This window comes from Oncorhynchus clarkii, chromosome 12 (assembly GCF_045791955.1).
Source record: "Oncorhynchus clarkii lewisi isolate Uvic-CL-2024 chromosome 12, UVic_Ocla_1.0, whole genome shotgun sequence".
NCBI classification, from domain to species: domain Eukaryota; kingdom Metazoa; phylum Chordata; class Actinopteri; order Salmoniformes; family Salmonidae; genus Oncorhynchus; species Oncorhynchus clarkii.
In genome coordinates, this window is record NC_092158.1 from 12,274,841 (window position 1) to 12,544,611 (window position 269,771).

At 42.8% G+C, this 269,771-nt stretch overlaps 3 protein-coding genes across 6 annotated transcripts; all 3 read right to left on the bottom strand.

The window, feature by feature from the left end:
• Nucleotides 1-99,572: 99,572 nt before the first annotated feature.
• LOC139421822 (uncharacterized) lies at nucleotides 99,573-100,064 on the bottom strand. The gene is made up of 2 exons (XM_071172944.1): nucleotides 99,716-100,064; nucleotides 99,573-99,610 (listed from the first exon to the last, which is right to left on the bottom strand). Exons 1-2 carry the CDS (start codon nucleotides 100,062-100,064, stop codon nucleotides 99,573-99,575), a joined length of 387 nt encoding a protein of 128 aa, XP_071029045.1.
• Nucleotides 100,065-121,182: 21,118 nt separating this feature from the next.
• Nucleotides 121,183-140,215, bottom strand: LOC139422716 (UV excision repair protein RAD23 homolog B-like). Its single transcript, XM_071174021.1, has 10 exons — nucleotides 139,966-140,215; nucleotides 139,152-139,233; nucleotides 135,891-135,970; nucleotides 129,361-129,539; nucleotides 128,740-128,795; nucleotides 128,349-128,476; nucleotides 126,203-126,323; nucleotides 124,115-124,242; nucleotides 122,984-123,160; nucleotides 121,183-122,692 (listed from the first exon to the last, which is right to left on the bottom strand). The coding sequence occupies exons 1-10, from the start codon at nucleotides 140,029-140,031 to the stop codon at nucleotides 122,579-122,581; spliced, it is 1,131 nt and encodes a 376-aa protein (XP_071030122.1). The 5' UTR covers nucleotides 140,032-140,215; the 3' UTR covers nucleotides 121,183-122,578.
• Nucleotides 140,216-154,541: 14,326 nt separating this feature from the next.
• On the bottom strand, nucleotides 154,542-228,636 carry LOC139422717 (zinc finger protein 462-like). Of its 4 annotated transcripts, none has more exons than XM_071174023.1 (13): nucleotides 228,437-228,636; nucleotides 190,157-190,413; nucleotides 184,601-189,933; nucleotides 184,164-184,301; nucleotides 180,536-180,909; nucleotides 179,506-179,624; nucleotides 175,735-175,935; nucleotides 168,202-168,460; nucleotides 167,783-167,919; nucleotides 167,097-167,320; nucleotides 165,804-166,005; nucleotides 165,443-165,572; nucleotides 156,199-157,539 (listed from the first exon to the last, which is right to left on the bottom strand). In XM_071174023.1, the coding sequence occupies exons 2-13, from the start codon at nucleotides 190,380-190,382 to the stop codon at nucleotides 157,311-157,313; spliced, it is 7,572 nt and encodes a 2,523-aa protein (XP_071030124.1). In that variant the 5' UTR covers nucleotides 190,383-190,413; nucleotides 228,437-228,636; the 3' UTR covers nucleotides 156,199-157,310. The 4 variants fall into 4 exon arrangements, with proteins under 4 accessions (XP_071030126.1, XP_071030125.1, XP_071030124.1 ...); XM_071174022.1 differs by having other exon boundaries at nucleotides 180,536-180,912; nucleotides 228,437-228,605; XM_071174025.1 differs by lacking the exon at nucleotides 175,735-175,935 and having other exon boundaries at nucleotides 154,542-157,539; nucleotides 228,437-228,621.
• Nucleotides 228,637-269,771: the final 41,135 nt, after the last annotated feature.

A 269,771-nucleotide genomic window follows, 5' to 3' on the forward strand; every position in this document is an offset into this window, starting at 1 on the left:
AAACTGGAAACCACATATCCTGAGGCTGCATTCATTGTAGCTGGGGATTTTAACAAGGCTAATGTGAAAACAAGACTCCCTAAATTGTATCAGCATATCGATTGTGCTACCAGGGCTGGTAAAACCCTGGATCATTGTTATTCTAACTTCTGCGATGCATATAAGGCCCTCCCCCGCCCTCCTTTCTTAAAAGCTGACGACAACCACATTTTGTTGCTCCCTGCCCATAGACAGAGACTAAAACAGGAAGCTCCCGCGCTCAGATCTGTTCAACGCTGGTCCAACCAATCTGATTCCACGCTTCAAGATTGCTTCGATCACGTGGATTGGGATATGTTCCACATTGCGTCAAACAACAACATTGATGAATACGCTGATTCGGTGAGCGAGTTTATTAGCAAGTGCATCGGCGATGTCGTACCCATAGCAACAATTAAAACAAGCACGAACCACTGCTTTTAACTAGGGCAAGGTGACCGGAAGCATGACCAAATACAAACACTGTAGCCATTCCCTCTGCAAGGCAATCAAACAAGCTAAGTGTCAGTATAGAGACAAAGTAGAGTCGCAATTCCCCGGCTCAGACACAAGAGATATGTGGCAGGGTCTACAGTCAATCACGGATTACAAAAAGAAAACCAGCCCCGTCGCGGACCAGGATGTCTTGCTCCCAGACAGACTAAACAACTTCTTTGCTCGCTTTGAGGACAATACAGTGCCACTGACATGGCCTGCTACAAAAACCTGCGGACTCTCCTTCACTGCAGCCGACGTGAGTAAAACATTTAAACGGCGTACACATCACAGACAAACTGAATTGGTCCACCCACACAGACAGCGTGGTGAAGAAGGCGCAGCAGCACCTCTTCAACCTCAGGAGACTGAAGAAATTCAGCTAATCACAAAGCACTCACAAACTTTTACAGATGCACAATCGAGAGCATCCTGTCGGGCTGTATCACCGCCTGGTACTGCAACTGCTCCACCCACAACCGTAAGGCTCTCCAGAGGGTAGTGAGGTCTGCACAACGCATCACCGGGGGCAAACTACCTGCCCTCCAGGACACCTACACCACCCGATGTCACAGGAAGGCCATAAAGATCATCAAGGACAACAACCACCCGAGCCACTGCCTGTTCATCCCGCTATCATCCAGAAGGCGAGGTCAGTACAGGTGCATCAAAGCAGGGACCGAGAGACTGAAAAACAGCTTCTATCTCAAGGCCATCAGAATGTTAAACAGCCACCACTAACACTGAGTGGCTGCTGCCAACATAATGACTCAACTCCAGCCACTTTAATAATGGAAAAATTGATGTAAAATGTATCACTAGCCACTTTAAACAATGCCACATAATATAATGTTTACATACCCTACATTACTCATCTCATATGTATATACTGTACTCAATACCATCTACTGCATCTTGCCATCTTTATGTAATACATGTATCACTAGCCACTTTAAACAATTCCACTTTTATATTTTTATTTATTTTTTTTAATTTTATTTCACCTTTATTTAACCAGGTAGGCTAGTTGAGAACAAGTTCTCATTTGCAACTGCGACCTGGCCAAGATAAGGCATAGCAGTGTGAACAGACAACACAGAGTTACACATGGAGTAAACAATTAACAAGTCAATAACACAGTAGAAAAAAGGGGAGTCTATATATACATTGTGTGCAAAAGGCATGAGAAGGTAGGCAAATAATTACAATTATGCAGATTAACACTGGAGTGATAAATGATCAGATGGTTATGTAAAGGTAGAGATAGAGATATTGGTGTGCAAAAGAGCAGAAAAATAAATAAATAAAAACAGTATGGGGATGAGGTAGGTGAAAATGGGTGGGCTATTTACCAATAGACTATGTACAGCTGCAGCGATCGGTTAGCTGCTCAGATAGCAGATGTTTGAAGTTGGTGAGGGAGATAAAAGTCTCCAACTTCAGCGATTTTTGCAATTCGTTCCAATCACAGGCAGCAGAGAACTGGAACGAAAGGCGGCCAAATGAGGTGTTGGCTTTAGGGATGATCAGTGAGATACACCTGCTGGAGCGCGTGCTACGGATGGGTGTTGCCATCGTAACCAGTGAACTGAGATAAGGCGGAGCTTTACCTAGCATGGACTTGTAGATGACCTGGAGCCAGTGGGTCTGGCGACGAATATGTAGCGAGGGCCAGCCGACTAGAGCATACAAGTCGCAGTGGTGGGTGGTATAAGGTGCTTTAGTGACAAAACGGATGGCACTGTGATAAACTGCATCCAGTTTGCTGAGTAGAGTGTTGGAAGCAATTTTGTAGATGACATCGCCGAAGTCGAGGATCGGTAGGATAGTCAGTTTTACTAGGGTAAGTTTGGCGGCGTGAGTGAAGGAGGCTTTGTTGCGGAATAGAAAGCCGACTCTTGATTTGATTTTCGATTGGAGATGTTTGATATGGGTCTGGAAGGAGAGTTTAGAGTCTAGCCAGACACCTAGGTACTTATAGATGTCCACATATTCAAGGTCGGAACCATCCAGGGTGGTGATGCTGGTCAGGCGTGCGGGTGCAGGCAGCGAACGGTTGAAAAGCATGCATTTGGTTTTACTAGCGTTTAAGAGCAGTTGGAGGCCACGGAAGGAGTGCTGTATGGCATTGAAGCTCGTTTGGAGGTTAGATAGCACAGTGTCCAAGGACGGGCCGGAAGTATATAGAATGGTGTCGTCTGCGTAGAGGTGGATCAGGGAATCGCCCGCAGCATGAGAAACATCATTGATATATACAGAGAAAAGAGTCGGCCCGAGAATTGAACCCTGTGGCACCCCCATAGAGACTGCCAGAGGACCGGACAGCATGCCCTCCGATTTGACACACTGAACTCTGTCTGCAAAGTAATTGGTGAACCAGGCAAGGCAGTCATCCGAAAAACCGAGGCTACTGAGTCTGCCGATAAGAATACGGTGATTGACAGAGTCGAAAGCCTTGGCAAGGTCTATGAAGACGGCTGCACAGTACTGTCTTTTATCGATGGCGGTTATGATATCGTTTAGTACCTTGAGCGTGGCTGAGGTACACCCGTGACCGGCTCGGAAACCAGATTGCACAGCGGAGAAGGTACGGTGGGATTCAAGATGGTCAGTGATCTGTTTGTTGACTTGGCTTTCGAAGACCTTAGATAGGCAGGGCAGGATGGATATTGGTCTGTAACAGTTTGGGTCCAGGGTGTCGCCCCCTTTGAAGAGGGGGATGACTGCGGCAGCTTTCCAATCCTTGGGGATCTCAGACGATATGAAAGAGAGGTTGAACAGGCTGGTAATAGGGGTTGCGACAATGGCGGCGGATAGTTTCAGGAATAGAGGGTCCAGATTGTCAAGCCCAGCTGATTTGTACGGGTCCAGGTTTTGCAGCTCTTTCAGAACATCTGCTATCTGGATTTGGGTAAAGGAGAACCTGGAGAGGCTTGGGCGAGTAGCTGCGGGGGGGGGGAGCTGTTGGACGAGGTTGGAGTAGCCAGGCGGAAGGCATGGCCAGCCGTTGAGAAATGCTTGTTGAAGTTTTCGATAATCATGGATTTATCGGTGGTGACCGTGTTACCTAGCCTCAGTGCAGTGGGCAGCTGGGAGGAGGTGCTCTTGTTCTCCATGGACTTCACAGTGTCCCAGAACTTTTTGGAGTTGGAGCTACAGGATGCAAACTTCTGCCTGAAGAAGTTGGCTTTAGCTTTCCTGACTGACTGTGTGTATTGGTTCCTGACTTCCCTGAACAGTTGCATATCGCGGGGACTGTTCGATGTTAGTGCAGTCCGCCACAGGATGTTTTTGTGCTGGTCGAGGGCAGTCAGGTCTGGAGTGAACCAGGGGCTATATCTGTTCTTAGTTCTGCATTTTTTGAACGGAGCATGCTTTTCTAAAATGGTGAGGAAGTTACTTTTAAAGAAAGACCAGGCATCCTCAACTGACGGGATGAGGTCAATGTCCTTCCAGGATACCCGGGCCAGGTCGATTAGAAAGGCCTGCTCACAGAAGTGTTTTAGGGAGCGTTTGACAGTGATGAGGGGTGGTCGTTTGACTGCGGCTCCATAGCGGATACAGGCAATGAGGCAGTGATCGCTGAGATCCTGGTTGAAGACAGCGGAGGTGTATTTGGAGGGCCAGTTGGTCAGGATGACGTCAATGAGGGTGCCCTTGTTTACAGAGTTAGGGTTGTACCTGGTGGGTTCCTTGATGATTTGAGTGAGATTGAGGGCATCTAGCTTAGATTGTAGGACTGCCGGGGTGTTAAGCATATCCCAGTTTAGGTCACCTAACAGAACAAACTCTGAAGCTAGATGGGGGGCGATCAATTCACAAATGGTGTCCAGGGCACAGCTGGGAGCTGAGGGGGGTCGGTAGCAGGCGGCAACAGTGAGAGACTTATTTCTGGAGAGAGTAATTTTCAAAATTAGTAGTTCGAACTGTTTGGGTATGGACCTGGAAAGTATGACATTACTTTGCAGGCTATCTCTGCAGTAGACTGCAACTCCTCCTCCTTTGGCAGTTCTATCTTGACGGAAGATGTTATAGTTGGGTATGGAAATCTCAGAATTTTTGGTGGCCTTCCTGAGCCAGGATTCAGACACGGCAAGGACATCAGGGTTAGCAGAGTGTGCTAGAGCAGTGAGTAAGACAAACTTAGGGAGGAGGCTTCTGATGTTGACATGCATGAAACCAAGGCTTTTTCGATCACAGAAGTCAACAAATGAGGGTGCCTGGGGACATGCAGGGCCTGGGTTTACCTCCACATCACCCGCGGAACAGAGAAGGAGTAGTATGAGGGTGCGGCTGAAGGCTATCAAAACTGGTCGCCTAGGGCGTTGGGGACAGAGAATAAGAGGAGCAGGTTTCTGGGCATGGTAGAATATATTCAGGGCATAATGCGCAAACAGGGGTATGGTGGGGTGCGGGTACAGCGGAGGTAAGCCCAGGCACTGGGTGATGATGAGAGAGGTTGTATCTCTGGACATGCTGGTTGTAATGGGTGAGGTCACCGCATGTGTGGGGGGTGGGACAAAGGAGGTAACAGGGGTATAAAGAGTGGAACTAGGGGCTCCATTGTAAACTAAAACAATGATAACTAACCTGCACAACAGTATACAAGGCATATTGACATTTGAGAAAGACATACAGCGAGGCATACAGTAATCACAGGTGTTGAATTGGGAGAGCTAGCTAAAACAGTAGGTGAGACAACAGCTAATCAGCTAGCACAACAACAGCAGGTAGAATGGCGATTGATTAGGCAGAGAGGGTCGGATTAACTACACACAGAGCCTAAGTGCGGCTGGGGCCGACAGATAAAACATAAACAAGCAGAATGGATTACCGTGATTAATGGACAGTCCAGCATGCATCAGCTATGTAGCCAAGTGATCAGTGTCCAAGGGGCAGCGGTGGATGGGGCAGGGAAGCTGGACTGGCGAGTGTTATCCAGGTTAGAAAACTAACAATGACCAAATAGCTTGTAGCCAGTTAGCTGGTTAGCTTCTGGAGGTTCTTGAGTGTGTTCTAAAAATGTAAAGATAATAGCGGTTCCGTATCACATTGGGTGAGGCAGGTTACCGGAAGGTATAAACAAATTAAAAATCGAAAAGGGATAGAAAGTAAATATGGGTTTAGTGAGTGTTTGGGACGCGGCGATTCAGACGGTTAGCAGGCCTGTGCTAACAAGCTAACAGTTAGTAGACGGTGCTAGACACGGTAGCAGTTAGCGGACCGGGCTAAACAAGCTAGCAGTTAGCAGGCCGAATTTGCAAGCAAGGAGATAGCAAGGGCTAGAGAGTTAGCCTTTGGGGACGTCGCGATGGGGGTATCTGTTTATTCCTCTTCATGCAGTGACATCGATGGACCGGTCGTGGGTCTGGATATTGTAGCCCAGGAGCTCAAAATGTTCCGTTTGCGATGGGAATCCGGGGATGAAAAATAAAATAATAAATAGGTCCGTTATGCTCTGGTTAGAGTCGCGTTGTTCGAACTGGCGAGAGCTTTCCGAGCTAAAGGTTAGCTGATGACCGGTTAGCTGAAGACCGCTAGCAATGTTTTGCTGAAGCTGGTAGTTCGTTGGCTAGCTTCAATTGAGGGGTTCCAAGGTCCGAAGTAAATATAAATACTTTAGGAAAAATAGCTACGTTGGGTGAGGCGGGTTGCAGGAGAGTATTTAGAAGAAGTTGAGGTTCAGCAAAAAGTTTTAAAGATATGTGAAGAAAAAAAAAAAAAAAAAAAAAAAAAAAACGAAAACAAACGATATATACAAGGGACACAACACGACAATACTGCTACGCCATCTTGGATGGATAATATATGTTTACATACCCTACATTACCCTACATTACTCATCTCATATGTATATACTGTACTCAATACCATCTACTGCATCTTGCCTATGCCGTTCTGTACCATTACTCATTCATATATCTTTATGTACATATTCTTCATCCCTTTACACGTGTGTGTATATGGTAATTCTTGTGAAATTGTTAGGTTAGATTACTCGTTGGTTATTACTGCATTGTCGGAACTAGAAGCACAAGCATTTCGCTACACTCGCATGAACTGTTACGGCTGCATGAAGAAGAGGTGGACCAAAGCGTAGCGTGGTACGTGTTCATGATTTTTATTTGACTGAACACTAAAACACAAAACAACAACGTGCCTAAACGAAACCGAAACAGTCCTGTAAGGTGCAGAAAACACTAAACAGAAAATAACTACCCACAAGACACAGGTGGGAAAAGGCTACCTAAGTATGGTTCTCAATCAGAGACAACGATAGGCAGCTGCCTCTGATTGAGAACCACACCCGGCCAAACACACAGAAATAGAAAACATAGAACACAAAAACATGGAATGCCCAACCCAACTCACACCCTGACCAAACCAAAATAGAGACATAAAAAGGATCTCTAAGGTCAGGGCGTGACATTAACATCTGCTAACCATGTGTATGTGACAAATAACATTTGATTTGATTTGATTTAGTTGGCTAGATGACTAGATGACTAGATGGCTAGATGGCTAGATGACTAGATGGCTAGATGACCAGATGGCCAGATGGCCAGATGGCTAGATGGCTAGATGGTTAGATGGCTAGATGGCTAGGTGGCCAGGTGGCCAGGTGGCCAAATGGCTAGATGGCTAGATGACTAGATGGCTAGATGGTTAGATGGCTAGATGGCTAGATGCTGGCTCACACTACAGCCTCTATTCTTCATCCATTCATAGCTTCATTTTGTGGCGCTGCTGTGTGTCTCAGCAACGCAAAAGCAATGGTTTCATTACCCACAGGGATTACATACACGTACCAGAAATGTACTTACTCACCGTACTGTGTACGTGGCTTTTGATAACAGTGTCTGCTAACTGGACATTTCTTGGAAGAAAGGGTGGCCTTAATCTTGGGACTGGGTCCTGGCTCAGTAGAGCTATGAAAGCACAGCAAGGTTTTTGTCACCAGGGCAATTTGATGCTTATCGCGTTCTCCTTGTGCCAGCAGGACTGTGAGGGTACAGTAGGTGTGTTGGTACGGTCTGTACAGTCATCATTCATCAGCAATAGGAAATGTTGATGAGGACCACAACCACAACCACAACCTATTGCACTCTGGCTGATCAGATAAGAGGTCTTCGCACGCACGCACGCACGCAAACACACACACACAGACACACAAACACACAAACAGACACACTTGCTCGCCTACAGCACCTTGATCAGATAAGGGACCCTGGTAATGAGTGGTCTGTGATAACAGGACTAACCTGGAGCCCCACTGACAGAGCCCTTCTGTGCCTCCATCCCAATCGGTCCCAACACCCCTGTGACCAGGACTATAAGGAGACTGTACTCAGTGTGACTCACCGCCAACAGCCATTTATAGAGGACACGTAACCATGTATTTATTGGCAACTAATTAGCGACTATGTTACGGAACAGGAGTTGTGATAACAACGATTAAAATACCATTTCCCCATGTTGGACTTTGCTGATGTTTTTAGCTGATAAGCCACAAAGACATTCAGTTACTAGACTTTAAATAAGAAAACGTCATAAAGTCCACAAACCGACACAGCAGAGGTGGATGGATATTTATCACTAGATATTGGGACAATTGTGGAAAGTTACCGTAAGGACATTTTGTATATTATCAAAATGTATTTTCATCTAAATAAAGATCATACCTACTGTAGTACTGTAGTACTGGCCTACTGGATGGGTAAGTAAATAGGAACTCTTTGAGTGTATTCTGACCTAGTTGGGCCTGCTGGGCATGGTGAATGAGGGTGGCCTGGTGGTGCATTAGGAAAGGACTGGCTCAGCCCCGCTAGAGTAGGTCACAGGATAGTGCATAAGGTCACCATCGCACTGACCATTGCTGACACAACAGTGGCGGCCTTCACTGGTCGTGTGTCGGGGCCGAGACCGGGGGGCGTGGAGGTGTGTCTGTGCCAGGGTCAGGAGGTTGTGTGTCGGGGCCGAGTGGCAGGGCCGGGGCCCGAGGAGGAAGCTGTGAGGACAGACAGATCTCCTTTCTCGGGTCGGGTGGGGAGACAATTCCGCGACCCTAACCGTGTTGAGATCTGATTTCTGAATGCAGGAAGGAAAGGACAAGGGAGGGGAGTGGATAAGGCCAGAGCTCTCTCCCTGCTAACTTGTCCCTGAATGCCACAGAGGTGGAGTTAGTTAGACACACAAAGCACCAGTCTAATATCTACCATTCCGTTCTATAACAATACGCAGCACTTTCTTTTTGGCTAACAAGTGCTGGCTCTTAGAAGAAGTAATTCAGCCTAACAAAGTGACTGACCCTGACTCAGAGTAATATAAACTAAGCCTACTTAGTATCTTAATGCCTAAGGGAGAGGCAGAGAGAGAGCGAGAGAAACAGATAGAGAGAGAAAGAGAGAGAGAGAGGGAGAGAGAGACAGAGAGATAGATAGGCAAGTAAGTAAGTAACTATCTAGTCTTACCCTTAAAATTTGCCTGGCTGTCCTCGTTTCACTGAGCTTGGATTGTATTAACGATCAGTGAAAAAAGCATCTCAGAGTAGGAGTGCTGATCTAAGATCAGCCTGACCCTGTCCATATAGTCTTATTCATTTCAATCTAAAAGGCCAAACTGATCCTAGATCAGGTGCTTATTGGAGGCTGTGTGTGTGTTGTGACGTCTCAGTGGGGATATACTGTACATGGATCAGGACTGTAACAGGAAGGTGGTGTCAGCTGGAAGTAGCATAGGGAGGAACCTGGACCTGCCCATACTGCTACAGGCAGCGGAGGAACAGACACACAGGCGCTGGCACACACACACACACACACACACACACACACACACACACACACACACACACACACACACACACACACACACACACACACACACACAGCGCCTCTCCTCTTCTCTCTCTTCTAATCCTTCCTATGCCATGGTGTCCTCCACCCAAAAAAGGAAACCGAGCAGAGTGTGTGCCAGGGAATTTGCATGGCTCAGTCAAGCTGTAGGGCTGTAGGGCTGTGAGGGTTGTAGGGCTGTGAGGGCTGTAGGGATGTAGGGCTGTGAGGGCTGTCAGGATGTAGGACTATTGGGCTGTAGGGATGTCAGGATGTAGGGCTGTAAGAGTTGTGAGGGCTGTCAGGAAGTAGTGCTGTCAGACTGTAGGGCTGCAGGGCTGTGAGGGCTGTCAGGATGTAGGGCTGTAGGGCTGTGAGGACTGTAGGGCTGTGAGGGCTGTCAGGATGTAGTGCTGTCAGACTGAAGGGCTGTAGAGATGTGAGGGCTGTCAGGGTGTAGGTCTGTCAGACTGTAGGGCTGTAGGGCTGTGAGGGCTGTCAGTATGTAGGTCTGTAGAGCTGTGAGGGCTGTCAGGATGTAGTGCTGTCAGACTGTAAGGCTGTAGAGCTGTGACGGCTGTCAGACTGTAGGGCTGTAGGGCTGTGAGGACTGTAGGGCTGTGAGGGCTGTCAGGATGTAGTGCTGTCAGACTGTAGGGCTGTAGAGCTGTGAGGGCTGTCAGACTGTAGAGTTGCGAGGGCTTTCAGGAAGTAGTGCTGTCAGACTGTAGTGCTGTAGGGCTGTGAGGGCTGTCAGGATGTAGGGCTGTTAAGATGTAGGGCTGTATGGGTGTAGGGCTGTGAGGGCTGTAGGGCTGTGAGGGCTGACAGGATGTAGGTGCTGTCATGCTGTAGGTTGATTGTGTTGAGCTCAGCAGTGAAGCCAGAGGACCAACGCCCCTCCATCAGCCCTGGCCTGGGACCAGCAGTTAGCAAGGAAAGGCATCACTACCTGTATGACATCACTATACTTCCTGACTGTCACCATCAGGTGATACCTGCTGAGATCTGTCTGTGGTAGAAGATAAAAGATGTGTGCCTAATGTCCACTGTACATCAGAGTGTGTGAGTCGCACCCTTCCTTGGCACACACACACTATGCGCGTGCACACACATACTAAATTGATGATTGAATATGTTTTTATTCTTGTGAAAATTGGATTTTGTCTGTGGCCGTCAGCAATTTGACTGTGAAAGAGGTGTGTGTGCTAAGAATATATTTCCCCCAGAAAAATATTACCAAAGCACCTACCATAATGGACTTTAAGAATGAGTTCACATCACAAACCCTGAGCATCACAAACCCCTATTTGTGAACCTGATTGCCTTGATAAGACCTATGGTGGCTATAGTTTATACCACTGCGCTCTGTACTTGTTTAGCAATAGAGGTTTCTAATAATATTCTAATGATAGCTAAAATACTAGTGTGTTTTGTTGGCACATGGCAACATTTTCAGCAAAGGACCACTGTTTTCCTTACCAAATGGCTCTATAGTGTAGCTGTAATTGGATCATTCAAAAGTCAACAAAAAAAATACAAAATGGTGGACGAAATGCTTCATACAATGTCAAAAAATCAATAAGATTCACTATTGAATGTTAAATTGTATAATAATTGCCTTTGAGTGGTTCTGTAGCATTCAAAAGCAGAACCATCCTCCTCCGTGTTACCTATACGTTGTCAGAGTTGTTTTTCGTTGACAGTATTCTAAACCATTAACCCTTGTGTGGTGTGCAGGTCCGTGGGACCCATTTTCAATGTTTACAAACAACAAAAATATACAATGAAATACTTTATCAACCTGAGACTCATCGGCTCATTTTCTGTGAAGAACATGTCAAATAACACATTTTCATTGAGTGCACACTGTGCACCCCCCCTGCACATTTATATTACATATGTGGTGTTCAGGCACACTGTGCACCCCCCCTGCACATTTATATTACATATGTGGTGTTCAGGCACACTGTGCACCCCCCCTGCACATTTATATTACATATGTGGTGTTCAGGCACACTGTGCACCCCCCCTGCACATTTATATTACATATGTGGTGTTCAGGCACACTGTGCACCCCCCCTGCACATTTATATTACATATGTGGTGTTCAGGCACACTGTGCACCCCCCCTGCACATTTATATTACATATGTGGTGTTCAGGCACACTGTGCACCCCCCCCTGCACATTTATATTACATATGTGGTGTTCAGGCACACTGTTCACCCCCCCTGCACATTTATATTACATATGTGGTGTTCAGGCACACTGTGCACCCCCCCTGCACATTTATATTACATATGTGGTGTTCAGGCACACTGTGCACCCCCCCTGCACATTTATATTACATATGTGGTGTTCAGGCACACTGTGCACCCCCCCTGCACATTTATATTACATATGTGGTGTTCAGGCACACTGTGCACCCCCCCCTGCACATTTATATTACATATGTGGTGTTCTGGCCCACTGTGCACCCCCCCTGCACATTTATATTACATATGTGGTGTTCATGCACACTGTGCACCCCCCCTGCACATTTATATTACATATGTGGTGTTCAGGCACACTGTGCACCCCCCCTGCACATTTATATTACATATGTGGTGTTCAGGCACACTGTGCACCCCCCTGCACATTTATATTACATATGTGGTGTTCAGGCACACTGTGCACCCCCCCTGCACATTTATATTACATATGTGGTGTTCAGGCACACTGTGCACCCCCCCTGCACATTTATATTACATATGTGGTGTTCAGGCACACTGTGCACCCCCCCTGCACATTTATATTACATATGTGGTGTTCAGGCACACTGTGCACCCCCCCTGCACATTTATATTACATATGTGGTGTTCAGGCACACTGTGCACCCCCCCTGCACATTTATATTACATATGTGGTGTTCAGGCACACTGTGCACCCCCCCTGCACATTTATATTACATATGTGGTGTTCAGGCACACTGTGCACCCCCCCTGCACATTTATATTACATATGTGGTGTTCAGGCACACTGTGCACCCCCCCTGCACATTTATATTACATATGTGGTGTTCAGGCACACTGTGCACCCCCCCCTGCACATTTATATTACATATGTGGTGTTCAGGCACACTGTTCACCCCCCCTGCACATTTATATTACATATGTGGTGTTCAGGCACACTGTGCACCCCCCCTGCACATTTATATTACATATGTGGTGTTCAGGCACACTGTGCACCCCCCCTGCACATTTATATTACATATGTGGTGTTCAGGCACACTGTGCACCCCCCCTGCACATTTATATTACATATGTGGTGTTCAGGCACACTGTGCACCCCCCCCTGCACATTTATATTACATATGTGGTGTTCAGGCACACTGTGCACCCCCCCTGCACATTTATATTACATATGTGGTGTTCATGCACACTGTGCACCCCCCCTGCACATTTATATTACATATGTGGTGTTCAGGCACACTGTGCACCCCCCCTGCACATTTATATTACATATGTGGTGTTCAGGCACACTGTGCACCCCCCCTGCACATTTATATTACATATGTGGTGTTCAGGCACACTGTGCACCCCCCCCTGCACATTTATATTACATATGTGGTGTTCAGGCACACTGTGCACCCCCCCTGCACATTTATATTACATATGTGGTGTTCAGGCACACCGTGCACCCCCCCTGCACATTTATATTACATATGTGGTGTTCAGGCACACTGTGCACCCCCCCTGCACATTTATATTACATATGTGGTGTTCAGGCACACTGTGCACCCCCCCTGCACATTTATATTACATATGTGGTGTTCAGGCACACTGTGCACCCCCCCTGCACATTTATATTACATATGTGGTGTTTGGGTCCACTGGACCCGAGGGTAAAAAAAAGTGTTGAAAAGTGTGTAGGTGAAAACAAGTAAAAAATGAAACAAAAAGGTCTGCTTTGTGCCTTCACTCTGTCTTCCTCCTCCCTGGGCCTGCTGTTTCAACATAGTACCAATAACCTGTCTGTCTCCCTGTCTGTCTCCCTGTCTGTCTGCCTGTTTGCCTTCACTCTGTCTTCCTCCTCCCTGGGCCTGCTGTTTCAACATAGTACCAATAACCTGTCTGTCTCCCTGTCTGTCTGCCTGTTTGCCTTCACTCTGTCTTCCTGCTCTTTGCCTGCTGTTTCAACATAGTACCAATAACATGTCTGTCTCCCTGTCTGTCTGCCTGTTTGCCTTCGCTCTGTCTTCCTGCCTGTCTGCCTGTTTGCCTTCACTCTGTCTCCCTGCTCTTTGCCTGCTGTTTCAACATAGTACCAATAACCTGTCTGTCTCCCTGTCTGTCTGCCTGTCTCCAGCTTTTCTCGCATTCTTTACCCTTTGTAGTGTGGGAAACTGTATGGACCGACACTGGAGATGAGAAGCAGGTACAGGGAGTCAACATTTAATATAGCACAGACATTAAATAGGACAGGAACAGCATCAGCACCGGGTAACATAACAACATATGACAACCAATGCAGCAGCCGGGAACAGAGAAGGGAAACGGACAACGATAGGGGAGGTAATAAACAGGTGATTGAGTCCAGGTGAGTCCAATAATACACTGATGCGCGTGACGAGGAAAGGCAGGTGTGTGTAATGATGGTGGCAGGAGTGCGCAATGCTGGGTAGCCTGGCGCCCTCGAGTGCCAGGGAGGAGGAGCAGGAGAAGGCATGACAGAAACTACACATTGTCTTGCGGGAACCTGCACAATGTTACTACAATACATTATTTTGATACATTGGAAGAAATTCAGTATTTTCCCATACTCTACCCCAGCCAGCTGCAAACTGGGGGAGGGACACAACAAATAAATAGCTTTCATGTGTGGCCCCTTACCACAATGAGTATGGCAAAAAATAATCTCTGCTCAGAGGGCAGAGAGAAGCTAGTGTGGAAGGAGCGTCTTCCACTTTGGAAGATGAAGAATTTTACAAATATGAGAATCATGTCTCCGTCAATCTGGAGTCTGACAGTGAGTTGGAAGAAGAGGATGAGATTGACCCTCAGCCAGCCCCAGGACCAGCCCGTCAGCAGCCAGCCCCAGGACCAACCCGTCAGCAGCCAGCCCCAGGACCAGCCCATCAGCCGCCAGCCCCAGGACCAGCCCGTCAGCAGCCAGCCTCAGGACCAGCCCGTCAGCAGCCAGCCTCAGGACCAGCCCGTCAGCAGCCAGCCCCAGGACCAGCCCGTCAGCAGCCAGCCTCAGGACCAGCCCGTCAGCAGCCAGCCTCAGGACCAGCCCGTCAGCAGCCAGCCCCAGGACCAGCCCGTCAGTAATCAGCTCATCAGCAGCCTGCAGGAGGAGAAATATGGATGTAAAAAATTTTTGAAATTGAATGGTCTACTTGTCAGAAGGAATGAGCCACCCCACATGGCTGCCAATGTGATAAGGATGCAATCAGAGCTGACGCGGATGGCGGTTACTCATGTTCAGGACATAAAGTCTTCTTTTCAACTGTTTATCCCAGACACCATCCAGAAAATCATTCTGGACTGCACTCATTTGGAGGGAAGGTGTGTTTTTGGAGAGAGATGGAAAGAGATGGGCCAAATGAATTGACATGCATACTTTGGGGTTGTTATCCTTACTGGTATTTTCAGATCCAATGGATAATCCACTGAATCCCTGTGGGATGCAGAAACTGGCAGAGAACCTTTCTGTGCAACAATGTCTCTGGAAAACTTCCACATTATTTACAGGATTATCCTCTTCGATAACCGAGACACCAGACCAGCTCGGCGGCAGAGAGACAAGCTAGCTGCAATCAGGTCAGTGCAGAGAGACAAGCTAGCTGCAATCAGGTCAGTGCAGAGAGACAAGCTAGCTGTAATCAGGTCAGTGCAGAGAGACAAGCTAGCTGCAATCAGGTCAGTGCAGAGAGACAAGCTAGCTGCAATCAGGTCAGTGCAGAGAGACGAGCTAGCTGCAATCAGGTCAGTGCAGAGAGACGAGCTAGTTGCAATCAGGTCGGTGCAGAGAGACAAGCTAGCTCTAATCAGGTCAGTGCAGAGAGACAAGCTAGCTGCAATCAGGTCAGTGCAGAGAGACAAGCTAGCTGCAATCAGGTCAGTGCAGAGAGACAAGCTAGCTGTAATCAGGTCAGTACAGAGAGGCAAGTTAGCTGCAATCAGGTCAGTGCAGAGAGACAAGCTAGCTGCAATCAGGTCAGTGCAGAGAGACAATCTAGCTGCAATCAGGTCAGTGCAGAGAGACAAGCTAGCTGCAATCAGGTCAGTGCAGAGAGACAAGCTAGCTGCAATCAGGTCAGTACAGAGAGACAAGCTAGCTGCAATCAGGTCAGTGCAGAGAGACAAGCTAGCTGCAATCAGGTCAGTGCAGAGAGACAAGCTAGCTGCAATCAGGTCAGTGCAGAGAGACAAGCTAGCTGCAATCAGGTCAGTGCAGAGAGACAAGCTAGCTGCAATCAGGTCAGTGCAGAGAGACAAGCTAGCTGCAATCAGGTCAGTGCAGAGAGACAAGCTAGCTGCAATCAGGTCAGTGCAGAGAGACGAGCTAGCTGCAATCAGGTCAGTGCAGTGAGACAATCTAGCTGCAATCAGGTCAGTGCAGAGAGACAAGCTAGCTGCAATCAGGTCGGTGCAGAGAGACAAGCTAGCTGCAATCAGGTCAGTGCAGAGAGACAAGCTAGCTCTAATCAGGTCAGTGCAGAGAGACGAGTTAGCTGCAATCAGGTCAGTGCAGAGAGACAAGCTAGCTGCAATCAGGTCAGTGCAGAGAGACAAGCTAGCTGCAATCAGGTCAGTGCAGAGAGACAAGCTAGCTCTAATCAGGTCAGTGCAGAGAGACGAGTTAGCTGCAATCAGGTCAGTGCAGAGAGACAAGTTAGCTGCAATCAGGTCACCTTCCCCTGTTTTATATCCCTGGGCCCAACATTACTGTTTATTGAGGAGAGGATCAGGAGAGGATCAGGAGAGGAAAGGATGGGGAGAGGATGAGGAGAGAAGAGGATGTGGAGAGGAAGAGGGGAGGAAGAGGAGGAGGAGGAGGTGAGAGGCAACATCTGGGCAGTTCATTCCCATTGTGCCTTCTTTACTGAGCTGGGAAACTGGAAAGTCAAACAGCCACTTACCTCACTGTGTGGCTGTGTGGGTTCTGAGTGTCAAACAGACATCTGCTAGAATTCACTTAAACAGCGTGACCCTATGAATGAGTAAAGCTCCTCTGACACAAACAAACTGTTCATACACAAACTGTCATTATCAGGAACTAGGCTTTAGTGCAGAACTCACCATGGGACACGAACGGTGGCTTTTCAGATAACATTACCCAACTTACTCTAACATTCAAGTTGTACTGAACACAAAGATAATATTTCCTGTTTAATTTGATGTGTCACACACTATCATACCGAAATCTATGATTTTATATTTTATATTGAGCTTCCTCTATTGGGCTTCCTCTATTGGGCTTCCAGTCCGTCCGTCAGAGCTGCTGATGTGAGGAACACACATGAACTAGAGCTCAGGGGAGACAGACAGCCCTACATATGTACATATAGGACAGACAGCCCTACATATACAGAGGATACAGACAGCCCTACATATATAGAGAGGAGACAGACAGCCCTACATATATACAGAGGAGACAGACAGCCCTACATATATACAGAGAGGACAGACAGCCCTACATATACACAGAGGAGACAGACAGTCCTACATATATACATATAGGACAGACAGCCCTACATATATACAGAGGAGACAGACAGTCCTACATATATACATATAGGACAGACAGCCCTACGTATATACAGAGAGGACAGACAGCCCTACGTATATACAGAGAGGACAGACAGCCCTACATATATACAGAGGGAACAGACAGCCCTACATATATGCAGAGAGGACAGACAGCCCTACATATATACAGAGGGGACAGACAGCCCTACATATACAGAGAGGACAGACATCCCTAAATATATACAGAGAGGACAGACTGCCCTACATATACAGAGAGGACAGACAGCCCTACATATATACAGAGGGGACAGACAGCCCTACATATACAGAGAGGACAGACAGCCTTACATATATACATATAGGACAGACAGCCCTACATATATACAGAGAGGACAGACAGCCCTACATATATGCAGAGAGGACAGACAGCCCTACATATATACAGAGGGGACAGACAGCCCTACATATACAGAGAGGACAGACATCCCTAAATATATACAGAGAGGACAGACTGCCCTACATATACAGAGAGGACAGACAGCCCTACATATATACAGAGGAGACAGACAGCCCTACATATATACAGAGGAGACAGACAGCCCTACATATATACAGAGAGGATAGACAGTCCTACATATATACAGAGGAGACAGACAGTCCTACATATATACAGAGGAGACAGACAGTCCTACATATATACAGAGGAGACAGACAGCCCTACATATATACAGAGGAGACAGACAGTCCTACATATATACATATAGGACAGACAGCCCTACGTATATACAGAGAGGACAGACAGCCCTACATATATACATATAGGACAGACAGCCCTACGTATATACAGAGGGGACAGACAGCCCTACATATATACATATAGGACAGACAGCCCTACATATATACAGAGAGGACAGACAGCCCTACATATATACAGAGGACAGACAGCCCTACATATATACAGAGAGGACAGACAGCCCTAAATATACAGAGAGGACAGACAGCCCTACATATATACAGAGGAGACAGACAGCCCTACATATACAGAGAGGACAGACAGCCCTACATATATACAGAGAGGACAGACTGCCCTAAATATACAGAGAGGACAGACAGCCCTAAATATACAGAGAGGACAGACAGCCCTACATATATACAGAGGAGACAGACAGCCCTACATATTTACAGAGTGGACAGACAGTCCTACGTATATACGGAGGAGACAGACAGCCCTACATATATACAGAGGAGACAGACAGCCCTACATATACAGAGAGGACAGACAGCCCTACATATATACAGAGGGGACAGACAGCCCTACATATACAGAGAGGACAGACAGCCCTACATATATACAGAGAGGACAGACAGCCCTAAATATACAGAGAGGACAGACAGCCCCACATATATACAGAGGAGACAGACAGCCCTACGTATATACGGAGGAGACAGACAGCTCTACATATATACAGAGGAGGCAGACAGCCCTACGTATATACAGAGGAGACAGACAGCCCTACATATATACAGAGGAGACAGACAGCCCTACATATATACAGAGGAGACAGACAGTCCTACATATATACAGAGGAGACAGACAGTCCTACATATATACAGAGGAGACAGACAGTCCTACATATATACAGAGGAGACAGACAGTCCTACGTATATACAGAGAGGACAGACAGTCCTACATATATACAGAGGAGACAGACAGCCCTACATATATACAGAGGAGACAGACAGCCCTACATATATACAGAGGAGACAGACAACCCTACGTATATACAGAGGAGACAGACAACCCTACATATATACAGAGGAGACAGACAGCCCTGCACATATAGAGAGGACTGACAGCCCTATACAGAGGAGACAGACAGCCCTACATATATATGGAGGGGACAGACAGCCCCAGAGGGACAGACAGCCCTATACAGGGAGGACAGACAGACCTACATATATACAGAGAGGACAGACAGCCCTAGAGGGACAGACAGCCCTATACAGGGAGGACAGACAGACCTACATATACAGAGAGGACAGACAGCCCTAGAGGGACAGACAGTCCTACATATATACAGGGAGGACAGACAGACCTAAATATATACAGAGGGGAGAAGACAGACAGCCCTACATATATACAGAGGGGAGAAGACAGACAGCCCTATATATATACAGAGGGGAGAAGAGAGACATCCCTACATATATACAGAGGGGAGAAGACAGACAGCCCTATATATATTCAGAGGGGAGAAGACAGACAGCCCTACATATATACAGAGGGGAGAAGACAGACAGCCCTACATATATACAGAGGGGAGAAGACAGACAGCCCTATATATATACAGAGGGGAGAAGACAGACAGCCCTAGAGGGACAGACAGCCCTATACAGGGAGAACAGACAGCCCTACATATATACAGAGAAGACAGACAGCCCTATATATATACAGGGGGGTGAGGGCAAGGCAAGCCCAAGAACACAGCGATCTTCCTGAAATACCACATTAACCACAGAGCTTCTCTTCCAGACAGTTCCTGTTGTTGCATACAGAGAGGAATTCATTGTGCAACACATTCAGAGAAATCCCTGCCAATGTGCTTTGCGTGTACAATATCAATAGCAATTAAAGAGTTTATTTCCAAAACGCCATATCCACAAATGTTTCACATTTGTGTTCTTTCGTCGTAAATGATTGCTTGCAGATACCTTCATGTGTGTGTAAAATATGAATGTTCTCAGATTTTCATGAATTGATTTTAGATATTTTTTTTAATACACTGGATTGGAATGTTCCTGTATATTTGAATGTGATATGTGGTCGTCTCACCTAACTATCTTAAGATGAAGGCACTTCCTGTAAAGTCACTCTGGATAGGAGCATCTGCTAAATGACTAAACTGTCACGGGTAAATGTTTTAAATACAGATCTCACATTAAATATGACTGGATAAAACCAAGCAGTACTAATCATTTCTCTGAGAGTGGAGGATATACTGTACAGCATTTTGCAAATAAAAAACATGAATATTTGTCTCTCTGAAATGAAACCATCTAGTGATAGATTTAAAACAAATAGATCTGTCTGTCATTGAATGACCCCATACCATGATTAGATAGTGAAAAAACACACCAATCTCTTTCATCATTTCTTTAAACAATAAAAACTAATTTACCAACATTTCTGTAAATAGATATACAGTATAGCATTTTTGAATGGAACTCTTCAATTGTAGTTATACGGTATGTTTGTCAAACAACAGGATTACATCCTTGTCTGCAACACCCCAACTCTCTGCGATGGTCTCGCAATAGCGCCATCCCATTTCTGACACTAATGCAGTAAAATGTGGCCCAATCCTCCTTTAAAATGACTGGTTTAGTTTATAGTGGCAATGGGACAATGAGATTGGTTTGATTTCACTCATTTTTCAGAGTTTTTTAAAACCTGAGGAGTATCATTCATAAGGCCACTCCCAAGATTTCAAAATTGAGACTATGACATGATATTTATTCCCGTCTAGACTTTCTCTTCTCTTCTCTGAAATAACATGACCATCATTTGTGGTCAACCCTCTGCAATAAGTGGTGTGAACTCAGTCACAATCATGTGAACACACACACACACACACACCCACACACACACATCACATTACGTAGCTAGGTCCATGACTTTAAACTCCAGAAACTGTTTTAACAGCCTAGAAGTTTCTATCACACAACATTCCCAAGGTCCAAGGTAGCACACTGACTACTCTGAACTGTGACACTGATAAAATCATTTTGTTCTCTAGACAAACAGAATAGTAAGTACTTACCCGCTGGTATATTGTAGTTCTATGCATTCCTACGCTAAAGCTGGGCATAGTTCTCCACCATTTAATGCTCAGTCAGGTCCTTTATCCATGGTGTTGCCATGACACCATCAATGTAAACAACAGGGTCATAACTCATAGAGGGATAGTTTGGGATTTTCCCCAGAGTCAGATTAATTTATGTATCTAATGCTGCTAACTAGCATTAGCGCAATTGCTAACTAGCGTAAAAAATGACTGGAAATCTATGGGAACAGTTAGAATGAAAGTGGTTTCTGTCAACTTCCAGTCATTGCGCTAACGCTAGTTAGCATTGTCTCATGAAACTACCTCTAACTTCCTTCATACTGGACGCAGATAAACAAAAATGGTATCCACGAGTTCATCTGAATATGAGGAAGTAGATACAATCCCAAAGTATCCCTTTAACCATTGATGGGTTTATCATTGACTGCCTAGGACAAGGAGGAGGCCAACCAAAGTCCAACCAATTAACACAAGTTCAAGAAGAAGTCACTAACAAATGAATTTGACTCCCCCCTCCACTCAAATGACCCATATGGAAAAGTCATGACAGATTAGATAACCTCGCTGGAGTGACTGCTAAACTTTCTAATTGACCTATGGGATTTCAGGTGTAGGAGGGAAAGGTAACATTTCACAGAACATTTTCAAGGGTAACCATGACAACAGTCCTCTGCCTCTGGGGAGGGAGAAGAACACCCCAAATAAGACTTACATTTAGTTATTGAGTGCTAGTTGGGTACAATAAAAAAAATGTTTTATAAAGAATGTATTCCCGGCCTAAAGCGAATGACATCTGGTGTAATTTGTCAATTGTGCAAAATATGACCAAAAGTCTGATAAACAACTAAGTTAAAATGTATCCCGCTGAGTTGATGAGAGAAACATGGTGAAGAAATGTCCTTATTTTGACAGGTGTTAAGGGAAAACACCGGCAAGGCCACCGGTGATATCATGCTATGTTTTCTCCTCCTCCAACGCAATAAGGCCCTGTCCAACCCCAAGTCCTTAGCGCTCTAAGGTCTGGGGAGCTGTAGTTAGTCAGTACATACTTCCACCCTGCTCTAACTCAAGTCCAGCGAGCTCAGCTGCCTGCCTCCATCCCTTTCACTCTCTCTCTCTCTCTCTCTCTCTCTCTCTCTCTCTCTCTCTCTCTCTCTCTCCTCCATCAGACCACGCCTGTCTGGATGACATCAGCCCGTGATGTCATCAAGAGACCACCGGAGGCATGCAGAGTGCGTACGACAACATCCCTCTGGCAGGGGACAGTACAGAGCGGCTGGGTTGGGAGGCAGCTGTGGGTCCAAATCCCTCGCCCTGGAATCAGCCACACACACACAAACGCACGCACGCACGCACGCACACACACACACACACACACACACACACACACACACACACACACACACACACACACACACACACACACACACACACACACACACACACACACACACACACACACACACACACACACACACAGATTGTGTTTGTAATAAAGACTCCCAGGACAGATTCATAGCTTGTTTTTCACTGTTTCTGCTAGCAGATAAATATTACAGTGACACCACTAGTTAGAGCAAGCAGAGAGTGAGAGGTCAAAGTTCCTGTATCCTTTAGTCTAGGTTTATATGTCTGAGAGAATTGACGATGTGTTGATAAATAAAGCTTTGTGCCACCATGGCTAACAGCTACAAACTGTATATAACACAAAGTGAAGAAGTTAATCACTATTCACAGTTTAGCTCTGTGTGTCGTCGTCCCCCCATTCCTTTTAATCATAACAATGGAAACTAGAATCCAACTCGAGACTCAGCTGTGTAATCAATGTTGACCTTGGGGATTTTTGGTTACATTAAGATCCTTGGATGGATGGATGGATGGCCATATTTAACTTTACAGAGTAAGTCAGTAATCTTAAACCTGGTATCCCTATTGATACTTACTGGATGAAGCCTACGGTCTTCGGCTATCAACTAAACTGCGTGAAAATAGCTTTGTTCATCCAAAACAACTGTTCCTGAATTCTTGTCTTAAAGAGACAGTTCTTTGGCATTCCAGTGAGGGTATACAGTGTTGAGTGGAGACTCTAGGCCTGGAAACCTCCATTCCAGTGAGGGTATACAGTGTTGAGTGGAGAATCCAGGGCTGGAAATCTCCATTCCAGTGATGGTATATAGTGTTGAGTGGAGACTCCAGGCCTGGAAACCTCCATTCCAGTGAGGGTATACAGTGTTGAGTGGAGACTCCAGGCCTGGAAATCTCCATTCCAGTGAGGGTATACAGTGTTGAGTGGAGACTCCATCGAGACTCCATTGAGATAGAGAGAGAGAGAACAGAGAGAGAGGAGAGAGAGCGAACAGAGAGAGAACAGAGAGAGAGAGAGCGAACAGAGAGAGAAGAGAGAGAGAGAGAGAACAGAGAGAGAGAGCAGAGAGAGAGGAGAGAGAGCGAACAGAGAGAGAACAGAGAGAGAGAAAAGAGAGAGGAGAGAGAGCGAACAGAGAGAGAACAGAGAGAGAGAGAAAAGAAAGAGAGAGAACAGAGACAGCGAGAGAGAGACTTGGCAAATCATGTTACCTCTAAGCTCATGGCAGGAACTCAACTCTCTCTGTTGCGTCATCCAGCTAGCTAACTCCCACCTCTCTCTGTCAGACTCCAAATGAAGTCTGCAGTCTGCATCGCAATAAAACACCAACATAAAGTTCAACTGAACTGTACTGTATTCTTTTGGAGACTTGGATGCAACTGCTGTCAGACAATCCGTGAAAAATTATGAGTATTGTAATTATGAAACTATTGACTAACGTCACTTACAGCTATTCGATATTACATATTTTTTTACAAGCATTTTCAATTTAAAAAAATCTATAATTCTACACACATTGTCATGTTACTTAAGTTTAGATACTGTATGTTTTGTATCACTGTAGCAAAACGGATCTCGGATCGTCACACAAAGAGAGACAGGAATGAACGAAGAGCTACAGTGAGCTCCAACAGTCCACCAAAATGGGGGCACTATGTACAAAAAGTGCTTTCGTTTCTGAACGGTTCACCTGATATGGATGAAAATACACTCAAATTGAAGTTGTCAGTCTGCACTTTAACCTCATAGTCATTATATCATTTAAAATCCAAAGTGTTGGAGTAAACAACCATAACAACCAAAAACGTGTCACTGTATTTGTCTTTGAAAATTCCTGTAGTATGGAGTGATTTGAGTGATTATGTTTATGTTTTGATAGATAATTTCCTCTTTTCCATTTGGTGTGGGTAATCCTGGCTTTGTTTGTGTTGGGGGACTTATTCCATCCTCCTGGCTGTCAGGCCCAGCGGTAACATAATGTAACTGCCCTATAGATCATCTCCAGATGTTGCGGTCTCTTAGAGAAAGGAACAGCATTAAGTCGTTTCGTTTCTGTATGTCGCATCCAGCCTCCTCTACTACTTCTCATCTCATAGGGGTCGATAGGACTCAACTTTGAATATGGCTTAAATCCAAACGTACATTAAAATTTGAATACTTGTGTGAGTATACATTTCAGCAAAAATATAATAAAAAAATGATAGGCCTATTTTAACACTGAAAATGATTTTTCTAGGCCTCTCGAGTGGCACTGCGGTCTATGGCACTGCATCGCTGTGCTTGAGGCTTCTCTACAGACCTGGGTTAGATCCCAGGTTGTGTCACAGCCGGCCGTGACCGGGAGACCCATGAGGCAGTGCACAATTGGCCCAACGTCGTCCGGGTTAGTGGAGGGTTTGGTCCAGCGTTGTCTGGGTTAGGGGAGAGTTTGGCCCAGCTTCGTCCGGGTTATGGGATGGTTTGGCCCAGCGTCGTCCGTGTTAGGGAAGTGATTGGCCCAGCGTCCTGGTTAGTGGAGGGTTTGGCCCAGCGTCGACCGGGTTAAGGGAGGGTTTGGCCGGCTGGGGTTTCCTTTTCCTATTGCGCTCTAGTAACTCCTTGTGGTGGCCTGGGGGCCTGCAAGCTGACTATGGTCGCCAGATAGACAGTGTTTCCTCAGACACATTGGTGTGGTTGGCTTCCAGGTTAAGCGAGCAGTGCGGCTTGGCAGTGTTTTGGGGGACGCATGACTCTCAACCATCGCCTCTCCCGAGTCCATAGGGGAGTTGCAGCGATGGGACAAGACTGTAACTACCAATTAGATATCACAAAATTGGGAAGAAAGAGCGGTAAAAATTTTTAAAAATACCTTTTTCAAAATTAACTTAAAATATCCATGTGACATTGTTACGTATAAGGATATATTTCAACTTATTAATAAAGCAACAAACGTTTTAATATAGTTGGACTACAGTTTTCACGTGTGTAGCTTATTGTGTAGCTTGTTGTTTATGTTGGCCAATTAAGGGAAAGAAAAGGCTCAATGTGTTCAAGTGGAGTGAGAGTTCACTAAAGCAATGCAAGATGGAATGAGAAGGAGCAGGTTACAACGAGTAACCAAATCAAATCAATCTGATTATTGGTCACGTACACATATTTTGCAGATGTTATCGTAGGTGTAGCAAAATGCTTACGTTTCCAGCTCCAACAGTGCGGTAATACAGAACAATACAAAATAATACACACACAAATATCAGAACGAGAAATGTCAAATATATAAATGTTTATATACATTTATATTTATATATATGTATTTATTTGGACCTACAGTGCCTTGCGAAAGTATTCGGCCCCCTTGAACTTTGCGACCTTTTGCCACATTTCAGGCTTCAAACATAAAGATATAAAACTGTATTTTTTTGTGAAGAATCAACAACAAGTGGGACACAATCATGACGTGGAACGACATTTATTGGATATTTCAAACTTTTTTAACAAATCAAAAACTGAAAAATTGGGCGTGCAAAATTATTCAGCCCCTTTACTTTCAGTGCAGCAAACTCTCTCCAGAAGTTCAGTGAGGATCTCTGAATGATCCATTGTTGACCTAAATGACTAATGATGATAAATACAATCCACCTGTGTGTAATCAAGTCTCCGTATAAATGCACCTGCACTGTGATAGTCTCAGAGGTCCGTTAAAAGCGCAGAGAGCATCATGAAGAACAAGGAACACACCAGGCAGGTCCGAGATACTGTTGTGAAGAAGTTTAAAGCCGGATTTGGATACAAAAAGATTTCCCAAGCTTTACACATCCCAAGGAGCACTGTGCAAGCGATAATATTGAAATGGAAAGAGTATCAGACCACTGCAAATCTACCAAGACCTGGCCGTCCCTCTAAACTTTCAGCTCATACAAGGAGAAGACTGATCAGAGATGCAGCCAAGAGGCCCATGATCACTCTGGATGAACTGCAGAGATCTACAGCTGAGGTGGGAGACTCTGTCCATAGGACAACAATCAGTCATATATTGCACAAATCTGGCCTTTATGGAAGAGTGGCAAGAAGAAAGCCATTTCTTAAAGATATCCATAAAAATGTTGTTTAAAATTTGCCACAAGCCACCTGGGAGACACACCAAACATGTGGAAGAAGGTGCTCTGGTCAGATGAAACCAAAATTTAACTTTTTGGCAACAATGCAAAACGTTATGTTTGGCGTAAAAGCAACATAGCTCATCACCCTGAACACACCATCCCCACTGTCAAACATGGTGGTGGCAGCATCATGGTTTGGGCCTGCTTTTCTTCAGCAGGGACAGGGAAGATGGTTAAAATTGATGGGAAGATGGATGGAGCCAAATACAGGACCATTCTGGAAGAAATCCTGATGGAGTCTGCAAAAGACCTGTTGACTGGGACGGAGATTTGTCTTCCAACAAGACAATGATCCAAAACATAAAGCAAATCTACAATGGAATGGTTCAAAAATAAACATATCCAGGTGTTAGAATGGCCAAGTCAAAGTCCAGACCTGAATCCAATCGAGAATCTGTGGAAAGAACTGAAAACTGCTGTTCACAAATGCTCTCCATCCAACCTCACTGAGCTCGAGCTGTTTTGCAAGGAGGAATGGGAAAAAATGTCAGCCTCTCGATGTGCAAAACTGATAGAGACATACCCCAAGCGACTTACAGCTGTAATCGCAGCAAAAGGTGGCGCTACAAAGTATTAACTTAAGGGGGCTGAATAATTTTGCACGCCCAATTTTTCAGTTTTTGATTTGTTAAAAAAGTTTGAAATATCCAATAAATGTCGTTCCACTTCATGATTGTGTCCCACTTGTTGTTGATTCTTCACAAAAAAATACAGTTTTATATCTTTATGTTTGAAGCCTGAAATGTGGCAAAAGGTCGCAAAGTTCAAGGGGGCCGAATACTTTCGCAAGGCACTGTATATATTGTGTACTCGGAAAGTATTTAGATCCCTTGACTTTTCCCACATATTGTTACATTACAGCCTTATTCTAAAATTGATTAATTTAAAAAAAATCCTCATCAATCTACACACAATACCCCATAATGACATCACAATACCCTATAACCACAAAGGCTAAAACAGCTTTTTAAAATATTTGTAAATGTATTCAAAATAAAAAACAGATATACCTTATTTACATAAGTATTCAGACCCTTTGCTATGAGACACGAAATTGAGCTCAGGTGTATCCTGTTTTCATTAATCGTCCTTGAGATGCTTCTACAACTTGATTGGAGTCCACCTGTGGGCATGATTTGGAAAGGCAAACACCTGTATATATAAGGTCCCACATTTGACAGTGCATGTCAGAGCAAAAACCAAGCCATGAGTTAGAAGGAATTGTCCATAGAGCTCCGAGACAGGGTTGTGTCGAGGCACAGATCTGGGGAAGGGTTCCAAAAAATGTCTGCAGCATTGAAGTTCCCCAAGAACACAGTGGCCTCCATCACTCTTAAATGGTAGTTTGGAACCTCCAACACTCTTCCTAGAGCTGGCCGCAAAACTGAGCAATCGGGGGAGAAGGGACTTGGTCAGGGAGGTGACCAAGAACCCGATGGTCACTCTGACAGAGCTCCAGAGTTCCTCTTTGGAGACGAGAAAACCTTCCAGAAGAACAACCATCTCTGTAGCACTCCAACAATCAGGCCTTTATGGTAGAGTGGCCAGACGGAAGACACTTCTCAGTAAAAGGCACATGACAGTCCACTTTGAGTTTGCCAAAAGTTACCTAAAGGACTCTCAGACCATGAGAAACAAGATTATCTGGTCTGATGCAAACCAGATTGAACAGTTTGGCCTGAATGCAAGTGTCACATCTGGAAACCTGGCACCATCCCTACTGTGAAGCATGGTGGTGGCAGCATTATGCTGTGGGGATGTTGATCAGCAGCAGGGACTAGGAGACTGGTCAGGATGGAGGGAAAAATGAACGGAGCAAAGTAAAGAGAGATCCTTGATGACAACCTGCTCCAGAACGCTCAGGAGGTTCACCTTCCAACAGGAGAACAACCCTAAGCACACAGCCAAGACAATGCAGGAGAGGTTTTGGGACAAGTCTCTGAATGTCCTTGAGTGGCCCAGCCAGAGCCCGGACTTGAACTCGATCGAACATCTCTGAAGATACCTGAAAATATCTTTGCAGCGACTCTCCCCATCCAACCTGACAGAACTTGAGAGGATCTGCAGAGTAGAATGGGAGAAACTTCCCAAATACAGGTGTTGCCAAGATTGTAGAGTCATAGCCAAGAAGATCCGAGGATGTAATCGCTGCCAAAGGTGCTTCAACAAATTACAGAGTAAAAATAAAAAATAAAACAGTTTTTGCTTTGTCATTTTGGGGTGTTTTGTGTAGATTGATGAGGGGGAAAACGATTGAACCTGTTTTAGAATAAGGCTGTAACTTAACAAATTGTGAAAAAGCCAAAGGGTCTGAATACTTTCCGAACACATTGTATACACTAAGTATGCAAAACATTAAGAAAACTTGCTCTTTCCATGACATAGACTGATTAGGTGAATCCAGGTGAAAGCTATGATCCCTTGTTGATCTCACCTGTTAAATCCACTTCCATCAGTGTAGATGAAGGGGAGGAGACAGGTTAAATAAGGATTTTTAAGCCTTGAGACATTGATTGTGTATTTGTGCCATTCCGAGGGTGAACAGTTTCCTGTGTGTATCAAGAATGGTCCACCACCCAAATGACATCCAGGCAACTTGACACAATGTTTTAGGGTCGTGGAAGCGCAGCATGTGGCCTCAATTAGCCTAGCTAGCTATAGATGGCTAGCTTAGCTAGCTAGTTAGTTAGCTTCTCTAGGCTACTCCAGTCAAGACATACATATGGGATGATAAATAACATTGTGGCTACTGCAAGTTAGCTAGTCTTGGCTGTAGCCGAGTTGCCTTGGCTGTGTCTCTCTCTCTCCCTCCGTCCTCTGGCTCCCATCTGATCACACACAGGCACCTCCACAGCAATAGAGAGCCAGCCTCTCTCCCTCCGTTCTCTGGCTCCCATCTGATCACACACACAGGCACCTCCACAGCAATAGAGAGCCAGCCTCTCTCCCTCTGTTCTCTGGCTCCCATCTGATCACACACACAGGCACCTCCACAGCAATAGAGAGCCAGCCTCTCTCCCTCCGTTCTCTGGCTCCCATCTGATCACACACACAGGCACCTCCACAGCAATAGAGAGCCAGCCTCTCTCCCTCCGTTCTCTGGCTCCCATCTGATCACACACACAGGCACCTCCACAGCAATAGAGAGCCAGCCTCTCTCCCTCCGTTCTCTGGCTCCCATCTGATCACACACACAGGCACCTCCACAGCAATAGAGAGCCAGCCTCTCTCCCTCCGTCCTCTGGCTCCCATCTGATCACACACACAGGCACCTCCACAGCAATAGAGAGCCAGCCTCTCTCCCTCCGTTCTCTGGCTCCCATCTGATCACACACACAGGCACCTCCACAGCAATAGAGAGCCAGCCTCTCTCCCTCCGTCCTCTGGCTCCCATCTGATCACACACACAGGCACCTCCACAGCAATAGAGAGCCAGCCTCTCTCCCTCCGTTCTCTGGCTCCCATCTGATCACACACACAGGCACCTCCACAGCAATAGAGAGCCAGCCTCTCTCCCTCCGTCCTCTGGCTCCCATCTGATCACACACAGGCACCTCCACAGCAATAGAGAGCCAGCCTCTCTCCCTCCGTTCTCTGGCTCCCATCTGATCACACACACAGGCACCTCCACAGCAATAGAGAGCCAGCCTCTCTCCCTCCGTTCTCTGGCTCCCATCTGATCACACACAGGCACCTCCACAGCAATAGAGAGCCAGCCTCTCTCCCTCCGTCCTCTGGCTCCCATCTGATCACACACACAGGCACCTCCACAGCAATAGAGAGCCAGCCTCTCTCCCTCCGTTCTCTGGCTCCCATCTGATCACACACACAGGCACCTCCACAGCAATAGAGAGCCAGCCTCTCTCCCTCCGTCCTCTGGCTGCCATCTGATCACACACACAGGCACCTCCACAGCAATAGAGAGCCAGCCTCTCTCCCTCATGCAGCGGTGCTCCGGGTAAAAAATAAATAAACATAAGTTGCAAAAAACACATATATCCGGATATCCAACATAAATTCATGATACTATTAGTAAAGAGAAATGATTTCAAACCCTCATCCATAGCTTACACATTACTAATGTAACGATTGGGTTAGTGCACTGAACTAAAGCCTAGGCATTGATTCGAGAATAAAAACATTTAAACATTCAGTGTTGCATTCAACCTTCTGAAACACTTATCTGACTCCACAGTAACACCTTGTATAGGTACTCAAATAGTACTAATGTGTCCTATTGGGTTCTAACTCCGGTATACGGTGTGTCACAAGACTGTGTTAGCCCTCTGTTGTAAAACTAAGGGATTAGTTCGGGGATGAGGCAAATGTACAAGTATGGTTTACTGATCATCCTCTGTCACACTTCCAAGCCTGAGAGCTCTATATTTGAAGGAAATCCTTAGTCAATAAGTCCAACAACTCTTGTTCTTAATTTATTTTGACTTAAGTCACTAAATAACCCCACGGTTGTTCTACTGTATGTTCTTTGTAATACAAAACATGTGGATTGAAACCAATGATGGCAGTTTGTCTAAGATTCTAATTCCAAACTACTGCCATGAAAAATATATGCAACATTATTCATACATTGTAGTTGGCCTGGTCAAGGTTGAAGCCCTCAATCAGATAGTAATTCTGATATTCAAAAATCTCATATCAGACAATGCTTCAACATATGCAGAATAGTTCCAGGCTGAACCATATCCACTCTGCTCTGCTCAAAAACTCCTCAGCCAGCGAATGGTTCTCATTAAGACAATAAAGCTGGAGAAATCCACATTTGATCAATAGGCCCTGGCAGGGAGCCAAACCATATCATTAACCTCATATTCATTCTGGCAATGAGCTTCGGCCACATTTTGATCAGCATGGTTTCTAAAGGAGTGTTTACCAAACAAGACTCTCTGCTCCAGTTGAGTGGCTTCAGACCATTCCAGTGACGTCAGGACCATGGCACACTGCTTTATAAGAGCAGATAGATTTTGAAGTCCCATTAGCATTGGAAACAACAGTTTCACACCAGGGGTTTGGACCACAGTTTTCACCCAGTCAGTATGTCATTGTGGAAACACGGACATGTAAGCAGTTTGCACTGTCCAGTTTGTTTATGATTATTATCATGTGAAGGGGACATGATGGGACCTGTCACTCAAATGCAATGAGCAGCATTAGAACCCTCGATGTCCTGTCATTAGGGCCCCAGGAGAGGTAAAACTCGGGGTCCTAGTAATATCACTATGCAGGAGAGGTAAAACTCGAGGTCCTAGTAATATCACTATGCAGAAGAGGTAAAACTCTGGGTCCTAGTAATATCACTATGCAGGAGAGGTAAAACTCGGAGTCCTAGTAATATCACTATGCAGGAGAGGTAAAACTCGGAGACCTAGTAATATCACTATGCAGGAGAGGTAAAACTCGGAGTCCTAGTAATATCACTATGCAGGAGAGGTAAAACTCGGAGTCCTAGTAATATCACTATGCAGGAGAGGTAAAACTCGGAGTCCTAGTAATATCACTATGCAGGAGAGGTAAAACTCGGAGTCCTAGTAATATCACTATGCAGGAGAGGTAAAACTCGGAGTCCTAGTAATATCACTATACAGGAGAGGTAAAACTCGGAGTCCTAGTAATATCACTATGCAGGAGAGGTAAAACTCGGAGTCCTAGTAATATCACTATGCAGGAGAGGTAAAACTCGGAGTCCTAGTAATATCACTATGCAGGAGAGGTAAAACTCGGAGTCCTAGTAATATCACTATGCAGGAGAGGTAAAACTCGGAGTCCTAGTAATATCACTATGCAGGAGAGGTAAAACTCGGGGTCCTAGTAATATCACTATACAGGAGAGGTAAAACTCGGAGTCCTAGTAATATCACTATGCAGGAGAGGTAAAACTCGAGGTCCTAGTGATATCACTATGCAGGAGAGGTAAAACTCGGGGTCCTAGTAATATCACTATACAGGAGAGGTGTAACATCCAGATGAATAATCTTCTCTGCAACTCTACCTGACCAACCCTTCTTGATAAATAAGGGAAAATGTATCCCATGTACACACACCTCATGATCAACAATGTATCCAGCGTACACCCAATCACCAATCGGACCCCTGATAATAGTTCCTCACCCCAAATATAAGACGTGTCCAAATGTTCTCATCTCTAATGAGGCATAATCACATGTACTGAACACACAGCGGTGCTGTTTTAGTATGGTTTCCTAAAAGGTGTCAGGTTCACTGGGTCCATTCAGTATGATAGAACTGGGTCCAAACAGAAGAAAACAGACTGAAACAGGGAGGAACTCCCTGCACTTGTCCAATAAGAAATGCATTTTCCATTGCAAAACGTTTTGCTACAGTGTGTCCTAATGAACAGGACCCTAAAAGGTTTCGCTGCGGTGTGTCCTAATTAACATGACCCTAAAACGTTTTGCTACAGTGTGTCCTAATGAACATGACCCTAAAACGTTTTGCTATGGTGTGTACTAAAGAGAAGGACCCTGGGGGAAGACAGTGGAGTTCAGGGGTCAATCAGATACTGATTATCATCTGATTGGGAGACATGACACTGTGATCCCTCTATATCCAAACCAGGTGTGGATATTAGAGGAAGACAAAATAAGGGGAAATACTATAATTTTCATTAGCCTGGATCCTAACGGAATGGTTATGCTTTACAAAGGAAATGATAGGGAAATGGAACAATTCAGTTTGATTCCAGGCTAACTTTTCATAGTTCCTGGGTTACTCTCATAGCCTGGTCCCAGATCTGTTTGTGCTGTATAGCCATAGGAGACCATAGTAGTTGGCTATACAATAGAAACTGATCTGGGACCAGGCTATCACTCTCCGTGGTGGGGTGTGCAAACATAGACAGGCATTTGGCCCAATCAACTTCATGTAAAAAGAAAACATGATATCTCCTTTCCAGAAGTTGCGTCACATTTATAGAATGCTCTATATGCTATGACAAGAATTTCCCCTAGCATTTCTCATGGGGCTTCTAAAAGATCCACTCCCTATGATTCAAGTGCGCACGTGGTTTTTAGTGTTGGTTATGCTGCGCATCAAATGATGCTTATCGTCTTGAAAACACTATTTCTTTCTGTCTATTTATTTTTGTGTGTAATTGATTACTTTTAATTTATGTCTATATAAATTCAATGGCATTGAGTCAGGTATTATGTCAATAACACAAGATTCAACAGTGACTGGGGAATGTGTGTATCACAAGTATTTATGTAGGTCAAAAAAAACTGAGCAGGGACAGAGATGGTAGACATCTATCACATAATGGCTAATTGATTAAATTGATAAAAGGTGGTTTTATTTAGCATCGTCAACATAAAACATCTGAAACCCAATACAAGATTGTTTCATCTCTGTTGATTTCCATCAGACCAACTGTGTGTTAACAAGATAACCCATAAAACCCTAATTTAATTTGTATTAATCACAAAGAAATTGAACTAATGATCAAATTAGACTTAAATTAGCTTTTAACAGCCTGGTTGAAGTTACCATGGCAATTAAACAGAGAATAACAGAATAAAGGAATAAAACTGCAAAATACAAAGTTAGCTAAGAAAAAACAAATTCTCATGCGAACTGAAGCGCTTGCTTTACTGTCGCCTCTATCACATCTCTGACGTCAACGTAGCAAACCATTAAGAAGAATGTTGGCAACTCTGAGATCTGGCTGCAATTAAAGAGCTATGTCACTTTAGAGAGAGAGAGAGAGAGAGAGAGAGAGAGAGAGAGAGAGAGAGAGAGATTCATTTTCATCTCTCTGTGCATTCACTAGCTTTAGCTATGTCTCCACTCTCCACGCACGACAGCAACTTCCTGTTACAACATGAGACAATGGATATTTAAACGACAGACACCCTAAAGTGGAGAAGTTCTTAAAATAACGGATAAATAAAACATCTATTTATTATCTAATTATTATCTATTTCATGATGAGTCTGGATCTCTAAAACAGCTGTATTGCACATTACACTTATGGGAATTGGCTTAAATGGATAGATGGATAGGGCTAAATTCAAATGTCGTAATAGAAAGAGAACAGTTTGGAGAATATGGGAAAAATATTAGACCAAAGTAGAGGACAACAGTTCACCTGACAAAACTGAATCCCAACATTACGATGTTGATTTGATGTGCATTTTACATTTCCTGTACTTTCAGCTGCATTTGTGTATAACAGACTCTGAAAATACTCTGGATACATTCAGTAACATGATAAGAATATTCCTGGAAAATGTGGGGTAGCTGCAACATAAGACCAAATAAATGACAAGGTTTTGAGTGAGAGGACTAACTGGTGTCTCCAAGTGGTTACACACACACACACACACACACACACACACACACACACACACACACACACACACACACACACACACACACACACACACACACACACACACACACACACACACACACACACACCTCTCCAAAGTGTTCACAGTTCTGAAGAAATGTAAATGCATTTGTATGACTCATAGAAGAGTCTTCAACTACAATGTGTTTCTCCTATCTCCTATCTGTGTCGTTGAGGAGCTAGAGCAAACACACTTGTAGTTGTTTTGTTTGGAACACAGCCCTGCATCCCCGCCTTCACACGAATACTGTTGTTGTTTACATAATCCAGAAACAGCCCGTTGTAAATCGCAATCTGGGTCAGGTGTGTAAAATGCATTTGGAAGCTTGATCTATTGCCAACATGACTAGCTAAATTATAAAATATGATCTTAGAGTGTTATGCTTTCACGAGGCAATTCAGAAAAACAGATTGTAATTTTGGCGCGGATAGAAAGGAGTCATGAGTGCATTCAGGTGTGTGTTCAGCTGAAGATTTTCTTCACAACAGACAAACAAATAGGCCCATTCTGTTCAGAACAACCTAGAGTATGACACCATGTCGTCTTGTAACTGTTCCATCATATGACTTGAGTTTTATGATATGGAAATGTGAAGTGCACATTTGGACTCACAGGTGAGCCTGAGCTCTGACGTCGTGCATTATTGTAAAGCCACTACGTTCCACTTTAAGCGCTGTCTCAGTGCCCAAATCTGCCATTTTCAACCCGCATATGGGTACAAGTGTAAAGGGCTACAGTTTGTTTATTTAAACCTAAATGCCTCTTGCTGTTGCCAGGGTACATACTGTATGTACATTAAAACTGTATGCAACTTACAGTGCAATGTTTTCTCAACGTGCAATGTTTTCAGCTGTTGCCATAGCATTATCCAAACGACATGCAAGATAGATGAATGCATTATACCATTTTCCCCCTTCAGGAGTGTGTGTGTGTGTGTGTGTGTGTGTGTGTGTGTGCGTGTGTGCGTGTGTGTGTGTGTGTGTGTGTGTGTGTGTGTGCAACAAAAGCTGTGTCTCTTGTTGACATGGACTGGTAACGCTGCTTGCATATCTTCAGTGATTAAATCTTGTCAAGGTCATTCAATTAGACCTGCTGCTGGGATTGAAACCTACATGTAAATTCAGTCTGCAAAGTCAAGTAAAAGACTTGAGTCTTGGCATTCATGGTCTATGAGGCATAAAAGGATTAGTTCCAGCTGAAAAACTAACATGCGTTTTCTACCATGCCCAGAATAAATGATACCGGTCCATTTGAAATCAACTATGTACATAGACTCTTTCAGTCTGAATTATGTGCACATATTTTACAAACTGTGGCACTTGTAAGTTGTAGGAATAATATAAAACAGCCATGAGAAAGAAATAGTCATTTTTCAGTAACTGATATCTCTCTAACCTTTATGGGAGTAGAGGACATTACTGTGAGAGAGAGAGAGAGGCCACAACAACTCACATCAACTTTGTCCATTTGTTTGCCTTTGGCATTTCAATCTAAAAGGTCCCATGTTCATAGGAGCATGTCAAATTGGATGTTAAATGAAAGTTAAGTCTATATTTAGTGAAATGTTGGCATATATACATTTTCCAACCAATTTCTCCTCCTAACAAATTTGAATAAGCCAAGGTTTTGATTTCTGGTCCAACAGATGAAAAAGGCGTCTCTTAGACAACATCTACCAGAAAATAATAACAACACATATTTAATTTTGGAGAAATGATTTGCCTTCTGTAAGTTTAAGAAACATTGCCGTGTGCCTTGTAATTCCATGGCCAAAACCACAACATATTTTAGAGATATTTCCTCATTTCTCTCCGTCATGAAGAGGGATAATAATGTTCACAAAAGTAAAAAGTAAAAGTAGACCTACCAGTTTGTAATAATGTTTTTACTGATCAAGTTATTAAAACTCGTTATTCTGTTACCAAATCTCTAACGAAATACCGAAAAATCTGTAATGAAATTACTGCAATTGAATTGGCTAAAATGTGAAATGATAAAAGTCATAAATAACAGTTGGGTCGCCTCCCACTGGGCACAGACGTCAGTTCAACGTCTAGTTTATACTATGCGATTTATAGATAGGGTTAACACAAACTTTATTGAAACACTCATTATATTTCAGTATTGTTAGTGTCCTTTATTAAGCTGAAAAGGTTCCCTCTCGCTCTCATTTACATACTTGTGTTTTTGTTTGTTTTGACAGCATAACTATGCAACCCAATATGATATAAACCGGAGGATAAATAAAAAAGGATCAAATGTTTGGGCTTGAAACAAAAAGCTCATTAGTTGTGTAAACACACATTTGAGTGGAGGGAGAGACTAACAATGGGATGAAACCATTATACGGGTAAGTTAGAGAGGGAGACATAGAAACCACATAAAACGGGTATTTTGAGATCCTCATATATAGTCAGAGAATAATATATCCTTTTAAAAGCGGCAACCATTTGACCACATGGAAAACAGGCCCTAGGGACCGGCTTTCATACAGAATGATATATGATGTTTAACATAGTCTACACAAACATGGAGAAAACAGGCCACGAGGACAGGCTTCATACATAGGCTACACAAACACACCTGTACACTAGACCCATGAGCGTATCCCCATACTCATGATATCTGATGCAAGCCATCCAGCAGCAGTCAATTAACTTGGAAAAACTTTAGGAACGTGACTTGCTGGCGAACACATGTTAAATGTCCTAATTGGTTAAACGTAGGTTAGGGTTAGGATTTGAGGGTTTCGTTAAGGTAAGGGTCAGTTTTAGGGTTTGCTCTATTTGGACTATGAATGGGTTGTTCGCTAGTCATGCCTGTTATGTTGTACCAGCTTTATGTAAACTTACAGTCGGTTGCCTTCAAACTGAGACAAAACTAATGATTTGTGTAATGAAGTTGATGCAGTTAAGATGATGTGTAACGACATTACAAGACATTACAACTGCAATGTGAGGGACAAAATCATTCATTCCATTTAGGTGGAGAACATTCTAAATTCCTAATAAGATCAATCAATTCACTCTATCAAACTGGTAGTATATATACTCAACAAAAAATATAAACGCAACATATAAAGTGTTGGTCCCGTGTTTCATGAGCTGAAATAAAAAGACCCCAGAAATGTTCCATATGCGTAAAAAGCTTATTTTTCTCAAATTTTGTGCACAAATTTGTTTACATCCCTGTTAGTGAGTTTTTCTCCTTTGCCAAGATAATCCATCCACCTGACAGCTGTGGCATATCAAGAAGCTGATTAAACAGCATGATCATTACACAGATGCAACTTGTGGCGTGGACAATAAAAGCCACTTTAAAATGTGCAGTTTTGTCAAAATCAAATCAAATCAATTTTTATTGGTCACATACACATGGTTAGCAGATGTCAATGCGAGTGAAGGGAGATGCTTGTACTTCTAGTTCTGACCGTGCATTAATATCTAACAAGTAATCTAACAATTCCCCAACAACTACCTAATACACACAAATCTAAAGGGGTGAATGAGAATATGTACATAAAATATATGGATGAGCGATGGACGAGCGGCATAGGCAAGGTGCAATAGATGGTATAAAATACAATATATACAGTACATGTGATATGAGTAATGTAAGACATGTAAACATTATTAAAGTGGCATTATTTAAAGTGGCATTGTTTAAAGTGACTAGCAATCCATTTATTTTAAAGTGTCCAGTGATTGGGTCTAGATGTAGGCAAGCCTCGCTGAGTTAGTGATTGATGTTTGGCAGTCTGATGACCTTGAGATATAAGCTGTTTTTCAATCTCTCGGTCCCAGCTTTGATGCATCTGTGCTGACCTCGCCTTCTGGATGATAGCAGTGTGAACAGGCAGTTGTTTGGGTGGTTGTTGTCCTTCCTGTGCTGTAGGTTTTAGTTTGCTCCCGGTGATGTGTTGTGAAGACCGCACCACCCTCCGGAGAGCCTTGCGGTTGACGGTTGTGCAGTTGCCGTACCAGGCTGTGATACAACCCGACAGGATGCTTTCGATTGTGCATCAGTACAAATTTGTCAGGGTTTTGGGTGACAAGCCAAATTTCTTCAGCTTCCTGAGGTTGAAGAGGCGCTGTTGTGCTTTCCTCACCACACTGTCTGTGTGGGTGGACAATTTCGGTTTGTTTGTGATGTGTATGCCCAGGAACTTAAAACTTTCCACCTTTTCCACTACTGTCCCTTCAATGTGGATAGGGGGGTGCTCCCTCTGCTGTTTCCTGAAGTCCACGATCATCTCCTTTGTTTTGTTGACGTTTGAGTGAGAGGTTGTTTTCCTGACACCACACTCCGAGTGCCCTCATCTCCTCCCTGTAGGCTGTCTCGTCATTGTTGGTGATCAAGCCCACTACTGTTTTGTCGTCTGCAAACTTGGCCACGCAGTCCTGGGGGAACAGGGAGTACAGGAGAGGGCTGACCACACACCCTTGTGGGGCCCCAGTGTTGAGGGCCAGAGAAGTGGAGATGTTCTTTCCTACCTTCACCAGCTGGGGGCGGCCTGTCAGAAAGTCCAGGACCCAATTGCACAGGGAGGGGTTGAGACCCATGGCCTCAGCTTGATGAGGGCCTCCAGCCTGAGCTGGACAGGAGGGAGAGCCAAAGCAAAGGCTGGTGTGACACACGTCAGCTACTACAGCGACTGAAATGACTGCAACACTTAACAAAAAGCTAGAGTTAGTTTCAGAATGGATGGCAAGGAATAAGTTCATCCTAAATATTTATAAAACACAACACAATGCCACAGATGTCTCAAGTTTTGATGGAGCGTGCAATTTGTGTTTGTATTTGTATTTATTATGGATCCCCATTAGCTGCTGCCAAAGCAGCAACTACTCTTCCTGGGGTCCAGCAGAGTTAAGGCAGTTATACAATTTCAAACATTACAATACATTCACAGATTTCACAACACACTGTGTGCCCTCAGGCCCCTACTCCACCACTACCACATATCTACAATACTAAATCCATGTGTGTGTGTGTGTATAGTGCGTATGTTATCGTGTGGGTTTATATGCATGTGTCTGCGCCAATGTTTGTGTTGCTTCACATTCCCTGCTGTTCCATAAGGTGCATTTTTATCTGTTTTTAAATCTAATTGTACTGCTTGCGTCAGTTACTTGATGTGGAATAGAGTTACATGTAGTCATGTCTCTATGTAGTACTGTGCGCCTCCCATAGTCTGTTCTGGACTTGGGGACTGTGAAGAGACCCCTGTTGGCATGTCTTGTGTGGTATACATGGGTGTCCGAGCTCTGTGCCAGTAGTTCAAATACCTTTCACATATACAAGTAGTGATGAAAACAAGCTCTCCTTTCAGCCAGGAGAGATTGACGTGCATAGTATGAATGTTAGCTCTCTGTGTACATCCAAGGGCCAGCTGTGCTGCCGTGTTCTGAGCCAATTGTAATTTTCCCAAGTCACTCTTTGTGGCACCTGACCACACGACTGAACAGCAATCCAGGTGCGACAAAACTAGGGCCTGTAGGACCTGCCTTGTTGATAGTGCTGTTAAGAAGGTAGAGCAGCGCTTTAATATGGACAGCCTTCTCCCCATCTAATCGCCATCTTAGCTACTGTTGTATCAATATGCTTTGACCATGATAGTTTACAATCCAGGGTTACTCAGTTTAGTCACCTCAACTTGCTCAATTTACACATTATTTATTACAATATTTAGCTGAGGTTTAGGGTTTAGTGAATGATTTGTCCCATATACAATTGTAATACCCTTGTTAGAACCAAGTATTGAGTTTATTTGTCATAATTAATTGGTATTTAATGTAAAATGAGTTTGAATTGCTTCTGAATTGTAATGTTGTTAATGCATTTATTTTGAATAAATATTTATTTAATGTATATGTGAATAGATTGGTTTACTTTTAAGTTTAAGTTTTGACCAATAAGGTCGCTTGTTAAGCTGTGGACAATGGGAGTTGACCTGGTTAACGGGTGGCCTGGGAAAAAAGAGAGGGAGCGAGACATTGAGTTAAGGATGGACATTACATTATGACCGTTGGTGAAGAAGAATTATAACAGAAGACAATAAAAATTGAACAAAACCCATACCTACCGAGTTTTGAAGGGAAACCGATTTTATTTTATAAGAGAGTTGTTATAATTTTGTTAAGAAAGACTTAGTAAAGACTGAAGCTACCGTCTCATCGTGGAGGTATTGGACAGCCTTGAGGTTAGCCTAGCATCGTGTAACACCGAGAGAGAATTGCTTGGGAAAGATTAAAGAGTTCATGTTCCCATGGTATATAGGTTACTCCTAAAGAGGGCTGTCTGCATTGATAGCTGTGCTTGCTGTGGATCTTGTGAGGAAACCTGCAAGGAACTGCCATACTTCACTGAGGGAATTTCTACGAGTAGTGAGAGCATCGGGACTTTATGTGTGTCGTCATGTATTTTTTTTTAGCTCCAACGCGCGCCAACGGGTTAAGCAAGCTTGAAATAATTTGGAAATGGGTTGTGCACAACTCATTGGTTTTAAAAAATATATAATTTATTTGATGTGGTGCTTCGAAAATGTAGTAATACACATTCTGAACCTTATGTATGTTGCCTTGGTGGAGTCATTTCCTGTTTCAATTTAATTAAATGCACGGGAAAGCATATCCTTATACAATAACAGAAACCTATAATCATTCCATCTAAAGTTAATACCCTAATTGTAAACACCCTAGATAGTTTTACAATAGGGATTCTTATTGGAGATGTCCTTCCCACCTAACATCCCATGCTGTTGAAATACTCTACATAAGTTAATATCGTGAGAGTCAAATTCAAGCCTGGTGAGAGGGTTACACAATGCTTTTAAGTTTAGAAATATTTAGGATTAACTTATTCCTTGCCAATCATTATGAAACTAATTGCAGCTCGTTGTCAAGTGTAGCAGTCATTTCAGTCGCTGTAGTAGCTGATGTGTTTCACACCAGCCTTCGCTTTGGCTTTCCCTCCTGTCCAGCTCAGGCATTCGGCATCACCGACCTTCTAGCTGCTGCTGAACCTGCTACCCTTCACTCATCAACACCCGGACTTGTCTCGTCATCATTACACACACCTGGTTCCAATCCCCACTCTATCACTGTATATATACTCCCTCTGTCATTTGTCTTTGTCAGTCATTGTAAATGTTGCTTGTTTTCCTGAGAGGAATCTCTCAGACTATTTCCTGAGTACTTTATTATTTTGCACTTTGGTTTTCGTCACACTTTTATATATGGTGCTTAATAAATTCAGTAGTTCTAAACCTGCGACTGCCTCCTACCCAGTCCTCTCTACATTTGTGACAACGTGTAAAGCATCCGCATACATAGACTCTGGCTTTACCCAGTGGCATGTCATGAGTAAAGATTGAAAAAAGTAAGGGTGCCTAGACATCTGCCCTGTGGAATTCCTGATTCTGCCTGGATTATGTTGGAGATGCTTCCATTAAAGAACAACCTCTGTGTTCTGTTAGACAGGTAACTCTTTAACCACAATATAGCGGGGGGGGGGGGGGGGGGGGGGGGGGTATAAGGCCATAACACAAACGTTTTTCCTGCAGCTGAGTATGATCGATAATGTCAAAAGCCACAAAACAGACCCCACAATTGTTTTATTATCAATTTCTCTCAGCCAATCATCCGTCATTTTTGTAAGTGCTGTGCTTCTTGAATGTCCTTCCCTATAAGCGTGCTGAAAGTCTGTTGTCAATTTGTTTACTGTAAAATAGCATTGTATCTGGTCAAACTAATTTTTTCTCCAAAAGTTTACGAAGGGTTGGTAACAGTTGATTGGTTGGCTATTTGAGACAGTAAAGGGGGCTTTGCTATTCTTGGGTAGCAGAATGACTTTAGCTTCCCTCCAGGCCTGAGGGCACACGCTCTCTAGTAGGCTTAAATTGAAAATATGGCAAATAGGAGCGGCAATATCGTCTGCAATTATCCTCAGTAATTTTCCATCCAAGTTGTCAGACCCCGGTGGCTTGCATTGTTGATAGACATCTATCATTTTTTTTCACCTCTTCTACACTCACCTTAAGGAATTCAAAATTACAGTGCTTGTCTTTCATCATTTGGTCCGATATATTTGGATGTGTAGTGTCCTCGTTTGCTGCTGGCATGTCATCCCTAAGTTTGAAAAACAATTCAAATTAAAGTAGTATGCAATATCAATCACTTTTGTGATGAATGAGATTCATCTCATAGATATAAACAGACACTTCAAAACCTTGATTCTTATGATTTATTTTTTGGACTGTTCTTTTTGCCATTTATGAATGTGTTATAAATCATAACACAGATGACAGAGAATCTACACATCACTTATACTGTAGTGTGAGATGTGGTTAACCAAGAAAAACAGGAACATTTGCCGTAATAAATGAATAAATACGTAACATACTACATATTATGGGTTGGACTGTATTACTGCTGCTCCAAAGAGAATATATCAAATTGTGTTGCATCAAGAAGAATGCATCCTGGTTATTATACTGTAATAAGATCTGCTCTTAAAGCCGATTAATGGATTAATTTAATTCAGGAAATCCTGATTTAGATTCATTAAGATGAGGAAATCATATTAGCTCAGCCTCTGACTGACAAACAACAGCTGAGACTAAAGAACCATTTACATATTTTGTTATCCAATTGTTCTCGGAGTTAAATGTTCACAAGCTTTCAAAACATTTCACCCAATTATTTACTACAATATTTATGTGGTTAAAAATGTGGTTAAAATCCATTTTAAACCATTGAAAGGGTCTCCTGCATAGAACATATGGTTTTAATAACAACAATGTAACAATTTGACAATCATAGCCACATCTAAAATCAGCAGATTCCTGAATGTGTCAATTAGCTACAGTACTGATGACAGAACCCCTAATCTAAGAACCCAGAACCCAATCTCATGTGAGCGACTGCCTGTCACAAGAGACTAGAGCGCCTCCCGAGCAGCGACCTCATGTCCTTAATGCTTTTCGCACGAGGGTCAAGCTGTATGAGTATACACACTCTAAATCTCTCTGGGGATCCTTTTTTTTTAGAGTGGGGGGGGGGGGGGGGGGGCTGTGAAATGGAACTGACTCAAGGAATCTGACTTAGGGCTGACTAAATTGATAGTTTGGCCAAGTCTAAACCCTATTTGAAAGTTATCAGCAACCATATTTTATCATTTGACTTAATAAAGGCAATCCTCTGTGACTACCAATATTAATAACTAAAATAGAATGGCCCAACAAGAGTTGTACCTAATACTCAAAATGTTGTGAATTTAAATCTTGACAGTGAAAGTCAGTACATTGACTCACCCTGGTAGGACTTACCCTTCAGTCTGATTCTGATTCCCCCAGCTAATCAGCAGTGTGACGGCACCGCAACTTGATAACACACAGATGAGAAAAATATGTGTCGTGTTACATCAACCAATCATTTCTAAAGGAGAGAGAGAGAACAGGCGCCTGCAAGGCACTGTGTGTGTGTGTGTGTGATTTTTATATTTTTTACTAGGCGTCATTTGAGGGAGTAAAAACATAAGTTATAGTCTCAAACTGCAAGATGCTTTTTATTACATACTGGTAAAAAAAAATGATATTCCTTTCTTCACGAGCCAGAGAATCAAACGCTGTTGAAGCCTAATAGATTGTGTGATAATATGAATAACACAGTTCATTTACATTCATGACAGTTGGACATCCTGGAGTGTATTCTGTTAACAAAATGTTGCATTCTTTGTAATTTTCCTATTTGAAATGAATAAATGTATGTGTAAAAAAATGTAAATGTTGCATTCTGACTTCAGACAAAAGGGATGAGGCGTCATGACAAAGATTGCGTTGCAGTGGATATCAGCCGCCTTACGGGCTCCTGACCAATCATGCTATTTCGTGTGTTTTTTACGTTGATTTGAACTTTTTTGGCACATGTCTCTGCCATTGTTTCCTATGACTGAAAACAGCTTCTGGACATCAGTACAGCAAGCACTAACCTTGATTTGGATGACAATTTCTACTTCAACGAGTCGGAAGCTCTGTACGTTCAGCTGACTTCGGACCAGGTCTTAAGCCCCGAGACTCGAAAGAGGAAGCCATGGTGCAAGAGAGGCAAATAAGCCATCCTGACGAGACTACATTGGCAAGCAAATAAACTGCCTCTACCCTCCGTTCTACTGGCGAACGTACAATCACGAGAGAACAAACTGGAACAAAATTTCTAATCATAAATTTCAATGTTTTGCTTGCCTGAGTTAGAATACCTCATGATAACCTGCAGACCATACTTTTTTTTTTTTACCAATAGTGCTTTCATCTATGTTTTTCATACCTGTCTATTTACAGTATTACCTCAAACCGATGAATGCACTAAGACCGCACTCAATGAGCTGCATAGGGCCATAAGCAAACAAGATAATGCACATCCAGAGGCTTCTCGTGGCCGTAGATTTTAATGTGGGAACACTGAAATCTGTTTTACCTCATTTCTGCCAGTAATTACCAGGGACATGGTAAGTGGTAACTTCAACATGGAAGTGGTCAAATGAAGCAGATGTTAAGCTACAGGACTGTTTCGCTGTTCCGGGATTCATCTGATAACAATGAGGAGTTTACCATATAAGTCACCGGCTTCATTAATAAGTGTATCCGCGATATCATCCCCACAGTGGCCGTACGTACATTTGTATTTATTACAGATCCCCATTAGCTGCTGCCAAAGCAGCAACTACTCTTCCTGGGGTCCAGCAAAATTAAGGCAGTTTATAGAATTTTAAAAACATTACAATACATTCACAGATTTCACAACACACTGTGTGCCCTCAGGCCTCTACTCCACCACTACCACATATCTACAACACACTGTGTGCCCTCAGGCCCCGTCTCCACCACTACCACATATCTACAACACACTGTGTGCCCTCAGGCCCCTACTCCACCACTACCACATATCTACAGTACTAAATCCATGTGTATGTATAGTGTGTATGTTACTGTGTGTGTGTGTGTGTGTGTGTGTGTGTGTGTGTGTGTGTGTGTGTGTGTGTGTGTGTGTGTGTGTGTGTGTGCCAATGTTTGTGTTGCTTCACAGTCCCCGCTGTTCCATAAGGTGTTTTTTAAATCTGTTTTTCAATCTAATTATACTGCTTGCGTCAGTTACTTGATGTGGAATTGAGTTCCATGTAGTCATGGCTCTATGTAGTACTGTGTGCCTCCCGTAGTCTGTTCTGGACTTGGGGACTGTGAAGTGACCTCTTGTGGCATATCTTGTGAGGTATGAATGGGTGTCCGAGTTGTTCAAACAGACAGTTCGGAGCATTCAACATGTCAAAACCTCTCATAAATAAAATTAGTGAAGAAGTCAATATCTCCTCCCCTTTCAGCTAGGAGATTGACATGCATATTATGAATGTTAGCTCTCTGTGTACATCCAAGGGCCAGCCGTGCTGCCCTGTTCTGAGCCAATTGCAATTTTCCTAAGTCCTTTTTTGTGGCACCTGACCACACAACTAAACATTCGTCAAGGTGCGACAAAACTAGGGCCTGTAAGACCTTCGTTGTTGATAGTGCTGTTAAGAAGGCAGAGCATCGCTTTATTATGGACATACTTCTCCCCATCTTAGCTACTACTGCATCAATATGTTTTGACCATGACAGTTTACAATCTAGAGTTACTCCAAGCAGTTTAGTCATCTCAACTTGCTCAATTTCTACATTATTTATTACAATATTTAGTTGAGGTTTAGGGTTTAGAGAGTGTTTTGCTCAAAATACAATGCTTTTAGTTATAGAAATATTTAGGGCTAACTTATTCCTCGCTACCCACTCTGAAACTAACTGCAGCTCTTTGTTGAGTGTTGCAGTCATTTCAGTTGCTGTAGTAGCTGACGTGTATAGTGTTGAGTCATCCGCATACATAGACACTCTGGCTTTACTCAAAGTCAGTGGCATGTTGTTAGTAAAAATAGAAAAAAGCAAGGGGCCTAAACAGCTACCCTGGGGAATTCCTGGCTCTAACTGGATTATATTTGAGAGGCTTCTATTAAAGAACACCTTCTGTGTTCTGTTAGACAAGTAGCTTTTTTTCCACATTATATCGGGGGGTGTAAAGCCATAACACATGTGTTTTTCCAGCAGCAGACTATGATTAATAATGTCAAAAGCTGCCCTGAAGTCTAACAAGACAGCCCCCACAATCATCATCAATTTCTCTCAACCAATCATCCGTCATTTGTGGAAGTTCTGTGCTTCTTGAGTGTCCTTCCCTAGAAGCATGCTGAAATTCTGTTGTCAGTTCATTTACTGTGAAATAGCTTTGTACAGTGCCTGGCGAAAGTATTCGGCCCCCTTGAACTTTGCGACCTTTTGCCACATTTTAGGCCTCAAACATAAAGATATAAAACTGTATTTTTTTGTGAAGAATCAACAACAAGTGGGACACAATCATGAGGTGGAACGACATTTATTGGATATTTCAAACTTTTTTAACAAATCAAAAACTGAAAAATTGGGCGTGCAAAATTATTCAGCCCCTTTACTTTCAGTGCAGCAAACTCTCTCCAGAAGTTCAGTGAGGATCTCTGAATGATCCAATGTTGACCTAAATGACTAATGATAATAAATACAATCCACCTGTGTGTAATCAAGTCTCCGTATAAATGCACCTGCACTGTGATAGTCTCAGAGGTCCGTTAAAAGCGCAGAGAGCATCATGAAGAACAAGAAACACACCAGGCAGGTCCGAGATACTGTTGTGAAGAAGTTTAAAGCCGGATTTGGATACAAAAAGATTTCCCAAGCTTTAAACATCCCAAGGAGCACTGTGCAAGCGATAATATTGAAATGGAAGGAGTATCAGACCACTGCAAATCTACCAAGACCTGGCCGTTCCTCTAAACTTTCAGCTCATACAAGGAGAAGACTGATCAGAGATGCAGCCAAGAGGCCCATGATCACTCTGGATGAACTGCAGAGATCTACAGCTGAGGTGGGAGACTCTGTCCATAGGACAACAATCAGTCGTATATTGCACAAATCTGGCCTTTATGGAAGAGTGGCAAGAAGAAAGTCATTTCTTAAAGATATCCATAAAAAGTGTTGTTTAAAGTTTGCCACAAGCCACCTGGGAGACACACCAAACATGTGGAAGAAGGTGCTCTGGTCAGATGAAACCAAAATTGAACTTTTGGCAAAAATGCAAAACGTTATGTTTGGCGTGAAAGCAACACAGCTCATCACCCTGAACACACCATCTCCACTGTCAAACATGGTGGTGGCAGCATCATGGTTTGGGCCTGCTTTTCTTCAGCAGGGACAGGGAAGATGGCTAAAATTGATGGGAAGATGGATGGAGCCAAATACAGGACCATTCTGGAAGAAAACCTGATGGAGTCTGCAAAAGCCATGAGACTGGGACGGATATTTGTCTTCCAACAAGACAATGATCCAAAACATAAAGCAAAATCTACAATGGAATGGTTCAAAAATAAACATATCCAGGTGTTAGAATGGCCAAGTCAAAGTCCAGACCTGAATCCAATCGAGAATCTGTGGAAAGAACTGAAAACTGCTGTTCACAAATGCTCTCCATCCAACCTCACTGAGCTCGAGCTGTTTTGCAAGGAGGAATGGGAAAAAAATTCAGTCTCTCGATGTGCAAAACTGATAGAGACATACCCCAAGCGACTTACAGCTGTAATCGCAGCAAAAGGTGGCGCTACAAAGTATTAACTTAAGGGGGCTGAATAATTTTTCACGCCCAATTTTTCAGTTTTTGATTTGTTAAAAAAGTTTGAAATATCCAATAAATGTTGTTCCACTTCATGATTGTGTCCCACTTGTTGTTGATTCTTCACAAAAAAATACAGTTTTATATCTTTATGTTTGAGGCCTGAAATGTGGCAAAAGGTTGCAAAGTTCAAGGGGGCCGAATACTTTCGCAAGGCACTGTATCTTGTCAAACACAATTTTTTCCAGAAGTTTACTAAGGGTTGGTAACAGGCAGATTGGTTGGCCATTTGAGCCAGTATTTAATTTTTTATTTAACTAGGCAAGTCAGTTGTATTCTTATTTACAATGACAGCTTAGGAACAGTGGGTTAACTGCCTTGCTCAGGGGCAGAGCGACAGATTTGACCTTGCCAGCTTGGGGATTTAATCTAGCGACCTTCTGGTTACTGAGCCAACGCTCTAACCACTAGGCTACCAGTAAAGGGTGCTTTACTATTCATGGGTAGCGGAATTACTTTAGCTTCTTTCCAGGCCTGAGGGCACACGCTCTCTAGTAGGCTTAAATTTAAGATATGGCAAATAGGAGTGGCAATGTCGTCTGCTATTATCCTCAGTCATTTTCCATTCAGATTGTCAGATCCCGATGGCTTGTCATTGTTGATAGACAACAATAATTGTTTCAACTCTTCCATGCTGACTTTACAGAATTCAAAGTACAATTCTTGTCTTTCATAATTTGGTCCCATATACTTGGATGTGTAGTGCCAGCTTTTGTTGCTGGCATGTCATCCCTAAGTTTGCTTATCTTGCCAATGAAAAAGTCATTAAAGTAGTTTGCAATATCAGTGGGCTTTGTGATGAATGAGCCATCTGATTCAATGAATGAAGGAGCCATGTTGGCTTTTTTCACCAAAATGTTATTTAATGTGCCCCAAAGCTTTTTACAATCATTCCTTAAATAATTTATCTTTCTTTCATAGTGTAGTTCCTTTTTCTTTTTCTTTAGTTTGGTCACATGATTTCTTAATTTGAGGCACGTTTGCCAATCAGCTGGGCTGCCCTTATACCTTTTGCCTCATCCCTCTCAACCATAACATTTTTCAGTTCCTCATCAATACAAGGGGACTTAACAGTTTTTACAGTCATTTTCTTAATGGGTGTGTGCTTGTTAGTAACTGGAATAAGTAGTTTCATAAATGTGTCAAGTGCAGTGTCTGGTTGCTCCTCATTACAGACCACAGACCAGCAAATAGTCTTTACTCAACATATGAATCACAACAAAACGTATTGTATGACCTCTTATACACTATATTAGGCCCAGCCTTTGGAACTTTGGTTTTCCTAGGTATGGATATTATATTGTGATCACTACATCCTATGGATTTGGATACTGTTTTAAAGCAAATATCTGCAGCGTTAGTAAAGACGTGATCAATACATGTTGATGATTTAATTCCTGTGCTGTTTGTAACTACCCTGGTAGGTTGACTGACAACCTGATCCAGGTTGCAGGCACTGGTTACAGTTTGAAGTTTTTTCCTGAGTGGGCAGCTTGATGATAGCCAGTCAATATTTAAATCACCCAGAAAATATACTTCTCTGTTGATATCACATACATGATCAAGCATTTCACATATATTATCCAGATACTGACTGTTAGCACTTGGTGGTCTATAGCAGCTTCCCACCAGAATGGGCTTTAGGTGAGGCAGATGAACCTGTAGCCATATTACTTCAACAGTATTTAACAGTAGATCATCTCTTAGCTTTACAGGAAGTTGGTTCTGAATATAGACGCCTCCGTTGACATGTCTTTTGTTTTAACCATGTATTGGTACCACTGTATCATCAAAGGTAGTGTCTAAGTGAGTTTCAGAGATAGTCAGAATATGAATGTAATCTGTTACAAGCTGTAACGGCTTTCTTCGGTAGAAAGAGAGTCGGACCAAAATGCAGCGTGTAGATTGCGATCCATGTTTAATGAACAAACGTAAACATGAATTAATACAAACACTACAAAACAAAAGAACGTAATGAACGAAACGAAAACCGAAACAGAATTGCTAGATCACCCCACTAGCTACAATCCCAATACATACACACCAAAACCCCAAGACAAAACACACCACAATACAAAAACCCCATGCCACACCCTGGCCTGACCCAATACATGAAGATAAACACAAAATACTTCGACCAGGGCGTGACACAAGCAAGTTGTTGACTTCATGGACCTTGTTTCTTAGGCTACATATGTTAATATGGGCTCTTTTTAGCACTTTTCTGGGTTGCTTGATTGTTTTTAATGCTTTACTGGGAAGCTCATTGGAGGTAGACTTACTCATGTTATTTACATTGGAGCTGATAGTGCAGGGTGAGCTGCATAAATTGCACACCTCCTCAGCGCTAACAGTGTAACTCTGGTTTATAGGCTTATGATTACTGCTTACAATAGCTGTAGGATAAACAGATGTATTCGGTGCAATTAGGGGTACATAAACTAAATTACTTACATTGTGTTTGCCAATGCCCCTAAGGTCATGAACATTTGATGCAACATCATGATGTCACAATGTCACAATGGTAGGGATTAACTGAGCTGGTCTTGGATCATTTACCAGTCATTGTTTCAACGCAGCTTGAAGTGCTGTCCAGGAGCCAAGATGATTTGGAAGTCTAGGAGCCAAGATGATTTGGATGGACTCCGTCATGCCTGTAGAGTATCTTCTGTTTCCCCTTAGCACTCAAGTGTGTAGTCATGATCCACAGATATATCAATCTGTATTGCATTCCACGCTGCCCTCTCACACCTGGACAAGAGGAACAACTACGTGAGAATGCTGTTCATTGACTACAGCTCAGCATTCAACATCATAGAGCCCTCCAATCTTATCACATGCTCTGAGTTTTGCCTGTTTTGTTAGACTTCAGTGCGGCTTTTGACATTATCAATCCTACTCTGCTGCTGGAAAAATGTATGTGTTATGGCTTTACACCACCTGCTATATTGTGGATAAATAGTTACCTGACAACAGAACACAGAGGCTGTTCTTTAATGGAAGCCTCTCCATCATAATACAGGTTGAATCAGGAATTCCCCAGGGTAGTTGTCTAGGGCCGTTACTTTTTAAAATATTTACTAACCACATGCCACTGACTTTGAGTAAAGCCAGTGTGTCGATGTATGCGGATGACTCAACACTATACACGTCAGCTACTACAGCGACTGAAATGACTGCAACACTTAACAAAGAGCTGCAGTTATTTTCAGAATGGGTGGCAAATAATATGTTAGTCCTAAGTATATCTATAACTAAAAGCATTGTATTTGGGACAAATCATTCACTAAACCCTAAACCTCAACTAAATCTTGTAATAAATCATGTGGAAATTGAGCAGGCTAAGGTGACTAAACTGCTTCGAGTAATGCTGGATTGTAAACTATCATGGTCAAAGCATATTGATACAACAGTAGCTAAGATGGCGATTAGTTGGGGAGAAGGCTGTCCATATTAAAGCGCTGCTCTACCTTCTTAACAGCACTATCAACAAGGCAGGTCCTACAGGCCTTAGTTTTGTCGCACCTGGATTACTGTTCAGTCGTGTGGTCAGGTGCCACAAAGAGGGACTTGGGAAAATTACAATTGGCTCAGAACAGGGCAGCACAGCTGGCCCTTGGATGTACACAGAGAGCTAACATTAATAATATGCACGTCAATCTCTCCTGGCTGAAAGTGGAGGAGAGATTGACTTCATCACTACTTATATTTGTGAGAGGTATTGACATGTTGAATGCATCAAGCTGTCTGTTTGAACTACTGGCACAAAGCTCGGACACCCATGTATACCACACAAGACATGCCAACAAGGGTCTCTTCACAGTCCCCAAGTCCAGAACAGACTATGGGAGGCACACAGTACTACATAGAGCCATGACTACATGGAACTCTATTCTACATCAAGTAACTGACGCAAGCATTAAAATTAGATTTAAAAACAGAACAAAAAACAAAAATACACCTTATGGAACTGTGAAGCTTCAAGTTCTTCTTCCGTGCTTCTACACCTGCATTGCTTGCTGTTTGGGGTTTTAGGCTGGGTTTCTGTACAGCACTTTGAGATATCAGCTGATGTACGAAGGGCTATATAAATAAATTTGATTTGATTTGATTTGAAGCAACACAAACAGAGCCACAGACACATGCATACAAACACATGATAACATGATAACATACTCACTATACACACACATACACATGGATATTCTGTTGTAGAAATGTGGTAGTGGAGTAGGGGCCTAAGGGCGTGTGTTGTGAAATTTGTTAACAATGTATTGTAATGTTTTAAAAATTGTATAACTGCCTTAATTTTGCTGGACCCCAGGAAGAGTAGTTACTGCCTTGGCAGCAGCTAATGGGGATCCGTAATAAATACAAATGCTAAGCTCAGGACCCTGGGACTGAACACCTCCCTCTGCAACTGGATCCTGGACTTCCTGACGAGCTGCCCCGAGGTGTTGAGGGTAGGCAACAAAACATCCTCCACGCTGATCCGCAACACAGGGGCCCCTCATGGGTGCATGTACCTGTACACCCAAGACTGCATGGCTCTGCACGATTCCAACACCATCATTAAGTTTGATGACAACACAACGGTGGTAGGCCTGATCACTGACAAAGATAAGACAGCCTCTAGGGAGGAGGTCAGTGACCTGGCAGTGTGGTGCCAGGACAACAACCTCTCCCTTAACGCCAGCAAGATAAAGGAGCTGATCATAGACTATAGAAAATGGAGGGCCGAGCACACCCCCATCCACATCGACAGGGCTGTAGTGGAGCAGGTTGAGAGCTTCAAGTTCTTCGGTGTCCACATCACCAAGGAATGAACAAGATCCATACACACCAACACAGTCGTGAAGAAGGCACGACAACGCCTCTTCCCCATCAGGACACAAAAAGATATGACATGGGCCCACAGAGCCTCAAAAAGTTCTACAGCTGCACCATTGACAGCAACTTGACTGGCTGTATCACCTCTTTGTTTGGCAACTTGTTGTCATCCGACTGTAAGACGCTACAGAGGATAGTACATACGTACCACTACATCACTGGGGACGAGCTTCCTGCCATACAGGAACTCTATAGCAGGATGTGTCAGATTAAGGCCCTAAAAATGGTAAAATATTCCAGCCACCCAAGTCATAGACTGTTCTCTCTGCTACTACATGGCAAAAGGTACTGATTCACCAAGTCTGGAACCAACAGAACCCTATACAGCTTCTACCCCCAAGCCAATAGACTGCTAAATAGTTAACCAAATAGCTACTAAGACTATCTGCATTGACCCTCTTTTACACTAACTTTTTTGACTCGTCACATACGCTGCTGCTACTGTTTATTATCTGTCCTGTTGCCTAGTCACTTTACCTATATGTACATATCTACCTCAATTACCTTGTACCTTTCACATCAACTCAGTACTGGTACCCAGTGTATATAGCTAAGTTATTGTTACTCATTGTGCATTTATTCTGTGTGTTATTATTTTTTAAATGTTTCTCTCTTCATTGTTGGGAAGGGCCCATATGTAAGCATTTCACTGTTAGTCTACACCTGTTGTTTACGAAGCAGGTGACAAATACAATGTTATTTTATTGAATGACATAATCCGACAGACAGACGACTGTTACTTTAATAAAAATATCAATCTCCTTTGAAGGCCGTGTTTCATGCAGGTTATTTCACTGTGTGTGGCGTGCACTAAGACAGTGAGATATTGATGAGGACTCAAAGACAAACAGATCAGTGGTAAAGAGAGGAGCTGTGTGTGCGTTGGCTCAGCTGTTTGAAGAGACACATTGACCATACGTACAGATCTGCGTGGTCATCAGAATCTCTGCCAGGTGGTTGGTTGCCATCCGGTAAAGGGGAACTGGCACTTTTCTCTTGGAATGGGTTCTATATTCTATGCAGGGTTCTATGTATTCTAAGTAAGGTTATGTTGTATGTGTTCTATGTTAGCTTCTATGTGTTCTATGTTAGCTTATATGTGTTCTATGTTAGCTTCTATGTGTTCTATGTTAGCTTCTATGTGTTAGGCCAAGGCTCCAATGCCCAATAATGTCATGTGAAATGATTGGAGAACAAAATTGCTTCTGGATCTATTTTGAATAGTTTGCTCCAGGGTCATATTATTCCATGACATGGTACGTACATGAAGTGATAACTGGGCCAGAAATGAGGAAGTTTTAAAGCCAAGGAAATCCTCACCACACCCAGTCTTCACAGGCTCACTGCCTATACTGTTAAAAACACAGTGCAATCGTAGAACAAAAGTTTATTGATAGAACCAAAAAGGGTTCTATGCTTGGTTCTTATACAGTGCATTCAGAAAGTACTCAGACCCCTTGACTTCTTCCACATTTTGTTACATTACAGCCTTATTCTAAAATGGATTACATTCATTAATTTCCTCAATCTACACACAATACCCCATGATGACAAAGGAAAAACTGTTTATTAGAAATGTTTCAAAATGTATTAAAAAGAAAAAACAGAAATACCTTATTTACATAAGTATTCAGACCCTTTGCTATGAGACTCAAAATTGAGCTCAGCTGCATCCTGTTTCCATTGATCATCCTTGTGGTGTTTCTACAACTTGATTGGGGTCCACTTGTAGTAAATGCAATTGATTGGAGATTATTTGGAAATGTACACACCTGTCTATATAATGTCCCATAGTTGACATGAGGTCGAAGGAATGTTCCGTAGAGATCCGAGACAGGATTGTGTCAATGCACAGATCTGGGGAAGGGTACCAAAACATTTCTATAGCATTGAAGGTCCCCAAGAACAGTGGCCTCCATCATTCTTAAATGGAAAAAGTTTGGAATCACCAATACTCTTCCTAGTACTGGCCACCTGGCCAAACTGAGCAATCGGGAGAGAAGGGACTTGGTCAGGGGGGTGACCAAGAACACAATGGTCACTCTGATAGAGCTCCAGAATTCCTCTGTGGAGATGGGAGAACCTTTTAGAAGAACAACCATCTTTGCAGCACTCCACCAATCAGGCCTTTATGGTAGAGTGGCCAGACGGAAGTCACTCCTCAGTAAAAGGTACATGACGGCCCGCTTAGGGTTTACCAAAAGGCACCTAAAGGACTCTCAGATCTTGAGAAACAAGATTCTCTGGTCTGATGAAACCAAGATTGAACTATTTGGCCTGAATGCCAAGCATCAAGTCTAGAGGAAACCTAGCACCATCCCTGTGGTGAAGCGTGGTGGTGGCAGCATCAAGTCTAGAGGAAACCTGGCACCATCCCTACGGTGAAGCACGGTGGTGGCAGCATCAAGTCTAGAGGAAACCTGGCACCATCCCTGTGGTGAAGCGTGGTGGTGGCAGCATCATGCTGTCGGGGTGTTTTTCAGCGATAGGGACTAGGAGACTAGTCAGGATCAAGGGAAAGATGAATGGAGCAAAGTACAGCCTGATTCTTGATGTAAACCTGCTCTAAAGCACTCAAGTGAAGGTTCACCTTCCAACAGGACCTCGACCCTAAGCACACAGCCAAGACAATGCAGGAGTGGCTTTGGGACAAGTCTCTGAATGTCTTTGAGTAGTCCAGCCAGGCCCGGACTTGAACCCGATCTAACATCTCTGGAGAGAAAATAGCTGTGCAGCAACGCTCCCCAACCAACCTGACAGAGCTTGAGAGGATCTGCAGAGAAGAATGGGAGAAACTCCCCAAATACAGGTGTGCCAAGTTCGTAGCGTCATACCCAAGAAGACTCGAGGCTGTAATCACTGCCAATGGGGCTTCAATAAAGTACTGAGTAAAGGGTCTGAGTGCTTATGTAAATGTGACAGCATTTCTTTTTTAATACATTTGCAAACATTTCTAAAAACCTGTCTTTGCTTTGTCATTATGGGGTATTGTGTGTAGATTGATGAGGAGAAAAAACTATTTAATCTATTTTAGAATAAGGCTGTAAAGTAACAACATGTGGAAAAAGTCAAGGGGTCTGAATACTTTCTGAATGCATTGCATAAAGCAAGCAATATAACAATTTTTGGCTTTATCCAGAACCTTTTCTCTAAGAGTGTAGGTTTCAATGGATTTCAGGTGGCTTTTACACTCATGATTTTCATGTTTCCCAAGTAAAGCCGACACCAAAGTGAATCAACATGGAAACAAAGAAAACCCCATCAATACTAGAACATCCACAGAACTCTTGTAATCAAGATGATCTGTTTTCTTCCACAAAGTGCTCCCTATGCCTCACCTCTTCCTAGCCCCGATGTGACGTCTATTTATCTGTAACGACACAGCAGAGTTATAGGAGTCACAGTGGGGGCTACAGTCCCCTCACCCTGGACTTACACAGCACTATTGACCCTACTCTGAAATCACGGCCTGATTATTCATCAGTCTATACTTCAGTCCAGATGACTCTGAGTACCAAAGGATGTACAATAATAAGTCATGCAGTGTAGAAAGTTATATTGCTGAGATAGCTCCTCATGTTTATCTTTGACTGATTCTCTGTTCCCCTGCTATTGTTGTTGTGTCCCTTGGTTTACCTTCTCCTTCTCTTTTTCTCTCTCCATCTCTGTCTTCTCTGTCCAGCACCTCCTCCTGTGGTCCATCTGTTCCGAGAGGAGGACAGGAGAGGAGAACTGGCCAACTCCTGCGGGAGCATCTGTCCCTCTCAGAGCCCTCCTTCACCCCCCCTCCTCCCTCCTCCTCTCTCCTCCATCCTCCTCCCTAGTCTGGCTGACATTAGCTCTAGGAGTGCCATGGGTCAGCCAGGCTACCTTCCCCCTACTGGACAACAGTTCTGACCCAACAACATCGAGCCCATGCCACACCCCTGGACACAAACCTCAGCCCTGGACACAAACCTCAGCCCTGGACACAAAGCTCAGCCCTGGACACAAAGCTCAGCCCTGGACACAAAGCTCAGCCCTGGACACAAACCTCAGCCCTGGACACAAACCTCAGCCCTGGACAGACTTGATAGGCACAGCATAAAAAACAACATATACAGTGCCTTGCGAAAGTATTCGGCCCCCTTGAACTTTGCGACCTTTTGCCACATTTCAGGCTACAAACATAAAGATATAAAACTGTATTTTTTTGTGAAGGTTCAACAACAAGTGGGACACAATCTTGAAGTGGAACGACATTTATTGGATATTTCAAACTTTTTTAACAAATCAAAAACTGAAATATTGGGCGTGCAAAATTATTCAGCCCCCTTAAGTTAATACTTTGTAGCGCCACCTTTTTCTGCGATTACAGCTGTAAGTCGCTTGGGGTATGTCTCTATCAGTTTTGCACATCGAGAGACTGACATTTTTTCCCATTCCTCCTTGCAAAACAGCTCGAGCTCAGTGAGGTTGGATGGAGAGCATTTGTGAACAGCAGTTTTCAGTTCTTTCCACAGATTCTCGATTGGATTCAGGTCTGGACTTTGACTTGGCCATTCTAACACCTGGATATGTTTATTTTTGAACCATTCCATTGTAGATTTTGCTTTATGTTTTGGATCATTGTCTTGTTGGAAGACAAATCTCCGTCCCAGTCTCAGGTCTTTTGCAGACTCCATCAGGTTTTCTTCCAGAATGGTCCTGTATTTGGCTCCATCCATCTTCCCATCAATTTTAACCATCTTCCCTGTCCCTGCTGAAGAAAAGCAGGCCCAAACCATGATGCTGCCACCACCATGTTTGACAGTGGGGATGGTGTGTTCAGCTGTGTTGCTTTTACGCCAAACATAATGTTTTGCATTGTTGCCAAAAAGTTCAATTTTGGTTTCATCTGACCAGAGCACCTTCTTCCACATGTTTGGTGTGTCTCCCAGGTGGCTTGTGGCAAACTTTAAACAACACTTTTTATGGATATCTTTAAGAAATGGCTTTCTTCTTGCCACTCTTCCATAAAGGCCAGATTTGTGCACTATATGACTGATTGTTGTCCTATGGACAGAGCCTCCCACCTCAGCTGTAGATCTCTGCAGTTCATCCAGAGTGATCATGGGCCTCTTGGCTGCATCTCTGATCAGTCTTCTCCTTGTATGAGCTGAAAGTTTAGAGGGACGGCCAGGTCTTGGTAGATTTGCAGTGGTCTGATACTCCTTCCATTTCAATATTATCGCTTGCACAGTGCTCCTTGGGATGTTTAAAGCTTGGGAAATCTTTTTGCATCCAAATCCGGCTTTAAACTTCTTCACAACAGTATCTCGGACCTGCCTGGTGTGTTCCTTGTTCTTCATGATGCTCTCTGCGTTTTTAACGGACCTCTGAGACTATCACAGTGCAGGTGCATTTATACGGAGACTTGATTACACACAGGTGAATTGTATTTATCATCATTAGTCATTTAGGTCAACATTGGATCATTCAGAGATCCTCACTAAACTTCTGGAGAGAGTTTGCTGCACTGAAAGTAAAGGGGCTGAATCATTTTGCACGCCCAATTTTTCAGTTTTTGATTTGTTAAAAAAGTTTGAAATATCCAATAAATGTAGTTCCACTTCAAGATTGTGTCCCACTTGTTGTTGATTCTTCACAAAAAAATACAGTTTTATATCTTTATGTTTGAAGCCTGAAATGTGGCAAAAGGTCGCAAAGTTCAAGATGGCCGAATACTTTCGCAAGGCACTGTATATGAATAACAACAATGCAGCAGGAGGACAAATCCAAAGACAAATGCAAATACAAAGACAAATAAGTACAACACAATAATAAACACATTTCTGTTCCAAATTTGTCCCCTGATATCAACTTGTTTCTCAACTACAGTACTCTGTGGCTCTCAACAAGACTTAACATCAGCACAAGAAGATTTTTTGTGATTCATATGTTGATGATGTAAAGAATATTTGCTGGTCTGTGGTGTATAATGCACTTGACGCATTTATAAAACTACTTATTCCAGTTACTAATAAGCACACACCCGTTAAGAAAATGACTGTAAAAACTGTTAAATCCCCTTGCATTGATGAGGAACTGAAAAATTTTATGGTTTAGATGGATGAGGCAAAAGGTATGGCAAATAAGTTGATTGGCAAACGTGCCGCAAATTAAGAAATCACTAAATAAAAATAAAAACTACCCTATGAAACAAAGATAAACTATTTAAAGAAAGATAGTAAAAAGCTTTGGGGCACCCAAAGAAGTAAAATGAAATTTTGGGAAAAAAAGCTACCTTGGCTCGTTCATTCATTGCATCAGATGGCTCATTCATCAACAAGCCCACTGATATTGCAAACTACTTGCCAGCAACAAACATGGACACTACACATCCAAGTATATCGGATCATATTATGAAAGACATGAACTGTACTTTTGAATTCCGGAAGAGGTGAAACAATTATTGTTGTTTATCAACAATAACAAGCCACCGGAGTCTGACAATCTGGATGGAAAATTACTGAGGATTATAGCAGATGATATTGAAACTCCTATTTGCCACATCTTCAATTTAAGCCTACTAGAGAGTGTGTGCCCTCAGGCCTGGAGGGAAGCTAAAGTAATTCCGCCACCCAAGAATAGCAAAGCCCCCTTTACTGTCTCAACTAGCCTAGCCGACCAATCAGCCTGTTACCAACCCTTAGTAAACATCTGAAAAAAATCATGTTTGACCAGATACAATGCTATTTCACATGAATCAAATTGACAACAGAATTTCAGAATGCTTATAGGGAAGGAGACTCAGCAACCACAGCACTTCCACAAATGACTAATGATTGGCTGAGAGAAATTGATGATAAAATGATTGTGGGGGCTGTCTTGTTAGACTTCAGTGCAGCTTTTGACATTATCGATCATAGTCTGCTGGTAGAAAAATGTATGTGTTATGGATTTACACCCCCTGCTATAATGTGGATAAAGAGTGACTTGTCTAACAGAACACATAGAGTGTTCTTTAATGGAAGCCTCTCAAATATAATCCAGTTAGAATCAGGAATTCCCCAGGGTAGTTGTTTAGGCCCCTTGTTTTTTTAATTTTTTTTTACTAACAACAAGCCACTGACTTTGAGTAAAGCCAGAGTGTCTATGTATGCGGATGACTCAACACTATACACGTCAGCTACCCCAGTGACCGAAATGACTGCAACACTCAACAAAGAGCTGCAGTTAGTTTCAGAATGGGTAGTGAGGAATACGTCAGCCCTAAATATTTAGAAAACTAAAAGCATTGTATTTGTAACAAAACACTCACTAAACCCTAAACCTCAACTAAATATTGTACTAAATAATGTGGAAATTGAGCAAGTTGAGATGACTAAACTGCTTGGAGTAACACTAGATTTTAAACTATTGATGCAGTAGTAGCTAAGATGGGGAGAAGTCTGTCTATAATAAAGTGATGCTCTGCCTTCTTAACAGCACTATCAACAAGGCAGGTCCTACAGGCCCTAGTTTTGTCACACCTTGAATACTGTTCAGTCGTGTGGTCAGGTGCCACAAAGAAAATTGCATTTGGCTCAGAACAGGGCAGCACGGCTGGCCCTTGGATGTACACAGAGAGCTAATATTAATAATATGCATAACTTCATCACTACTTTTATTTATGAGAGGTATTGACATGTAGAATGCTCCGAGCTGTCTGTCTAAACTACTGGCACACAGCTCGGTCACCCATGCATACCCCAGAAGACATGCCACAAGAGGTCTCTTCACAGTCGACAAGTCCAAAACTGTCACGATCATTATAAGGTGTGGACCAAGTTGCAGCGTGGTAGGCATACATTTTCCTTTATTAAATGAACACCGAACAATGCACATGCATAAACACAGGATAACATACGCACTATACATACACATGGATTTAGTACTGTAGATATGTGGTAGTGGTGGAGTAGGGGCCTGAGGGCACACAGTGTGTTGTAGATATGTGGTAGTGGTGGAGTAGGGGCCTGAGGGCACACAGTGTGTTGTAGATATGTGGTAGTGGTGGAGTAGGGGCCTGAGGGCACACAGTTTGTTGTAGATATGTGGTAGTGTTGGAGTAGGGGCCTGAGGGCACACAGTGTGTTGTAGATATGTGGTAGTGGTGGAGTAGGGGCCTGAGGGCACACAGTGTGTTGTAGATATGTGGTAGTGGTGGAGTAGGGGCCTGAGGGCACACAGTGTGTTGTAGATATGTGGTAGTGGTGGAGTAGGGGCCTGAGGGCACACAGTGTGTTGTAGATATGTGGTAGTGGTGGAGTAGGGGCCTGAGGGCACACAGTGTGTTGTAGATATGTGGTAGTGGTGGAGTAGGGGCCTGAGGGCACACAGTGTGTTGTAGATATGTGGTAGTGGTGGAGTACAGGCCTGAGGGCACACAGTGTGTTGTAGATATGTGGTAGTGTTGGAGTAGGGGCCTGAGGGCACACAGTGTGTTGTAGATATGTGGTAGTGGTGGAGTAGGGGTCTGAGGGCACACAGTGTGTTGTAGATATGTGGTAGTGGTGGATTAGGGGCCTGAGGGCACACAGTGTGTTGTAGATATGTGGTAGTGGTGGATTAGGGGCCTGAGGGCACACAGTGTTGTGAAATCTGGGAATGTATTGTTGTTTTAAAATTGTATAACTGCCTTAATTTTGCTGGGCCCCGGGAATAGTAGTTGCTGCTTTGGCAGCAGTTAATGGGGATCCATAATAAATACAAATACTTAGTACTAATTCAGAGGCTTTCCTCAACTGACCTAAACCAGGCTGCATGTAACTGATTTAAAAATGATTTGATAGATATAACTCAATGTGTATCTACTGTGAGTGTTAAATCAGGTTATCTTGACATAACGAATGGTGTCCCGCAGGGGTCGATTTTGGGATTAATGTTTACATTAACAATATTGACTTGTATGTAAAAATGTAACCTGCACCTGAATGCCGATGATACTGGTGTGTATGCGATTGCCCCCATGATTGACCAGGCTCTATCTGATCTACAGTCTGCTTTCATTGTTTACAGAAAAGCTTTATTGACCTGAAAATAGCATTGAGTAATAGGTTAAACTAAGTATATGTTATTTTCTCTAGAGCGCAAAAAAACAACTCAGATGATTTAAAAATGCAGTGCATTTGGAAAGTATTCAGACCCCTTCCCTTTTCCCACATATTGTTACGTTACAGCCTTTAAAAAAAATCCCTCATCAATCTACACACAATACCCCATGATGATCAAACAAAACACACATCACGACAAGAGAAACACCACAACACTACATAATGGGAGACCTAAGGCAACAACATTGCAAGGCAACAACACATGACAGCACAGAAGCATTGATCATCCTTTCTGATGTTTCTACAACTTGATTGGGATCCACCTGTGGAACATTCAATTGATTGGACATGATTTGGAAAGGCACACACCTGTCTATATAAGGTTCCACAGTTGACAGTGCATGTCAGACCAAAAACCAAGCCATGAGGTCGAAGGAACTGTCCGTAGCGCTCCGAGACAAGATTGTGTTGAGGCACAGATCTGGGAAAGGGTACCAAAAAAATGTCTGCAGCATTGAAGGTCCCCAAGAACACAGTGGCCTCCATCACTCTTAAATGGAAGAAGTTTGGAACCACCAAGTCTCTGTCTAGAGCTGGCTGCCCAGCCAAACTGAGCAATAGAGCTGATGGGCCTTGGTCAGGGAGGTGACCAAGAACCCGATGGTCACTCTGACAGAGCTCCAGAGTTCCTCGGTGGAGAGTGGAGAACCTTCCAGAAGGACAAACATCTCTGCAGCACTCCACCAATAAGGCCTTTATGGTAGAGTGGCCAGATGGAAGCCACTCCTCGGTAAAAGTCACATGACAGTCCGCTTGGAGTTTGCCAAAAGGCACCTAAAAATGTCAATTTTATCTCAGGTCTGATGAAACCAAGGTTGAACTATTTTGCCTGAATGCCAAGTGTCACGTCTGGAGGAAACCTGGCACCATCCCTACGGGGATGTTTTTCAGCGGCAGGGACTGGGAGACTAGTCAGGATCAAGGAAAACATGAACGGAGCAATGTACAGAGATCTTTGATGTAAACCTGCTCCAGAGCACTCAGGACCACAAACTGGGGTGAAGGTTCACCTTTCAACAGGACAAAGTCCCTAAACCAAGACAGCCGCAGAAGTGGCTTCAGGACAATCTCTGAATATCCTTGAGTGGCCCAGCCAGAGCCCGGACTTGAACCCAATCGAACATCTCTGGAGGGACCTGAAAATAGCTGTGCATCGATGCTCCCCATCCAACCTAACAGAGCTTGAGAGGATCTGCAGAAAAGAATAGTAGAAACTAGCCAAATACAGGTGTGCCAAGCTTGTAGCGTCATACCCAAGAATACTCGAGGCTGTAATCACTGCTAAAGGTGCTTCAACAAAAGTACTGAGTAAAGGGTCTGAATACTTACATATGTAAATGTGATATTTCAGTTTTTATTCATACGTTTGAAATAATATATTTTTTTTAACTGTTTTTGCGTTGTCGTTATGGGGTATTGTGTGTAGATTGATGAGGGGCAAAAACGATTTAATCCATTCCACAAAATGTGGAAAGGTCTGAATAGTTTCCGAATGCACTGTATGTATTTTGGATGGTGCCCATATTAATTATGTCCCTGCTTACAAATATCAGGTGTTTCTGGACAAATGAAAACTGTCTTTTGAAAAGCATATTGATGAGTTTGTTAAGGAGCTGATAATGAAAATATGCCACTCGCTAAAAAGGAGGAAGCAGATTATTCAGTCGATGTTCATACCCGTCCTACACTATTTTCACCTTTATTTAACTAGGCAAGTCAGTTAAGAACACATTCTTATTTTCAATGACAGCCTAGTGGGTTAACAGGGGCAGAACAACAGATTTGTACCTTGTCAGCTCGGGGATTTGAACTTGCAACCTTCCAGTTACTAGTCCAACGCTCTAACCACTAGGCTACCGTGCCTCCCCTATGGCGACGTCATCTATGTGAAGGCAGCTGCCACTTCATGAACGCCGTTAGATGCAGTTCATCATAGCGCACTGCGCTTTATTACCTTAATTAGCTGCAAGAAGCCAAGTTCATCTTATCTGACACACAGTCAAGGCACCCATCCAGCTCCCTTGTACTTTGTGATCTTTTGGGCGTCAGTGATGAGGAGAAATCCTGTTCATCCGATGAATGCTGCCTCTGTCTCACCCTCTGTCACTCTGTCTCGCCCTCTGTCGCTCTGTCTCGCCCTCTGTCGCTCTGTCTCGCCCTCTGTCGCTCTGTCTCGCCCTCTGTCGCTCTGTCTCACCCTCTGTCGCTCTGTCTCGCCCTCTGTCGCTCTGTCTCGCCCTCTGTCATTGTATCAAGATTATGCTTGAGGTAGACCAAACCTGTATAGTGACAAATAAACATATAGAATATTTATGCAAATTCTGATTTATGTGGCAACTTAGTTCCTCATATCACTGACATTACAATAGCCCAAACACATATTTTACACACTTGTTATTCTCAGGTACTGAGACGGAAGTGAGTTTGTCAAATGTTCTCAGACCTAAAAAGTAGACTAATGTTGAGACGAGTCCATGTGTAGCTGAATCTATTGTGTAGACTCAGTTATATAGACAGTTACACTTACTGAATCGTAGGTCTCTCTAAATTCTGGAAGTCATGCCCAGGCAAGCTAACATTAGCTAGGTAGCTAATTAGCCTTATGTCGTTAGCTAACCCAGCTAACTTACATGGCTAGCTAGCCATAACAGCTATCATCATCAGGTGGTGGCAATAACTAAATATATATATGTATATATACTATATATATATATATATACTATATATATATATATATATATATATAGTATATCACAAAAGTGAGTACACCCCTCACATTTTTGTAAATATTTGAGTATATCTTTTCATGTGACAACACTGAAGAAATGCCACTTTGCTACAATGTAAAGTTGTGAGTGTACAGCTTGTATAACAGTGTAAATTTGCTGTCCCCTCAAAATAACTCAACACACAGCCATTAACGTCTACACCGCTGGCACAGGTTGCCACTGGAGTCCTCTTCCACTCCTCCATGGTGACATCACGGAGCTGGTGGATGTTAGAGACCTTGCACTCCTCCACCTTCCGTTTGAGGATGCCCCACGACCACTGCCTTGCTAAAGAAGCTGAGGGTAAAGGTGATGGACTGGCCAAGCATGTCTCCAGACCTAAACCCTATTGAGCATCTGTGGGGCATCATCAAACGGAAGGTGGAGGAGTGCAAGGTCTCTAACATCCACCAGCTCCGTGATGTCGTCATGGAGGAGAGGAAGAGGACTCCAGTGGCAACCTGTGAAGCTCTGGTGAACTCCATGCCCAAGAGGGTTAAGGCAGTGATGGAAAATGATGGTGGCCACACAAAATATTGACACTTTGGGCCCAATTTGGACATTTTCACTTAGGGGTGTACTCACTTTTGTTGCCAGCGGTTTAGACATTAATGTCTGTGTGTTGAGTTATTTTGATGGGACAGCAAATTTACACTGTTAAACAAGCTGTACACTCACTACTTTACATTGTAGCAAAGTGTCATTTCTTCAGTGTGGTCACATGAAAAGATCTACTCAAATATTTACAAAAATGTGAGGGGTGTACTCACTTTTGTGATATACTGTATATATATATATATATATATATATATATATATATATATATATATATATATATATATATATATATATATATGGATAAAGCCATCGATCATGTGACATCATGTGTGAAGACTCAATAGCGCATTGGACCCAAATTAAGTCGGTTAAGATGGCGTCTCATGGAGACACAACATTAAGCTACTCCAGGGAGTGATGTTACAGGCTAGTACAGTGCTGCCTTCTCTCATTGAATAACTTAAGTTGAAGGCCAACCTGGGTACTGCAGGCTGCCATTAGCACCTCAATCATCTTTATAACTTCTTCTGGGTTTGATTTTAAAATAATCGGTTCAAGGACATCTGGTGCATTTTTTTTTTACATAAAGATTGACCACGAGGAATGACATTTTCCCATTCCTTATAATGGAGCAATTTTTTTCTGCTAACAATACCTGCAGTACCACGATGGTTTCAACGAGAGGGGGAAGTCATTCTCCCTTGGATGGTGGTTAGCCATGTAGCTAACTAGCTAACTTAGCTGCAAGGATAGCTTGCTAACCCACCTACTCTATTATTAGCTAACCCTAACCCTTCTCCACTATTATTAGCTAACCCTAACCCCTCTCCTCTATTATTAGCTAACAATAACCCTTCTCCTCTATGATTAGTTAACCCTAACCCTTCTCCTCTAAGATTAGTTAACCCTAACCCTTCTCCTCTGTGATTAGCTAACCCTAACCCTTCTCCTCTGTGATTAGTTAAACCTAACCCTTCTCCTCTGTGATTAGTTAACCCTAACCCTTCTCCTCTGTGATTAGTTAAACCTAACCCTAACCCTTCTCCTCTATGATTAGCTAACCCTAACCCTTCTCCTCTGTGATTAGCTAACCCTAACCCTTTCCTCTATGATTAGCTAACCCTAACCCTAACCCTTCTCCTCTATGATTAGCTAACCCTAACCCTAACCCTTTCCTCTATGATTAGCTAACCCTAACCCTAACCCTTCTCCTCTATGATTAGCTAGTCCTAAATGTTGCACCCAGCCAAACCAGGTATTGTCAGCTGTCACATGCGGCTCCTTTTCCAGTACTATCCCAGTCTGATTAGCGTCTTACTATGCCAAGTGCTGTAGGAAGACTCACTTCCCACGCCTTGAGTACACTGAGTCAGCAGGAGGTGGATATATCGCATGGCTGTGACTGGTGTAGAGCAAAGGAGAAGGTGCAGGGGGGGGGGGGGCAACACCATTGGAAGTCTCTCTGCATGACTGCAGCCTTGCCCGGTGAGTGAGATGGCTACATGTGTCACTCCTGTGCAAGGTGTAAATGGTTTGCAACACTGCCATCACGCATGCAGATTCAGCTGATGTTGCAGAATTGAATGATTATGGAAGCAACTGCAGTATTTCAGATTTTTTATTGAACCTTTATTTAACTAGGCAAGTCAGTTAAGAACACATTCTTATTTACAATGACAGCCTGTCAGGGAACAGTGGGTTAACTACCTTGATCAGGAGAAGAACAACAGGTTTTACCTTGTCAGCTCGGAGATTCAATCCAGCAACCTTTCAGTTACTGGTCCAACACTCTAACCACTAGGCTACCTGCCACCTGATGATTCACAATGAAGACGGAAAGTACTATCTATGTATAGTTTATCTCCTATCTATTGTAGCCCACTATAATTCTAGAAACTGCTATATGATCTCTCTTCAAATCAACACCACTACATTATGCTCTCTAATCTCAGTGTTGGGCTAGTGAAAACCTCTCCAGGTCATTGGAGCAACTGTAGCGACGTACCAAGCTTTGCCATGATGCTCAATTTTATAATAATACTGAGGTCTTACCAGGTGCAACTCCATTATTAGTTGATGCTAATGCTAATGCATTAGGGGTGGCAGGTAGCCTAGTGGTTAGAGCGGTGGGTAACCGAAAGTTTGCTAGACTGAATCTCTGAGCTGACAAGGTTTTTAAAAACTCTGTCGTTCTGCCCCTGAACAAGGCACTTTAACTGTTCCTAGGCCAACATTGTAAATAAGAATTTGTTCTTAACTGACTTTCCTAGCTAAATAAAGGTTAAATAAAATAATGCAAGGTTGAGCATCCATAGTAAACAGACAAGGTATATATATATATATATATTTATATATATGTTAGGTCTATTTCTAATGTTTAATGTCAGAACATAGCCTAGGTTTTAAAATCCTCAATTTTCTTCTCAGATATGTCTCTGGCTCAAAATTGTCATGAAATGTGTCAATGATCAATTAAATGTACGGAAATGCCACCCATAGAAGTCATATCATTTAACAGTCCTGAATTTCCTTATCTACTTCTTCTTAAAAGTTGCCGATATAAGAGGGGACTGGGGGACCCATATAAAAATATGAGCGACATAATTCAAGACTTTGCTATGATATTAATGACTGCTGGAATCTGATTTGTTCCTCTCTCGCTCTGTAGCACTTGGAAACATTGGTGCGGTCATCATTTTATAGCACGATTTATGATACTCACCAAGGCATAAGTTACATGTTGCCCACACTTTAAGAGCCAAATTTGTTACTTGGACATCTTTAAACAGCTGTTCACATTCACACTGCCAGGAGGCTGATGTATTCAAGGAGATTTTTTGTTTTATATTGCAGGCCATACTCTGGAATTGCTCATGGAAAATGTGTCCTTGTGGTGTGTTTCTCGGTTCACTGATAAGTCCTGGACTACAGAGTTAAACCATTTCTAATGACATCCAATAAATCTGTGTAATCTGATGGTGAACTTTGATTGTTAATTATAAATTCACAGATGAACGTTCAAAGTATTTTAATCAATTACACTTAAATAAAGACAGGACAACATATATTTAGTGCATTCTGTAAATTATTTTCATCATCTTCGACTTTCTCCAAAGTAGCCCAGTAGGGAAAAATACATTTTACAATCAGTGCGTGAATTCTGGGCTCCTGAGTGGCAGAGTGGTCTAAACACTGCATCTCAGTGCAAGAGGCGTCACTGCTGTACCTGGTTTGAATCCAGGCTGCATCCCATCCGACTGTGATTGGGAGTCTCATAGGGCGGCGCACAATTGGCCAAGCGTCGCCGGGGTTGGCCGTCATTTTAAAGAAGAATGTGTTCTTAACGGACTTGCCTTGTTAAATAAAATTGTTAAAAAAATTAAAAGAAGAACTGTTGCACTTGTGAGATTTTCTGTGTCATGATTGAAAGTGTGTATTTGAACTGTGAACTGTGATCTGTCGCTATAAACTGAATTTACAATTTGAAAATAAAACGAGCAAAAAGCCCAGAGCATAAAACCATGCCATCCAAATGATACTTTTAATACTTCTCATAAAGTGAGCATATAATATCGCTATGACTCATTCTCACACAGAAAGCATGTATACCATCACTGTGAGGGTGAGAAGAATATTCAAGTTGTTGTTGAATAGGGCTCAAAGGGAATACAATTCACGTTTTTACCATTGAATGCCTTTCTTGATGTAATTGACAATGGTTAATAACAGTATTGATCCTCAACTATATACACTGTAGGATATAATCAATGCTCTTCAATTTACAAAGTCATACTCTTCTCATGTTGAATAAAGTATACTGATTGATACATTAATTGATAAAAACCTACAGTACGTGAGGTATTGTTACAGGAAGGACTGTTCAAGCAGTGTTATTAGATCTTATAGAGAGTATTTAAGTGTATTATCAGGTATTTTGCAATAAGGCCCGAGGTGGTTGGTGGTATATGGCCAATATACCACACCTTACGCATGCACAAAGCGGATACAGCCCTTAGCCATGGTATATTGGCCATATACCATATACCACAAACCGCCGAGGTGCCTTGCTATTATTGCTATTATAAACTGGTTATAAATGTAATTAGAGCAGTAAAAATAAATGTTTTGTCATGCCCGTGGTATATGGTCTGATATGCCTCGGCTGTCAGCCAATCAGCCTTCAGGGCTCAAATCACACAGTTTTTAAATGCATTTCTAAGACATGTGTTTGCATCGTAGACAGTGTTACTAACTTCATTGTTTAACACGGCCAGCCTCTGTGTGGATGGAACAGCTTTCTAGAGGTATAGACTGTTATTTCTGTCCCTTAACAAACTCCACTAGTCCTCAGCTGTTTGTGCCAGGCCTTTTCTCTGCTCTGCTCTGCTGTGTCATGGGAAGGTCACATTGGATTTAGAAAACCCGGCCGACGACTGTAATCTAAACATCTGCCAGCGCACATCACAAACAGCTCAAACATCACACACACATACACTTCCGTCTTACCATCCTCATGGGGATCTTGATTTCCATTCCAAATCCTATTTTCCCTAACCCTAAGCCTTACCCTAGCCCGCCCGCCCGCCCGGCCACACACACACACACACACACACACACACACACACACACACACACACACACACACACACACACACACACACACACACACACACACACACGCACACACACACACACACACACACACACACACACACACACACACACACACACACAGTTCAGACATCACAAACAGGTCAGAGGGACGATTTCTCTGGGATGGGAGATTTATAGGCAGTTTGCCACAGATAGTAACCCAATCCAATACTCTTTGGTAACACTTTATAGTGACACATATTCCAGACATTTTGATTCAGTTGAAATGTTGCATAGAGAGACATGGCATGTTATAAGCATTGTTATAAGGCATTATAAAGGATTTTACATGCTTATAACAAGTTATTAAGCAATTTTAGTAAAGCAAAGATTTTCGTAAAGTGTTACCTCATAGTTTTATGTCAAAGTATGCTGTTCATTAATTAGCCAGGAAATCAATCAGTGAGCTGAGAGCAACTTAAGTCTGATATAAAAAGAAACACCTTAGACCAGTGATCATCAACTAGATTCAGCCGCAGGACAAATATTTCTTGAGTATATAGTCAGGGGGCCGGAACATAATGACAAATCATTTGTAGACTGCAAATTGACCGCAAGAAGCCCAAACAGATCTAATAATTCACTAAAACATAATCATTTCAAACCTTGCTTACATTTAGTTAAGTTAAAGTACATTAAGTAATAAGGGCTGCATAGTACAAGGGCGGGCGCTGCCATTTTAATAGCGATCACATACACTGAGTGTACAAAAGCTAGCAAGCAAGGGATAAGAACGTTGCCAGTCAGTATGGCAATGGAACATTTAGAACGAACGACTGGGTCACTTCCATAGATACAGAACAAAAGACTTAATTGAGTCGCGTCTCTGGCAACTGAACCGATAGCAACCCTAGATTTGTGTCGGGACTATATCTCGTGGAAGGATGAAATAGTATGAGTAAATTCATAAAAAAAAAATGTTTTAATGGAAATATGTCAATCATTATTTGAATATGTTAGCAACCCATTGTATAAAAGTGATAATGCCCTCGAAGCCGGTGTTTGGAGGATATATTGGCACGGTTTGTAAATAACATCACCCATGCCAATATATCCTCCAAACACCGGCTTTTCAGACATTATCACTTAAGTTATTTGTAATTTTTGGCTCAGAAAATCTGTGTGTGTGTGTGTGGGGGGGGGGGGGGGGGGGGGGGATAAAATGGGCTGTTGTTACGCCTACTCCTGCTCCCTCCCTCCAGTGCTTGACGTCGCCAGTCTACTAACCACCGGTCGTGGATACGCACACCTGTTACCCATTATTATGCTCACCTGCTCATCATTCCTTCCTTGAGGTGTGAGTATCCCATTTTTATTGTTTTCTGCCTAACTCTTATGGTTCCTATTTCACCGGCTGGCTGTCCCTGAAGTGTTGTCTATACAGCTCTAGTGGACTCCGGTGCCGCGGGGAACTTCAATGACCAGGCCCTCACTTCCTCCCTGAACTATTTTTTGTATTTTATTTTACCTTTATTTATCCAGGTTTTTCTCATTGAGATAACATCTCTTTTCCAGACCAGAGAGACCTGGTCCAATAGAAGCAGGGGGAACAATGTTTCAGACAACAACTTACATACACTAACACAACAAAAACTGTAAACACACATACAATACAAAGAAAACATTTTACATTAAAAACACGAAAGTCTAAAAACAGGTATATAATAATTATCATCGATCATGTGTTTAAACTCCACCAACGAAACTAGATCATCAAATTTTTAAATGTTCAGGAGAGAATTCCAGGACCATGGAGCTAAGTATCTAAAACAATTTCTACCATGACCTGTTGTACTGTTAGAAGCAAATGAGAATGGGACCGTAATTTATATTTATTTACCGACCAGACTAAAAAAGAACAGAGATAAAATGGCATTTTACCCAACATGGCCTTATAAATCAGTGTATACCAGCGTTAAAGCCTACGCAAGGTCAATGATGACCAGCCAACAGCGCTGTAGAGATCACAATGATGTGTTAGACGTTTCTGATTTGTAATGAACCTGAGGGCTGCATGATACACTGAATCAAGTGCTCTCAGGGTAGTGGCTGAGGCCTGCATATATATAACATCACTCAAATCTAAAACCGCCAGTAATGTAAATCATACCAGCTCCTTCCTGGCCTCAAAAGAAAACAAAACCTTATGCCAGTAATAAAAACCTATTTTCAGCTTGAGCTTCCTTATCAAGTTCTCCACATGCACAGTGAAGCTCAGCTTATCATCAACCCACACACCCAAATATTTGTACACTTTAACTTGCTCTATAGTATGTCCAGCCAATGTAGCAATGACATGATTAGTAACATGCCTGGTATTTGAAAATACCATGCATTTTGTTTTACCCAAATTTAGAACCAGCTTTAAATCATACAAAATCTGTTGTATGATATTAAATGCTCTTTGGGCATTTAAAAAAAGCTAAAGATAAACTACTACCTCTTGAATAAAGAACAGTATCATCTGCATAAAAATTAACATCCGTTGTTTCAATAAGAACCCCAATGCTGTTGATATACTAAATGAACAACAGTGGGCCCAAAATAGAGCCCTGCGGAACACCTCTAGGGATTGTGTACGATTTGATAGGTAATTTATGACCATGACCAGTAATTCCATAACATTTTAACCTTTGCACTAACACAGCATGGTCCACAGTGTCAAAAGTCTTCGACAAATCAATAAAGACAGACACACAATGTAACTTCTTATCAAGAGCACAGTGGATGTAATTTAAAACCTTCAATGTTGCTGAAACAGTGCTGTGGCCAGACTTAAAACCTGATTCCATTCCATTTACTTCCTTCTACTTCTTGGAAGTAGGCCTTTAGCTGGCTATTAACTAAGGACTACAGTAACTATGACAGTACAGACAATTTTGATATGGGTCGATTGTTGTCAAGTAGCGAAGGATCTCCACCTTTTAGGAGAGGCAGTACAAAAGCTGATTTCCATAACTTGGGGATTTCCTTTTCATCAAGCGTGAGGTTAAAGATACATGTTAAGGGGAGAGCAAGGATGTCTACAGCTAGGAGTAGGAGGCGGGGTCTAGTTCATCAGGACCAGGGGATGTTTTCCCCATCAATTTCTTTCAGGGCTTTACACACTTCTGAAACAGAGAAGGATGAAAAGGAGAACCTGGTGAAGGAGTGCACAGGGGTGTCAGGTAAATTCATAGGGAGCTCAAATATAACTTTGACCTTTTCAAACAAATCAAATCAAATCAAATCAAATCAAATGTATTTATATAGCCCTTCGTACATCAGCTGATATCTCAAAGTGCTGTACAGAAACCCAGCCTAAAACCACAAACAGCAAGCAATGCAGGTGTAGAAGCACGGTGGCTAGGAAAAACTCCCTAGACAGGCCAAAACCTAGGAAGAAACCTAGAGAGGAACCAGGCTATGTGGGGTGGCCAGTCCTCTTCTGGCTGTGCCGGGTGGAGATTATAACAGAACATGGCCAAGATGTTCAAATGTTCATAAATGACCAGCATGGTCGAATAATGATAATGCAGAACAGTTGAAACTGGAGCAGCAGCACGGCCAGGTGGACTAGGGACAGCAAGGAGTCATCATGTCAGGTAGTCCTGGGGCATGGTCCTAGGGCTCAGGTCAGTTGAAACTGGAGCAGCAGCACTGCCAGGTGGACTGGGGACAGCAAGGAGTCATCATGTCAGGTAGTCCTGGGGCATGGTCCTCCGAGAGAGAGAAAGAAAGAGAGAAGGAGAGGATTAGAGAGAGCACACTTAGATTCACACAGGACACCGAATAGGACAGGAGAAGTACTCCAGATATAACAAACTGACCCTAGCCCCCCGACACATAAACTACTGCAGCATAAATACTGGAGGCTGAGACAGGAGGGGTCAGGAGACACTGTGGCCCCATCCGAGGAGACAGGATGACCACATCAGTGAATCAACCCACTCAGGTGACGCACCCCCATACTGCCTGCATCTAAAAAAAATGCTGGTTCAAGGCTTTCAGAATGTCGGTTCTCTCAGTTACAATCTGTGTGTCTACCAACAATTGTTTAGCAAGCTGTGTATCTTTTTTGCACTCCAAACCCTTCACTACTTGCCAAAATATGGATGGATTATTTAAATTATGTGAAGTAGATTTCAGGTAGTGGTCTGCTTTCAATTTACGGATCATAGCCACACCCATATTTCAAAGACGTTTAAAAGTCATCCAATCATCTGCCAAACCAGTCCCTCTTGCTTTAGCCCACATACCATTTCGTTCCCTTATGATTTTTGTAAGTTCCTTATTAAACCAAAGGTTCTCTCTGCCCTTAATCCTGAATTTATTTAAAGGGGCCTATTGCATACATCCTGGAATGTGTTGTGGAAGTAAGAAAAGGCTAGTTCAACATCAGGTATTAATTCCATTCTATTCAATTCAATGCTAGAGACATCATGTAAAAAACCTTGAATATCAAACCGCTTCCAGTTTCTTTTCGTAATGACATGTGGAGATTTCTTAGCAATTTTACCATCTCTCACACAGGCAATAGCACAGTGATCACATATGTAATTTGCAAAAATACCAGAAGCATTAAAACAATGAGGAGTATTGGTTAAGATCAAATCAATCAAAGAGGATATTTTATACTCAACCTCGTTACACTGTTGACAATCTGAGTGAGATTATAGGTATTGCACAAAATTTAGAGTTGATCAGAGCTAGATGCTAGAATGTCCTGATTCAGATCACCCATCAGGACAAACTCAGAGTTGACATTCTGTGATAACAATTCCAAAATACAATCCAGAGAGCCAACAGTAGCAGATGGAGGTCTAGAACAACAAGATACAACAATATTTAAAGATGAGCCGAGGTTTAGGTTCAAAGACAGATATTCAAATTGCTGCGGTTTAGTAACAGAAGTCAGAACGACCACCGAGAACTTGTCTTTTACGTATACAGCAACACCACCACCCTTAGATTTACCATCTGTACGAAACACATTGTAACCATTCATGCCAATATGTTTGTCTGTAGTAGATTTTTTAAGCCAGGTTTCAGAAAGCATAAATACATCAGGGTCGGCAGTTTTTATCCATATATTCACAAAATCAAGCTTGGCAGAAGACTTCTTACATTCATATGCAAAAACTTCAGGCCACTGAATACTTAAATCGGCAAGGGTAAGAATGCCAGGACCTGGATTAGACTGCACATTTCAGACAATAGAAGCAGCAAGATAATGGCAAGTCTAGATTGAGGGTTACAACATTTGGATTTACAGACAGCAGTTGAACAATAATCCATAGTCACCAATGTTTCCTTGTGTTTGTATTTGTATTTAATATGGATGCCCATTAGCTGCTGCCAAATTAGCAGCTATTCTTACTGGGGTCCAGCGAAATTAATAAGGCAGTTTATACCATTTTAAAAACATTACAATACATTCACAGATTTCACAACACACTGTGTGCCCTCAGGTCCGTACTCCACCACTACCACATATCTACAGTACTAAATCCATGTGTATGTATAGTGCATATGTTATCCTGTGTTTATGCATGTGTCTGTGCCAATGTTTGTGTTGCTTCACAGTCCCTGCTGTTCCATACGGTGTTTCTTTATCTGTTTTTCAAATCTAATTTTATTGCTTGCATCAGTGACTTGATGGGAAATAGAGTGCTTTGTGGGATCTTGACTATGGATAGTTTCCTGTTAGCACTATTATTTAGCTTCATGTTTCGTTTGGTATTTTGTTGTTTTTGTTCGGTGTTCATTTAATAAAGGAAAATTCACGCCTACCACACTGCACCTTGGTCCACACCTTATAACGATCGTGACAGTTCTGGACTTGGGGACTGTGAAGAGACCTCTTGTGGCATATCTTCTGGGGCATGCACGGGTGTCTGAGCTGTGTGCCAGTAGTTTAGACAGACAGCTCAGAGCATTCCACATGTCAATACCTCTCATAAATAAAAGTAGTGATGAAGTTATGCATATTATTAATATTAGCTCTCTGTGTACATCCAAGGGCCAGCCGTGCTGCCCTGTTCTGAGCCAAATGCAATTTTCTTTGTGGCACCTGACCACACGACTGAACAGTAGTCAAGGTGCGACAAAACTAGGGCTTGTAGGACCTGCCTTGTTGATAGTGCTGTTAAGAAGGCAGAGCATCACTTTATTATAGACAGACTTCTCCCCATCTTAGCTACTACTGCATCAATATGTTTTGAACATGACAGTTTACAATATAGTGTTACTCCAAGCAGTTTATTCATCTCAACTTGCTCAATTTCCACATTATTTATTACAATATTTAGTTGATGTTTAGGGTTTATTAAGTGTTTTGTTCTGAATACAATGATTTTAGTTTTATAAATATTTAGGGCTAACTTATTCCTTGCCACCCACTCTGAAACTAAATGCAGCTCTTTGTTGAGTTTTGCAGTCATTGTCGTAGCTGACGTGTATAGTGATGAGTCATCCGCATATATAAACACTCTGGTTTTACTCAATGTCAGTGGCATATCATTAGTAAAATTTGAAAAAAGCAAGGGGCCTAAACATCTACCCTGGGGAATTCCTGGCTGGATTATTTTTAACTGGATTACATTTGAGAGGCTTCCATTAAAGAACAGCCTCTGTGTTCTGTTAGACAAGTCGCTCTTTATCCACATTATCGCAGGGTGTGTAAAGCCATAACACATATGTTTTTCCAGCAGCAGACTATTATCAATAATGTCAAAAGCTGCATTGAAGTCTAACAAGACAGCCCCTACAATCATTTTACCACCAATTTCTCTCAGCCAACCATCAGACATTTGTGAAAGTGCTGTGCTTGATGAGTGTCCTTCCTTATAAGCATTCTGAAATTCTGTTGTCACTTTGTTTACTGGGAAATAGCATTGCATCTGGTCAAACACAATTTTTTCCCGAAGTTTACTAAGGTTTGGTAACAGGCTGATTGGTTGGCTATTTGAGACAGTAAAGGGGGCTTTGCTATTCTTGGGTAATGGAATGACTTCTGCTTCCCTCCAGGCCTGAGGGCACACGCTCTCTAGTAGGCAAATAGGAGTGGCAATATCGTCTGCTATAATGTTCAGTAATTTTCCATGTAGATTGTCAGACCCCGGTGGCTTGTCATTGCTGATAGACATCAAACATTTTTTCACCTCTTCCACACTGACTTTACATATTCAAAAGTACAATTCTTGTCTCTCATAATTTGGTCAGATATACTTGGATGTGTAGTGTCAGCGTTTGTTGCTGGCATGTCATCCCTAAGTTTCCTTTGGGATGACATATGATCAAAAGTATTGAAGGCCTTTGATAGGTCAATGAAGATGGCAGATCTATTTTGTCTTTTATTCATATAGTTAACCACATCATTTATAACTAGGGATGTGGCAGAGCTAGTGCTATGACCTGGTCTAAAATCTGATTGATGTACATTTAGAATACATTTCGTAGATAAGAAAGATAATTAATCAATGATCCTAATCAAATGACCTCTGTCACCTTAACTGTTCGAATAGCAATGTATACCGTATATATATTTTAAGACATGTTTTCTCTCCTCCCCTCCTGACCGCATGTGCTGCCATAGAAATAAAATGAATAGAACGGACATCGCCATTCAAGTCAATGGTGGCATAATGGGTGGACTGGGGGCAATTGGGAGAGGAGCAAAGCAGGAAGTTAAAGCAGGAAGTGTACCCATCAATATGTGCTATGATTTGTTGATTCAACTCAACTGACGTTACAGAAAATGAATCCCATTGCATGAGGAGTTAAAGGGTGTATCGTATTATTTTTCGTTCTAATTATAAAAAAATTTAGCCTAAAAAACAAACCATAAGAATTTTAAACCCACAGTTTACAAAGTTATTTTTAACGTTCTGGACATTTGGCGTTCTGAAACAATGGACTTTGATGTTAATCGGGGAACCAGTCAATCAAGTTGTAACGTTGTTTGAAGGAGACCAAGGCGCAGCGTAATTTGTGGTCATCATATTAATTAAATGAGAACCAGCATTAAAATAACAAAGTGAAACCAAAACGAACGTAACGTTCCATAGGCTACAAGAGCTGTACAAAAACAAGATCCCAACACATACAGTGCCTTGCGAAAGTATTCGGCCCCCTTGAACTTTGCGACCTTTTGCCACATTTCAGGCTTCAAACATAAAGATATAAAACAGTATTTTTTTGTGAAGAATCAACAACAAGTGGGACACAATCATGAAGTGGAACGACATTTATTGGATATTTCTAACTTTTTTAACAAATCAAAAACTGAAAAATTGGGCGTGCAAAATTATTCAGCACCCTTAAGTTAATACTTTGTAGTGCCACCTTTTGCTGCGATTACAGCTGTAAGTTGCTTGGGGTATGTCTCTATCAGTTTTGCACATCGAGAGACTGAAATCTTTTCCCATTCCTCCTTGCAAAACAGCTCGAGCTCAGTGAGGTTGGATGGAGAGCATTTGTGAACAGCAGTTTTCAGTTCTTTCCACAGATTCTCGATTGGATTCAGGTCTGGACTTTGACTTGGCCATTCTAACACCTGGATATGTTTATTTTTTAACCATTCCATTGTAGATTTTGCTTTATGTTTTGGATCATTGTCTTGTTGGAAGACAAATCTCCGTCCCCAGTCTCAGGTCTTTTGCAGAATCCATCAGGTTTTCTTCCAGAATGGTCCTGTATTTGGCTCCATCCATCTTCCCATCAATTTTAACCATCTTCCCTGTCCCTGCTGAAGAAAAGCAGGCCCAAACCATGATGCTGCCACCACCATGTTTGACAGTGGGAATGGTGTGTTCAGCTTTGTTGCTTTTACGCCAAACATAACGTTTTGCATTGTTGCCAAAAAGTTCAATTTTGGTTTCATCTGACCAGAGCACCTTCTTCCACATGTTTGGTGTGTCTCCCAGGTGGCTTGTGGCAAACTTTAAACGACACTTTTTATGGATATCTTTAAGAAATGGCTTTCTTCTTGCCACTCTTCCATAAAGGCCAGATTTGTGCAATATACGACTGATTGTTGTCCTATGGACAGAGTCTCCCACCTCAGCTGTAGATCTCTGCAGTTCATCCAGAGTGATCATGGGCCTCTTGGCTGCATCTCTGATCAGTCTTCTCCTTGTATGAGCTGAAAGTTTAGAGGGACGGCCAGGTCTTGGTAGATTTGCAGTGGTCTGATACTCCTTCCATTTCAATATTATCGCTTGCACAGTGCTCCTTGGGATGTTTAAAGCTTGGGAAATCTTTTTCTATCCAAATCCGGCTTTAAATTTCTTCACAACAGTATCTCGGACCTGCCTGGTGTGTTCCTTGTTCTTCATGATGCTCTCTGCGCTTTTGACGGACCTCTGAGACTATCACAGTGCAGGTGCATTTATACGGAGACTTGATTACACACAGGTGGATTGTATTTATCATCATTAGTCATTTAGGTCAACATTGGATCATTCAGAGATCCTCACTGAACTTCTGGAGAGAGTTTGCTGCACTGAAAGTAAAGGGGCTGAATAATTTTGCACGCCCAATTTTTCAGTTTTTGATTTGTTAAAAAAGTTTGAAATATCCAATAAATGTCATTCCACTTCATGATTATGTCCCACTTGTTGTTGATTCTTCACAAAAAAATACTGTTTTATATCTTTATGTTTGAAGCCTGAAATGTGGCAAAAGGTCGCAAAGTTCAAGGGGGCCGAATTCTTTCGCAAGGCACTGTAGGTGGGAAAAAAGGCTACCTAAGTATGATTCCCAATCAGAGACAACGATAGACAGCTGCCTCTGATTGGGAACCACACTCGGCCAAACACAAAGAAATTCAAAACATAGAATGCCCACCCCACATCACACCCTGACCTCACCGAATAGAAAAATAAAACGTCTCTCTAAGGTCAGGGCGTGACACAAGTGCAGCATATTAATATAGCAGAGGCTGTAGAAATTCGTTCCAGTCACTGGCAGCAGAGAACTGGACGTGTGCTACTGGTGGGTGTTGTTATCGTGACCAGTGAACTGAGATAAGGTGGAGCTTTACCTAGCATAGACTTATAGATGACCTGGAGCCAGTAGGTCTGGCGACGAATATGTAGCGAGCGCCAGCCGACTAGAGCATACAGGTCGCAGTGGTGGGTGGTATAAGGTGATATGGTAACAAAACGGATGGCACTGTAATAGACTGCATCCAGTTTGCTGAGTAGAGTATTGGAAGTTATTTTGTAGATGATATCGCCGAAGTCGAGGATCGGTAGGATAGTCAGTTTTACTAGGGTAAGTTTGGCGGCGTGAGTGAAGGAGGCTTTGTTGCGAAATAGAAAGCCGATTCTAGATTTGATTTTGGATTGGAGATGTTTGATATGAGTCTGGAAGGAGAGTTTACAGTCTAACCAGACACCTAGGTATTTATAGTTGTCCACATATTCTAGGTCGGAACTGTCCAGGGTGGTGACATCGACATCATTGATATATACAGAGAAAAGAGTCGGCCCAAGAATTGAACCCTGTGGCACCCCCATAGAGACTGCCAGAGGTCCGGACAACATGCCCTCCGATTTGACACACTCAACTCTGTCTGAAAAGAAGTAGGTGAACCAGGCGAGGCAGTCATTAGAAAAACCAAGGCTATTGATTCTGCCGATAAGAATACGGTGAATGACAGAGTCGAAAGCCTTGGCCAGGTTGATGAAGACGGCTGCACAGTACTGTCTTTTATCGTTTAGTACCTTGAGTGTGGCTGAGGTGCACCCGTGACGGGCTCAGAAACCGGATTGCACAGCGGAGAAGGCATGGTGGGATTCGAAATGGTCAGTGATCTGTTTAGTAACTTGGCTTTCGAAGACTTTAGATAGGCAGGGCAGGATGGATATAGGTCTGTAACAGTTTGGGTCTAGGGTGTCACCCCCTTTGAAGAGGGGGATGACCGGGCAGCTTTCCAATCTTTATGGATCTCGGACGATACGAAAGAGAGGTTGAACAGGCTGGTAATAGGGGTTGCAACAATGGCGGCGGATAGTTTTAGAAAGAGAGGGTCCAGATTGTCTAGCCCAGCTGATTTGTACGGGTTCATGTTTTGCAGCTCTTTCAGAACATCTGCTATCTGGATTTGGGTGAAGGAGAAGCTGGGGAGGCTTGGGGGAGTAGCTGCGGGGGGGGGGGGGGGGGGGGGGGGGGGGGGGGGCCGGGGTTGGAGTAGCCAGGAGGAAGGCATGGCCAGCCGTTGAGGAATGCTTATTGAAATTTTCGATTATCATGGATTCATCGGTGATTTATCGTGTTACCTAGCCTCAGTGCAGTGGGCAGCTGGGAGGAGGTGCTCTTGTTCTCCATGGACTTTACAGCGTCCCAAAACTTTTTGGAGTTAGAGCTACAGGATGTGAATTTCTGCTTGAAAAAGCTAGCCTTTGCTTTCCTGACTGACTGTGTGTATTGGTTCCTGACTTCCCTGAACTGCTATTGAAGTCTGCCACAGGATGTTTTTGTGCTGGTCAAGGGCAGTCAGGTCAGGAGTGAACCATATCTGTTCTTAGTTCTGCATTTTTTGAACGGGGACCCATGGCTTCTTCACCGGCGTAACGAATGAGACAAGAAAATATTGGACATTCCTCACAATCACAGTTTTTCTAGCACATTGGCTGTTGTTGCTGTTGTATCACAACAGCTGTCACTTGACTGTCTTTGAGAAAATAATTTCCTGGATCAGATGACAGTTTGGAAATGTGTGTGCGTTTTGTATGCTTTGTATGCTTTGGCATAAAGCTCAGAACAACCAGCCTGTATCAAGGCACTGAACAGTTATTCACCACTGTGCTCATATTGAAAGGACTATAATATTTGTCTAACTGTAAATATTTACCTAGCTATCTTAAGATGAATGATTTAACTGTAAACCACTCTGGATAAGAGGATCTGCTAAATGTCAATATAAGTCAGCTCAGCTCTACAATAAGAGCTGAAAATTACACTCCTGATTGATCCACTGCACTGAGGAAAGAACAATGTTCCTTACTTGAGTGACGTGTGTGTATTCGTGTCCTGGTTTGAACTGATGGTAATTAGAGAGAGGGGTTAGAGGAGGGCGACCAAGCAGCTAACACACATCATAGAATCTCCATCTCAAAATGCACCATCTTCAATCTTAGTGGATACTCAATCCACAAAGTTGTAAAAATACCATTGCAGTGAGCTATAATAAGTAAAATAATGACCATAGAAGTCATCCTGCGTGGTTCCTGTGTGTTGTAATCTGTCATTATTTAAGCTGTCTCTGTCTTCCCATCTCACCCCCTGCAATCTTCTACGGCAGCCCCAAAGGGACAATCACGGCATGGAATATAAGACCGTAAGATGTGGTCTTTAGGGGTTATGAGAAACATTCCAGTATAGACAAAGGTTTGGGAGAAACAATCACTATACCAGTGATGAAGTTACAATCACTATACCAGTGATGAAGTTACAATCACTATACCAGTGATGACGTTACATTGACAGTGTAGTAGTTAGTGGCTTTTCAAGTTACTTGAGACATCTATATTTGGGTTCACAAAAATGTTGGGACCAAATTTTGCGTGAAATCACTTCCTGGTGCTTCACCAAGTTCCCCCACTACACACACACACACTTACCACACACACAACTGCTGAAGATTAGGCTGGGACAGATGGTTTTTCACAAAGGGAGCCCCCCCCCCCCCCCCCCCCCCCCCCCCCCCCCCCCCCCTGCCCCCCACACACACACACACACTCACATACACACACACACACACACACACACAGACACACACACACACACACACACACACACACACACACACAGGGGGGTATATTCTCTTTCAGTGACGTCCTGTGCACACTATGGTCACATAGACCATAGTTGGAAATCCTAGCAATAGATGATTACCTTGGGAAATGTCAGCTTCCAGCACCTGTGTTGTGTCACCCTATCCCTTTCTCTACACATCCTTCTCCAGTCACCTTACTGGGATGGCTTTCACAATGGTTCCAGAGCGTGGCAACTGCCAAGGACTGTTCACTTATAATTCACTATATTACAATTCCAGTGGGTCAGAAGTTTACATACACTAAGTTGGCTGTGACTATAAACAACTTGGAAAATTCCAGAAAATGAAGCTTCTCGTAGGCTAATTGACATCATTTGAGCCAATTGGAGGTGTACCTGTGGATATATTTCAAGGCCTTCAAAATCAGTGCCTCTTTGCTTGACATCATGGAAAAATCAAAAGAAATCAGCCAAGACCTCAGAAAATAAATGGTGGACTTTCACAAGTCTGGTTCATCCTTTGGAGCATTTTCAAAATGCCTGAAGTTAACATACCGCTCCGGAAGGAGACGCGTTCTGTATCCTAGAGGTGAACGTACTTTGGTGCGAAATGTCCAAATCAATCCCAGAACAACAGCAAAGGACCTTGTGAAGATGCTGGAGGAAACAGGTACAAAAGTATCTATATCCACAGTAAAACGAGTACTATATCGACATGAAGCCATTGCTCCAAAACCGCCATAAAAAAGCCAGACTACGGTTTGCAACTGCACATGGGTACAAAGATCGTACTTTTTGGAGAAATGTCCTCTGGTCTGATGAAACAAAAATAAAACTGTTTGCCCATAATGACCATTGTTATGTTTGGAGGAAAAAGGGGAGGCTTGCAAGCTGAAGAACACCATCCCAACTGTGAAGCACGGGGGTGGCAGCATCATGTTGTGGGGGTGTTTTGCTGCAGGAGGGACTGGTGTACTTCGCAAAATAGATGGCATCATGAAGTAGGAAAATTATGGGGATATATTGACGCAACATCTCAAGACACATCAGTCAGGAAGTTAAAGATTGGTCGCAAATGGGTCTTCCAAATGGACAATGACCGCAAGCATACTTCCATAGTTGTGGCAAAATGGCTTAAGGACAACAAAGTCAAGGTGTTGGAGTGGCTATCACAAAGCCCTGACCTCAATCCTATAGAAAATGTGTAGGCAGAACTGAAAAAGGAGGCCTACAAACCTGACTCAGCAACACCAGCTCTGTCAGGAGGAATGGGCCAAAATTCACCCAACTTATTGTGGGAAGCTTGTGGAAGGCTTCCTGAAACGTTTGACCCAAGTTAAACAATTTTAAGGCAATGCTACCAAATACTAATTGAGTGTATGTAAACGTCTGACCCACTAGGAATGTGATGAAAGAAATAAAAGCTGAAATAAATCACTCTCTCTACTATTATTCTGACATTTCACATTCTTAAAATAAAGTGGTGATCCTAACTGACCTAAGAGAGGGAATTTTTACTAGGATTAAATGTCAGGAATTGTGAAAAACTGAGTTTAAATGTATTTGGCGTATGGTGTATGTAAGGTGTATGCAAACTTCCCACTTCAACTGTATATAATGCACCCATTATATAGGGAATAAGGTGCATTATATAGGGAATAGGGTACATTATATAGGGAATAGGGTGCATTATATTGGGAATAGGGTCCATGATACAGGGAATTATATAGGGAATATGGTGCATTATATAGGGAATACGGTGCATTATATAGGGAATAGTGTGCATTTTATAGGGAATAGGGTGCATTATGTAGGGAACAGGGTGCATTATATAGGGAATAAGTTGCATTATAGAGGGAATATGGTCATCTGGGAAGTAGAAGTGTGTCCTGATCATCCAGTCTGTCTGGGATCCTGTAGTGTTTTCAGCTCTTTGTCTGTTATAACTAAGCCATCCAGGATACCCAGGAAATAGAGGTAAGTAGATCCCTGTATGAGGAGCTGATATCAGACACACACACAGACACACACACACATTCAGGAGGCGCTGATATAAGGCACCGAGGAGGCCAATCGACTCTATCCTCCGAGCCAAGGGAAACACAGAATGCAATCGAGGCCTCTCACAATCGGCACGCTATCGAGCGACATAAGTCGGAAGCTTGGGTTACCCTTTCCTTTCTATCTTTCCTTTCTTTATGGGATCCCTCTATTCATAGGATGGAGAGATAACCCTAGCTGTATCTAGCCCTGAGGTGGGAATAAACTGACTACAGCACCGAGGTCCTTTACTGTGATGTCACAAGCGACATTAGAATACATGAGGAATCCTCCTCTTAATGCTTAGGACCTGCGGCGTTTCTGATTCCAAAAGGCTTGATGGGTATTTAGTATACATGCTGCCAGTTGTCTATTTTAAACCCTTTTCATTTAAATCAGTTTAGCATACTGTAGTCCTTCCAGAGAAAATATTCCCCAATCACTCGTTCTCATTCTCAGTGAGAAAATAAACAAATCATCACTGGCTGGTCCAATTAAGCTTTACGTGACTAGTGCCTCTGCCTCTGCCTTTTCCTTCACTCTGCCCTACTAGTTTAGTTTTATCGTAATGACTAAAGTGCATTTCTCTTGTGAAAACATGCTATTTACTGAGCTAACACAGCAAAAAGTATTGCCTGACGACTATTCTTAAATTTAATTCTGCTGCTTTACAGATCAACGTTGAGTCGGAATCTGCCATCCTAGAAGTCGTTTGTGCTGACGTCAAAATGAGGGGAATTGTACAAAACAAATTAATCAGCAATTGGATCATCTCTAACAAATCTAACCAATCAGAGTTGACACCGTTATCATGTGTGCCGGCTCTGGCCCAACCCATCGGTTTCTGAAACCAATCAGAATGGTCAGAATATATTCACATTCTACAAGAGTCAGGGAGGAAGCAAATCTAGACTCATCGTGGAGAACAAACGATAGTGGACATGAGGTTTAGCAGGAGCGATGTGGATGAGTAGTCAGGCAACGAAACATACCCCGACAGAACAACGAAACGTACCCCGACAGAACAACGAAACGTACCCTGACAGAACAACTAAACGTACCCCGACAGAACAACGAAACGTACCCTGACAGAACAACGAAACGTACCCTGACAGAACAACTAAACGTACCCTGACAGAACAACGAAACATACCCCGACAGAACAACGAAACGTACCCCGACAGAACAACGAAACGTACCCTGACAGAACAACTAAACGTACCCCGACAGAACAACGAAACGTACCCTGACAGAACAACGAAACGTACCCTGACAGAACAACGAAGCGTACCCTGACAGAACAACGAAACGTACCCTGACAGAACAACGAAACGTACCCTGACAGAACAACGAAACGTACCCCGACAGAACAACAAAACGTACCCTGACAGAACAACGAAACATACCCCGACAGAACAACGAAACGTACCCTGACAGAACAACTAAACGTACCCTGACAGAACAACGAAACGTACCCTGACAGAACAACGAAACGTACGCTGACAGAACAACGAAACGTACCCTGACAGAACAACGAAACATACCCTGACAGAACAACGAAACGTACCCTGACAGAACAACTAAACATACCCTGACAGAACAACGAAACGTACCCTGATAGAACAACTAAACGTACCCTGACAGAACAACGAAACGTACCCTGACAGAACAACGAAACGTACGCTGACAGAACAACGAAACGTACCCTGACAGAACAACGAAACATACCCTGACAGAACAACGAAACGTACCCTGACAGAACAACTAAACATACCCTGACAGAACAACGAAACGTACCCTGATAGAACAACGAAACATACCCCGAAGAACAACTAAACGTACCCTGACAGAACAACGAAACATACCCTGACACAACAACGAAACGTACCCTGACAGAACAACGAAACATACCCTGACAGAACAACGAAACGTACCCTGACAGAACAACGAAACGTACCCTGACAGAACAACGAAACATACCCTGACAGAACAACGAAACGTACCCTGACAGAACAACGAAACGTACCCTGACAGAACAACGAAACGTACCCTGACAGAACAACGAAACGTACCCTGACAGAACAAAAAAAATAGTAAATCAATGGCATGAGATTGGAAAAATACAATCTGCATTCAACTAGATGGTAGTTGGTTTGGGCCGCATCAGAGAGATCATGCAGTGGTTCTACCTAGCTACTTTAGTTGAATGGTCTGGATAAAAGCATCTGCTAAATGATTCAAATTTAAAATGTAATTAGTAGATTGTGGGTCGGATGGGGCAGTGGCGGCATGAAGACCACCTGTTATCTTCCAGTGATCAGCGGCATATGAATCAAACCAACTGGGTACTGCCCACCAGATTCAGCCTGTCACCAGCTGTATGAGTGAGAAGGAAGGGTTCTTCTACAGTACCTCCAGTGCAGAATGGAATCTGAACTAGTATTTGCTTTCTTTCAAATATTTTGAGCATTTATTTGAGCCTGCCTGAAAGGGCGGGGTTTGCACTTTTGGGACTATCCCATTGTATTTGAGTAGTAAATAACAAAACAAATACTATTTTAACCAAAGTCTGGATTTGAGTTGAACGCAGCACAGAACACAAACCCAATAACGCAATATAACAGATCTGTGAAGGTCAGTAATTCATATTTTGTCTTTCCTGGGGGCGCGAGTGTGTGTGTGTGTGTGTGTGTGTGTGTGTGTGTGTGTGTGTGTGTGTGTGTGTGTGTGTGTGTTCGTGCATGGGTGAATGTGTGCGTGTGTGTGGGGAGGAAGCATAACGTCTCTATCCGCTTGTTTACATCTAACGCTGTCAAACAGCATGGGTCCCATACTGAGGTCACAGTCATTTACAGTCCAGACCAGAGTAACCCAATACACACACACATACACACACACACACACACACACACACACACACACACACACACACACACACACACACACACACACACACACACACATACACACACACACACACACACACACATACACACACACACACACACACACACACACACACACACACACACACACACACACACACACATACACACACACACACACACATACACACACACATACACATACACACACACACACATACACACACAGCTCAGCGGGATGCCCCTTATTATTCCCTTCTTTCTCTGGATCAGAGAATATCAAGTATTAGTGGTTTAGTTTAGCTTGTAAAAATAGGAGCAGAGAGCTGAATCATGGCATATGGAGTTTATCTACACTGAACAGAAATATAAACACAAAATGTAAAGCATTGGTCACATGTTTCATGAGCTGAAATAAAAGATCCCAGACATTTTCCGTATGCACAAAACATTTCTCTCAAATTCTGTGCACAAATTTGTTTATATCCATGTTAGTGAGCATTTCTCCTTTGCCAAGATAATCCATCCACCTGACTGGTGGGACATATCAAGAAGCTGATTCAACACCATGATCATTACCCAGGTGTACCTTGTGCTGGGGACAATAAAAGGCCAATAAAATTTGCAGTTTTGTCACACAACACAATGCCACAGACATCTCAAGTTTTGAGGGAGCGTGCAATTGGCATGCTGACTACAGGAATGTCCACCAGAGCTGTTGCCAGATAATTTAATGTTCATTTCTCTACCATAAGTTACCTACCAACGTCGTTTTAGAGAATTTAGCAGTATTTCCAAGCGGCCTCACAACCGCCGACACGTGTATGGCGTCATGTAGACAAGCGGTTTGGTGATGTCAACGTTGTGAACAGAGTGCCCCATGATGGCGGTGGGGTTAATGGTATGGGCAGGCATAAGCTACGGACATCGAACACAATTGCATTTTATCGATGGAGATTTTAATGCACAGAAATACAGTGACCAGAAGATCATGAGGGCCATTGTGATGACCAACAGATGCATATCTGTATTCCCAGTCATGTGAAATCCATATTCATATTGAATTTTTTTCAACTGACTGATTTCCTCATATGAACTGTAACTCAGTAAAATCAATTAAATTGTGGCATGCCGATTTATATTTTCGTTCAGTATAAGGAATGTGAGAGGGGTCATGCAGGTTCATCCAGACCTGTGACATACTGTAGCTGGCATTGGGGCATGGGGCTGTCTGTGGCTAATAATATAGCTATGTCACTTTTGTTTGATCCAAAAGCTTGTTCAAGATTATAAACATTCCATTTACAATATTTGAAAGGTTCCTCTACTCTCTGTGAGCTAAACCCGCTGAATCAGTTAACCCAAAACTACACCTCCTGTCCTGTACAGTTGAAGTCGGAAGTTTACATACACCTTAGCCAAATACATTTAAACTCAGTTTCTCACAATTCCTGACATTTAATCCTAGTAAAAATGTCCTGTCTTAGGTCAGTTAGGATCACCACTTTATTTTAAGAATGTGAAATGTCAGAATAATAGTAGAGAGAATGATTTATTTCAGCTTTTATTTCTTTCATCACATTCCCAGTGGGTCAGAAGTTTACATACACTCGATTCGTTGCCTTTAAATTGTTTAACTTGGGTCAAACGTTTCGGGTAGCCTTCCACAAGCTTCCCACAATAAGTTGGGTGAATTTTGGGCCATTCCTCCTGACAGAGCTGGTGTAACTGAGTCAGGTTTGTAGGCCTCCTTGCTCGCACAAGCTTTTTCTGTTATGCCCACAAATTTTCTATAGGATTGAGGTCGGGGCTTTGTGATAGCCACTCCAATACCTTGACTTTGTTGTCCTTAAGCCATTTTGTCACAACTTTGGAAGTATGTTTGGGGTCATTGTCCATTTGGAAGGCCCATTTACAACCAAGCTTTAACTTCCTGACTGGTGTCTTGAGATGTTGCTTCAATATATCCACATAATTTTCCTCCCTCATGATGCCATCTATTTTGTGAAATGCACCAGGTGTTCTTCAGCTTGCAAGCTTCCCCCTTTTTCCTCCAAACATAACGATGGTCATTATGGCCAAACAGTTCTATTTTTGTTTCATCAGACCAGAGGACATTTCTCCAAAAAGTACAATCTTTGTACCCATGTCCAGCTGCAAACCGTAGTCTGGCTTTGTTATGGCGGTTTTGGAGCAGTGGCTTCATTCTTGCTGAGCGGCCTTTCAGTTTATGTCGATATAGGACTCGTTTTACTGTGGATATAGATACTTTTGTACAGGTTTCCTCCAGCATCTTCACGAGGTCCTTTGCTGTTGTTCTGGGATTGATTTGCTCTTTTCACACCAAAGTACATTCTAGGAGACAGAACACGTCTCCTTCCTGAGCGGTATGACGGCTGCGTGGTCCCATGGTGTTTATACTTGTGTACTATTGTTTGTACAGATGAATGTGGTACCTTCAGGTATTTAGAAATTGCTCCCAAGGATGAACCAGATTTGTGGAGGTCTACAAACTTTTTTTCTGAGGTCTTGGCTGATTTCTTTTGATTTTCCCATGATGTCAAGCAAAGAGGCACTGAGTTTGAAGGTAGGCCTTGAAATAATTGCACGGGTACAGGTACACCTCCAATTGACTCAAATTATGTAAATTAGCCTATGAGAAGCTTCTAAAGCCATGAAATCATTTTCTGGAATTTTCAAAGTTGTTTAAAGGCACAGTCAACTTAGTGTATGTAAACTCCTGACCAACTGGAATTGTGATACAGTGAATTGTAAGTGAAATAATCTGTCTGTAAACAATTGTTGGAAAAATTACTTCTGTCATGCACAAAGTAGATGCCAAAACTCTAGTTTGTTAACAAGAAATTTGTGGAGTGTTTGAAAAACAAGTTTTAATGACTCCAACCTAAGTGCATGTAAACTTCTGACTTCAACAGTATCTAAATCTCTCTCTCTCTCTCTCTCTCTCTCTCTCTCTCTCTCTCTCTCTCTATATATATATATATATATATATATCCCTCTTTCTCTCTCTCTCTCTCTCTCTCTCTCTCTCTCTCTCTCTCTCTCTCTCTCTCTCTCAGCTTCACAGTACAGTCAAGTCTTTCCCTTTCTCAGGGTGATATGCCCTTCTGTCTCACGATGCTAAGATGTGGAGTTTAGTGCAGCCTTGTGGTTCTCCTGAGAACTAGACACTAGAGACCATGTACATCCACCGGAGAAGGGAAGGAGGGAGAGAAAGAGAGAGAGAGAGAGAGAGAGAGAGAGAGAGAGAGAGAGAGAGAGAGAGAGAGAGAGAGAGAGAGAGAGAGAGAGAGAGAGAGAGAGAGAGACAGAGAGAGAGAGAGAGAGAGAGAGAGAGCAGTTAAACTGCATTTCTGCAAAACTGGAAAAACCTGTATCAACAGGGAAAATGTAATGTGTAAAAATGTTCCATAAGTGCCAGTTGGACAGCCTGTTGTCATCACAACTCCCATGAAACGGTGCATCCAGGTCTGTCTCCTGCTGTTATTCCCAGTCTACAGTATTGCCCCCGGCCATTATTCCATTATGCCCCTTCAACCTGTTACCTCAGGGACCCTACACCACACCTGCTCCCTGCTCCCTGCTCCCTGCTCCCTGCTCCCTGCTCCATCTCCCTGCTCCCTGCTCCCTCTCTCTGCTCCCTCTCTCTGCTCCCTCTCTCTGCTCCCTCTCTGCTCCCTCTCTCTGCTCCCTCTCTGCTCCCTCTCTCTGCTCTCTTCTCCCTTTCCCGCTCCTTGCTCTCTGCTCTCTTCTCCCTTTCCCGCTCCTTGCTCTCTGCTCTCTTCTCCCTTTCCCGCTCCTTGCTCCCTGCTCTCTTCTCCCTGCTCCCTGCTCTCTTCTCCCTTTCCCGCTCCTTGCCTTCTCACCCCACAAATTGTAAGCCTCCTGGTTATCTTTACCTGGCAGAAAACAAAGAGCACAGCCACCTCTGTGTCTTCACACATACAAATACACACACACACACACACACACACACACACACACACACACACACACACACACACACACACACACACACTTTGGACAACACCCCCTAACAGCTGTGGAATGGCGAGCTGCGCTGGGCTGATGACGTTCTTGAGGGTAATTACACTGTAAATGTGAGGTCCAGGGTTGGTAAATACAGTGTTAGAGAGGAGAAACGGAAGTTACCAGGCAACATGGAGAGAGAGAGAGAGAGGGGGGGGATAAAGAGAGAGAGAGGGGGGGGATAAAGAGAGAGAGAGAGAGAGAGAGAGGGGGGGGGATAAAGAGACAGAGAGGGGAGAGAGAGAGAGAGAGAGAGAGAGAGAGAGAGGGGAGGGGGTAAAAAGAGAGAGGGGGAGAGAGAGAGAGAGGGGGGGGATAGACAGAGAGAGAGAGAGGGGGGGTAAAGAGAGAGAGAGAGGGGGGGGATAAAGAGAGAGAGAGAGGGAGAGAGAGAGAGAGAGAGAGAGGGGGAGGGGGTAAAGAGAGAGAGGGGGGAGAGAGAGAGAGAGAGAGATAGAGAGAGGGGGGGAATAGAGAGAGAGAGAGAGAGAGAGAGGGGGGGTAAAAAGAGAGAGAGAGAGAGAGGGAAGGGGGTAAAGAGAGAGAGGGGGGCGAGAGAGAGAGATAGAGAGAGAGGGGGGAATAGAGAGAGAGAGAGAGAGAGAGGGGAGGGGTAAAAAGAGAGAGAGAGAGAGGTAAAGAGAGAGAGAGGGGGGAGAGAGATGGGGGACAGAGAGAGAGGGGGGGAGATAAGAGAGAGAGATAGAGAGAGGGGGATATATATACAGTGCCTTGCGAAAGTATTCGGCCCCCTTGAACTCTGTGACCTTTTGCCACATTTCAGGCTTCAAACATAAAGATATAAAACTGTATTTTTTTGTGAAGAATCAACAACAAGTGGGACACAATCATGAAGTGGAACGACATTTATTGGATATTTCAAACTTTTTTAACAAATCAAAAACTGAAAAATTGGGCGTGCAAAATTATTCAGCCCCTTTACTTTCAGTGCAGCAAACTCTCTCCAGAATTTCAGTGAGGATCTCTGAATGATCCAATGTTGACCTAAATGACTAATGATGATAAATACAATCCCCCACCTGTGTGTAATCAAGTCTCCGTATAGATGCACCTGCACTGTGATAGTCTCAGAGGTCCGTTAAAAGCGCAGAGAGCATCATGAAGAACAAGGAACACACCAGGCAGGTCCGAGATACTGTTGTGAAGAAATTTAAAGCCGGATTTGGATAGAAAAAGATTTCCCAAGCTTTAAACATCCCAAGGAGCACTGTGCAAGCGATAATATTGAAATGGAAGGAGTATCAGACCACTGCAAATCTACCAAGACCTGGCCGTCCCTCTAAACTTTCAGCTCATACAAGGAGAAGACTGATCAGAGATGCAGCCAAGAGGCCCATGATCACTCTGGATGAACTGCAGAGATCTACAGCTGAGGTGGGAGACTCTGTCCATAGGACAACAATCAGTCATTTAGTGCACAAATCTGGCCTTTATGGAAGAGTGGCAAGAAGAAAGCCATTTCTTAAAGATATCCATAAAAAGTGTTGTTTAAAGTTTGCCACAAGCCACCTGGGAGACACACCAAACATGTGGAAGAAGGTGCTCTGGTCAGATGAAACCAAAATTGAACTTTTTGGCAACAATGCAAAACGTTATGTTTGGCGTAAAAGCAACACAGCTGAACACACCATCCCCACTGTCAAACATGGTGGTGGCAGCATCATGGTTTGGGCCTGCTTTTCTTCAGCAGGGACAGGGAAGATGGTTAAAATTGATGGGAAGATGGATGGAGCCAAATACAGGACCATTCTGGAAGAAAACCTGATGGAGTCTGCAAAAGACCTGAGACTGGGACGGAGATTTGTCTTCCAACAAGACAATGATCCAAAACATAAAGCAAAATCTACAATGGAATGGTTCAAAAATAAACATATCCAGGTGTTAGAATGGCCAAGTCAAAGTCCAGACCTGAATAAAATCGAGAATCTGTGGAAAGAACTGAAAACTGCTGTTCACAAATGCTCTCCATCCAACCTCACTGAGCTGGAGTTGTTTTGCAAGGAGGAATGGGAAAAAATTCCAGTCTCTCGATGTGCAAAACTGATAGAGACATACCCCAAGCGACTTACAGCTGTAATCGCAGCAAAAGGTGGCGCTACAAAGTATTAACTTAAGGGGGCTGAATAATTTTGCACGCCCAATTTTTCAGTTTTTGATTTGTTAAAAAAGTTTGAAATATCCAATAAATGTCGTTCCACTTAATGATTGTGTCCCACTTGTTGTTGATTCTTCACAAAAAAATACAGTTTTCTATCTTTATGTTTGAAGCCTGAAATGTGGCAAAAGGTCGCAACGTTCAAGGGGGCCGAATACTTTTGCAAGGCACTGTATATATATATATATATATATATATATATATATATATATATATATATATATATATATAGAGAGAGAGAGAGAGAGAGAGAGAGACAGAGAGAGAGAGAGAGGGGGGAGATAGAGAGAGACAGAGCACATAACACACCAACCCTGTTGTTAGGTTAATGTAAAAAATTAAAAAAATTAAAGAATAGAGAGAGCATCACCAACCCCACATCTGGCCAAAATGTAGCTTGTGTTTGCTTTCAGTTTCAGTTTTGTCTTTTTCTCATTTATTCTCCCTTCTCTTTCTATCTTTCTCTCCCCTCCCTTCTCTTTCTCTCTTTCTCTCTTTCTCTCCCCCTCCCTTCTCTTTCTCTCCCCCTTCTCTTTCTCTCTTTCTCTACCCTCCCTTCTCTTTCTCTCTTTCTCTCTCTCCCCCTCCCTCCTCTTTCTCTGTTTCTCTCCCCTCCCTTCTCTTTCTCTCTTTCTCTCCCCTCCCCCCTCTTTCTCTCTTTCTCTCCCCTCCCTCCTCTTTCTCTCTTTCTCTCTCTCCCCCTCCCTCCTCTTTCTCTGTTTCTCTCCCCTCCCTTCTCTTTCTCTCTTTCTCTCCCCTCCCCCCTCTTTCTCTCTTTCTCTCCCCTCCCTCTTTCTCTCTTTCTCTCTTTCTCTCTTTCTCTCCCTCTCCCTTCTCTTTCTCTCTTTCTCTCCCCTCCCTCCTCTTTCTCTCTTTCTCTCCCTCTCCCTTCCTCTCTTTCTCTCTTTCTCTCCCCTCCCTTCTCTTTCCCTCTTTCGCTCTCTCTCTCCCCCTCCCTCCTCTTTCTCTCTTTCTCCCCCCCTCCCTCCTCTTTCTCTCTTTCTCTCTTTCTCTCCCCTCCCTCCTCTTTCTCTCTCTCTCTCCCCCCCCCTTCTCTTTCTCTCTTTCTCTCCCCCTCCCTTCTCTTTCTCTTTTTCTCTCCCCCTCCCTTCTCTTTCTCTCTTTCTCTCCCCCTCCCTTCTCTTTCATTCTTTCTTTCTCTCCCCTCCCTCCTCTTTCTCTCTTTCTCTCTCTCTCCCCCTCCCTTCTCTTTCTCTCTTTCTCTCCCCCTCCCTCCTCTTTCTCTCTTTCTCTCCCCCTCCCTTCTCTTTCTCTCTTTCTCTCCCCTCCCTCCTCTTTCTCTCTTTCTCTCCCCTCCCTCCTCTTTCTCTCTTTCTCTCCCCTCCCTCCTCTTTCTTTCTTTCTCTCCCCTCCCTCCTCTTCCCCCCTCCTCTTCTAGTGGGGTGTTATTGTTTGACATTTAGAAATTGACCTGATTAAGTTAGTAAAGTCTTGTAGCAAAGCGTGAGGAGTATTACCATTATATCACAACTAAGGTGTCCCTTCCTGTCATGTTGGAATGACTAGGGGCCTGTGTTTTGTGCTATCATGTCACATGACCTAGGATTTCACCTTTATTTTATGCCTTTTCTTCCAGAAAGGAGAATTACACTGCCATGTTTGCTACAGGCTCTCATGCCTCTGCCGGATCACTAGGCTTCCCTGCTTCCACCGGCTCATCAGGTTCTCATGCCTCAACCAGATCGCCAGGCTTCCCTGCCTCCGCCGGCTCTTTGGGCTCTCATGCCTCTGCCGGATCACCAGGCTACCCTGCTTCCACCGGCTCATCAGGTTCTCATGCCTCAGCCGGATCGCCTCTCTCCCCTGCCTCAACCGATCTGTCAGGTTCCCGCGCTCTCAGCTGACTCAATAGGTTCCTGTGCCTCAGCTGGCGTGTCAGGTTCTCATGCCTCAACCGATCTGTCAGGTTCCCGCGCTCTCAGCTGACTCAATAGGTTCCTGTGCCTCAGCTGGCGTGTCAGGTTCTCGCACATCAGCAAGGGTGACCGGTCCGCTCCTGATCCCCGGGTTCGTCCCCTTTGACGGCGTCCTGCGGCTGTAGCCGCGTCAGGGAGGGGGTACTGTCACGTATACTCCATCTCCAGCCTCTAGGTCATCAGGCTGCTGATTATCCCGCACACCTGTCACCATCGTCTGGCGCACCTGCGCCTCATGACACTCACCTGGACTCCATCTCCTTGATTACCGTCCCTATATCTGTCACTCCCCTTGGTTCTTTCCTCAGGCGTTATTGACTCTGTTTTCATGTCGGTGCGTTGTTTGTGGTTCGTGTTTATTGTTTATTTTATTTATTAAAACACTCGCTCCCTGAACTTGCTTCCAGACTCTCAGCGTACTCGTTACACTGAGGGTGGTGCAGGACCATCTGACATGACATGAAAAGAAAAGAGGACAGTTTGTTAAAAAGCTTTAAATAAAGGTTCAAATCCAGGTCATGTGACATGAATATTGTGTGTGTGTACCCCTGCACATTTACTCGGTGACGGGCCTCCTGTATATAGCCTAGTTATTATTATGTCATTTTACTGTGTTACTTTTTATTTGTATTTTATTTAGTAAATATTTACTTAATTCTATTTCTTGAACTTGATTGTTGGTTAAGGGCTTGTAAGTAAACCTTTCACGGTAAGGTGTTGTATTCGGCGCATGTGACAAATAACATTTTATGTCACGTCCTGACCTTAGTTCCTTTTTTATGTCTCTGTTTTAGTTTGGTCAGGGCGTGAGTTGGGGTGGGCATTCTATGTTGTGTATTCTTGGTTTTGTATTTCTGTGTTTGGCCTGGTATGGTTCCCAATCAGAGGCAGCTGTCGATCGTTGTCTCTGATTGAGAACCATACTTAGGCAGCCTGTTTTCCCACTATGGGTTGTGGGTAGTTATTTTCTGTTAAGTGTTTTTGTTGCACCTTACAGAACTGTTTTGTTTTTGTCGTGTTTTCTCCTTTGTTATTTTTGTGTTCGTGTTTAATAAATATAACATGAACACTTACCACGCTGCGCATTGGTCCGATCCGTCCTATTCCTCATCAGAAGAGGAAGACAATCGTTACAGAACTACACACCAAAAAAGGACCAAGCAGCGTGTTAACCTGGAGCAGAGGGTTCTGGACTCCTGGACTTGGGAGGAGATACTGGAAGGCAAGGGACCCTGGGCACAGGCTGGGGAATGTCGCCGCCCGAAGGAAGAGCTGGAGGCAGCGAAAGCTGAGCGGCGGCGATATGAGGTAAGGCAGCGCAACAGGCACGAGAGGCAGGGGGGTGGCACACGGGGAGATTGGCGGAGTCAGGCGATAGACCTGAGCCAACTCCCTGTGCTTACCGGAAGAAGCGTAGTACTGGGCAGGCACCGTGTTATGCGGTCAAGCGCACGGTGTCGCCAGTTCGCATCATAGCCCGGTGCACTATAGGCCAGCCCCCCGCAAGTGCCATGGGAGAGTGGGCATCCAGCCAGGGCATATTGTGCCGGCCCAGCGTGTTTGGTCTCCGGTACACCGTTTCTGCCCAGGGTATCCTGCGCCGGCGCTGCGTGCTGTGTCTCCGGGGCGCTGGGAGTGTGCAGTTCGCCCTATGCCTGCGCTCCGCCCGTGCCGGGCGAATGTGGGCATTGAGCCTAAGGGAGAGGTGCAAGTGGTATACACCAGATCTTCAATGCTCACCCACAGCCCAGTTCAACCTGTGCCTGCACTCTGGAGGGTCCGGGCTAAAGGGGTCATCCAGCCTGGAGGAGTGGTTCCAAGGCTGTGCACCAGGGCTCCAGTGCTCCCCCACAGCACGGTCCATCCGGTGCCTCCTCCACGCACCAGGCCTCCTGTAGGTCTCCCCAGCCTGGTGGGTCCTGTGACAGCCCCACGCACCAGGCTGTCTCTCCGTCTCCTCCCTCCAGGTTCTCCCATCTGTCCGGAGCTGCTAGAGCCGCCCGTCTGTCCGGAGCTGCCAGAGCCGCCCGTCAGTCAGGAACTGCCAGAGCCGCCCGTCAGTCAGGAGCTGCCAGAGCCTCCCGTCAGTCAGAAGCTGCTAGAGCCGCCCTTCACCCCGGTGCTGCCAGAGTCGCCCTTCACCCCGGCGCTGCCAGAGTCGCCCTTCACTCCGGCGCTGCCGGAGTCCTCCGCCTGTCCGGCACTGCCGGAGTCTCCCGTCTATTCTGCAAGGGTCCCCAGTCCGAGGTCGGCGGCGAGGGTTGCCGCTCCAAAGGCGCCACTTACGTGGGCCAAGACTATGGTGGCGTGGGGTCCACGTCCCGCGCCAGGGCCAGGGCCGCCACAGCGGACAGATGCCCACCCAGACCCTCCCCTATGGGTTTAGGTTTTGCGGCCAGAGTCCGCACCTTTGGTGGGGGGTACTGTCACGTCCTGACCTTAGTTCCTTTTTTATGTCTCTGTTTTAGTTTGGTCAGGGCGTGAGTTGGGGTGGGCATTCTATGTTGTGTATTCTTGGTTTTGTATTTCTGTGTTTGGCCTGGTATGGTTCCCAATCAGAGGCAGCTGTCGATCGTTGTCTCTGATTGAGAACCATACTTAGGCAGCCTGTTTTCCCACTATGGGTTGTGGGTAGTTATTTTCTGTTTAGTGTTTTTGTTGCACCTTACAGAACTGTTTCGTTTTTGTCATGTTTTTTCCTTTGTTATTTTTGTGTTCGGTTTAATAAATATAACATGAACACTTACCACGCTGCGCATTGGTCCGATCCGTCCTATTCCTCATCAGAAGAGGAAGACAATCGTTACATTTTATTTGAATTTCCAAAACACAGGGCCCTAGCAATGACTAAGGAATAAGTCATACAGAGCACTGGGGTTGTGTAAAGTATCCCGACATTGAGGAGAAAGTGTTGAAAAAGAGTTCATTATTAATATACCGTGCTTAGAGTAAAAATATCTCTGTCCACCAGAGGACGGCTCATAATAATGGCTGGAATGGAGTGAATGGAATGGCACCAAACATATGAAAACCAAGTTTTTGATACCATTCCATTTACTCCATTCCAGCCATTATTGTGAGCCGTTCTCTCCTCAGCAGCCTCCCCTGCTGTACACATTACCGTGGTAACATAAACCTAGTCAGAAGGGGATCGTCACGCTTGGCAGCTGCGTAAAACCTGTGAATTGAGACAAATGGAAGGCGGGATGGGTCCTCACTCGAACATAACATAGACCTAGGCCTCCACAGACGTTGGCTACAGCTTACTACTTACAGTACTTACAGTCATAGCTAACTATGCAGGGGGAGGCATGGGGAGGCAGGGGGAGGCATGGGGAGGCAGGGGGAAGCAGAGGAGGCAGGGGGAGGCATGGGGAGGCAGGGGGAAGCATGGGGAGGCAGGGGGAGGCAGGGGGAAGCAGGAGGAGGCATGGGGAGGCATGGGGGAGGCAGGGGAGGCATGGGGAGGCATGGGGGAGGCAGGGGTAGGCCTGGGGAGGCAGGGGGAAGCAGGGGGAGGCAGGGGGAGGCATGGGGGAGGCGGGGGAGGCATGGGAAGGCATGGGGAGGCAGGGGGAGGCAGGGGGAGGCAGGGGGAAGCAGGGGGAGGCAGGGGGAGGCAGGGGAGGCATGGGGAGGCATGGGGAGGCAGGGGGAGGCATGGGGAGGCAGGGGGAGGCAGGGGGAAGCAGGGGGAGGCAGGGGGAGGCAGGGGGAGGCATGGGGAGGCAGGGGAGGCATGGGGGAGGCAGGGGGAGCCAGGGGGAGGCATGGGGGAGGCAGGGGAGTCAGGGGGAGGCAGGGGGAGGCATGGGGGAGGCAGGGGAGTCAGGGGGAGGCAGGGGGAGGCAGTGGTGAAAAAAGTACCCAATTTTCATACTTGAGTAAAAGTAAAGATACCTTAATATAAAATTACTCAAGTAAAAGTCAAAGTCAAAATATTACTTGAGAAGGGCCTCCCGGGTGGCGCAGTGGTAGCTGTGCCACCAGAGACTCTGGATTAGAGCCCAGGCTCTGCTGCAACCGGGAGGTCCATGGGACGACACACAATTGGCCTAGCGTCGTCTGGGTTAGGGAGGGTTTGGCCGGTAGGGATATCCTTGTCTCATCGCGCACTAGCGACTCCTGTGGTGGGCCGGGCGCAGTGCACGCTGATCAGGTCGCTAGGTGCACGGTGTTTCCTCCGACACATTGGTGCGGCTAGCTTCCAGGTTGGATGCATGCTGTGTTAAGAAGCAGTGCGGCTTGGTTGGGTTGTGTTTCGGAGGACGCATGGCTCTCAACCTTTGTCTCTCCTGAGCCCGTACGGGAGTTGTAGAAATGAGACAAGATAGTAACTACTAACTATTGGATACCATGAAAAAAATATTACTTGAGTAAAAGTCTAAAGGTATTGGTTTGAAATATACTTAAGTATCAACAGTAAAAGTGAAAATATTTTCTAATTCCTTATATTAAGCAAACCAGACGACACCATTTTAGGTTTTTATTTATTTATCGATAGACAGGGGGACACTCCAACACTCAGACATAATTTACAAACCAAGCATTTGTGTTTAGTGAGTCCGCCAGAACAGAGGCAGTAGGGATGACCAGGGTTGTTCTCTTGATAAGTGTGTGAATTGGACCATTTTCCTGTGCTGCTAAGCATTCAAAATCTAACGAATACTTTTGGGTGTCAGGTAAAATGTATGGAGTAAAAAGTACACTATTTTCTTAAGGAATGTAGTGAAGTAAAAGTAAACGTTCTCAAAAATATAAATAGTTAATAATATAAATAGTTAAGTAAAGTACAGTTCACACAAACAAATACTTAACATTACTTATTTTTATTTAAGTACTTTACACCACTGGATTTCAACATTGATTAACACTCAAGTGGTCAATCTGACCTCGTGGTCAGGTCTCAGGAGTGGACCCCCTGCACCAGCATCACAAAAACGTGTAGAGACAAAGGATAGAAACAAACCTCAATCGACTGACAATAAAACGGCAATTACCATTTATGAAAATATAAATATAGTCTAGACGAGCTATATTAAATTAAAGGGATATTTTACGTGTGTATAATTTTCCGTGAAAGCACAACGATGTCTGCCAGAGAGCGACGGCTTAAAGCATCGTGTTTTCTAAAAGACGTCATAATCCTCGACAGCTAATTGCTGATGCGAGGGGAAAGAACGCTTCTGTTTGATGAAGTCTGGATCAAACTGCCATGCTGGAAAAGGGTTTCATTGTTGCGCTTACTTCATTTTTTATATTGTCATTGAAGTGGCTGTTAACATAAGTGAGCCATAATGTAGCTCTACAACTATATGGTGTTGAAGATCACACAACCCATTCTCTCTGAGCAACGTCGTGGAGGGTTTTCCAACACAGTGACCGACTGGCATCATCACTGTCTCTTACTACAAGGCATTAACCCTTGAAGTGTTAGAAATTGGTCAAATGTCAGCATTTGCAGGATGTCAATGAATGTATTGCCTGAAATTCAATTGTTCATTTGTCAATAATTTACAACTCAGAGTTGCTACAACTGAGGCACCACATAGTTCTAGAAACCTGTAAGAATTCTGTGTGGGAATTAAGTTATGTCTCTTTTATAGACTATAGCAGTATATTCTGTCTGTGTAAAAAAACCTTTAGATTGCTGAGTGAACAAAGTCGCAAAGTAGCTTGGCTAGCCAGAGTTAATTAGTGGAAACTCCTATAAAGGAAGCAGCAGCCATTATTTCTGTGATAGCAGTGGAAAAGCTGTGTACCCATAGCGTGTTCTACAACACAGCATGTAATATATCACACGTTTATGGGCTCATGATAAACAGAATTAGAGCAAGCAACATTCTCAGATGTGAGTGAATGATTTATAGAGATGTTCTTTTAAGTTTCTAACTTTACTTTATGAGTGTTACGGCTCTCGTTGGTAGAAGGAAGAGTGGACCAAAGCGCAGCGTGGAAAGTGTTCATGATACTTTATTCAAAAACACTCAAACAAAAATAACAAACGCGAAAACGAAAGGGCACAGTTCTGTCAGGTACAGACACTAAACAGAAAGCAAGATCCCACAAAAACCAAAAGGAAGATTACAACTTATATATGATCCCCAATCAGAGACAACGATAGACAGCTATCGGAACCATGTGTGGTTCCCCTCTGATTGGGAACCACACATGGCCAAAAACAAAGAAATAGAAACATAGACTTTCCCACCCGAGTCACACCCTGACCTAACCAAACATAGAGAATAATAAGGATCTCTAAGGTCAGGGCGTGAGCCAATAATTTGTCTGATTTAAAACATAGGCATCTTTACCACAGACTTCACATTTATATTTTTGTTTTGTTTTTAACTTTCAAATAATATTTTGCTTATTCCTTGTACTTTTGAACCTTCGTAGCATAAATACCTGCCATAATCACGTTGATTTATTTCTCTCCGGACCAGCTTTCTTTTAAAGCGCAATGAATGGTTTGTTTGATAGAGAGGAGAGTTAATATTAAAAAACAGGATATAGTTCAAAAATAGGATTTATTTTTTATTTACCAGTGTGTGTCAAACTTACACAAGGTGATGGTAAGCAGTAATCTTAAAAGAGACTAGGGTCTACTTTGATAATAGGTTACATGCGTTGACACATCTTTGTATGAGTTTATCAACAAATGACATTATTTTAACATAATAATCAATTGACAACATTACTTAATGGTACTCATGACTGTTCAAAAGTATATTTAAAGAATACCTAACAACTGTTAGGCCTATATCTGAGGTAGTGTCCTCATGGGGCCTCTAACTACACGTGGGACAGGGCAGATATACTATAGACAACCAAGGTCCAAAATAGCTGGTTATAATTTCTACCGAACAAGCAGTTCATTATAGCACACAGAGAAGACGCTGACTGCTGATATTTCTGTTTGTTTAAACTTTTACTCGCAGTGAAATGACATTAATTATGGTTTGTGGGATGTTGGTGGTTTGGGGATTATGGAGTCCGTGTTAAAGGACCAGTACAGTCAAAAGCATGATTTCCTGTGTTTCATACACACTGAGTATACAAAGCAAGCTTTTTTCATGACATAGATTGACCAGGAGAATCCAGGGGATTATTGATGTCCTTTGTGTTAAATCCACTTCAATCAGTGTAGATGAATGGGAGGGGACAGGTAAAAGAAGGATTTTTAAGCAATTGAGTGTGAGACATTGAGTGTGTATGTGTGCCATTCAGAAGGTGAATGGACAAGACAAAAGATTTCAGTGCCTTTGAACGGGTTACGGTAGTAGGTGTTTGTGTCAAGAACTGCAACGCTGCTGGGTTTATCACGCTCAGCAGTTTCCCATGTGTATCAAGAATAGTCCACCACTCAAAGGACATCCAGACAACTTGACACAACTGTAGGAAGCATTGGAGTCAGCATGGGCCAGCATCCCTGTGGAACGACACCTTGTAGAGTCAGTCAGTATTAGAAAGGTGTTCTTAATGTTTTGTACAGTCAGTGTACAATGGTTAGATGTACATATACAGTGCATTCGTAAAGTATTCACACACCTTTTGCAGTGATTACAGCCTCGAGTCTTTTTGGGTGTGACGCTACAAGCTTGGCACACCTGTATTTAAAGAGTTTCTCCCATTCTTCTCTGCAGATCCTCTCAAGCTCTGTCAGGTTGGATGGGGAGCGTTGCTGCACAGCTATTTTCAGGTCTCTCCAGAGATCAGGTTTAAGTCCAGGCTCTGGCTGTTCCACTCAAGGACATTCAGAGACTTGTCCCGAAGCCACTCCTGCGTTGTCTTGGCTGTGTGCTTATGGTCGTTATGGTCTCCCAGTCCTTGCCGCTGAAAAACATCCCCACAGCATGATGCTGCCACCACCATGCTTCAACGTAGGGATGGTGCCAGGTTTCCTCCAGATGTGACACTTGGCATTCAGGCCAAATAATTCTATCTTGGTTTCATCAGACCAGAGAATATTTTTTTCTCATGTTCTGAGAGTTCTTTATTTGTCTTAGGCAAACTCCAAGTGGGCTGTCATGTGCCTTTTACTGAGGAGTGGTTTCCGCCTGCCTCTCTACCATAAAGGCCTGATTGGTGGAGTGCTGCAGAGATGGCTGTCCTTCTGGAAGGTTCTCCCATCTCTACAGAGGAACTCTGGAGCTCTGTCAGAGTGACCATCGGGTTCTTGGTCACCTCCCTGACCAAGGCCCTTCTCCCCTGATTAGACAGTTAGGCCGGGCAGCCAGCTTTAGGAAGAGTCTTGATGGTTCCTAACTTCTTCCATTTAAGAATGTGGGAGCCACTGTGTTCCTGGGGACCTTCCATGCTGCAGAAATGTTTTGGTACCCTTCCCCAGATCTGTGCCTCAACACAATCCTGCCTCAGAGCTCTGCAGACAAACCCTTCGACCTCATGGCTTGGTTTTTGCTCTGACATGCACTGTCAACTGTGGGACCTTATATACAGTGCCTTGCGAAAGTATTCGGCCCCCTTGAACTTTGCGACCTTTTGCCACATTTCAGGCTCAAACATAAAGATATAAAACTGTATTTTTTTGTGAAGAATCAACAACAAGTGGGACACAATCATGAAGTGGAACGACATTTATTGGATATTTCAAACTTTTTAACAAATCAAAAACTGAAAAATTGGGCGTGCAAAATTATTCAGCCCCTTTACTTTCAGTGCAGCAAACTCTCTCCAGAAGTTCAGTGAGGATCTCTGAATGATCCAATGTTGACCTAAATGACTAATGATGATAAATACAATCCACCTGTGTGTAATCAAGTCTCTGTATAAATGCACCTGTACTGTGATAGTCTCAGAGGTCCGTTAAAAGCGCAGAGAGCATCATGAAGAACAAGGAACACACCAGGCAGGTCCGAGATACTGTTGTGAAGAAGTTTAAAGCCGGATTTGGATACAAAAAGATTTCCCAAGCTTTAAACATCACAAGGAGCACTGTGCAAGCGATAATATTGAAATGGAAGGAGTATCAGACCACTGCAAATCTACCAAGACCTGGCCGTCCCTCTAAACTTTCAGCTCATACAAGGAGAAGACTGATCGGAGATGCAGCCAAGAGGCCCATGATCACTCTGGATGAACTGCAGAGATCTACAGCTGAGGTGGGAGACTCTGTCCATAGGACAACAATCAGTCGTATATTGCACAAATCTGGCCTTTATGGAAGAGTGGCAAGAAGAAAGCCATTTCTTAAAGATATCCATAAAAAGTGTCGGTTAAAGTTTGCCACAAGCCACCTGGGAGACACACCAAACATGTGGAAGAAGGTGCTCTGGTCAGATGAAACCAAAATGTAACTTTTTGGCAACAATGCAAAACGTTATGTTTGGTGTAAAAGCAACACAGCTCATCACCCTGAACACACCATGCCCACTGTCAAACATGGTGGTGGCAGCATCATGGTTTGGGCCTGCTTTTCTTCAGCAGGGACAGGGAAGATGGTTAAAATTGATGGGAAGATGGATGGAGCCAAATACAGGACCATTCTGGAAGAAAACCTGATGGAGTCTGCAAAAGACCTGAGACTGGGACGGAGATTTGTCTTCCAACAAGACAATGATCCAAAACATAAAGCAAAATCTACAATGGAGAGGTTCAAAAATAAACATATCCAGGCGTTAGAATGGCCAAGTCAAAGTCCAGACCTGAATCCAATCGAGAATCTGTGGAAAGAACTGAAAACTGCTGTTCACAAATGCTCTCCATCCAACCTCACTGAGCTCGAGCTGTTTTGCAAGGAGGAATGGGGAAAAAAATTCAGTCTCTCGATGTGCAAAACTGATAGAGACATACCCCAAGCGACTTCCAGCTGTAATCGCAGCAAAAGGTGGCGCTACAAAGTATTAACTTAAGGGGGCTGAATAATTTTGCACGCCCAATTTTTCAGTTTTTGATTTGTTAAAAAAGTTTGAAATATCCAATAAATGTCGTTCCACTTCATGATTGTGTCCCACTTGTTGTTGATTCTTCACAAAAAAATACAGTTTTATATCTTTATGTTTGAAGCCTGAAATGTGGCAAAAGGTCGCAAAGTTCAAGGGGGCCGAATACTTTCGCAAGGCACTGTAGACAGGTGTGTGCCTTTCCAAGTCATGTCCAATCAATTGAATTTACCACAGGTGGACTCCAATCAAGTTGTAGATACATTTCAATTTTCGAGTCTCATAGCAAAGGGTCTGAAAACGTATATAAATAAGGTATTTCTGTTTTTTTATTTTTAATACATATGCATGCATTTCTAAAAACCTATTTTCGCTTTGTCATTATGGGGTATTGTGTGTAGATTGATGAGGTTTTATTTCATCCATTTTAGAATAAGGCTGTAACGTAACAAAATGTGGAAAAAGTCAAGGGGTCTGAATACTTTCCAAATGCACTGTATTTGATCCTTGATGAAGATGAGAAAACAGACTGTATAAAATAAATAATACAAATACTGAGTTATATTCTCACAAAAAAAGGAAAATGATATTATTTTATACCAATACACTTGCTCAGAGAAAGAGATTTTGTTTAACAACTAATACAAAATTGAAAAAAGATAAGTGTCAGAATTCCTGCCACCCCTTAGTTCAATATTCCGGCACCCTCCTCTTGCAACGATAATGGCCCTGAGCCTTTTCTAAAACGTTTTATGAGATTGGAGAACACATTGGGAGGGATCTTAGACCATTCCTCCATACAGAATATTTCCAGATCCTTGATATCCTTCATCTGCGCTTATGGACTGCCCTCTTCAATTAAAACCACAGGTTTTTGATGGAGTTCATGTCCGTAGTATCAGATATGGAGGTAAGACCCAGATGTAGACAACGTCGAATTAACAATGGTTTAATAATCCAACAGGGGCAGGCAATAGACAGGTCAAGGTAGACAGGGGTCAGTAAACCAGAGGTGGGGCAACGGTACCGGACAGCAGGCTCAGGGTCAGGGTCAGGGTCAGGGTCAGGGTCAGGGTCAGGGTAGCCAGTGGTCAGGCAGGTGGGCTCAGGGTCAGGGTAGACAGTGGTCAGGCAGGTGGGCTCAGAGTCAGGGTCAGGCTCAGGGTCAGGGTAGACAGTGGTCAGGCAGGTGGGCTCAGAGTCAGGACAGGCAAGAGGTCAAAACCAGGAGGGCGAGAAAAAGAGAGACTGGTAAAAGTAGGAGCTGAGACACAAAAACACTGGTTGACTTGACAAACAAGATGAACTGGCAACAGACCAACAGAGAACACAGGTATAAATACATAGGGGATAGTGGGGAAGATGGGCAACACCTGGAGGGGGGTGGAGACAATCACAAAACAGGTGAAACAGATCAGGGTGTGACACGGAGACTGAGATGGCCTCTGCAAAATGTTGATTTTGTGGACAATTAACCATTTCTTTGTGGATTTTCATGTGTGCTTGGGGTTATTGTCTTGCTGGAAGAGCTACAAAAGCAATTGTATTAGTACAAAATAATAAAATGTTTAAAAAATATATAAAAAAAAGTGAGTACAATGTTTTGCATTCACTGTTTCATAAAGTTATTATTGCTCATCTTCATCAAGGGTGGCAAAAATTTCACTCGTGACTGTATATAATTGTATGTTGATTTTCAACTTTCAAATGGTAAAATTATAAATTTAGCAAGACAACACAACATCATGTTCCTCGGTAGTCCTTTTAAATGGGAATCCTCAAAATATTTATACAAAAGATCCAAAGACTGTTCAGGCTCCTGGTTGAAGAATCATTGAATAGAAGAGCGAATGTGAGAGTCCCATTCCCAGCTAGTATCATGAGGTTTCGTTCCCACTAGTCCCAAAATAGTCCCGGAGGACTTTTCAATTATATGGACCATTCTGTACTATGGAAGGGGGCAATCATAAAACCAGTGTTTACTTACCCTGAATCTTATGTTCCTTTGATGGAGTCGAGGAGAAGAAGAAGAAAGCTTGGATCTGATGCGAGTAGGAAACACTGTACAATGACATCTGTAATTGTCAACCATCTTTGACATGAAGCATAAGAAACAAAGCTTTAGTGCATCACTACTTTGGTTCAAACTATAAACCAGAATTATAGAGTACTATAGAGTACTCCAAGTTCAGCCGTGATGAAACAGTTGAGATGTGGCTCAGTTGGTAGACCATGGACCTCTCGTCTCCATGGTTGTCGGTACGCTTCCCATGGGGGACTAGTACGAAACAGTATGAAAATGAATGCGTTTACTACAGTAAGTCGTTGTGAATAAGAACTTCTACTAAATTACAAAAAATGTCAAACGTAGATATACCGAAAAACTTCAATTGATAGCCTGGCTGTTTATTTGCTTGAAACACAACACAACAGGCGCTTATATTAGAGACAGGCTTAATTTTGAGCCAGGTGTCTATTTCCTTAATGTACACAGCTTTTGCTAATTTGCATAGTTAATTGCTTAATTCCAGCATTCACTTTCAGTATTTTAATCCATTTCTTCATTTCCTGCACTAATGTGTTATCGTGTACACACTGTGTCACATTTCTTTTCTCTCAGGATGCCTCTATAAAAAAAGAATAATCCTTGCCAGAATAATTATTCTCCTTTTTTGACTGTGCATTTGTCAGTTCTTAGTTTCGTCACCAGAAGGCGATCAGACAACTCCCGAAACCTGTTGATTGTTTTTGTGCTTGCCAGTTAGCTAGCAGTTCTAAGCTGTTATTAGCCAATGGCTAGCAGTATCTTACTGGCGATAAAAACGGACGATTGCCATAATTCTTTCAAGTCATTAGTGAATTGTTTAATGTAACAAATCAAACACTAAACCTCGTAAACAATTCATGGTAATTCATGGTAACCCTGTAAGCAATTCATTTAAACCTGCCTGTATTTGAAACAGGTGTTTCTTTGCTGAAATGTGTGCCATTGCACTGCTATTAAAAGGGATTGGGGGCTGTTTGAGACTGCGTTTATCTTAAGTTTTACATTAGATAGGTCAAACTAAACAGAGGCCTTGCCGTAAGTCTCAAGCATTGTATCTTCAGAAATATGGTTAATTTAGCATCATGCTAGCACAAAGATGGTTAAATATGATTAAAAAATGACTTTAATGTACAACGCTGTAAAATAGTATTTTGTGATTTGAAGACAAAGCCTTGTCTAAAGGGTGGTGTCAGAGTATTCCCTCGCCCGCATCGTGGAACATGAAACAGGGCTGCTCTGACGGACACCCAGGTAACACCTGACTGTAAAATGATCACGCAAGGAGTTACGCCGTGTGTGTATGTGTGTGTGTGTGTGTGTGTGTGTGTGTGTGTGTGTGTGTGTGTGTGTGTGTGTGTGTGTGTGTGTGTGTGTGTGTGTGTATAATGAGTGTGTAATTACACCTTTGACTGTAGCGTAGCGGGGTGGGGCTTTAGAGGTGGGAGGAATTTTGCATACCGTACTAATTTTCCCATGATTCATAGTCATGTTGTGCTGCTAGATACCTGTAGGACCAGATGAGTAAAAGCTCTCTCATTGTCTTAAATCAGGCGGAATCACTCCCATGAGACGCTCGTATCTGTACTAACATAATGCTCTCAACGGCCCACACGGTACAGTAATGGTGATGTGTTGTCTAACTCGGGGTTTCCCTGAGTGTGAGCCTTGATATTAGAAGGCAATACCATTTACTATCCATATACTATAACCAAGAGTACGCCAAGTTAAAGTACAGCTGATTCTTACGTTCACCGATATTGACAGATGATGCCAAACTGTAGCCAAGTAGTAAAGAATAAATTAAAATCTTCTAAAAAAAAAGGCTTTGATACGGCATAAATGATTCATGCGCTATTTTAAGGGTAACTTTGATTTGTTGATCTTTTATTCAGCAGGTCAGTGGCAGGATTAACAGCCCTGCAGGTCTATGTCTCATGGCTGGGTGCTATGAGGATTGTATACGTCCCAAATGGCACCCTATTCCCTATATAGTGCACAACGTTTGACCAGGGCCTATAGGGTTATAGTGTGCTATGTAGGGAATAGGGTGCCATTTGGGATGCACACTAGGTATTTTAACGAGCTCATGGGAGTAATCAAGATAGGTGGTAAATTAATCCTAATGAATATTTTAAAGCCAGGCATATATCAACATTATCAAAGTGGACTAATTGCTGTGTATCCACAAAAGTCTTTCTTTTATTTTTTTTAAACGTGCTTGAACTATGGATCAGAACAGAGCAAATCAGAGACTTAAAGTTGATCTGATTCATAAAAAACAAATGGTTTCTTTCAATGCATTAGGCCAGTGAACTAGAATGTTACAGTATAATGATGCTGTATCTACATTACACTTTCAGGTCATCAATGGCAGCCAGTGTTTTCTTTACTTTGTATGCCGGGTCTTTGGTGTTGTGATTTTTGATGTGTTGCACCTAGGGGCCAAATCAGGAAAACAAATCATATTTATTTCACAACGACGAGCATCAAACACTTTTCCCATTTTCCTCAGTCGCTATTGAAACATGAACATTGCCACCAGTGCCCTCTATAAAACAGAATGTGACATCAGGCTTTTGAATTCATTAGTCTGATCAAGCTGGTTGTTTCTGTTTGATATTGTGCAGAAAATGCTGATGACCATGAGAAATACTTAGCCGTCAATACCGACTGTGCAGATGTTTCTGCCGAGGTCAGAATCTAACATCCTAGGTAAGCAGGACAGATGTCAAATAAGGATTGTTCCTGTTGATCATGACATGACGAAAGCAGCCCTTTACACTGCTGGAATAAGGTATAGGTTTTCACAGTCTTTTTACTGTTGTTTTTATTTCTTTACTTACCTATTGTTCACCTAATACATTTTTTGCACTGTTGGTTAGAGTCTGTAAGTAAGCATTTCAGTGTAAGGTCTACTACACCTGTTGTATTCAGCATTTCACTGTAAGGTCTACTACACCTGTTGTATTCGGCTCACATGACAAATACACTTTGATTTGATTTGACATGGGGTTAGTGAGAGAGCTGGGAAGCAGGTATCAAAGGAGGGAGAGGGAGAGTGAATGTCATGCCCACTCCTGCTCCCCCTGTCCGGCACTCGATGGTCTACTAACCACCGGTCCTGGCAACCCATCACTACGCACACCTGTCAACCCTTCATTAACCATTATCACTTCCCTGATTACTCCCTCTATATATAGCACTCAGTTGTCATTTCCCGTCAGGCGTTACTGTCTCTGTTTATGTTCTCATGTCCAGACGCTTCTCTTGTTTTTGTATCATTACGTGTTAATTTATATTAAACTCTCCGACTACACCTGCTTCCTAACGCCCTGCGCCTCCATTACAGTGAGAATCAATCAAGCCAACTTCGGTACCGATGCTGATAGAATAGAGTGTGGCATGTGTGAGCCAAGTCCCCGAGGCAGCTCGTTAAACACATTAACCTTATCAGTCCCAAGATTCCAGCAAAAAAAAATAGACTTTTAATAGATCTGACTTTCATTTACAGTAGCTGCATGTACAGCCTTTACATTAAAGCCTCACAGTGAAGTGGTTTACCATTTTCCTTTCAGAACAACCAGGGCCACAAAAAGAACACCAAACAATTTGCCATAAACAGTTTCATTCATGACTTTTATTAACAAATGTCAATGAAAAGTAAGGTCAGCCAAAGCAAAAACCTGATAAAAATGGATTTATATGAATGCTGTTAAGTATAGAAATTGTTTACTCGCTGGAAAATGAATACAAAAACGAATCAGTGACAACTGTGTGGAGTTTGGAGTTTGTGACAGCACCTATGTGAGCTTATAACAGTATTATAGACAATATGTCCTGGGATTTACTATGATCTTCTATGTAGAAGAACCCCTTACTGCCTTGTATAGCTTACGACTCTTGTATAGCTTGTGAGTCTCAGCTTTTCATAGATAGCTTTCAATAGTTTGTAGCTCAAACTATTCGGACTCTTCAGACGTTTTTGTATAACAGACCCTTAGGTCCCTATAAAATCTGTTTTATTTTTTTTGCCTGATTCTGTTTAGTTTTTAGAGCAATTAAATTGGATGCTCTAAGTCCACAACAATGCTTAAACCACATCAGGAGACCACTTTTTATTTATTTTGGTGTGTAGTTACCCCCCTAGCAAGAGGCTGTTGTTTAGCTATGTTTTTGTAGCGCACGTAATGGTAGAGTTATCAAAACTAATAGCCACTGGATTGATGCTAATAATCATGATATCATGGTGCCAGGTAGGCTACTTTGTAGTTAACATTTAATTGAGAAGGTTTTTGGGAAAGCTTTTCCATCTACCAAAATATTTTTTATTTAGCATCATTGCTAACGGCTACACACGGTGGTAGCTGCACGCACCGCACAAACACAGACGGTGGATTCTTGTTGCCACTTCAGAAAGTTGCTGGAAATATGAATAACTGATGCATTCTGATCATGTCTTATGATCCACTTATTCCCTACAGTTGAATATTGTTGAATTCCGTTTTATTGTCTGGATTCTGTGATTTTGTCTGCGTACTCTGTGTCACAGATTTGATAGGGCCTTAGACCCTGCCCAGGGCCCCTTTGGGATCCACCCGCCTCACAAACACCGCTCAGCCCACGTTAATCACATAGATTGATACCAACAGAGACATAAGAAATACGCTCTTAGGGGGAAAAAAGTGATATCTAGAACCTCTCTTTCTCTCTCTGTCTCTCTCTCGCTCATAGTCATGTCTGAGATAGTTCAGTGTTACTGCATGGATCAACTCCAGCTTTATGGGACTGGCTAAAGCTAAGTGAAGATGAGTGATATGAAAATGACAAAGGAATCACTCTCATACCAGAAACATGCCAGCGAGAGAGAAGGAGAGAGAGAGAAGGAGAGAGAATAGGATAATGAGAAGAAGAAAGAGAGATAATGAGAGAGAGAGAGAGAAGGAGAGAGAGCAGGAGAGAGAGAGAAGGAGAGGGAGAGAAGGAGAGAGATCAGGAGAGAGAGAGGAGGGAGAAAGAGCAGGAGAGAGAGAAGAGAGAAGTAGAGAGAGAGAAGGAGAGAGAGCAGGAGAGAGAGAAGGAGAGAGAGAGAGTGTGAGAGAGAGACTCACTCATCAGAGACAGAGGACTGGCACCCAGTCAGGTATACTGTGAGACGAGCCACATTAACAGATCCTCATGACAGATTTAACACTCCAAAACATCACAGGGGAAGACTGGAGTTGCGTACCAGCCTCTTGCCTACATAATGCAGTGCTTTTCACCAGAGCCATATGGGTCCCGGTCAAAAGTAGTTCACTATATTGGGAATAGGGTGTCATTTGGGACACAGCCTAGTATCCAGAAGACAGCTTCATATTGCAGTAACCAAAGCAAAGAGAGAAACAATGTGTTGATGGGTGTAAAGACTATAATCTACTATGTAAAAAAATCTAACTATAATTTGGCAATGACTTTGTATGGAAAGAGAAGAGCAATAATGGTCATAAAAGAATGATGACATGCCAAGGCACACTGTGAACTGTCCTCCAGTTGGACAGGGATATAGACTGTCACTGTAAAACCATTATAGACACAGCACGTCATGAAAAAACAACAAGCCGATGATAAACATCAAACCAATCAAAAGCATCATGCTTGTTACCAGGATCAAGTAGTTTGACAAAGATCAATGTCGCTGACATGGTCAGCATGTAGTCTATATAGATCACACTGATGATTCAACGGTTTGAGTGATCAGGGGCCTCCCGCGTGGAGCGCCTGCGTTCCTACAGTCTGCATCATTACATATCCGGGTTCGATCCCAGGCTGGGAGTCCCATGAGGCGGCCCAGCGTAGTCCGGGTTAGGGGAGGGTTTGGCCGACTGGGTTATCCTTGTCCCATCGAGCTCTAGCGACTCCTGTGGAGGGCCGGGCGCAAAGCACGCTGACACGGTCGCCAGGTGTATAGTGTTTCCTCCGACACATTGGTTACGGGTTAAGCGAGCATTGTGTCAAGAAGCAGTGTGGCTTGGCGGGGGTCGTGTTTCGGAGAACGCACGGCTCTCGACCTTCGCCTCTCCCGAGTCCGTAAGGGAGTTGCAGCGATGGGACAAGACTGTAACTACAAATTGGATATCACGAAATTAAGGCAATTTTTTTTTTTTTTACTAAAATAAAATACCATTTCAGTGATCTCAAACAATAAAAACACAGCATCAGCGATCAACTGTTTGTAGACCGACGGCCCGGGGCCACTATGTAGGCTACATAAACCTTATTGTCATCACATACTGCCGGTTGGTCTATGATAGGTCAGTGCTATCTGAACCCTAACTCTAACCTACCCTAACCTTTACCTTAACTTCAATGGGGTAGGGATGTCCCAGGGATCCCGGATAGCAAGGACCAAATTTCTTTGTACTATATATGTACTAAGTAGGCAAAAATACTAGGCCTACTTGCCAATTTCTGATCAAAAAGTTTCCCTCATAGGGGACAGTGGTAGGCTACTACATTTTGATCTAACAGGATTGGCTGAGGATGATCAAAGAGTAGTTTTGACATGTCTTCTAACAGGGACGTGAGAGGAGCAATAATTCACCTGGCCTCCATAGTTCTGTCTTCTCCTCCCCTCCCACTGGGTTTGTGAAAATGTTTCTGGGAGCCAGGGAGGATTGGAGGCGGTGAGGATGGGAGGGGAGGTTGGGTGTCTGACTGGAGCTAAGCTGGCTTTGGTCTGTCTGACAGGTAGTTCTTCTGACTACCACAGGTGATGCAGTACAAACTGCTCGTCTGTCATCGTCGATGTGATTAAAACTGTAAATTCAGGCTGAAGGCTTTAGGGCCCTTTAAGCCCTTATTGTATCTGGAGCCTGGGACGATTTTACATCTGTTGCACAAGGTACTGTCAGCTGATACAGTTGAAGTCGGAAGTTTACATACATCTTAGCCAAATACATTTAATCTCAGTTTTTCACAATTCCTGACATTTATCCTAGTAAAAATGCACTGTTTAAGGTCTGTTAGGATCACCACTCTATTTTAAGAATGTGAAATGTCAGAATAAGGATTTATTTCAGCTTTTATTTCTTTCATCACATTCCCAGTGGGTCAGAAGTTTACATACACTCAATTAGTATTTGGTAGCATTGCCTTTAAATTGTTTAACTTGGGTCAAATGTTTCGGGAAGCCTTCCACAAGCTTCCAACAAAACGTTGGGTGAATTTTGGCCCATTCCTCCTGACAGAGCTGGTGTAACTGAGTCAGGTTGGTAGGCCTCCTTGCTCGCACACGCTTTTTCAGTTCTGTCCACAAATGTTCTATAGGATTGAGGTCAGGGCTGTGTGATGGCCACTCCAATACCTTGACTTTATTGTCCTTAAGCCATTTTGCCACAACTTATGCTTGGGGTCATTGTATGTATGCTTGGGGTCATTGTCCATTTGGAAGACCCTTTTGTGACCAAGCTTTAAATTCCTGACTGATGTCTTGAGATGTTGTTCAATATATTCACATCATTGTCCTGCCTCCTGCCTCTATTTTGTGAAATGCACCAGTCCCTCCTGCAGCACAGCACCCTCACAACATGATGCTGCCACCCCCGTGCTTCACGGTTGGGATGGTGTTCTTCGGCTTGCAAGCGCCCCCCTTTATCCTCCAAACATAACGATGGTCATTATGGCCAAACAGTTCTATTTTTGTTTCATGAGACCAGAGGACATTTCTCCAAAAGTACAATCTTTGTCCCCATGTGCAGTTGCAAACCGTAGTCTGGCTTTTTTATGGCGGTTTTGGAGCAGTGGCTTCTTCCTTGCTGAGCGGTCTTTCAGGTTATGTCGACATAGGGCTTGTTTTACTGTGGATATATATACTTTTGTACCTGTTTCCTCCAGCACCTTCACAAGGCCCTTTGTTGTTGTTCTGGGATTGATTTGCACTTGGAAATTGCTCCCAAGGATGAACCAGACTTGTCTACAAAAAGGTCTTGGCTGATTTCTTTTGATTTTCCCATGATGTCAAGCAAAGAGGCACTACGTTTTAAGGTAGGCCTTGAAATACATCCACAAGTACACCTCCAATTGACTCAAATTTTCCAAGCTGTTGAAAGGCACAGTCAACTTCGTGTATGTAAACTTCTGACCCACTGGAGATGTTATACAGGGATTTATAAGTGAAATAATCTGTCTGTAAACAATTGTTGGGAAAATTACTTGTGTCATGCACAAAGAAGATGTACTAACCAACTTGCCAAAACTCTAGTTTGTTAACAAGAAATTTGTGGAGTGGTCGAAAAACTAGTTTTAATGACTCCAACCTAAGTGAATGTAAACTTCCGACTTCAACTGTAGATACTGGGGTTTTGACGTGTAGAAAGTCAATGTGAGAGATTTGTCAAAAATGTTGCTACTTCAGGTGATTGTGCAATACATATCATGGTTGCACAATCAGATGCATTTAGCATACAGTAATGCTGGTTTGTTACACCTTCAAACGGGAAAAAACATTATCGTGTATATAGAGATAGCGTTACATGACACATGGCTGCACACACACACACACACACACACAGAAAAGCTATCTGTGCTTCCACCTTAACCAACACAAGGTGCGGCATCCGGCTTGTTGGCAGGTTGGTTCTACCTCCATGGCCTTTGTACCGTGACAATCCAAGCGGCAGCGTCAGCAAGACATGGGTCTTCCCTCAGACGGCCTCCCGTCGCCAAGACAACCTCATTCCAGACTCTACAAACATCAGGGCAGACTGGAGCTTAGCATTCCAGAGGAACTCCCGGGAGGCAGGGTTCTCTCTCTTGTTGTTGTTATTGTTTGTTGTTGCTAAGGAAGTGCAAAGATGGCAGGTCTACTACCTCTACCTACTGTACGGAAGCTAGCCCTCCTTTATTAAAGCTGATATTGCTGCCGTTGACAGTGTCGTACATGTACTTGCAGAGCTAACCACTATGGGAAAGATGTGTGTTCTTTCTAAGGGTAATCCTTCAGGGAGTATTGCAGAGCGAGGCGTTGTGTGACTTAACAGTTAGTCTTAACAGTTAGTCTTAACAGTTAGTCTTAACAGTGCCATTTAATAAAAGCACAACCCAGAACTCTCTGTGGAGTTAGCTGACTCGACCCAGGGCCTGCTGGGGTAGAGTAGTCTGGTGTGTGTGTGTGTGTGTGTGTGTGTGTGTGTGTGTGTGTGTGTGTGTGTGTGTTTCGTCATGATCACTCGGGAGGCGTGAGCATCACAGCCGTTTTGCACAAACACAAACCAGGACCATCTGCAGCTCTGGCTCTGGTCCAAGAGCAATACTAAGACCTGTACACTTTCCCTTCATCTGCTCTCAATAACACACCCACACACACACTGCATGCCTGTGATGTCATGGTTCTGGGTGTACATGTAAATGGCTGCCTGCCTCTCTGTGTTTAAACGTCCATCTAGCTACAATGTCAAAGATTCAGGAACCAGAACCTTGTAATTATGTAGTCATTTACACTCTGGGTGAGTTTTATGACTATAGTGACTTATTCAGCTGGTAGAGAGGCCATTTGTAACCATTACGATTATAGTTCTGGTATAGACAAGAAACAACATTCACACAGAGAGGTAAAGTATTAATGATACCTCTCCTCACCAGCTACAGTTCAAGCATTTACCTCCCCAATAGCTTAATTCAGCAAGGTAATGTTGTTGAGAGGAGCAATGGGAGCATTAAGCACTATCCAGAGAGTTATAACAGTATTTAGTAGCAGCAGGCCTGAGTGAAGAATACCACAGTCAAAGCCAGAGTTCCCATCCGGTTCGCATGCTGCAATGTTTTTCACAGAACATTTGAAACTTATACAAACCACAGAGCCAGGGCACAGTTTCTGTCACATACCTCTGGCACTCCACGGTCTGATCTGTACAATGTAGAGCAGGAAATTTTCTGTGTGTGTGTGTGCCTATCAACGCACACTCAAGGGTCTCCAAAAGGGTCATTTGGTTTCAATTGTATCTGGCGTGTTGTGTCGACTTCATAGCTGTTAATGAACATAAGATAAATGACCTACACCAGGTTACCATGACACCTAATGGACTTCTGATGTTCCCACTGTGTCATGTTAAAATTTGGGAGCGGGCCTCGCGGTTGAGCGGTTGGCAGTTTAACTGGTATGCTGGGATCCAGAGAGGGCTATTGGGCTCAGATTTTAAGAAAAATTGGCAGGGTTTTTTGTTTTTTCACAATAGAACCTACACATAAAGTCAACGGAATTTTCATAAGCAAGCTGCTTAAGGGATTTGATAGAGTAAGACAAATATTTCAGGGATACGTTGTATCTAGGCTGTATTCCCCGATCTCAACTAAAAACTGCCCTTCACAGTCCTTTGTAGACCATAGCCTTCCTTCAGACCGCCTCACCATCCAGCAGTAAGTCTGGGAAAGAGGGGTCCTCCCTGGCTCTGGCCTTAGACAATAGATGCGGTAAAGAGGTCAATGGAACTCGACCAAAACAATGGAAATGCCATGGGGAAGGTGCGGTGAGATCCCAAATCTCCTCATTGTCCCCCAGCAGATTTAGGCTACATTTAGGCTGTTACTTGTGTTTATTTCACTCTATGTTGTGGTAAAAAGGTGAGCATAATGCTTGTATGGATGTCAGGCCATAAACGACTTCGACTACCACCACCAATTTCTGTATGCTAGCTATGCTAACCAGGCTATACAAACAGCAGTCACTTCTTCTAAACCTGAAAAGGAACAACTTCTAAATGTTATGCAGACAAGCAGCAGCTTCCTGTGGTCAATGAGTCAGGCAGACAAGCAGCAGCTTCCTGTGGTCAATGAGTCAGGCAGACAAGCAGCAGCTTCCTATGGTCAATGAGTCAGGCAGACAAGCAACAGCTTCCTGTGGTCAATGAGTCAGGCAGACAAGCAGCAGCTTCCTGTGGTCAATGAGTCAGGCAGACAAGCAGCAGCTTCCTGTGGTCAATGAGTCAGGCAGACAAGCAGCAGCTTCCTATGGTCAACAGGTTGTTACACTCTTTTGAGCTAATGAACAGTGCACTGCTGGGAGACATTTGGACAAATGGTCTGTTGATGTGGGACATGACACTGTAGTACTGTATTTACATCATCATCAATGGCCAGTTTATCAGGTACACCATCTATTACCCCCCCCCCCCCCCCACCCTTTTGCCTCCAGAACAGCCGGAATTCTTCAGGGTATCACGCAGTTGCTGCCAACAGCATGAATGCATCTCATCCCAGAGACTCTATTGGGTTTGGTGAGCAACAATGCTCAAATAGGCTGTGGCGTTCAATCGTTGCTCCATTGGTATCAAGGGTCCTAACGTTTGCCAGGAAAACATTCCCCACACCAGTACACCAACAGCCTGTACTGATGACACCATGCAGGATGGGGCCATGGGTTCAAGCTTCCTATGTGAAATCCTGACCCTGCCATCAGCATGACGCAACAGGAACCGGGATGCATCAGACCAGGCAATGTTTTTCCACTCCTCATTTGTCCAATGTTGGTGATGGCGTGCCCACCGGAGCAGCTTGTTGTTTTTAGCTGATAGGATAGAACCCGGTGTGGTCGTCTGCTGCAATAGCCCATCTGTGACAAGGAGCACCCTGGGTATATAGGTAGGTAAACCCATAATGCCCATAAAAACTAATACAAGTATCTAGCTAAACAGACCTAAACCCTATCTACAGAATAAAAAAGGTGGAGAAACTGGGTTTCTTGAGTTTACCCTTACCACTGATTATCATACTGTGTCCATTCCAATGTAGAAAAACATATTAGCTGTCTTTCAATAGTTATCCATAGCTTCATCTATTATTTCAAACTATTTTTAAGATTTTCACTTAAAAAGGTACTGCCAAAATGTTTTTAGGCACGTGCAGATAGGGCATTCATTACCTGTGCAGAACACATTCCCTATTTGCCCTTCATCTCTAGTGTCCTTTTGTTTTGGGTAAAAATACCTTTTTGTGTACAGATTGTCGTTGTTATTCTGAACCCTCTGCCCGCAAGTCGTTAAATTTACCGTGAATGTGTCATTTAATTTGCCATTAATATTTGGCCATCTATTTTTTTTTTGTAAAAATAATTCAAGCCATAATTGCCCAACCAGTCTGTGACCGAAGGCTTCGGGGGGATTATTTTTTTTGGAGGGGGGCTTTTTTAAGTTTGAGCACCTGTCACCAAAAGGCCTGCGCACGGGCATGTCTAAATCCATTATATTTGGACATGATCATGAATGGGAAAGATGTCATGCTTGAGTGCTACAGACAGATGAGTCACCCAGGCAGGTTGATGTACCGGGAGAAAGTCGATGTTTAGGTAACAATCACACAGAAATCTGCTGGTACCTGCGCAGAACTGAGGGTATTATTTATTGGTACTGAAGAGGGCTAGACATGCGCAGGGTTAGGGTGACGTTATCCTTAGACACTAATCCTGGGTCAGTTTTGCATTGCTCCGACTTTCAATGCGTGGAGGGGCAAGCTGATCCTAGATCTGTATAGGGGCAACTTCCGCAGAACACTTACGTGTCATGTGTTTTTATATCTATCCTAATGCAATCTCCCTTCTCTGAGTGAAATCATATACTTGACTTGAATGTTTGCCATTTGACTGACTGATCTTGACGAAGACTTAACATTCAAATTATATTTAACCAGGCAAGTCAGTTAATGGCTTAGTACAACGTTCTCTTTTCCTATGTTAGATGATCACACGCTGTTCCGTCAAAATTGGCCTTGCATAAATCAAAATGTCTCCCCAGCTTCATATCATAGTTTGAATTAAAGTAAATCAGAGCCAGCTTGCATTATAGTGGTGAATTTTGATGTCAGACAGTTACAACAAATGTTGACTTGAAAATAACATTTACATTCGGTTCCTGAGTGGAAACAGAGAAGGCTCATTTAAGGGTCATAAATCACAAAATATCAAACCCTTGAAAATAATAAAACACTAGATATTTAATTGCCAAAGTTCGTTATAGAAATGTCAATAAGCAACAGATGCACGATGTCGAACTTCACTTTCAAACGGAACACATCTCACAGTACAATAATGTACCAAGCGTAGTTAAGTCAGTCAAAAATGTATTTCATTGAGTGTCAAGTGACATATAACATGTGGAACGCCGGTTCTCACACAGACGCACACCTAGTGGTCTGGATCGAGCATTTCAATGTATGTTGGTCAATACTGCCCCCTGCTGGTCTATGTAGAACAATCTGCTCGGGGAGGGAGGATTGTTTACATGTGATCGAGTATGGTCGCATGGCTTCCTCTCATGTAGAAGACTATGGTGGTACAGAACCTGAACAAAATGCATTTTTAAATAAGAACAATATCCTATTCTTAGTCTTGAGTATTATTCACGGGGTTAACTGTTAAGTCAATAGGATGTTTTTACCCCCACCAACACAAATTGGGCATTATTCATGTTGAAAAGTTTTATTTATGTAAAAATGACAGTAAATCAAGTTGATAGTAACTGTAAACACTAGGCTACTATAAGCAAGGGAAACCATATACATGCCTCGGATGACAAAGAACTAGGTTAAACTTATTTTCAGGTTGCATGAAAATATATCAGTACTTCCATTATTTGTACAGTTGCCTTGGCAACTCATTTTAAATGCTGTATCACTTCTCTAGAAGTTCATGTCGGAAGTTTAATACAAATGTAAAAGTTAACAATGTTGCTCGTTTAAAAACTTTCACTGTAATTTCAAATTGCATTTTTTTTATTATGTACTGGGATCCCTATACTGGTAAATTGAGACAGAAAAAAAGCAAGAACAATTATGTATAGGAATTAATATACCATAAACTTCCCAATCACATACAATCTCCTCTTTTATAACATTGGGAAACAACATTATGCGATTAACCCTTTAAACCAGTATTTATTTCCTTGTGAGAAACAATCATGTTGGTCTTTGGCTGAATGAAATAAAAACAGGTAGTACACTGGTGATCTGATGAACTAAGTAGCTGTTACTCAATTCAACCATTAAGGTGATTAGAAAAAGCTTTTATTTCTCACAAAAACTATGATCCACTGTTACCAAGAAGATTTATCATGTATTTGTAGGAAAATTCAGGAAACCGTGAAGACCCATGTTTTTATGCTTTTATGAGATATTGATCAATCAAAAAAGTAGAGGGGAAAAAATGATCAAAATTACTATCATGGCTTCCTTTCTAGTCGTCGTCAAAGTTCTGTTGTAAAAGGAAGTTAGCAGCCAAGTTCTCGTTCTTCTCACAGGCAAAGTAGGCCTGTATAACAAGTCCTTCTGGGAATCCTAGGGCTTTTAGCTGAAGAGGAAACAGACAAAGTCAACATGGAAATTCAATTAACAAAGATCAGAAATTACAGGATTTGCATGACTTGTTCAGATAGATATCTATGTAATGGAGTCATTCATCTTCAGTTGAAAACAACGCAGTCAGAAATCAACACTTGGCTTTTTGTTATTAGGTTTATTTGACATGGAGAATGCAGATTAACTGACATTTCTGTAAATGTTCCAGATTTAGCGAACTAGCTAATTTTCAACTGTAGCCACATATCAACAGCCATCATGACCTGTGAGATTCCTTCCTTACCCGCTCAATGGCCTCCTTCTCCTGGGGTGTGACCTGGATGTAGTTCATGCCACTTCCAGCCTCCCCACCAACCCCCACTCCACCACCACCTCCTCCTCCTCCTCCTCCTCCCTGTCCCCCCTCCTGGGCTGGCTCGTTCAGCATCTGGATAAACTGCTCTTGGTGGCTGCTGATTTGCTGGGAGGGAAACAAACAAGACATGGTCGTGTTCATTAGGGCACACTGTAGCAAAACATTTCCAACGGAAAAGAACAGCCATTTCTTAAAGGGATACTTTGGGATTTTCACAATGAGGCCCTTTATGTACTTTATTTTTTAAATGTAACCTTTATTTAACTACCCAAGTCAGTTAAGAACAAATTCGTATTTACAATAACCGGCCTAGAGTCAGATGAACTTGTGGATATCATTTTTATGCATCTGTGTCCAGAATGAAGGAAGTTAGTGTCGCAAGGTAATGCTAACTAGCACTAGTGCAATGACTGGAAGTCTATGGGTATCTACTAGCATGCTCGTAGATGCACTGGTCAAAAGTAGTGCACTGTAAAAAGGGATTAGGGTGCAATTTGGGACATACAAGTGTTTTAGACAAGTCTCCCAGTGGGGGTCTGCTGCGATGCCTTCAGGCTCTGATCTCATCACTATGTAGGCCTGAAGAGATGAAGGATACAGAGGGGAATTGATTTGTCAGACAAAACTATCTGGAATTCAGCATTCAACTAGTCTATCTACTGCTCATTTTATCCAGTTCAACTACAAGATCGTGGAATAATAGTCTGGATCATCAATTCAGGAGTATATCGTAAATAGCAGTGCTTGTAAATAGCAGTGTGTGTGTTGTGTCTTTGGTGGCGGTAAGAGTGGCGCAGCGGTCTAAGGCACTATATCTCAGTGCTAGAGGCGTCACTACAGACCCTGGTTCTGTATCACAACCGGCCGTGATTGGGAGTCCCATAGGGCGGCGCACAATTGGCCCAGCGTCGTCCGGCTTAGGGGACGGTTTGGCCGGTGGTAGGCCGTCATTGTAAATAAGAATTTGTTCTTAACCGACTTGCCTAGTTAAAGGTTAAATAAACACAAAAATAATAATAATAATAATAATAAAAAGAGTAGTGTGCGAGTCATCCATACTTGCAGAAGCTGGGGGTTCTCCCTCCCTATCTGCTGTAGTAAGGCAGGGAGCAGAGAGGGGTTCTGCTGGATGATCCGTCTCATCTGGAGGAACTGAGGCTGGTTAACCAGGAACCCCAGAGGATTGGCTGGATACACAGAGGGGAGAAGAGGTGTTCTGTTTCCACAGTTCAACATTACATGTCCACACAGGTCCTTGTACTATATTGATAAATGTAAAACGCAACAACTTCAAATGTTTTACTGAGTACAGTTCATAAGGAAATCAGTCAATTTAAATAAATAAATTAGGTCCTAATCTATGGATTTCACATGGCTAGATCAGAAAACCAGTATCTGGTGGGACCATCATTTGCCTCATGCAGCGCAACACATCTCCTTTAGAGTTGATCAGGCTGTGGAATGTTGTCCCACTCCTCTTCAATGGCTGTGTGAAGTTGAACATTGGTGGAACTGAAACGCACTGTCGTACACGTGAATCCAGAGCATCCCAAACATGGCGTCTGGCGAGAATGTACACCATGGAACTGGGACATTTTCAGCTTCCAGGAATTGTGTACAGATCAGATCCTTGTGACATGAGGCCGTGCATATCATAACCCGACCTCCACCACGGGGCAACGTTGACATCAGCAAACCGCTCGCCCACACGACGCCGTCTGCCATGTACAGTTGAAACCGGGATTAATCCGTGAAGAGCACACTCCTCCAGCATGCCAGTTGAAACCGGGATTAATCCGTGAAGGGCACACTCCTCCAGCATGCCAGTTGAAACCGGGATTAATCCGTGAAGGGCACACTCCTCCAGCATGCCAGTTGAAACTGGGATTAATCCGTGAAGGGCACACTCCTCCAGCATGCCAGTTGAAACCGGGATTAATCCGTGAAGGGCACACTCCTCCAGCATGCCAGTTGAAACCGGGATTAATCCGTGAAGGGCACACTCCTCCAGCATGCCAGTTGAAACCGGGATTAATCCGTGAAGGGCACACTCCTCCAGCATGCCAGTTGAAACCGGGATTAATCCGTGAAGGGCACACTCCTCCAGCATGCCAGTTGAAACCGGGATCAATCCGTGAAGAGCACACTCCTCCAGCATGCCAGTTGAAACCGGGATCAATCCGTGAAGAGCACACTCCTCCAGCATGCCAGTTGAAACCGGGATTAATCCGTGAAGAGCACACTCCTCCAGCATGCCAGTGGCGATCAAAGTTGTGTTTGCCCATTGAAGTCGCCTTACAACGCCAAACTGCAGTCAGCTCAGGACCCTAGTATGGACGACTAGCACGCAGATGAGCTTCCCTGATACAGTTTCTGACAGTTTGTGCAGAAATGATTTGCTTTTGCAAACCCACAGTTTCATCAACTGTCTGGGTGGCTGGTCTCAGACAATCCCACAGGTGAAGAAGCCAGATGTGGCGGTCCTGGGCTGGCGTGGTTACACGTGGTCTGTGGTTGTGAGGCTGGTTGGATGTACTGCCACATTCTCTAACATTGGAGGCGGCTTATGGTAGAGAAGTTAACATTAAATTCTCTGGCAACAGCTTTGGTGGACATACCTGCAGTCAGCACGACAAATGCATGCTGCATCAAAACTTGAGACATCTGTGGCAATTGTGCTGTATGACAAAACATCACATTTTAGAGCGGCCTTATTGTCCCCATTACAAGGTGCACCTGTGTAACGATCATGCTGTTTAATCAGCTTCTTGATAAAGCCACACCTGTCAGGTGAATGGATTATCTTGGCAAAATAGAAATGTTCACTGACAGGGATGTAAAACAAATTTGTACACAACATGAGAGAAACAAACTGTGTATGGAATATTTATGGGATCTTTTATTTCAGCTTATTAACCTCCAGTGTGACAAACCGCTTATGGCATGGAACAATCGATCCAGTGCAACATGGAGGTCATCTCAGGATCTAGCTGATGCTGAGAATGGTCAGTCAATATGTTACCAGTTTCTTATTATTTCAGAGAAAAAAAAAAGAGAATAAAAATGCATCAAATGTTTTCTTAGTGTCCACAGCATACATAAGTGTTGTTACCCAGTGTAGAGGCAGGCGCGCCCACCCACACTCACCTCCTGTTGCAACGCTGGCGGGGGTCGTCATACTGCCTGTGTTGAGAGCTGGAGTTCCTCCACCCACAGAGGGCACCACTGGGTCAGCACCCGCATGGCTCTCCTCCCCAGCTGGGATCCCCTGAAGAACACACACGACAACGTTCACTACCGCATTAGCGACCCAACGTGAGAACTGTCAGACTGTGGAGGAATCTAGCTTGCTTCATTCCAGCTCTATGTAACATGTGGATGAAAACCATCATAAAATAGAAAACCTGAAGTACTTGAAAAACAAGGGGTTTTTTGTTTGTTTTACTATGGAATAACCAGTCAATATCATGTGTGACTCATTTCAGGAAACTCGGCGTATGGCGCACGACACTACTTCACAGGAGAGGTATTTGAACGTAAACATAATTATAAAAAAATATATTAAAAAAAATCAAAATTCGTTTTTTTGTCGTTGCAGAAATGCCTACTGGAACATGTGAACTTTCATGTGACATAATAAACTTGTATGCCATCTGTAAATACTAATAAAATCGTTAAATTACGAACCTAGTTGATTTAGCCACGGAAAAAGCCAGGAACCTTCCCGCTAGCCATGATTGGCTGAGATAATGGATGGGCTGGACATGCCGAGAGATGAGTTCGGATTGGTCTGCCATGTAGCACGCTTCTGTCTATAGCATGAGCTGCTCAGTATGTGTAGATAATCCTTTCCACTGCAGCTTTTTTGAAAGATATCACGAATAACCACAAAAGTGTTGTTTCTGATGACAGTGATGGGGAAGAAATGGCAATCACAGAAGTTGAGTTTTGAAATCTGTCAAATGCCCGGTGGAAGAGTATGATAGCTAAGGAGATGGAGATAATTCTGGCATTTTGATTGCAAATACGTGGAGGGAGGTGAAAAGAGAACACAGAAGGCTGTTGCATAAAACACCTGTCCCCGGATAACATCTTCAAACTAAGGGCATCCACGGCATCGTGACAGAGGAAGAATCGTTCATTCATACGGGTAAGACAGCTACATTTTCAGATATTATACATTTCTAATTTAGTCAGAAAGTCATTATCATTCATTGCAAGTTAAAGTTAGCTAGCTTGCGTTGGCTGGCTCGCTAGCGTTACATGTATGTCCTCTGAAATAATATTATTTAACATTGAACCTAGTTAGTTCGCTTTAGTTACCTGCAGATTCAAGCTTGGTGGCTAGCTATGACAATCAGTTTTTATTGCTAGTAGTATGGGTTGGAACTATTGCCCCATTCAAAACAACTGGCAAGTCGGAAATCTCTGACTTCAGTGCGTTCAAGACAACTGGGAACTCTTGGTGTTAAATGGGAAAAAGTCATGATTTTACCTTGTATTTTTCCAAGTTCCCAGTGGTCTTGAAAGCACCATTGTTTAGCTAGCTACCTACTTGTCTAAACAAAATACTCAAATTCTCTAAATGATTACATGACCCCCATCCGGTTAGCCAGGTGTGTCTGTGGGTTATTACGGCCATCTATTGTATTTAATGAAGATGTGTATACGTCTAGACAATAGTTACCCATCCACTAAGCTAGATGTGGCTGGGGGTTGGTTATAGCATTTCTTTCACATGACCATTCACACTGAATAAAAAGGCGTGTCAGACTAGAGAAGGGTGTGGTGTGATGGGGAGATACTGTTAGCAGGTACTCCACAGCTGTCCGGGATGCTAAAGCTGTGTGTGGGGGCTTACTGTTAGCAGGTACTCCACAGCTGTCCGGGATGCTAAAGCTCTGTGTGTGTGTTTACTGTAAGCAGGTACTCCACAGCTGTCTGGGTTGTTAAAGCTGTGTGTGTGTGTGTTTACTGTAAGCAGGTACTCCACAGCTGTCCGGGTTGCTAAAGCTGTGTGTGTTTACTGTTAGCAGGTACTCCACAGCTGTCCGGGTTGCTAAAGCTCTGTGTGTGTGGGCTTACTGTTAGCAGGTACTCCACAGCTGTCCGGGTTGTTAAAGCTGTGTGTGTGGGCTTACTGTTAGCATGTACTCCACAGCTGTCCGGGTTGCTAAAGCTCTGTGTGTGTGTTTACTGTAAGCAGGTACTCCACAGCTGTCTGGGTTGTTGAAGCTGTGTGTGTGTGTGTGTGTGTGTGTGTGTGTGTGTGTGTGTGTGTGTGCGCGCTTACTGTAAGCAGGTACTCCACAGCTCTGTCTGGGTTATTGAAGCTGGCTCTGAGCGCTGCCACTACCTGCTCCCTCTCGTAGCCCATCAGCATCATCTCTGTCACCATGTTCTCATACGATTGGCCTGTCACTGAAGAGCAGGAAGAACAACAAACCAACCAGACAGCATTTTGAGCTGAGAGATTCTGTAAGCTTCAGATGACGTCATTCACTAGGATAAACATAGCCTAATAAAAACAGATTGAGGCAGAGCTATGCCTTTCACTTCTTTATCTATGTAGGGAAGACTACCAAGACACATGTCCTGTAACAGATGGGTATATGGCCAAGGTAAAGGATAGTCAATCACATATACACTCAATAATGTTAACTTATATCAGGAAGACCATTTACCCAGAGCAGAAGTTGCCTCCTCGAACATGTTCACATTTGTCAATAGACCAGAGGAACTGAAAGAGAAGGAGCGTGACACCGATGAGTACTGTTCAAGTAGTATATCACATGGTCTGCCCTGTACTAAAATACAACCACAAAGAGATGCATTCATCCTTCTATAAGCTCAGACACTAACAACATGTCTACTGGCCTCGTCTTAGGAGAGAACACACACCGCACGTCCATCTGCCGTTCGTTCAGTGTGTTTCAGGGACCACCCACCGGTGGGCGACTGCCGACATTTTTACACATGATTCTACATGTAGAATCAGTTCGCAAATGACGGCTGGCACTCTGTTCAGAGGTGCTAAGTAGTCTCAGCTGGCAAACGCTACCGGCGTGTCTGTGCCTTTGCATGAGGCTACCGTTGAGATGGACCGGTAAAAACAGCCTCCTATTAATGGCTGCCAGCTGGGCTGTGGTCTTCAGGCCGAGGTAACATCGACAGCATCCCCCAATGGCACCTTACTCCCTATGTAGTGCACTATATAGGCAACAGGGCTCTGGTCAAAAGTAGTGAACGATATAGAGAATAAGTTGTCATTTGTGACACAGCAGTGACTGCCAAACCAGACCTACCTGGTGGGGGTTGATGCTGGTGCTGAAGTGCTGCAGGGCCTCTCCTCGGCTGGTTTGGACCCCTCTGGTGGGTTATCTGAGCCTGGCGAGGCAGCCGTGGGTACAGTGGGGGCTGTAGTGCTGGAGGAGGTGGTGGCGGCAGAACCGGAAGGCTGGGCAGCTGCTGGGGCTGCTTTAGGCTACAGAGAAAAAGGGGACGCCCACAGCGCTCGGTTTTTGTTTCTTTCCAAGGCATCTTTTAAAGAACACTTATGCCTATAAGTGATACAGTAACAATGATTTAACCAATATGGATCGTGTCATGTAAGAAGCCTGTGATCTGCTTTAGGCTACATACAGACATGGACACATTGGGAATTACTGTGAAGCAGTATTCATTTTAGGTGACTTTCACTTTGTGAGGTAGCAATAGTTCCTTTTTTACTAAGCAAAAAAACAAGCTTGCTAGCCCCGTAGGCTACTCATCTTGCTAAAAGTATTGATGGAAAAATCTAATAGGATCAGATCCAAGACTCATAGATATGCAAATAAACAGCCATCTTTACTATTCAATCTTTCAAGGACACTACCTGCTGCCAACTATCAGACACTCAAACTGCGCAGAAGTGACATATTGTAGCTCAGTGTGGTAGAATATTCAATCATTGGATGAACTGTTGCTGCACCTGTATGCATGGGAAGGGGGGCTGTAACAACTGATTCCAATCGACTCTGCACAGTGGGATGCAATCTGCATTCTGTCTGTGATAGAGGTGTGTGTCAGCTAATTTTGGCACTTATTTTTTTAGATTTAGTCATTGACTAAAATATCATTAAGTCTTATTCAAATGACAAAAAGGATTTAGTCTACAGTGTCAAGAAAAAAAGTGTGTGAACCATTTGGAAATGCCTGGATTTTTGCATAAATTGGTCATAAGATTTTGATCTTCATCTAGGTCACAAGAATAGACAGTCTGCTTAAAATAATAAACAATTATACGTTTCCATGTCTTTACTGAACACATCGTGTAAACATTCACAGTGCAGGGTGGGAAAAGTATGTGAACCCTTGGATTTAATAACTGGTGGACCCTCCTTTGGCAGCAATAACCTCAACCAAACGTTTTCTGTAGTTGCAGATCAGACCTGTAGAGCTGCTGGCAAAACGCACAAAAGTGCTGTTTGAATGAATGCTTATGAGCCTGCTGCTGCCTACCACCGCTCAGTCAGACTGCTCTATCAAATCATAGACTTAGTTATAACATAATAACACAGAAATACGAGCCTTAGGTCATTAATATGGTCGAATCCGGAAACTATCATCTCGAAAACAAGACGTTTATTCTTTCAGTGAAATACAGAACCGTTCCGTATTTTATCTAACGTAGCAGGTAGCAGCAGGCTGCATTGTACAACCTTCAATGCTATGTCATAATTACGTAAAATTCTAGCAAATTAGGCGGCCCAAACTGTTGCATATACACTGACTCTGCGTGCAATTTCACCTGGTTAATATTGCCTGCTAACCTGGATTTCTTTTAGCTAAATATGCAGGTTTAAAATAATATACTTCTGTGTATTGATTTTAAGAAAGGCATTGAGCTTTATGGTTAGGTACACATTGGAGCAACGATACGCAATGCAGGACACGCTAGATAAACTAGTAATATCAACCATGTGTAGTTAACTAGTGATTATGATTGATTGTTTTTTTATAAGATAAGTTTAAATGCTAGCTAGCAACTTACCTTGGCTTACTGCATTCGCGTAACAGGCAGGCTCCTCGTGGAGTGCAATGTAATCAGGTGGTTAGAGCGTTGGACTAAACTAAGGTTGCAAGATTGAATCCCCCGAGCTGACAAGGTAAAAATCAGTCGTTCTGCCCCTGAACGAGGCAGTTAACCCACCATTCCTAGGCTGTCATTGAAAATAAGAATGTGTTCTTAACTGACTTGCTTAGTTATATAAAGATTCAATAAAAAGGTGTAAATTATTATTATTATATATTTTTTAAATCGGTGTCCTAAAATACCGATTTCCGATTGTTATTTAAACTTGAAATCAGCCCCCCCCAAAAAATCGGTCGACCTCTAGTCTTGTGAACTGCTCTCGAGATCATGCCACAGCATCTAAAATCAGGTTGAGGTCAGGACTCTGACTGGGCCACTCCAGGTGTATTTTCGTCTGTTGAAGTCATTCTGCGTTTTGGGTCGTTGTCCTGTTGAGCTTCAATTGGTGGAAAGAGTCTTACATTCTCCTGCAAAATGCCTTGATCGACAGAAAAATACATTTGAAAGTTTATGATAGCAAGATGTCCGGGCCCTGAGGCAGCCCCCAACCATGACGCTCCCATCACCATACTTTACAGTTGGGATGAGGTTTTGATGTTGTGCTGTGCCTTTTTTTCTCCGAACATAGTATTGTGTTCCTTCCAAACAACTCAACTGTAGTTTCATCTGTACACAGAATATTTCGCCAGTAGCGCTGTGGAACATCCAGGTGCACTTTTGAAAACTTCAGATGTGCAGGAATGTATTTTTTCAGACAGTAGTGGCTTCTTCTGTGATGCCCTCCCATGAACACCATTCTTGTTTGGTGTTTTACGTATTGTAGACTCGTCAACAGAGATGTTAGCATGTCTTTAGCTTTAGCTGACACTCCAGGATTCTAGGACTGCTCTTGCAGTCATCTTTGCAGGACGGCCACTCCTAGGGAGAGTAGCAACAGCGCTGAACTTTCTACAATTATAAACAATTTGTCTTAATGACTGATTAACATCAAGGCTTTTAGAGATAATTTTGTAACCCTTTCCAGCTTTATGCAAGTCAACAATTCTTAATCTTAGGTCTGAGATCTCTTTTGTTCGAGGCATGGCTCACATCAGGCAATGCTTCTTGTGTTTTTTATAGGGCAAGGCAGCTCTAACCAACATCTCCAATCTCATCTCAGTGATTGTACTCCAGGTTAGCCGACTCCTGACTCCAATTAGATTTTGGAGAAGTCATTAGCCTAGGGGTTCACATAATTTAAACATTCAGTGTAGGTTGGAAAAAGTATGTAATTTTTTGTCTATATTGCATACAATAATTTGTATTAAACTGTTTGTCTATTGTTGTGACTGATGAAGATCAGATCAAATTTTATGACCAATTTATGCAGAAATCCAGGTAATTCCAAAGGGTTCACATACTTTGCCACTGTAGTTGTCAAAATGACAAAAACACTGGGCCATTTTAATCAACTAAATTACCTTTCATTTGTATTGTATCATTAACCAATAGTAAACAAATCAGTGTTTCCCCTATATTAATCTAGTAGCGGTCGGCCACCGTTGCTAAATCGTGGCCACCACTCAAAAAAAAATACATTTAAAAGACTAAGTGTAAATTTAAACTAATAATAAGACAGTCGGGAGAATGTCAAATGTCATGGCATCCCCATTGATTTTACGTTGGAGTCACTCAGCATAAGAACCCGACAAACCAGGGCAAAGTGTAGAATTGCAGGAAATGTGCTTAAAAACTAAAATCCTCTCCGCACCATGCCAAAATGTGTAGGATTGCAGGAAATGAATAAATAGTCAACAAAATGGCTACAGGGACTGAGTTGACCATTGTATTTAATATTATACTGACTCCGCACACAATCTTTCTTGTGCTCTTCTATTTATCACGAGTTTTTGTTCCACCTTGCTATTTTTAGTATTACATTCATAACTGCATTTAGAGCTGGCAAGAAAGGCATTTAACTGACAAGTCTCTCTCGACACTTCTTCAAAGTATTTGCAAAGTAGTATGGGTTGCATCTCAGTCACATTGTCATCGTTATCAACGGTCCAACAGCCCAACGTTATTTACTCAATAAATTGTTTGCTATGCATTTGTTTCTGTGCCAGCAAAATGTTTGCATACAGGCTACAGGGCCACGTTCAGTTGCAAAAACAGAGCTGACGTTATTCCTTATTCAACATGTCAGACAGCCAAGTTTGTTCTACAAAGCTGAAAGTTACCAAATGTTACATCCCGCTGAACCAGGTTGTTAGCAATAGCTAGCTAATGACATAACATGACTGAACAAGGCGTAGCCTAAACAAATGGTTAACAATCCGGGCCGCAAATAGCCTTGTTTTAGAATGGCCCGCAATATGCTTTATGAATGGAAAATGCGGCCTGCCAATGTCGCGGCGGTATTATGGGTCATACGTTTTGAACAGTAATGGCTAGAATCAAGCTGCTTTCTCTGAAGAAAAGAGGTAGACTTAGCTAGTACATTGGCTACAGAACCTGGCTAAGAAATGCAGTGAGGAAAGTGTGAGGGTTGCGCAAGACTAAAAATGTAAATACTTTTCTATACTCAAGGGAAGGAAAAACAGATAGTGCCTTGAGAATGAATTCACACCCGACTTTCTCCACATTTTGTTGTGTTAAAGACAACAACTTAAAATGAGTTCAACGTGGACCCCCCCACTGGCCTACACACAATACCCCATAATATCCCATAAGTGGAATTATGTTTAGAAATGAATTAAAAATGAAAAGTTGAAATGTTGAGTCAATAAGTATTCAAACCCTTTGTTATGGCAACCCTAAAGTTCAGGAGTAAAAATGTGTTTAACTAGTCACCTAATAAGTTGCATGGACTCACTGTGTGCAATAAGTGTCTACCTCATCTCTGTAGCCCACACATACAGATAATTATAAGGTCCCTCAGCAGTGAATTACAAACACAAAGACCAAGGAGGTTTTCCAATGCCTCCTTCCAATGGCACTTATTGGTAGATGGGGCAATATTTGTATTTTTTTAAAGCAGACATCAAATATCCTTTTGAGCATGGGGAAGATACTACACTTTGGATGGTGTATCTATACACCCAGTCACTACAAAGAGACAGGTGTCCTTCCTAACTATGTTGCCGGAGAGGAAGGAAACCACTCCGGATTTCAACATGACGCCAATTTGACTTCAAATCTAAATGCATTTGTCACATGCGCTGAATACGACAGGTGTAGACCGTAGTGAAATACTTACAGCCCTTAACCAACAATGCAGTTAAGAAAAATGTGTGAAGTAAAAATAGATAAAAAATCAAATAAATAATTGAAGAGCAGCAGTAAAATAACAGTAGTGAGGCTATATACAGGGGGTACCGGTACAGAGTCAATGTGCAGGGGGCACAGGTTAGTCGAGGAAAGATGTACATGTAGGTAGCTATTAAAGTGACTATGCGTCAATGAACAAACAGAGTAGCAGCAGAGTAAAAGAGTGGGTGGGGGGGACAACGCAAATAGTCTGGGTAGCCATTTCATTAGCTGTTCAGGAGTCTTATGGCTTGAGGGTAGAAGCTGTTAAGAAGCCTTTTGGACTTATATTGGTACTCCGGTACAGCTTGCCGTGCAGTGGCAGAGAGAACAGTCTGACTAGGGTGGCTGGAGTCTGACCATTTTTAGGGCCTTCCTCTGACATTGCCTGGTATAGAGGTCCTGGATGGCAGGAAGCTTGGCCCCAGGGATGTACTGGGCTGTACGCACTACCCTCTGTAGTGCCTTGTGGTCGGAGGCCGAGCAGTTGCCATACCAGGCAGTGATGCAACCAGTCAGGATGCTCTCAATGGTGCAGCTGTAGAACCTTTTGAGGATCTGAGGACCCATGCCAAATCTTTTCAGTCACCTGAGGTGCAATAGGATTTGTCGTGCCCTCTCCACAGCTGTCTTGGTGTGTTTGGACCATGATAGTTTGTTGGTGATGTGGACACCAAGGAACTTGAAGCTCTCAACCTGCTCCACTACAGCCCCGGCAATGAGAATGAAGACATGCTCGGTCCCCCTTTTCCTGCAGTCTGCAATCATCTCTTTTGTCTTCATCACTTTGAGGGAGAGGTTGTGGTCCTGGAGAATAATTCCCCTTTCAGCAGGACAATAACCAAAAACACAAGGCCAAATCTACGCTGGAGTTCCTTACCAGGAAGGAAATAAAAGATCCTGGGTGGCCGAGTTACAGTTTTGACTTAAATCTGCTTGAAAATCTATGACAAGAACTGATGTAGGCTAGACGTGTGCACCCAATGCTGAACAGAACTGAGCATCTCTGCTGCTAATATTAATTGTGCTCGTCACTGAAAAGCGCTCACTCTCCAAAAACTATTGTTCAGTCCACTGAGATTTTAGTCACAGGGATAGTCTTGTTTCAGTCAACTGAAATTAAAAATAATTTGTTTAGTAATTTTTTCCTGGGTCTATTTAGTCAGTTATAATCTCGTCAATTGCCACTGAAAATAAATTGATGTTTGATTAATATTTGTCACAATTTTTGTTGACTAAATTAACACGGGTGTGACAGGCCTAGGAAATCTACATCACACACAGACACGTACGTCCAATGACATGGAAAGTTAATTAAGTCCATCTGCCAATATCAGTGGGTGCCACAGTATGTGTGTTATGGTCTGGTGTGTGTGTGAAAATGGTTTTACAATGCAAAAACAGTTCTGTGCCATCTACTCTTAAATTCTCCACCACAATAAAGGCCAGATATCAACCCCTCTAATACCTTACCTTTGCCACCATGACAACCACAAAGTTCTTCTCATCAATCTTATAGTCCTTGATAGCAGTGTCATCATTTAGGATTTTCCCTGCAAGGAACAAACATGAAGATTAGAGGTTGACCGATTAGGGACGATTTCAAGTTTTCATAACAATCGGAAGTCAGTATTTTTGGCAGATTATTATTTAATTTTTTTACACCTTTATTTAATCTTTATTTAACTAGGCAAGTCAGTTAAGAACACATTCGCCTTTTTCAATGACGGCCTAGGAACGGTGGGTTAACTGCCTCGTTCAGGGGCAGAACAACAGATTTTTACCTAGTCAGCTCGGGGGATTCAATCTTGAAACCTTACAGTTAACTAGTCCAACACTAACCACCTGCCTCTCATTGCACTCCACGAGGAGCCTGCCTGTTACGCGAATGCAGTAAGAAGCCAAGGTAAGTTGCTAGCTAGCATTAAACCTATCTTATAAAAAAACAATCAATCAATCATAATCACTAGTTAAACTAGTAATATCAACCATGTGTAGTTATCTAGCGTGTCCTGCTAGATATAATCGATGCGGTGCATATCGTTGCTCCAATGTGTACCTAACCATAAACATCAATGCCTTTCTTAAAATCCATACAGAAGTATATATTTTTAAACCTACATATTTAGCTAAAATAAATCCAGGTTAGCAGGCAATATTAACTAGGTGAAATTGTGTCACTTCTCTTGCGTTCATTGCACGCAGAGTCGGTGTATATGCAACAGTTTGGGCCGCCTAATTTGCCAGAATTTTACGTAATTATGACATAACATTGAAGGTTGTGCAATGTAACAGGAATATTTTGACTTATTCCATTAGATAAAATACGGAATGGTTCCGTATTTCACTGAAAGAATAAACGTCGTGTTTTCGAGATGATATTAATGACCTAATGACCTAATGCCTTTCTGTGTGTTATTATGTTATAACTAAGTCTATGATTTGATAGAGCAGTCTGACTTAGCGGTGGTAGGCAGCAGCAGGCTCGTAAGCATTCATTCAAATAGCACTTTCGTGCGTTTTGCCAGCAGCGCTGCCGTTTATGACTTCAAGCCTATCAACTCCCGAGATTAGGCTGGTGTAACCGATGTGAAATGGCTAGCTAGTTAGCGGTGTGCGAGCTAATAGCGTTTCAAACGTCACTCGCTTTGAGACTTGGAGTAGTTATTCCCCTTGCTCTGCATGGGTAACACTGCTTCGAGGGAGGCTGTTGTCGTTGTGTTCCTGGTTTGAGCCCAGGTAGGAGTGAGGAGAGGGACGGAAGCTATACTGTTATACTGTTACACATAAGAACATCCAATAGTCAAAGGTTAATGGAATACAAATGGTATAGAGAGAAATAGTCCTATAATTCCTATAATAACTACAACCAAAAACTTCTTACCTGGGAATATTGAAGACTCATGTTAAAAGGAACCACCAGCTTTCATATGTTCTCATGTTCTGAGCAAGGAACTGAAACGTTAGCTTTCTTACATAGCACATATTGCACTTTTACTTTCTTCTCCAACACTTTGTTTTTGCATTATTTAAACCAAATTGAACATGTTTCATTATTTATTTGAGGCTAAATTGATTTTATTGATGTATTATATTAAGTTAGAGTTCATTCAGTATTGTTGTAATTGTCATTATTACAAATAAAAATGTAATTTTTTTTATATACATAAAAAAAATATAGTCCGATTAATCGGTATCGGCTTTTTTTGGTCCTCCAATAATCGGTATCGACGTTGAAAAATCATAATCGGTCGACCTCTAATGAAGATAATTATCAGTCAACAATGCTTCAAGAACCCTGACAATCTATGCCAATGAAATTCACAGAAGCCTATCCCTGGGGAGAACCCTGCTATCCTGTCACCTATAAGTTAAGTCATAGTGGTGAAGAAACATTAAAAGATGCACTATGCTGAAATCGCTCCACCATTTCCTAGTTACTAAGAATCTAACAGTTCGCCTAAATTCAGTTTATTTACAAAACAAGCAACTATAGTGTAGATAATCATTATACCATCTAAACCGCTGTGAAATATTTTTCATAACCAAAAATAGTATTTGAAGCTGGTGTAGAAAACCAAAAATTAAAAAACTAAACTTAAGACCAAAAATAATAAATAAATAATAAATATAGAACAGCTCTACCAGACTTTCTTTCAATAATAATAACAGATCTATAACTTACATCTATGTGAATTTGTTCAAGTCTCCCAAAAAGTCACATTTTGCAGCTTTAAAATGTCACATACACGGACTGAATACTATTTCTGCATTCCCACAACATAATTATACTGATCAAAAATATGAAAAACGCAACATGCAACCATTTAAATGATTATACTAAGTTACAGTTCATAAGGAAATCAGTCAATTGAAATAAATAAATTAAGCCCTAAACTATGGAATACACATGACTTGGCAGGGGCACAGCCATGGGTGGGCCTGGTAGGGCATAGGCTAACCTACTAAACCAAAATTATTTTTTCCCCACAAAGGGTTTTATTACAGACAGAAATCCTCCTCAGTTTCATCAACTGTCTGGGTGGCTGGTCTCAGACGATCCCGCAGGTGAAGAAGCTGGGTGTGGAGGCCCTGGGCTGTTGTGGTTACACGTGGTCTGCAGATGAGGCTGGTTTGACGTACTGCCTAATTCTCTAAAATGACGTTGGAGGCGGCTTATGGTAGAGAAATTAACATCTCTGGCAACATTCCTGCAGTCAGCATGCCAATTGCACACACCCTCAAAACTTGAGACATCTATGGCATTGTGTTTTGTGACAACTGCACATTTTAGAGTGGCCTTTTTATTGTCCCCAGCACAACGTGCACCTGTGTAATGATCGTGCTGTTTAATCAGCTTCTTGATATTCCACAGTGTCTGCTGGATAGATTATCTTGGCAAAGTAGAAATGCTCACTAACAGGGTTGTGCACAACATTGTTGATAAATAAGCTTTTTGTGCATATGGAACATTTCTGGGATCTTTTGTTTCAGCTCATGAAACATGGGACTAACATTTTACATGTTGTGTTTATATTTTTGTTCAGTATACATGAAAACATTGAGATGAGAACCTGTGTACTGACATACTTATGCAGCTCTCTTATCAGTGCCGCGCAAGGCAAGCCAACAGGAGACATGTAATTAATTATATTATGACAGCACAACGATTTATCAAAAGTCCTTATACTGCCAGATGAAAAGTAGAGTAGGGTAATAAAATACAAACTGTACCTGCATATATCAATTTCTGCCCTGCAACCGGAAAACCATCGTTTCCCTTCTCATTCTCAATTCTTTCCTTTAAGGTTTTTACCTGTAAAGAACAAGAGTAGACAAAGTATAAAGGGATCGAAGTCCATTGTGAGAAATATATGTTGTCAAACCTAGAGCTGTCGTTAGATAGCTAGCTATATGGATCAATGATCTGAACCATTAAAATGTTCCAAATAGGTAACAAACTATTCAACTGCTTCATAATTAGCTAGCTACCGAGCTACGTGTGACTAACGTTAACAAATTAACGTTAGCTAGCTATAATAGATGACTAATATTACTTAACAGTAGTTAGCTAGCGAACGTTTGCTAGCTAACTAGCTATAAAACAAACCCAAAAGTTGCCGTTTTGAATAAATATCTATTGTAAACATAAATTGCAACTATGCATGACAAAGGTGATTTACTAGACAGCGTTGGCTAATGAGCTCGCTAGTTGAGATTGATAAAGTTCAGCTAATTAGGTAGCTAACGTTACTAGCTAAAGCTAGCATAAATCAGCCAACGTTAGTTACTATTTCCTCAAGTTTCAGATCTGTTTTTGCATCATAAAATCGCAATAAGTGTATATGAAGCAATTTACTACTTTACGTTAAAGACTATTACTAATTCACTACTTGAATGGGGACTTGAACATGTTTAAATTGCTTCGCTACCTACATTAGTTATCCATGTCAAACTAGCTAGAATGTGTGCTAGCTAACGTTAGCCAACCGTAACTTAGCCGAAGCCACCCACCCCCTTCAACAAATGCATGGTGGTTTCAACTCACCGTCTCCTCTTCGTCTATGTCGATTTTAAATGTCTGCTGCTGGAGGGTTTTCAAAGTGATCTGCATTTTCGCGATGAGCAATTTAGCTTAGGTTTCTTTACTTATTTCACCACGTACTCTTTCCGAGGGTGTAGGTCGATTCGTTACTATTCCCGCTAGCTCATCACAACCTGTCCGGCGCCATTACGCTTTTGGCTTTTCAGTGCATAAACAAACCTGACTTTGCACAAAAAGACGAGTAGGCATGTGCAACTGGTGACGCGAGGGCGACATTGCAAGAAACATGGGAAATTGAGTATTCATTTGAATTAATCCGTCCATTCATTAATTCATACATGCATTCATTGTTAGCAGCGCATCACAGATATAAAAAAAATAATTAAATAAAAACTTGTTTTGAGTGCATCATCATCAACACCAGCATCATCTGCGCATCCATGATCATTCCGGATCGAGGGAATACTTTTTTTGTTTCCTCGCGACTAAATATGTGAAGCTAAATTAACGCACTTGGGTTTAATTTTCTCTCAAGTTAAATAGTTACCCACTCACTAGCTTTTAGGCAGGTGTGTGTCTTTAACAACATTAGCGTCAGCAACAATAGTGGAATCGGCGGTTCGCCTTCAAAATAAATCACCCATTGAAACATGCAAAAGGATAAACATTGTGAAAACATGCCACAATTGGACTAGATAATGATAAACAAGGTTGGAATGTTATATAAATTCAACAAAGAAACAATTATGAATCAAATTAACCCACAAAAAGTACAAATATGTTGAAAATGCAATGTGGATGCATTTAAATTCAGAATTGCATTGGGCGCATGCTTATACGCGCTGCACAGCCTAACCTATGGATTGAGCATCCATGAAATGGGGTATAAACCTACACAGTGACACCCACAGAACACAACAATACGGAATACGCATTTAGATCTTCTTGTAATTGAATGACTGTTTCATTTGCAAATTTGAGCAGGTGGTGCTAACAAACTACAGTGTATATCCTTCCTGTATTTCCTGCACCTTCTGCTTAGTAGTTTACTTTCGAGCACTGTTGCGTTTTGGCCTCATGCGATTTTTTAGTTGTTGGACTATTTAGCTAACCATCCTAGAACATTTTTTTTACTTAACCTTTATTTAACTATGCAAGTCAGTTAAATACACATTCTTATTTACAATTTACAAAAATCTCAATAAATTAGGAGTTGTTTTTGGTGTAACAGTAACGTGATAGTATGCTATTATATATGTTTCTCTTATGCAGAATACTACTGAATCATTATGTGATCTTCCAAGACATTGATTCAGCTTTGATTTTAACTTTACTAAACGAGCACCACTGTCAGAAGTGGCGAAGTGACGCTCCGGTGCGCTCTGGCAGCACTACAGTATACCTACCCCCTGCAGTTCGCTGCACAGAACGAGCTCATTTAAGCGCACCAGCCACACCTAGTCTTTTTCCTCGTAGAAACTTTGGTGATGCAAAAACGAGAGACCACAAGTGTAGCTGGTTTATGATAATCTGGGAATGTGTGGCCCAGGAAACATTCTGGTTGGTCTCAGGGAATGTAAAATAGTTAGGGAGACTTCTTAAACGGTATTGAGTGAAGAAGCGGCAAATGTGTTGAATGAGCAACTAATGAGCATTGAGACTGGAGAGCCTGACAAGTTTGATTAAATTATCTTATATCTTTCAGTCTAATTCGGCTATTTAGTTACTTTTGCTCTTCAGCAGAAGCACGCATTTTGTGAGTAGTCAGGACTAACTGTCCTCTTCAAGGTTAGCTGGAATTTAGCCCGAAAGGATTTCAAAAATGTGATTGGTTGACAATAGGCCTGTGACATTGGCCTCCTTCTCGTCTTGCGCTCCGCTAATATTAGATCTCAACAATAATTGGACAAGTGTTAATCATTAGTACCACATCCTTTTATATGCTATATATATATATATATATATATATATATATACTTTATATAATGTTTACACTACTCATCTCATATGTATATACTGTACTCTATACCATCTACTGCATCTTGCCTATGCCGTTCGGCCATCGCTCATCCATATATTTATATGTACATATTCTTAATCATTCCTTTACACTTGTGTGTATAAGGTAGTTGTGAAATTGTTAGTTTACTTGTTAGATATAACTGCACGGTCGGAACTAGAAGCACAAGCATTTCGCTACACTTGCATTAACATCTGCTAACCATGTGTATGTGACCAATAAGATTTGATTTGATTTGACACGCAGGTGGGGTGGCTGCTGCCAGTGATCTTCTTACTAAAAACAAAACTTCAAAGGCTGGAAGCATCTTGCCAAATGTGCCTACCACTTATCAGAGCCATTCAGAACGGTCTCCAAAAGTGCTTTGGAGAAATGATGGAGTAGCCACAGCTTATTGCTGCTGAAATCCTTCTGCCAAAGTTCAAGACGTCTTGGACTGACAAAGCTGATGTCATCACAGCCGGTATGATTTCTTTACTCCGAATGGTTTTAACCTCATTGTCCATTAATGATATATTTTTGTCTTTGAGTCTTTTCTTTAGTTGTTTTTTGTTATGATTTTATTTTTTTTCATTATTTAAGTTGCAATACAGATGCTGAACAATAACCTTTGCATATAACTGAACTCAGCAAAAAAAGAAACGTTATCTCACTGTCAACAGCGTTTATTTTCAGCAAACTTAACATGTGTAAATATTTGTATGAACATAACAAGATTCAACAACTGAGACATAAACTGAACAAGTTCCACAGACACGTGACTAACATAAATTGAATAATGTGTCCCTGAACAAAGGGGGGGTGAAAATCAAAAGTAACAGTCAGTACCTCAGACCTTGTATATTCCAGGATGAGATAGTAAAAGCTTTGTGTTCCATAGTGTCTAGTGTTGCCATTTGTGTGGTTTAGGCCCGGACCATTAGGTGTGAGCAGAGCATGCTGGGCGTTTGGTGCATGCCTCTTGGGTCGCAGGATGGGGCTTGGGTAGGGTGTCTTAGTGGAGGTTGGACCTGTTGCTCTACTCAAGGTCTGGGCATGTGCAGCTGCCATGTTGAGGTCCTTGCTGTAGGGGCGGGGGACATGGGCGGGGGCAGAAGGGCAATAGGTCTGATCTGGGGGGGCCTATATAGGGTGTGGCCAAGGTCTCAGCTCACACACACATTCTGTGTTTTTCTTTCTCTGTCTCTCCCTCTCTCTCTCTGACACACACACACACACACACACAGACACACACACACACACACACACACACACACACACACACACACACACACACACACACACACACACACACACACACACACACACACACACACACACACACACACAGTTATGTTCTTCTATCCTTGTGGGGACCTAAACTTGATTTCTTTAACCCCTAATTCTATCCCTAACCCTTACCATAACCATTGCCTTTACCTTTACCATAACCCTAACTTAAAAAAAAAAACTACTAGGGAGTATATACCCACTAGAGACACAGTATGTACCCACTAGAGACACAGTATAGACCTACTAGAGACACATTATAGACCCACTAGAGACACAGTATAGACTTACTAGAGACACAGTATAGACCCACTAGAGACACAGTATAGACCTACTAGAGACACAGTATATTTCAGTCAGAGAGTATAGACCCACTAGAGAGACAGTATAGACTTACTAGAGAGACAGTATAAACCTACTAGAGACACAGTATATACCCACTAGAGACACAGTATAGACCCACTAGAGACACAGTATAGACTTACTAGAGACACAGTATAGACCCACTAGAGACACAGTATATTTCAGTCAGAGAGTATAGACCCACTAGAGAGACAGTATAGACCTACTAGAGAGACAGTATAAACCTACTAGAGACACAGTATAGACCTACTAGAGAGACAGTATAAACCTACTAGAGACACAGTATAGACCTACTAGAGACACAGTATAGACCTACTAGAGAGACAGTATAGACCTACTAGAGACACAGTGTAGACCTACTAGAGACACAGTATGTACCCACTAGAGAGACAGTATAGACCTACTAGAGAGACAGTATAAACCTACTAGAGACACAGTATAGACCTACTCGAGAGACAGTATAGACCTACTCGAGAGACAGTATAGACCTACTAGAGAGACAGTATAAACCTACTAGAGACACAGTATAGACTTACTAGATACACAGTATAGACCTACTCGAGACATAGTATAGACCTACTCGAGACACAGTATAGACCTACTAGAGACACAGTGTAGACCTACTGGAGACACAGTATAGACCCACTAGAGAGACAGTATAGACTTACTAGATACACAGTATAGACCCACTAGAGACACAGTATAGACCTACTAGAGACACAGTATATTTCAGTCAGAGAGTATAGACCCACTAGAGAGACAGTATAAACCTACTAGAGAAACAGTATAGACCTACTAGAGAGACAGTATAGACCCACTAGAGACACAGTATAGACCTACTAGAGAGACAGTATAGACCTACTAGAGACACAGTATAGACCTACTAGAGACACAATATAGACCCACTAGAGACACAGTATAGACCTACTAGAGAGACAGTATAGACCTACTAGAGAGACAGTATATACCTACTAGAGACACAATATAGACCCACTAGAGACACAGTATAGACCTACTAGAAAGACAGTATAGACCTACTAGAGACACAGTATAGACCTACTGGATTTCGTGATTGCGATCTTGTCTCATCGCTGCAACAGCAGAATGGGCTCAGGATAGGCGAAGGTCGAGTCATGCATTCTCTGAAACATGACTCGCCAAACTGTGCTCCTTAACATCCGCCTACATAACCTGGAAGCCAGCTGCACCAATGTGTCGGGGGAAACACCTTTCAACTGACGACCAAAGTCAGCCTGCATGCGCCCAGCCCGCCAGATGGCATCGCTAGAGCGGGATTAGCCAAGTAAATCCCCCCCGGCCAAACCCTCCCCTAACCCAGACGATGCTGGACCAAACCCTCCCCTAACCCGGACGATGCTGGGGCAATTGTGCACCGGCCTATGGGACTCCTGGCCGGTTGTGACACAACCTGGGTTCGATCCCAGGCTGTTGCCTTAGGCATCCTGAGTGGTGCAGCGGTCTATCGTAACCCTAACCTTAAACCAATTCTAACCCTAATTGGAACGGGGGAAATGTCCCCACGGGGGATAATTTTCCATGTTTAACTATCCCTGGATACAAGAACCCCCCCCCCCCACACACACACTCTCTCTTACTTCCTCTCTCTCTCTATCTCTCTCTCTCTCCCCACACTCCCCTGTTTCATTCTGGTCCAGTCATTGGATAGCGGTGCCTTAAAGCATCAGGATTCCTTCTATCCCTCTCTGTCTGTCTCTAGGGGTCGTCAGTCTGCTGTCGGCCCCTCAGAAGTGGTGAGCTTCAGAGATTACTACTCCTGATCCCCCATGTCTTGGAGATATTTTTAAAGATGATGTTAGACCTGTGAAATACTAAGCTGAGAGTAAGACTTTGATTTGGATGTAGTAAGAAAAGAAACCCAATGCTTAAACGAGGTGGTTTGACGAGCGACTCATTGACCAATAACAGCTGTCTTAACACTACAAGTATATCATATTCTAAAATGCCAAAGGCTACTTTTTAATTAGTAATTTATTATTATTATTTTTTACATAGGCCTACATTTCCCCACTGTTTCTTTGTCCCAAATGTATCCTCTGTCGTTTATCATGTACACGACTAGCAGTCTTGCGTTCCTCTGGGATTGTGGTTTGGATCAGTTGAACTCAGTTCCACAGAGTTGATGAGCGAGATGTGAGTGAGTGAGAGAGAGAAGCCATGATCATGTAATGGGTGGAAGGGTGGAACACAGAGTTGCAGACCACTGGGATGTCGCCTCACTCCAGAGCTATTTCCTGTGGACAAGCTGTTTTGACAAATATGGGCTGCTCTGAGTGTAGACTCTCCATGGCAACCATCCAAGAGGACAGCCTACATAGAGCATGGTAAAATCAAATGCATTTTGAGTAAAACTATGATAGATATTGACATCAACAAGAGGCAGAGCAGAAGTGGTCAATATGGGGTTGAGACTGGCATATCTAGTATTGGTATTTGGTTCATCAAAATATTAGAAGGGTTCAATGAAAATCCTGTATTTAAGGTTGATATATACTTCAAAGTGCACAAGACTTCACTCTCATATCTTACTCTCACTTCGATAAGGTCAGGTCAGTTGATGTGATCATGTCGCAGTAAAAAAAATGTGGCAGTGGTGTTTGCACCAAAGAAGAGTAGTAAACAATGGCTGTTTAATACAAACAGATAGTTCTAAGAACTCTCGCCTGTCCAAGAACAGCTCATATTTCTGGTAGCTACAGTACTGGCTGTTGTCTTTGTCCTTTCTCTCTTCTCTGGCCACTCTCTCAGACAGATAAAGAGGGAGCCCCAGCCTGGCTTTGTCTGTTGGTTTCAAAGCCTAAACGACTGTCTGTCACATTCTTTTATCTGAGACTGGAGGTGAGGGATTCAGGCTTGCGTCCCAAAATGGCACTTTATTCCCTACACAGTGCACTACTTTTGACCAGAGCACCTATGTACCTTGGCCAAAAGTAGTGCACTATATAGGGGATAGGGTGCCATTTTGGATGCATCCTCACTACGGCTTCTCCTGTCAACCTTCTCTTTGTCCTCTGCTGCCCAGGGGTGGCTGCATCCCTCCACTAACATAAGATTGACGATGCATAAAGACATTTGATCTAACAAAAGATTGCCACTGTATCTGACAGACACATTCAAACAAGCCACATGTACTACCACAACTACAGCAAATAAAAGGTATTTGGTATTATTATCCATGTCTCGGCAATCATCCAAAAACAATAATTACACTCAAAGGTGATGAGAACTCATGAGGGTTGGGATGAGTAAATACTATGTAAATAATGAATGATCAGTGCAAGGAATTAAAATGTATTGGCTGGCATAGCCGTGATTGTGAAACACTTCAGTATTATTTTATCTCACCTAATCGCATCTGTTCTGCCCTTGAAAGCCAAGCATTCATTTTTGCTAATTGCTTTCCTGGGAGCTTGCTTACCTTTATTTGACTATGCAAGTCAGTTAAGAACAAATTCTTATTTACAATGACGGCATACCGCAGACAAACCCAAACCCGGACGACGCTGGGTACTCCCTATGGGGCTTCCAATCACGGAATGGAATTGAACCAGGGTCTGTAGTGACGCCTCTAGCACTGAGATGCAGTGCCTTAGACCGCTGCACCACTCTGGAGCCTCTTAGAGCTTATTCATTTACAATTCATGACATCTGTCGTGATAAGCATACTAATAGATACGCCTGTACAAAGTGCTGTTTTTGGAGTGTCAATAATCTGAAACAATGTTATGGTGTCCTATTCAAAGTATTGGGTGGATTGACCTGGAATTTCTGGGAATTTGTGACAATGGAGAATATACTGATCCTGTGGTGTCAAAAGACACCATATACAGTGCCTTGCGAAAGTATTCGGCCCCCTTAAATTTTGCGACCTTTTGCCACATTTCAGGCTTCAAACAAAGATATAAAACTGTATTTTTTTGTGAAAAATCAACAACAAGTGGGACACAATCATGAAGTGGAACGACATTTATTGGATATTTCAAACTTTTTTAACAAATCAAAAACTGAAAAATTGGGCGTGCAAAATTATTCAGCCCCCTTAAGTTAATACTTTGTAGCGCCACCTTTTGCTGCGATTACAGCTGTAAGTCGCTTGGGGTATGTCTCTATCAGTTTTGCACATCGAGAGACTGACATTTTTTCCCATTCCTCCAGCTCGAGCTCAGTGAGGTTGGATGGAGAGCATTTGTGAACAGCAGTTTTCAGTTCTTTCCACAGATTCTCGATTGGATTCAAGTCTGGACTTTGACTTGGCCATTCTAACACCTGGATATGTTTATTTTTGAACCATTCCATTGTAGATTTTGCTTTATGTTTTGGATCATTGTCTTGTTGGAAGACAAATCTCCGTCCCAGTCTCAGGTCTTTTGCAGACTCCATCAGGTTCTCTTCCAGAATGGTCCTGTATTTGGCTCCATCCATCTTCCCATCAATTTTAACCATCTTCCCTGTCCCTGCTGAAGAAAAGCAGGCCCAAACCATGATGCTGCCACCACCATGTTTGACAGTGGGGATGGTGTGTTCAGTGTGATGAGCTGTGTTGCTTTTACGCCAAACATAACGTTTTGCATTGTTGCCAAAAAGTTCAATTTTGGTTTCATCTGACCAGAGCACCTTTTTCCACGTTTGGTGTGTCTCCCAGGTGGCTTGTGGCAAACTTTAAATGACACTTTTTATGGATATCTTTAAGAAATGGCTTTCTTCTTGCCACTCTTCCATAAAGGCCAGATTTGTGCAATATACGACTGATTGTTGTCCTATGGACAGAGTCTCCCACCTCAGCTGTAGATCTCTGCAGTTCATCCAGAGTGATCATGGGCCTCTTGGCTGCATCTCTGATCAGTCTTCTCCTTGTATGAGCTGAAAGTTTAGAGGGACGGTCAGGTCTTGGTAGATTTGCAGTGGTCTGATACTCCTTCCATTTCAATATTATCGCTTGCACAGTGCTCCTTGGGATGTTTAAAGCTTGGGAAATCTTTTTGTATCCAAATCCGGCTTTAAACTTCTTCACAACAGTATCTCGGACCTGCCTGGTGTGTTCCTTGTTCTTCATGATGCTCTCTGCGCTTTTAACGGACCTCTGAGACTATCACAGTGCAGGTGCATTTATACGGAGACTTGATTACACACAGGTGGATTGTATTTATCATCATTAGTCATTTAGGTCAACATTGGATCATTCAGAGATCCTCACTGAACTTCTGCACTGAAAGTAAAGGGGCTGAATAATTTTGCACGCCCAATTTTTCAGTTTTTGATTTGTTAAAAAAGTTTGAAATATCCAATAAATGTCGTTCCACTTCATGATTGTGTCCCACTTGTTGTTGATTCTTCACAAAAAAAATACAGTTTTATATCTTTATGTTTGAAGCCTGAAATGTGGCAAAAGGTCGCAAAGTTCAATGGGGCCGAATACTTTCGCAAGGCACTGTATATCTGATTGGAAACAACAGATGCACTAAGTGGAACTATGATCCATGACAACAAACACAATATACCGTTATCTGATAACTTTATTAACAAGTTAAAAAAAGACAATGAATTACAATATTTACAGAATATCCAGAGATCAAATGGAATACAATTGTAAACAATCATTCTAGGCCCACCTTTAGGAATCAGATTTTCACAGGAGAAAAGGCAAAATGGAGAATCTAAAGTAGTAAAACTATAGAGAACAGTCTGAAGAGAGGAGAGAAACGTAATGAAGACAAACTAAATATATATATTATATATATATAATATATATATTACACACACACATACAAGTATCCAGTGTGTTATGACGAGCAGGGATTAAATTGGGAGGTGGGAGGAAGGGGTGTGACCAACAACCAATAGTCCCACCACCTTCAGGGTACAGTGACAGTTCAATAGATTTATATGAAAAATTTACCAATTTTGTGGGACAGAGAGACAGGACAGTTTCATCACCTTACAAAATCCATATTTAACCCCTGGTTTTAAGTGGAGCGGCTGCCACTTTAAAAGCTTATTTCCTCAAACAAACATTTCTCTAACGGGTTAATGTTTAAAAAGCTAGGCTAGTCCTTTAAAAGGAAAATAGGACAAGGGGTAAAAGACTCAGCACCCCCCCCCCCCCCCCCCCGTTGTTTTTAAGGTACAAAAAAATAACCGATATTTCTTATCAACCAGACGTTGTACAACAGCTTATTATTAACATCTTGATTTGGGAGTCTGAAAAACACTCCAAAAGGTTTTTATCTTTACATGTTTTGTTTTATTTGTTTAATTTGAGACCAACACCTAAAGGAAAAAGGTTAAAGTATCCTTTCTGAAACACCACAGTTTCAAACACTTAACAAGCAGTTTGTTTTCTCTATACACGGCTGCATGTCACATACGTACATGCAGGACACCCTATAGGGGAACTGGATTCTATCAGAGCCATATATACATTAATACTGTATATATATATATATGTCTCTGGGTTCTTCCCCCTATGCAACAATGGTTCTTTACCCAGGAAAGACATTTGTAGCAAACATAGCCAGCTAAATATTTTGGTACCAATAATTGTTTTTTTTTCTCTGTCATTTTGATGGCTCAAATGAGTTATACCAATAACTGTCAATCACTTTGTATTGTATAATTTTTTTTGTATTGGTTCCAACCAACCACTGTTGGAAAGAAAACATTTGTTTTGATGAAGCTTGAAATAATTGCTATTCATAATTCTAATAAGGCTTTGGGGTATTTGAGCAGCAACTTCTAACATATACAATCTCTGCCTTGTTTGTCAAAACAGCCTAGTCTAAAAAGAAGCATACAGAAGAGCAGGCTCTCCTAGTTATCTCCATCAACAATGACATAATCATAGAATACAGCACAAATGCACTGGAGAACATTAGTTAAACACCCCAGTGTTCTACTTTCACATTGCTGGTCAGTCACATTTAAAATCATTTTTCTTTAGCATACAAGTTGGTTGTCTTTCAAATGCTGTCACAATTCTCTATTGATGAGGTGAATTAGCTGCTTACGTCATGCTATTTTCCCCACATTATTCCCTCTATTGTCTTCTGACGTTGAAGATATATATATATATATATATATATATATATATATATATATATATCACCAGAGTACAGTGTAGCTCGCTATCGATAGACAAAATAGCAAGGGAACTTAACCAATTAAGTCAAGCTGCTGGTTATCATGTTGTGGGAACACGGTTGCGTCAGTTCACTTTCAGATGTCAAAATCTCAACTGTCAGAAGTTGAACTATAGACAATAAATGCAGTTATAAAGAGTGGAAGTGATGGGAATGCCTAAGGCTGAAGGCATCACATCATATTCAAGGAAACATATTAGGGCAAAAGCCAAGACAATATTCTAAAAGTTGGATATATACTATAGATAAATAAGGTGCAACTATTCCTCAATGAATTATTCTACTTGATTTACACAATGCTAAACAAAAATGACTGTAAAGTTATCATTCGGGTCAAATCACAGAAATGTTCTACTGTTTTACAGCTAGTATAGATGGGTGAAGAGTGACACGTTGAGAAGGCATATCTAGGATCAGGTCCACATAATCGTCTTCATTATGATCTAAAAGGCTAAACTGACCCTAGATCAGCACTCCTACTCAGAGACACTTGAATACAGGCACAGGTCAAGAAGAGTCATCTCTCATATACTGTCCGTCTCTCAACATCATGAAACCGACGGCAGTCAGCTGCTCACAGTATATCGTCCTCCACTGTCCGTGTCCCCATAACGGGCTCAAACCAGCGACCATCCTCCTTGACAACGTACCGGCCGATTGAGCTATACAAAAGGATCCAATTGGATGGCTCCATCGACAACATTTCAAGCTAGCTGTGGAGTGACCTTACGGCACATTCTTAACTCTGTGACAACGACAACACTAGACGATGGGATTATTAGGATACGGAAATGAGGATCTGGATGGTAGCAGTGAGGTTAAAGGTGGGTCAGGGATTAAATGGGGGTCAGTGAGCTGAATGTGTGACACCATACAGTAGGACGTTAAAGGGGGGTCAGTTAAATGTGTTATCCCATACAGTAGGAGGTTAAATGGGGGTCAGTTAAATGTGTTATCCCATACAGTAGGAGGTTAAATGGGGGTCGAGGTGAAGGGGGATCAGGAGGAGGTTAAAGGGGGATCAGGGAGCAGTAGGAGGTTAAAGGGGGATCAGGGAGCAGTAGGAGGTTAAAGGGTGATCAGGGAGCAGTAGGAGGTTAAAGGGGGATCAGGGAGCAGTAGGAGGTTAAAGGGTGATCAGGGAGCAGTAGGAGGTTAAAGGGTGATCAGGGAGCAGTAGGAGGTTAAAGGGGGATCAGGGAGCAGGAGGAGGTTAAAGGGGGATCAGGGAGCAGTAGGAGGTTAAAGGGGGATCAGGGAGCAGGAGGAGGTTAAAGGGGGTCAGGGAGCAGTAGGAGGTTAAAGGGGGTCAGGGAGCAGTAGGAGGTTAAAGGGGGATCAGTAGGAGGTAAAGGGGGATCAGGGAGCAGTAGGAGGTTAAAGGGGGATCAGGGAGCAGTAGGAGGTTAAAGGTGGGGTCAGGGAGCAGTAGGAGGTTAAAGGGGGTCAGGGAGCAGTAGGAGGTTAAAGGGGGTCAGGGAGCAGTAGGAGGTTAAAAGGGGGATCAGGGAGCAGTAGGAGGTTAAAGGGGGATCAGTAGGAGGTAAGGGGGGATCAGGGAGCAGTAGGAGGTTAAAGGGGGATCAGGGAGCAGTAGGAGGTTAAAGGTGGGGTCAGTAGGAGGTAAAGGGGGATCAGGGAGCAGTAGGAGGTTAAAGGGGGATCAGGGAGCAGTAGGAGGTTAAAGGTGGGGTCAGTAGGAGGTAAAGGGGGATCAGGGAGCAGTAGGAGGTTAAAGGGGGATCAGGGAGCAGTAGGAGGTTAAAGGTGGGGTCAGTAGGAGGTAAAGGGGGATCAGGGAGAAGTAGGTTAAAGGTTGGGTCATAGAGTAGGTTATATATCTTTAAAGAACCCCTTGTTTGGAACTTCCATGGTGTCAAAGGTGCTTTGATACATACAGTGCCTTCAGAAAGAATTCACACCTCTTGACTATTTCCCACATCTTGTTGTGTTACAGCCTGAATTTAAAATGGATTAAATGTAGATTTGTTTGTCAATTGCCGACACACAATACCGAATAATGTCAAAGTGGAATTACAGTACCAGTCAAAAGTTTGGACACACCTACTCATTCAAGGGTTTTTCTTTATTTTTTACTATTTTCTACATTGTAGAATAATAGTGAAAACATCAAAACTATGGAAATGACACATGGAATCATGTAGTAACCAAAAAAAGTGTTAAACAAATCAAAATACATTTTATATTTGAGATTCTTCAAAGTAGCCACCATTTGCCTTGAAGACAGCGTTGCACACTCTTGGCATTCTCTCAACTAGCTTCATGAGGTAGTCACCTGGAATGCAATTCAATTAACAGGTGTGCCTTGTTAAAAGTTATTATTAGGTATTTAAAAGGTATTTCATTCCTTCTTAATGCGTTTGAACCAATCAGTTGTGTTGTGACAAGGTAGGGGTGGTATACAGAAGATAGCCCTATTTGGTAAAAGACCAAGTCCATATTATGGCAAGACCACCTTAAATAAGAGAAATGACAGTCCATCTTTACTTTAAGACATAAAGGTCAGTCAATTCAGAAAATGTCAAGAACTTTGAAAGTTTCTTCAAGTGCAGTCGCAAAAACCATCAAACGCTATGATGAAACTGGCTCATGAGGACTACCACAGGAATGGAAGACCCAGAGTTACCTCTGCTGCAGAAGATAAGTTCATTAGAGTTACCAGCCTCAGAAATTGCAGCCCAAATATATGCGCTTAGTGGGACTATCATTTGTTTTTCAACAGGACAATGACCCAAAACACACCTCCGTGATGTGTAATGGCTATTTGACCAAGAAGGAGAGTGATGGAGTGCTGCATCAGATGACGTGGCCTCCACAATCACCCGACCTCAACCAAATTGAGATGATTTGAGATGAGTTGGACCAAAGAGTGAAGTAAAAGCAGGGGGTGATTGTGGAGGCCACGTCATCTGATGCAGCACTCCATCACTCTCTTTCTTGGTCAAATAGCCATTACACATCTTGGAGGTGTGTTTTGGGTCATTGTCCTGTGCTCAGTATATGTGGGAACTCCTTCAAGACTGTTGGAAAAGCATTGCAGGTGAAGCTGGTTGAGAGAATGCCAAGAGTGTGCAAATCTGTAATCAATGCAAAGGGTGGCTTTGAAGAATCTAAAACATATTTTGATTTGATTAACAGTTTTTTGGTTACTACATGATTCCATATGTATTATTTCCATAGTTTTGATGTTTTCACTATTATTCTACAATGTAGAAAATAGTAAAAATAAAGAAAAACCCTTGAATGAGTAGGTGTGTCCAAACTTTTGACTGGTACTGCACGTTGTTAGAAATTATTTGAAATGAATAAAAAATGTCAAGCTGAAATGTCTCGAGTCAACAAGTATTCAACCCCTTTGTTATGGCAAGCATAAATAGGTTCATGTTACATAATATGTGGTATGGACTCACTCTAGTGCAATAATAGTGAATCATAGTAAAAAAACATGATTTTTGAATAACTACCTCATCTATGTACCCCACACATACATATCTGTAAGGTCCCTCAGTTGAGCAGTGAATTTCAAACACAGATTCAACCAATGCCTCGCATAAAAGGGCACCTAATAGTAGTTGGGTAAAAAAAAGCAGACATTGAATATCCCTTTGAGCATGGTGAAGTTATTAATTACACTAATTACACCCAGTCACTACAAAGATAGAAGCGTCCTTCCTAACTCAGTTGCCGGAGAGGAAGGAAATCGCTCAGGGATTTCACCATGAGGCCAATGGTGACTTTAAAACAGTTACAGTGTTTAATGGCTGTGATAGGAGAAAACTGAGGATGGATCAACAACATGGTAGTTACTCCACAATATTAACATAATTTACAGAGGGCAAAGAAGGAAGCCTGTACAGAATAAAAATAATCAAAAACATGCATCCTGTTTGCAATAAGGCACTAAAGTAAAAAAGCAAAAAATGTGGCAAAAAAAAAAAAAAAAACATTTTTTGTCCTAAATATAAAGTGTTATGTTTGAGGCAAATCCAATACAACACATTACTGAGTACCACTCTGAGTACCACTATTTTCAAGTATAGTGGTGTCTGCATCATGCTCTGGGTATGCTTGTAATTGTTAAGGACTGGGGAGTTTTTCAGGATAAAAAATAAATGGAATGGTGCTAAGCACTGGCAAAACCTTGTTCAGTTTGCTTTCCACCAGATACTGGGAGATGAATTCACCTTTCAGCAGGACAATAACCTAAAACAAAAAGCCCCATCTAGACTGGAGTTGCTTACCAAGAAGACTGTGAATGTTCCCGAGTGGCCTAGTTACAGTTTTGACTTAAATCTACCTAAAACTTTATGGAAAGACCTGAAAAGGGTTGTTTAGCAATGAACAACAACCACTTTGACAGAGCTTGAATGATTTTGAAAATGATAATGGGCAGATGTTGTACAATCCAGGTGTGGAAAGCTCTTAGAGACTTACCCAGAAAGTCTGTACTCGCTGCCAAAGATGCTTGTATCTCCAACAAATTGACTCAGGGGTGTAAATACTTACGGAAATGAGATATTTCTATATTTAATTTTCAATACATTTTCAAAAAAATCTAAAAAACATGTTTTCACTTTGTCATTATTGGGTATTGTGTGTAGATGGGTGAGAAAAAAAACATATTTAATACATTTTGAATTCAGGATGTAACAACCAAATGTGGAATAAATCAAAGGGTATAAATACTTTCTGAAGGCACTGTATAGGCTTCAAAATTGAATTCTCCAATTTCAAACATGTTTTGGGGAAATGTCACCCATTCTTTCTTTAAACAAAATAAATATCTTAGTTCAGTAGACGTGAACTAGGACTTAACCTGTGGAAACTGACGATTTGACCTGAATGTATGCTTTACAGTACCATTCACTATTGGTTACCAATATATTAACATCTATTCTATGGGACCAGTGACTAATTTTAAAGTTTAGCCATTTACATTTTTTGGGATGTAACACAAACGGTGATGTATATAAACCCTGGATTGCTGATGCTATGTATTGGCCAATGAGAGGCTTTGAAGCCACCGGTCGGCCATATTGGCACTCCACAGAAGAAGCAGTCCATAGAAATTAATGGAATTCTACAGTATTAAAATATAATGATTCAAGGTCAAAATTAAATCTATTTAAGTATTTTTGTTGCTGTAGTAGGGAAAGTAACATTAGCACTTTCAAAACATTATACTTTAATGAAAATGTTTTTATATATATATATTTTTTCACATTTTATTTTTATGTTTAGCTCACATAATATAATAACAAAAATATGCATTAACATGTCTGTAATATACTGAACAGAAATATAAATGCAACATGTAAAGTGTTGGTCCCGTGTTTCATGAACTGATATAAATTATATGTTCCAAATGCACAAAAGCTTTTTCTCAGATTTTTTTTTACATCCCTGTTAGTGAGCATTTCTCCTTTGCCAAGATAAACCATCCACTTGACAGGTGTGGCATATCAAGAAGCTGATTAAACAGCATGATCATTACAGGTGCACCTTGTACTGGGGACAATAAAAGGCCACTCTAAAAATGTGCAGTGTTGTTACATAACACAATGCCACAGATGTCTCAAGTTTTGAGGGAGTGTGCAATTGGCATGCTGTCTGCGGGAATGTCGACCAGAGCTTTTGCCAGAGGTCCACCAGAGCTGTTGCCAGAGACTTTTATGTTAATTTCTCTACCATAAGATGCCTACAAGGTTATTTTATAGAATTTGGCAGTACATCCAACCAGTCTCACAACCGCAGACCACGTGTAACCACGCCAGCCCAGGACCTCCACATCTGGCTTCTTTACCTGCGGCAGCATCTGAGACCAGCCAACTGGACAGCTAATGAAACAGGAGTATTTCTGTCTGTAATAAAGACATTTTGTTGTGAAAAACTCATTCTGATTGGCTGGGCCTGACTCGCCAGTGGGTGGCGCAGGCTCCCAAGTGGTTGGGCCCTGCCCAGTCGTGAAATCCATAGATTAGGGCCTAATTTATTTATTTAAAATGACTGATTTCCTTATCTGAAGTGTAACTCAGTACAATCGTTGAAATTGTTGCATGTTGCATTTATATTTTTGTTCAGTATAGAATAAACATGGCAAAAACAAATGTAGACTTTATAAATGCATTTCTATAGCTTCCAAAATATTTTTTCAACCGTGGGGGAGTTCCAAGATGGAGGCGCGGTGGCTTCAACACAATGGTGGGGGAGAGCCAAGATGGAGGTACGGCGGCTTCAAAACAGCGCTCCCTGTCAGTCATCTAGTGTATATATAAATCATTGAACACAACCTATTGTTTCCAATATGTTACACTTAAAAGCTAACAATGCTCCAAAAGGTGACAATTCCTTTGACTTAGTTTTTTATGTTTACATCTTTTTTTTTTTGCAGCCTATTTTTGATACCCAACCCAACATCAATATCCATACAACCTAATGTTATGGTCTCTAGCACAGTGACTACAATGTTAGGCCACAGTTCTCTTCTCTTCCATCTCTTCCTATAGGTCATTTTTGGTCTCAAGTATTTCTTTGTCTTCCTCATTCTGATTTTTACTACTCTGTGATAGGTCAGAGGCATATCCTCTCTCCACCTCCATGCCGTTGCTGGATAGGTCCATCCCTCTATCGGTCATTGTCACGACATCCAACGAGCCAATAAGAAGCTGAGCTGAGGTTTCTATTGCTGGAGTGGTGCTAGTGTCTGTTGTTCTGCTGTTGGTAACAGTCCTGCATGGGGATGAGAGGGTGAAAGGTCAGTGTCCATCACCATAGGAACATACTGGGGGAAAACATGCCGAAGGAAGAGGCTGAGAGGGAGGGAAAGAAGTAGGAATGGAGAGAGAGACGGGAGAGAGATGGGACAGGGAAAGGAGAAGAGAGGGATGCAAGATCTTAGTAAACAAAATTACGTTGAAAATATGTATTTTAGACATCTAGTTGCTGAATCAAAGTTGAAAATATGTATTTTCCGGACTTTGAAAATACATATTATACAGGGCATTGAAATCGGGTGCATTTCAGGTGCGGAATGAAAGGTGAAAATACCAATTATACAGGGCATTGAAATCGGGTGCATTTCAGGTGCGGAATGAAAGGTGAAAATACCAATTATACAGGGCATTGAAATCGGGTGCATTTCAGGTGCGGAATGAAAGGTGAAAATACCAATTATACAGGGCATTGAAATCGGGTGCATTTCAGGTGCGGAATGAAAGGTGAAAATACCAATTATACAGGGCATTGAAATCGGGTGCATTTCAGGTGCGGAATGAAAGGTGAAAATACCAATTATACAGGGCATTGAAATCGGGTGCATTTCAGATGCGGAATGAAAGGTGAAAATACCAATTATACAGGGCATTGAAATCGGGTGCATTTCAGATGCGGAATGAAAGGTGAAAATACCAATTATACAGGGCATTGAAATCGGGTGCATTTCAGATGCGGAATGAAAGGTGAAAATACCAATTATACAGGGCATTGAAATCGGGTGCATTTCAGATGCGGAATGAAAGGTGAAAATACCAATTATACAGGGCATTGAAATCGGGTGCATTTCAGGTGCGGAATGAAAGGTGAAAATACCAATTATACAGGGCATTGAAATCGGGTGCATTTCAGATGCGGAATGAAAGGTGAAAATACCAATTATACAGGGCATTGAAATCGGGTGCATTTCAGATGCGGAATGAAAGGTGAAAATACCAATTATACAGGGCATTGAAATCGGGTGCATTTCAGATGCGGAATGAAAGGTGAAAATACCAATTATACAGGGCATTGAAATCGGGTGCATTTCAGATGCGGAATGAAAGGTGAAAATACCAATTATACAGGGCATTGAAATCGGGTGCATTTCAGATGCGGAATGAAAGGTGAAAATACCAATTATACAGGGCATTGAAATCGGGTGCATTTCAGATGCGGAATGAAAGGTGAAAATACCAATTATACAGGGCATTGAAATCGGGTGCATTTCAGATGCGGAATGAAAGGTGAAAATACCAATTATACAGGGCATTGAAATCGGGTGCATTTCAGATGCGGAATGAAAGGTGAAAATACCAATTATACAGGGCATTGAAATCGGGTGCATTTCAGGTGCGGAATGAAAGGTGAAAATACCAATTATACAGGGCATTGAAATCGGGTGCATTTCAGATGCGGAATGAAAGGTGAAAATACCAATTATACAGGGCATTGAAATCGGGTGCATTTCAGATGCGGAATGAAAGGTGAAAATACCAATTATACAGGGCATTGAAATCGGGTGCATTTCAGATGCGGAATGAAAGGTGAAAATACCAATTATACAGGGCATTGAAATCGGGTGCATTTCAGGTGCGGAATGAAAGGTGAAAATACCAATTATACAGGGCATTGAAATCGGGTGCATTTCAGATGCGGAATGAAAGGTGAAAATACCAATTATACAGGGCATTGAAATCGGGTGCATTTCAGGTGCGGAATGAAAGGTGAAAATACCAATTATACAGGGCATTGAAATCGGGTGCATTTCAGATGCGGAATGAAAGGTGAAAATACCAATTATACAGGGCATTGAAATCGGGTGCATTTCAGATGCGGAATGAAAGGTGAAAATACCAATTATACAGGGCATTGAAATCGGGTGCATTTCAGATGCGGAATGAAAGGTGAAAATACCAATTATACAGGGCATTGAAATCGGGTGCATTTCAGGTGCGGAATGAAAGGTGAAAATACCAAATTATACAGGGCATTGAAATCGGGTGCATTTCAGATGCGGAATGAAAGGTGAAAATACATATTTCCCGGACGTTGAAAAGGCTTCAATTACAGACATTGAAAAGACGTTAAAATACTTATTTTTTCAGTCATTGATTCTATGGCCAACTTTCATATGCATATACACTACCGTTCAAACGTTTGGGGTCACTTAGAAATCTACTTGTTTTTGAAAGAAAATAACCTTTTTTGTCCATTAAAATAACATCAAATTGATCTGAAATACAGTGTAGACATTGTTAATGTTGTAAATGACTATTGTAGCTGTAAACGGCTGATTTGTAATGGAATATCTACATAGGCGTACAGAGGCCCATTATCAGCAAACATCTCTCCTGTGTTCCAATGGCACGTTGTGTTAGCTAATCCAAGTTTAGCATTTTAAAAGGCTAATTGATCATTAGAAAACCCTTTTGCAATTATGTTAGCACAGCTGAAAACTGTTGTTCTGATTAAAGAAGCAATAAAACAAACCTTCTTTAGACTAGATGAGTCTCTGGAGCATCAGCATTTGTGGGTTCGATACAGGCTCAAAATGGCCAGAAACAAATAACTTTCTTCTGAAACTCGTCAGTCTATTCTTGTTCTGAGAAATGAAGGCTATTCCATGTGAGAAATTGCCAAGAAACTGAAGATCTCGTACAAGGTTGTGTACTACTCCCTTCACAGAACAGCACAAACTGGCTCTAACCAGAATAGAAAGATGATTGGGAGGCCCCGGTGCACAACTGAGCAAGAGGACAAATACATTAGTGTCTAGTTTGAGAAACAGACGCCTCACAAGTCCTCAACTGGCAGCTTCATTAAATATTACCCGCAAAACACCAGTCTCAACGTCAACAGTGAAGAGGCGACTCCGGGATGCTGACCTTCTAGGCAGAGTTCCTCTGTCCAGTCTCAACGTCAACAGTGAAGAGGCGACTCCGGGATGCTGACCTTCTAGGCAGAGTTCCTCTGTCCAGTCTCAACGTCAACAGTGAAGAGGCGACTCCGGGATGCTGACCTTCTAGGCAGAGTTCCTCTGTCCAGTCTCAACGTCAACAGTGAAGAGGCGACTCCGGGATGCTGACCTTCTAGGCAGAGTTCCTCTGTCCAGTCTCAACGTCAACAGTGAAGAGGCGACTCCGGGATGCTGACCTTCTAGGCAGAGTTCCTCTGTCCAGTCTCAACGTCAACAGTGAAGAGGCGACTCAGGGATGCTGACCTTCTAGGCAGAGTTCCTCTGTCCAGTCTCAACGTCAACAGTGAAGAGGCGACTCCGGGATGCTGGCCTTCTAGGCAGAGTTCCTCTGTCCAGTCTCAACGTCAACAGTGAAGAGGCGACTCCGGGATGCTGACCTTCTAGGCAGAGTTCCTCTGTCCAGTCTCAACGTCAACAGTGAAGAGGCGACTCAGGGATGCTGACCTTCTAGGCAGAGTTCCTCTGTCCAGTCTCAACGTCAACAGTGAAGAGGCGACTCCGGGATGCTGACCTTCTAGGCAGAGTTCCTCTGTCCAGTGTCTGTGTTCTTCTGCCCATCTTTTCTTTTTATTGGGCAGTCTGAGATATGGCTTTTTCTTTGCAACTCTGCAAAGAACTCAGACACTGTGTTTTCTGATCAATTTGATGTTATTTTAAAATGGACAAAAATGTTGCTTTTCTTTCAAAAACAAGGACATTTTTCAGTGACCCCAAACGTTTGAACGGTAGTGTACATTCTCAATGAAGTATGCATTATATCACAATATTTTTCATTTCAAGCCTCTTTATTATATGAAAAAGGAACTCAAGATTACAACATAATATTTATTCTGTCACATGCACTTATTTATGTGAGCTTTTTCAAAAGCTTTAAAATGTGCTATTCTTGCTATGACTCTGATATTTTGTGGTTTATCTACTTAAGTTGAATGCACTGACTGTAAGTCGCTCTGGTTAAGAGCGTCTGCTGAATGACCAAAATGTAAATGTAAAAACAAACACTTGCAAAGCATGCCGGGTATTATTCTAATATGAGCCCCGCCCCAAACAAGTACACATTTGGTCAGTATCTGTACAGTACAGAAGAGTACAGAAGAGTGCAGTACAGTAGAGTTTAATTCAATAGAGTAGAGTACATTAAGAGTAAAGTAGGGTACAATACAGTAGAGAGGGTGGGGTGAGTTGAACCAAATGGGTAAGTTGAGCCACCCTTGTTTCTAGGAAACCATACATAAAATGAATAAGGTCATCCTTTCATTTAGTCTGTGAAGGAAGAAACCACATGGAAAAATTGGTAAGCAAGTTGCGTAAAAAAAACAAACATTTTTTTTACAAAGTCAAATGAATTTATTGTGTTAGAGGTTTTGTGATGCTTGTATCGAAACCAAATTAGATAATGTAAAGATTGTTCTATACATCAGTTGGTATCTATATAAGCTTCAATATAAGGTCATAAAATTAGCATGAAAGTGCTTCATTGTAGCTGTGGGCTAATAGTCAAAATGTTGAGCCAATGGCCATGGGGTAAGTTGAGCCAATGGCCATGGGGTAAGTTGAGCCAATGGCCATGGGGTAAGTTGAGCCAATGGCCATGGGGTAAGTTGAGCCAATGGCCATGGGGTAAGTTGAGCCAATGGCCATGGGGTAAGTTGAGCCAATGGCCATGGGGTAAGTTGAGCCAATGGCCATGGGGTAAGTTGAGCCAATGGCCATGGGGTAAGTTGAGCCAATGGCCATGGGGTAAGTTGAGCCAATGGCAAGTTGAGCAAATTCAAGTGTTTTCTTCCCAAGCGTAATGCAAGGCATTATCACTGGGATATATTGGCCAATGATAAAAGTGTTTACAAAAGTATAAAGTGTTTGTTATTTGTTCAAAGATGCTTAAAATGATTAAAGTACAAAAAAAGGGATTGTGTTGAATTGTGTTTGGGGAAAAAATACAGATATAGTTTTTAAAAGGTAGTGGTAATATTTCATTCAGTACATAAATGTGTAGGCGGCTTAACTTACCCATTCCCCTTTTTTTGGACAAACTATGTTTTCAAAACAGTAATGTTTACAAGAATTCAGATTTTTTTTCCAGGGATACACAATATCCTGAAATATGTGTAGATATCTTTATTAGAAAGAATACTATATTTCCCTTGATGAAGAATGTAAAAAATGGCTCTACTTCACTCTACTTTATTATTATTTTATTTTATTTTATATTTTATATTTTTTTCAAAAAAATAAAGGGAACACTAAAATAACACATCCTAGATCTGAATAAATGAAATATTCTTATTAAATACTTTTTTCTTTACATAGTTGAATGTGCTGACAACAAAATCACACAAAAATGATCAATGGAAATCAAATTTATCAACCCATGGAGGTCTGGATTTGGAGTCACACTCAAAATTAAAGTGGAAAACCACACTACAGGCTGATCCAACTTTGATATAATGTTCTTAAAACAAGTCAAAATGAGGCTCAGTAGTGTGTGTGGCCTCCACGTGCCTGTAGGACCTCCCTACAACGCCTGGGCATGCTCCTGATGAGGTGGCGGATTGTCTCCTGAGGGATCTCCTCCCAGACCTGGACTAAAGCATCTGCCAACCCCTGGACAGTCTGTGGTGCAACGTGGCGTTGGTGGATGGAGCGAGACATGATGTCCCAGATGTGCTCAATTGGACTCAGGTCTGGGGAACAGGCGGGCCAGTCCATAGCATCAAATCCTTCCTCTTGCAGGAACTGCTGACACACTCCAGCCACATGAGGTCTAGCATTGTCTTGCATTAGGAGGAACCCAGGGCCAACCGCACCAGCATATGGTCTCACAAGGGGTCTGAGGATCTCATCTCGGTACCTAATGGCAGTCAGGCTACCTCTGGCGAGCACATGGAGGCCCCCCAAAGAAATGCCACCCCACACCATGACTGACCCACTGCCAAACCGGTCATGCTGGAGGATGTTGCAAGCAGCAGAACGTTCTCCACGGCGTCTCCAGACTCTGTCACGTCTGTCACATGTGCTCAGTGTGAACCTGCTTTCACCTGTGAAGAGCTCAGGGCGCCAGTGGCGAATTTGCCAATCATGGTGTTCTCTGGCAAATGCCAAATGTCCTGCACGGTGTTGGGCTGTAAGCACAACCCCCACCCTCATGGAGTCTGTTTCTGACCATTTGAGCAGACACATGCACATTTGTGGCCTGCTGGAGGTCATTTTGCAGGGCTCTGGCAGTGCTCCTCCTGCTCCTCCTTGCACAAAGGTGGAAGTAGCGGTCCTGCTGCTGGGTTGTTGCCCTCCTACGGCCTCCTCCACGTCTCCTGATGTACTGGCCTGTCTCCTGGTAGCGCCTCCATACACAGCAAACCTTCTTGCCACAGCTCGCATTGATGTGCCATCCTGGATGAGCTGCACTACCTGAGCCACTTGTGTGGGTTGTAGACTCCTTCTTATGCTACCACTAGAGTGAAAGCACCGCCAGCATTCAAAAGTGACCAAAACATCAGCCAGGAAGCATAGGAACTGAGAAGTGGTCTGTGGTCACCACCTGCAGAACCACTCCTTTATTGGGGGTGTCTTGCTAATTGCCTATAATTTCCACCTGTTGTCTATTCCATTTGCACAACAGCATGTGACATTTATTGTCAATCAGTGTTGCTTCCTAAGTGGACAGTTTGATTTCACAGAAGTGTGATTGACTTAGAGTTACATTGTGTTGTTTAAGCGTTCCCTTTATTTTTTTGAGCAGTATATATATATATATATCTGTACTGTGTATTGTACTAAGCTGTGCCATACTGTACTTTGCTGTGCTCTACTGTACTGTGTACTGTATACTGTATTGTACTCTACTCTGCTCTACTGTGTTGTACTATACTCTGCTGTGCTTTACTGTACTGTGTACTGTACTCTGCTGTGCTCTACTGTACTGTATTGTACTGTACTCTACTGTGCTTTACTGTACTGTACTGTACTCTACTGTGCTCTACTGTACTGTACTGTAATGTACTCTACTGTACTCTGCTGTACTGTATTGTACTGTACTCTGCTGTGCTCTACTGTCCTGTGTACTGTACTGTATTGTACTCTGCTGTGCTCTACTGTACTGTGTACTTTACTGTAATGTACTGTGCTCTACTGTACTGTGTAATGTACTCTGCTGGGCTCTACTGTACTATTGTACTGTACTCTGCTGTACTCTATGGTCCTATACTGTACTATATTGTACTGTACACTGCTGTGCTCAACTGTACTGTGTACTGTACTGCATTGTACTGTACTCTGATGTGCTCTACTGTACTGTACTCTGCTGTACTCTATTGTACTGTACTCTGTGCTCTACTGTACTGTAATGTACTGTGCTCTACTGTACTGTGTACTGTACTCTGCTGTGCTCTACTGTACTGTGTTGTACTGTACTCTGCTGTGCTCTACTGTACTGTGTACTGTACTCTGCTGTACTGTGTACTGTACTTTACTGTACACTGTACTCTGCTGTGCTCTACTGTACTGTGTACTATACACTGCTATGCTCTGCTGTACTGTCAACTGTACTCTGCTGTACTGTGCACTGTACTCTGCTGTACTTCGCAATGTTCTCTGCTGTGCTCTACTCTACTATATTGTACCGTACTCTCCAAACGTATGAAACATAGAACTCTATGATTGCTTTTTGGTAAGGACCAAATCTGTACCAGTTATAGATGTCTACGTTTGGGCCAAATAAAGGCCAGACCGGACCAGTTCTGAATCAAACATAGACGTCTATGATTGGTTCAGATTTGGTCTGGTCTGGACTAAAAATCTAACCAAAAAAAGACGTTTCTGTCGGTAAATGCTTAGCGGGGGTGGGTGGGGGGCACAGAACTAAATACTAATATAAGATATTATAATGTATCTCTATGGACTCACATTCCGTGTCGGAGGACGTGGCGTTCCCACTCTATGTTGTTGGTGAAGCAACGACCACAGAACTCACAGGGGAAACGCTTCTCAGCGGAGGCAGACACACTGCTGCTGCTAGGGGAAACCACAGGGACATCTGGGGGACAGACAGCGATCAGCATGATGAGGGGTTAATATCAGACATACAGCAAACACAGATATAACAGGCCCCCAGTCACATCACATTACTGATCAGTGACAGGGCCAGTAACAGGGTTGTGTTCATTAGGGCACATGTAACAAAACGTTTTGAAACAGTCCCTCCCTGATTCAGTCAGTTTTCTTCTGTTTGGTGCCTAATGAACACAGCTCAAAGATTCTTGTTTACCTTTAGGAAAATGCTTTTCTGCCACTCCCCCTTCCTCTTCCTCCTCTAGATCTTCATCTCTACACTCCTCCATCATCTCTTCTTCCATGACCGTTCCTTCCTCCTCTCTCTCCTCTTCCTCTTCGGCGCTACTGCGAATCTCCTTTAAAGCATCCAGCTGATCCAGATTGACCCGCCCCATCGACTCAAAGTTACGGATCACCTGATCAACAAGAGAAAGACAGAGGTATCAGCAGTATGTTCTTACTGCTGTCAAGTTGTTGTTTACTTGTCTCCTCGTAAAACCCAGAAAAATGGTCCCTCTGGGATGAATTCAGCTTATTGGATTGACTTTATTAGAATTAAATGTGACGTTTTTTTTTGCATCTATTCATGTTTAACGATACTGTATAACACCATGATTCAACGTGAAGCACAATTTCTATCATTTATGAGCACCACAAACCATGATTGATAAGTATAATGTCAGAAAATAATTATATAATTGGCTTTTAGTACAAACAGTGAGTTCAAGGAACAGGAGCTTCTTAGTCTTCCCTTAAAAAACAGCTAGCGTTGTCTGAGCCCTTTTAATGTCACTTCAACCTCATGAAAGGCCATCTGCACTCGTTCAGCATCACATGCATTATCCCCATTTAGGGACTATGGGAAATGAAACCTATTCTTTGTGATATGCACTCAGAATAGATAGCAGGATGTATGTGTGTGGGATGTGAATCATCTTGCTTGGTTTACTTTGTATGACTTCAGATCCTTTTTTACAGATAAGCACATTTTATCTGCATGTAATGGAGGTTTAATAAATTCTATGATAAAGTACTGAAATAACTCAGAACTTATTAGACACGTATATAAAATGCACTGAGACCTCTTGAAGCCATCTCTGAGAGGAAGGGATGCCAAAACAGAATTGTATACAAGTTGGCACGATCTTGTGATTTTCTCAGGATGACATCCTTAGAGAACTGCCTATTTTAAAAAGCAAGTAGGTCATTTTGGATTTTTTTAAAGCCGACCCATCCCCAGGACACGTACAGCTGAATTAAAGATTGATGTGTAGGCTACCCCAAAGTAAAAATAAATAAAAAGATGAACAGGAAGAGCATGGGTCAAGGCAGAGTATGATGGGAGTTGGAGTTCAGACCACATCGTGGAGGGGTGTGTGCCACAGAGTGAAAACAAGACTATACTATAATATCAACACACTTCCCATATTGACAGGATGAAGTTTCTTGCATATGTGCCAGCCAGGCAGGCTGCATGATGGGAGTTGTAGTTCTGGGTCTGACTTACCTTGTGCTCGTCTCGGAGGTGTTCCTCCAGCTGGTAACGCTGCCTGCTGTCGTAGTAACACAGCTGGCACTGGTAGGGTTTCATCTCGTTATGCTTGGTGATGTGCAGCTGCAGGCTCTGGTCGCTGGAGCAGGTGAAGGTGCACTTGTGGCAGCGGAACACCACGCCCGCCAGGTGGCGAGACAGCTTGGAGCGGGACACCTCCAGGGGTACCACACGCTCCTCTGTGGGGGTGAGGGAGAGGGCGGAGAGAGAAAGAAAGAGATAATGACTATTGTGTAAACACCATAACACTTACAACTGTGAAGTCATATCTTAGCACAGGAGGTTGGTGGGACCTGGGGAGGAGGGGCTCCTGGTAATGACTGGGGCGGAATCAGTGGAATGGTATCAAATACATTAACCACGTGGTTTCCATGGTTTCCATGTGTTTGATGCCATTCCATTTGCTCCGTTCCAGCCATTATTATGAGCCGTCCTCCCTCAGCAGCCTCCACTGTAGGTGTAGTAAGTCTTAGTAAGTGTAGCTAATCACTTTGGTTTGCGACAATATAGTGTAATGTCCCGGAACTCCGAGGCTAGTACAGCTGTGACTTTAAGCTCAATAAGATCATGACACCTGGCACTAAGAGATATTTCCCTCTGAATTGTCTTATCAATATTTGAGCAGATAAACTATGGCATACCCCTGTGCAGGACGATGTGGTCGATCATATTGCTCTTGTATTTGGTGTGGTAGAGACAGAGTGGACAGCGCAGGTCTTTGTGACCCTCCTCAAGAACCACGGTGTGTCCTGCTTCCACATGCATGGTGAATGCTGACCTGAGAGGAACCGAACAGATGCAGTGAGGCCCAGCGGACAGAAGAAAACAACAAGCACAATCAGTTGCCAAGCAACCATCATAAACCCCCCCCCCCCAAAATAAGATAAATAAGACCATTTGTCTTTCCCTGATTCCTCATGTCCACTCTCCTCTCCATTTTGTCAGCATGTATTTGTGAGGGACCTTGGATCCTCTCCTCCAATGCGGTTTAAGGAGGAAAGAGGATGTGAGGACTCGAGGAAAGACAAATTTGTTGTCACAGTATCATTCATTTTCTTACTTGGAGCAGGTGAAGAAGGAGCAGTCCTTGCACTTGAACAGCTTCTTCCCTCCGTGTCTGTCTCTGTAGTGGCGGCGCAGGCTCTGCATGTACCCCGAACTGAACTCACAGAACTCACAGGTCAGGATGCCATCCGGACGCGTGTCGGAGGTCGCGCCCTGGGCCGGGGCGGTGGGGGAGGTCACATGACTACGAGATGCTAGCTGATAGTGACTGAGCTGCTGCCGTACGTCCGCCGTCTCATGCAGGTACCCAGCGTCTAGAGTGCGGGAAGAGAGAGTGGGGGCTGAGTGTGTATATCATATAATACACTACCATTCAGCAGACACTTTTATCCAAAATGACTCACAGCACAGTTACAGTACAATTAGTGGTTTTTTTTTGTGTGTGATCCCTCTGGGAATTGAACCCACAACTTTGGCATTGCTAGTACCACGCTAATGCAAACTAAGCCACACAGGACCATATGGATAAAAACCATGAAGAAATACTGCCTTACAGTAACTTCCTTTTTTATACTGTAGTAATTAATCATCTACTAGTTATTAACAGAGAAAACACCCTGTCAAGAACTCAAACTGGCTGTGAGGATTCACCCAAAGAGCTATAAAAGTAAACATTGCTTCAGAATCTGGATCTGGAGTGTGTTGGGTTTTACTTATAGAATGCCAGAGGATTCCGGAATGGAAATCAAACCCACCACGGCTCTACACACTAAGAATGGGTTCCTCAAGGGTTCTTTGGGAAGAGTGATGGTTCTATGAGGAACCATAATGACTCAAAGAACACTTTGAGCCCTTCAATGGTTCCTTACAGTTCACAAAAGGGTTCTTTGCTCTTTTAGTGCTAATTAAAATGTAGGGGAAGTGGCTCAATATAATATTTTGGGGCGTGGTTTACGCACAGCTGTTTTTGTGCAACCATGAGTGAAAGTGTCATTCCAGTTTATCTAATCTGTTGTTTTATGCCATAACATGTTATACATGTCAGGTGCCAGTAACAGTGTCTTGTGAAAGAATCAAGTAAGACCTTGTGTCAATTGAGAACTGTTGACTAAATCAGTGGTTATCAATTCTCTCCTCAGCGACCCCTGGCCTTTCCAGAGCTAGTACAGCTGATTCAACACAATAATGACACTCATGGAATTTTAACAATATGGCTAACCAGAATAAAAAACCTTGTATGATTCTTCAAAATGATCAATGAAGAACCTTTGAGATTGAGGAAGGTTCTCTATAGAACCACTCTCCATAAAGGTTCTGTAAAGAACTATTAAAAAGTGTTCTATATAGCCCCAAAAAGGGTTGTAACCATAGCAAAACCCTTTTTGGTGCTACAGTGGCAAGAAAAAGTATGTGAACCCTTTGGAATGACCTAGACTTCTGCATAAATTTGTCATAACATTTGATCTGATCTTCATCTAGGTCACAACAATAGACAAACACAGTCTGCTTAAACTAATAACACACAAACAATTAAAACGTTTTCATGTCTTTATTGAACACACCGTGAAAACATTCACAGTGCAGGGTGGGAAAAGTATGTGAACCCTTGGATTTAATAACTGGTTGACCCTCCTTTGGCAGCAATAACCTCAACCAAACGTTTTCTGTAGTTGCAGATCAGACCTGCACAACGGTCAAGAGGAATTTTGGACCATTCCTCTTTACAAAAAAACTGTTTCAGTTCAACAATATTCTTGGGATGTCTGGTGTGAACCACTCGAGGTCATGCCACAGCATCTCAATCGGGTTGAGGTCAGGACTCTGATTGTGCCACTCCAGAAGGCGTATTTTCTTCTGTTGAAGCCATTCTGTTGTTGATTTACTTCTGTGTTTTAGGTCATTGTCCTGTTGCATCACCCAACTTATGTTGAGCTTCAATTGGCGGACAGATAGCCTTACATTCTCCTGCAAAATGTCTGCCCTGAGGCAGCCCCAAATTATGATGCTACCTTCACCATACTTTACAGTTGGGATGAGGTTTTGATGTTGGTGTGCTGTGCCTTTTTTTCTCCAAACATAGTGTTATGTTCCTTCCAAACAACTCAACTGTAGTTTCATCTGTCCACAGAATATTTCACCAGTAGCGCTGTGGAACATCCAGATGCTCTTTTGTGAACTTATGACGTGCAGCAATGTTTTTTTTGGACAGCAGTGGCTGCTTCCGTGGTGTCCTCCCATGAACACCGTTCTTGTTTAGTGTTTTATGTATCGTAGACTCGTCAACAGAGATGTTAGCATGGTCTAGAGAGTTCTGTAAGTCTTTAGCTGACACTCTAGGATTCTTCTTAACCTCATTGAGCATTCTGCTCTGTGCTCTTGCAGTCATCTTTGCAGGACGGCCACTCCTAGGGAGAGAAGCAACAGTGCTGAACTTTCTCCATTTATAGACAATTTGTCTTACCGTGGACTGATGAACATAAAGGCTTTTAGAGATACTTTTGTAATCCTTTCCAGCTTTATGCAAGTCAACAATTGGGTCTACTGAGATTTATTTTGTTTGAGGCATGGTTCACATCGGGCAATGCTTCTTGTGAATAGCAAACTCAAATGTTGTGAGTGTTTTTTATAGGGCAGGGCAGCTCTAACCAACATCTCCAATCTCATCTCAATGATTGTACTCCAGGTTAGCCGACTCCTGACTCCAATTACGTTTTGGAGAAGTCATTAGCCTCGTGGTTCACATCCTTTTTCCAACCTACACTGTCAATTTTTAAATTATGTATTCAATATAGACAAGAAAAATACAATCATTTGTGTGTTATTAGTTTAAGCAGACTGTGTTTGTCTGTTGTTGTAACTTTGATGAAGATCCAATCTAGTTTTATGACCAATTCATGCAGAAATCCAGATCATTCCAAAGGGTTCCATACTTTTTCTTGCCACTGTATATAGAATATAGTTCTTTATAGAAACTTAGGAAAGGGTTCTTTATAGCACCACAGAGGTTCCATTTAGAACCTTATGAACATGTTTCTTTACATAATCTTCAAAAAAGGTTCTATATAGCTCCAACAAGGGATCCTCTGTGGTAACAAGCCAAATAACCCTTATTTGGCACTACATAGAATCATTTGTTTTTAGTGTGTACTGTACCATCCCAGAACTGTGCATGTGATTGGCACCACAACCACAGTGGATGTCTGCATGTGAAAAATGCCTCATTCAGCACAGTAGCAAGACGAAGCCAGTGAATATGTAGATGAGATGGCAGGTACAGTCAAATTCTTTGAGAAAGTAGTAATCTGTCTTCTTAAATGGTAGTAACAGAAGCCAATAGTTCTGCCCAAGAGCTGTTGAACCGTGCTGAACCACTGTGAGGCAGGAAGGAAGCAGCAGACTCCTTGGGGACTTTAGGAGATCAGCCAAGTGAAATATTTTTACACTAGTATCATGACGACCACAGATATTCAACAGTCAATAACTTTCATAGGAAAACCCTGCACCTAACTACAAGACAGCACAAACACTAGTTGCAACGTTTAGAACTGCTAACGTTCTGCTCTGTTCCCCCTCAATGGTCTGCTGTAGCCAACGATGACATGGCGGTTGCATTCCACAGTGCTTCTCTGCTCTGCTCTCGGTGTTCCACTTCCACCTAGAGGGAACATTCCATTGTGCCCGCAGCTAGATGACACCTGCCAAGAACATTCTAGAACAGAGCGGGGCGGTCGGTTGGAGGGCCAGGCACCTGACATGCTAGTTTAACACCTCCTGGAACCAGTCATGGGCACAAAAAGAAAGGTGGATTCTGTTTGATCAGGTCTAACAATGTGAATCCTGGGATTTCAGAAGGAGAACATATGTTAGCTCCTATCCCAGTGTTTCTCCTAGCGGTGAGAAGGGCTGCCCTGCTGAGTTATGATGCTCGACAGACTTGAAATGAATGAGGCTTGTACTGGTTGTAATTGAAAATGTGTATTTGTGTCAACAGCACCCAACCCCAAATATTGTGTTTGTAGTATTATTGTTCTGTATATATTGTGTTTGTAGTATTATTGTTCTGTATATATTGTGTTTGTAGTATTATTGTTCTGTATATATTGTGTTCGTTTAGGAATTTTACTATTTGATGTTAACTGTGTTGTACATTTGTGTACAATTCAGTCCATTATTGCATTAAACCTATAAAACCTATTAATACTACTACTTGAGGCCTTTTGTAAAGGGTGTTTTTTGACACTTGGTCCTTTTCATACAATTTTTGTGAATTCAGGGCGGTTCGCTTAATTTTTTGTGCAGTGTGAACACTCCTACAGAACTCAGACCCCTCAAAAGAGCCCCCGAAGTGAACCAAACTGAGACCATCTCACGTGGTCTGAGTTCGGTTAGCTTGAATTCCACAGTCCTGTTCCCTTTTTTTTGTGGGCAATGTGAACACAAAGCTGCCCAGGTTCTCTTGTCATTATTCCAGAACCACACACTAGACTACTGCAACACTGTTTCCCCTGACATAACCCCTCATAATAGTGGCACAAAATAAACGTATGCTCTTTTTGGATATTGATTAGAGATTGTCAAGGATGCAAAGAAATTCCAAAATATGCGTAGAGTTTTGTACTGACACGATGTTCCGATTATTTGTTTTCAATATGTGATCTACAGTATAAGCTAGGAGAGCGTCATAAGCTGTTCATTCCATTCGATTACAGGCTCAAAATGGCAAATACAGGCTCATAATGGCCAGAAACAAATAACTTATTTCTGAAACTTGTCAGTCTATTTATGTTCTGAGAAATGAAGGCTATTCCTTGAGAGAAATTGCCAAGAAACTGAAGATCTTGTACAACGCTGTGTACTAACTACCCTCTTCACAGAATAGTGCAAACTTGCTCTAACCAGAATAGAAAGAGTGGGAGGCCCCGGTGCACAACTGAGCAAGAGGACAAGTACATTAGTGTCTAGTTTGAGAAACAGATGCCTCACAAGTCCTCAAATGGCAGCTTCATTAAATAGTACCTGCAAAACATCAGTCTCAATGTCAACAGTGAAGAGGTGACCCCGGGATGCTGGCCTTCTAGGCAGAGTTCCTCTGGCCAGTGTCTGTATTCTAGGCAGAGTTGCAAAGAAAAAGCCATCCTCCACCAAACTTTACAGTTGGCACTACACACTGGGGCAGGTAGCGTTCTCTAGGCATCCACCAAACCCAGATTTGTCCGTCAGACTGCCCCTCCTGCGGCGGGCAGGGCGCATACACGCTGACACGGTCGACAGTTGTACGGGGTTTTCTTCGACACATTGGCTGGCTTCTGGGTTAAGTGAGCAGTGTGTTAAGAAGCAGTGCGGCTTGGCAGAGTCGTTGTTTCGGAGGATGCATGGCTCTTGACCTTCGCCTCTCCTCAATCAAAAGGCAAGGGGAGTGTTCTTCCGGGGTTTTTTTTTTAACCCCAGAGTTCACTTTAAACAGGACTGAGATAATCTATTTTAAAAGAGGAGTTCTCCTGTACAGTGCCTTGCAAAAGTATTCACCTCCTTGGCGTTTTTCCTATTTTGTTGCACTACAACCTGTCACGCCCTGGACATAGAGAGGTTTTTATTCTCTATTTTGGTTAGGCCAGGGTGTGACTAGGGTGGGCATTCTAGTTTCTTTATTTCTATGTTGGTGTGGTTCCCAATCAGAGGCAGCTGTCTTATCGTTGTCTCTGATTGGGGATCATATATAAGTTGTCCTTTTTCGTTTGGGTTTTGTGGGTAGTTGTTTTCTGTTTAGTGTCTGCACCTGACAGGACTGTTTAGGTTTTCCCCTCTTTGTTATTTTGTTCGAGTGTTTTGAGTATTACATTTATCATGAACACTTAGCACGCTGCGTTTTGGTCCACTCCTTCACACAACGATCGTTACACAACTGGTAATTTAAATAGATTTTTATTTGGATTTCATGTAATGGACACACAAACTAGTCCAAATTGGTGAAGTGAAATGAAAAAAAATGACTTGTTTAAAAAAAATTTAAAACTGAAAAGTGGTGGGTGCATATGTATTCACCCCCTTTGCTATGAAGCCACTAAATAAGATCTGGTGACACCAATTACCTTCAGAAGTCACATAATTAGTTAAAGTCCAACTGTGTACAATCTAAGTGTCACATGATCTGTCACATGATCTCAGTATATATACACTTCTTCTGAAAGGCCCCAGAGTCTGTAACACCACTAAGCAAGGGGCACCACCAAGCAAGCGGCACCAAGACCAAGGAGCTTTCCAAACAGGTCAGGGAGAAGTACTGATCAGGGAGCACCACATTATAAAAAATGGAAAGAATATGGCACCACAACAAACCTGCCAAGAGAGGGCCACCCACCAAAACTCACGGACCAGGCAAGGAGGGCATTAATCAGAGAGGCAACAAAGAGACCAAAGATAACCCCGAAGGAGCTCCACAGCGGAGATGGGAGTATCTGTCCATAAGATCACTTTAAGCTGTACACTCCACAGAGCTGGGCTTTACAGAACAGTGACCAGAAAAAATCCATTGCTTAAAGGAAAAAATAAGCAAACACGTTTGGTGTTCGCCAAAAGGCATGTGGGAGACTTCCCAAACATATGGAAGAAGGTACTCTGGTCAGATGAGACTAAAATTGAACTTTTTGGCCATCAAGGAAAATGCTATGTCTGGTGCAAACCAAACACCTCTCATCACCCCAAGAACAACATCCCCACAGTGGATCATGGTGTTGGCAGCATCATGCTGTGGGGATGTTTTTCATTGGCAGGGACCGGGAAACTGGTCAGAATTGAAGGAATGAAGGATGGTGCTAAATACAGGGAAATTCTTGCGGGAAACCTGCTTCAGTCTTCCAGAGATTTGAGACTGGGATGGAGGTTCACCTTCCAGAAGGACAAAGACCCTAAGCATACTAAAGCAACATTCAAGTGGTTTAAGGGGAAACATTTAAATGTCTTGGAATGGCCTAGTCAAAGCCCAGACCTCAATCCAATTGAGAATCTGTGGTATGACTTAAAGATTGCTGTATACCAGAGGAACCCATCCAACTTGAAGGAGCTGGAGCAGTTTTGCCTTGAAGAATGGGCAAAAATCCCAGTGGCTAAATGTGCCAAGCTTATAGAGACATACCCCAAGAGACTTGCAGCTGTAATTGCTGCAAATGGTGACTCTAAAAAGTATTGGGGGGGTGATTAGTTATGCACGCTCAAGATATATGTTGTTTTTTGTCTTATTTCTTGTTTGTTTCACAAGAAAAAATATTTTGCATCTTCAAAGTGGTAGGCATGTTGTGTAAATCAAATGATACAAACCCCACAAAAATCCATTTTAATTCCAGGTTATAAGGCAACAAACTAGGAAAAATTCCAAGGGGGTGTATACTTTCACAAGCCAGTCTATATATGAAAACATCCTAAAATGAACGGTATATCAATGAATAAATTAGGGCTCATTTGAATAAGATATGTTAATCGCAATTACCTTCCTGGTTAAAAAAAATAATAAAAAATATCAAACTAAAAACAATCTACGATCAATAAAAGTCTTCCATCTCAGTCTGCTTGGTAATACAGATGGAGCTCTTACCGTCAAGGTTAGAGGTCAGGGGTGTCTGGTGAGGGTCTGAGCCCAGCCTGAGGGGCCTGGTCTGGGGGCCCTGGGTGGTAGCGCCAGCACGAAGCCTGGGGAGGGTCAGGGCCTCCCCATGGTCCCTCAGAGAGTGCTCCTTCAGCTGGCTGATAGTCATTGAGGAGAAGGGGCAGGACAAGCACTTATAGGTGTTCTCGCCTGTAAAATAGTAATAATAATAATAATAATAATAATAATAATAGCAAGTAAAGTAACCCAGAGTCAGAATGGCTCATAATAAAACATGGGTTTTATGTAACCGTTAGAGATTCTCAAGGACCCAAAGACACCTGTATGTGTCAATAATAAATAAAGATCATATCAATATTTCATGTATCTTTTGCAGTTTGATGATAATATATCCCTAAATATAATTTCATTAAAGTCACAGTAAAAAAAACAACTAAAAAGAAAAAAACTATGATAGTGTAAAAGAAAGGACTCTCTCTCTTCGGCAAAGTAGCAGAAACGTTGGTCAGAGCGGCTCTCTTTTGAGAGCGGCTTTGTCCAACTTAGTATGGAGTCGAACACACCAGTCGGTTTTTAGACTCCGAGTCGCTCAAGACACGACAATCTGCCGCTCGTCTGACAATTTTCTTTTTTTGACACTTTTTATGATGAGAACCCCGAATCTATTGAAGGGCAAATCGATTGGCTTGATACTATATTGTAAGGCCAAAAGCTTTCAGCTAGACTGACAGAGCCACAGTGCCTTTGGCAGCCAACGGACCTGAAAAGAGGGGTGCTGACACTCATTTTCTACTGCTCTACCCTTCAATGACTTTTGCACCTTATCGAGAGAAGCAGCATTCACATGCTACAAGCTATGGATTCCACCGCATACACATGATCCATTACCAAGGCAGCAATCCAAACCCAATCTTTTTCAACTGTCCTGTAATCTGGTTTAAATGTCCATTCTAGAATGCCCTTCCAACAAATCAGAAACTAGTTTTCAACACTGCTGTGGTATAATATACTGTAAACAACAGAAGGCGTTTTGAAGAAAACCACCACTAACAGACCATGTTAGAACACTTTCAACATGTAATCAAATGTTAAATGGCTCTGCTTTGGAGTCGATTATCTGAAGCAATTGTTGATTGTTGTTGACTCATCTTTCTGTGTTCTTTTCCCATCATAACTGAGACAACATTCATGACTAGTTTTTAGATGGTTCTTCTATGTACTCGCATTGTCATTTGTGATGATTGGCTATCATATCTATTCCTCTGTTCTGGAGTTGGTTCCCTGGCTGCATCAGTGCAGCCTATAGGAGTAAATATCCAACAACATCACACACAGGCAAATCCGCAGCCACTTGTATGACAGATATTCCCTGCACTAAATGACAGGCTGAGTTTAAGATATTCCCATAGGGGACATCTAAGAAACTACTGATATTAGTGTTGATTTAGTATCCTCGAACAGCTCTGGTAATGTCATACATTCAGACAATAATAACCCACTAGCTTGGTCCTAGATCAGTTTGTGTTGTTTAGCCAGCTCCTATTAAGTCATGTTTGGCAGCATGAACAGATCTGGGACCAGCAGGTACACGTGGGTTGCGTCTGAATTGTCATACTATTAACCACAGCCCTGTAAAGGTAATGCACTACCCACATGAAAAAAGACTACAGTTTACTATACTGCCCTACCAAGTAAAAGAGCAATAACTACCTATTGAGTGTAACTGGGAAAAATAGCTTTAAAGTTTTAATTGTCCAGCCAAATGAGTTGGCAGATCACTGAAAATCTGTTGTCTTACTATAAGGTCTTTTTTTTTCTTTTCATATTGACTCTGACCTCTGACATGACCTTTGACCCTAGACTGCAGTTACTGCCTTCTTGCTTCTTACACCCACTGGAATACATTTCCATTATGATTTTTTTTTTTAAACACAAACTTGTGTTCATACATTTATTTGTATGTGGCTATCAGTTTCATATAGTTTGATACTTGTATCAGCAAAGAAGAATCAATAATACCAAGATAAACCGTACACACTGCAGATTGGTGACACCAAGGTAAAAGGCAGTAACTGGCGTGCTTTTTTCCTTGTTTTTCCCCCCCTTGGTTTCCTTGGTTTTTGCAGTTACTGAAAACATGACACACCATTCTGTCCATAACACAACACAATGGAGGTAGGATATTTGTCCACATGATAAAGCATGTATTTAATGTATCAAAAATGTCAGTAACACATTTTTGACCAAATGTGCAGTTACTACTCTTTTGCTTATGAAGGACAGTATAGAATACTACAGTACATACTACAGTATTCTATAGGAAACTGTATTATACTGTAGAATACTATACTACATACTGTTGTATCCCTTGATCATGTGCAGTACTTACTATGGAATGTTGTAGTATACTGTAGAATACTATAGTAAATACTACAGTATTATATAAAAAAAAAGACTGCAGTAAATACTACAGTAATGTCCGCAAAAACACTACAGTCTGCAAAAACACTACAGTCTGCAAAAACACTACAGTCTGCAAAAACACTACAGTCTGCAAAAACGCAACACTTTTTTATATAACTACAGTAAACACTACAGTATCTTTTTTGCATAAACCCTGCCCATGGGGCGGCAGGGTAGCCTAGTGGTTAGAGCGTCGGACTAGTAACCGAAAGGTTGCAAGTTCAAATCCCTGAACTGTCGTTCTGCCCCTGACCAGGCAGTTAACCCACTGTTCCTAGGCCATCATTGAAAATAAGAATTTGTTCTTAACTGACTTGCCTAGTTAAATAAAGGTTAAAAAAATCCCCTCCCCATTTCAGAATTTGTGCCACCCATGAGTGAGAAACCTACATGCCAAGTGAAGACCAACGTGTTCCCTGATAGAAAAGAGCAGGAGCCCTGAATTATCCGTTCATATCCCAGTCTTAACTACCTACCTATACAGCTTATGGAAAATGTGCCGTTTTAGTATTTCTCCAGTAGGTTTCCTCAAGGAGAAAGCCTCCACTTCCATGTCAAAGATAATTAAACGAAAACACTACAGTATAGTACAGTCCACAAAAACACTACAGTCCACAAAAACACTACAGTAAATAGTACAGTCCACAAAAACGCTACAGAAAATACTACAGTATAGTACAGTCCACAAAAACACTACAGTAAATACTACAGTACAGTCCACAAAAACGCCACAGTAAATACTACAGTATAGTACAGTCCACAAAAACACTACAGTAAATACTACAGTACTGTCCACAAAAACACTACAGTAAATACTACAGTATAGTACAGTCCACAAAAACACTACAGTAAAGTACAGTCCACAAAAACACTACAGTAAATACTACAGTATAGTACAGTCCACAAAAACACTACAGATAAATACTACAGTATAGTACAGTCCACAAAAACACTACAGTAAATACTACAGTATAGTACAGTCCACAACAACGCTACAGTAATTATTATAGTATATACTACAGTTTTCTTTTACTACAGAATTTATACTATAGTTAACTGTAAATACTACAGTATAATACAGTATTCTACAGTAAATACTACAGTATAAAACAGCATTCACTGTAGTGTTCTTGCAGATTTTTGTCTGCAAAAACAGTATTTACACCATAGTATAATATAGTATTTCTTTACGTGGGTGTATAGGGAATATAGTTCTATTTCGGACCCCCCCATGAACACGGTCCGTTTCAGGTAGTCGTATAGAGCTCAGTGAGGTGTGTTGTGGTTGTTTTCTACCTGCGTGTGCTTTGTGTAGGTGACTCTTCAGGCGACTCAGGTAGGCAGACTTAAAGGGACAGAGCTTGCATCTGAAAGGCTTGTGGTGCCCATGGTGGGACTGCACGTGTCTGTCCAGACTGAAGAGATGGAGACAGAGAGGAAGTAGGAGGAAGAGGGTTAGAGAGAGGGGAGACAGACAGAGCGAAGAGACAGAGAGGGAGACAAAGAGAGATATAGAGAAAGAAATATCTTCACACATGTTCCAACACATCACAACAGAATGCTTTCAGGGAAGCAGAGGGAATCTGTTTTCATATTACTTCCCTTTTCAAAACCACAATTTCCAATGGCTATTGAGCAGAGGCCGTAGGGGAAAACATCTACCACAGTCCCTGTATCCCTAGTGTATCTCTTTGTGTCTGACTGCAAACCACATAGAACCTATCTGGGGAATATTAGTGTGTTTTCATCCAAGCCTCTTGGGTGGCATGGGAACGCATTTCCTTTCTGGGTCAGGGCACATGCAGTACAGTGGGATTACACAATGGAGCTCAACAAAGATGAAGTCTTTCAGCTTTGGATAAGAAGACAAATTAAAATGACTACCATGCCTGCAGTGTCTCACTGGAGTGGACTGGAGTGAGATTGGGAGGCAATGTGTGTTTCATCTAGCCTGGTGCCAGATCTGTTTGTGCTCTTTCCTTCTCTATTGCTGTCATTGTCAATCGCCAACAGACTGGCACTTAGGCTCCATTCCATCCAGAAAGAATGTTGAAATAAATCACAGCTAAGGAGACAGGTGCAGTAGAGTAAACGCCATACAGAACACAGCCACACACACACACACCAAGACATTAGAGGACACTATTCATCGAAACAGCAACACACTCAATCTTAAACAATTCAGAGGGCCTACGAAAGTGAACTCCAAATCCCAGAATGCCTCTGATATATACATGTACTGTATGCTCTTTGGTGTGTGTGTGTGTGACAAGAAGTGAATCAATCATTTATATTATCTCTTTAAGTCTATATTATGTCCTCTTACTTGTGTCTGAAGGGGGAGACGAACTGGCAATACTGGCAGCTGTACTTGTCCTCTCTGGTGAACATGGCCATGGCTGAGTGGCTCCTCTCGTGGGACCTCAGCCCCTGCATCGACATGAAGACGCGGTCGCACTGAGCACACGGGTGTCCCCCAACAAGCCTCTCCTTCACCTGCTGGCCGACGGGCGCCACTACCCCAACCCCCCCCCCTCCAACTGCCATCTCCGTCGTTTCTATGGCAACCGCATCCCCGGCGACCATCGTCATGTCCTTGGGGGATGTCTCCATGATGGAGTTGTCGGTCACCTCTTCCACCTCTCCGTTGGTGATGCTGTTCTCTCCCGGGATGGTGGACAATGGGACATCTGTGACTTCCTGCTGAGGTGAAGGACAGAGGGAGAACAGCATTATAGCAGCTATATTTATTTATCATTTCCATTTGCTTTGGCAGTTAACAGGTCGTCCTGACTAATGTACTCCAAACTGTTCATTCTACCAAACGAACCTTGCTTTAGGCTTTGGCTCACTGGGTTAACAGTCTCGTGGTGCGTACAAAACATGAGATTGAGCCTAGTCAGTCACACCATCATGGTCGAATATGTTATTTGATTCCTGAATTTTATTTAAACCATTATTGCTAGCTGTGATTGAAGTTAAATTCGAATAACCTCCCTACTGGCATGGACATACTGTAGAGCAGGGATAACCAACTAGATTCAGCCGCGGGCCTTTCTTTGTCGGAGTGGATGGTCAGGGGGTAGGAACATAATCATAAACATTTCTACACTGCAAATTGACCGCAACTAAGCCCAAAACTATATTGTATGTGAAAAGAACAATTATTTCCTACCTTGACTACATTGATACACGATCGCATAAGTCTATTTTTTCATTTGTGGACATACTTGGGAACATATTTCCTAAATTAAACTAATGTCTTGCTGAATTCCTGCTCTTTTTTGACCAAATGTTATTATATTTTTTTTTTAAATAAAAAACAATCACTTGCAGGCCGGTTTTGGCCCGCGGGCCGCCCATTGCCTAGCCCAGCTGTAGTGAACAGTAAATTAGACATACTGTAGAGAACAGTAAATTAGGCATACCGTATAGAACAGTAAATTAGGCATACCGTAGAGAACAGTAAATTAGACATACCGTAGAGAACAGTAAATTAGACATATCGTAGAGAACAGCAAATTAGACATACTGTAGAGAACAGTAAATTAGACATACTGTAGAGAACAGTAAATTAGACATACCGCAGAGAACAGTAAATTAGACATACCGCAGAGAACAGTAAATTAGACATACTGTAGAGAACAGTAAATTAGACATATCGTAGAGAACAGTAAATTAGACATATCGTAGAGAACAGTAAATTAGACATACCGTAGAGAACAGTAAATTAGACATACTGTAGAGAACAGTAAATTAGAGATACTGTAGAGAACAGTAAATTAGACATACCGCAGAGAACAGTAAATTAGACATACTGTAGAGAACAGTAAATTAGACATATCGTAGAGAACAGTAAATTAGACATATCGTACAGAACAGTAAATTAGACATACCGTAGAGAACAGCAAAATGGTTTAGGTGTAGGAGTAGGGCTTTAAGACACTGATTGGTTTTTCTAGTCAACGTTTAAAACGCCCTGTGAAAGTAGAGACAATTCCCAAGGTCTACATAATGAACTACTAAATTCTTACTACTGCTGTTACCACTAACACTAACCAGGTCTTCTGTGTGGTTTCTTTAATCTGACAGTTGGTGATGGTTAAAGTAGGATCTGTTTTTTAACAGACCTTCCTCATTATTAGCCAAAGAGAAGTAACTTTGCCCTCCTGTGACTGTAGTTGATTATGTGGACATTAACCTTAAAGACGCCACGACAGAGACCAGGCGACCAGAGACCACAGCCTGAGACATATTCAATGGCCCATTGAAAGAAAAAAAGTTTTTAAATGCTTTGCAACAGGAAACAGAAATTAGTATTTCTGACTGGGCAAGTCCATGTAGTCCCTCCCGGTTTCAGTCCGTTCTCCGTTGTTTGGCGCCTAATGAATAAGACCACGGTCTGTCCTGGTCTGCATGTCCCACTTCCTTGATCTGGGAAAGGCAGCACAAAGTGTTTTCTGTCCTAGGCCCCTCGCAAACTCTCCCTCTCTCTCTTGCTCTCTCACACTGACATGACGGCCAACAGACAACCAACGTGGCTTTTTATGGCCTACAGGAAGCTCACTATTTCTGCTCAAGGACCTGACCCCGCACTTCATAGGACCATAAATAAGATGGGCGTCCGCAGAGCTGGCCAGCCTTGCATCGTCAGCCTATTCTCACCCACCCTCTGGGAGAGCTAGGGGACAGGCCAGGGCCAATGTAAATGGCAAGAGATCTAGTACAAACTAGTACAGAAACATGTAATAGCCTAGATGTTCATATGAAACAAATATGCAGTGTAAATATTTGCTATAAGCTGTATTTCTCTGATTGACTTTGTCTTCATATTCAAAATATTTCCACCACACTTAGTTGGGGGCAAATTTCCAGAGTGGTTTAGTTTAGTTTTCTAGTCCTAATAGTTGGTGCCATCATGGAGATGGCTTCTCTCGCTCTCTTTCTGACAGGACTTCAGCCATGCCATCTTCCGTATACAGCATTACAACGGCCTGGAGTGGCATGGCCCGCAGAATCAACCAGGCATTCATTTGGCTTCCTTTTTGGGTGAGGCTTTAAATCTTCAGGCCTGTCGTCCCTTTGCCAAGTCCCTGGCAAGCTCAGTGGAATACTAATGTCCAAGCGGTTATCCGCTGCACTCAAAGTTATGGCTTCTTTTTCCCTGCCTGCCCTGCAATGGAAGGGAGGGACTACCTCACTTGTTTTCTCCAGGGGAAGTTGACAGACTGTCTACCCAGGTGCCTGCCTGCCTGCCCTGCCACGGGAGGGAGGGACTACCTCACTTGTTTTCTCCAGGGGAAGGTGACACTGTCTACCTAGGTGCCTGCCTGCCCTGCAACGGGAGGGAGGGACTACCTCACTTGTTTTCTCCAGGGGAAGTTGACAGACTGTCTACCCAGGGGCCTCCTTTGCAATAAACAAAACTGAAAACAGAACCCTGCTGCCCCCTAAAAACCGACCTCAGCAGTGTGGGGGTCTCTGAGGGCTAGGAGTCAGAAGTCATGACGGACTCTGAACCAAAGAAAACGGGGGACACAGTGGCTTTTAGAGATACGTTTTAGGGGGATTTTAAATATTTAAAAAGCAGCTTCAGAAGTAACCTTTCAGTTTCAGCTGAGATCATGTTTTAATGAGAGGTAAAGGGCTAAAATGTGTTATGGGATGAAAACACGCATAATCATAAATTATACTTCTATTTGTAAGAATGTATTTAACCATCTTAATGCACGTACATTAATAATATGCATATAAAGCATTTATATAAGCAATAAACCTACTAACTCTACAGTCTAAATTAACTAGTGACTGAATACTGATAAAACCCCTATACTTAGAGCCTGCAGCTGCAGGTAGAAGGCATTATGATGCAGTTATAATTCACTGTAAGACTTGTCAAGAGTATGTGTGACACCCGTATGTTACCAAACCCTTGGCTATGTGATCATCATTACCTTGACATGGCCCTCCTTGACCTCCCCGTACTGGACGTGTTTCCTCAGGTGGTTACAGATGGCTCTGAGAGTGGGGTGGACCTCCACACAGAAGTTACACCTGTAGCCGATCGGAGCTTTGTCAGCATTGTTCACCAGCTAAAAGAAAGGGGTAACAAAATTGTTGCAATGATATTTTCTATTGCTGATGAAATTTCTTAAAATAATACTTAAACATTTCATATTCGTTATTCAATACTATGGGTAACATTGCTATTTTAGCCATTACATTTTAGACTAACAGTGAAATGCTTACTTACGTGTCCTTTTCCAACAATGCAGAGTTAAGATAAACGCTCCCTATAGTCTTGCTTATTATGCCTATCTCATTCGACTCTGACCACATCTAGTATTTTACTGAGATGATAAATAACTTGTCCTTGAACTGTACAACTCACCTTCTCAGTCTTTGTCTCCGGTGGCTCAGATGCCTTCTGCTTGCTAAGGAGCTGCCTCCTCCTCTCCTGCCTCATCGCCCTCTTCTGGAACTCCTCGTTATGGTTCATCAGGTGAGTGCTGAGGAGAGGAAGGCCCAGGAATTTCAGCTCACAGTGGGCACACTGATAGAGCTCTGTCTCCGTCCCATCCTCCGTAAGGCTGGGGTGGATGACGAAGTCCCGCTTCAGGTCCTTGCCACTGTGATGGTCGTTGTAGTGCATGGAGAGCAGATCGACCGTGCTGAAGGATAGCTGGAAGCATTTTAGACACTTGAACGGCAGCCACTCGGCAACCTCTCCCTCTGGCTCGGGCTTCGGTTCAACCTCCACCACTTTGTTCACCTCTTCGATAGGTTCCGGTTCTTTGGCATAGAGTACAGTGAAGTAGCGTCCGAGTTTGCTGGAGTGTTGCCGTTTGGGGAAGACTCCTGGATGGCGTTTGATGTAGTGGGAGACTATGCTCTTCCTGCTGAAGGCCTGGAAAGCACAGAGCGAACACTTTCTCCTCTCCACGGCCAATCGTAACTCCTCGGTCAGCTCCGACCCTTCCGCCTCTGACGCCAAGGGCACCACCACTTTACTGGGCTTCTCCGTCAACGTCTTGGAGGCTGCCAGGCAATGTGTGTAGTAGGCATCAATGTCATGACGCTTCTGATAGTGAGCCGCCAGGCCTTTGCGAATGGGATTGGTGTACGAACAGAGAGCACACTTGAAGACATTGTTCTTGCCTTCCGGCTGAGCTCTGACATTGTTGTGTTTGATGCGGTAGTGTCGAGCTATGCCTTTTCTGGTCGAGCAGAAGTACTTGCAGAGCTGACACCTAAACACAGCATGGGCCTCTCCTTTGTTGATGGGGAACTGGGTGAGAGCGAGTTCGAATTCGCTGACCTCTTGTACCTCTGACGATAGACTCGTGGCACTGCATTCAGCCACCGGCTCATCTTTCACTGTGGAATATTGCATGTGGGGAGTCTTGAACATATCTGAAGCTGGCTGATTGTGATATTTCTCGTAGTGAATTTTCAGTTTCTCCAATGTCCCATGAGTGTAAGGGCACATTTTGCACCTGTACGCACCATAGCCCTGTCTTTGGGTTTTGCACTTGTCATCCACTTCAGTTATATCTTTAACCTGCTCTATATCATCTGAGAAGTCCTCCGCGGTGACCTTCACCAACGGATGCCTCTTCTGGTAATGAGTGAGAACTCCATGGATGCGTGAGTTCACATACGGACAGTGGCGGCACTTGTAAACCGAACTTGGATTGATATCAGCTTCCTGTGCGAAGTCAGCCGCCTTGACTTTCATGCCTGGGTGTTTCTTGCCATAGTGTGTCAGAAGTCCATGTAGGCTGTTATACTCAGACAGACATACAGTGCACTGGTACGGGCTGTTTGAGATAGAGCTGCTTGTGTGGGAGAGCCTGGGATGGTGTTGGAGGTGTTCTTGAGGTGGCGTAGGGATATCCTGTGAGCCTTCATCGTGCTCAGTCGGAAGAAAAGTGAAAGGTGGTCCTTTAGCCATCGACGGGTGGAGTGTCACTTGGGACCTTTGACCTTTGATGATGTCCAGTAGCACAGACTCATCCCCTTTGACAGCCCAGGGGTGGACAGCTTGGTAGTGGTTGGTGATATCCCAGATGGAACAAGCCTCGAAGGCACAATCTCTGCATTGGTAGTGCTTAGTGTCCCCAGCGTTCCCTCCCGGCTGGGAGGCAGTAGTATCAGGCCCTGCCCACAGCTTGCTGGCCATGTATGTGTAGTCAACGTTGTGCTCTGGGTGCCGTCTTTGGTAATGCAAGAGCAGCCCGTTGGGTTCTCCGTGGGAATAGATGCACCACTCACAGTGGTAACCAGCCTCCAGGATGCCATCTTGGTACGCCCAGTGTAAAATGGTCATGGCTGTGGCCTTCACAGTAGGATGATCCTTCTTCAGGTGCTTCTTCAAGGCATACACGTATGGAGATGTATAAGAGCAGTGCCTGCACTTCAATGAGCGAAGGGTTTCGGAGGACGTCTCTATCTCAGCAGGAGCAGCAGGAGCAATAGCAGAGGCTGCAGTGCCTGACTGGCCCATCTGAGCTCGTTCTCGTTGACTGCGGACCACTGCAGTGTGTCGGCGTACAAGGTCAGCATTCGACTTTGCGTCCCTGTGCTTCTTTTGGTAGTGAATCAGCACTCCTTTTACAGTGCGGTTCCCATAGTCACAGTGCTGACAGAAGAAGAGCATCTCTGCTTCTCCCTTCTCTGTGCCAACCCTACCGTGGGAATTACTGGATCCATCGAATCCGTTGTTGTTGAACTGTTTGAGGAACTGCTTTGGAGGTGCAATCTGTAGCTCATCCATTAGTTTCATCAACCCAGGGGTGGGAGTGGCATGCTTGATGTATTTCGCTGTCACTTTTATTTCTGGATGTCTCTTTTGATAATGGACAAGAACACCCACAACAGAGCGGTTGCTGTAAACACAATGTTTACAGTAGTAGATCTCCTCATCCGTACCAAATGGCATTGTGGCGCTGGATGACTTCACAGGGGTGGGTATGTTGACATTGTAGGAAGAGCTGCCTGCTGACAGTGGCCTATCAACTGTGATAACCCTCATAGTTTTCTGAATGCGGAAATACGAGGCCTTCTGCTCTGGGTGCTTCTTCTGATAGTGAACTAGAACAGAGTGCATGTTAGGGCTAGCAAAGGAGCATACTTCACAGTCATACACCACAACGTTACCACCCTCTTTCAGGGCTTCCGTCTCTGCAGTTGTATCTTGCGTCTTTGCAGCATTTTTGTGGGCAGGACTGGATGAGGACTTGGGCGTGGAAGTGGAAGAGCTACAGGTGAAACTCTTGGGACCGGAGTTTAATATTTCTCTCAGAGTTTGAGATTCTGCACCCTTGTGTTGCTGTTCCACCACATAGCTTGAGAAGATCATAGCGTTGTTTATTTTAACTTCAGGGTGCATTCTTTGGTAATGGGGCATCAAGCTCCTGACGTTTGGACTTGTGTACGAACAGAAGCGGCACATGTACACCAGATCCGGCTGGTTGAAGTTCAGCACATTGCTGGCTTCTGGGTGGTGATCCATGTAGTGATCGTGAAGATCGTTGAAGTTGGTGTATTCGATGAAGCACTCTAGGCAACGGAAGACTGCGCTCTGATCCTCGGGGTCGAGGATGTATCTAAAGCTAAACTTGATATAAGGGTGCATTCTCTGGTAGTGGGTGCTTACACTGCGGGCTGACTTGTTGTGGTAGTCACAGTGCTTGCAATAGAAGCGTGCGACCCCAGAGACCTCTGAATAGTCCAGGTTCTCATGGAAAGAAGTGTCCCGGCTGTCTTGGCTGCTCTGGTCCTGGAAATCAGCTTTAGGATCAGCAGAGTCGTTGTCCTCATCCTCAGAGAGTGTCAGCGCAATGGGAATGTTTCTTAGCTTTGACGTAAGGGTTCTTTTTCTTTTCCCCACCCGGCCTTCGTAAAGCTTGTTGTAAACGTAGCCATGATTTTTACTATCGCTGTCAATCTCCTCCTTGTCTCTGCCCGCATCTTCATCAATGTTGAGCTCTCCTTCCTCTTCATCATCAATTTCTTCCAGATTAATCACCAGATCCTCCTGTTGTTGACTGATCTTACTCTGAAGGTTGTTGGCGATTTCATCAATCCTAGTTCTCTTTTTGACTGGAGACAGATCCAAAGGTAGGTCGTTGATGGACTTTCTTGCTGTTTTCCCGGTTAAGTGCTTTTTGGATCCAAGTCCAAGAATCGAAGTCTGGGTTTTTTGTACAAAGCTCTGAGAATTGGAGAGAGTTTCTAATTCAGTGTCCTGCTGCTCATTTGCTGACTCCTCCAGAACGACAGCTTGCATTTCGTCACAGTAGGAGTGTTTGTGTTGCTGGTGGACCCTCAGACCTTTCAGGGTGGTGGTCGAGAAGCTACAAAGAGTACAACGGTGAGGGTTCTGCTGATTAAGGTCATTTAGCACACTGTTTAGCTTTTTCCCATTGACTTTGGAAGCAGCAACATTTCCTGCGTTCACTGGTTCTGGAGTCTCGTTCTGAGGACCTGGGCTTTCACTGGTCAAGTCCATGGTGTCCCAGTCTGAGGAGTGGCTTTGCTTGTGCGTGCCTAACTTGAGAGGGCTGGTGCAGATGAAGGGGCACACGTCACACTTGTACACTGTAGTCTTACCAGACAGGTGTATGTTTTCGATGTGACGGGAGATGCTTCTACGATGCATGGTGAGGAAAGAGCAGAAGGGACATTGGAACCTGTTCATGTACCTTCTGAACGGTATCCCTTTAGTCTCCAGCATCTTGTTATCCTCCTCAGACAGAAGCTGCTTAGCAGAATCACCGGCTGACAACGGGTCGGTGTATTTGGGGTCATCCTCGTCACCCAGTTCGTCGTCGTCTTCAGAGGTGCTCCTAGGGTCATCCAGCATGCCTGAATCCATCTCTATGGCAGAGTTGGAGACATCAGACATCACGAAGGTGGACCTTTCAGACAAAATGGAGGATCCTGTGCTGTTGGGCGCTACTGATTGGATCTGTGAATACTGATAGGGTGATATCCCAGAGGCGGTCTTGCTGAGCTTGAAAACTGAGCAGTTGGCTACTGAGGAGCCTTCATTAACACTCTGGTCATTGGAAACCATATTGGAGTTAGGAGGGCTTCTTGGGGAAGAGGGGGAATCCGATTTAGAAGAGCCTGCGCTTCCCTCTCCTTCTCCACCTGGGTGGATGGCTGAGATCCTTTTCGCCATGTTGTTGTTTTTCATCATGTTATCACACCATTCACCACGAAGAGCCTGGTTCCCCCTGGACTTTCCCAGAGGTTTAACCATGGACTCCAAGATGCCACGGTCCAACACATCCTCTTCTAGTTCCTCACTGGGTTCCTCAGACAACAATGCGTCAGATTCTTCAACAGCCTCAGACGGAGATTCTGGGGGGTCCAGATTAAGTTTCCCTTTATGATACATCTTTTGGTGTTTCAGGATCCTGGCTTTGCGTGGAGACTTGTATGCACAATACTGGCAGGAGAACACTTTCCCAAGACTATCATGGATAAGGATGTTGTAGTTGGACTGTTTGGATGCCTGGGAGGCTGGTGAGCTCCCACCACTTAGTGTGGCTCCATGTACCTTCTTGGTGTGTTTACTCAAGAGAGATTTGGATCTAAAGTAACGGACACAGATCTTACACTGGAATAACTGGTTTGCTGACTTGTTGGACTGGTTTGTTGACTTGTTGTATGGCATTTGGTTCGAGCTGGAAAAGTCTGTTTCGAAGCAGTGGCCTGTGGGAAAGAAAGAAGAAAAAAAGAGACCAGTGTAAAACTTGAATCAATCTTTCCGTTAATAATTATATGTATCTTTATATAAATATATTAAATATGTACGTATAAGAAATATAAATATGTAAAGTATAAATATGTAAAGTATAAGACATACCTATATCATTCATAATAATGAATCATAATCATTTGTCCATACACAACACAGTCGATGGAGTGCCCTTACCCGTTTCAGTTTGGGGAGATTCATTCTGCTCATCCTCCTCCTCCCCCTCTGTCTGGCTGGGGGAGTTAAGAGAGTCTGACCTGGACTGGCAGGGACTCCCGCCCCCCTCTCCGTCTCCGACGTCCGTGGGCTGCAGGAAGGCTGTGTGGACATCCTGGATGTGGGCCTTGAGGTCGTCATATGACTCAGCACGGAAGTCACAGCCATCGCACTGTAGCACCTCCATCGCTGAGGACTCCCTGGAAAATCAGGGAAACCTGGCAAAGGAAAAACACAAGAGAAGGAGAATGGGTGAGTAAGAAATTAAAGTGAAGGGGCAATGCCTCAGTCTCAGTCAAAAACATGTCACATTTAGGCCACATGGGTGGAAACACAAAAGTATTTAGGTCTAGCACCGGTGTAGGCTAAAACCCTGGTATAGAAATTAGTGTAGGCTAAAACCCTGGGATAGAAATTAGTGTAGGCTAAAACCCTGGGATAGAAATGCAACAGTAGAGACATTTTAGAGAAGGCAAGACAAGAGAATTGGTCAGTTTCTGCCTCGGTCTCACACGTCAACATTAGAGACATCTACAGACGGCTGGATTCTTCAGCTCTGACATCACTGCAGCGCATACTAAGAAGATCTGTTGTTGTTGTTGTTGCATGGTTCCAAGAACAATGGGCAATCTGAGGAGGGATTACTGAGTTGATTTGTTCCATTTTTATTACCTTGGGATAAACTACAGCTGGAGAGCAGTGTCATCAGGATGCATCCCAAATAGTACCCTATTCCTGATATGACGCACTACATTTGACCAGGGCACTATGGGCGGTGGTCAAAAGTAGAGCGCTAAAAAAGGGACTAGGGTATTATTTGGGACGCATGACCGTCAGACTGCGTCCCAATATTTACATCACACACACACACACACACACACAGACAATTCCCTCAGATTGCATCAAGTCCCTCCCAAATAAGACTTAAATCAGTCCACACAGAGAGAAAGATAAAGCTTTGTGACCGCAGTGCTATTCTGTTCCATGATGAAACACACAACTGATGTAACTGATAATGGGCAGTGCTATTCTGTTCCATGATGAAACACACAACTGATGTAACTGATAATGGTCAGTGCTATTCTGTTCCATGATGAAACACACAACTGATGTAACTGATAATGGTCAGTGCTATTCTGTTCCATGATGAAACACACAACTGATGTAACTGATAATGGTCAGTGCTATTCTGTTCCATGATGAAACACACAACTGATGTAACTGATAATGGGCAGTGCTATTCTGTTCCATGATGAAACACACAACTGATGTAACTGATAATGGTCAGTGCTATTCTGTTCCATGATGAAACACACAACTGATGTAACTGATAATGGTCAGTGCTATTCTGTTCCATGATGAAACACACAACTGATGTAACTGATAATGGTCAGTGCTATTCTGTTCCATGATGAAACACACAACTGATGTAACTGATAATGGTCAGTGCTATTCTGTTCCATGATGAAACACACAACTGATGTAACTGATAATGGTCAGTGCTATTCTGTTCCATGATGAAACACACAACTGATGTAACTGATAATGGTCAGTGCTATTCTGTTCCATGATGAAACACACAACTGATGTAACTGATAATGGTCAGTGCTATTCTGTTCCATGATGAAACACACAACTGATGTAACTGATAATGGTCAGTGCTATTCTGTTCCATGATGAAACACACAACTGATGTAACTGATAATGGTCAGTGCTATTCTGTTCCATGATGAAACACACAACTGATGTAACTGATAATGGTCAGTGCTATTCTGTTCCATGATGAAACACACAACTGATGTAACTGATAATGGTCAGTGCTATTCTGTTCCATGATGAAACACACAACTGATGTAACTGATAATGGTCAGTGCTATTCTGTTCCATGATGAAACACACAACTGATGTAACTGATAATGGTCAGTGCTATTCTGTTCCATGATGAAACACACAACTGATGTAACTGATAATGGTCAGTGCTATTCTGTTCCATGATGAAACACACAACTGATGTAACTGATAATGGTCAGTGCTATTCTGTTCCATGATGAAACACACAACTGATGTAACTGATAATGGTCAGTGCTATTCTGTTCCATGATGAAACACACAACTGATGTAACTGATAATGGTCAGTGCTATTCTGTTCCATGATGAAACACACAACTGATGTAACTGATAATGGTCAGTGCTATTCTGTTCCATGATGAAACACACAACTGATGTAACTGATAATGGTCAGTGCTATTCTGTTCCATGATGAAACACACAACTGATGTAACTGATAATGGTCAGTGCTATTCTGTTCCATGATGAAACACACAACTGATGTAACTGATAATGGTCAGTGCTATTCTGTTCCATGATGAAACACACAACTGATGTAACTGATAATGGTCAGTGCTATTCTGTTCCATGATGAAACACACAACTGATGTAACTGATAATGGTCAGTGCTATTCTGTTCCATGATGAAACACACAACTGATGTAACTGATAATGGTCAGTGCTATTCTGTTCCATGATGAAACACACAACTGATGTAACTGATAATGGTCAGTGCTATTCTGTTCCATGATGAAACACACAACTGATGTAACTGATAATGGTCAGTGCTATTCTGTTCCATGATGAAACACACAACTGATGTAACTGATAATGGTCAGTGCTATTCTGTTCCATGATGAAACACACAACTGATGTAACTGATAATGGTCAGTGCTATTCTGTTCCATGATGAAACACACAACTGATGTAACTGATAATGGTCAGTGCTATTCTGTTCCATGATGAAACACACAACTGATGTAACTGATAATGGTCAGTGCTATTCTGTTCCATGATGAAACACACAACTGATGTAACTGATAATGGTCAGTGCTATTCTGTTCCATGATGAAACACACAACTGATGTAACTGATAATGGTCAGTGCTATTCTGTTCCATGATGAAACACACAACTGATGTAACTGATAATGGTCAGTGCTATTCTGTTCCATGATGAAACACACAACTGATGTAACTGATAATGGTCAGTGCTATTCTGTTCCATGATGAAACACACAACTGATGTAACTGATAATGGTCAGTGCTATTCTGTTCCATGATGAAACACACAACTGATGTAACTGATAATGGTCAGTGCTATTCTGTTCCATGATGAAACACACAACTGATGTAACTGATAATGGTCAGTGCTATTCTGTTCCATGATGAAACACACAACTGATGTAACTGATAATGGTCAGTGCTATTCTGTTCCATGATGAAACACACAACTGATGTAACTGATAATGGTCAGTGCTATTCTGTTCCATGATGAAACACACAACTGATGTAACTGATAATGGTCAGTGCTATTCTGTTCCATGATGAAACACACAACTGATGTAACTGATAATGGTCAGTGCTATCTGGTATCCTTGGGACGTCCCTACCCTAATCCTTAACCCCTACCCTAACATTAACCATAATCCTTACCGTAAACATTTTAAACGGGGTAGAGAAGTCCCAAGGTTCACGGATAGCGAGGACCAACTGATAATAATAACCTGTCACCTCTGACCTCGACATTCTAACTAACCAATGGCATTGCTTGTTGGTCAAACTGACTGGCTGCACATAAATACACCGATATGCCATTCATTGACATTTCTCTGTTTCAAATAGACAGTTTTCAATGTAGACCAATGCCACATAAACACACACTGGTGTGTATTGTTATGATACAAACATAAATCCCCAACTTGTGGACAGACTAGTCCCAAGAGGAATAAAGTATTACACAGTGTGGCAAAAAACACACAATTCCAAATGTAACCCGCTTCCCATTCTAAAACATGTTTCCAAAACTATGGATGGTAAACAAATACATACATAGGTCAAATGGCACAGGGCAGTTTTAAGAGCGTCACAAAAGACAATCCTATTTAGCCATCTCGGTCTACAGTCCGTGTCAGTTAAGAAGCAAAAAACACAGAGAGTGAAACATGAGTGGGGCATAAAATGGCTGTTTATGTGGCAGTTATGACAGCTATTTCATCAAAAGGGCTTTCGCCTCTTGTCCAAACTTCTTTGTGTGATGACACACAGAGAGACACACGGCATTACCTTGAAATGTAACTCATTAACATTCAAACTCGTCACAGCGTGATGGGCACTCTCTTTTTTTAAATTTATTAACACTTTCTAAATGAAGGCTGAACTAAAACACCAGGCCTAATTCTACAGAAAGCAGAACAGGCCTTATTTAATACATTTGCCACAGGTCATCTGTGCTGTGCATTCGTCTAGACCAAGGACATTAATATTTGCATGTATTCAAAGAGGATTATTGCTTCCCTCTACTAGCACAGTGTAGCCCAGTGAAATATGCATCGTATTGTATAATCCTTTGGTCTTGGCAGAACAATCATAACATAGCATTCTGGGGGTTATTTATTGGTAAGATGTCTATAGAATTTGACCAGCCCTTATGGCAATAGTCTATACAACCAGCACTAGTTCCTATTCAAATATATACTGTTCAGAAAAGTAGAAGGTAGGAAGAAGAGCACTAAAAAGCTGTTGACTTTAGAAAGCCTATGTTATTCGACTCCCTGGCCCTATCTTACAGAGCCATCCACCAGCATTCCTGTCCTAGGAGGATCTTTGCAATACCACCACAAGGCCAATATATATCCTGTTTATCTGAAGCTCCTGCACCTGTGGCAAAATGGTGGCCAGTAAATGTCAATTTGAGTTTGAGCACAAACTCTTCCTTTACCTGGTCCTGTAAACATACACCATAGTAGCAACAAAATAACAGGTTGAACAGTGTATCCTGGTGCAGAGCTCCAATGACACGGTGACTTCTCCTCTCCTATGGCTAACTGTGGTAGAAGGGGACATTATTTTCAGTCATCTGTCCATTTGTTTTGGTATTGCCCCTATGTAGCTTATTTTTGGCTGCAGGTTCAGCAGACCTCTGGTATGAAACCATAGCAGTTAACGTCCGTCCAGTAACCAACCTATCTCCACTGGAACAGCCCCTGCAGCCTGCCAGTGGGTACCGAGAAGCCAGTTCCTGCTCCCTCATTGTTGTCCAGGGTCAGGTTGCCACCCTGATCTGTGGCAGCTCTCTCGTCGGAACTCAGAACATGGAATACAAAACAAAGATGCATTCTAATGCCAGGATCCTTGACATGGATATCAAGAACGTTCCTGCTACTATCTCCCTTGGTGTCAGTTTAGTGACTCCATGCCAGCCACACCAAGTTAATGGACAGTATTTGTAATGCTTTTATCTGCTCTGTCGGCGCTCTGACAGTCAGGCACTGAGCTGTGCAGCAGATCCTTTGAGCTTCAAGGGCAGCCATTTTAGGAGCCAGCCAGCTATGTGTGCTTAGGTGTTCAGCCAGTGCTCTCACTGCACAACATGGCTCCACAGATCAGATCCTCCTCACAGAGGCTGCATCCCAAATGGCTCCCTATTCACTACGTTTGACCAGATCCCTATGGGGTCCTGGTCAAAATGGGTCTCTGGTCAAACGATAGGGCTCTGGTCAAATGTAGTGGACTATATAGAGAATAGGGTGCCATTTGTGACGGGTCCTGAGACAGCCCAGACAGTCACTTGAGAGCTGCTGACAGAAATCTATCTGCCAGATGTACTGTGTCTCAAGTCCTTCAGCCTGCCTGCCTTGCCTGCAATGTAGCTCAGCAAAACCACCTCGCACTTGCCAGCCTTCCTGACTTAGCTCTTTCATTCATTGATGACAATACATTTATTGGAGACAAAAAAAATGACTTTCAAAATAACCAAATAATTAAGAGGGTCAGGACTTTGGAATGACACCACACCAGCTTCTTTAAAACAAATTGGGAAGAGAAAAAATATTTTGAAATTGCCAACTAAGCCCCACAAGGAGGTCTTAACATGTCTGAACTTCCTTTTTTCAGAGCTCAGAGAAACATATGCAGTCTTTGGCTTGAAGAGCCAGAGAAGAGGGTTGGAGAGTAGAGGTCGACCGATTAATCGGAATGGCCGATTAATTAGGGCCGATTTCAAGTTTTCATAACAATCGGAAATCAGTATTTTTGGGCGCCGATTTGCAGATTATTATTATTTTTTACACCTTTATTTAACTAGGCAAGTCAGTTAAGAACGCATTCTTATTTTCAATGACGGCCTAGGAACAGTGGGTTAACTGCCTCATTCAGGGGCAGAACGACAGATTTTCCTCTTGTCAGCTCGGGGGATCCAATCTTGCAACTTTACAGTTAACTAGTCCAACGCCATAACGACCTGCCTCTCTCTCGTTGCACTCCACAAGGACACTGCCTGTTACGCGAATGCAGTAAGCCAAAGTAAGTTGCTAGCTACCATTAAACTTATCTTATAAAAAACAATCAATCATAATCACTAGTTAACTACACATGGTTGATGATATTACTAGATATTATCTAGCGTGTTCTGCGTTGCATATAATCTGACTGAGCATACAAGCATACAAGTATCTAAGTATCTGACTGAGCAGTGGTAGGCAGAAGCAGGCTCGTAAACATTCATTCAAACAGCACTTTCGTGCGTTTTTCCAGCAACTCTTCGTTGTGCGTCCTTCAGCCTGCCTGCCTTGCCTGCAATGTAGCTCAGCAAAACCACCTCGCACTTGCCAGCCTTCCTGACTTAGCTCTTTCATTCATTGATGACAATACATTTATTGGAGACAAAAAAAATGACTTTAAAAATAACCAAATAATTAAGAGGGTCAGGACTTTGGTTGCAATGCTTGCATTGCGCTGTTTATGACTTCAAGCCTATCAACTCCCGAGATGAGGCTGGTGTAACCGAAGTGAAATGGCTAGCTAGTCAGAGCGCGCTAATAGCGTTTCAAACGTCACTCGCTCTGAGCCTTCTAGTAGTTGTTCCCCTTGCTCTGCATGGGTAATGCTGCTTCGATGGTGGCTGTTGTCGTTGTGTTGCTGGTTCGAGCCCAGGGAGGAGCGAGGAGAGGGACGGAAGCTATACTTTTACACTGGCAATACTAAAGTGCCTATAAGAACATCTATTAGTCAAAGGTTAATGAAATACAAATGGTATAGAGGGAAATAGTCCTATAATTCCGATAATAACTTCAACCTAAAACTTCTTACCTGGGAATATTGAAGAATCATGTTAAAAGGAACCACCAGCTTTCATATCAAATCAAATCAAATGTATTTATATAGCCCTTCGTACATCAGCTGATATCTCAAAGTGCTGTACAGAAACCCAGCCTAAAACCCCAAACAGCAAGCAATGCAGGTGTAGAAGCACGGTGGCTAGGAAAAACTCCCTAGAAAGGCCAAAACCTAGGAAGAAACCTAGAGAGGAACCAGGCTATGTGGGGTGGCCAGTCCTCTTCTGGCTGTGCCGGGTGGAGATTATAACAAAACATGGTCAAGATGTTCAAATGTTCATAAATGACCAGCATGGTCGAATAATAATAAGGCAGAACAGTTGAAACTGGAGCAGCAGCACAGTCAGGTGGACTGAACATATGTTCTCATGTTCTGAGCAAGGAACTGAAATGTTAGCTTTCTTACATAGCACATATTGCACTTTTACTTTCTTCTCCAACACTTTGTTTTTGCATTATTTAAACCAAATTGAACATGTTTCATTATTTACTTGAGGCTAAATTGATTTTATTGATGTATTATATTAAGTTAAAATAAGTGTTCATTCAGTATTGTTGTAATTGTCATTATTACAAATCAAATTTAAAAAAATTGTCAGATTAATCGGTATCGGCTTTATTGGTCCTCCAATAATCGGTATCGGAAAATCATAATCGGTCGACCTCTAGTGGAGAGGAGTGAGGAAGAGAGGGGAGGACGAGAGGAGAGGAAGATGAGAGAGGAAGATGGGAGGAAGAGAGGAGTGAGGAAAGAAGGGAGGAAGATAGGGAAAACAGGCCAGCATGACCCTGCCACCTGACTCTGCTCCCCAGATTCCAAAGTCTACTGACATTTGTTAATCACCAACCAGTCTCTCTGCATCGGCGAGGCCTGCCAGCAGTCACACCCTCTACTCAAACTGGGCCGGGCCTGGCGGCAGCAGCTGCCCTGTCTGAAAGAGGGCCTTTGAATGAGCCAGCATTAAGCTGATTAAGAGTACAGAGGTTTTGTTCTTAACCGTTGGTCGGTCTGGTCTCAACCAATCCACCATCCACTTGCAGTATACAGGAGAGGCAGGCAAGGGAAGATGCAGATTAAATTATGTGGCCACATTTAACTGATAACACACTACAGACATGTTATGGAGGTGTAGAGATCCTCAATTATTAATCCTGGATTGATTGAGAACGTTATTGATTCTTGTGTTGTGTCATCTCTCATGGACATCAATCTATTGTTGTCCATGAGAGATGACACAACACAAGAGAGATTAATAAATTATCATTTAATATTTGAAAAGGCTTACAAATAACAAACATACAACCAAATTGACAGAAACCAGATCTCTGACACTTCATCTAGAAGCCCTCTCCAACAAATCTGACACTTCATCTAGAAGCTCTCTCCAACAAATCTCTGACACTTCATGTAGAAGCTCTCTGACACTTCATGTAGAAGCTCTCTGACACTTCATCTAGAAGCTCTCTGACACGTCATCTAGAAGCTCTCTGACACTTCATCTAGGATATATGTCACTTCATCTAGAAGCTCTCTCCAACAAATCTGACACTTCATCTAGAAGCTCTCTCCAACAAATCTCTGACACTTCATCTAGAAGCTCTCTGACACTTCATCTAGGATATCTGTCACTTCATCTAGAAACTCTCTCCAACAAATCTGACACTTCATCTAGAAGCTCTCTCCAACAAATCTCTGACACTTCATCTAGAAGCTCTCTGACACTTCATGTAGAAGCTCTCTGACACTTCATGTAGAAGCTCTCTGACACTTCATCTAGGATATATGTCACTTCACCTAGAAGCTCTCTCCAACAAATCTGACACACCATCTAGAAGCTCTCTCCAACAAATCTGACACTTCATCTAGAAGCTCTCTCCAACAAATCTCTGACACTTCATCTAGAAGCTCTCTGACACTTCATGTAGAAGCTCTCTGACACTTCATCTAGAAGCTCTCTGACACTTCATCTAGGATATATGTCACTTCACCTAGAAGCTCTCTCCAACAAATCTGACACACCATCTAGAAGCTCTCTCCAACAAATCTGACACTTCATCTAGAAGCTCTCTCCAACAAATCTCTGACACTTCATCTAGAAGCTCTCTGACACTTCATCTAGAAGCTCTCTGACACTTCATCTAGAAGCTCTCTGACACTTCATCTAGGATATCTGTCACTTCATCTAGAAGCTCTCTCCAACAAATCTGATGCTTCATCTAGAAGCTCTCTCCAACAAATCTCTGACACTTCATCTAGAAGCTCTCTGACACTTCATCTAGAAGCTCTCTGACACTTCATCTAGAAGCTCTCTGACACTTCATCTAGAAGCTCTCTGCCACTTCATCTAGAAGCTCTCTTGACACTTCATCTAGGATATCTGTCACTTCATCTAGAAGATCTCTGACACTTCATCTAGGATATCTGTCACTTCATCTAGAAGATCTCTGACACTTCCTCTAGAAGCTCTCTCCCAAAAATCTCGGACACTTCATGTAGAAGCACTCTCCCACAGCTCTCTGTCACTTCCGATAGAAGATCTCTCCCACAGCTGCCACATTATCTATGTCAACATTGTACAGATCCAGATTCTTCAGAACATCATATGGGTTCATTTGTTAAGGTAATTGTCATATATTCAAAATATAACTTTCAGAATGAATATGGTACAATGAAGACAAGGCAATGTCAACACAAAACAAGATTTAGAGTTTGAGCTTCGGGCTTATTACTTCTGACCTTATGGGTCAAATATTTATATATTCAACCCATGTCTTTCAGAATAAATATGGAAAAAACAAGACTACCACTAGACAGCTTCAGACTTCAGACCTAATGGTTCAACATGTTGTCCTTTCATACATCTAAACCAGAATGAATATGTTACAAGCAAGAGTCTGCCACCTATAAAATTGCCTCATGGGTCAAAGGAATTAAGTGGAATATTAATATTGTCTGTATATGCATTGTTCTTTCGAAGGCAAAACCCACCATTTTGTGTGTGGCCAAAGTGCTCTTTTTTCCATGTCATATAACCATAGCACCGGTTCTAATCTTAGTGCCAATACAGTTTATCAAACTCCAGGCGGTGCAATTGTCAGATGACATGAAATAGAGCCGTTTGGCCACGCACACCAATGCTGGGTTTGGCCTTCAAAATAACAATGCATGTGCAAAAAATACTTCCACCACCATATTTTACAGTAGGGATGATCTTTGATATTATGGGGCTATTTTGCTTCCAATGGCCCTGGGGCCCTTGTTGAGGTCAACTGCATCATGAATTTTATCAAGTACCAGGACATTTTTGCCAAAACCCTGGTTGCCTCTGCCAGGAGGATGAAACTTGGCCGCAAATGGATTTTCCAGCAAGACAATTACCCCAATTTGTATTTTTCTATATATAGACACACTCTGTGTATTAACTTGGATCAAACATTTCGGGAAGCCTTCCACAAGCTTCCCAATACAAGTTGTCCTCCTGACAGAGCTGGTGTAATTGAGTCAGGTTTGTAGGCCTCCTTGATCGCACACAATTTTCAGTTCTGCCCTCAAATTTTCTATAGGATTGAGGTCAGGGCTTTGTGATGGCTACTCCAACACCTTGACTTTGTTGTCCTTAAGCCATTTTGCCACAACTTTGGAAGTATGCTTGGGGTCATTGTCCTTTTGGAAGACCCATGTGCGACCAAGCTTTAACTTCCTGACTGACGTCTTGAGATGTTGCTTCAATATATCCACATAATTTTACATCCTCATGATGCCATCTATTTTGTGAAGTGCACCAGTTCCTCCTGCAGCAAAGCACCCCCACAACATGATGCTGCCACCCCCGTGTTTCAATGTTGGGATGGTGTTCTTTGGCTTGCAAGCCTCCCCCTTTTTCCTCCAAACATAACGATGGTCATTATGACCAACAGTTCTATTTTTGTTTCATCAGACCAGAGGACATTTCTCCAAAAAGTATGATATTTGTTCCCATGTGCAGTTGCAAACCGTAGTCTGTTTTTTTATGGAGGTTTTGGAGTAGTGGCTTCTTCCTTGCTGAGCGGCCTTCCAGGTTATGTTTATACAGTGGGGCAAAAAAGTATTTAGTCAGCCACCAATTGTGCAAGTTCTCCCACTTAAAAAGATGAGAGAGGCTTGTAATTTTCATCATAGGTACACTTCAACTATGACAGACAAAATGAGAGAAACAAAATCCAGAAAATCACATTGTAGGATTTTTAATGAATTTATTTGCAAATTATGGTGGAAAATACGTATTTGGTCACCTACAAACAAGCAAGATTTCTGGCTCTCACAGACCTGTAACTTCTTCTTTAAGAGGCTCCTCTGTCCTCCACTCGTTACCTGTATTCATGACACCTGTTTGAACTTGTTATCAGTATAAAAGACACCTGTCCACAACCGCAAACAGTCACACTCCAAACTCCACTATGGCCAAGACCAAAGAGCTGTCAAAGGACACCAGAAACAAAATTGTAGACCTGCACCAGGCTGGGAAGACTGAATCTGCAATAGGTAAGCAGCTTGGTTTGAAGAAATCAACTGTGGGAGCAATTATTAGAAAATGGAAGACATACAAGACCACTGATAATCTCCCTCGATCTGGGGCTCCACGCAAGATCTCACCCCGTGGGGTGAAAATTATCGCAAAAATCCCAGAACCACACGGGGGAACCTAGTGAATGACCTGCAGAGAGCTGGGACCAAAGTAACAAAGCCTACCATCAGTAACACACTACAATTATTAGAAAATGGAAGACATACAAGACCACTGATAATCTCCCTCGATCTGGGGCTCCACGCAAGATCTCACCCCGTGGGGTGAAAATGATCGCAAAAATCCCAGAACCACACGGGGGAACCTAGTGAATGACCTGCAGAGAGCTGGGACCAAAGTAACAAAGCCTACCATCAGTAACACACTACGCCGCCGGGGACTCAAATCCTGCAGTGCCAGATGTGTCCCCCTGCTTAAGCCAGTACATGTCCAGGGCCATCTGAAGTTTGCTAGAGAGCATTTGGATGATCCAGAAGAAGATTGGGAGAATGTCATATGGTCAGATGAAACCAAAATATAACTTTTTGGTAAAAACTCAACTCGTCGTGTTTGGAGGACAAAGAATGCTGAGTTGCATCCAAAGAACACCATACCTACTGTGAAGCATGGGGGTGGAAACATCATGCTTTGGGGCTGTTTTTCTGCAAAGGGACCAGGACGACTGATCCGTGTAAAGGAAAGAATGAATGGGGCCATGTATCGTGAGATTTTGAGTGAAAACCTCCTTCCATCAGCAAGGGCATTGAAGATGAAACGTGGCTGGGTCTTTCAGCATGACAATGATCCCAAACACACCGCCCAGGCAACGAAGGAGTGGCTTCGTAAGAAGCATTTCAAGGTCCTGGAGTGGCCTAGCCAGTCTCCAGATCTCAACCCCATAGAAAATCTTTGGAGGGAGTTGAAAGTACGTGTTGCCCAGCAACAGCCCCAAAACATCACTGCTCTAGAGGAGATCTGCATGGAGGAATGGGCCAAAATACCAGCAACAGTGTGTGAAAACCTTGTGAAGACTTACAGAAAATGTTTGACCTCTGTCATTGCCAACAAAGGGTATATAACAAAGTATTGAGATAAACTTTTGTTATTGACCAAATACTTATTTTCCACCATAAGTTGCAAATAAATTCATAAAAAATCCTACAATGTGATTTTCTGGATTTTTTTTTCTAATTTTGTCTGTCAGGCCTCTCTCATCTTTTTAAGTGGGAGAACTTTCACAATTGGTGGCTGACTAAATACTTTTTTGCCCCACTGTATAGCACTTGTTTTGCTGGGGATGTAGATACTTTGTACCTGTTTCCTGCAGCATCTTCAAGAGGTCCTTTGCTGTTGTTCTGAGATTGATTTGCACTTTTCGCACCAAAGTATGTTCATCTCTAGGAGACAGAACGCGTCTCCTTCCTGAGCTGTATGAAGGAGGTCTACTATTTTTTCTGAGGTCTTGGCTGATTTCTTTTGATTTTCCCATGACGTCAAGCAAAGAGTCACTGAGTTTGAAGGTAGGTCTTGAAATACATCCACAGGTACACCTCCAATTGACTCAAATTATGTCAATTAGCCTATCCGAAGCTTCTAAAGCCATGACATAATTTTCTGGAATTTTCCAAGCTGTTGCACAGTCAACTTAGTGTATGTAAACGTCTGACCCACTGGAATTGTGATACAGTGAATTACATGTGAAATAACCTGTCTGTAAACAATTGTTGGAAAAATGACTTGTGTCATGCACAAAGTAGATGTCCTATCCGACTTGCCAAAACTATAGTTTGTTAACAAGTGTGTAGAGACCTACACTAGCCCTACCTAACGATCATGTCAATTATTGTCATAAAGGCTGTGCTGGCCTGTTTTTATATGTATTATAAAACAGTAGCCTAATAAACTGCATGTTTTTCCGACTCGTAGTGGGAGCACCAAAAGCCATGTATTTACGTCCACAGGAGATCATGGATTAGGGTGTGGTTCAATACAGTTTGACCCTTTCAACACAACCTAACATAAGTTTGATTTGAGTTTTTTGCCTAATAAAGCATTTTTAATATTCACATTTTCCCAGCGGTGGTGTGTTTCCACCAAACAGACTTGTTTCAGATCAAAATCAATGTGTGATGACGTAGTGCAACCCGGACATAGATGGTCCATGAATCGGCATATGCGAATACCAGTAGATTACCTTTAAAACAATGGTCGGACATCTTGGATGCAGTCTCCAGTTTTGATTATACCTCAGTGTTCCGGACCCCACTGGATGTTCTTTACCATAATAACTCTAAGAGCATGTTGTGATACATGTTATTTACCATAATAACTCTAAGAGCATGTTGTGATACATGTTATTTACCATAATAACTCTAAGAGCATGTTGTGATACTGTAGCCTATACAGTGCCTTGCGAAAGTATTCGGCCCCCTTGAACTTAGCGACCTTTTGCCACATTTCAGGCTTCAAACATAAAGATATAAAACTGTATTTTTTTGTGAACAATCAACAACAAGTGGGACACAATCATGAAGTGGAACGACATTTATTGGATATTTCAAACTTTTTTAACAAATCAAAAACGGAAAAATTGGGCGTGCAAAATTATTCAGCCCCCTTAAGTTAATACTTTGTAGCGCCACCTTTTGCTGCGATTACAGCTGGAAGTCGCTTGGGGTATGTCTCTATCAGTTTTGCACATCGAGAGACTGAAATTTTTTCCCATTCCTCATTGCAAAACAGCTCGAGCTCAGTGAGGTTGGATGGAGAGCATTTGTGAACAGCAGTTTTCAATTCTTTCCACAGATTCTCGATTGGATTCAGATCTGGACTTTGACTTGGCCATTCCAACACCTGGATATGTTTATTTTTGAACTATTCCATTGTAGACTTTGCTTTATGTTTTGGATCATTGTCTTGTTGGAAGACAAATCTCCGTCCCAGTCTCAGGTCTTTTGCAGACTCCATCAGGTTTTCTTCCAGAATGGTCCTGTATTTGGCTCCATCCATCTTCCCATCAATTTTAACCATCTTCCCTGTCCCTGCTGAAGAAAAGCAGGCCCAAACCATGATGCTGCCACCACCATGTTTGACAGTGGGGATGGTGTGTTCAGGGTGATGAGCTGTGTTGCTTTTACGCCAAACATAACGTTTTGCATTGTTGCCAAAAAGTTCAATTTTGGTTTCATCTGACCAGAGCACCTTCTTCCACATGTTTGGTGTGTCTCCCAGGTGGCTTGTGGCAAACTTTAAAACTACACTTTTTATGGATATCTTTAAGAAATGGCTTTCTTCTTGCCACTCATCCATAAAGGCCAGATTTGTGCAATATACGACTGATTGTTGTCCTATGGACAGAGTCTCCCACCTCAGCTGTAGATCTCTGCAGTTCATCCAGAGTGATCATGGGCCTCTTGGCTGCATCTCTGATCAGTCTTCTCCTTGTATGAGCTGAAAGTTTAGAGGGACGGCCAGGTCTTGGTAGATTTGCAGTGGTCTGATACTCCTTCCATTTCAATATTTTCGCTTGCACAGTGCTTCTTGGGATGTTTAAAGCTTGGTAAATCTTTTTGTATCCAAATCCGGCTTTAAACTTCTTCACAACAGTATCTCGGACCTGCCTGGTGTGTTCCTTGTTCTTCATGATGCTCTCTGCGCTTTTAACGGACCTCTGAGACTATCACAGTGCAGGTGCATTTATACGGAGACTTGATTAAACACAGGTGGATTGTATTTATCATCATTAGTCATTTGGGTCAACATTGGATCATTCAGAGATCCTCACTGAACTTCTGGAGAGAGTTTGCTGCACTGAAAGTAAAGGGGCTGAATAATTTTGCACGCCGAATTTTTCAGTTTTTGATTTGTTAAAAAAGTTTGAAATATCCAATAAATGTCATTCCACTTCATGATTGTGTCCCACTTGTTGTTGATTCTTCACAAAAAAATACAGTTTTATATCTTTATGTTTGAAGCCTGCAATGTGGCAAAAGGTCGCAAAGTTCAAGGGGGCCGAATACTTTCGCAAGGCACTGTATGTTATTTACCATAATAACTCTAAGAGTATGTTGTGAAACGTGTTATTTTCCATAATAACTCTAAGAGCATGTTGTGATACTGTAGCCTATATGTTCTTTACCATAACCGTAAGAGCTTGTGTTGTGTCATTGTATATCGATAACGTCATCCCCGGTTGGGGCGTGTCTCGTTTAAGTGTACAGTTTCATCTCCAGCTGCAAGGAGATGAAGCTTTGACACGATGAAACAACTCGCTATAAAGGGTATTATCCTGTTAGTATATACGCAGTACTTTAAGATTTGATACACATTTTGATCTTTTATTGTTGTTGTTAGTCATACTGCATATTGTTTTTGTCATTTTGAAGCTTCTGTGTTGCCCTCGTCTTACAGCATACTACGATTCCCATGGTGCATTACGTCTCCCATAATGCAATGCTCCGTCTAGGTTAGCCTGCAGTTAGCTTAGCTTAGAATGTAATTTTGAATTAATTTCATGTCATTGACCACGTTTCCATCCACAGTTTTTATGCGAGTAAAGTCATATAGTATTTTAAAAAATAACGACAGCTGTGTAATTTTATAAATGGCGACAGATCATTTGTTTGTTCGACATGGTGAGATATTGTCTGTAAAATTAATTATGCAGGAAACGGCGGTGGTAACCGATATATCAAAGTAAATTTGGAGTATATGGTGTATGGTCCTCCCACTACGACTCGGGAAACCATACAGTTTATTAGGCTACAGAGGAAATAATTTATGAAGGGTGGTGGAACTGCACGGTGATAAGCTTGATGCTGCTTTCCAATAAATAGAGGGTCTTATTCTGGTGACATGGTGATCGATGTGTGACTGCCATTTGACAAATACAAATACTCTGGCTCTTATCCATCATCATCTCATGTAGATAGCCAACCTGCACAGCCTACCCACATCGTATATAGGAGATGTGGGGTAGGTCACAGGTGCCAAGACCAGAGTAGGCACATTTCTTATTTAAAGCAAAAGTTTTGTGACAAAACTAATCGTAGAGTTGAAAATGTGATGGAAACACATTGAACTTCATTCGGTATGTGAAAATGTAAGCGATAAAGTCCCTTTTGTGTGCACTACGTCATCACACATTGATTTTTATCTGAAACACCACCGCTGGGAAAATGTGCAAATTAAAAATGTTTTATTAGAAAAAAAACTAAAATCAAACTTATATGCAACTGTTCAGGGAAGTAAGGAACAAATACACACAGTCAGTCAGGAAAGCAAAGGCCAACTTTTTCAAGCAGAAATTTGCATCCTGTAGCTCTAACTCCAAAAAGTTCTGGGACACTGTAAAGTCCATGGAGAACAAGAGCACCTCCTCCCAGCTGCCCACTGCACTGAGGCTAGGTAACACGGTCACCACCGATAAATCCATGATAATCGAAAACTTCAACAAGCATTTCTCAACGGCTGGCCATGCCTTCCTCCTGGCTTCTCCAACCTCGGCCAACAGCTCCCCCCCCCTCAATTCTCGGGACAAACTTTTCTCTGTATATATCAATGATGTTGCTCTTGCTGCGGGCGATTCCCTGATCCACCTCTACGCAGACAACACCATTCTGTATACTTCTGGCCCTTCCATGGACACTGTGCTATCTAACCTCCAAACAAGCTTCAATGCCATACAACACTCCTTCCGTGGCCTCCAACTGCACGCCCGACTAACATCACCACTCTGGATGGTTCCGACCTAGAATATGTGGACATCTATAAGTACCTAGGTGTCTGGCTAGACTGTAAACTCTCCTTCCAGACTTACATCAAACATCTCCAATCTAAAATCAAATCTAGAGTCGGCTTTCTATTCCGCAACAAAGCCTCCTTCACTCACGCCGCCAAACTTACCCTAGTAAAACTGACTATCCTACCGATCCTCGACTTCGGCGATGTCATCTACAAAATAGCTTCCAATACTCTACTCAGCAAACTGGATGCAGTTTATCACAGTGCCATCTGTTTTGTTACTAAAGCACCTTATACCACCCACCACTGCGACCTGTATGCTCTAGTTGGCTGGCCCTCGCTACATATTCGTCGCCAGACCCACTGGCTCCAGGTCATCTACAAGTCCATGCTAGGTAAAGCTCCGCCTTATCTCAGTTCACTGGTCACGATGGCAACACCCACCCGTAGCACGCGCATCTCACAGATCATCCCTAAAGCCAACACCCCATTTGGCCGCCTTTCTTTCCAGTTCTCTGCTGCCTGTGACTGGAACGAATTGCAAAAATCGCTGAAGTTGCAGACTTTTATCTCCCTCACCAACTTTAAACATCTGCTATCTGAGCAGCTAACCGATCGCTGCAGCTGTACATAGTCCATCGGTATATAGCCCACCCAATTTACCTACCTCATCCCCATACTGTTTTTATTGATTTACTTTTCTGCTCTTTTGCATACCAGTATCTCTACCTGCACATGACCATCTGATCATTTACCACTCCAGTGTTAATCTGCAGAATTTTAATTATTTGCCTACCTCCTCATGCCTTTTGCACACAATGTATATATACTCTTTTTTTCTACTGTGTTATTGACTTGTTTATTGTTTACTCCATGTGTAACTGTGTTGTTGTCTATTCACACTGCTATGCTTTATCTTGGCCAGGTCGCAGTTGTAAATGAGAACTTGTTCTCAACTAGCCTACCTGGTTAAATAAAGGTGGAATAAAATTATGTTAGGTTGTGTTGAAAGGGTCAAACTGTATTGAACCACACCCTAATCCATGATCTCCTGTGGATGTAAATACATGGCTTTTGGTCCTCCCACTACGAGTCGGAAAAACATGCAGTTTATTAGGCTACTGTTTTATAATACATGTAAAAACAGGCCAGCACAGCCTTTATGACAATAATTGACATGATCGTTAGGTAGGGCTAGTGTAGGTCTCTATTCTATAATGTCAGAGGTGTCCCTGGTGCCATGACGAGGGAAGAGAACAGGGAATACATTATGCATCACTGTGCCTTGGTATAAAAGAAAGGCCCAACGGACACCAGTCTGTTAGCAAATCGGCTGCACTGTGTTGTATTTCTGGCTGTGGCATTGGATGCCATTTTTCACACTTGACCCCTTACATTCTTGATATAATTACAATCACATTCTAAGTGCATTATTTATGTTGAACGGACGAGACTATCAGACCCAGGGCTGCTCTCCTGTTTCTAAGTTGCACACTTGAGGAGAGAAGCTCCTAAATCACATATCACCTTAGCTAGCATTGGTAAGTCTGTGCTGAGTATGTCATGGGCCTGTTACCTAAAAAGGGTCTCCAAAGGATCTCCAAACGCATGCTTTGCTAGTTATTTTGGTTCAAAATGGGACTGGTGCCCCCCACTGTGCACACAAAGGTTATGCAAGCAACCAAAATAACTAACTAATCTCTAGTTCAAACGGATCATTTTGGCTATACTACATACATAGTATCTTCTCACGAAAACGTCCTTAGCGTCAGAACGTTCTCCGTTTTTCTCTACGACCCCCACAAGCCCCACGGGACTCATCTGCACTCAGTAGCGCCAACGTGCCAACTTCTGTCTGTAGAGCCCAAACCATTTGGGCTACAAACTAATACGATCTTATGGAAAGGAGATACTCTCTCTTTTGCTCTATGACCCCACGGTAAAAATATATATTTTTTAAATATGGAAGTTCAGAGCCTTCAGAAAGTATTCACACCGCTGGACTTGTTCTGTATTTTGTTGTGTTACTGCCTGAATTTAAAATTGATTAAATTCCGATTTTTTCCCCCCACTGGCCTACACACAATACCCTATAATGTTAAAGTGGAATTGTGTTTGAACAACTGAAATCTATTGGGTGTGGATACCGTGGAAAGATGTGGGTCTACGCAAGTGTGATGTCATTAATGTTTGTGGAAATGCATGTATGTAACTGTTCCTCTCCATCTATGGGAGACAGTGACAGTTAACATCACACAACAATTCTCCAAAGGTAAGAACGTCATAAACAACCTTTGTTTGGCCTTTGTTTTCCAGTGTATGTAGTTACGTCATAAACAACCTACACTGCGTTTTCCATTAAATGTTACTTATGTAGGCAAGCTATACATAAAACTCCATTGCCCCACTCCCCAAAACCCATGCCCAGTGGCCCACGCCCCAAAACCCAGGCCCAGTGCCCCAAAACCCAGGCCCAGTGGCCCACGCCCCAAAACCAATGCCCAGTGGCCCACGCCCCAAAACCCAGGCCCAGTGGCCCACGCCGCAAAACCCATGCCCAGTGGCCCACGCCCCAAAACCCAGGGCCAGTGCCCCACGCCGCAAAACCCATGCCCAGTGGCCCACGCCCCAAAACCCATGCCCAGTGCCCCACGCCGCAAAACACATGCCCAGTGGCCCACGCCCCAAAACCCATGCCCAGTGGCCCACGCCCCAAAACCCAGGCCCACTGGCCCACAATCCATAACACAGGCCCAGTGACCCACACCCCAAAACCCAGGCCCAGTGGCCCACAATCCATAACACAGGCCCAGTGACCCACACCCCAAAACCCAGGCCCAGTGGCCCACAATCCAAAACACAGGCCCAGTGGCCCACGCCCCAAAACCCAGGCCCAGTGGCCCACGCCCCAAAACCCAGGCCCAGTAGCCCACGCCGCAAAACACAGGCCCAGTAGCCCACGCCGCAAAACACAGGCCCAGTTCCCCACAATTCAAAACACAGGCCCAGTTCCACACAATTCAAAACACAGGCCCAGTGCCCACACTCCGAAATACAGGCCCAGTGCCCACACTCCGAAATACAGGCCCAGTGCCCACACTCCGAAATACAGGCCCAGTGCCCACACTCCGAAATACAGGCCCAGTGCCCACACTCCGAAATACAGGCCCAGTGCCCACACTCCGAAATACAGGCCCAGTGCCCACACTCCGAAATACAGGCCCAGTGCCCACACTCCGAAATACAGGCCCAGTGCCCACACTCCGAAATACAGGCCCAGTGCCCACACTCCGAAATACAGGCCCAGTGCCCACACTCCGAAATACAGGCCCAGTGCCCACACTCCGAAATACAGGCCCAGTGCCCACACTCCGAAATACAGGCCCAGTGCCCACACTCCGAAATACAGGCCCAGTGCCCACACTCCGAAATACAGGCCCAGTGCCCACACTCCGAAATACAGGCCCAGTGCCCACACTCCGAAATACAGGCCCAGTGCCCACACTCCGAAATACAGGCCTAGTGCCCACTCTCCGAAATACAGGCCCAGTGCCCCACACTTTAGTAGCCTAGCTACAATTAAACTGTTACTCATACTGTATCATTAATGTGTGCATACTAATACAAAATGTATACTAATACTAAACCCATACTGATGATAAATCCATACTAATACTAAACCCATACCGATGCTAAATCCATAATGATGCTAAATCCATACTGATGCTAAACACATACTAATACTAAAACCATATTGATACTAAATCCATATTGATACTAAATCCATACCAATACCATACTAATACTAAAGCCATACTAGTACTATACTAATACTAACGCCATACTGATACTATACTAATACTAACGCCATACTGATACTAAACCAGTAATAATACTAAAGCCATACTGATACTATACTAATACTGAACCCATTCTAATTCTGAACCCATACTAAAACTAATACTAATACCAAACCCATACTAATACTAAAGCCACACTAATACTATACTACTACTGAACCCATTCTAATTCTTAACCCATACTAATACTAAACCCACACTGATACTAATACTATACTAATACTAAACCCATACTGATACTAATACTAAACCCATACGGATACTAATACTAAACCCCTACTGATACCAAACCCATACTAAACCCATACTAATACCAAATCCATACTAATACCAAACCCATTCTAATACTAAAGCCACACTAATACTATACTACTACTGAACCCATTCTAATTCTTAACCCATACTAATACTAAACCCATACTGATACTAATACTATACTAATACTAAACCCATACTGATACTAAACCCATACTAATACTAAACCCCTACTAATACTAAACCCCTACTAATACTAAACCCCTACTAATACTAAACCCATACTGATACCAAACCCATACTAATACTAAACCCCTACTAATACTAAACCCCTACTAATACTAAACCCCTACTAAACTACTAAATACTAAACCCCTACTAAACCCATACTAATACTAAACCCATACTAATACTAAGTCCATTCTGGGATTGTTGAGAAGTAGACCGTTTTGAACAGGGTTTAATAGTTATTTCCATGGACCATCAATTTGTAACAGTTCCTATTATGCAATTGTTTCTAGTCACCAACAGATAGCAGTATATTACCACAACCTCTAACCAATTAACTTACTATTCATCACTACCTTACAAGTTCTACTCAATAATACGTGTTTCACTACTTATTTACTATATACAGTGCCTTGCGAAAGTATTCGGCCCCCTTGAACTTTGCGACCTTTTGCCACATTTCAGGCTTCAAACAAAGATATAAAACTGTATTTTTTTGTGAAGAATCAACAACAAGTGGGACACAATCATGAAGTCGAACGACATTTATTGGATATTTCAAACTTTTTTAACAAATCAAACACTGAAAAATTGGGCGTGCAAAATTATTCAGCCCCCTTAAGTTAATACTTTGTAGCGCCACCTTTTGCAAGCGATAATATTGAAATGGAAGGAGTATCAGACCACTGCAAATCTACCAAGACCTGGCCGTCCCTCTAAACTTTCAGCTCATACAAGGAGAAGACTGATCAGAGATGCAGCCAAGAGGCCCATGATCACTCTGGATGAACTGCAGAGATCTACAGCTGAGGTGGGAGACTCTGTCCATAGGACAACAATCAGTCAAATATTGCACAAATCTGGCCTTTATGGAAGAGTGGCAAGAAGAAAGCCATTTCTTAAAGATATCCATAAAAAGTGTTGTTTAAAGTTTGCCACAAGCCACCTGGGAGACACACCAAACATGTGGAAGAAGGTGCACTGGTCAGATGAAACCAAAATTGAACTTTTTGGCAACAATGCAAAACGTTATGTTTGGCGTAAAAGCAACACAGCTGAACACACCATCCCCACTGTCAAACATGGTGGTGGCAGCATCATGGTTTGGGCCTGCTTTTCTTCAGCAGGGACAGGGAAGATGGTTCAAATTGATGGGAAGATGGATGTAGCCAAATACAGGACCATTCTGGAAGAAAACCTGATGGAGTCTGCAAAAGACCTGAGACTGGGACGGAGATTTGTCTTCCAACAAGACAATGATCCAAAACATAAAGCAAAATCTACAATGGAATGGTTCAAAAATAAACATATCCAGGTGTTAGAATGGCCAAGTCAAAGTCCAGACCTGAATCCAATCGAGAATCTGTGGAAAGAACTGAAAACTGCTGTTCACAAATGCTCTCCATCCAACCTCACTGAGCTCGAGCTGTTTTGCAAGGAGGAATGGGAAAAAATGTCAGTCTCTCGATGTGCAAAACGGATAGAGACATACCCCAAGCGACTTACAGCTGTAATCGCAGCAAAAGGTGGTGCTACAAAGTATTAACTTAAGGGGGCTGAATAATTTTGCACGCCCAATTTTTCAGTTTTTGATTTGTTAAAAAAGTTTGAAATATCCAATAAATGTCGTTCCACTTCATGATTGTGTCCCACTTGTTGTTGATTCTTCACAAAAAAATACAGTTGTATATCTTTATGTTTGAAGCCTGAAATGTGGCAAAAGGTCGCAAAGTTCAAGGGGGCCGAATACTTTCGCAAGGCACTGTATGAACAATAACTCAGTAAATCTTTGTAATTCTTGCATGTTGAGTCTATATTTTTGTTCAGTGTACATAATAAACTCAGCAAAAAAAGAAACGTCCTCTCACTGTCAACTACGTTTATTTTCAGCAAACTTAACATGTGTAAATATTTGTATGAACATAACAAGATTCAACAACTGAGACATAAACTGAACAAGTTCCACAGACATGTGACTAACAGAAATTGAATAATGTGTCCCTGAACAAAAAGGGGGGGTCAAAATCAAAAGTAACAGTTAGTATCTGGTGTGGCCACCAGCTGCATTAAGTACTGCAGTGCATCTCCTCCTCATGGACTGCACCAGATTTCCCAGTTCTTGCTGTGAGATGTTACCCCACTCTTCCACCAAGGCACCTGCAAGTTCCCGGACATTTCTGGGGGCATTGGCCCTAGCCCTCACCCTCCGATCCAACAGGTTCCAGACGTGCTCAATGGGGTTGAGAGCCGGGCTCTCGCTGGCCACGGCAGAACACTGACATTCCTGTCTTGGAGGAAATCAGCCATACTGCTCATTCTGCTCGTGGTAGCATTGTCATGCTGGAGGGCCATGTCAGGATGAGCCTGCAGGAAGGGTACCACATGAGGGAGGAGGATGTCTTCCCTGTAACGCACAGCATTGAGATTGCCTACAATGACAACAAGCTCAGTCCGATGATGCTGTGACACACCGCCCCAGACCATGACGGACCCTCCACCTCCAAATCGATCCCGCTCCAGAGTACAGGCCTCGGTGTAACGCTCATTCCTTCTACGATAAACGCGAATCCGACCATCACCCCTGGTGAGACAAAACCAGTCCTGTCTGGTCCAGCGATGGTGGGTTTGTGCCCATGGGTGATGTTGTTGCCGGTGATGTCTGGTGAGGACCTGCCTTACAACAGACCTACAAGTCCAGCCTCTCTCAGCCTATTGCGGAAAGTCTGAGCACTGAAGGAGGGATTGTGCGTTCCTGTGTAACTCGGGCAGTTGATGTTGCCATCTTGTATCTGTCCCGCAGGTGTGATGTTCGGATGTACCGATCCTGTGCAGGTGTTGTTACGTGGCCTGCCACTGCAAGGACGATCAGCTGTTGTCCTGTCTCCCTGTAGCGCTGTCTTAGGCATCTCACAGTACGAACATTGCAATTGATTTCCCTGACCACATCTGCAGTCCTCATGCCTCCTTGCAGCATGCCTAAGGCACGTTCACGCAGATGAGCAGGGACCCTGTGAATCTTTCATTTGGTGTTTTTCATAGTCAGTAGAACGGCCTCTTTAGTGTCCTACGTTTTCATAACTGTGACCTTAATCGCCTACCGTCTCTAAGCTGTTAGTGTCTTAACGACCGTTCCACGGGTGCGTGTTCATGAATTGTTTATGGTTCATTGAACAAGCATGGGAAACAGTGATTAAACCCTTTACAATGAAGATATGTGAAGTTTTTTGGATTTTTACAAATTATCTTTGAAAGACAGGATCCTGAAAAAGGGATGTTTCTTTTTTGCTGAGTTTGTTAAATTGTCTTTGTGTTTAAATTGTCTTTAAATTTCACAACATTTTAGGCCCCACAGGCTGTCCCAAGATATGACATGAAAGTGAATTCTGACAAAGGCCCTTACTTGACTCTAAAAGGTTGTATTCTATACCCATTTGAAGATAAACAAGTTATTCATGTGTATGATAAGATTAAAGACTCTCTCTAGGGACCCAATTTACATTTTAGGGGACCGCACATGGGTCCCGGATCCCAAGTTTGGGAACCAGTGTACTACTAACTTCTCCCCCTGCTTGCTACAATGCTTCCTCTCTCTGTGTATCTCCTTTGCCTCTTTCATTGCAGCCTGACTCACCACTGTCTGTCTCACTACTCTCTATAAAGAACAGGTATTTTGTTATGAGAACTTATAGTTGCCCATCTTTTGACTATGGCTAGCTTAATTTCAGTCAACTCTCCTGCTGAGGTCAAGCTCCGTTCAACATTAGCTTCTAACGTCATCCTTTTTCTACCTGGCTAACAGCCAGAGCCCTTGAGCTAGATAGCTAGCTAGACATCTGACTGAAATATCTATTTACACGGGGATGTGTGTTTCACGGCAGAAGTCGAGAGATGTTCAAATAATTCCCACTGTCAGCGGTGTCTCTGCTACTTGCCACTGATCTGGGCTGAGGTAGTTCGTTTCACCTCTCAGCCTATGTCGTGTGCGGAATTTCCCGTTGGACAGAGTGAAGAGTGAATGTGCTGCTAACAAGGCAAATCCAGGGGGAGCAGGCAAACATAACGAGCATTCAACTTGTTCGCAGAGGTCGGCACGATTATAACTCAGATCAAGAAGCCTTCTGAGCGTTGATCAACGTTGGGAATGCAATAATATAATAATATAATAACTAAATAAAAAGGTGAGTAAATGCTATTTCACAAATAAAAAGATGCTTTTACGTGTGTTTACCCTGCACTACATCCCTGGTTGAATCTGGAAAAAAACATTCATAAATGTCAATATCCTGCCAGGCAAAATTGAATCTACATTTGTCTGGCATTTTAGCTATCGACGTGACGTTTGGAGCGCGCCTATTCAGTCAGTTCTGTACCTACCTGGCTGAGTGGCAGTGTGGGTGGAATGAGCAAGCTCGCCTGGAAACCAGAGTGCGAAACACGTGAGGACATCTGCTTTACAAGACCAATACATTTCTACTATTTTTCATATTAACATATGTGATCATTTTCTGTTCTCTCTTTTTAATTCAAGTACTTTTAAAGTACCAACTTGAGAAAATGTCTGATTTTCAAGGTATTCCAGTACTTGAATTTCAGAGTACCAAATTCAAGTACATCAAGCAACTTGTGCGAACCCTGTTTGAAACAAAATACTTACCTGAAGAAGAAAAAAACATAATATACACAAATTGTTCTCCTATATCCATTTATCAATATTCCACATTTCTACACATTTCCGGAGATTAGCCAGTACACGGTTCACAACGGTGAGGAAAACAATTACTGTTTATTCTATTCCCTCATCGTCATAAGAGGACAAACCTTCCTTAAAGGATTTGATCATGTGGCGCTGCTCATTTGAGGAAGTGTCTGAAAACACACAGACATGAAGCATTGATTCCACCTGGCTGATCGATGAGGCAGCCGGCCCTATTATTATATTCAAAACAGGGGAAATATTCAGTAGAAAAAGCACCATGTCGTTCAACTAGTGTGTGTCCAAAATGGCACCCTATTCCCTATGTAGTGCACTAAACTGACCAGTAGTGCCCTATAGGGAATAGTATGCCATTACAGACACAGCACTGCTGGTATCATGGGCCATATGAGGTAGCATCAGCCAGACATAGTCATCTCCCAGTGAATCTCTCTCTACCTGGTGGGGCAGCTGCTAGTTGTGGTGGAGGTGACATCAACCCAGGCTCATAGTTTCGAGTATGAGATATCTGAACTGTGGTGACATAAGTTAACCATTTAGTGATTAATCTATTAAAAGGACTTAATCTAGCTAATGTTAAAACCACAGTTTGGCTGGATGATGAATCAATCAACCACTATGGATAGATCAGGATCATCATAATTCAATATTTTACAACATTTTCTAAATTAGTTGCAAAGTGTTTTCTTATTATGATGCCTTGGCTTGAAACATTACTAAATTAGATGATTGTATATTACAGTAATCTTCTCCACCACCAACACCACCATAATGGCTTTTATTTTAGATGAAATGTGTTCCAGGAAGCATATGGCATATGGAGCTGAACTAGGTCAACCATTAACGAACTAACACGAAGCTTCTCAGACAGAGAACACCCAACTGAAGCCCCGCTTCTAATCTACACGGGTAGATATTTCACTGTTTGACTGACCTTAGCTAATGTATGAATGGACCCTAGTTAATAAGGGTGCACTATAAAGGGGATAGGGCTCCATTTCACATACACGCCTATGTTTATGGAGCAACAGCTCTCCGTCCCCAGAAATATTTATCTGCAATCTTCTTGTTCAACAACATTTGAATGGATCTTGGAGTAATAACAAACAAATCAATTCACCGCCAGTCAGCCTCAGATGACAGATGGTTTACCTGACGTCACCCGAGCTAGCTAACGCTCAGCTAGCATTATTACTTAATATGACCACATCGCTTTCTTCTTCTGTACGGGGCCGGCCAAGCCTACTGCCTGCCTGCCGACCAAACCATTTCCCATTTTGTCTTTCCATCAAAGCCATCAAAGAGCACATCATGGCACAGTACAACCTTGCTCCGAGGATAGCGTAGCCTTTGTCTCTTATAGAAAGCTTCTATTGTTGCTCCACTGATTCTAAAAAGGGTGGTTGTGACAGAGCACTCAAGAGCAATGGCCCCTCTTGCACAAGCAGGAGATAATGGCCCCTCTTGCACAAGCAGGAGACAATGGCCCCTCTTGCACAAGCAGGAGACAAGGGCCCCTCTTGCACAAGCAGGAGACAATGGCCCCTCTTGCACAAGCAGGAGACAATGGAACTGCAGATCAAGAAGAATGTTCTCCCATAGCTGTCCCTCTAATGTCATCTAGCAAGCTGGGTAATTCCTCATGTTAGAAAGCATCACAAACATGGCTGATACGATCTAATCATATACAATGTGCTAGTTTAATATTCTACTAACATTAACATTTCCTGAAGCAAAAGTACAGTTGGCTTTCAAAAAGAAAGGAGAACCAAGGAACTATTCATATAATGAAATGGCCTTCGTCAGGGAGTACCATATACAAATATTCAATAACAAACATTTCTGGATTAATCAAAAGTGAAGCCATTATCATTTCACCATCTGACTGTGTGACCTTCAAACCGAAAGGAAAAGCAATCAACAAAAGCAACAACACATAGCATATTAAATCCTTAAAACCCTGTAGGTTTGGTTTGAAGGCAGCTAAGCTAGATAAGTCTCAGCACTCTGGATCCTTCTTGCCATGCATGGCTATGGTTCAATGTCTAATCAGAATATTGCTCAACCTGCTTTAACAGAGTCACCTCACTTGGCTGGCTGCTCCCTCTGGCCTGACAGAATTATCTTCTGCATCACAGAGAGACCAGCAGAGCAGAGATTGGGTGAACAGAGCTAGCTACGCAGAGACAGAGAACTCCATTTCACTGCAGAGCAAAACAGAGAGAACAGGGAAGTATCAGTGGCTCAGTGGCATTGGACGGTCATCCACCATTTTGTGATCCTCAAGGTCTGCATGGGCAACCCAGTCCCCCCCCTGCCCTGCCTGCCTATACCCTGCTATCTTGTTACACAGATGGGACTGTTTAGCTAGGAGCACAGACCTGGACCAGTTTCCTTTCTCGATTTCTGCTGTCATAGCTGCCAGAGAAAGGAGAAGTGAAATGTTCTCTCTGCTCGGTGGTTGCCTTGTCACCACAAGGTCTTCTTCAGAAGACAGGTAGACAGAAGAGATTTGAGGATCACAGTTCAGCCACCACCAAATATGAAACTTAATCTCCCTTTGAGATAGCAGTCATGCTGTAGGTTAACCAAGGTTTCCAGAGAAGGCCGTGAGAAGGGTTTACTGATAACACGATGAAACACAAACATACATTTGCAGTGCTTCAGCCTACATTTGCAGTGCTTTCAAATTTAGGTAATTGGGTTTTATTTCTGATAAAACCACACAACTCAGGCTTTTAGGCTCACAGCAATAAGGTTAATTAAATATGCCATCCCCAAAAAGTATTAAGTGCACAAACTAATTGCAAGCCTTCAGCACAATTATTTAAAAAAACATTAGTATTTTTTTTGATCGGTGGAGGTACTTCTCACTTGGTTTCTCTGCCCTTTGGGTTAGAGTATTCTCCGTGGTCTGAGCTGATACATGTACCTTAGCAACTTCTCCAATGACGCAAACCTCACTTCTCTTTGATATTGCTCCTGCTCAAAACACCTGGTCTAGAGTGTTAAATCGCAAGGTAAAACATTCTGAATACATACAGGCACAGGTAAGCACCGTCAATGTGTCACTGTGTCAAATTATACAGCCTATTTTGTTAAAATGCCATTCATGTAATTTAATCCCCGAGGCCATATCACAGTTTTATATTGTTACATTTTAGTCATTTACCAGATGCTCTTATCCAGTGTGACTTACAGTAGTGAGTGCATACACATACTTTTTTCAAACTGCATCACAGTGCTTGGCTTGGCATCGTGTCAAGAGTTTCATCATTATTTTTATTAACACACTTACTGGCTACATTAGTTGCTAGAAATGCATTAATAGTAAAGGAAATCTGTGTAGTATTGAGAAGAAGAAAAAACATCTCATACTGCAAAGGCCTCAAGAAGCAATCATTCAGCATTCATTCAGCATTCATTCAGCATTCATTCATCAATCAATCATTCAGCATTCATTCAGCATTCATTCAGCATTCATTCAGCATTCATTCATCAATCAATCATTCAGCATTCATTCAGCATTCATTCAGCATTCATTCATCAATCAATCATTCAGCATTCATTCAGCATTCATTCAGCATTCATTCATCAATCAATCTTTCAGCATTTATTCATCAATCAATCATTCAGCATTCATTCAGCATTCATTTAGCATTCATTCATCAATCAATCATTCAGCATTCATTCAGCATTTATTACTCATTCAGCATTCATTCATCAATCATTCAGCATTTATTACTCATTCAGCATTCATTCAGCATTTATTACTCATGCAGCATTCAATCATCAATCATTCAGCATTCATTCAGCATTCATTCATCAATCAATCATTCAGCATTCATTCAGCATTTATTACTCATTCAGCATTCATTCATCAATCATTCAGCATTTATTACTCATTCAGCATTTATTACTCATTCAGCATTCATTCATCAATCATTCAGCATTTATTACTCATTCAGCATTCATTCAGCATTTATTACTCATTCAGCATTCATTCATCAATCATTCAGAATTCATTCAGCATTCATTACTCATTCAGCATTCACTCATCAATCATTCAGCATTCATTCAGCAGTTGTAAATGAGAACTTGTTCTCAACTAGCCTACCTGGTTAAATAAAGGTGAAATAAAAAAATAAAAAAACAATTAATTCAGCATTTATTCATCAATCATTCAGCATTCATTCATCAATCATTCAGCAATCTTTCAGCGACCATTCAGCAATCATTCAACGACCATTCAGCAATCATTCAACGACCATTCAGCAATCATTCATCATCAGAGGCAGAGCCAATATGAAACAATAATAATATCCGCCTCCCACACAAACAGTTAAACCACCACATAATTAAACAGTCATCTCACACTATTTGACATTTCCATTATCTTACCCAACTGACTGCTGCTCGCCATTCACAAGGCAGTGGAAATAATCAGAACAATGACTAATCCAGAGATCTCAATCAAAAATCAATCAAAATGGTCTGATTGTCAAAAGTTCTCTCAAGATCAATTACAAAGCCAAAGGGTTTGCATAAATACAAACAAGTTGAACCACATTTACTATGTGCCCATTAAAAATTATTGAGTTCTTTACTACTAGTAAACACTGTAATGATACCTTACATAAATTAGGTTCTTAGATGTAGTGACCAGTGGATAGGAAAGCCACAAGCCCAGAACGTCTGTTTGAAGCAAAACTCAAGCAAACCCAAACTCAAAACTCAAGCAAAACGCAAGCTGTGGCTCTGTTTTGAAAACGTCTTGGATTGTATTTCCCAAAGGGAATGTGCTGGGTCACGGATGAATACGTAGAGTTAAAGAAAGAAAACTGAAGAAGGATGTCCAAGGACATTCTTGGATAATAACCAGGAAGTGTTTTTCCACAAAGACAATTAGGCCAACTTCAGCAAACCATGATGCATTCAGCATTCCACTACACAATCCATAACCCATCTCTGTTTGACTTTGGCACCATTTCCCAAAGTTAGGCCAACAGAGCCGACCTGCCAATGCTATGTGTCCAATTCAAAATAGATTTGAGGCACATGGATTTCTCCCCTGAGAGGTCACACATTGCAGGCCTACAGAAAGCATGACTATTATTGGTCACTGATGACAGAAACCCACATAGGTGTGAAACAAAGGCTGTGAATAGGTTGTAACAGGATTAGCCTACTACAAGATTACATCAGTTCTCTCTCTTTCCACACATTGGGATTTGTCCACTACGTTCAGTGCTTTCATCTCCAGAATCAAACCATTTAATAAGAACATGGTTTACCTTGCTTCAGTGACGGTCATCATACTGGGCGTTCTCTATTGTTAGATCTAAGGTCAAAGCTCTGTAAATAATGTGTCCTAATCTTTTTCTCTTCATATTTTGAATTTATATATATATATTTTACCTTTATTTAACTAGGCATTACTGTCGTCTTCCTTTACCTGCCATAGCAGATACCAGTTACAGGGTGAAGGTGAGGTTACAAGCTGGTAGGTCTTGAAGTGAACGAAGCAAGACAGTGGACATAGATACAGATCCCACTGGTGGAAACGGGGAAGCCTAACAGAAGTATTACTTTCTAGATGTGAAATTTTGGAACAGTTTTGAAACTGTTTCCGCTGTATGCTAGTCTCTCCTACTTGTATAGAAGTATCTTAAGGTCCCTCTTCAGGTGAGCCAAACCACCCTCTTGAAGAGCAACACAAGACCCATTAATATTAACTTACCAGCGAGACCTCCTTCCCAACTCCTTAAATATTTAATCAGCCTTGGACAGCTTCATTGCTCTGTAGGCTGAGGCCAGTGGATCCCCTTTACAAGACCACTCCTGTTCACTCTCAAAGAGGGCCTTGTCCCCTGCCACTAGACTGCCTCACAAACTGGCGTCTCCAAAGAATTCAGAATTTTTCCACCGCAGCTCAGCTCGACTCGGCTGACAGAGTTGGTTTACTGTGTCTCGTTTGAGAAACTTATGAAGGATTGTGGATGAGACTGATCAGACTTGCTAACCTATGGGAAAGCTGGTGGCTACTGGCTAAGCCTATATCAGTCTGATTAAATATGGTTTACTAGATATCTTGAAAACAACATAAAGGCACATAGAGCTTCTTAAATTCAGTTCAAAATAGTCCTAGATGTCCACAGAGACTGCATGCATGTGCAATGATGCCTCATGTCTCATGATCGACACGGTGTCTGTTTAAAACAACAACATGTATTTAACCTTTATTTAACTAGGCAAGTCAGTTAAGAACAAATTCTTAACTTTGCGTGCCTCATCGCTTCAAAAAGTATAAATATAAGTGCACCCTTGTCACATACTAAGCAGTAAAAAGAAATCTCATCAGTATATAGTGTAAGATGTTTCTACAGATCAAACAAGGAAGCTCCTTACACAGGCTGACCTTACTAGGGATGTACCCCTGGCACTAACATCTTATGTAATATAAAGTCAATCTTATAAAATATTAAAAAACAGTTAAGTAACGTTATTTCATAACCCCTTCCAAAGTATACAGATAGAGAGAAGATGCCATTTGTGAACCTAGACAACAGTAACCAGAATGTCACTTCCACAAGAAAATCACTTCCTTTGACAGTTTAATATATTCTACCATGATCTGTGCTCTTGTACCTAAATACAAAATAATGCCAAGAAGAGCTATAATGTGGGTTAGGTTTGATTTACACGCAAGCTAATCAGAAAGCAGGTAAGATGGCAGAAAAAAAAAAACACTCAAAATATCCAATATTGACAGAAAGGGAGCCATTCTGAAATAGGGCCATAGCATGAACTACTAAAAGAAAGTCTGTTCACCGTTGCAGTAGGCTAGGCCCTACATCTTATGAGCCAATGCATCATGTCAAGAAAGCACTCACTGGACCATTTCAATTGGCTTTTGTGCCTCTCTCTGCCCTGCCACGGCCCCAGGTATCTACACTAGAGTGCATCACTCTGCCACTCTGCCCGAGCTCCATTTCATTCTTCCTATATGTCCAAACCGTCACTGAACTAAGAGGTCACATTCATTCTGTTGTCTAATTCTTCCCCTTTTCTTCAGAAGACTGAAATACCTCGCTAAAATCCTGTTACGAAATGTTTATAAAAGTGTCTCTTATGATTATAAGAACTTGACTAATGTTCACAACAGTAAATCCCTTACAACAGAATGGGGATATAACATTAAATTATATATAATTGTATTTGTCACATTCGTCGACTACAACAAAGTGTAGTTGTAGTCGGCGCATGTGAAATGCTTATTTATTAGCCCTTACCCAAAAAATGCAGAGTTCAAAAGTAATAAAAATATGCAAAAAATGTAAAAAGGAAATAGTAACACAATAAAATAACAATAAGGTGATTATAGACATGGAGTAGCGGTACCGAATCAGTGTGCAGGGGTACGAGGTAGTTGAAGTAATTGAGATGATATGTACATGTAGTTAGGAGTCAAAGTGACTCGGCAATCAGGATAGATAATAAACAGAGTAGCAGCACAGTATGTGAAGAGTGTGAAGCGTGTGTATGTGTGGAGTGCCTGTGTGTGGTGTCAATATTCATGTTTGTGTGTGTTATCGTATGTAGTGTTTGTATGTGTGTGTTGGGGTGTCAGTGTAGTATGTGTGAGTGTGTCGGTAGAGTCCAGTGAGTGTGCATAGAGCCAGTGCATAGAGCCAGTGCATAGAGCCAGTGCATAGAGCCAGTGCATAAAAAATTGAGGTCATAGGATTTTCCAATAGTTTTCTATGGGATACCCTTTTTATTAGGAACCTGGTTGCAGTTCCTATGGCTACCACTAGATGTCAACAGTCTTTAGAAATTGTTCGATGTTTTTCTTTTGAGAAATGAAGAAGTAGTCCTATTCATTGTAAGTGTCATTCCAGGTGGACTCGAATGTTTTGATGCGCGTGAACTGGAGCGCGCTTCACGTTGTTTTTATCCGGTATTAGAAACAGTTCATTCCGTCTTAAATTTTATAGATTATTTACATTTTAGGGTACCGGAGGTTGGATTAGGAATGTTGTTTGAAATGTTTGGACCAAGTTTACAGGTAACTTATTAGATACTTTGTAGGCATGTTGGGCAAGTTGAAACTGGTGTATTTCTGAATCAAATGCGCCAAATAAATGGACATTTTTGGGACATTATCGAACAAAAGGACCATTTGTGATGTTTCTGGTACATTTTGGAGTGCCAACAGAAGAAGATCTTCAAAAGGTAAGGCATTAATTATATTGCTATTTCTGACTTTTGTGGCGCACCTGCCTGGTTGAAATATGATTTTCATGTGTTTGTATGCGGGGCGCTGTCCTCAGATAACCGCATGATTTGCTTTCGCTGTAAAGCATTTTTGAAATCTGACAGCGGCTGGATTAACAAGAAGTTAAGCTTTATTTTGATGTATAACACTTATATTTTCAAGAATGTTAAATATTTGAATTTGGTATTTTTGAATTTCGCGCTCTGCAATTTCCCCGGATGTTGGCCAGGTGGGACGCTACCATCACACCTGCCCATAAGAAGTTAAATGGTGTTAGTCACATTGGCTACAGAGAGCGTGATAACACAGTCGTCAGGAACAACTGGTGCTCTTGTGCTTGGTTCAGTGTTGCTAGCCTCGAAGCAAACATAGAAGGCATTTAGCTTGTCTGGTAGGCTCGCGTCACTTGGCAGTTTGCGGCTTTGTAATCCGTGATAGTTTGCAATCCCTGCCACATCGGCGTCAGAGCCGGTGTAGTAGGATTCGATTTTAGTCCTGTATTGACGCTTAGCCTGTTTGATGGTTCGTCGGAGGGCATAGTGGGATTTCTTACAAGCGTCCGGATTAGTGTCCCGCTTCTTGAAAGTGGCAGCTCTAGCCTTTAGCTCAGTTCAAATGTTGCCTGTAAGCCATGGCTTCTGGTGGAGATACGTACGGTCACTGTGGGGACGACGTCGTCAATGCACTTATTAATGAAGCCAGTGACTGATGTGGTAAACCCTTCGATGTCTTTGGATGCATCCCTGAACATATTGGAGTCTGTACTAGTGAAACAGTCCTGTAGTTTAACATCTGCTTCATTGGACCACTTCTGTATTAAGCGCGCCTCTGGTACTTCCTGTTTGCCATTTTGCTTGTATGCAGGAATCAGGAGGATAGAGTTATGGTCAGATTTGGCAAATGGAGGGCGAGGGAGAGCCTTGTATGCGTGCGTGCGTCTCTGTGTGTGGAGTATAGGTGATCTAGGTTAATATCAATATTTGTATACGAGTAAAAGTCGCCTTGTTTAATTTGGAAAGACTGAGGTGCTTTTGGTGGCTTAATCCTTCCTACAGCAGGGCACAAATATTTAAACATAAACACGGTAATAGCCTAATGCATTGTCAGTCAGTGCAATGAGGAAGTAGACTAAATATTTGTGCATTGATGCTGAAGAAAAACAAAACTACTTTGATAAGCAAATGCACTTTAAACCCCAGAGTGTCAACACACAACTTCTGGAGGTCTTGGACAATCCATCAGAATTGGGCTACTGTGTAACGCTGGAGATCTGCTAACTTCATCCAGACTGGTTGAGACTAAAAATAGCCTAGACATGAGGTTTCACAGAGATGTTCTATCAGTGATCAATTGTGATCATAGCATAATATGTAGGCTATAATGCAGCTAACTTGGGTCGTAAGTATCCTTCTTCAAGGTGGAAGCTATTTGCGTTGTACAGGAATGACTGATCTGTAAAAGATCAAGACTACAGCATGAAGTCTCGCAAGAACATAACTTCCCAGCAAATACCAAAATCTGCCCTGCTCTGAAGCCATCTAGCCTACATATTTTCACTCCAAACATCCCAGCTAGCTCCTCCTTGAGAACCTGTTTCCCTTGACATGTGAGACTGAGACTAGCGCCACCATTTTGATTGCCTCCTAGCCCACAGTTGTCGCAGAGTGTATAGTTCAGTCTCCTTGTCAGCAAGATTTCCCCGTGGCCAGAGTGAGTGAGTCTGCAGGAGAGTCAGGCACACATTGCCTTCTCTTGACTGAGTGAATGCCAAGGAATGCCATTCCTTCAGCCATACGGTACACGGTACACACCAGTTAAACTGAGGTTGAGGAGAACTAGATGTATTGTACATGCCGAGAACATAAGTACATAAGTACATAAATAACAAATCGATTAACAAACGACTATTCAAACTCTAAATCTCAAAACAATGTGAAATAAAACATGTAAATTGTTAATTTCACTTTTTGGATAGCTCTGTCTATCTAATTTACTGTAGCCTAAATTGACGAATATGGCATAGCCTGCATGGTGAGACGGTTGAAGTGTAGCAAACTGCTTTTGAAAGTTATCTACTTTACTCTCAAGAACTTTGTAAGACTGCACTCCTCTCTCTGTGTGTGTGTGTGTGTGTGTGTGTGTGTGTGTGTACTGTTTGGGGACCACCACTTTGTAGAGCATGAACAACCCGCAGCTACAACCAGTACATTATTAAGCATTAAAATTCCCATCTCATCCATGTGTATCTGCGACTGTCCTTCTCTCACCAGCACATTGACAGCTCCAAACCATCACAGACTAGACCTACCACTGGGACCCATAATAACACTCCTAAGGTACTCTACATTTACCCCTAAACTCAATGACAATAATAGAACAGGTGGAAAGGAAATTAATCCAAAATAGAATATAATCTTCACCTTGACTTGTTCTCATAAATCACTATAAATTAAACTAACAATACTTGGAGGTATCCATAAAGACTTCCAAACTATAGCTACATTAACCCTGTAACAACCCAGAATTGGCTGCTGTACAGGAAAAGAAAGTCAACCTTTGTTCTTCCGTGAAGGCTCCTGTCTGACTCCAGGCTCTCCCCTGAGACTCATCTGCCTTCCTCCATTTTATGGTGAAGCCCCAATGACATACCTGACTTCAGAGCCTTGGCTGACAGCATAACATCCAAAACAGTTCTGCTTACAGCGCCACATCAGACTCAGAATACGTTTTAAAAAGAAGTCAAACTGATCATACGGATATTTCATCCAAGAAACTCGTAGCTAGATAGTTCCAATCATATGGAGAACCATATTAAATCCACATCAGATTAGATTGTAATTGGAGGAATAAACCATCGGCAGCATAACATAGTGGACATGGAGTGTCTGGACGTGTACCAGCGGCTATGCCAGCCAGACTGTCGCTAATGGAGGCTGGGCTCTCTCTTTCTGCTCTGGCTGGGAGTGGGAGAGGAGGTAGAGCAGTCCGTGCAATGGCTTCTCCTTGGAGCAATCGCACAACACAGCCGGGGGACCGACAGCTAAATCTCCTGACTCTTCAGACCTAGCGCAGCTCACAGCCTCGGCTTTCTTATTTCCTCCTTATCCAGTTTGACAAGAACACGAACGATAGATAGCTAGATAGCTACACGAATGGAAGGTTGGTAGAATATTGGTAGAAGAAGCTAGTTGACTTTGACTACCATGGTTTCCAGCGCCAGCCAGTTCGAGCATTCGTTTGTCCACTCGTTAATTCACGCTCGCCCAGGCTGGCTCAAGCAAGTCACCACGTCTGGTGCTACACTAACTAAGAAAGGAGATAAGCTCTTTCCAGGTCATTCACGAGGCGCTCTCTCTGTCTCCAAATTATTCCATCTATCAAACAACGACGTACTCGTGAACCATGAACCCAAACGAGCAGTGATCTTGAACAAACTGGCACATTTTATTATACACTCACAGTTACGTCTTCTTCTGGTGGAGAAGCGATCTTCTACATAAAAGTTGTCCTGTATTTCATGCGTTCGCCCGGTCTAATGGATGAACGCCATGTTTCCTGCTTCTCCTTTGCTGCAGCTGCAGATGACCTGAGATCCGCCTGTCTCTGAATAATGAGCAACCACAGAGACAAGGAAGACAATCTGCAAAGCAGGCAACACAAAGAAGTTTTGGAGACTAGCAAGCACCAGAGGGTGCACAAGAGTTTGCGATGAGACGACAGGAAAGGAGCAGCAGCAGGATGATGGTCAACGTGTGTATCCTCTGAGCAACTCGTCACAACGCGTGTATCCTCTGAGCAACTCATCCTTCACCGAGTCAAATTAAACCCCAGTCTCAGGCAGCCATGAATGGGCGTCGTTAACATCCAGAGAGGGAATCTAGTGCATGGATATAGAAGTTATATCCATATGCACACGTCATGAGGGTTATCAACAGTTCACAGACTGAAACTGGGTAATGATGCTGGATACTGTATCCCACATTCAACCTGACAGACAGGCAGGCAGACAGACTAGATTAGACAGACAGACAGACATACTAGATTAGACAGACAGACAGACTAGATTAGGCAGACAGACAAGCAGACAGAAAATAAGAGAATTGAAGAGACTATAATAGTAGTATAGAATAAAATAGAATAGAATAGCATATTGGCTTGCCCACCACCCTTGTCTCCCATTGTGTAATAAAGTGCATGTGTATGTGTTATAAATAGATTCAGGACACATTTTTAAAAATCACAGTAGCTTAAATATGACTAATAAAGTCCACAATGATCCACTTGGCTGCTGTAGTCAATGTTGCTCTTCCATCAAGATGCTAACCAAGGGGAAACAAATAGGGGCGGCAGGGTAGCCTAGTGGTTAGAGCGTTGGACTAGTAAGTTCATCTGTCGTTCTGCCCCTGAACAGGCAGATCAGGGACCCACTGTTCCAAGGCAGTCATTGAAAATAAGAATTTGTTCTTAACTGACTTCCCTAGTTAAATAAAGGTAAAAAAAAAAAAAAAATAGGACATCCTGTTTTGATCCTGTATTGGTGGAGTGTGAGAGAGAGAAAAGAATGAGCTACCTCTCAAAATAGAAGGAGTTAAACATTTCCTGATGAGTTACAACATCATGTTCTAAGTTCTGCCACAGCCCTCAGAGACTATAATAAATGTCCAGGTAGACTATAGGGTAGCAAGCTGTTTAGCAATGTAATTAACACCCACAACAATTGTCTAAGACTCATTTTCTACTGTTGTGTTTTCATTACTGTGTAATTATTCTTCTAAGTACATTGTAATAAGTAGTGTATTTAGAGTTATGTTGGTTATGATAATAATTTTATGATGGATAATTGTGAGACTTTCTGACACAGAAATACTACATTAATTAATCATGTTTTGTTTGAAATGTTTTCATGTCATTCATGAATTATGAACAGCTTTGGTTATAGAAGTGGGGGGGACATAACTTTTTATATATATTTTTTTATATTTTTTTAGCCTGTCAGGTAAACACTCCAAACAGCCTACCCAACCGCCCGGAGGCGTCCGCATGGTCCTAAAGCACACCGTCACCTTGTTTTGTATCACATTCCAATGATAAAACTAAAGGGGAACAAAAATGCAATTTCAGAATGTGGGGGGACATGTCCCCAGTGAAAGTGTTAAATCCAATTCAAATAGTGTAGATGAAGGGGAGGAGACATGCTAAAGAAGGATTTTGAAGCCTTTTGACAATTGAGACATGGATTATGTATGTGCGTCATTCAGAGGATGAATGGGCAAGACAAAAAATTGTTCCTTTGAACAGGGTATGGTAGTAGGTACCAGGCGCACCGGTTTGGATCAAGAACTGCAACGCTGCTGGTTTTTTCACACTCAACAGTTTCTCATTTGTATCAAGTATGGTGCACCACCCAAAGGACATCCAGACAACTTGACAACTGTGGGAAGCATTGGAATAAGAATTTGTTCTTAACTGACTTGCCTAGTTAAATAAAGGTTCAATAAAAATAAATAATAAAAAATTGGACACAACATGGGCCAGCATCCCTGTGGAACGCTTTCGACACCTTGTAGAGTCCGTGCCGCAACGAATTTAGATTTTTTTGAGGGCAAAAGGTGGGATGTGGTTGATTTTAAAACACTTCCGCGCCAGCAAAAGGATATTAATGAGAATCCTCGGCGAGAGGAGGCTATCGAAGAGTGGAGGACACTTCATAATTCGCCAACTAACAAATTGATACTCTCCTTGACGCTTGACCACTTTTTGGTTTCCAGGTCAAGGAGGAGAGGAGGACGGAGGAGCCGAGGAGAGGACGAACTTTTGCCAAATTTTGAATCTCCCAGAGGGAGCAGGTGTGTCAGGAAATGGGAGGATCCATCTTGACTCCATCTTGGTCAGAAATGAGAGGACTCCAATAATGCCCCAGGCATGCCCTGGGTGAACTAGGTTAGCGTTGACTTCATTTGATTTGGAGCCGGGTGCCCTGTTCTGGCCATAAGAGGCTTTTCCAGCAAGACAATAACCCCAAACACTAATAAAAATCCACAATGAAATGGTTATTGACCACAAAATCAACATTTTGCAATGGCCGCCTCAGTCTCCGGACTTGACCCCATTGAAAACCTATGGTTTGAATTGAAGAAGGCAGTCCATAAGAGCAGATGAAAGAAATCAAGGATCTGGATAGATTTAGTATTGAGGAATGGTTTGAGACAGGGATCATCAACTGGATTCAGCTGGGGACAAAAAAAAAATATTGAGCGGATGGTCAGGAGGCCGGAACATAATTAGAAATATTTTGTAGGCTGTAAATTGACAGCAAGAAGACCAAACAGATATAACATTTGACTAAAACATAATAATTTCAAATCGTGCTTCAATTTGAATACGATCATGTGTCTCTCTATTATGTGTGAGAATACTTGGGAACAGATTTCCAAAATTAAAAGCTGATTTCCTGGTGCTTTTATTATAGCCAACAATGAAAATAAAAAAATTATATACAGTACATATATATATATAACAATATATATATATATATATATATATATATACAGTGCCTTACGAAAGTATTCGGCCCCCTTGAACTTTGCGACCTTTTGCCACATTTCAGGCTTCAAACATAAAGATATAAAACTGTATTTTTTTGTGAAGAATCAACAACAAGTGGGACACAATCATGAAGTGGAACGACATTTATTGGATATTTCAAACTTTTTTAACAATTGGGCGTGCAAAATTATTCAGCCCCTTTACTTTCAGTGCAGCAAACTCTCTCCAGAAGTTCAGTGAGGATCTCTGAATGATCCAATGTTGACCTAAATGACTAATGATGATAAATACAATCCACCTGTGTGTAATCAAGTCTCCGTATAAATGCACCTGCACTGTGATAGTCTCAGAGGTCCGTTAAAAGCGCAGAGAGCATCATGAAGAACAAGGAACACACCAGGCAGGTCCGAGATACTGTTGTGAAGAAGTTTAAAGCCGGATTTGGATACAAAAAGATTTCCCAAGCTTTAAACATCCCAAGGAGCACTGTGCAAGCGATAATATTGAAATGGAAGGAGTATCAGACCACTGCAAATCTACCAAGACCTGGCCGTCCCTCTAAACTTTCAGCTCATACAAGGAGAAGACTGATCAGAGATGCAGCCAAGAGGCCCATGATCACTCTGGATGAACTGCAGAGATCTACAACTGAGGTGGGAGACTCTGTCCATAGGACAACAATCAGTCGTATATTGCACAAATCTGGCCTTTATGGAAGAGTGGCAAGAAGAAAGCCATTTCTTAAAGATATCCATAAAAAGTGTCGTTTAAAGTTTACCACAAGCCACCTGGGAGACACACCAAACATGTGGAAGAAGGTGCTCTGGTCAGATGAAACCAAAATTGAACTTTTTGGCAACAATGCAAAACGTTATGTTTGGCGTAAAAGCAACACAGCTCATCACCCTGAACACACCATCCCCACTGTCAAACATGGTGGTGGCAGCATCATGGTTTGGGCCTGCTTTTCTTCAGCAGGGACAGGGAAGATGGTTAAAATTGATGGGAAGATGGATGGAGCCAAATACAGGACCATTCTGGAAGAATGAACCTGATGGAGTCTGCAAAAGACCTGAGACTGGGACGGAGATTTGTCTTCCAACAAGACAATGATCCAAAACATAAAGCAAAATCTACAATGGAATGGTTCAAAAATAAACATATCCAGGTGTTAGAATGGCCAAGTCAAAGTCCAGACCTGAATCCAATCGAGAATCTGTGGAAAGAACTGAAAACTGCTGTTCACAAATGCTCTCCATCCAACCTCACTGAGCTCGAGCTGTTTTGCAAGGAGGAATGGGAAAAAATTTCATCACATATATATATATATTGTTGCTCAGAATACTTGGGGGGCCAAATAAACCACCAGTTGGGGAACCTTGCTCTCCCAATGTGTTCTCCAAGCTCATAAAACATTTTAGAGAAAGGCTCCGTGTCGTTATCCTCGGGAGGGTGCTAGAGTGCGGGACGATGCTAGAGTATTGAAAACAGACGTGGCAATAATTGTTAGCAATATATCTTTTTAGAGATGTTTTGTATTCATTTTTAAACAAAATATCTTTCTCTGAGCAATTGTATTCGCATAAAATAATAAACATTTCAATTTTTTGGGCGCATACAATATAGCTCAGTATTTGTGTTATTGGTTTTACAGAGCTTTTTTTTGCTAATCTTTATCAAGGGTGCTAATAATTATTGACCTGACTGTATATGTCTATATAACTACAGATGAATGATGATGGGATAACAGATATGACTAGTACATAATGTATTATCACACACACACACACACACACACACACACACACACACACACACACACACACACACACACACACACACACACACACACACACACACACACACACACACACACACAGAGAAAGAGAGACAGATGGGATAACAGATATGACTAGTAACATACTGTATCATCACACACATACACACACAGATGGGATAACAGATATGACTACTTACATACTGTAGTATCACACATACACTAAATATACATGGTATGTGGACACCCCTTCAAATGAGTAGGTTTCGGCTATTTCAGCCACATCCGTTGCTGACAGGTGTATAAAATTGAGCACACCGCCATGCAATCTCCATAGACAAACATGGGCAGTAGAATGGCCTTACTGAAGAGCTCAGTGTCTTTCAACGTGGCACCGTCATAGGATGCCACCTTTTCTACAAGTCAGTTCGTCAAATTTTGCCCTGCTAGAGCTGACCTGGTCAACTGTAAGTTATTGTGAGGTGGAAAACTCTAGGAGCAACAACGGCTTGGCCGTGAAGTGGTAGAAGCACTGAAGCGCATACAAATCATCTGTCCTTGTTTGCAACACTCACTACGAGTTCCAAACTGCCTCTGGATGCAACGTCAGCACAATAACTGTTCGTCAGGAGCTTCATGAAATGGTTTTCCATGGCCAAGCAGCTGCGCAGAAGCCTAAGATCACCATACGCAATGCCATTGAACTCTGGAGCAGTGGAAATGCGTTCTCTGGAGTGATGAATCACGCTTCACCCTCTGGCAGTCCAACAGATAAATCTGGGTTTGGTAGATGCCAGGAGAACGCTACCTGCCTGAATGTATAGTGCCAACTGTAAAGTTTGGTGGATGAGGAATAATCGTCTGGGGCTGTTATTCATGGTTCGAGCAAGGCCCGAACGCTACAGCATTCTAGACGATTCTAGCCTTTCCTGTTTCAGCAAGACAATGCTCCCTTGCACAAAGCATGTTCCATACAGAAATGGTTTGTCGAGATTGGTGTGGAATAACTTGACTGGCCTGCACAGAGCCCTGACCTCAACCCCATCGAACTCCTTTGTGATGAATTGGAACACTGACTGCGAGCCAGACCGAATCCCCCAGCATCAGTTCCCGACCTCACTATTGCTCTTGTGGCTGAATGGAAGCAAGTCTCGGCAGCAATGTTCCAACATCTATTGGAAAGCCTTCCCAGAAGAGTGGCTGTTATAGCAGCAAAGTGGGGACCAACTCCATATTAATGCCATGATTTTGGAATGAGATGTTCGACGAGCAGGTGTCCACGTCCTTTTGGTCATGTAGTGTACAGTAACAATTCATCCCTACTAACATGATGACGTGTGTAGCTCTGTGAATGTCCTGTAGCCTACGCAGTAGGCCAGGAATCCATATGGTCAAAAGCACTGACGAGGGTTCCAAGATTCTTGTTGTTGTGAAAGTGAGTAATCCTAATTTGGCAACCTCCTCACCACTTTTGAGCACTCCTCTGTGACTTTAGTTATTTTTCTTTTTCACATTTACCACAGAGAAGATTACAGAGATCCACAAGCCTTGTTGTAGGCCTAAGATAGCCTTTGCTGGAGTGTAGGAATGTGTTCCGATATGTAAGGAGATCCTTGTAAAAGACACAGCCGCGGCCAGGGTTGAGAGTTGGTTGTGATTCCCAGGGGTGCTGGAAAAGGTGGCTGGGTCTATCACGCTGATACGACATATGGCTGCTGAGGAAAATCTGGTTAATGTGGGCAGAGTCCCAAATGGTGACCTATTTCTAATACAGTGCACTACTTTTGACCAGGGCTCATAGGGTAGTGCACTGTCTATGAGGGATAGGTTGTTATTTGGGATGTAACTCAGGACAGACTGCACCGGGAAACACCAACCGTTTCCATGTCCCCTCTGTGCCTCCAGGCCTTCCTCCAGCGCAGGCAGCTAAAAACAGACAGACGGACGTCACGGATTCACATGGTTCCACTGTGGGAGGGTGGGAGGTCAAATCAAAATCAAATCAAATGTTATTGGTCACATACATGTATTTAGACAGATGTTAGTGTAGGTGTAGGGAAATGCTTGTGTTCCTAGCTCCAACAGTGCAGTAATATCTAACAATTCTCCACAATACACACACATCTAAAAGTAAAAGAATGGAATTAAGAAATATATAAATATTAGGATGAGCAATGTCAGAGTCCAGAAAATAAATATTTATATATATATATATGTGATGGGATGTATAGACATTATAGACATTATGGTCAGTATGTGGATATAATATTTAGTATATCTGTAGAATACATGGAATAGAATAGTATATATAGATCAATAGTTGAATAGCATGGTCTTGACTAGAATACAGTATATACATATGAAATGAGTAAAACACTATGTAAACATTATTAAAGTGACTAGTGTTCCATTATTAAAGTGACCAGTGAGTCCATGTCTGTGTACATTGGGCAGCAGCCTCTAAGGTGCAGGGTTGAGTAACCAACCATGGGAGGGGAGGGGGAGGAGAGGGTGAGGCACAGAGGAGAGGGGAGGCACAGATTCAAGATGACCTAGAGCTTTATGGATCCATATTCAGACGGTCCTCCTTGTATATATAAATGGTCAATACTGGATCATAATTGTACATGTATTATTGACGGGGATGATTGGATTCACAATTGTGATTAGACAGATTGATTAAATAAGTGAATCTTATTAAAATAAATACTATGGGTGTACACAACTTATGTGGGGTGCCAGTAACCATCTTATGTTTGTAGTTGGTATTAGTACACAGGAAATACTATATATATTAGCAATTCAACAATCTCAGCTTACTTTGTTGACCTTTCAAGGAGCTACGTTCTTCAGCTGTCTGTCATTATCTCAGGACCTGTTCCATCACATCCACATCTCATAGTCTGATTTCTTCTCTCAGTTTCAAGCTGATGTCAGGGGGTGAGGTGCTGTGTCTAGGGTTCAATGAACTGTTACCCCAAAAAACATTGGGGCTGTTAAGACAGACGGACGGACGGACGGACAGACAGACAGACAGACAGACAGACAGACAGACAGACAGACAGACAGACAGACAGACAGACAGACAGACAGATAGACAGACAGACAGACAGACAGACAGACAGACAGACAGACAGACAGACAGACAGACAGACAGACAGACAGACAGACAGACAGACACCAGAATGAAAACAGTTTGTTCAAAATGTGTGCAAAGATTGACAATGTCTGCAAGGTTCTTGGTCTTGTCTGAGAAAGCTTAGAGAGCAATTTGTTGAGTTTGTCAAAGCCTCTAGTCGTTTATTGGGTTTCGAGTCTTCAGAAAGTAATTTTCAAATCAAATTGTTACCCAAATCAAAACAAGAGGAACTGCTTTGGGGACACGTAGGCATGAATACAAAAAAGCAACCATGAACTGAACAATCGCCGTGCCTGCTGTGTAATTTGAATGCAATTTTGAAATATTTTAAGTGAAAAAAAAAACACCATTACTTTTCAAGGGAAGCACCAGACCGAGGGTAATTTTACAGAGGGTAATTTTAAACAGAAAATATTATAATATAAATTTAGATAAATGCAGGCTCGAAGCATACCTGATAAGGCCTCAACACTGTGCCCTAATTATTTCTCTGCAAACATAAATAGTTTTTTTTTTTTTGCAAATCACACTCTGTTTTCAGCACATTGCTCAAAGATGAGAAAAAAATAAGAAACCCGTACACTGCTCTTGCTAGTATAACTGCTCTTTATTAAGCTTTGTGTATCGGTCTCAAGGCCTTCGTCAGAGCAATGTGCACGTTTCTTGTTTTTTTCTCATCTTATTCAACTATTACCATGCACCTGAAACAAAGGTAGCTCTGATGCGAACGCCATTTACATTTTGAAGCACATTCCTCAAAGACAAGAAGAAATTAGGAGGAACATGAAATGAAACAGATTATTTGTAGATAGATCAATAACTATTCCTGTGAATTTATTTTTATTTTTAACACAGGTCTTATGTTCATCAGGCCATGAAATCCCCAGCAGAGGAGGCTGGTGGGAGGAGCTATAGGAGAATGGGCTCATTGTAATAGCTGGAAAGGAATGATTGGAACGTACCAAACACATCAAACATATGGAAACCACGTTTGACTCCGGCTTCATTCATTCCCTTCCAGCCATTACAATGAGCCCGACCTCCTATAGCAGGGGTGGGCAACTCCAGTCCTCGGGGGCCTGATCATGATTAGGTGATTATTGGAGTCAGGTGTGTTAGTTGGGGCTGGTGCAAAACTGTGACACCAATCAGGCCCTGGAGGACTGGAATTGCCCACCCCTGTACTATAACTTCTCCCACCAGCCCCATCTAATCCCCACATCAACCAGGGTGTTGCAGGAGCACCATTGGTCATCTCGTCCATAACCTAGTGTGAAAGGTGGTTGAAATAATGTCAGTACAACCTCATAACAACCAGAAGTGGTCCTTTCAACTATCTTTGCCCGCTGGGATTACACGTCACCAACACCTTCCAAGCAGATTTGAGTAACACATGCAGAGACATGTACAGTTCCCTGGAATCAGCTCATCGTCATCGGTGTTAGACACTGTGTAGCACCTGCTAAAAAAAGATCCCTCTCTCTATCCTCTTTCTCAGATCCTGCCTTTTCTGATGCCACGCAGAATGCATTCCATATTTGCATAGCACTTACACCCAGAGGAGGCTGGTGGGAGGAGCTATAGGAGGATGGGCTCATTGTAATGGCAGTTGGTTGTTGATCTTTGCTAGACAATCCATTTTCAAGTCTTGCCATAGATTTTCAAGACGATTTAAGCCAAAACTGTAACTAGGCCACTCAGGAACATTCAACGTTATCTTGCTAAGCAGCTCCAGTATACAGTTAGCCTTGTGTTTTTTGTACTGCTGAAAGGTGCATTTAAAAATAAAAATAATAATAATAAATGGAATAGAGCTAAGCACAGGCCAAATCCTTCAGGAAAACCTGGTTCATTCTGCTTTCCAACAGAGCCTGAGAGACAAATTCACAAGATCTATGGCAAGACCTGAAAATTGCTGTCTAGCAATATTCAACAACCAACTTGATAGAGTTGTGCAATATTGTACAATCCAGGTGTGCAAAGCTCTTAGAGAGTTACCCAGAAAGACTCACAGCTGTTATCGCTGCCAAAGAGGGTTCTAACATGTTTGATTTACTCAGGTGTGTGAATAAATGTGATATTTGTGTATTTCCTTTTCAATAAATGAGCAAACATTCCTAAAACCATATTTGAGCTTTGTCATTATCGGGTACGAGAAAAATTCAATTTTAAATTCAAGCTGTAACACAACAAAATGTGGAATAAGTCAAGGGGTATGAATACTTTCTGAAAGCACTGTATACGTTACCTTTAGAAGTGTCCAATTCAAATTAAAGTATCTACAAAATGTGATTTACAGTGACACAAGTCGAAAGGAAGGCTAGAGCTAAATGATTTCCTTTTACTGTTGGCTATTCACAAATTATTATTTTGATTCCCATGATTCGATTCACTGCAATTTTACCAAACCCCAACTACTACAATGGTGAAGCACATCACTCAGTTACTCAAAAGTAATTGTTTGAAAATAATCGATTCATATAAATGAAATGAATTCCTATTTTATATAATGTTCAACTATTTTCAGAAATTTGGAGAGGGCAATCAGTTCTACGTTAAATAGAATTTGTATGACCTAAACAAGATCCATAGGAGAGTTTTTTTGAGCTGCGTGTCTCATGTCTTGACTGTTCTTTCATGCGCAATGACCCACCAGCCTCTTCGCTGCCTATCAGATGTTCCTCTATGTTCTTGTGGAGTTATATTGAAAATTGGTACAGATTTGTTTTATTTAATATGTGATATGTTTCAAGTTTTAAGTTTGTATGTCACGTGCTCAAATTCAGTGAAATGCCATTATTTTTTCTTTTTTCTTAAGTGAATATCCAAAACACATAATATACTTGCAGTGAAGCCGCTCAACAACTACATCACACCAGTCATCCAACAGATTCAGAGCGACACACAGAAGCATCCAGGGTCAATGCCCCTGCTCAAGGGCACGTTGACAAATCTACCATCAGACCAAAAAGCGTAACCCAACAATGTAGTTATCAATAAGTCTAATCTAATCTAATTTTATTGGTCAAAGTGACATATATTTAGCAGATGTTATTGTGGGTGTAGCGAAATGCTTGTAACAGTGTAATACTAAAAATAACATAAGGTAAAGTAAGTAAGCTATATACAGGGTCAGTCAGTTCCAGCACCATATTTACAATGTGCAGGAATACCGGAATGATATATGTAGATATGCATAGGGGTAAGGTGACTAGGCATCGGGATGAGTGACGAACAGAGTAGCAGCAGCTTGCTTGTAGAGTCAGTATAAATGTATGTTCATATTATGTGTGTGTGTGAAAATGATGGAATGAGTGTTTGTGTGTGTGTGTGTGTGCTGGAGTGTCAGTGTGCGTGAGTGTGTAGGGCTCTGTGAGTGTGTAGGGCCCTGTGAGTGTCTAGGGCCCTGTGAGTGTCTAGGGCCCTGTGAGTGCGCATAGAGACAGTGGACAAATAAAAGGAAGAGAAGGCGCTATCGTGCCTTCTTCACAGCTGTGCATGTATGTGTGGACCATTTGAAGTCCTTAGTGATTTGGACACAGAGGAAACTGAAGCTCTTGACCCGCTCCACTGCAGCTACTTCGATGTGGATCCCAGGAATCTAAGTTCGATTACAAGCTTGGAGGGGCAATGGTGTTGAACACTGATCTCTAGTCAATGAACAGCATTCTCACATAGGTATTCCTCTAATCTAGGTGGGTGAGGGCAGTGTGGAGTGCAATTAAGGTTGTGTCTATAGATGTGTTGGGGCGGTATGCAAATTGGAGTGGGTCTAGGGTGTCTGGGATGGTGGAGTGAATGTGTGCCATTACCAGCCTCTCAAAGCACTTCATGATTACAGATGTGAGTGCTACAGGGTGGTAGTCATTGTGGCATGAATCCTTAGAATTCTTGGTAACAGGAATAATGGTAGTCATCTTATAACCAGCATGATTGCTAGGTAACTTACTGTAGATCTGGACAAACATACTATCATTGTCACTATGCATAGAGGGCAGGATAGCGTGCAGAAATGTGTAGTGTGAAGTGAAGTACCAAAACACCTTGAAAGGGGAGGAGCATGAAAGCAGATGAGAACATGTGGCTTTAAGTAAGACATTATATACAATAGTAAAACATACAAAATGGAGAACGTAAACCAAGGAAAAAATGTGACCGAAATTGTGTTTTTTACATTGGATAAAAGTAGAGACTCCGAGCTAGAAAATGGTATATTGTACACTAAAGTTGAGGAACAATGGGAAAGTAATTCTGCTTTGAAAGTTGATAAACTTGTAACCTCACTTTTGAGAAAATGGCCCTTGAATGTTTTGGTCAACGTACTGGAGAGTTCTTCTTTGTCTACACCCATTCAGCATCGTTCACACACTCTTAAGCCTTAGCCCCACCCATCTCTAAGGATTCACATGTGAGGCCATGTAATAAACAATCAAAGATTTCAAGACTAAAGGCTGGTTTATGCTTCCGGTGTGTTCGTAAATTCAATCTGGAGTGCCAGAGTCCGCTCTGGGCATTCATAAACTCAGAGCATTGTTAGATTGTCCATTCGTAAATTCAGATCGTTTCAGCCTCGAGGCGTTCAGAGCGGACACACTGGACACTCTGGCCAAGGAGTAGGTTTGATGTTGTGTTCTGACCTAACAACAGCAGTCAAGCACTGCAGCTAACTGGCTAACTTGCTAACTACTTCCAGACACAAATGAGAGCAGAACTGCTTAGGCTGTTTTTATGTGACCCGGTCGTGGCCGGCTGAGACAGCCTGCCACGACATTTGCTGTGTTAGAAAGGTTCACCTACACATACTGAGCAGCTCATGTTATAGACAGAAGCATGCTACATGGCAGACCATTCCGAACTCATCTCTCGGCATGTCCAGCTCACCCATCATCTCAGCCAATCATGGCTAGTGGAAGGTTCTTGTCTTTTCTGTGGCTAAACGAACTAGGCTCATAATTTAACAATTTTATTTGTATTTACAGACAGTTCACATGTTCCAGAAGGCATTTGTTCAAATGGCATTGTGTTCAAATGGCTCTCCTGTGAAATATTGAGCGACATATGCCTAGTTTTCTGAAACAAGTCACATATGCACTACCCTCCCCTGTGCCCAATAAAAAAATCACACAAGCCTTCCAAAAAATTTAGTTAGACAACCCTCCCCTATTTTGGACCAGCCTCCATACCCTAGTAAATTTCGAAACTGTCCCTAATTAGATTGACGCACTGGTGCTCTTAAAGACGTGCTCTTAGAGACTTATGGGATTAGAATAGATATCTCTTCTCTTGCCCTCAAAAGATCTATGATCCTAGTCTGGGTTATAGGACAATGGCAAATGTAGCCTACAGTACCAGGACAATATTATAATCTACATATCGAAATAATGTTACCTAATGATGACCAGAAGATATCACGTATTTTGTGGCTGTCCTTTTTGTTGCATTTGAATCATTTCACTATACTGTATAATTCATGTTTTTATGGATATGTCAATGGTCTATGGTTTTGAGGTACAGAGATGACATATCAATGACACACATATTTCACAGTTAGACAGTGTAGATCATTATTCTCCCACCAGTGACTGGGTCAATACTGCCAGTCGATGGGGAGAAATGAATGATTCTAGAGTGATGTGATGAATATGAATGATTCCAAAGAACAAAATGATCTCCTCATACTCTGTCTCCAACCAAAATGAAACCAAATTTAGCAACTGTCTAGATGATCTCAGAGAATGTAGAAATTGTAGGCAATTTGAAATAGTATGGTTTGATATTATGCATTGCACCATATTGCATCCCTCCCACATCGACACTGCAAGCCCAGGAAATGGTTCCGGAGTCCCATCTCCAGGTCCATCTTGTGTGGTAGGATAACCTCTCTTGGGTAGGGGGCAGTATTTTCACGCCCGGATGAAAAGCATGCCCAAAGTAAAGTACTCAGGCACAGAAGCTAGGATATGCATATAATGGGTAGATTTGGATAGAAAACACTCTAAAGTTTCTAAACTGTTAAAATTATGTCTGTGAGTATAACAGAACTGATAGTAACAGGACAAACCATCTAAAGAAAAGTTCAGCCTACCACTGTTTTCAATGGCTGTCACTTTTATTATAAGGAGAAATCCTCCCAGATTGGAGTTCCTAGGGCTTCCACTAGATGTCAACAGTCGTTAGGAAGAGTTTCATACGGGGTTTTGGAAAAATGAGCCAGACATTTTAGTTTTTCTAGGTGGCTCCCATTTTGGCTGTAGTGTTTCCAAGCGCGTGGAAGAGAGCGAGTTCTTTGGTATTTTTCTCCGGTAAAGACAACAAAGATTCTCCGTCTTAAATTGTATCATTTATTTATGTATTAGGGTACCTAGGGTTTGATTCCAAACGTTGTTTGACTTGTTTGGAAAAGTTTATAAGTAACGTTTGGGATTAATTTAGCATGCATTTTGATGGAGGGAAACTGGGTAAATTATTGACTGAAGCGCGCCAGCTAAACTGAGTTTTTATGGATATAAAGGACATTATCGAACAAAAGGACCATTTGTGATGTACCTGGGACCTTTTAGAGTGCCAACAGAAGAAGATCATCAAAGGTAAGGCATTTATTATATCGCTATTTCTGACTTTCATGGCGCACCTGCCTGGTTGAACTATGTTTTTCATGCTTTTGTATGCAGGGCGCTGTCCTCAGAAAATCGCATGGTGTGCTTTTGCCGTAAAGCTTTTTTGAAATCTTACACAGCGGCTGGATTAACAAGAAGTTAAGCTTTATTTTGATGTATTACACTTATGATGTTATGAAAGTTAAATATTTATAAGTCTGTAGTTTGAATTTCTCTCTCTGCAATTTCACCGGATGTTGGCCAGGTGGGACGCTACCGTCCCACCTGCCCATAAGAAGATAAACTAGCCTGGTCCCAGATCTGTGCGGTAGGATAAACTAGCCTGGTTGTCATATGTGTGCATACTGGTAGCGAAGTCAGGTGCAAGAGAGCAGAGATTTGTGAACAGGCGCACACTTTATTTAGGCAAAAGTGCAAAACCGCAAAACAGTCACAAGAATTATGTTTAACAATAAACATCTTTGTGAAAATAACACGGAAAAACAAGCCAGTCTGGCGCGTCAACAATACACACGAACATAAACAATCTTACACAAAGACATGATGGGGAACAGCGGAATAAATACATGTAGATTGATTGGGGAATGAAAACCAGGTGTACAGGGAACAAGGCAAAACAAATGGATACATGAAAAATGGAGCGGCGATGACTAGAACGCCGGTGACATCGACCGCCGAACGCCGCCCGAACAAGGAGAGGAGCCGACTTCAGCGGAAGTCGTGACACTGGTCTTAGATCTGTGTGGTAGGATAAACGTGATCCTTCAGGGAGAAAGAGGTCCCAGGTGAGAGGATGAGAGATGATGAGCAAAGACCACCAATCAGTGAACAACCAACCGACCATATAGTACAGTGGACACCACCTGCGCCATGCGCTCTGAGGATTAAAAACAGCTGCATCCACTGCTTCCCCTGCTCTATTGACGGATGGAAAAAGCCTTGGACTTTACCTTATTGAAATAGGAGAAAGTGCCTTGGGAGCCATGAAATCCATAGACCCTGCTTAAATGGGTTTGTAAGAGGCTTCTGCCGAGAGGACCATGGATGCGTCCCAAATGGCACCCTATTCCCTATATAGTGCGCTACTTTTGACCAGGACCCATGGCCTATATACTGAACTATCTTTTACCAAGGCCCATGAATAGGGTGCAATTTGAGATGCAGAACCATGGCTGAGAGAGAGCACATTAAACACAGCTAGCTCCTCCCTGGCAGCAGATTCCAGGACCAGGGCAAATTCTTCAGAGAAGGAAGACAAAAATAATGATAGCTCGTGGCCTCGTGTGATAGACGGTGTGAGTGAGACATTTGCTCCATTGGTCTGCTCCAGGGGGACCCTGACAACAATAACATGGCCATTCTCCTCTCTCATTCTTCTTCTTCTTCTTCTTCTTCTTCTTCTTCTTCTTCTTCTTCTTCTTCTTCATCTTCTTCTTCTTCTTCTCCCTCTTTCTCTGTCTTTTTCTCTCTCTCGCTATCTTTCACTGTCAATTCAATTATATTCACAGGGCTTTATTGGCATGGGAAATGTGTTTACATTGCCAAAGCAAATGGAATAGACAATAAACAAAAGGGAAATAAACAAGGGAAATAAACCATCAGTAAACATTACACTCACAAAAGTGTTCAAAGCATATAGACATTTCACATTTTATATTCTTGGCTATGTACAGTGTTGTAACGATGTGAACTTTCTCTCTCTCTCTCTCTCTCTCTCTCTCTCTCTCTCTCTCTCTCTCTCTCTCTCTCTTTCTTACCCCCCCCCCCCCCCCCCCCCCCTCGCACCACTACCAAGCATGTTTCACAGTCAAGAGGTGAGTGGGGTCGGTGTGTTTTGTTCTAATTTCATAGTTGTGTTTGTTGTTGTATGGTCTCTCAACTCTCTTGTTTCTTTGGATTAATCATTCATTAACCTACACTCATTACCAGGAGCAATATAACAGGCTTTAACAAGATGCTGATGGGGTTGCAGTGCCCTTAGGAAACATGTAAAACACCATTATAACGTATTGCCACATTTGAATGTGGTCTAATCATTACCAGACAATCAGACCATGAATAATATGTAATATTATAACAGTAATAACTTTATTTTACTGTATGTTTTTGTTGTTGTATTTAACACTTATTAAACCAGGAGGCTTACCTCTTCCTCAAGGTAGACCTGGCCAAGAAGGGAAGCTCAATAGAAAATGACAGTGAAGACAGCATGTTCTAAAACTACAGAACATTCCAGAACATCCCAGAACATTCCAGTGACACTCTGTCACCACAAAGGCTTTTACCTTGGGGAGACTATGATTAAAAATCAATAAACGCAATAATGGTAAAAAAAAAAAAGAAAGACTTGTTGTTCTTCAAATCTGGTGGTGACAGACAGCAAAACAACATGCCAGATTACCAGAGGACTTATTCCAGTTCAAAGGATACGCTTTCCTTGTCAGATCAGACTGAGCCCTCCCCTGTCCCTCCCCTGTACCACCTCTGTAGGGAGCTTTGTGAAGGGTAGGAATCAGAGAGAGGAGGATTATTTAACCCTGCCTGCCCCTCCGTAGGTATGTAGCAGCCAGAAGAGCCCTTTGTGTGGTGGCTCAGGATGGAATGCTGTGTAGATTTGAATATCAATGTGCCAGGGGGGTCCGTGAAAGGAGCAGGGAGCAGGGAAGGAGAGAAGAGGAGGAAGAGCGGACAGCAAGAGGAGAGGAAAGGAGAGGAGGAGCGGGAGAGCGGGAGAGGAGAGCAAGCGGAGAAGCGAGGAGAGGCGAGGAGAGGGGGCCTCTGGCAGGACAGTGAGAGATGTGTAATTTGCTCTTCGTTCCACCTGCTCTCCTGTCATGCATCCTGCCCGAAAAAACACATCCCTCCCCTGACGTCTGTCTGAGAGGAGAAGGGCTGAGGGGAGAGGAGAGGAGAAGAGAGAAATATATGCATGTCATTGCGTATTCTGGGGTCTGGGGCTTGAGATGCGGTAGGTAACAACAGGGGCTGGCAGGTATGCAAATAGGAGGGAGTAGCAGTCAGCCACCAGATTACATTCTAGAACATTTGCTATTCATATATTTGCAAGGTGACTCACTTCAGACAAAGCAGGTGATCAAGAGCTTTCTCTCTCCATCCGCCTCTCTCTCTCCCTCCCACTCCCACCCTATCTCTCGCTCTCTCTCTATTTCTCTCTCCTTCTCCCTCTCCCACCCTCTCTCTTTCTTTCTCTCTCTCTTCCCCTCTCGCTCTCTCCCTCCCTTCCTCCATCCATGAGGCAGAGGAGAAGAGAGGGGAAAGGTGTGATTGATCCAAAGCTTCAGCGCAAGTCATAAGCCTTGCAAATGAATGGAGCCACAAATGCACGCCGCAGATTTGATATGTATTCCGTCAGCAAACCCCATTTAATCCATTTTGCTGTCAGGGCCTTTTAAAAAAGACAGAGTATAGTGGGAAGAAAACAGGCTACACAGACATGTGATAAACACCTATGGGGTAGTTACAAATGTGGAATATTTCCCTCCTGTTGTTCCCTATTCCAAACCTGCCGGCTAAAGATGAACATGAATCATCAGTGGTTTAAGTGATAAAAAAATGACCATATGAATATGAACACTTCCTACAGTATAATTTACAGTAATTGATGTTCCTTTTTGAGTAGGTTGGAAGGATTCCGGCTTCAAATCAAATGTTATTTGTCACATGCGCCGAATATAACAGGTGTAGACCTTACCGTGAAATGCTTACTTACAAGCCCTTAACCAACAATGCAGTTCAAGCAATAGAGTTATGAAAACATTTACTAAATCTATTAAAGTGAAGAAGATATACACTGCTCAAAAAAATAAAGGGAACACTAAAATAACACATCCTAGATCTGAATGAATGAAATTTTCTTATTAAATACTTTTTTCTTTACATAGTTGAATGTGCTGACAACAAAATCACACAAAAATTATCAATGGAAATCAAATTTATCAACCCATGGATGTCTGGATTTGGAGTCACACTCAAAATTAAAGTGGAAAACCACACTACAGGCTGATCCAACTTTGACGTAATGTTCTTAAAACAAGTCTAAATGAGGCTCAGTAGTGTGTGTGGCCTCCACGTGCCTGTATGACCTCCCTACAACGCCTGGGCATGCTCCTGATGAGGTGGCGGATGGTCTCCTGAGGGATCTCCTCCCAGACCTGGACTAAAGCATCCGCCAGCTCCTGGACAGTCTGTGGTGCAACGTGGTTGTGCGGCCCCCCAAAGAAATGCCACCCCAGGATGTTGCAGGCAGCAGAACGTTCTCCACGGTGTCTCCAGACTCTGTCACGTCTGTCACATGTGCTCAGTGTGAACCTGCTTTCATCTGTGAAGAGCACAGGGCGCCAGTGGCAAATTTGCAAATCTTGGTGTTCTCTGGCAAATGTCAAACGTCCGGCACGGTGTTGGGCTGTAAGCTCAACCCCCATCTGTGGACGTCGGGCCCTCATACCACCCTCATGGAGTCTGTTTCTGACCGTTTGAGCAGACACATGCACATTTGTGGCCTGCTGGAGGTCATTTTGCAGGGCTCTGGCAGTGCTCCTCCTGCTCCTCCTTGCACAAAGGCGGAGGTAGCGGTCCTGCTGCTGAGTTGTTGCCCTCCTACGGCCTCCTCCACGTCTCCTGATGTACTGGCCTGTCTCCTGGTAGCGCCTCCATGCTCTGGACACTACGCTGACAGACACAGCAAACCTTCTTGCCACAGCTCGCATTGATGTGCCATCCTGGATGAGCTGCACTACCTGAGCCACTTGTGTGGGTTGTAGACTCCGTCTCATGCTACCACTAGAGTGAAAGCACCGCCAGCATTCAAAGTGACCAAAACATCAGCCAGGAAGCATAGGAACTGAGAAGTGGTCTGTGGTCACCACCTGCAGAACCACTCCTTTATTGGGGGTGTCTTGCTAATTGCCTATAATTTGCACCTGTTGTCTATTCCATTTGCACAACAGCATGCAAAATGTATTGTCAATCAGTGTTGCTTCCTAAGTGGACAGTTTGATTTCACAGAAATGTGATTGACTTGGAGTTACATTGTGTTGTTTAAGTGTTCCCTTTATTTTTTTGAGCAGTGTATATAATAATTATAAAATACAATTATTTTTTTATCAAAAAGTAACACAAGAAAATTATGTAATAATAACGAGGGTATATGCATGGGGTACCGGTACCGAGTCAATGTTGGGGGGTGCAGGTTAGTTGAGGTAATAGTCCGAATGGCTATTTGGTTAATTGTTCAGCATCTTATGGCTTGGGGGTAGAAGCTGTTAAGGAGCCTTTTGGTCCTAGACTCGGCACTTCAGTATTGCTTGCTGTGCGGTAGAAGAGAAAACAGTCTATGACTTGGGTCTTTGACAATTTTTTGGGCAATCCTCTGACACTGCCTAGTATATAGGTCCTGGATGTCAGGAAGCTTGGCCCCAGTGATGTACTGTGCCATATGCACTACCCTCTGTAACGCCTTATGGTCAGATGCCGAGCAGTTGCCATACCAGGCGGTGATGCAACTGGTCAGGATGCTTTCAATGGTGCAGCTGTAGAACTTTTTGAGGATCTGGGGACCCATGCCAAATCTTTTCAGTCTCCTGAGGGGGAAAGGGTGTTGGCGTGCCCTCTTCATAACTGTCTTGGTGTGTTTGGACCATGATAGTTCATTAGTGATGTGGACACCAAGGAACTTGAAACTCTCGACCCACTCCACTTCATCCCGTTGATGTTAATGGGGTTCTGTTCGGCCCTCCATTTCTTACAGTCCATGATCAGCTCCTTCGTCTTGCTCACATTGAGGGAGAGGTTGTTGTCCTGGCACCACCCTGTCAGGTGTCTGACCTCCTCCCTATAGGCTGTCTCATCGTTGTCGGTGATCAGGCTGTTGTGTCGTCAGCAAACTTAATGATGGTGTTGGAGTCCTGCTTGGCCAGTCGTGGTTGAACAGGGAGTACCGGATGGGAATAAGCACCCACCCCTGAGGGCCCCCAGTCTTGATGATCAGCGTGGCAGATGTGTTGTTGCCTACCCTTACCGCCTGGGGCGGCCTATCAGGAAGTTCAGGACCCAGTTGGAGAGGGAGGTGTTTAGTCACAGGGTCCTTAGCTTAGTGATGAGCTTTTGTGGGCACTTTTGTGTTGAACGCTGAGCTGTAGTCAATGAACAGCGTGCTCACTTAGGTGTTCCTTTAGTCCAGGTAGGAAAGGGCGGTGTGGATTGCGATTGAGATTGCGTCATCTGTGGATCTGTTGGGGAGGTATGTGAATTGGAGTGGGTCTAGGGTTTCTGGCATGATGGCCTTGATGTGAGCCATGACCAGCCTTTCAAAGTAATTCATGGCTACCGACGTGAGTGCTATGGGGCGGTAATCATTTAGGCAGGTTACCTTCACTTTCTTGGGCACATGGACTATGGTGGTCTGTTTGAAACATGTAGGTATTACAGCCTCGGTCAGGGAGAGGTTGAAAATGTCAATGAAGACACTTGCCAGTTGGTCTGCCCATGCTTTGAGTACATTTCCTGGTAATGCGTCTGGCCCCGCAACTTTGTAAATGTTGACCTGTGTAAAGGTCTTTCTCACATTGGCTACGGAGAGCGTGATCCCACAGTCATCCAGAACAGCTGGTGCTCTCATGCATGCTTCAGTGTTGCTTGCCTCGAAGCGAGCATAAAAGGCATTTAGCTCGTCTAGTAGGCTCGCGTGACTGGGCAGCTAACGGCTGCGTTTCCCTTTGTAGTCCGTAATATTTTTCAAGCCCTGCCATATCCAACGAGCGTCAGAGCCCGTGCCGTAGCATTTAATCTTACACCTGTATTGACGCTTTGCTTGTTTGATGGTTCGTCTGAGGGCATAGCGGGATTTCTTATAAGCATCCAAATTATTGTCCCGCTCCTTGAAAGCTGCAGCTCTAGCCTTTAGCTTGGTGCGGATGTTCCCTGTAATCCATGGCTTCTGGTTAGGGAAATATACGTATGGTCACTGTGGGGATGACGTCGTCGATGCACTTATTGATGCAGATGGTGAATGAGGTGGTGTACTTCTCAATGCCATTGGATGATTCCCGGAACATATTCCAGTCTGTGCTAGCAAAACAGTCCTGTAGAGTAGCATCCGCATCATCTGACCACATCCATATTGAATGAGTCAATAGTACTTCCTGCTTTAGTTTTTGCTTGTAAGCAGGAATCAGGAGGATAGAATTATGGTCAGATTTGCCAAATGGAGGGCGAGGGAAAGCTTTGTATGTGTCTCTGTGTGTGGAATAAAGGTGGTCTAGAGTTGTTTTTTACCTCTGGTTGCACATGTGACATGCTGGTTGAAATGAGGCAAAACGGATTTAAGTTTTCCTGTATTAAAGTTCCTGGCCACTAGGAACGCCACTTCTGGATAAGCATTTTCTTGTTTGCTTATGGCCTTATACAGCTTGTTGAGTGCGGTCTTAGTGCCAGCATCGGTTTGTGGTGGTAAATAGATGGCTATGAATAATATAGTTGAGAACTCTCTTGGAATATTGTGTGGTCTACAGCTTATCATGAGGCATTTTACCTCAGACGAGCAATACCTCGAGACTTCTTTAATATTAGACATCACGCACCAACAGTTATTGACAAGTAGACACACACCCCCGCCCCTCGTCTTACCAGACGTAGCTGCTCTGTCCTGCCGATGCACGAAGAAGTCAACTAGCTCTATATTATCCGTGTCGTTGTTCAGCCACGTCTCGGTGAAACATAAGATATGTTTTTAATGTCCCATTGGTAGGATAATCCTAATCGTAGATTGTCCAGTTTGTTATCCAATGATTGCATGTTGGCCAATAATACGTTGGCAAATTCTTACAGGGCACCTCCCCCTTTCCCTCCTCTTTTCTTCATGCTGATGATGGGGATTTGGGCCTTGTCTTGACAAAGCAGTATATCCTTCGCGTCGGACTCATTAAAGAAACAATCTTCGCCCAGTTCGAGGCAAGTCATTGCTGTTCTGATATCCAGAAGCTCTTTTTGGTCAAAAGAGACAGTAGTAGCAACATTATGTACAAAATGAGTTACAAACAATGTGGAAAAAATAAATAAAAATAGCACAATTGGTTAGGAGGCCGTAAAACGGCAGCCATCCCCTCCGGCACCATTATATAGATACATTATTCTAACAGCTTTCCCCTGCTGTTAGTTTAATAAGGAAGACCACTAGAATAGAACAAATCAGAGCTTATAGGGCTCCCTTGGCATACAAATGGAATGCACCACCACCCTGCCTGCCCTGACCAAAATGAAACCGCTGCAGTAGATAGGAGTCTGGAGATGCAGACACATGTATTTAGGAGAAGGCTGGCAGTGTGTCCTAGATACCAGCTCCTTCACACAGACACAAACCACCGCGGACCAAGCCTTGGAAAATGTCATATTTCCATTTTTATTATTGCAACCTTCAGCTGCTATAAGTAACACAGAGCTCCAGTCCTGGGATTGACTCTGGACTAACACTTTTGATTTCCATCTTAAATCATCATATTCATGGCGTGATACAACTAGCGTTATACACTATATTGTATATCAGTGGAGGCTGCTGAGGGCAGGACGGCTCATAATAGTGGTTGGAACGGGAAAAACCATGTGTTTGATCTAATCGATACCATTCCACCTACTCCACTCCAGCCATTACCACGAGCCCATCCTCCCCAATTAAGGTGTCACCAACCTCCTGTGGTGTATATGGTTCTATATACACGTGGCTCTAGATACCACCTTAGTTTGGTGTAATGTCCAATCTATATCATATTACTTGGCCAGTATGCTTGGACAGTACCTATGGTATATGGTAAGTACCTATGGTATATGGTAGAGTGTAGGCTGGACTTGCCGTGACCAGTTTGTCTTTGGGTCACCAGAGGGATGAGGAAACAAAAGAGACAGTACATTGGGTTCAGTGCCTTCTGAAGAGCTGCTGATGACTGCAGTCTGATTGCATTCTCTTGATGAAACACCTGCATGTTGTCCTGGAGAGGAGGGCCAATGAACATTAGGCAATAGATTATACACAGTGAGTATTAGTGAATGTATCAGTTTCAACCTAATTTCATATGATAAACATTATTCAAACACTGGAAATTAACATCAATCAAAAGCAATCCTTTGAACAAACACATCAACCTTTATTGGTGTTTTTTATAGATTGTAACATACGCCATATAGCACCAGTAAGGAATAGGAGCAAAGCAAACTGTCAACATAGGCATCCCTAAATATCACACCAACCCCCCCAGAAGCTGTACTGTAAGTAACAGGTCAGATTGATCAATAAAAGATATGAAAGAGGGATAAGAAATATTAGGGCAGCAAAATAGAAACTAGACGAGAGGAGAAGTTGTTGGCATTTCATTTATTATGAGTTCTTTGTTGAGATTCTAGAATGAGACAGGGCCTTGGTGTCAGCAGATTCCGCCCGGCAACAGCAGCAGTAGCAGCATTAGCACCAGGGTTGAATTCCAAATGGCACCCTATTCCCTATATAGTGCACTACTTTTGATCAGGACCCATAAGTCTCTGGTCAAAAGTAGTGCACTAAATAGGGAATAGGATGCCATTTGGGATGTTACAGTAGAATTCACGAGACAAGTGACCAAGTCAGCGTTTTCTCCCACAGCCACTGTATTAAAGAACATCACAGTTGTCAGCCTCACCAAGCAAAAATTATGAGGACAAATAAAGCTACCTGTAGTAGTTTGCAGGCTGCACCTATTCTTACAAAAGAACACATGAAAAAAATCACACGTGAAAAAGAGCACATGGTTTTCAGACATGTGTGAACATATCACATGTAAATAATTTCACATGTAAAAAATATATATAATAATCACATGGGAAAACAGGCACGAGTCAGTCACGTGGTTTTCGGACATGTGTGAAGTTTCAAATGAATTTTCACGACTCAGACACGTAGTTTCCCAACATTTCACATGTGATATTATCAGGGTTGGGTAGTTAACTTTCTAAATGTAATCCGTTGGAGTTACTAGTTACCTGTCCAAAATTGTAACCAGTAACATAACTTTTGGATTACCCAAACTCAGTATCGTAATCTGATTACATTGTTACTTTTAGATTTCCTTTTTTAGGGATCCCTTGTGGCGCAGCGGTCTAAGGCACTGCAAATCAGTGCTAGAGGCGTCACTACAGACACTGGTTTAATCACGGGCTGTATCACAGCCAGCCGTGATTGGGAGTCCCACAGTGCGGTGCACAATTGACCCAGCGTCGTCCGGGTTAGGGGAGGGTTTGGCCGGGGTAGGCCGTCATTGTAAAATAATAATTGGTTCTTACTTTTCAGGTTAAATAAAATGTAAATAGGTTACTTTCCCCTTAAGAGCGATATCTGTTGCAGAATTAGTTAAAGTTTACATAGCTGGCCATATATGGATTTAAACTTTTACTTTATGGGTTGGTTATGTAGTCTTCTTCTAACCCATCGCTTTCTACCAAACATAATAATATGATTCAATTATATATTTAAATTAAAAACCTAAGTCTATCAGAATTCCAGTCATTCCAATAAATGTTATACCCCTAGGTCTTCAAGAATAGGATTTGGAAATATGGAAGTATAGATTAGCCAAATTGTTTAACCTGAGTATAACCCCAAAACTAAGGACTTATTAGCCAGTCCTACTCTGTTGTTTATGATTTTGTTGTCATGTAGGACTGATTGGGCTCAAGGATTCAAGTTGAAAAATAAATGCTGCTCTCATGGAATGGCATGCTATGAGCACTACTGAAAAGTGCTATTTACAGTGCCTTGCGAAAGTATTCGGCCCCCTTGAACTTTGCGACCTTTTGCCACATTTCAGGCTTCAAACATAAAGATATAAAACTGTATTTTTTTGTGAAGAATCAACAACAAGTGGGACACAATCATGAAGTGGAACGACATTTATTGGATATTTCAAACTTTTTTAACAAATCAAAAACTGAAAAATTGGGCGTGCAAAATTATTCAGCCCCTTTACTTTCAGTGCAGCAAACTCTCTCCAGAAGTTCAGTGAGGATCTCTGAATAATCCAATGTTGACCTAAATGACTAATGATGATAAATACAATCCACCTGTGTGTAATCAAGTCTCCGTATAAATGCACCTGCACTGTGATAGTCTCAGAGGTCCGCATCATGAAGAACAAGGAACACACCAGGCAGGTCCGAGATACTGTTGTGAAGAAGTTTAAAGCCGGATTTGGATACAAAAAGATTTCCCAAGCTTTAAACATCCCAAGGAGCACTGTGCAAGCGATAATATTGAAATGGAAGGAGTATCAGACCACTGCAAATCTACCAAGACCTGGCCGTCCCTCTAAACTTTCAGCTCATACAAGGAGAAGACTGATCAGAGATGCAGCCAAGAGGCCCATGATCACTCTGGATGAACTGCAGAGATCTACAGCTGAGGTGGGAGACTCTGTCCATAGGACAACAATCAGTCGTATATTGCACAAATCTGGCCTTTATGGAAGAGTGGCAAGAAGAAAGCCATTTCTTAAAGATATCCAAAAAAAGTGTCGTTTAAAGTTTGCCACAAGCCACCTGGGAGACACACCAAACATGTGGAAGAAGGTGCTCTGGTCAGATGAAACCAAAATTGAACTTTTTGGCAACAATGCAAAACCACGTTTGGCTTTCAAACGATTCAAACGTAATCGAGTGCCATCGCAGGATTTGCTGTGATTAAAATTGATCAAATTGAGCTGAAATTTAAGATTTCGTTATACAAAAAGTATTACAAAAATAGTGCAGTTTAGGTTTTGTCCAAAGTAAAGGTTAGCCAAATGAGGTAAAGTGGTCAACACACTTTCTTTAACCTCCAAGTCAACCTGTTTTGACATGGTTGTTTTTATACATATTATGAATTTTGGACGTTTTCAGTGTATTTTCAACCCTTTGAGGGAAAGAGTTTAAGAAAAACTATGCCCAAAAATTACAAAAAGTTAACGTGAGTTAACTGATTAACTCTGACAGCGCTAATTTGAACATGTTAAAAATGATAAATAAAGACACACTGAGCACTAGCTCCTCTGTTCTTTTCTGCTTCTTCCAACAGTCACTCACAAACGTATATGAAGAAGAAAGGTGTGTGACTGCAGCAGTGACACTCAGAAATAAGAAATAATTATTTGCAACACACTTGAATTATTATACTTGGGAAGGCTGTTACCTTTAAAAAAAATGCCAATCCAGAATTTGCAATTCCATTTGCAGAAACACTTCTACTGCAACATGTTAACACTATTTCACCACCACATGTGAATTTGCAATTCCACATGTGAAAGTTAGATTTTCATGTGAATGATTCTTACACGTGAAACTGCAAATGTGATTTTTACATGTGATTTATTTTCACATGTGAACTTGCAATTCCACATGTAAACGTGATATTTTCACATGAGAACGTTTTTCAGATGTGAAACTGCATATCCGATGTTCACGTCAACGTTTTTAACATGTGGAAGAACAAATTTCATGTGCAACTGCAATTCACATGTGAGGTGAAAACATGTTATACTTCTCACATGTGAAAAGGTGGTGTTATTATGTCATATTTTGAAACAAGGAGTTTCTCATATACTCTCTATACGTTTCTCATATACTCTCTATACGTTTCTCATATACTCTCTATACGTTTCTCATATACTCTCTATACGTTTCTCATATACTCTCTATACGTTTCTCATATACTCTCTATACGTTTCTCATATACTCTCTATACGTTTCTCATATACTCTCTATACGTTTCTCATATACTCTCTATACGTTTCTCATATACTCTCTATACGTTTCTCATATACTGTAACGGTTTTCTGTATGAGAAGGAGAGTCGGACCAAAATGCGGCGTGTAGATTGCGATCCATGTTTATTAAACAAACGTAAAACACGAATGAAAATACAAACACTACAAAATAATAAACGTAATGAAAACCGAAACAGCCTAAACTGGTGCAAACTAACACTAAGGACAATCACCCACAAACACACAGTGAAACCCAGGCTACCTAAATATGGTTCCCAATCAGAGACAATGACTAACACCTGCCTCTGATTGAGAACCATATCAGGCCAGACATAGAAATAGACAAACAAGACATCCAACATAGAATGCCCACCCAGTTCACGTCCTGACCAACACTAAAACAAGGAAAACACACACGAACGATGGTCAGAACGTGACAGTACCCCCCCTCCAAGGTGCGGACTCCGGACGCACAACTTAAACCTATGGGGGAGGGTGTGGGTGGGCATCTGTCCGCGGTGGCGGCTCTGGCGCTGGACGTGGACCCCACTCCATAACAGTTTTAGTCCACCTCCTTAGCGTCCCTAGATAGGTTACCCTCCTAAATGACAGCTCGGGACAGAGGGGCAGCTCGGAACAGAAGGACAGCTCGGGACAGAGGTAGCTCGGGACTGATGGGTAGCTCAGCACTGAGAGGAAGCTCAGCACTGAGAGGAAGCTCAGCACTGAGAGGAAGCTCAGTACTGAGAGGAAGCTCAGGCAGGTAGTTGGATCCGGCAGATCCTGGCTGGCTGGCGGTTCTGGCAGATCCTGGCTGACTGGCAGATCTGGCAGATCCTGGCTGACTGGCAGATCTGGCAGATCCTGGCTGACTTGCAGATCTGGCAGATCCTGGCTGACTGGCAGATCTGGCAGATCCTGGCTGACTGGCAGATCTGGCAGATCCTGGCTGACTGGCAGATCTGGCAGATCCTGGCTGACTGGCAGATCTGGCAGATCCTGGCTGACTGGCAGATCTGGCAGATCCTGGTCGACTGGCAGATCTGGAAGAGTCTGGTCGACTGGCAGATCTGGAAGAGTCTGGTCGACTGGCAGATCTGGAAGAGTCTGGTCGACTGGCAGATCTGGAAGAGTCTGGTCGACTGGCAGATCTGGAAGAGTCTGGTCGACTGGCAGATCTGGAAGAGTCTGGTCGACTGGCAGATCTGGGAGAGTCTGGTCGACTGGCAGATCTGGAAGAGTCTGGTCGACTGGCAGATCTGGAAGAGTCTGGTCGACTGGCAGATCTGGAAGAGTCTGGTCGACTGGCAGATCTGGAAGAGTCTGGTCGACTGGCAGATCTGGAAGAGTCTGGTCGACTGGCAGATCTGGAAGAGTCTTGTCGACTGGCAGATCTGGGAGAGTCTGGTCGACTGGCAGATCTGGGAGAGTCTGGTCGACTGGCAGATCTGGGAGAGTCTGGTCGACTGGCAGATCTGGGAGAGTCTGGTCGACTGGCAGCTCTGGCTGCTCCATGCTGACTGGCTGCTCCATGATGACTGGCAGCTCTGGCTGCTCCATGCTGACTGGCTGCTCCATGCTGACTGGCAGCTCTGGCTGCTCCATGCTGACTGGCTGCTCCATGCTGACTGGCAGCTCTGGCTGCTCCATGCTGACTGGCTGCTCTGGCTGCTCCATGCTGACTGGCTGCTCCATGCTAACTGGCTGCTCCATGCTGACTGGCGGCCCTGGCTGCTCCATGCTGACTGGCGGCCCTGGCTGCTCCATGCTGACTGGCGGCCCTGGCTGCTCCATGCTGACTGGCGGCCCTGGCTGCTCCATGCTGACTGGCGGCCCTGGCTGCTCCATGCTGACTGGCAGCTCTGGCGGCTCCTTGCAGACTGGCAGCTCTGGCGGCTCCTTGCAGACTGGCAGCTCTGGCGGCTCCTTGCAGACTGGCAGCTTTGGCGGCATCCTGCAGACAGGCAGCTCTGGCGGTTCCTTGCAGACTGGCAGCTCCTTGCAGACTAGCAGCTCTATGCAGACTGGCAGCTCCTTGCAGACTGGCAGCTCCTTGCAGACTGGCAGCTCCTTGCAGACTGGCAGCTCCTTGCAAACTGGCAGCTCTATGCTAACTGGCAGCTCTATGCTAACTGGCAGCTCCTTGCAAACTGGCAGTTCTGAACAGGCGGGAGACTCCGACAGCGCTGGAGAGGAGGAGGGCTCCGACAGCGCTGGACAGGCGAGGCGCACTGTAGGCCTGATGCGTGGTGCTGGCACTGGTGGTACTGGGCCGAGGACACGCACGGGAAGCCTGGTGCGGGGAGCTGCTACCGGAGGGCTGGGGTGTGGAGGTGGCACAGGATGGGTTAGACCGTGAAGGCGTACTGGAGATCTTGAGAGCGGTGCTGGCACAGGACGTGCAAGGCTAGGGAGGTGCACAGGAGGCCTGGTACGTGAGACTGGCACCATCTTCACCAGCCGACTAACACGCACCTCAGGACGAGTATGGAGCGCTGACCCAGGTGCCATCAAATCCCCGACACGCTCCGTCGGGCGAATTCCATGTTTAAAACACCAACACAGCAACTCCCTCATTTCTCTCTCCTCCAATTTCCCCATTAACTCCTTCACAGTCTCTGTTTCGCTCACCTCCAACACCGGCTCTGGTTCTGGTCTCCTCCTTGGCTCCTCACGATAAACAGGGAGAGTTGGCTCAGGTCTGGCTCCTGACTCTGCCACACTCTCCCTGAGCCCCCCCCCAAGAAATTTTTGGGGCTGACTCTGGGGCCTCCGTCCGCGCCGCCTTGCTTGCTTCGCAAACTCCATTCTCCTATATCCTTCCGCGCACTGCTCCATCGAATCCCAGGCGGGCTCCGGCACTCTCCCTGGGTCGACCGCCCACCTGTCTATCTCCTCCCAAGAAGTATAGTCCATACTGCACTCCACTTTGGGCTGTTCCTGCCTGTTGACACGCTGCTTGGTCCCTTTGTGGTGGGTGATTCTGTAACGGTTTTCTGTATGAGAAGGAGAGTCGGACCAAAATGCGGCGTGTAGATTGCGATCCATGTTTATTAAACAAACGTAAAACACGAATGAAAATACAAACACTACAAAATAATAAACGTAATGAAAACCGAAACAGCCTAAACTGGTGCAAACTAACACTAAGGACAATCACCCACAAACACACAGTGAAACCCAGGCTACCTAAATATGGTTCCCAATCAGAGACAATGACTAACACCTGCCTCTGATTGAGAACCATATCAGGCCAGACATAGAAATAGACAAACAAGACATCCAACATAGAATGCCCACCCAGTTCACGTCCTGACCAACACTAAAACAAGGAAAACACACACGAACGATGGTCAGAACGTGACATATACTCTCTATACGTTTCTCATATACTCACTATACGTTTCTCATATACTCTCTATACGTTTCTCATATACTCTCTATACGTTTCTCATATACTCTCTATACGTTTCTCATATACTCACTATACGTTTCTCATATACTCTCTATACGTTTCTCATATACTCTCTATACGTTTCTCATATACTCTCTATACGTTTCTCATATGGGGCGGCAGCGTAGCCTAGTGGTTAGAGCGTTGGACTAGTAACCGGAAGGTTGCGAGTTCAAACCCCCGAGCTGACAAGGTACAAATCTGTCGTTCTGCCCCTGAACAGGCAGTTAACCCACTGTTCCCAGGCCGTCATTGAAAATAAGAATTTGTTCTTAACTGACTTGCCTGGTTAAATAAAGGTAAAATAAAAAATAAAATAAAAAAATATATACTCTCTATACGTTTATCATATACTCTCTATACGTTTATCATATACTCTCTATACGTTTCTCATATACTCTCTATACGTTTCTCATATACTCACTTCATATGAGCAGATTTACAACATTGCTGGCCAAGAATGTTACATGAGAATGGAAGTTTGCATTAGCCATCCCATGGTTTTATCATGTAATACATGTGGAATTTCAACTCATGTGAAAACTGCTATTTCAACGTCAACGTTTTTAACATGTGAAACTGCACATTTTTGTAAGGGTAGTACTCCTGTCCTCCCCTTTTCTCCCCTTTTCAAAATCCACGAGAGGAGGAGGATTTTGAAAAGGGGAGGACAGGAGTATGGCCCATTGGGAGGATTGGAAGAGATTTCTCATGGTTTGACAGAGAGACATAATATCCATAGTTTGTGTGTGTGTGTGTGTGTGTGTGTGTGTGTGTGTGTGTGTGTCACTATAGAGGCACACAGAGACCATCAGACCATATCGTTTGCATTTGGTTTATAGAGGACAGGTAAAGGGTTTGGATTTACTGTCTGACTGGTATTGGTTCTGGTCTCTGCTCATTAGAGAGATCCAGTTATATCCCAGTAATCCCTCCTATCCGCTTGTCATTCTCCATGACACCTGTCGGTACCCCTCCTGAGACACACCCTGCAAAACCCCTCTCATTAAAAAAGTTGTATTTTCCATTCACTTGATCATAACAAAAACAGCAGCCCACTTCTTTCCCACGTTTTGAACCTAAAAGGCTCAATCCGAGACACACTGATGATAGAGTTGATGATGTAACACAGAGCAAAATAAGATGATGGTATAGATTTGTGGTTTAATATTCAACTCAGGAAGATGTAGCCCTTTCCTGCAGCCAAATTACTTAGTGGTCTCATTGTTATTTTCCATATTTTTCATAATTAATAAACATTATTTAAAAAAAACCTGCTGAAAATCCAAAGTTTCTATCTCAAACGGTTTTGTTATATTTCAGTCATCTGTGATATGTATAAAGTGTAATATTGGCATGCAAACTCAAAATGTAATACATTTAAACTCTATATTTCACATGGTACAGGTGTGTTATTTTTTTAAACCCATAACCTTGTGTGTGAGGTGGATACTTTTGTTTCAAAATAGATTTAAGACTACCAAGAAACACTCTGTGTGACCCCGATTTAGCCCACTGCAGTAAAAGGTTAAATTAAAAGACAAATAATTAACAGACATGTCCTTGTCTAAATTTAGTTACTTACTTACATTTCTAGGGGCATTACAAGTCACTGTGACATCTAGTGATCCAGAACCAAAACCCTGCTGGTCACCATGGAACCACAATAAGAACATGTGTGATCACCAACATTCTGAGCCCTAGCCTGGTTACCAGTCTCTTTGTAGCTAACATTGCACTCATTGTACTCCATGTCATGTGCCAAAGATGTGTTTGTACAAGGAGTGGCATGTTAGCCTGAGAACCAGTCTGTTTCTGCTATCTGAGCCCCACGTCCACATAGGAGCTCATTTTGATTCTACTGAACATGTTAACACACTGGAGATTATCAACATGACTGTATAATGACAACACATTCATCATATTTATTGCAATTAAATAATTAAAATAATCTGATGTGGAATTTATAATGTATATCATTGTCTGTTGGCAGAGTGAAATATAATTAGTGAATAGGTAAAGAAATGTGATTGAGAGTGCATTATGTTTATACAAATGCGTGCACTGCACACTAATTGTTAACACTTTATTTGGATAGTCCATCTGTAGATGCTCTACAGACTGTCAGTAACATTTCAACTGCCCCCATCAGACAACATGGAGATCTTCCAACCACATACTGTAGACCTACTGCCCCAATCAGACAACATCGAGATCTTCCAACCACATACTGTAGGCCTACTGCCCCCATCAGACAACATGGAGATCTTCCAACCACATACTGTAGGCCTACTGCCCCAATCAGACAACATCGAGATCTTCCAACTACATACTGTAGGCCTAGTGCCCCCATCAGACAACATGGAGATCTTCCAACCACATACTGTAGGCCTACTGCCCCTGTCAGACAACATGGAGATCTTCCAACCACATACTGTAGGCCTACTGCCCTCATCAGACAACATGGAGGAGATCTTTCATTCATGTTGTTGTGTTATGTTGGCTCCAATTCAACCAATTTTATTTAATCTCACGTGTAAACCAGCAGTAACCAGGAAAATATTCATGTTCATCATCATTATCGAGTAAGTAAGTAAACTAATGAAATATTGAATTTCATAGTTAATGAAGTTCTCAAAGACAGGGCCAATTAAATAAATAAAAATAATTTCAACATTTCTTATCTGTAAACAAATCTGAATACATAATCAAAGGCATTACCTCAGGAGATCTTCTGGCATGTGTTCCAAATAGCTTTATGTTCCCTATATAGTGGACTACTTTGGACCAGGACCCATAGGGATCTGGTTGAAAGTATTGCACTGTGTAGGCAATAGGGTGCCAATTAGGATACAACCCTGGTTTATGTGCAGCGAGCTTATCACTTCTCTGATCATAATGAGCTAAATCTTTGAAAGTGTGGGTGGACTCGTTTCTTCAAAGCAAACAGTGGCTGATGTGTTTCAGTATGTTGTTTTTTTGTTGTCATTTAATTGTGATAGTGATGGATGCATTCAGCAGAAGTAGTTCAAGAGGTAGTTTGTTAGTGATAATGCTCACATCTCTGGTGGAAAGAGAGAGTGAGTGAACGGGAGAAGTGTTTTATTTGTGACCCTTTGCATATTAAATACCTCCGTATCCTAGAAATTTATCCCTGTAGATTTAGATAATCAGGTTAGATTTTTAGCATTTAAATGACTTATGGTTCCAATAATTAAACATTTTGATTCAGCTCCTAAAGTGTCTGTGTGTATGGGTTTTATAGTGAAGACATGACATTTAACTGTAAAAATGTATTACCTCATTTAACCATGGCAAGGTGACTGGGAATATGGTCAGACACAAGACATATGTGGCAGGGACTCCAGACAATCAAGGATTACAAAGGGAAAACCAGCCACATCGCAGACACCAACGTCAAGCTAAACACCTTTGCCCTCTTTGAGGATAACACAGTGCCACCGACGCGGGCCGCCCCCGAGGATTGTGGGCTCTCGTTCTCCATGGAGGACGTGAGTAAGACGTTTAAGCGTGTTAACCCTTGCATGGCTGCCGGCCCAGACGGCATCCCTAGTCGAGTCCTCAAAGCATGTGCAGACCAGCTGGCTGGAGTGTTTACAGACATATTCAATCTCTCCCTATCCCAGTCTGCTGTCCCCACTTGCTTCAAGATGTCCACCATTGTTCCTGTACACAAGAAAGCAAAGGTAACTGAACTAAATTACTGTTGCTCCCTAGCACTCACTTTTGTCATCAAAGTGCTTTGAGATGCTAGTTAAGGATCGATGCAATCGCCATCACACTGCACACTGCCCTGTCCCATCGGGACAAGAGGAATACCTATATAAGAATGTTGTTCATTGACTATAGCTCAGCCTTCAACACCATCGTACCCTCCAAGCTCATCAATGTATAACTTAGTTACTGTCAGAAGCCGGCTACCACCTGGTGGCTCAACCCTGCACCTTAGAGGCTGCTCCCCTCCGTACAAAGACATGGAATTACTGGTCACTTTAATAATGTTTACATACTGCTTATGTGGGTTCTGTATTCTAAAAGCAATTCAATTCAACTATTGATCTATATATACTATTCTATCCCATGTATTCTACAGATATACTAAATATTATATCCACATACTGACCATAATGTATATAATGTCTATACATCCCATCACATATATTTATATATATATTTTTTTTTTCTGGACTCCGACATTGGTCATCCTAATATTTATATATGTCTTAATTCCATTCTTTTACTTTTAGATCTGTGTGTATTGTTGTGAATTGTTAGATATTACTGCCCTGCTGGAGCTAGAAACACAAGCATTTCCCTACACCTACACTAACATCTGCTAAATATGTGTTTGCGACTAATAACATTTGACTTGATTTTAATTTGCCCTGAACACCACCTGGTTTTCATCTGGTTTTCATCTGATTGTCAAACAAATCACTTCTAAAAGTAGGTTACATTCGCATGTTCATCCAAGATAATTCCAGCTTCCCAACATTCCTTCAATTCACAAGTGGTTGAAACTATCTCACCGGAGAAAGCATCCGAGCGAGCGAAACAGCGCCCCTCTGTCTTACAATATGTAGCCCACGTATCTGATGCTGTCTGGTCAAAAAAAGTATGACAAGCCATACTCTTTTTGTCCAGACAGTATCAGATACATGAGCTAAACATACAGTACATGTCCTCTTTCTTGACGACGGTGGCAGTATTATTATTATTTTTAATATAGAAATGCGTTCATTTTGGTAATTGTTCTCTCTCTGCAGTTTCCTTTAATTTAAAGTCATGTTTGCAATCATATCACGTGAAACAATGCACAGGAACTCGGGGTGGAATAGTCCATTATTATGAACCATGGGTGATTAATGACACTTGTTTTGACTATTATGAGTAAAACTTGGATTATATTAATATGAAATATATGTATATGTATGGAAATACATTACTGATCTATTATTAATTATTATTTGGCTGTATGAATTCATGAACTTTTTTTGGAGGCCTTTTTTGTCAACTATGTGGCCAACAAATAACCTGGGCACAGTGGCCTGGCAAAACTCCCCTCCCTCCCCATTTCCTATGCAACTTCAAAGCTTCCTGTAGATTTTGCTGCCGCTGAACCAACCTTCTGAAACAAGGGAATGAGAGCGATGAGCTGAGCAGCACACGGCAGCGGGTGCCCTCGAGCAGGCGAGCCTCTAGCGGGGCATGAGGAGCGAGCCCTCTAGCAGGGCATGGGGAGCCTTCTAGTGGATCATGGGGAGCCCTCTAGCGGGACATGGGGGGGCTTCTAGCGGGGCATGAGGAGCCCTCTAGCAGGGCATGGGGGGGCCTCTAGCGGGACATGGGGAGGCCTCTAGCGGGACATGGGGGGGCTTCTAGCGGGGCATGAGGAGCCCTCTAGCAGGGCATGGGGAGGCCTCTAGTGGATCATGGGGAGGCTTTCTAGCGGGACATGGGGAGGTCTCAAGCGGAGCATGGGGAGGTCTCTAGCGGGACATGGGGAGGCCTCAAGCGGGACATGGGGAGGCCTCTAGCGGGACATGGGGAGGCCTCTAGCGGGACATGGGGAGGCCTCTAGCGGGACATGGGGAGGCCTCTAGCGGGACATGGGGAAGCCTCTAGCGGGACATGGGGAGGCCTCTAGCGGGACATGGGGAGGTCTCAAGCGGGACATGGGGGGGCCTCTAGCGGGACATGGGGAGGTCTCTAGCGGGATATGGGGGGGCCTCAAGCGGGACATGGGGGGCTTCTAGCGGGACATGGGGAGGCCTCTAGCGGGACATGGGGAGGTCTCTAGCGGGACATGTAGGGGCCTCAAGCGGGACATGGGGAGGTCTCTAGCAGGACATGGGGAGGTCTCTAGCAGGACATGGGGAGGCCTCTAGCGGGGCATGGGGAGGCCTCTAGCAGGACATGGGGAGGTCTCTAGCAGGACATTGGGAGGTCTCTAGCAGGACATGGGGAGGCCTCTAGCGGGGCATGGGGAGGCCTCTAGCAGGACATGGGGAGGTCTCTAGCAGGACATGGGGAGGCCTCTAGCGGGACATGAGGATGCTTCTAGCGGGACATGGGGAGGCCTCTAGCGGGGCATGGGGAGGCCTCTAGCGGGGCATGGGGAGGCCTCTAGCAGGACATGGGGAGGCCTCTAGCGGGACATGGGGAGGTCTCTAGCGGATACCTTTTGTATTAGTTTTGATTAGGCCTACTAGTACTTTTTACTTGAATTATGCCTTGATGATGTGAAGCCTGATGCAATTATCTCTTCTGCCTAATGGTCCGCCACTGCTTGTTAGACTTGCTGCCATGGGAATCTAATGCCCACACATAGAAATGGCTTTGTTACCTCACGAAAAACACAAAACTGGAGTTTTTTTTAAATACAGTTTTATATTTGACACTTTCTTTGTAATCACAATAAAAGTTGGTTATTACTGCTGTTGCAGCCATGTAAAATTGACAAATAGCACAACAAAGACAGTAGGCTTCTCCAAGGCACAGAAAATAGGCAGGTTAGCATTTTTCATCATGAATCTTGTTCTGGAGGAAACTCTGCAGAGTGGCACAGAAACAAAGTTAGGCCTTCAAATACCTATACGCTTTCAATTGTATAAACGAGGTCTCCAAATCTTAAACTTTTATCGTAGAGTAGATTAAAATGAAGAGAAAAGTCAAAAGCCACTTTTCAATTATTTTGTTTTGAATTACGACGGGCATAAATAATATTTAACGATAACACCTGTTACTTTTGGGTTTAGAGTCTAACATGAGCAAAATGGATTCATCAGTGACTGTGTTTACTTGGAACCCAGATTACTAGTACATCAAATACCTCATACCTGGCTCTGCTCTTTTGTTGTAGGTAACATCATACCTCATACCTGGCTCTGCTCTTTTGTTGTAGGTAACATCATACCTCATACCTGGCTCTGCTCTTTTGTTGTAGGTAACATCATACCTCATACCTCTCATACCTCTGCTCTTTTGTTGTAGGTAACATCATACCTCATACCTCTCATACCTCTGCTCTTTTGTTGTAGGTAACATCATACCTCATACCTGGCTCTGCTCTTTTGTTGTAGGTAACATCATACCTCATACCTGGCTCTGCTCTTTTGTTGTAGGTAACATCATACCTCATACCTCTCATACCTGGCTCTGCTCTTTTGTTGTAGGTAACATCATACCTCATACCTGGCTCTGCTCTTTTGTTGTAGGTAACATCATACCTCATACCTGGCTCTGCTCTTTTGTTGTAGGTAACATCATACCTCATACCTCTCATACCTATGCTCTTTTGTTGTAGGTAACATCATACCTCATACCTCTCATACCTATGCTCTTTTGTTGTAGGTAACATCATACCTCATACCTGGCTCTGCTCTTTTGTTGTAGGTAACATCATACCTCATACCTCTCATACCTGGCTCTGCTCTTTTGTTGTAGGTAACATCATACCTCATACCTGGCTCTGCTCTTTTGTTGTAGGTAACATCATACCTCATACCTGGCTCTGCTCTTTTGTTGTAGGTAACATCATACCTCATACCTCTCATACCTATGCTCTTTTGTTGTAGGTAACATCATACCTCATACCTCTCATACCTCTGCTCTTTTGTTGTAGGTAACATCATACCTCATACCTGGCTCTGCTCTTTTGTTGTAGGTAACATCATACCTCATACCTGGCTCTGCTCTTTTGTTGTAGGTAACATCATACCTCATACCTCTCATACCTCTGCTCTTTTGTTGTAGGTAACATCATACCTCATACCTCTCATACCTCTGCTCTTTTGTTGTAGGTAACATCATACCTCATACCTGGCTCTGCTCTTTTGTTGTAGGTAACATCATACCTCATACCTCTCATACCTCTGCTCTTTTGTTGTAGGTAACATCATACCTCATACCTCTCATACCTCTGCTCTTTTGTTGTAGGTAACATCATACCTCATACCTGGCTCTGCTCTTTTGTTGTAGGTAACATCATACCTCATACCTCTCATACCTATGCTCTTTTGTTGTAGGTAACATCATACCTCATACCTGGCTCTGCTCTTTTGTTGTAGGTAACATCATACCTCATACCTCTCATACCTGGCTCTGCTCTTTTGTTGTAGGTAACATCATACCTCATACCTGGCTCTGCTCTTTTGTTGTAGGTAACATCATACCTCATACCTGGCTCTGCTCTTTTGTTGTAGGTAACATCATACCTCATACCTCTCATACCTATGCTCTTTTGTTGTAGGTAACATCATACCTCATACCTGGCTCTGCTCTTTTGTTGTAGGTAACATCATACCTCATACCTCTCATACCTATGCTCTTTTGTTGTAGGTAACATCATACCTCATACCTCTCATACCTCTGCTCTTTTGTTGTAGGTAACATCATACCTCATACCTGGCTCTGCTCTTTTGTTGTAGGTAACATCATACCTCCTACCTGGCTCTGCTCTTTTGTTGTAGGTAACATCATACCTCATACCTCTCATACCTCTGCTCTTTTGTTGTAGGTAACATCATACCTCATACCTCTCATACCTCTGCTCTTTTGTTGTAGGTAACATCATACCTCATACCTGGCTCTGCTCTTTTGTTGTAGGTAACATCATACCTCATACCTCTCATACCTCTGCTCTTTTGTTGTAGGTAACATCATACCTCATACCTCTCATACCTCTGCTCTTTTGTTGTAGGTAACATCATACCTCATACCTCTCATACCTCTGCTCTTTTGTTGCAGGTAACATCATACCTCATACCTCTCATACCTCTGCTCTTTTGTTGTAGGTAACATCATACCTCATACCTGGCTCTGCTCTTTTGTTGTAGGTAACATCATACCTCATACCTCTCATACCTATGCTCTTTTGTTGTAGGTAACATCATACCTCATACCTGGCTCTGCTCTTTTGTTGTAGGTAACATCATACCTCATACCTCTCATACCTGGCTCTGCTCTTTTGTTTTAGGTAACATCATACCTCATACCTGGCTCTGCTCTTTTGTTGTAGGTAACATCATACCTCATACCTGGCTCTGCTCTTTTGTTGTAGGTAACATCATACCTCATACCTGGCTCTGCTCTTTTGTTGTAGGTAACATCATACCTCATACCTCTCATACCTGGCTCTGCTCTTTTGTTGTAGGTAACATCATACCTCATACCTCTCATACCTATGCTCTTTTGTTGTAGGTAACATCATACCTCATACCTCTCATACCTGGCTCTGCTCTTTTGTTGTAGGTAACATCATACCTCATACCTCTCATACCTATGCTCTTTTGTTGTAGGTAACATCATACCTCATACCTGGCTCTGCTCTTTTGTTGTAGGTAACATCATACCTCATACCTCTCATACCTATGCTCTTTTGTTGTAGGTAACATCATACCTCATACCTCTCATACCTGGCTCTGCTCTTTTGTTGTAGGTAACATCATACCTCATACCTCTCATACCTATGCTCTTTTGTTGTAGGTAACATCATACCTCATACCTGGCTCTGCTCTTTTGTTGTAGGTAACATCATACCTCATACCTCTCATACCTATGCTCTTTTGTTGTAGGTAACATCATACCTCATACCTGGCTCTGCTCTTTTGTTGTAGGTAACATCTTGTCTCTGAAGGCTAGACGAGTGAAGTGTGTAATTCCGAAGGAGTTTTTCAAGAGAGTCACATGGTGCCAATCTTGTTCTTGTGCACTCCCCAATGATTGCACGCAGCAGTGGCTTTTCGGCTGCCGACCGAAGAGATAAGCCGACCAACACACATCCCATCTCAAATGTCACCCCAAAACCTACGCTGTCGAATGTGTTTTTCACTCAGTGGCCTTTGAAGGGACGGATTATGATCTGTTTTCTGAGGCAATCAGTTACCCTTTGGTCTTCATCTGGTTCAAACCACGATAGAAACATGTGGATTGAAGACTTCAATTGTCACTCTTCTCATGGATGGGATTGTGCGTAGCCTTGTGAGTTTCCCACATGTCTTCCTGGTGCACTACGGTTTGATTTGTTGCATCCTGCATTGTTTGGTTTTTAACAACAGAGTAGCTATTTTCTACAAACTTCCATTTGCCACCCAAGAGTGACAGAATGCCTCTTAAATCCAAATTGTTCTGTTCTTCCGTTCATGAACTTTGAACTGTGAGCTAGCAACAGTGTACAGTATGTTTTCTTTTAGCACTGATGCAGCACAGAACCAGTCGGGTAGAAACACACTATTTCCTGTTTCCTGTTTCAGATCGCAGGTAGGTGACTTGCAAGTTAAATATAGGTTAAATAAAACAAACAAAATGAAATATGTTAAAATGGCCCTGTGATCTTACTGTTGGTTGGAGGAGATGCTGTGAAGCTGTTTAGATAGCAAGCCATACTACGTAGAAACCCCTTGTTGAAGGTAGACTCAGTGAAATGACATCACCACGAGCAGTACAGCATATATTGCAATGAGC

Excerpts from the sequence above, each read along its gene's own strand:
- LOC139421822 (XM_071172944.1), bottom strand. The coding sequence starts at position 100,064 with ATGCCTCCCCTGCCTCCCCCTGCCTCCCCCTGCTTCCCCCTGCCTCCC. Across the intron at positions 99,611-99,715 it reads CTGCATAGTTAGCTATGACT|GTTTTACGCAGCTGCCAAGC; the intron begins GTAAGTACTGTA and ends CTCAATTCACAG.
- LOC139422716 (XM_071174021.1), bottom strand. The coding sequence starts at position 140,031 with ATGCAGATCACTTTGAAAACCCTCCAGCAGCAGACATTTAAAATCGAC. Across the intron at positions 135,971-139,151 it reads GCAGAAATTGATATATGCAG|GGAAAATCCTAAATGATGAC; the intron begins GTACAGTTTGTA and ends TGTTCCTTGCAG. Across the intron at positions 123,161-124,114 it reads AGAACCCCCAGCTTCTGCAA|CAAATCAGCAGCCACCAAGA; the intron begins GTATGGATGACT and ends TTTCCCTCCCAG.
- LOC139422717 (XM_071174022.1), bottom strand. The coding sequence starts at position 190,382 with ATGGAGGTGCTACAGTGCGATGGCTGTGACTTCCGTGCTGAGTCATAT. Across the intron at positions 189,934-190,156 it reads ATCTCCCCAAACTGAAACGG|GCCACTGCTTCGAAACAGAC; the intron begins GTAAGGGCACTC and ends TCTTTCCCACAG. Across the intron at positions 175,936-179,505 it reads CCTACACAAAGCACACGCAG|GCGAGAACACCTATAAGTGC; the intron begins GTAGAAAACAAC and ends ACTATTTTACAG.